The following is a 288358-nucleotide window of genomic DNA, read 5'->3' as shown; positions in this document are numbered from 1 at the left end:
AAAAACATTTCCTGATACAAATCCTGCAATAAATCTGCAGTGTCACCTTCCTGCTTTCATGGCAGCAGATAAAGGGTTAACATCCTGTGTTTACAAATTAGCTGCTCTGCCGAGCCAGCCAGTTGATACAGCTGAGAGATCAAATTACAGTGGTGATTAGTCACAGATGAGGGGGAATCAGACAGGCTCTTCTCTCTAAATACATACAGGGTGCATTTATCTAGGGTTTCCTTCTGTCCTGTGCAAGAGTTCAGGTCGGCTTTAAGCAATACCAGTTACCTGGCAGTCCTGCTGATCTTTCTGGCCAGTAGGGTCCAAATCATAGACCTGAAAGGTCTGCATGCTTGATGATGAGATAGACGTGTATATATAGTGCCTAGCACACAAATGACTATGCGGTGTTCCTTTTTTTTTCTTTCTCTGCCTGAAAGAGTTAATCAGGTATGTAAATGGCAGTTCCTGTCTGCGTCAGACTATAGTGTGACCCTCACTGATAAGAAATTACTATAAAACACTTTCCTAGCAGAAAATGGCTTCTAAGAGCAGGAAACCGATAAAAAGGATCAATAGTTCATAGATTGTGACTTTGGCATACTTCAATGAATGTGTCATTGAGCAAAAAAGATAAAACAGTAAAAACTTTAGATTTAAATATAAAATAAAACTGTGAAATATCTAAAAAAAAGTCATGTTTAGGAGAAGGAGGATTGATACAATTGTTTTTTTTATTAGTTTATTTTCACCTCGGGTGTCCTTTTAAAGGACACCTGAAGTGGGTGGGAAATGGGGGCTGCCATATTTATTTCCTTTTAAACAATACAGGTGCCTGGCAGTCCTGCTGATCTCTTTGGCTGCAGTAGTGTATGAATCACACACCTGAAACCAGCATGCAACTAATCCAGTCTGACTTCAGTCAAAACCACCTGATCTGCTGCATGCTTGTTCAGGGGCTCTGGCTAAAGGTATTAGCGGCAGAGGATCAGCAGGGATGTCAGGCAACTGGTATGGTTTGTAAGGAAACCAATATGGCAGCCACCATTTCCCTCTCACTCCGGCTGTGCGTTAAACTTTCCTGCAATCGTTCAACCGCACTGTTCAGACTGAGGCTAAGTGGACACATACGTCACATAACATGAAAGGCTGCTTTTTATGTCATTTTATGTTGTGTGCATTTTTGCTGCGTTTTTGGGGCATTGGCGTTTTTATACTGCAGATGCGTTTTGCGTGCGTTTTAATGTGTTTGCGGTTCGCATATACAAAACGTATATGTGTTTTGTATGCGTTTTTATATTTCCATTTATGCAAATCACTAGGAAGACAACAGGAAGCGGAAATGCATCACAAAACAATTTTTTTTGGGGGAAAAAACTCAGATAAAAACGTGTGAAAACCGCATACCATTGCTTTCCCGTTGACTTTCATTATGTGCGTTTATGATGCGTTTTTGCATATTATGCAACAAAACCAGCGCACGCATATAAAACGCATATGCGTTTTTTTTTTATATGCGTGTTTTTCCTGCTGCCCATAGACTTCCATTAGCGGCAAAAACAAAGTGTTTTCCACAACGCTATTGTTTCTGCTATGTGTGCAACTAGCCTGAAAGTGATTGCTTGTGCAGGCTGTGAAGACAGGTCCTCTTGAAGCGGACAGTGTCATTTGTGATGGCTGGTGATCTGGTTTCCTGGGTGGGTGGCTGCTGGACCTCGGGCTGAGAGCTTAGCCTGCCCACCACAAGGTTTATCTCCCATATGACCGGCACCAGGAGCCGGGGGTGGTAAGCTAAGAGCCCTTCTGGTCATTGTGCCAGTATTCATTTTCCCGGATCAGTCCTGCCCCCCCCCCCCCCACCTTATATTACAGTGAATTAATATCCGCGTGCAGTGCGTGGGCCGCCCCCTACGCTGATTCTCTCACCGCAATTAAAAGTCCTCTCCCCATGTAAAAAGCGACAGTCATGGTGGAATAACGGATGATCCGCTGCGATCAGTAAAACGCCGTCGTTTTAGAATATGAGATTAGTCTGTGTCCTTGAGGGTATTACAAGGCACAGGTGCCTATGTAAGAGAAACATTCATCCGGCAGCCGTAATTAAAAATGAGATTGAATGGATTTTTATTTATGTAACGTCTGAAGAGAGACGACAACCATTTTAAGAGGCTTTTCCGGTCTGTCTGCCGTGGATAGAAAGTTGTCTGTGCGGGGGAGGGGTTTAGCGGACCTGAACTCTTGCACAGGGCAGAAGGAAAACACAGGGAAATGCACCCTGTGTGTATTTAGAGAGTTTAGCCTGTCTTAATTCCCCCTCTTATGTGACTAAGCGCAAGTTGTAATTTGATCTCTCAGCTGTGTCAGCTGGCTGCCGCGGCAGAGCAGCTAATTTGTAAACACAGGATGTTAACCCTATGTCTGCTTCCATGAAAGCAGGAAGTAAACACAAATCCTGCAATGTATCTGCAGTGTATCAGCTGTAACAATGAAATGTTTTTCTTTAAAGGATACCCGAAGTGACATGTGACATGATGAGATAGACGTGTACAGTGGTGTGAAAAACTATTTGCCCCCTTCCTGATTTCTTATTCTTTTGCATGTTTGTCACACTTAAATGTTTCTGCTCATCAAAAACCGTTAACTATTAGTCAAAGATAACATAATTGAACACAAAATGCAGTTTTAAATGATGGTTTTTATTATTTAGTGAGGAAAAAAAAAACTCAAAACCTACATGGCCCTGTGTGAAAAAGTGATTGCCCCCCTTGTTAAAAAATAACTGTGGTTTATCACACCTGAGTTCAATTTCTGTAGTCACCCCCAGGCCTGATTACTGCTACACCTGTTTCAATCAAGAAATCACTCAAATAGGAGCTATCTGACACAGAGAAGTAGACCAAAAGCACCTCAAAAGCTAGACATCATGCCAAGATCCAAAGAAATTCAGGAACAAATGAGAACAAAAGTACTGTAATTGAGATCTATCAGTCTGGTAAAGGTTATAAAGCCATTTCTAAAGCTTTTGGACTCCAGCGAACCACAGTGAGAGCCATTATCCACCAATGGCAAAAACATGGAACAGTGATGAACCTTCTCAGGAGTGGCCGGCCGACCAAAATTACCCCAAGAGCGCAGAGAAAACTCATCCGAGAGGCCACAAAAGGCCCCAGGACAACATCTAAAGAACTGCAGGCCTCACTTGCCTCAATTAAGGTCAGTGTTCACAACTCCACAATAAGAAAGAGACTGAGCGAAAACGGCCTGCATGGCAGATATCCAAGGCGCAAACCACTTTTAAGCAAAAAGAACATTAAGGCTTGTTTCAATTTTGCTAAAAAAACATCTCAATGATTGCCAAGACTTGTGGGAAAATACCTTGTGGACCGCCGAGACAAAAGTTTAACTTTTTGGAAGGTGCGTGTCCTGTTAAATCTGTCGTAGAAGTAACGCAGCATTTCAGCAAAAGAACATCATACCAACAGTAAAATATGGTGGTGGTAGTGTGATGGTCTGGGGTTGTTTTGCTGCTTCAGGACCTGGAAGGCTTGCTGTGATAGATGGAACCATGAATTCTACTGTCTACCAAAAAATCCTGAAGGAGAATGTCCGGCCATCTGTTCCGTCAACTCAAGCTGAAGCGATCTTGGGTGCTGCAGCAGGACAATGACCCAAAACACACCAGCAAATCCACCTCTGAATGGCTGAAGAAAAACAAAATGAAGACTTTGGAGTGGCCTAGTCAAAGTCCTGACCTGAATCCTATTGAGATGTTGTGGCATGACCTTAAAAAGGCAGTTCATGCTAGAAAACCATCAAATAAAGCTGAATTACAACAATTCTGCACAGATAAGTGGGCCAAAATTCCTCCAGAGTGCTGTAAAAGACTTGTTGCAAGTTATCGCAAACGCTTGATTGCAGTTATTGCTGCTAAGGGTGGCCCAACCAGTTATTAGGTTCAGGGGGCAATTTCTTTTTCACAAAGGGCCATGTAGGTTTTGAGGTTTTTTTTCTCACTAAATAATAAAAACCATAATTTAAATCTGCATTTTGTGTTTAATTATGTTAACTTTAACTAATGGTTAACGGTTTTTGATGAGCAGAAACATTTAAGTGTGACAAACATGCAAAAGAATAAGAAATCAGGAAGGGGGCAAATAGTTTTTCACACCACTGTATGTACAGTGCCTAGCACACAAATAACTGTGCTGTGTTCCTTTTTTTTCTTTCTCTGCCGAAAAGAGTTAAATATCAGGTATGTAAGTAGCTGACTCAGTCCTGACTCAGACAGGAAGTGACTACAGTGTGATCCTCAACTATAAAACACTTTCCTAGCAGAACATGGCTTCTGAGAGTAAGAAAGAGGTAAAAAGGGGCATTTCTTATCAGTGAGGGTCACACTGTAGTCACTTCCTGTCTGAGTCAGGACTGAGTCAGCCACTTACATACCTGATATTTAACTCTTTCAGGAAGAGAAAGGGGAAAAAAAGGAACACAGCCCAGCTATTTCTATGCTAGGCACTGTACATACACATGTCTATCTCATCATGTCACATGTCACCTCGGGTATCCTTTAAAAGTGATCATGCTATTGCTTATCTTTTAGAGCAGAGAGGATGTTCTGAGAGGATGTGCTATCTAAATACATAATAATAATATGGTAGGACATTAGACTATGATTATGGTAGGATTAGAGTGTGAGCTCCTCTGAGGACAGTCAGTGACATGGCTATGTACTCTGTAATGTGCTGCAGGAGATGTCAGTGCTATATAAATACATAATAATAATAATAATAATAATAATATGGTAGGACATTAGACTATGACTATGGTAGGATTAGACTGTGAGCTCCTCTGAGGACAGTCGGTGACATGACTATGTACTCTGTAAAGTGCTGCAGAAGATGTCAGTGCTATATAAATACATAATAATAATATGGTAGGACATTAGACTATGACTATGGTAGGATTAGATTGTGAGCTCCTCTGAGGACAGTCAGTGACATGGCTATGTACTCTGTAAAGTGCTGCAGGAGATCTCTGTGCTATATGAAGTCATAATACCGCATTGAGGAGGGAGGGAGGAGCATTGGGGTATTGACCGACACATTGCATTATAGTGCATTGAGTGGGTGGGGGAGGTGACTGGGGGATCAATACAGGGGTAGTGTTCTGCCGCATCAAGCAGTACAAGTCTAGTGTTTCAATCGATTCTCAATAGGCATCTGCTAAATTCTAATTGAGATTGACCAAGCAAGTGAAATAGAGGTGTATTTACTAACTGTCCGTAAACTACCATGCACAGCAGAGAGCGGGTGGCAATTTTGCCAGTGCTACCGGAAGTTAGGTAGTGTGTTTTGCGCAGTAAGCTAGACCTGTATTACCTATTACGCAATGCGCCCTACCTAACTGTTGGTAGTCCAATCGACATGCTCGGTACGAAATTGGTTGCATCGCCAATCGGGCATGCACTTGGCACCAATTTTCATCCGATTCGATAATATTTATATATATTATAATCCAAGTCGATAATGTATGGCCACCTTAACCGTTAGGGCTGGGGCCCACTAGAAAGCGCAAATGGCAATCGTTAGCTATATTTGCATAGTTATTTAGAGCAATTTTTGTGGCATTTTTGAATTTATTGCTAGTGATTTGTACAGAGATTGCGATTTCCTTAGGGACTGCCAGTGGTGTCACCTCACCTGTCCTGAGTCCCGGTATCTGCGTCGGTGTGACTTCGTGCTGCTATAGGGGAATTCCTGCATGCCCGCGCATCAGATTACCATGCATGTGCATACGCAAAGGTGTGCAATCAAGCACCACATTACATTTCATGTATTTAAAGAACCAGGCAAAAGCAATCCAGTGCTTTTACTTCAGAGCAGCTAGTTGCTAGCAGTTAGGGCCCATTTACACTTGCTAAATGCAAAACGCTAGCGCATTTGCTAGCGTTTTTGTTCAGGCAATTTTTTTGCATTGAACACGAAAAAAATCGCTATTCACACTTGGTGATTTATTTTTTTTAGCAATCGCCTTTAGCGCTTCTAGAGCACTGAAACACAATCGCCAGGAAATCGTCTGAAAATGGTGCAGACTACACGTTTGCATTTGGCGATTAATGCAAATCGCCCAAATGAGAACAGCCCATAGGGTATTATTGCACTAGCGCTTTAAAAAGCTCTAGCGCTTGAGCGTTTTGCCAAAATTGCCAGGGCCCTCACTAGAACTAGATCCGCCCTTGTTGATTGATTCCTATTCCTGATCCTGGCTAGCCTGACTTCGCTCTGACCTGTGTTCTGAATCTGAACAATTGTATAGCACTTTTCTCCTTTTGGACTCAAAGCGCTCAGGAGCTGCAGCCACTGGGACGCGCTGAAGAGGCCACCCTGCAGTGTTAGGGAGTCTTGCCTTGAACTCCTTACTGAATAGGTACTCACCCTAGCCAGGATTCAAACCCTGGTCTCCCACGTCAAAGGCAGAGCCCTTAAACAGTACACTATCCAGCAACTGTTGCCAACCATTCTAGTTCCTGACCTCTTTTTGCCTACTGCCTGCCTCGACCCTTTGCCTGCTTCCAGTTACACTGTCTACTGCCTGCCTTTTTCGACTGCGCATCCAACCTCCCACAGCGGACTTAGTTGTTCTTGCCATCCTAGGGACCGCGACCTAGTGGCTACTATGCAGCAAAGTTGTCCTTCGCCCTCTAAGGGTAGCAGCCCATCATGCCTTGCAGGGTGCTCTGGTGAAAACCCGTACACACCCGAGAGAGCCCACGTCTACTACTGGTGTCAAGGTCAAAAGCTCACCTGTCCACCTAAAGGTGGCCACTAACATTGCAGTTTGCCAAACTATTGTTTAACCTCCCTGGCGGTAAGCCTGACACAGTGTCAGGCTAGCCACTGCAGGGGATCGCATGGCCCCGGGAGGATTTTTGTCTATAAAATGTTATATATAGTCTTCAGCTAGCACTTCGCTAGCCAAGTATGCCCCCCAAGTGCCTCCGGTCCCCTCTGATCGCCGCCGATTGCCGCCGGTATACGTACCCCCCCCCCCAGGAATCCCGAGATGGCGCTGCCTCCCAATCAGCTCCCGGCTTCGCTATGGGGAGGATCGGAACTGCGCATGACGTCATGTCCGATCGTCGCCATAGCGACAGTGAAGCTGCATGGAGAAGCTGCGGCTTTCGCGGGATCGCGGACGGGTAAATATTACCGGGGGGATCAGAGGGGACCGGAGGCACTTGGGGGGCATACTTGGCTAGCGAAGTGCTAGCTGAAGACTATATATAACATTTTATAGGCAAAAATCCTCCCGCGGACGCAGACATTGAAACTGAGTACCGCCAGGGAGGTTAAGATTGATTCTTTGTATGAACGATCGGAAATGTTCGTTTGGGATCACTAATAGACAAAGATCTCATAACCAATCTGATCAGATTAATGAAAATGATCCAATTTTCAAATCGATTTCATTAATCTGATTGGATTGGTGAGGAGAGTTTTGTCCATTAGTGGTCCCAAACGATCATTACCAATCCTTCATGCGAAGAATTGTTCTAAAACGATCGTTTGACAAATTGTATCGTTAGTGGCCATCTTAACACATGAGTTTGGTAGTAAAATTGCCACAAAATCGCTTTGTACCGTGACTGAAAAGCAACTCTGCAGCAATCCTATACTTTGTAATGAGGCGCCAACGCTCCAGAAATGAGCAGGCAGCGTGATTACGGTTTTGGGAAATCCCAGTCGCTATTATGGGGTCCCCTCCAGGGACTGTTCTTAGCCTTGCACTTTTGGATTCGCCAGAAATTCCTAAACGCTGCTGAAAGCCGTATTATTTTTAAAGCGGACCTGAACTCAGAACTTCCTCACTGCTCTAAAAGATAAACAACAGCATAATAACCTTTAAAGAAAATAAACATTTCTTTGTTACGGCTAAGAAAAATCCGTCAATACATCTGCAGTGTGTCTACTTCCTGCTTTCAGGAAAGCAGACATATTGTTAACCAACCGCGTTGGTTAAAATCTACATCCTGTTTGTGGCCACTTACTTCTGACAGCTCGAAGATTTCAACTTCCCCGCCAATCACGTCGCTCACTCCCCCTGCTGTCGATATGACAGCAGAGCTCTGAGCCGGTCAGTAGCCAATTTCATTGGCTTCTGACCCTGTCATCACTGTGAGCCAATCTTGTTGGCACACATTGATGACAGGGTTAGGAGCCAACGAAATCTGCTCCTACCGGGCTCACAGAGCTCCCCCCCACAATACACAACTTGCATTCAAAACAGGTACAGCAAAGGAGAGCGTTAGCTTCAGTACAAATAATATGTGCACAAATTATTCCCTACTAGACTTCCCTACGATGATGACTGGTCCTTTCTTCCCCGAGAGGACCTGTCATCGCCATGGGGAAGTCTAGTGGGGAATAATTTGTGCACATATTTATACTGAAGCTAACGTCCTCTTTTGCTGTACCTGTTTTGAATGCAAGTTGTGTATTTTAGTCCACATTGTGGAGCTCTGCACATCTATTGCAGGTAGTCAATTGAGGTGCAGCCTCTGTTTGGAAGCGCTGCCAATGTCTCCTGCTGTACAAAGATTTGTCATGTTAGTGGCAACAGGGCCTTTGCCCTGAGAATTAGAACTGCAGGCAATTGTAACACTTTAGCATCCAATTTATTTAGAGGCTTGCAAGTGCACCAGGCCAATTTATATTAGCACTTTTTTTCTTTCTTATGTGTTACATTTCTTACTTCCTACATTTTGCTACTAATTAATACTGCTGTAGTGTGTATTTATAGCCACTTGTCACTAGGGGGCAGCATGAGACAATAATAGAGGACTTCTGCTTTCAGTTTCTGTATCCTCTGCTAGCAGAGAGAGATCAAAGCATTCCAAGAATTTACAGCAGAAGTTCTGCTGACTGAGTTCAAAAGCAGTGTACTTATCTCAAACGAGATACCTCTATTGAAGCTGCTACTGGCTTAATAAATGATAATCTCATATTTCCTGCAGAAGCCACATGGGTTGTGACCAAGCCGTGCTGCTAGCAAAGTGGGGAGGTCGCACTTCGAGAAGAAGGTGTTATACCTGAAAGAGGGGGGCTGCACATTGAAGAGGGAAGCTGCTGCCCAAGTCGGCTGTGGTGCACATTGGACAGCTGGATGTGGAGATAGAACGTGGAACAAGTGGCTGCACATTGAGTGTGTGTGTGTGTGTGGGGGGGGGGGGTGACAATTGTGCAGCTGGGGTTGCACAAGAAAGGGGGTTTTCTGCAATGTATGAAAGGGGACAAGCACCCCAAAAAGTTTGGCCAATGGGATAGTAAGTTTAATGCAGAGGATTAACTTACCTCCCTGTCATCAGACACAACTGTTTGTGACAAAAAGTTTTAAACGACCCGAGTTTTAAGCTGGGGGTTGGAGGGAGCACCGTTATTTTCCTACAGGGTGCTGATCTTCCAGCCTGTACGAGATTCTCCATCTTCTTGAGCCGACCACAGCTTCTGCCAGCATTTGAAGTTCCCGCCGGGCGGTGCAAGTACAGCGCTGTCCTCTCATCGCGCCATGCACCCAGCGAGCGCTGTAATAACAGTGCAGGAGATTTGGGCACAGCCGGCGCCACCATAGACCGTAATAGGAAGTACGGCTATAGCGGTGCACAGTGAGTAACTTCGGCGCAGTCAGAGGACAGAGCTGAAGTTACTTTTAAAACACTGTAATTCGGCCTCCAGCAATAGCTGGAAGCCAAATTACGTAATTCCCCACCGTCCACGTGGACCTGGAGGGGGAATAGTAATGAACGCCGCCGGGACTTGTGCAGCAGCAGGATAAGCCGTATAGCGGCTGTATCCTGCGCCCAAGTCTCCCGGTGGCCAATTCATATGTATGCGCGCACAGGACCCTGGCCGAGAATTACAAATGCTGACAGAAGCTGTGGTCAGCTGGAGAAGATGGCGCATGTGGTACAAGGAGGGGGCCGGAGGATCAGCACCTAGGTAAGTAATGGCACTCCCTCCCCCGACCCCCGCACCCCAGCGGTATACACCATTACCAACCTCCCTAATGGGGAGCATCATTTTTACATCACTGCTCAGGTCACTTTAAATTGTGTAATAGCACCCCCCTCGCTAATAACCTGCCCATCCAGCATTTTCCCTCCTGCGTCCTTTTTCCTTCATCAGGATCAAAATAGTGATCGGAAAGCCACGTTGATGCATCAATCTCCAGCAGATTCGATCACTGTGATCGAATCAGCCGGCAAAGATCGCCTTATGGCAGTGGGAATTCAGCTTCTTACAAATGCGTACCCTTGACAGGTCCTCTTAAAACCTCGCTCAACCTTTGGACCAGTTTTTCAGAATGCCTCTTTGCCTCGGACTAAGCAGATTGTGTGGGACAATCTCTGACATGGGACTGGCAGCTTGGAAGCAGCATGAAAACCCTTATGTGGAGTGAGTGGGAAAGTTATCGGCAGATTAGAGGCGCAGGAATGTTAAGTATTAGAATTCCAGGAGCACACAAGGCAAAAAAATAAATAAAGGGGTCATTAAATAGACTGAACATCTAAATATAGCGAGTCGCCGGGACAGCGGCTGTTATTTGTTCCACTGGAAAAGACTGAAAAAAAAGTTTAGGAGAAATGTCCCTGACCAGTGCTGGTGTGCATGGTCCTAAGGCAAATTCTGGAATATATCTCACTGGAACACAGTTATGCATGTAGGTGATGGACCCCCCATGGGGTGTGGGGTATCTTGAGGTTGTGAGGAGGTGTCCCAAAAGGATGATTAAAGGTTTAGAAACTGTATGAAAGACAAGTGTAGACTTGCCCCAAATAACAAGCTGTAGCCAATTATTATACATTTGACATGTTAGGTGATGCGTTTCGCGGGTGTTGGCCTGCTTCCTCATGTACAATAAAAAGTGTCTGGAGAAAAGTCTGTATGGGCGCTCCTAACCTATACAGATGTGTCACAATGAAGTACGTAATCTGATGTCAGTTATATTTTGTTCGATAAATGTAACCTGGCCTAGAGAAGTACTAGTGCTGGGGAAAGTACCTCCTCTGACTTTTCAAGCGTCCCTCTTGGTCAGTTAATTTGATGGATAGAGTCTCTGACCAACAACCGCTCTGGGTACTTTGCTTACTATTCCACTAAGGGTCGGTCCACACTAGACCCGGTTTCAGAACGTAATCCGCGGTCCAGGCTCCTGTTTTCAGAAGCCGGAACGCAAACGGATCAGTGCTTCCCCTTCCCTTTTGCAGCAAAGGTTTTTGATCGTTTGCATTTTTTTTTCTTTTTTTTCCCTCCCCCAAAAAACGGATGGGTGAGGGAGTAGCAGCCAGGACCCAAATAGGTGTCCCCCAGGTAGCCTGAGGGGGTAGCAGCCAGAAGGGGGGTAACAGGCACATTGGCAGGGAGGGGGGTCACCCCCCCTCCCTCACCTGGGTCCCCCAATTCCCGCTCCCCCTCCAGCTATGTGCAGCAAAAGAACAAGCGGGGAAGCGCCTTACTTCCTCTGCTCGCCGTGACTTCCTGCAATTCCGGCCTCTAGTGGTCACGCGGCGAGCAGAGGAAGAAAGGTAAACGTCCCCTCTCGCTCGCTCTAAACCTTTGCTGCAAATTAGAGATGGGAGGTTCGGATCTTTTCAATGATCCGGATGATTCGAATCGGATCATTGAAAAGATCCGGATCTTTGATCCGAATCTCGGATCATTTTACTACCGAAGCATTCGGGGGTGAAATGAATAGCAGGACAGGTCTTTCCCTGCTGTGGACAGGCGAAGGGGAGGGGGGTGGACAGACAGAGAAGGGGAGAAGATGGACAGAGGGCAGGGAGTTGCCAGAGAAGGGAGGAGGGATGAGCAGAGAGCAGAAATGTTTGCTTGCACACAATACCCACATGCTGCAATCATATGCTTTACATGTATTTCACCTATATGTTCATCTGTGTACTCTGAATGAAAACGTCGCACAGTGAAAGAAAGCATTCCCCAAAGCATTCCCAGAAGTGAAGTGCAGCTGTTTAGAGCAGTGCAGGAGGATCATATTGCGCTGCAATCACAGTGCCTGCAAAGTTACTGAGCTGTGCTGAGCTGAGCCAAAAGCTTCCAATGTGTTCACTGTGCACAACTAACAACAACAACAACAACAACAAATAACATTTGTAAAGCGCTTTTCTCCCATGGGACTCAAAGCGCATAAGCATGGCTCCGACCATCGTGGTACAGAGGAAGAATTTTATAAGTCTGGAATTGCCAGGCTAAACAGGTGGCTTTTCAGTCTGGATTTGAATAGCTCCAGGGATGGTGCTGTCTTTACTGGGTGTGGCAGGGAGTTCCAAAGAGTAGGGGCAGCATGATAGGAGGCACTATCTCCAGATTTTTTGAGGTGCACTCTGGGAGTGACCAAGTTTATAGAAATTGCTGATCTGAGGTTGTGAGAGGTGTGGTGCAGCTTCAGCAAGTCCTTCATGTATCCAGGGCCCAGATTGTGCAGGAATTTGAATGTCAGCAGTCCAATCTTGAAGAGTATTCTCCATTCTACTGGTAGCCAGTGCAGTGAGCGAAGGATCGGTGTAATGTGACAGTGGCGAGGCTGGTTTGTTAGCAATCTGGCAGCAGCATTCTGCATTAATTGTAGGCGACGCAGGTCCTTTTTAGGGAGGCCAGCATAAAGGGCATTGCAGTAGTCCAGCCGTGATGTGATGAAGGCGTGGACTAGGGTTGGAAGATCCTCTGGGGGAATCAGATGTTTAATCTTTGCAATGTTCTTCAGATGAAAGAAGGAAGATTTAACCACTTGAGGACCCACCCTTTACCCCCCCTTAACGACCAGCGCTGTTGTAGCTGATCTGTGCTGGGTGGGCTCTGCAGCCCCCAGCACAGATCAGCGTGCAGGCAGAGCGACCAGATCGCCCCCCTTTTTTCCCCACTAGGGGGATGATGTGCTGGGGGGGTCTGATCGCTCCTGCCTGCGGGTGTTGCGGGGGGGGGGGGGGGCACCTCAAAGCCCCCCTCCGCGGCGAAATCCTCCCCCTCCCTCTCCTACCTGGCCCCCCCTGGTAAGCCGGGCTGCACAGGACGCTATCCGTCCTGTGCAGCCAGTGACAGGCTGTCTCCGGTCACATGGCGGCGATCCCCGGCCGCTGATTGGCCGGGGATCGCCGATCTGCCTTACGGCGCTGCTGCGCAGCAGCGCCGTACAAATGTAAACAAAGCGGATTATTTCCGCTTGTGTTTACATTTAGCCCCCCGCCGTGAATTGACAGGAAGCAGCCGCTCGCACGAGCGGCTGCTTCCTGATTAATCAGCCTGCAGCTGGCGACGCAATACTGCGTCGCTGGTCCTGCAGCTGCCACTTTGCCGACGCGCGTTATGAGTGCGCGGTCGGCAAGTGGTTAACTACAGATGAAATTTGGTTTCTGAAACTCAATTCCCCCATCGATTAGTACTCCAAGGCTGCACACAAGGTTGGAGCTGTTTATGTCTGAATTCCCAATCCTGATTGGTGTTGCTTTAGGATAGAGCTGTTTTGATGGCGAGTGTTGGCTTTGGACAAACAGGACCTCAGTTTTGTCAGCATTCAGTTTCAACCAGTTATCATTCATCCATGCCTGTAGCTCAGCTAAGCAAGAGTTTATTTTTGGAGTAGGGTCTGTTCCACCAGGTTTGAAGGACAGGTATAACTGTGTGTCATCGGCGTAGCAGTGGTACGTCAGGCCATGTCGTTGGATAAGTGTACCGATTGGCAACATGTAGATTGCAAACAGCAGAGGGGATAGGATTGATCCTTGTGGCACTCCGAATTGTAGAGGTGCAGGTTTGGATATTATAGGACCTAGGGATACTCTCTGTGTTCTGTCAGTCAGGAATGATCTGAACCACTGGAGGACTGATCCACTGATGCCACAGTACTCCTGCAGTCTGTTAAAGAGACACTGAAGCGAAAAAAAAATTATGATTATTTGTATGTGTAGTACAGCTAAGAAATAAAACATTAAAAGATCAGATACATCAGTCTAATTGTTTCCAGTACAGGAAGAGTTGAGAAACTCCAGTTGTTATCACTATGCAAACAAGCCATTAAGCTCTCCGACTAAGTTAGTTGTGGAGAGGGCTGTTATCTGACTTTTATTATCTCAACTGTAAGTGAACTGTTTACTTTTTCTCTGCTAGGGAAGAGGTCATTACTTCACAGACTGCTCTGAAAGAATCATTTTGAATGCTGAGTGTTGTGTAATCTGCACATATTATAGAATGATGCAATGTTAGAAAAAACACTATATACCTGAAAATAAAAGTATGAGAATATTTTCTTTGCTGCTAATCTTCTAGTAATTATTCATAGTACACAACCAATTCATTATATCATATTTTTTTTCCGCTTCAGTGTCTCTTTAAGCAGGATTTCATGGTCAACTGTATCAAAAGCTGGAACAGACAGCCTATAATGAGCAGCACCTTATAGCCAGTATGTGTGCTCTACACATATCTGGCAGTGGCACCCATGTCCCCTCCCTCTCATCTACCTGTGGCTGTGCAAGGCTGCCTCCCCTCCAACAGAGCGATCCATCTCTGCTCTGCTTCCAGGACCCCGCTGCCCGCTGAGAAGGGGCGTGTTGCTCCTGGCCCCGCCCCTTATGCGATCCGAATCACTCATTTTGATGATTCGGATGATTCGACTCACAAAATAGATTCGGATCAAAGATCCGAATCGTTCATGATCCGGACAACACTACTGCAAATAGCTGGAGGGGGAACGTGAAAGGGGTGACCCAGATGAGGCGGGGGCGACCCCCCCCCCCCCCGCCGCTGTGCCCACTACCTCCTGTCTGCTACCCCCTCGGGCTTCCTGGGGGACACCTATTGGGGTGACGTGAAGGGGAGGAGCAGGCAGTAGGCAATGCGGATCTCCCTCCGTTTTGTGTGCAAGAATAGCCTATGTAAAGGGAGATCCGTTTTTACACTGCCCTTCACTACCCCTCCGTGTGTCCGGGAGCGATCCGGGTCTGTGAAAATCCTGCAGATCCGGTCCCTGCCCCAAAACTGAGCCACGGATGCGTTTTTACAACAATTGTGAACCGGCCCTTACACCTGTTGTAGAACTGATGCCAAATGTGTCATGTAGTTTTCAAGGGAGGTAACCTCTGACCGTTTAGGTTATTTTCATATAATCTGTTTATACCAGCCATGTTTCCTGGCTGCAGGGTCCCTTTAAAGCAAACTTGAAGAGATAAAAAAAGTTTATGATATAATGAATTGTATGTGTAGTACGGATAATGAGTAGAACATTAGTAGCAAAGAAAGGAGTCTCATATTTTTATTTTCAGTTATATAGTTTTTTTTTTCCTTTATAACATTGCATCATTCTGTCACAGTTGCAGTTTTAAAACCACACCCTTTCTCTTCAGCTATAAAACAAAGCAGAAATAATCACCATTTGAACTTTCCTGCAGTAAAACCTTATCGTAAGCTGTCTCTCTCACTGTTTTTTGGCTGGTTAAGTGCTTCAGAAAACAGGACTGTATTGGACCCAGTGAGTCAGAAAGCTCAAAGAAGCTCTTTTGCATAGATAACTGAAGGCCCCAGGACCGCCTAACGCCAATTGGCGTCAAGTCTTGGAGCTGCAGTTTGGCAGGGAACGCGTGCGTGCATGCGCGATCGTTACCTGCCGTTTCACGGAGCAGAGCTCTGTGATTGTTCTCGGCTAGCAGGCCGTTTTCTGCCGAAAGGGTGAGTAATTCCCCTTTGTTTACCTCTGTACAGCGCTGCGATCTCCTGCAGCGCTGTACATCTGTCACACGGATTGGCCTGCAGATAGAGCCCTCTCATAGGCTGATGCCTATGAGTGGCGGGGATAAGTGCCTATCGCCTCCCTATGGCGATTTGGCCGGCACAAAAAAAACAAACAAAGATCGCAGCAGCGATCAGATACCTCCGGCAGAGTGTCCTATTAACCTTCCTGGCGGTAAGCCCGAGTTGAGCTTGGGCTATGCAGCGCAGGAGGATTTCTCAGGCCCTGCTGGGCCGATTTGCTCACTTTTTTTTTTTTTGCAACACGCAGCTAGCACTTTGCTAGCTGCGTGTGCATTCCGATCGCCGCCGCTCTGCGCTCGATCGCTGCTGTTCGCCGTGCTGTTCCCCCCCCCTAGACCCCGTGCGCTGCCTGGCCAATCAGTGCCAGGCAGCGCTGAGGGGTGGATCGGGACTCCCTTAGACGTCATGACGTCGGTGACGTCATCCCGCCCCGTCGCCATGGCGACGGGGAAGCCCTTCAGGAAATCCCATTCTTTGTACGGGATTTCCTGATCAAAGATGGCCGGAGGCGATCGAAGCGGGTGGGGGGATGCCGCTGTACAGCGGCTATCATGTAGCGAGCCGTAGGCTCTCTACATGATTTAAATAAAAATAAAAAAATAGTGCTGCGCTGCCCCCTGGCGGTTTCTAATAGACTGCCAGGGAGGTTAAAGAGACTCTGAAGCGAGACTCGCTTCAGAGCTCATAGTTAGCAGGGGCAGGTGTGCCCCTGCTAAACCGCCGCAATAGCGCCGCTAAATGGGGGTCCCTTCACCCCCAAACCCCCCACTGCGACACTTGGTCGCAGACTTGGTTGCTCCTGGAGGCAGGGCTAACCGCCGCAGCCCTGCCTCCAGTCGCGTCTATCAGCGGCGCATTGCCGCCTCTCCCCCGCCCCTCTCAGTGAAGGAAGACTGAGAGGGGCGGGGGAGAGGCGGAGATACACACTGACAGACGCGCGTGGGGCAGGGCTGCAGCGGTTAGCCCTGCCCCAACCAGGAAGAGATCCCCCGCTGCACCGAGGGGATTTGGGGGATCAGGGACCCCCGTTAAGCTGCGGGATAGCGGCGGTTTAGCAGGGGCACACATGCCCCTGCTAACTATGAGGTCTGAAGCGAGATTTATTCTCGCTTCAGACTCTCTTTAAGGACACTAAAAGGAGGTAAAGTTTGTTTGTGTGCTGAGTTGCAGGGCTGTGCAGCACCCTGACCAAGCTGCACAGCCCTGTATTGTAAAAATAGCCTGGTCTTTAGGGTGGGTGTAAGCCTGTGGGCGTTAAAGTGAATCCGAGGCGAGAGGTATATGGAGGCTGCCATATTTATTTCCTCTTAACCAATACCAGTTGCCTGGCTGTGTTGCTAATCCTCTGCCTCTTAATACTTTTAGCCAAAGCCCCTGAACAAGCATGCAGCAGATCAGGTGTTTCTGACATTATTGTTGGATCTGACAAGATTAGCTGCATTTTTTTTGTTTTTAAGTATTTATATAGTGCCGACATACTACGCAGCGCTGTACAGAGTATATTGTCTTGTCACTAACTGTCCCTCAGAAGGGCTCACAATCTAATCCCTATCAAAGTCCTATGTCCATGTATGTATTGTGTAGTATATGTATCATAGTGTAGGGCAAATTTAGGGGGAAGCCAGTTATCTGTATGTTTTTGGGATGTGGGAGGAAACAGGAGCGCCCGGAGGAAACCCACGCAGACACTGGGAGAACATACAGACTCCTTGCAGATGTTGACCTGGCTGGGATTTGAACCGGGAACCCAGCGCTGCAAGGTGAGAGAGCTAACCACTACCCCACCATGCTGCCCAAGCTGCATGCTTGTTTCAGGTGTGTGATTCAGACACTACTACAGCCAAATAGATCAGCAGGACTTCCAGGCCACTGGTATTGTTTAAAAGCAACTAAACATGGCAGCCTCCACATCACGCTCACCTTGGGTTCCCTTAAAGGAAGGACAGGCTATTGCAGACACGGTACACAATGTTTGCTGCAGTCAGATGAGATGCCTGGTGGTCTGCCAGGGATTGCTGCACTTTAGCGCACGTCTCGCACCCTCGCTATTGAACCAGTCTGAGAAAGCTACAATTATTTCAAGCATTTCTGTAAGCAGGGGGATTATACAGCCCTGCCTTTCATCTGGGGATTAGTCATATTGCTCTGACTTGTGATTTCGTGGGACTGCTTGGAACGGGCTCCTCGCGGAAAAGTAATTTAATCAGATCAATTAGTGATTCAGTGCGGGCGCGAGTGAAATGCATTATGACATTTGTGCCGGCCGTCAATTATTAATCACCTTGCAGGAACTAATTGTGAGCACAGTGGGAGCCTCTCTCCCTCGCGCACGCGGCAGCCCAGCCGGAATAGACTGGCGGCGGTTAAACTCGTCAGGCTGTCTGCGCTTTGTATTGGTGATTATTGACCGAGTCCTGCTGCCGTCTGGCTAGTCTCTCTGTTGGTGACCAGAGCTCTCAAATAACCAATCCATTTATGAGGATCTTTAACACTTTAAAGAGGAATGAAACGCCATATTAACTGAAAAAAAATTATCATCCAATAAGAAATGACTTATTTAGTTTACCTATCCTGTTGTGTTTGGTGTTCAGTGACAGATTTCGAGGAAATGTGATATGGAAAAAAAGAAAATAATATTTCTGCTGGTTTCCATCTTTACTGTTTCTCTGTGATGCCAAAAGTGAAATCACTTCCAGCTTTTTGTTTTTTTTCAACCCAGCTGTTAATTTTTAAATTGTTAATTTTCCCTCCCTACTGCAAAATCTTACCTCCCACAGAAAACATTACCTAGACAACAGGTGTACATAACTGTGTAAAAAGAGGGGGTGATTTACAGTAGCAAGAAAAAGTATGTGAACCCTCTGGAATTATATGGATTTCTGCACAAATTGGTCATAAAATGGGATCTGATCTTCATCCAAGTCACAACAATAGACAATCACAGTCTGCTTAAACTAATACCACACAAATAATTAACCTCTAAGGTACCTGTTGTTTTCAGATATATTTCACATCAGAAAGCCTGCGTGAGTAACATTTCTTGAAGTTCTTCTAAGCTGTGGCAGTTACTAGCGCTTTAATTACAGCGCAGGTAGATTTGGGTGCAGCCGGCACCACCATAGGCTGTAATAGGAATTGCTGCTATAGCGGCGCTCAGTGAGTTATGTCGGTGCCGTCAGAAGACGGACGGAGCTGAAGTTACTTTTAAAACACAATAATTCGTCTTCCAGCAATCGCTGGAAGCAGAATTATTTCATTCCTCACCATCCTGGAGGGGGAATAGTATTTAACACGGCCGGGAAGTTGTGCAGCAGCAGGATCAGCCATATACCGGCTGTATCCTGCGCCCAATTCTCCTGCTACGGTTTTATATGTATCTGGCAATTAAATAGATTGTTTAGAAAGCCTAATAGACAGATTTAGGGCAAACAGAGGCAGTTAAAAAAAATTGCACATCTAAAGGGAAGTTGGGGATGCCTCTTTTATTGTAATGCTGTCTCTGCACGGAGAAAATGTATCAACTCAGGCAGCTTCTCATGTTACCGCCAGCTTAGTTCGGGAAATCCCCCGAACTTCTATTGCAACTGTAAACCTTTTTATGAATTAGCACACAGAAGTCTAAAATACTGAATGCGGTATTTTCCCGCCCAGATTTTTTTCCCCCCGCACAGCCTTTTATGAATTGACCCCGGTATTTTCAATAAAAACATGGAAACATTTAATTATTGGTGTGGTATTCGTTTAAGCAGACTGTTATTGTCTGTTGTTGTGACTTAGATGAAGATCAGATCACATTTTATGAACAATTTGTGCAGAAATCCATAAAATACCAAAGGGTTCACATAATTTTTACTTGCTACTGTAATTACCTTCTGGTAATAGTGTCCTTATCTTATCCGAAATAGTAAGCTTTGTTATTTGCATGCTGAGATAAGCTTGTTAATGTAGGAAAAAGTCTATTAAAACTGTTTAAAGTGTGCCTTAAAAAAATTATACATACATGCCGCTTCCTTCAGCCCTCTTCAGGCCGATTGCTCCCTTGTTGTCCCCCTAGGCCACCTTGATCCTCCACTAGGCGGCCTGGTAAATCCACCAGTTGGCGCATGTGCAGTCCGGCTGCGCGCGCTCGCATGGCTGGGAGAATTCTGCACCTGTGCAGTAGTACTATGTAAGCACAGAACGCTCCTGACCTTGGGAGCACGGCTGGGTCGTGCATGAGATTTAGTGCGACTTCAGTGATGTACCAGGCCGTCCAGCGGGAGATTGGATTGTCCCGGGAAGACTGGGATGGAGCGATCAGCCTGAAGGGGGCTGGAGAAAGCCCCAGGTATGCATACATTTTTTTTTTCCCCCCATGTCAGGTTTCCTATAAGAAATAAATGGGCTTACATACAGTATATTTTTGGGGCATTAACTAGTTTTGTGGCGATTTTTTATTTTTGACTGTTACTACTCCCTGTAGTTGAAAATGGAGCTGTGTGGACTTCAGTATGGCCTGGCTAAGATCCTGTAGCCCTGTTATAGCATATTGAAATTTAAGGCGGAACCGAAGTATGCTTACCTGGGGGCTTCTGCCAGCCCCTGCAGCCGGCCTGTGCCCTCGCCGTTTCCAAACGATCTTCCGCTCCCCCGCCGCGGCTCACTTTTCGTCTACTTCTAAGTCGACATCTACTGTGCCTTGGCCACGCGTATCCCCGTACGTATTCCAGTAGCCAGGAACATCCTGCGCAGGTGCAGTACGAGAAAATTTCTACTTCACCTGTGCTGTACAATCCCGGCGATCAGAGCGAGAATGAGGCCACGTGTGACTAGGGCTGCGCAGACGCAGTGCACTCCAACTGCGTGGTGTGAAAGTGAGCCGGGCCGGGGGAACGGAGGATTGTATGGTAACTTTGCGGGCACAGGATGGCTGCAGGGGGCTGGCAGAAGCCCCAGGTAAGTGAAACTCTTATTTTTTTAAACCTATGTCCGTTCCGCTTTAAGTGGACAGTTTTCAAGGTTCTGTGTACACCCATTCAGTTTATATTGTTCCAACACGTATTGTAACTCTGAACAGGTAAATATAGCACAACAAACTATATGAACCAGCAGGGATAGTACAGATACCGTGTTTCCCCGAAAATAAGACACTGTCTTATATTAATATACCCTCCAAAAAATGTGCTAGGGCTTATTTTCAGGGAGGTCTTATATTTTCCGGGGGTAGCCATCACCTTTAGTGTATATAGGCAGATTCCCCCTCTTCTCCCTGCTAAATAAGCCCTTGTGGCTGTCAGACTTGTGGATCCCCCTTAGCAGCAGACCTGCTCTCCCCCGCCCTCCTGCTTTACAACTTCCACCCCCGCCAGCCGCCCGCCCGCAGGCTCGGGCGCTAGCAGCAGGGAGGTAAATTGAGGGTTGCAGTCTAACTGTTACTAGGTCTTATTTTAGGAGTAGGTGTTATATTTCGAACATATTCACAATATTTACTAGGTGTTACTTTCTTGGGATGTCTTAAATTTGGGGAAACGCGGTAATACAGTTTCATGTTACCCAGAAAGTACCAGCTATTTTCAGTTAATCTGCCGGTGCTGGATTGGGATGGCTGAGGACGGTCCTTAGGCCATCCATGTTCAAAAGGCATCGGGAAATTTGGGAGCAGGGTGAAGCTGAAAAATGGCTCACCCTGCTGTGGCAAATTTCCCGGGGGTGGTAATCATTATTACCCCTCCAACGTGTGGTACACTGAGGGTAAGATGCAGCTTGGCTTCCAGCTATTGCTGGCGGCTGAATTGTGCTGTTTTTATAGTCATTTCGGCTCTGTCTTTTGCCGGCACCCAAATTACTCACTGAGCACTGCTATAGCTGTAATTCACTTTATGGCCTATGGCGGCGCCCACATGTCCTTGGCCATGCAGCGGCCCTTTTTACCTGACTCGCTCATTAGGATTCAGAAGCTTCCCCCTCCTAAGGTGAACCAGCGGTGAGAGTGATACGGAGGCTGCCATATTTATTTCCTTTTAAAGAGACTCTGAAGCCAATCTAAAATCTACTTTTTACCTTCTATTTATGTTAAGCAGTATCAGTAGACCTAAAACGCTGCATTCCCACGGCAGAACGAGGGGATTAGACCCCCCAAATCCCGGGGGAAATTTCAGGGAGCGCTTCCTGTATGAGGCAGAGCCTAGCGCTGTTGCTCTGCCTCTACTGTAGTGAATCTGCAACCATCGCCGCCTCTCCCCGCCCCTCTCAGTCTTCCTTCACAGAGAGGGGCGGGGAGAGGCGGAGATCCGCGGGCAGATTGACGTCAGTAGAGGCAGAGCTACTGCGCTAAGATCTGCCTCCCCGGGCAGCAAAATCCACGAGCAAGAAAGTCATGGATGTTTGCCCCGAGATTTGGGGGTCTAAACCCCTCGTTTTGCCGTGGGAATGTGGCGTTTTAGGCCTACTAACACTGCTTAACATAAATAGAACGTAGAAAGGAGATTTTAGCTTCAGAGTTTCTTTAACCACTTCGCCACCAAGGTACTGTATATCTACGCCCCTTTTAACTTCATTTCCCCACCCGGGGCATAGATATACGCAACCCCGCTGCTGACCGTGCTCCCGCTCGCTTGTGCACGCCGCCGGCCTCTCACCTGGAGATCAATGAACGGGAAAACTGTTCCCGTTCATTGATCTAACTCCCCGCAGCAATGATCGGCATGCTTCCGTGAGAAGCTGCTCGATCATTGTGAAAAAAAGTTTCCCAACCTCATTACACTTCCTGTAAGCGTACTTCCTACGCTTACAGGACACATTCACAAAAAATTGCTGTGGCCATCTTGTGGCCAAATAGTAAAACTACACCCAAAAGCATTTTTCATATATAAATCGTTTGACATTATAAATTAACTCATTACCTCCCACACTCCCCAATTTTTTTTTTATTTTTTTAATAAAAAAAAATTACAATAAAAAAAAAAAAATCGTTACCTTAGGGACTGAACTCTTTAAATATTTCTGTCGAGAGGGTGTAACGCTGTTACTTTATAAACTATGGGCTTGTAATTAGGGATGGACGCAAAAATGAAAAAAATGCACCTTTACTTCCAAATAAAATATTGGCACCAAACATTGTGATAGGGATATAATTTAAACGGTGTAATAACCGGGACAAATGGGCAAATAAGCTACATGGATTTTAATTACAGTAGCATGCATTATTTAAAAACTATAATGGCCAAAAACTGAAAAATAATTTTTTCCCCCAAATTTTTTTCCTATTTTCTCATTAAAACACATTTAGAATAAAATAATTCTTGGCATAATGTCCAACCTAAAGAAAGCCTACGGTAATTGGTGGTGAAAAAAAACAAGATATAGTTCATTTCATTGTGATTAGTAATGAAAGAGTTATAGACGAATTAATGGAAGGAGCGCTGAAAGGTGAAAATTGCTCGGATGCTGAAGGGGTAAAACCCCTCAGTTGTGAAGTGGTTAAGCAATGCCAGTTGCCTGGCTGGCCAGCTGATCCTCTGCCTCTAACACTTTAGCCATAGACCCTGAACAAGCATGCAGCAGATCAGGTGTTTCTGACATTATTGTCAGATCTGACGAGATTAACCTGCATGCTTGCTTCTGGTGGTATGCAGACACTACTGCAGCCAAATTGATCAGCATGGCTGCCGGGCAACTGGTACTGTTTAACAGGAAATGCGGCAGCCTCCATAACCCTCTCACTTGTCCTATAAATAGACTGTATATTTCGGTTGATAGAGGAGTAAAGGACTGAACCTTTTTCTCTCTTTCTCCAGGTGAAGTGTGAGGGGCCCAAATTGGTTCCGTTCTTCAAGGCCACCTGTGTCTACTTTGTGCTTTGGCTGCCAACGTCCAGCCCGTCCTGGTTCAGTGCCCTGATCAAGTGTCTGCCCATCTTCTGCCTGTGGGTATTCCTGCTTGCCCATGGGGTCAATTTCCTGGTCAGCCACCGCAGCGCCAAGAGGATCTTGGCCGGGTTAATTTTCTCGGCGGTTGGAGATGCCTTCTTGATATGGCAGGAACAGGGCTACTTTGTCCATGGTAAGTGAAGCACAGTGACGGGCCTATTGTGTCAGGGAGTTCTGCATGGTTGTTCTCCTTCACTGATGTGGACCATATCATTGCCCCCTGCTGGTCAGCAAAGTGCTAGCCAAGGGATCATTTAGCTATACACAGCTTTTTTTATTTAGAGGATTAAAAAAAAGTGTTTCTACTTTTTTTTTTTTTCCGCCTTGCATTAAAGATGAAACGCCTTTTTATGTCTGTGAAAATCATTTTGAAATGTTGACCTCTGCATGGTCGGTAGACCCCTCTATAGGTCCCCGGTGCCCACCTTACTGGCACTGCCAGGTGGTGTCTGTGACTTTATGTAGTGGCAGCGTTAACATAGTAAATTTTGCTGCTCTGACGCTTCAGGGAAGTTTTTATAGTAAGCACCACATTGATTGGTCACTAGGTGGGGCTGTTTCTCTACTGATGAGGATGTGGGGTTGTTGTAATCGGGGGCTGTGGAGTCGGTACAAAAATCATCTGACTCCTCAGTTTATGAAACCACCGACTCAGACTCCAGGTACCCAAATTTGCTCCAACTCCTCGACTCTGACTCTTTAGTCTAATTTTTACATAGACTATGGAATTGATTCCAAAAATTTAAACCACCAACCTCGACTCCAGGTACCCAAAATTGCTCTGACTCCACAGCCCTGGTTGTAATACTGGAGGTGGCCACATGCTGGAACTGTTTCTAGAAGAGCAACTTGAGGACTGGCATAATTACAAATCGTGTGGCCCCCTACGTCCGCATGCCTTTCCCTTGTGGTCAAGGGCCCCACCTGCCAGTAATCGTATAACAAGTGTGGCCACAAAGACTCTGGCCAATCATAACGTGTGACCCCCACAGCGCCCCCCTTCCCCCCCCCCCCCTTACTTCCTCAGTAGTTCTACCTCTGGGTAGGGATATAGTAGTTGACCTTTATAGAGATAATTGGGGATTAGCATAGGTTGGCTTCTCCAGTTGCCAAAGTTCTTTCTGTAGTATCAATGGAACGAAGCTGTGTATCCACCTGACTTCTCCATAACGCAACTGATGGCCCCAACCCCATTTATAAGGCAAGAAATCCCACTTATTAAACCTGACTGGGCACACCTGTCAAGTGAAAACCATTTCAGGTGACTGCCTCTTGAAGCTCATGAAGAGAATGCCAAGAGTGTGCAAAGCAGTAATCAAAGCAAAAGGTGGCTACTTTGAAGAACCTAGAATATGACATATTTTCAGTTGCTTCACACTTTTTGGTTATGTACTAAACTTCCACATGTGTTAATTCATAGTTTGGATGCCTTCAGTGTGAATCTACAATGTTCATAGTCATGAAAATAAATAAAGAAAACTCTTGGAATGAGAAGGTGTGTCCAAACTTTTAGTCTGTACTGTACATGAGGGTGCTTCGTATCTGGTTCACTTTAAGTTGTATCTGCAGTCCTCATTCTTAAAGAGTAACTGTCAGGCTGAAAAAGCTAATTTAAACCTCTATTCTCCTGTTTTAAACAGTTTAGAAGGAAGCCAAAAAGGCAATACTTAAAGTTAAAAATCTCTCTTACTTTTGATGTGTGCTGAACAGCAAGGCTGTTATTCCCAAGCTCTTAAGTAGGACGAGAGGCCGCATACCATACTGCAAAGCATTCTGGGGCTGCTTCTCCCCACCTTGGGTCGTCCCCTCCGCTGCTAGTGAAAAGTTACAGGCTCATGTTACAGCAGCTTGTAATGCAGTCCAGCTCACAGCACTGAAAAATCACACAGCAGAGTATACTGCATGAGTCCGCTATTGTTCCTAGCCACATGGCTAATTAATATTCACTGCACAGTGGTGTTGTCTATTAGGATCTTTTTTGTGAGTGGAATCATCAGGAAGCAGGGAGGACATGACATCACAATGGGCTTCATAGGAGACAGACAAACATGGAACCTGCCATGAGCTGTCAGGAGCATCATTCTCTGCAAATACTATATAAAAATTCTGTGAAATCCAAACATGGACAGTGAAATGCATATGTAATGTAAGTACAGCCAATATTTAGCTACTGATATATGTGTTTTTTTTTCTGAGACCCTATACCTAACAGCTCCTCTTTAATGGATTATTCCTATAAGCTGACTTTTGTTTATAAAGGTTGAAAATTTAGGGTTAAAGTTCAGAATGCCTCTGATTGCCTCAGGTACAGGAGAGCAGTTTTTAACCTCCCTGGCCGTATTCCCAATCCAGGCTCGGAGTGAAAATGCATGCTGCTAGCTCACAGGGGGTAAGAGGAGCACAGAAGTGTATAAAACGGAGTTAAAGAGAAAAGGGGGGGAGGTGGCTTACCTCAATAACAACAAATTCATATATCTATATATATCTATATATCTATATATCTATATATCTATATATCTATATATATATATATATATATATATATATATATATATATATAATGAATTTTTAATAAGCACAGGCAATGCGTTTTGTAGGGCTCTGCCCACTTCCTCAGGCCACATAAATTGCAGAAGGGCTTCAAAAGCCAGGTGCCTGCTAGCAGTAATCCTGAGCCTGGGTTACCCCCAGGCAGGCAGAGAGTACAGCGGCATTTAGAATTTATCTCCTCCTCCCTCTCAATCTCATGGGTGAGCATGCTGTCAGTCACACAATGACAATTGGTGATCTCACCAAAGGGCTCCCCCGGAGGACAGGAGGAAGAATTGCAGCACTGATCTGGATACTGGTGAGGTGAGTTGTGTATTCTTTCTCAGTCAAGCAGGAGTTTTATTATACCTCCCAACTTTTTAGGATGAGAAAGAGGGACACTTTAAGACCCACCCCTAGCCACACCCCTGCCACATACGTCACTAAAAATTCATAAGCAAACAACATTTTTGAATTTAAACCATTTATTTCTATCATCATTCCCTCTTTAACCTTTTCAGCCGCGCGGACGTGAGCTTCACGTCCGCAGCGGCAAGTGCTAGAGCCGCAGGGACGCGCTAGTCACGTCCCTGCAATTTGTGTGGTCTGCAGGCGATCGAGCGGGCAGATGCGCGCGATCGCGCTGCTGCTGCTAGCAGAGGGGATTGGCTGCAGGGGACAAAAGTCCCCTGTGCCAATCCGAGCATGTCCGCCGAGAATAAACACTGTTTTTGTTCAAAAACAGTGTTTATTCTGTAAATGGAGCCGCCGCGCTATCTTCCGCGCGATTTCCACCGGTTTCCGCCGCCCAATCGTTAAATTTATGAATGGAAACAATGTTTCTATTCATAACTTCCCTGCCGCTGCTGTGATCGGAGGCTTCCAATGGAAGCCTACGTCACTTCCCTGGTTACAATGTAGTGATACATTGTATCCCCATTAGCGTACATTGTACGCTAATGGGATTTTTGCTCAGTAGGGACATCTTGTGGCCAAATAGTATAACACACCTACTAACTTTGGGGAATAAAAATAAATGGTTATTTATGTCAAGAGGACATAAAATGAATAAATATTGGGCTAAAAATTAGTGATGGATGTAAAACTGAAAAAGTGCACCTTTATTTTCAAATAAAATATTGTCACCATACATTAAACTAGGGGTATAATTTTAACATTTAAATAACGAAGACAAATGGCCAAATAAAATGTGTGGATTTTAGTTATGGTAGCATTAATTATTTTAAAACTGTAATGGCTGAAAACTGAAAAATAATGCATTTTTTTATTATTATTCCCATTATAATACAGTTAGATTAAAATAATTCTTAGCATAATTTACCACCCAAAGAAAGCTTAATTGCTGGCGGAAAAAACAAGGTATAGATCATTTTGCTGTGATAAGTACTGATAAAGCTATTGGGGAATGAAAGGGAGTAGCGCTGACAGGTGAAAATTCCTCTCGTCCATAAGGTGAAAAATCCCCGCGGGCTGAAATGGTTAAGTGGTTAATATGAAAAAAAAGAACTCCAGTGAAAATAATGTAATAAAAAAGTGCTTCATTTTTACAATAATTATGTATAAATTATTTAGTCAGTGTTTGCCCATTGTAAAATGTGTAAAATCCCTGATTTACATTCTGACATTTATCACATGGTGACATTTTTTACTGCTGGCAGGTGATGTAGCTGCTGCTTGCTTTTCTGGCAGTTGGAAACTGCTGTAAACAGCTATTTCCCACAATGCAACAAGGTTCACAGACAGGAAACTGCCAGGAGTACCACGGTCCTCACAGTTTCCTGTGGGAGGGGTTTCACCACAATATCAGCCATACAGAGCCCCCTGATGGTCTGTCTGTGAAAAGGAATAGATTTCTCATGTAAAAGGGGGTATCCGTTACTGATTGGGATGAAGTTCAATTCTTGGTCATGGTTTCTCTTTGAGGACCATGCGTATTAAAATCTACATCCTGTCTATGAACGCTAGTTTCTGACGCATTGTAGATTTTTACTCCGCCATTCTTGTCCACTTTAACAGCTGGCACCTTCTGGAATGAATGAGGAGTGATTTTGATTGGCTCCTGATCACCTGATCACTAGGATCGCATAATTATCACTTTTTCACTCCTAAAATCCAAATTTCCATGTCGATTTAGTTCCCCTGCAGTGTACCTAAAAAATAATCTACATAATTTTAACAGCTCTGCACAGACAACATATAGAATAACCCGTTTCTGAAAGTTTTACTACTGCAATTTGAGATATTTACATATTTTTGGTTGAAAATTTTCATTTTAAGCATATATAGCTTTAAAACACAAGCCATTTTCACATTTACTATAACTGATATCAAAAGAAAGCCCTATTTGTCCTGAAAAAAAAACAAGACTAAATATGTTTGGGTAGACTAAAAATTGCCCAAGCTCTATCAACTTAAGCAAAGGCATAGTGTAATTATGAAAATTGACTTGGTTTTGAAGTAGTTAACATTTGAAATATATAAAATATATCATTTAGGCTGCTTTCACAGTAAGACGTTACAGGCGCACATTATTGCAGCCTGTAACGCAGCCCAACTCACAGTAATGAAAAATCAATGGGCTGTTCACAGTGCCTGTGGTGATATATTGGGGTGCTGATGATGTTAAGGATAATACAGGAACATATTTCTTTCATTTTTCTGACTGTGATGTCGGCTACAGCCATTCTGGCTTTGTGCGAAACTGTATAAAAACAAGGAACACCAAGAGCCCCAATAGTGTAATATGTACTGGTAAATGGTTACTAGATAGAGTAAATATTAATACTCACAAACCAGGGTTACCATTAGGCAACCACTGTAAAGGCAGGTGGGGAGATTTTCCTGACCCCACTCAGGAATAAGAAGTCGCTCTCTGTAGATGAGAAAAAGGGGGTTCAACCCTCCACCCAGGGTGGACTTAATATTATGCAGGAGAACAGAGGCGCCAAAAGGATAAAAGGAAGCTAAATGAGCTTAAAAACCAAATTCTTGGTAAATAGAGGAGGTAGTGGTGGACTTACCTCCTCCAAGTAGACACACAACGACTGTAGTAAACACAGTCAATATATTTTATTTATGAACTCCAAATATGCAACGCGTTTCGCAGGTTTGATCCCGCTTCATCAGGCAATAACAACGGAGCAACAGCATATGTGGTCAGTAGAAGAGCCAGGCACCTCTGTGCGAAACTGTGTTTGCTGTATGACAATGAAGGTCTTTGACCTTTTGTAGTCAGTCCTTTGGAAGTTGGATGCTGCTAATTGAATCTCCTGTAGTACATTTGGATTTGAGGGAGGACAATAGCAGACAATCTCGGAGGTGATTGTCTGTGTCTGTTTACAGGCAATTACAGGCAAACTGCTACCTGTAACCAAAATGCAATCTTTTGATGTATGGCCTAGACCTGTCAAACTGTAGACGTCTGCCGGTGGGAATTGGATTTTGACCGAACACAGGATTGCTTTGAAGTCTGCTAGGTGTGACAGGAAAAGCCTTGAAATTTGCATATGACAAGCGTTCTGTGATGTCACAATCTAGGAGATTGCATTAGTTCCTGGGGGCTGTACATTAAATGCCCCAGGGGACACTTCGGACTATTTAAGTTGGTCCAGGACAGTCACAGGGATCTTCTCCTGGAGATAGCGCATAGCTAGGGATGATTTCGACTCCTGGTCGAAAAACGGCGTTCTCCCATCAAACAATGTTCTAACCTACGCTGGTAACGTTCTTTTCCCCCCCGTTTATTTGACGCAACGGTCCTTGTGTGTAACTTTGGCTTTTAAAGCGGATCCGAGATGAAAAACTAAATATAACAAGTGACTTGTCTATATATCTTATCTAAAGTTTAGATTGTTTACACAGCAAATCTATCTTCAAATCGCTTCAACAGTATATTAATATTTTTTCCTGTGATACAATGGGAGCAGACATGTTTTCTGCTTGTCACTATTACACAATTACACACACAGGCAAGCTTATCTGTATCTAGGCATGCTAATCTGCATATTCTGTGAAAACTCCACTCTTATCTCCTCCATTACACAGGCAACTGATCTCTATCTGCACTGTAGCTCTCAGATTGTGAAAACTCTGCCTCTGAAATCTATAGCTAGTAACACCTTTTTCACCTGCCCAGACTGAAATCCCACAATCCCTTGCAAGCGCCAAGGCACTCTGGAGAAACTGTGGGTGTGACTTGTTTAGTTTATAGGGAATTAGAGTATTAAAACAAAACAAAACAAGTATTTGTCTTGAGGAATGCCCTATAAACTATATGTAAGGAACACAATTATGCAAGGAGTAAAAGTTCATCTCGGATCCACTTTAACTCTGTAATGTTTTATTTTAAGTGTATGTTTGAGCAACCCTACCATATAAGATTGTGATTGCATTGTGTGTGGGGCGTTTGTCATACGTTGGTCTAAAGCGCGCAGCTGACCCAACGTGCGAAAACGCCAATGCGAGTAGCTCGACAGCAGAGTGGCTAACAGTATCGTTCGGAACGACTGTTAGTGGTTTTGCTTCACTACAGTGTAAGATTGCAATTGTGCGTGTGTGTGTGCGTGGCGTGGCATTCCCGTATTCGGCCTAAAGCGTAAAGCTGACCCGAATACGAAAACGCGGATTGCGCGCTGAGCACTCGCCAGCCGAGTGGAAGTGTCTAGCAACAGCTAGTGGTGGCAGTGAGAAGTGTTCTGAGGGGTCCCAGCCTTGTTGTAGCTTGACTAAGGCTGCTTCCCCTCTCGATCTGGTAAAACCCGCAGTCGGGAACCGTATACGCAGGCGTGCCGCGGGCCGGTTCCTGACAGTGCCCACTTTGCTTTACATTGTAACGCTGTACGTTATTTAAAAGTGCAACATGTTGTGTATTTGTTTGCATTGGCTTAATATTGTGGTTTTTTTGTTTGTTTTTTTGTGTTTTTTTTTTTTATTTTGAGGAGGAGGGGAGAGTTGTTAGCCACATGGCTAATTAATATTCACTGCACTGCCATGTAGTGATGGGCAGTTCGGCTCGATTCATTGAATCGATTCATTGAAAAGAGCCGGACTTCTTATCTCTACTGTTCACTTCTGCTGCGTTTTCTTCCTGGAGAGGCCGCTGATTGGCTGGCAGGATCACGTGATGCGGAGTGTTCCGATCACGTGGACCCCGCAAGGTATGAGACAAAAAAGGCGCACCAACAGCCGCACAACGTGGCTCACTCTGGTGTCCTCCTCCAACACCACCATGCATTGTGTTAGGGTCACGTTATGCGACCTTAAAGGAATACTTGTCACCTAAAAAAAATGACTTTTACTCACCCGGGGCTCGGATAATCAGCCGCGTTCCCAGCCCGTCGGCTGGTGACGGCCAAACCGGAAGTGGCCGCCGGCGAGTCCAGGCGCATCGGAGGGACACGGCGAGGGCACAGTTCAGCTGCAGGGGGCTGAGGGGAGCCCCGGGTGAGTAAAAGTCATTTTTTTTAGGTGACTTAAGTGTTCCTTTAACGTCTCCTAAAACGCAACGTCTTTGTGTGAAAGAGGCCTTAAAGAAGGGAATAAAGTTTGGTGTCAATTAAACACACTTCAGTTCAAAAATAATTATGTTTACACAGATCTGTACATCAGTCCTGAAAGAGGGACACATGAGGTAGAAAGAGGGACAGAGGCAGGGGAGGACTTGAAACCTTTTGGCCTGGGGGGAAAACACAAACTAGAGGCCTGTTTCCATGGTAGCTCCAGCCCAAATGACGTCACACAAGTGCCCCACATGCTATATGCTGGTAGTCATGTGGAACGCCAATGCAGAAATACAGGACATTCGCAGGACAGCATGACGGGTAACGTATAAATGCTGGGTTTACTTTGCCTCCATTGTTTGTGATTATCACACTCGATTGACCACATGGCTCAAGATTTCTCAGCATCTCAGATCGATACATACAGTTGACCAATGTATGGCCACGTTAATCTCCCAAAGCTCCCCCCCACACACACACACACACACATACATGTATGACATCCCTTCACCACCATCTCTACGAATCCCTCAAATATGCCCCTCTTCCATCTCTGATACCTCCCTCCCCCTTTACCAGACCATCATCTCCCTGTCAGGTAACACATCTTTACTGACCTCCATTCTGGCGCCATGATCTCGGCCTCGCTAATGCTAATTCCAGAAGGGTTGGTGCCCTTCCTCCCATCACTGTTGTCAGTCCCCCCCACCCCCCCCCACCCCCCCCCCCCCCCCCCCCACACACACACACACACACACACACACACACACACACACACACACACACACACACACACACACACACACTATAGGCCACATACATTCAATCATAGTGAACTAATCTGTCAGTACAAATTGATACATGTATGACCAGCTTTAGATTAAGGTTACTAATAAATGGGGTGATTAAATTGTGAGGGTAGGATGGGGGGAGTGGAGAGTGGCAGGAGAGAAAAAGTGAGACGCAGAGCAGGAAGAAAAGCTGGAAGAGAGAAAAGAAGATATTTGCCTTGCCTGGATTGCACTTTTATTTAGCTTTATTGTATGACAAGAAGACAGAAAGTACTAGGGGAAGGGGGGAAACAAAGGTGAATGAGAGGGGGAGTGGGGAGAGACTAAGATGAGATATAGATATGGCATATAGGTATGACATCACACAGAGGCTACTTGCCTGTAATATGACTCCTGTCCCTGCCAATCTCTCACACAAGTCCTGCAAGGAGCCCTCTTGTAGTCTAGGGACTGTCTGCAGCTATCTGCCAGCAGCCCTCCTGGAGTCTGGGGACTGTCTGCAGCTATCTGCCAGCAGCCCTCTTGTAGTCTAGGGACTGTCTGCAGCTATCTGCCAGCAGCCCTCCTGGAGTCTAGGGACTGTCGGCAGCTATCTGCCAGCAGCCTTCCTGGAGTCTAGGGACTGTCTGCAGCTGTCTGCCAGCAGCCCTCTTTGAGTCTAGGGACTGTCTGCAGCTATCTGCCAGCAGCCCTCTTTGAGTCTGGGGACTGTTGAAAACTTTTCAACCTATACAATACCTTATGTAACTGTGCACATGCTGTCATTTTAACAATGATGGTGAGAGGAGACAGATTTTTCCCATGGACCCTGCAGGACAGCCTCTGCTCTGCATCATGCTGTGTATATTTACCAGCTTGCCCACCTCTCATTGCTCTGTAATTGGGCTTTTATTTCCCTCAGCCAGCCTAGAGGTTTACATTGCCTTATACAAAAACCTGAATGCACCAGGCACTGCACCAGCCCTAAATCATTGATAAGAGGCGTCCTGGGGGGAAATCTCCCCCCTTCCCCCCCCCCCCCCCTGGCCAGTCCTCCACTGAGGGATTAGGTTCCCAAAGAGGGACTGTCCTTCCAAAAAAAAAGGACCGTTGAGAGCTCTGAGTTTTATGACCTCTAAATGCTGTAGTTTTCCTTTGAGTTGATTCACAAAACCGTGATAATACTGCCGAGACAAGGGCGCACAGCAGTATTACCCTTATTTCCTGCTGCAAGTAGCATGATCGTTCATATGGTAACGTGCGTTACTAATGGTAATACCCGTTAGTATTGGGCATTACCGTAGCAACAGCTGCGCTACTCGAGTATTGCGGGTTGCACTTATAGCATAACTTGCGGTACTTGAGGCCGGAAATAACAGTAATATTGCTGTGCGCTGGCTGTGAATGGCAGTATTACTGTGATTTTGTAAATCGACCTCTTCGAGAGTTACCCTAAAGGGCCACATAAAAGAGGACCTGACCCTTTGGGATGACAGTTCAGGGCTAAGCTCTGTACAGACGCTTTGCTAGCTTCTAGGCAGCGGGCCCACCTGACTGAGTGGGAAGGGTAAGGGTGACAATAGACAGAGGTGATCCCGACCAGAAGCCTAATAATAAGACTGCTGAGAAACTTTGATTTAGAGCCAGCATGAAATCAATCTGGAATCGGCCTAGCAAGCAACTTCCGCCACCTGCCTGGCCGCTGACCAAATCAATCGGGCTGCTAAATCTTTAAAAGAAACACGAGGTGAAATAAACTGAGGAGATAAACAATTGTATCTATCTTCCTTCTCCTAAACTGACTATTTTTAGATATCCCACAACTTTATTTTATTTTTAAATGTACTTTTAAGTTTTTACTCTCTCAGAAGCCATTTTCTGCCAGGAAAGTGGTTAATGGCTGTAATTCCTAATCAGGAGGGTTACGCTATAGTCCTGATCTGGTCACTTGCATACCTGATTTTTAACTCTTTCAGTCAAAGAAAGGGAAAAAAAAGGAACACAGCCTAGTCATTTGTGTGCTTGGCACTGTACATACACATGTCTATCTCATCAGGTCACATGTCACCTCGTGTAGGACCGGCTGAATTTTCATTGATCTGTGCTGGGAGCACACATCAGGTTTGAGGCAGGGCAATCAGACTTTCCACCCCCCAGCCCCTTTTTCCCCCACTAGGGGGATGTCCTGCTGGGGGGGGGGGGGGTCTGATCGCCGCCGCTGCCTACTGCCGAGCGGGGGGGGGGCTCCTCAAAGCCCCCCTCCTCAGCACTATTCCGCCCTCCCTTTCCTTCCCTCCCTCTCCTCCTTACTATGGGCGGTACAGGACGGCGATCCGTCCTGTACCGACTTAGATAGGCTCCAGCCTATCAGATGCCAGCGATCCACGGCCAATCAGAGGCCGGGGATCGCCGATCTCCTTTACGGCGCTGCTGAAACGGCAGCGCCGTGTGACATAAACACCGGGGATTTCTTCCCCGCGCGTTTACATTTCACCTGCGAGCCGCGATCGGAGGCTCGCAGGTTGTTCACGGAAACCCCCACCATAAACTGACAAGAAACCCATGGAAATACCACTGCGACCAGCCGCCACCTATCGGCGTTGGCTGGTCGTTAAGTGGTTAAGAGGTGAGATAGCAGGGCAGAGCTGTACTAGCTCTGCTGTCTGACTGTAGATTTTGCATTTGGATGGGTTTTTATGGATCTGCTGCTTACGTCTTGGAGATCCCGCAGGGCACCGTCAGAGGTGTCCTGGAGTCCTTTGCTCTGAGCGGCGCAAGGGGGACGGGCCTACATGATCCAGTATGATAGACAGGTGGACCTCTTGTCCAATCATTATTCCCTCTCTAAACCACAGCAGCCAATCGTATATCTGCTATGAGGAGGGTATCACAGAAATAGTTCCATCCTGACCGGTTCATTATCTCTCTACGCTGCTGTAATTCCATCCCAGGAAGAGTTCAGACCAGCAGCTCTGTATGGGATAAATTGAGCTCTTGTCTGCTAGGGCTGCTTTTTGTTCATGCTGAACCTCTATACCCTGCTGGAGGATTTGCATTGTACGTGAGCCGTACAGTCTGACACCCACAAAGGCCGCATTCACAGCCTTAGACAGCGCCGCGGTTCCCACGACGTTTTATTGGGGGGGTTGGAGGGGGGGTGCAGCTGTGGTCACTGGCAGACTCCAGCACTCTGTGAATTATACATAGAGCCCTTCTGGTCACACAGAACAGGAACCTGTTTACATCCCAGAGTTCTCTCATTCATTGGCTCAACAACGTCTGCAGCTTCCGTCAATGGAGCCTCTGCAATACAGCGCTGTATACAAAGGAGCTGCTATTCTGACATGGGGGTTCATTTTGTCATTCATAATATTCATATTATTAAGTGGACCTGAACTCAGAACTTCCTCTCTGCTGTAAAAGATAAGCAACAGCATAATAACCTTTAAAGAAAAACATTTCTTTGTTACAGCTGATTAGGGCAAGAATAAGGTCTAGAACCATATCAATCTGCAAGAGAATGGATTTATTTGCTATACGAGGACATCAGTATTTCTCTTGAATCATCTTGTAAGAGAACACAGGCAGTGCCAGGGTTAACTAATTTGCTAGCTGCACTATATTTTTTTTAGAAAAGGCTCCTATCAAGCCGTAGCTGGCGAAATTGTGGGATTGTCCCAAGCCACTTCCAGAATCCTGGTCCAGGTGATAAGCCCTATTCAGAATGTTGCTACGTGGTGTTCAAAGGACTGCCTTTTTACCCACAATTCCACGGGAATCTTATGGCCTTGTGTTAAATTACCACTGTAAAATGGAAATATCGACACGTTACTGAATGGTTACCGAATTGTTATTGATATTTTATCAAATTCACACTGAATGCGGAAAAAAACCTTCATGAATACAAATAGAAATCGATAAACTTCGAATTCGGTAATGGAACAAACTGGAAAAAGTTATAAATACAAAGAGAAACAACGATACCTGGCACCAAATGTAGCAGGGCAGACACACCAGGACTGGGACCAGGATACAGAGCGTGCTCATCCAGAAAAATAGACCATCCAATCGAGCTTGATGAAAAAAGCGGTGCACCACTCCTTTAAAAATCCCTTTATTCCGGTGGGGGAAACAGCAGGTACATGCAGTGGGGGTATCAAGTGCCTGACAGCTGTTTCGCTGGTCTAAACCAGCTTCTTCAGAGGCAGTATGTACACAAGACACCATAAAAACGCTTCTTAAATATTGTAATGGAGGCCAGAAACACCCTCCCACCTCTCCGAGAAGCAAATACTCTGATTGGATGCTGGGCGACACAAACCACCTCCTTACCTCTAACACTGACAGGCACCTGCGCTCAGCCAACCGCTGACATCGCCGCGTTCTGTCTAGAGGGAACTACGTCATCGGGGTAAGGTCGCCCCATCAGCTGGGAGTAGGGCGGAGTTATGGCTTATCCTATTACAGCGAGAGAGCGAGCAGCGGCAGCCAGCGTGGAACGCATACCATACGGACTTCCGTATGAGGAGGCGGAACCTACCTCACTGAGTGTTTGGGACGGCTCTAGCCAATGGCGAGCAGCGAGTCTCCCCGCACACACAGTCCCAGCACTCTTACTGGTCACTGGTTAAGCACTCCTCAAGCATGGACACGCCCACTAAAGCTTGTAAACACTGATCGTTCTCTAGCAAGTTACGTAGAAAAGTGATTAAAAAACATGAGAATTAAAATAGCTTCATCTGTAAATACACACCACATACTAAGAGTAAGCTTAACAGTTATCAAAATCTCTGTTTACATATCCAAAGAGAAGTATCAAAAAAGTAATGGGGAGGGTGCCTGGGTCATATCAGAACATAGTAGGGGCTAATACGGGCTCAAAAAACAATGCAGCTCATTCCTATCATTTAAGCCCAGAGGGCCACATGCCTTAGTCAATGAAATGATCCTGGCTTCTTGCTGTAATAACAGTAACTCTCGATTACCTCCTCGTCGGGGTGGCGGAACTGTCAAAATACCTGCAAATTGTAAATAGCTAGTATTGCCATTATGTTGTTCTCTCACATGTTTGATCAATCTGCCGGCCCCTATCCCTGTCTTAACAGAATTTACGTGCTCCTGGAAGCGGGTACATAACTCACGGGTGGTTTGCCCTATATAGAAAGAGCCACATCTGCAAACAATGCAATATACCGAATATTTAGATCTACAATGCAAAAAATCTTTTATGGTAAGTATGGTACCTCCCAGTTGTATGCTCCGCCCATGTTTAAACTGGTGGCAATGATTACAATTTCCACATCTGTGGTTTCCATTAGGGATAAATCTCTGCAACCAGTTTGAAGAATTCGTTCTTCTGTATTCGCTTTTAGTGACAATGTCTCCGACGGTTTTCGCTCGTCGAAATGAAATCAGGGGTTTGGTTTGGGCATAAGACCCCAAAAGAGAATCCTCTTGTAAAATGTGCCAGTGTCTTAAGATGGTAGATTTGATCTGATTTGCCATAGGGGTGTAATCAAATACACATGTGAGAGGTTGATGGGCATCTCGCTCTCTCCGGGTACGTTTCTGGGGCTTACGTTGCAACAAGTTAGTTCTCTCAAGATTATCAGCACGACGAAAAGCTCTATTGAGCTCAATCATGCTATACCCCCTATTGGCCAAACGTATCGTCAATTCACGACTTTGTTGGAGGAAATCCTCCCTTCTGGAGTTGTTCCTTTTTAGTCTGACGTATTGGCCATAGGGGATAGCCTTGATTGTATGCGACGGGTGGTAACTGGCATTTGACAACAATGAATTGGTTGCAGTGGGTTTTCTATGGCCTTTGGATAGAATCTGGCCACCTTCAATAAAGAGTTCCAGATCCAGAAATTGTAATCTGTCACCTCCCAACACCCCAGTGAATTGCATGTTAAATTCATTGTCATTGAGGAAGGATAGAAACTGGTTAAACTCAGTATCACTGCCATTCCATATCAACAAGACGTCGTCCACATAGCGGTACCAACGTCCTATCAAGGCCCCAAAAGGGTTGGCATCATTAAGAATGACCCTACTCTCCCATCCCCACAGGAAGAGTAGGGTCATTCTTAATGATGCCAACCCTTTTGGGGCCTTGATAGGACGTTGGTACCGCTATGTGGACGACGTCTTGTTGATATGGAATGGCAGTGATACTGAGTTTAACCAGTTTCTATCCTTCCTCAATGACAATGAATTTAACATGCAATTCACTGGGGTGTTGGGAGGTGACAGATTACAATTTCTGGATCTGGAACTCTTTATTGAAGGTGGCCAGATTCTATCCAAAGGCCATAGAAAACCCACTGCAACCAATTCATTGTTGTCAAATGCCAGTTACCACCCGACGCATACAATCAAGGCTATCTCCTATGGCCAATACGTCAGACTAAAAAGGAACAACTCCAGAAGGGAGGATTTCCTCCAACAAAGTCGTGAATTGACGATACGTTTGGCCAATAGGGGGTATAGCATGATTGAGCTCAATAGAGCTTTTCGTCGTGCTGATAATCTTGAGAGAACTAACTTGTTGCAACGTAAGCCCCAGAAACGTACCCGGAGAGAGCGAGATGCCCATCAACCTCTCACATGTGTATTTGATTACACCCCTATGGCAAATCAGATCAAATCTACCATCTTAAGACACTGGCACATTTTACAAGAGGATTCTCTTTTGGGGTCTTATGCCCAAACCAAACCCCTGATTTCATTTCGACGAGCGAAAACCGTCGGAGACATTGTCACTAAAAGCGAATACAGAAGAACGAATTCTTCAAACTGGTTGCAGAGATTTATCCCTAATGGAAACCACAGATGTGGAAATTGTAATCATTGCCACCAGTTTAAACATGGGCGGAGCATACAACTGGGAGGTACCATACTTACCATAAAAGATTTTTTGCATTGTAGATCTAAATATTCGGTATATTGCATTGTTTGCAGATGTGGCTCTTTCTATATAGGGCAAACCACCCGTGAGTTATGTACCCGCTTCCAGGAGCACGTAAATTCTGTTAAGACAGGGATAGGGGCCGGCAGATTGATCAAACATGTGAGAGAACAACATAATGGCAATACTAGCTATTTACAATTTGCAGGTATTTTGACAGTTCCGCCACCCCGACGAGGAGGTAATCGAGAGTTACTGTTATTACAGCAAGAAGCCAGGATCATTTCATTGACTAAGGCATGTGGCCCTCTGGGCTTAAATGATAGGAATGAGCTGCATTGTTTTTTGAGCCCGTATTAGCCCCTACTATGTTCTGATATGACCCAGGCACCCTCCCCATTACTTTTTTGATACTTCTCTTTGGATACGTAAACAGAGATTTTGATAACTGTTAAGCTTACTCTTAGTATGTGGTGTGTATTTACAGATGAAGCTATTTTAATTCTCATGTTTTTTAATCACTTTTCTACGTAACTTGCTAGAGAACGATCAGTGTTTACAAGCTTTAGTGGGCGTGTCCATGCTTGAGGAGTGCTTAACCAGTGACCAGTAAGAGTGCTGGGACTGTGTGTGCGGGGAGACTCGCTGCTCGCCATTGGCTAGAGCCGTCCCAAACACTCAGTGAGGTAGGTTCCGCCTCCTCATACGGAAGTCCGTATGGTATGCGTTCCACGCTGGCTGCCGCTGCTCGCTCTCTCGCTGTAATAGGATAAGCCATAACTCCGCCCTACTCCCAGCTGATGGGGCGACCTTACCCCGATGACGTAGTTCCCTCTAGACAGAACGCGGCGATGTCAGCGGTTGGCTGAGCGCAGGTGCCTGTCAGTGTTAGAGGTAAGGAGGTGGTTTGTGTCGCCCAGCATCCAATCAGAGTATTTGCTTCTCGGAGAGGTGGGAGGGTGTTTCTGGCCTCCATTACAATATTTAAGAAGCATTTTTATGGTGTCTTGTGTACATACTGCCTCTGAAGAAGCTGGTTTAGACCAGCGAAACAGCTGTCAGGCACTTGATACCCTCACTGCATGTACCTGCTGTTTCCCCCACCGGAATAAAGGGATTTTTAAAGGAGTCGTGCCCCGCTTTTTTCTTCAAGCTCGAAACTGGAAAAGTTATCTCAAAGACAATGATGAATCGAGGCCCTAGGAGGTGGAGGAGGACTCAGGACGGCGATGGACCGATTACGGTAGTCTGAAGGGGGCTAGAGTAAGCCCCAAATATGTACACAATTTTCTATATTATTTGATCTCAGATTTACTGTAACCACACACGTAAAGGCTGTGATTGCACAATGATGCAACTGACTGCATGAATGCAAAATCACTCCATAAAGTTTTTAAGCATGTGGGCAAAGTGGTAGTGTGTCCTTCCCCTGCCCCAGTTACACCCATATTTGTACTCACCACTTCTCCAGTCACCCCGCCCGCCTTCCCTTTCCTACACACACACATACACCACAGCTTCAGTCACCCCTGTCGCATCTACTGTCACAGTCAGTCAAGTCTGCAACCCCCCAGTCATGCTTCCCATGCACTTTCAGTCACTCCCCTGGGAGGTACAGGAGATAGGACTTTGCTGAACGGGCAGAGCAGAGCAGGTGAGATAAACACAGCTTCCACTTGCGCATCCTCTGCATAATCTCAGCTGGGGAGCACAAGATGGGGCGCAGGACGGGGGCCACTACCACCACCAGGAAAACCTACTGGAGAGGGAGGGGGCACACTACTAGCACCAGGGAAGCTTTATTCAGGTGGGAGGGGGGAAACACCTGCACCCCCATGCTAATGAAAGCTTTTGTTTGCTCATACTACTGCTAATTACAGCAATCCTTATCTGGCTGCTCTTCCTGGGGATGGCAGGCCATGGAAGTAGAGCAATAAAAACCTCCAACAAACAAGTAAATGTTAAAAAAGAGGTAACACTTGATTTTTTTTTTAGTAATGAACCACATTGTTAGCATGCATTTTTAACATGCTATTGAGATACCCCTGGGGCTAAAAATGCTGCTCGGTTCACATTAGAGACACTGAAGCGAAAAAAAAAAATTCTGATATAATGATTTGTATGTGTAGTACAGCTAAGAAATAAACGATTAGGATCAGAGACATAAGTCTAACTATTTCCAGTACAGGAAGAGTTAAGAAACTCCAGTTATCTCAATGCAAAAAGCCATTAAGCTCTACGACTTTCAAAGTCATGGAGAGGGCTGTCTTTTGAAGTTTGTTATCTCAGCTGTTAGGCCCAGTGCACACTGGGCGGATCCGCCGGCCGCATCCTCTTGAAAATCGCCCAAATGCTAGAGGTTTCAAAAGCTCTTCCCAATGTAATGCTATGGTTTATTGCTCCAGTGTGCACAGACACATAGGATAACATTAGCAACAGATTTAAAAACTCAAAACGCTCAGAAAAACTTCTCTGGTGTGCACCAGGCCTCAGTGAAGAATTTTTTTCTCTGCCAGAGGACAGGTCAATAGTTCACAAGACTGCTCTGAAAAAATCATTTAGAATGCTGAGTGTTGTGTAATCTGCACATATTAGAGAATGATGCAATGTTATAAAACACACTATATAACTGAAAATTAAATATGAGAATATTTTCTTGGCTACTAATCTTCTAGTAATTATCCGTACTACACAACCATTTCATTATATCGTATATATTTTTTTCGCTTCAGTGTCTCTTTAAGCTTATGTGGTATTAATGCCTTGGAAACTTACGCAGTATTATTTCTTTCTTTCCCCAGGTCTGTTGATGTTCGCCATTACCCACATCCTATACTCCGCGGCCTTCGGGATGAAGCCTCTGGACCTGCGGACCGGGGCCGTGATGGCCTTAATATCTGGCCTCATGTACACCTTCTTGTACTCTTACCTCATCGGGCCCTTTGTTTACTTAGTGGCGGTCTACACAGCCCTGATCTCCTTCATGGGCTGGCGGGCCATCGCCGGGGTCCAGCTCTGCAACGACCTCTGGACATGGACCAAACTCTCGGCCTGCATCGGCTCCGTTCTCTTCATCGTCTCCGATTTGACCATCGCCGTCAACAAGTTCTGCTTTCCCGTCCCCTGCTCCCGCGCCATCATCATGGCCACGTATTACGCCGCGCAGATGCTCATAGCTCTGTCGGCGGTGGAGTGCCGGGATGACGATGACTATCGAAAGAAAAAGTGAGCGAGCAAAACTCTTGGGACTAGCTTGACGAGAACAAGGGTACCTTCCCCTCCTCCCCGCCAGGGATGTAGTCGTCTCCAGTGCATTGATTGTGATTTTGCTTCTCCGAGGCAGGAACCCATCTCCTCCGCTGGTGCCCTGTCATTTCAGTTTGCTGGTGGGATGAGGCCGTGGCCAGTATGGGAAGGGACACACCAGCTCGTTGCATCGCTTGAGGCTGGCTCAACACGAACCACTCATGGACCGCGACTTCCTTTTACTTCGCGCACAACCTTTACATTGTGTTTATTTCAGGGGAGCTCGCTGCAGCCCCCTATTAGCAGATAAGGGGATTCCTAAACACTGTGCAAAGTTAGGATACCCCCACTTTGGTTTTTACATTTTTTTATGAGAAGCAACAACACTTGCATTGCAATGTGAGTGCATGCACCTGCACTTCCCAAAATGATCTAATGACTACTGGCCCCTGTACGCCCATAAATTCATAGCTGCTGGCATCTTATGATAAGATAGGTGAAGGGGGGCTTAAAGTGTTACTGAAGTTAAAGAGAAACTTGGGGTTCCTGCTCAATTTCCACATAGACACTCTTAGAACCCTCTTCTGATTACATTTCAGTTTAAAGCCCAAGTTCAACTTTAATTTCTTTATTACATATTTTTATGTGTATTTAAAATCAGTATGGGGAAAACACGCACGCACACACACACACGTTTTTTTGTGTGTGTGTAACATAAACTTAAGTACTTGTTGCATCAGATTACAGATTCCCAGCTCCTCCCCCTTTAAATTGTGAAAGTGCTGCTGGCTCATCACTGCCCCTTCCCTTCCTTCAAATCCTTTCACCTCATTGGCAGACAAAATTGATGCTCCCCCCCCTTCCCCCAGGAGGAGCTGGGAACCCTTGATCTGCTGCAACAGGTACTTTTCATATTTAAATTGCAGCTTCGAAATGTTTTTGGATACAGTTTGAAAGTACTTCCCCATCCCCCCCTATAAAATATTTACTTTATTATAATAATAATAATTTATTAATTGCCTAAAAACAAGGTATTTTGTCTCCCCCCCCCCCCAAAAAAAAATACATTTTATGGACGCTTTAAAATACATTTGGAATCCAACCCAGTTGCCTAGCGGTGACTGTTACCTTCAAATAACCAACTGGCAGTGTTGTGTCCCTACACCCCTCCACATTTGTAACTTGTGTCCAGGGCCGGGCCGAGGCAGAGGCTGGAGAGGCTCCAGCCTCAGGGCGCAGTGAAGGAGGGGGAGCACAATTCATTCAGCTGTCATTCCTAATTGTGTTTGAAGCAGAAAGAAATAAGAAAAGGGGATACATAGCAGTGACTGCAAGCCAGATAACTAGATATTAAGGTGTTGGGGAGGTTGTGGGCCCTGTGGTGCCTCTTAGTCTAATAGCAATAGTGTGTGATGGCTGGGGTGGGAGGGATGGAGGGGCGCACTTTGGTGACTCAGCCTTGGGTGCTGGAGGACCTTGTCCCGCCTCTGCTTGTGTCCCTGCACTTGTCAGCAATTTATTACACAACGAACATGAGTGCGAGTTAGCTAGAAGCCAGTATTTTACTGTGAATAGAGGGATGTGGCATGTCATTTAAAACAAAGCTAAAATCAATAGTGCAGGTATACTGCATTATTGATCAAAATCCTCATTTTAAGACATTTTCACCACACTGAAGCTCAATCCAAGCAGTTTCTTAATGTATATGTTTCATAGAACTTTATCAGAAATCAAATACGCATAATAACGTTTAAGAATGTTATCGTTTTTACAAAATTCTAAAAAAAGAAAATACCTGCCGCTCTAATCGGTAGATTTCGTGTGTCCTCAGTGACCTCCAGATGCTAGCTTACACCCAGTTAGTCTGAAACACTCCCCCTTTAGTCACATGGACTTGCAGGGGGAGAGTGAATGCTCAGTAAGCTCCGCCTCCTTAATATGGCTGTCGGTGTCTAATAAGGACATGTGGCTTATGCATAATTTAATTTAAAATCACATTACAGTAAATGTATGATTAGGAAACTGTGCCTGAACTTGAGCTTTAAGTGTCAGACCATTAACACTTTAAAGATGACTTGCTGGTTGAGTAAACAAAATGATTAAAATGGACCTGAACTCTTGCACAGGACAGAAGGAAAACCTAGAACAATGCACCCTTTATACATTTAGCCTGTCTAATTCCCCCTCATCTGTGAATAATCACCACTGTAATTTGATCTCTCAGCTGTGTCAGCTCAGGAATCTCCTCTGCCATGGCAGAACAGCTCATTTGTAAACACAGGATGTTAACAATATGTCTGCTTCCATGAAAGCAGCAAATAGACAGACTGCAGATTAATTGCAGGTTTTGTATCAGCTATAACAAAGAAATATTTTTCTTTAAAGATTATTATGCTCTTGCGTATCTTTTACAGCAGAGAGGAAGTTCTGAGTTCAGGTCCGCTTTAAGAATGACATTTTATGTTCCTGCTGCTTTCTGGTCTTGCACTCACCTCTGCTGTGTGCATCGGTGCTGACGATGCCAACGAGCAAGGCCCCACCCTCCCCGAGTTGCTCCATCAGAGGCCACACCCATCAGATGCTACGTCAGCAGCCAGAGGTGTAATGCTACCACTATACTGTGCCCCTGTCAGGAGGAGTTGGGTAACGAGGGGGAATGTGTCCACCACTTCAGACTGAAACTTACCTTGAAGTATTTTTTTCTCTGACTCTTGTGCCAGACGCCACGCTGTATACTTTTCGGTCCTTTTGGCAGATTGCCAACTTTAAGATGAGTTTTGACTCCGCCCTTTTGTGTACTCAATAGATTCTTGCTGGCTGGTCCAGCACGGCCCTTCTTTTTGCCTTGGCAGTGCTGCCCTGACCTCTCTCTGTGATTGTAGACGTTTAGCGATAATAAACGCTGTACACATTTACGTTCAGAGGGTTCCAACCACACCCCCTTTCCGGGTCTGTGGGATTTGCTGTCCCTTTAACCTCCTTAGCGGTAATCCCGAGTCCGGCTCGGGACAGAAATCCGCAGCGCAGAGCCTAAGTGAATTATTTGCAGAAGGTGCTGCAGATCTCTCTGTGGTATGTTTTTTTCCCTTGTTTTTAGGGTCTAAGGGATCGTTCACACTAGGGGCTTTGCGACCTTTTTTCAAGCGCAGGCGATTTTTTAAATTTACAAAACGCTGGTGCAATGAATCTCTATGAGAAGGTTCATATCAGCGCAGTTCGTGCGCTGTGCGTTCAACAAAGCGGTGCCTGTACCAATTTTGGGCCGTTTTAACTATAATGGAAGGTATAGGAAGAGCGATAAACGTTCACAAAACCGCTGTATGCGGGCATTGCGTTCGCGTTTTTGAAAATAAATACATTGTATTTATTATTTTCCGGGTCAAGGAGTTCACTTTCTGACTATTGTCAGGGAGTGAATGACAAAAACCGCTCTGGAAAAGCGCCTAGAAAAGCGCTTTTAGGCCCCATTCACACCTAAAACCGCAAAGCTGCGGACAGTGCAGCGTTTTGGGAGCGATCGCGATTAGCGGTGCTATGCATGCTAATCGCGATCGCTAATCACCGGCAAAACGCTGCATGTTACGCATTTTCGGTTAACGCTAACCGCATAGTCTTACATGTGCTAGCGGTTTTTAAAAACCGATAGCGCTTTGCGCTGAGCGGGCGGTAATCGCGCGATTCCCGCTCAAGTGTGAATGGGGCCTCATCAGAAATGCAGCGCACAGTGGAGCGCCAGGAGGGGGCGCACACAAACGCAAAACGCTTGCGTTTACGATTTTAGGTGTGAATTAGACCGGAGAGAAGATAACCGTCTCACAGAGCTCAATCAAGGCCGACTTTTGCTGCTAATAATCTGTTGGTGCAGGAGGGCGATGGGGGTGCTGAAAGTTTCACTTATAGGGAAATTCCAACGTTGTTACGAAGAACTTGGTGCTTTCGTGTATATTGCCAGGATCAATGGTTTAACTTGCTTCCTTTGGTTTTATGTGGCTATATGACACCGCCATTCCACAGTGTTTCTAAAAGAATGTCCAGGTTTGCTGCCAGCAGTCTGTGCTGAATAGGAGTGACATCAGTTGTTCTGTGTAGCTTATTAGTCCTAGAGATGGCCCATGAGATGCTAATAGGGCAAAGTTATGCAGCTTGGAAATAGACCAATGAAAGCTGAGCAACCGCTGCCTTTGATTGGTCAATTTCCAAGCTGTATTTGCATAAACTTTGAATTATTAACAGCTCATTGCCACGCCTACGCATTACTCCTGCAACCGAGGTGGGCGTTCCTGACAGAGTTCTGTTGCTATGGTTACACAGAAGCTCAGTATAAGATTACTGTCCTTTTGGAGTTTTTTTTTTTTTTTTAATTGGCTGCAAATTTGAAAGGGAAAGATATTTTTTTTTCTAATGATAATAAATAACAAAAAGTGTTGCACAGCACCGATCTAGCCCTATGGCAATTTTAGAATAAACGTGGACTTTCCCTTTAACCCTCCATTACCCTGAGATCTCTTCATAATAATGTATTTTTCTTTCACAAACGGGCATTTTATAAGATCTTGAATACCTTTTTAATAGTTGTCAAAGTTTATAGACTCCTCTACATCTTTTCTCCTTCCCCACTTCCTAGGGCAAACAGAAAACTGATGTAAAAAATGGTCTAAAATGCCTTTTATGGTGCTCCAGAATCCCAGCTGCATGACTTAGCAGAGCTCAGAGAACATCTGTGTGGGAGCGTACACTTTCTGCTCTCCTCCCAGACGGGGCCTGCTTTTCTCTGGTTTCTGTAATCTCAAAGGACTTCTCCCAAGCACAGCACATAAAAAGCAGAGAACATTATTTAGGCCAGAGGTGGCACTCCGAGATGAAGCTAGCGGTTCCTCCCTCTGACCTGATATTTTGTAAAGGAGGCAGTAGGGAGAGCACAGACCATGATTGATGCATTGGAAGTGATCATTTTTTTTATAGTAACAGATTGTGGTATATTTGCTTTGTGTATCATTTGTAAATATGCACAGAAATTGCTTGATGAGGTTTTGAGCCTATTTACTGTGCTTACAGGCACTTTGCAAGTACAAAACCCAACAAATTATTTCCTTGCAAGCTGGAGAAATGAACAGTTTTCTAAGCCGGTTTATCTTTATCAGTAAATAATACTACTGTATGTACACTGAACAATTGTCTGTTACTGAGATGCCTGGGTCATCGTAGCTGGCCTTAAAGGGAACCAGAGACGAAGCACCCTTGTGTATTTTACCATGTATATCAGTAAGAACATTAGAGAAAACACTTACCATGCTCTCCGTTTCATCCTCACTGCTAAAAGTGTCTGTTATCAGCTGTGATAAGAATCCTGGACTGAGCATTCAGTCTGGCTTTGCAGGGAATAATTATAGCTGAGTCATTATAGCAGAGCCACAGGGGGGCAGGCTTGGGCTTGAAAAGACACCAGAGAAGACAGACTCAGCTATAATCATTCCATTGCAAAGCCAGACTGAATGCTCAGATCAGAGGTGATAACAGTCAGATTAAACAGAGAACAATGAAACAAAGAGCAGATTAGGTGTTTACTGTCATGTTCCCACTGATTTATAAGGTAAAATACAAGAGGGTGCTTCATCTCTGGTTCTCTTTAAGTATCCCTTTAAAGCACATGTGTCGAACTCCAAGCCTGGATGGCCAGATCCATGCCAGTGTTTAGGATGGATTGAGAAAGAGAGGAATGTGTTCTACCTGATGGACCACACCTTTCCTGATGCAGTCCCATCAATTCACTTGAGCTGCATCAAAAATGTGTGAGGACCTCGGCCCTCGTAGGACCGGTTTGACATACCTGCTTTAAAGGAATTGTTTAGTTCTCTCTTTTTTTGCTTTTTTTTTTTAAATGTAAGTATTTTAAACCTTTTATTAGGGTTAGATATGCCTAATACAGCTGCCATCTTAAAACAGAAATTATTTTAAAATATTCGTCTTGACATGATCAAGAAGTTCTCCCCCCCCCCCCCCCCCCCCCATAATGCATTGCTTCAAGGGATTGTGTGTGTGTGTGTGTGTGTGTGTGTGTGTGTGTGTGTGTGTGTGTGTGTGTGTGTGTGTGTGTGTGTGGTGGTGGTGGTGGTGGTGGTGGTGGTGGTGGTGGTGGTGGGGGGGGGGGGGGTTGGGGGTTTGAAAATAAAAACAAACACTTACCTGCTTACCTGGAGCTTTTATCGGCCCCCTGCAGCTGTAATGTCCCGCGCCGTCCTCCTGCAATGCTCTGTTCCCCGCTCCCGGTCTGATACTCGTATAAGAAGACGAATAGTGCTCGCTCCCGCGCGTCATTGGGAGTTTACTGAGCTTTCTCAGTAAGCTCCCGATGGCGTGCGGAGCATGGGCGTGGCCGCACAGCTGCAGTCTAATTAGACGGCGGATTAGACCGGGACCAGCGGCACGGAATGGAGCATCGTTGGAGGATGGCGAGGGATGTTACAGCTGCAAGGGGCGATAGAAGCCCCAGGTAAGTGTCTGTTTTTATTTTTAACTCCTCCCCCCCCCCCCCCTTCCCCACAGAACTCCTTTCAGCTCAGTGAGGGAATATGCAGATCATTTATCCATGTCCTTTCCCAGAAAGCCGTTTCAGCCCACATTAGTGTTCAGAGAAGGTCAATGAGATGCAAATTATTTTAGCTTGCATGCATGCCCATTGGGATTAGACCAATCAAATGCACTTCCTGTAACATTTCATTGGTCCAATTGGAAGCTACATACAGTTTGCACGGCGTAATTATGTGCATCCCACTGAGCATCTCTGTTGGCTTTCATCAGTGCAGTGTTACAAAGTACCAAGAACCAGAGTCCATTTTTCTAAGTTTATTTTTAATCATCAGGAAAATATGAAATATCACAAATGAAAATGTGACCTTTGTTTACAGTGCCACCTGCTGGTGTAACTAGAAACATTCTCTGTACAAGCAACCAGGGCTAGATAACGAGCAAATCGGGCCTAGTTATCTGTTACCCCAGTAACATTAGAGATTTGTTTACTGCAGCTGTAGGAAACCCGAACGCCAAGAGACTGAAGGCTTTATTTGTCATTTTTCATGTTTTCAATTTATTTATTTTTTAACTTTTTTTTTTTCGTATGCATAGAATAAATGAAGCCACTAAGATGAAAACCACAGAACTTACAGACCTTTTCTGTGTATAGTGTTGTGTTTAGTGTTATTAACATTTCTTGCCATCTGCGAAACCATGTCGGGCGGAGAGCATTCTTATCGACTAAGCAATCGCTCTCTTTAATTGGACAAACCACAAACGCATCAAACACACCACTGGATAATGGCGGACGTTTCAGAAGGTGTTGAGACAACCAGGTTTTAACTTTTCTAAAATGTTTGTGGAAGCCGAAACTGTTCAAACCATTTCATATTCTTATGGGGGCTTCTTTTTGACCGATTATTGTTTAAGTCCAACCAACCAAAAATTTTACTGACCGTTGTTGGTGAATGCCGGATGGTTAAATCCTCTACCCAACGTCTTCTAGGACTCTAGCAAAATTCCCCAACTGTGGAACCCCCTGACTTTCTCACATCCATCGCTATACTGACTGTGACGCCAATTTCAGGCTGGGAGTGGCAGGGGGTGGAGCTAGGACCTCAAGTGTGAAATTCTCTCACCAATGGAATACAAGAGAGATACAAGGATTCTTCCTATTGGTCCTCCAGCATCTACCCGCTCCCTTACCGAGCTAACAGTGTTGGCTTGGTCCAGCCAACCTTACATATTTTTTTGTAAAGTATTTCTTAATAAACACTTTACTGTTATTTTATTATTGTTTTGTAGATACGACTGTATGCTATGTAACTTTTTGGTGCAATCATTTTTTTTTTTTAATGTTTATTGAAACATTTGCTCTTTATTTCTATTAGAACCATTTCCCTATTTTTCATTTGAATATTTTTTTTTTAGTTTTGTAGAACTGTGAAGTGTTTAAGAATGGGGATCATTTTCACATGAGATAATATATATAGCGTGTAGGGTTTTTCTTGTTTTTTTTGTTTTAATAATTTCGCCTATAAACCTGTATGTATTAAGGAAAGATACTTTATGCTTGATCCTGTATTTTGGCATCTCTCGTATGCTGAATTTCCGCTCAGCGTCTCGCAGGATGAATTCAGTGAATTTCCTGCAGGGGGCGATGCGTTGCTTTTACCCAAATGCCAAAAAGATGTATATATCTATTTTATATGTTCCCTTTTGCTGAAGACCTGCAGCACGCTACGCCAATTTCAAGGGCATCACCCCTAAAAGGGAAAACAAAACCTGTGTATTGTAAAGTATTCACTTAAAGATATGATTAAACTTTACCTGAACAGAATTATGTCTCTGTCTTTTTTTAATTTTTATTTATTTATATGTGTTCTCAGCATAAAATGATCAAGAGATGATCAATGATGAATTAAAACTTCAGTTCAGCCTGTAGCAGCAGCTCCACAAATTGGCATTGGTCTATTCAGCTTTCAGTTGTTTGATCCTTTAAGGGCCCATTCACACTTGAGCGTTTTGCCGGCGATTTTGGCAAAACGCTCAAACACTAGCGCTTTTGAAAGCGCTAGTGTAATGAAACCCTATGGGCCCATTCTTACTTGGGTGATTTGCAATAATCGCCGCAAATCGCCCAAAAACGCAAAGCGTAAACGCGTCGCCTGCACTATTTTCAGGCGATTTTCCCGGCAATCGCGTTTCAGGGCTATAGAAGTGCTAGACGCGATCGTGGAAAAATTGCCGCAGTGTTCAGGGATTTTTTTTTTCCCTGAAAAATCACTCCTGCAAAACTCTGGCGTTTTTGCAAAAAATAGTTTTATTAAAGGACCATTATCCTTAAAGGAGCCATCAGGGGAAAAATGCTAAATAAATGGTACTTACCGGGGGCTTCCTCCAGCTCCAAGCTCCCAGGATGTCCCTCGCCGCAGCTCTCCCCGCAGCCGTTCTCCGCAGGTCCGTCCCGGTCCCCGGCGATGATGTCAGAGCGACCTCCAGGTTGCTCTGTACTGCGCCTGCGCGAGCGTCGCTGTCAATCACCGCCACGTGGGCTGGAGCGGAACATACATGCTTCTCTCTTCGTTTGTCCTTTAACTCTTGCAGGCAGGGAAAAAGGAAAAGGATTACAGCATAGGTGTCTATGTTCTTTCCACTCTGTATATACATATATCTATCTCATCACATCACGTCATCTCGGGTATACTTGTTTAGAATCCCACCATAATGTCTCTGCTCTGAACCTGGGCCTGCTCCAAATATTGTCTGCAGGAGGTGCGATCACTGCTGAACTAGAGCATTCCACAACCTGAACACTGAAGGAACAGTGTAGTTGGGGGGGAATATGGAGTTTGTCATCTTTATTGGCTGTAATTAAAAGCAAACTAACTGTCTCAGCTTTTATAATTGTCTTTTGGCTTCGGCAGTTTCTGAGTCACACCTGGAACCAGCGAACACAAACAGAGGTTACAACAGAACATTTTAAAGTGAACCAGAGGTGAGTTACGGTATATGGAAACGGTCATATTTATTTCCTTTAAAGAGACACTGAAGCGAAAAAAAATATGATATAATGATTGGTATCATTGGTATCTTAGTACAGCTAAGAAATAAAACATTAGGAGCAGAGGCATGAGTCTAATATTGTTTCCAGTACAGGAAGAGTTAAGAAACTCCAGTTGTTATCTATGCAAAAGAGCCATTGAGCTCCATGACGTTGAAAGTCGCAGAGAGCTCTGTCTCCTGAAGCTTATCTCAAGTGTCAGTCACTGTATTTTCTTTTTCTCTTCAGAGGACAGGTCAAAAGTTCACTGGCCTGCTCTGTAAAATCATTTAATATTGCATTGCAAAAAACGGAATATAGTCAGAACCTTCTCCAGCGTTATCTTAATATAAACATAGCCTTGTACTAGGAACAAGACAGCTTACTGCAAAAAATAACATTTCTAACATTATTCTAACCAACAATTCTAACTGATCAAAGAAGAATTCTGCTTGTAATTATAAAATCATGAAATAAACTCAAATAATCTGCAGAACATTTGAACACATATATAATCAGTTAAAAGCAAGATGGGGATTATTTCTCTGCATTAATATAAGAATCTGACAATATTACTCTCACCTCGGGTTCCCTTTGAAGGACAAGAGGAGGACGGTGAGAGGTAGGATGCCACCTTGCTGAAATACATGAGGATGTGTGGTTCAATGATGTAAAGAAGACTGTGAACGTGCTGGAATCATTTGGGTTGCTATGACTACAGCAGGCATCCACTAGGCAGGCTTTAAGGAAGCGCTCTGCTTTGACAGATATTGCTCAATTTGATTTGAGGAAGTGGCCCACTAGCCACGAAATGCGTTGTCCCCAAGCCTAATAAATTGGTGACCATATGTGGTTATTTTGTTTGTTTGGTGGTAAGTTTTTGATTATGTGATCTTTCTTGCACAGATACATCATTTCAGGGGAAATTTTATTCAGGGACTCCCTGTGTGGTTGCAGTCAAAGCAACAGATTGGAATTCATTCTCCCCCCCCCCCCCCCCCACACAAAAAAAAATGATACGGCACCTCTCTGCACCCCCCACCCCCACACACCAATTTAGGTAGCCAGAGATACCTCCCAGTGTTAGAGTTGGGCCGAACGGTTCGCCTGCGAACGGTTCCATGCGAACTTCCGTGGTTCGCGTTCGCGTCCCGCAGGCGAACCTTTGCGGAAGTTCGGTTCGCCCCATAATGCACATGGAGGGACAACTTTGACCCTCTACATCACAGTCAGCAGGCCCAGTGTAGCCAATTAGGCTACACTAGCCCCTGGAACCCCACCCCCCTTATATAAGGCAGGCAGCGGCGGCCATTACGGTCACTCATGTGCCTGCATTAGTGAGAGTAGGGCGAGCTGCTGCAGACTGTCTCTCATAGGGAAAGATTAGTTAGGCTTAGCTTGTTCCTGGCTGCATACCTGTTCTGTGAACCCGCCACTGCATACCTGTACTGTGAACCCACCACTGCATACCTGTTCTGTGAACCCAACACTGCATACCTGTTCTGTGAACCCACCACTGCATACCTGTTCAGTGAACCCACCACTGCATACCTGTTCAGTGAACCCACCACTGCATACCTGTTCAGTGAACCCACCACTGCATACCTGTTCAGTGAACCTGCCACTGCATACCTGTTCTGTGAACCCACCACTGCATACCTGTTCTGTGAACCCACCACTGCATACCTGTTCTGTGAACCCACCACTGCATACCTGTTCTGTGAACCCACCACTGCATACCTGTTGTGTTCAGTGAACCTGCCACTGCATACCTGTTCTGTTCAGTGGACCCGCCACTGTATACCTGTTCAGTGAACCCGCCACTGCATACCTGTTGTGTTCAGTGAACCTGCCACTGCATACCTGTTCTGTTCAGTGGACCCGCCACTGTATACTTGTTCTGTTCAGTGAACACGCCACTGTATACCTGTTCTGTGAACCCGCCACTGCATACCTGTTCTGTTCAGTGGACCCGCCACTGTATACTTGTTCTGTTCAGTGAACACGCCACTGTATACCTGTTCAGTGAACCCGCCACTGCATACCTGTTCTGTTCAGTGAACCTGCCACTGCATACCTGTTCTGTGAACCCGCCACTGTATACCTGTACTGTTCAGTGAACCCGCCACTGCATACCTGTTATGTTCAGTGAACCTGCCACTGTATACCTGTTCTGTGAACCCGCCACTGTATACCTGTTGTGTTCAGTGAACCTTCCACTGTATACCTGTTCTGTTCAGTGAACCCGCCACTGTATACCTGTTCAGTGAACCCGCCACTGCATACCTGTTCTGTTCAGTGAACCTGCCACTGCATACCTGTTCTGTGAACCCGCCACTGTATACCTGTTCTGTTCAGTGAACCCGCCACTGCATACCTGTTCTGTTCAGTGAACCTGCCACTGCATACCTGTTCTGTGAACCCGCCACTGTATACCTGTTCTGTTCAGTGAACCCACCGCATCAGTGCGCATACCTGTGCAGTTAAGTGAACCCACCTACCTACGTGAGTGCACGCAGTGTGATATACCACTCCGTGATTACCCGATATGGACAAAACAGATAGAGGAAGAGGTAGTGCCAGAGCCAGAGGAAGGCCACCCGGCAGGTCTGCACGAGGTCGTGTAAATGTAATTTCGTGTGGACCTGGCCCACAGTACAGTGCTCGGAAGAAGGCACGTCCCATCACCTCCCAAGATTGTCAGGACGTGGTTGAGTATTTAGCGACACAGAACACCTCATCTTGCTCAGCCACCAGCGCTACTACTAGCACCACTTCCGCTGCATTTGACACTTCGCAAGAATTATTTAGTGTTGAAATCACTGATGCACAGCCATTGTTGTTACAGCCAGATGAATTTTTACCAGCTCATATGTCTGAGTTGCGCGGCAACACTATGGATGTAACGTGTAAGGAGGATGAAGGACCTACTGATGGTGCATGTTTGGATTTGTCTGAGGCAAGCGAAGCTGGGCAGGATGATTACGATGACGATGATAGGGATCCTCTGTATGTTCCCAATAGAGGAGATGAAGAGGGGGACAGTTCAGAGGGGGAGTCAGAGAGTAGTAGGAGGAGAGAAGTTGCTGAAAGAAGCTGGGGCAGCTCTTCGTCAGAAACAGCTGGTGGCAGTGTCCGGCACCATGTATCGCCACCTATGTACAGCCAGGGCCGGCCTTAGACTTTTTGCCGCCTGAGGCAAATTTTTAAAAAATTGCCACCGCCGGCCCCCCCTTTCAGGGGGCCGCCGAGCTGGAGGGGTAGCTGGCAGGACGGGGGTATTGGGCCAGCGGCAGGGAGGGGGGTCGGACCCCCCCCTCCCTCGCCTGGGTCCCCCGTCCTCCGCTCCTCTCCAGCCTTAAATAGAAGCAGCCGTATGTGTGTAAGAGGCACGGGCAGGGAGGACACTCACCTCTTCCCAGCGTGCGCTCCAATGACGTCACTTCCTGCAGGAAGTGACGTCAGTGGAGCGCACGCTGGAACGAGGAAGAGGTGAGTCCTCCCCGCCCGTGCCTCTTACACATAGCGGCTGCTTCTATTTAAGGCTGGAGAGGAGCGGAGGACGGGGGACCCAGGCGAGGGAGGGGGGGGTCCGACCCCCCCTCCCCGCTGCTGGCCCAATACCCCCGTCCTGCCAGCTACCCCTCCAGCTCGGCGGCCGGCTCCCCGCACCCACGGACGGGCGGGTGCCGCCCCTGGAAATTTGCCGCCTGAGGCAAAAGTTTCACCCCGCCTCATGAGCGGGCCGGCCCTGTGTACAGCCAGCCAACTTGCCCTTCAGCATCAGCTGCTGAGGTCCCCATGGTGCCCACATCCCAGGGTGGCTCAGCGGTGTGGAAATTTTTTAATGTGTGTGCCTCAGATCGGAGCAAAGCCATCTGTTCGCTCTGCCAACAAAAATTGAGCCGTGGAAAGGCCAACACTCACGTAGGGACAAGTGCCTTACGAAGGCACCTGGAGAAAAGGCACAAACAGCAATGGGATGGCCACCTGAGCAAAAGCAGCAGCAGCACACAAAAGAAAAGTCACCCTCCTTCTCCTTTTTCTCCTTCAGGTGCATAATCTGCTTCTGCCGCTTTCTCCCTTCCACCTTCACAGGCACCCTCCTCCACTCCGCCATTGCCCTTGAGCGCTTCCTGCTCCTCTGCCCACAGCAGCAGTCAGGTGTCCGTGAAGGAAATGTTTGAGCGGAAGAAGCCAATCTCGGCCAGTCACCCCCTTGCCCGGCGTCTGACAGCTGGCGTGGCGGAACTGTTAGCTCGCCAGCTGTTACCATACCGGCTGGTGGACTCTGAGGCCTTCCGTAAATTTGTGGCCATCGGAACACCGCAGTGGAAGATGCCAGGCCGCACTTATTTTTCGAGAAAGGCCATACCCCAACTGCACCGTGAAGTTGAGAGGCAAGTGGTGTCATCTCTTGCGAAGAGCATTGGGTCAAGGGTACACATGACCACGGATGCCTGGTCTGCCAAGCACGGGCAGGGCCGCTACATTACGTACACAGCCCATTGGGTCAACCTGGTGGTGAACGATGGCAAGCAGGGCGCAGCGGACCAAATTGTGACACCTCCACGGCTTGCAGGCAGGCCTCCTGCCACCTCCTCTCCTCCTGCTACATGCTCTTCGCTGTCCTCCTCCTCCTTGGCTGAGTGGCAGTTCTCCTCTCCAGCTACACAGCCCCAGCTCCGCAGGGCCTATGCTACATGCCAGGTACGACGGTGTCACGCCATCTTAGACATGTCTTGCCTCAAAGCGGAGAGTCACACTGGAGCAGCTCTCCTGGCTGCTCTTAAGAAACAGGTGGATGAGTGGCTGACCCCCAGGGGCGTAGCAATAGGGGGTGCAGAGGTAGCGGCCGCATCGGGGCCCTTGGGCCAGAGGGGCCCCGAAGGGCCCTCCCTCAATTACAGTATTAGCTCTCTATTAGTCCTGTGCTCATAATAATCACTTCTAATAGATACTTTGATTAGTGGTAATCATTAACAAACAGTTCCCCATCCCCTTCTTGCACCTCTGACACTGTAGTTGCCATTGGCAGGTTTTGGTGCGTCGTATCAATTGTTATGTATAGAGTGCTAGGGGGGCCCCATTGTAAAACTTGCATCGGGGCCCACAGCTCCTTAGCTACGCCACTGCTGACCCCGCACCACCTGGAGATAGGCAACGTGGTGTGCGACAACGGCAGCAATCTGCTTGCCGCTTTGCATATGGGGAAGCTGACACACATACCCTGCATGGCACATGTCATGAATCTAGTTGTTCAAAGATTTGTGGCAAAGTACCCTGGCTTAGCGGATGTCCTGAAGCAGGCCAGGAAAGTCTGTGGGCATTTGAGGCGGTCTTACACAGCCATGGCACGCTTTGCGGAAATTCAGCGGAAAAACAACATGCCGGTGAGACGCCTCATTTGCGATAGCCCGACTCGCTGGAATTCGACCCTGCTCATGTTCTCCCGCCTGCTAGAACAGAAGAAAGCCGTGACCCACTACCTCTACAACTGGAGTAGAATGAAACAGTCTGGGAAGATGGGGATGTTCTGGCCCGACAACTGGACACTGATGGAGAATGCATGCAGGCTCATGCGGCCGTTTGAGGAGGTGACCAACCTGGTGAGCCGCAGTGAGGGCACCATCAGCGACTTAATTCCCTACGCTTACTTCTTGAAGCGTGCTGTGCGTAGAGTGGCGGATGAAGCTGCGAATGAGCGTGACCAGGAACCGTTACGGCAGGAACAGGCATGGGACCAATTTTCATCAGACCCAGCTGTTTCCTCAACACATGCGGCAGCACAGAGGGGGGAGGAGGAGGAAGAAGAGAAGTCGTGTGCAGAAGATGAGTCAGACTCAGAGGATGATGAGCAAGGTGTTTCTTTGGGGGAGGAGGAGGAGGAGGAGGGGACGGCGGCAGGAGAACAACCGCAGCAGGCGTCGCAGGGGGCTTGTGCTGCTCAACCTTCCCGTGGTATTGTTCGCGGCTGGGGGGAGGAGGTTGACTTACGTGACGTCACTGAGGAAGAGCAAGAGGAGATGGAGGGTACTGGATCCGACTTTGTGCAGATGTCGTCTTTTATGCTGTCCTGCCTGTTGAGGGACCCCCGTATAAAAAACCTCAAGGGGAATGAGCTGTACTGGGTGGCCACACTACTAGACCCTCGGTACAGGCACAAAGTGGCGGACCTGTTACCAACTCACCTGAAGGTGGAAAGGATGCAGCACATGCAGAACCAGCTGTCAACTATGCTTTACAATGCCTTTAAGGGTGATGTGACAGCACAACGCCAGCAAGGTACCACTGCCACTAATCCTCCTCCCGTGTCCACGCAGTCAAAGACAGGACGCTCCAGCGATCTCATGGTGATGTCGGACATGCGGACGTTCTTTAGTCCAACGCCTCGCCGTAGCCATTCCGGATCCACCCTCCACCAACGCCTGGAACGGCAGGTAGCCGACTACCTGGCCTTAAGTGTTGATGTAGACACTGCTGTGAACAGCGATGAGGAACCCTTGAACTACTGGGTGCGCAGGCTTGACCTGTGGCCAGAGCTGTCCCAATTTGCCATCCAACTTCTCTCCTGCCCTGCCGCAAGCGTCCTGTCAGAAAGGACCTTCAGCGCAGCTGGAGGCATTGTCACTGAGAAGAGAAGTCGCCTAAGTCACAAAAGTGTTAAGTACCTCACCTTTATCAAAATGAATGAGGCATGGATCCCGGAGGGCTGCTGCTCGCCCCAAGACTAAGTCAGTCCCCGCACACACAGCATCTCTGCCTGCACGCCGTGTGACTGGCTGCCTGGCCTGCCCCAAGAAGACTAAGTCGCTCCCAGTCCCTCCACACAGCATGTCTGCCTGCAGGCCGCTTGACTACCTTCTCCGCCACCACCAACAGGGCCTGGGACTACAGGCGGATTGCTGAATTTTTTAGGCCACTGCAATAATTTTTCTGGTGCGTGTACATGACTGCCTAATTTTTCTGGCTGCACTGCGGGCAGCTGCAACAACAAAAGAAAAGGCATGTACATGCACCCATTCCCCTTCGTGACCATTACCTTGCCGTGGTGAAGGGGCTTGCGTATCACAATGAAGCAATGACCGGCGCCTAGATGAGTGTCTCGGGGGGCACACAAAAGATAATAAGGTCGTTGCTTCATTGTGGTCAGACCAAATTTGATCAGCTGGACAGTCACTGTTCTGTCATTCAGCTACATCAGCCAGGCGACCATATGGGCTGTAAAGCCACCAAAACCTGCACTCTCGCCATGGTGCGCACCAGTCCAGCACGGCCGTCACTACACAAACAGCTGTTTGCGGTGCGTTACACGGTGAGTTTGGTGTGTCAGTGTGAAGCAGTACCTTAATTACACTACCTGATTGATGTATACACATGCAAGATGTTTGAAAGCACTTTAGGCCTGTCATTTAGCATTCAATGTGATTTCTGCCCTTAAAACGCTGCTTTGCGTCAAATCCAGATTTTACCCGGGGACTTTTGGCGTGTATCCCACTCCGCCATGCCCCCCTCCAGGTGTTAGACCCCTTGAAACATCTTTTCCATCACTTTTGTGGCCAGCATAATTTTTTTTTTTCAAAGTTCGAATCCCCATTGAAGTCTATTGCGGTTCACGAACTTTAACGCGAACCGAACCTTCCGCGGAAGTTCGCGAACCCGGTTCGCGAACCTAAAATCGGAAGTTCGGCCCAACTCTACCCAGTGTTAGTCCCCAGTATAGGTAGCCAGAGATGACCCCCAGTATTGCTAGCTAGCAGTGGCATCAGGGCCGGCGCTATCATTAAGGCAAGGGGGGCAATTGCCCCGAGCCCTCAGAGTCTGTAGGGGCCCCTAAGGGGTCTCCTATTTTGCCCCAAATTCTAATTTTGCTGCTGCTGGGCGTACTGCTGACATTTCTGAGTAAGTGTAGGGGGCCTCCAATTTATCTGTGCCTTAGGGCCCCCAAGCCTCTTAAACCGGCCCTGAGTGGCATAACTGAAGATCATAGGGCCCCATAGCAAAACTTTCATGGGGCCCTCACATAGAGGCACTCTTAACCTCCCTAGCGTTCTGGACGAGCTGAGCTCGTCCAGAGACGCTAGAGGGCACCGCTCAGGCCCTGCTGGACTGATTTTGATATTTTTTTTTTTTCAAACACGCAGCTAGCACTCTGCTAGCTGCGTGTTTGCCCAGATCTCCGCCGCTCGCCGCCGATCCGCCACTACCCGACGCGAAAGAGGGCCCCCCCTGCAGACCCTGTGTGCAGCCTGGCTAATCGCCGTCAGGCTGCGCTTTGGGGTGGATTGGGAGTCCCAGTGACGTCACTCCGTTCGTCGCAATGGCGACGGGGGAAGCGCTAAAGGAAATCCCGTTCAGAACGAGATTTCCTTATGGGCGTGATCGCCGGCGGCGATCAGAAGGGTGGGAGGGAGAGAGGAGGAAGGAAAAAATCATGTAGCTAGCGCTAGGCTAGCTACATGATAAAAAAAAAAAAAAATCATGCGAAAAAACGCGGGAATTGAAATGCCCAGCAGGTTAAGCAATGTCACCTGCTCGGCTGCCCCTACCCTATGGATATTAGTTAATTGGGCAATTTACATCATCATGCAACCAAAACTGCACGTAGTTCATGGGAACTGAGACAACGTCAGGGGGTGGAGCATAGCTCCCAACTTTTTGAGATGGAAAAGACGAACACTTAAGCCACATCCCTGATCATGCCCCTGTCACACACCTAGTCACGCATACCATAAAGATTTCATAAGAATAATATGTTGTTTTATAATTCAAACCACGCTGGTCCTTTCTATCCTGGTTCATTTTCCTTCATACTAACATTTTAAAATTAGTAATATATCAATAACACACATTTTTAGTGTTTAGAAATATATATTTACATAGAAAGAGGGACAAAGGCCTCGATTCATCAAGATTTATCGAATCAGTTACCGACAGCTCGGTAAAATACCGAACTCGATAAGCTGATTTCAGGATTCATCAAAGTTATCTACAGCTGTTAGCGAGCATTCGGTAATCATTCGGTAATGATGCGATAAAACGGAAGAAAGTGCAATTCATGAAAATGAAAGTGGGCATGGTTTAGCGTTACATTTAGAATTAGTTCTCTCCTGCACTGCTCTGTCGTTATTCCTGTTAGATCATTGCTGACAGAGAAGATGGAGCCATTTGAAGTGGTTATGTATCAGCTAAGAGTGATTCAAAGGCGCAGAAGGGCAAGAATAAGGTCTAAAACTACATCAATTTGTAAGAGAATAGATTTATTTGCTATAACAGGACATCTGCATTTCTCTTGAATCATCTTGTAAGAGAACACAGGCAGTGCCAGGGTTAACTAAATTGCTAGCTGCACTATATTCTTTTTAGAAAAGGCTCCTATCAAGCTGGCAAAATTGTGGGATTGTCCCAAGCCACTTCCAGAATCCTGGTCCAGGTGGTAAGCCCTATTCAGAATGTTGCTACGTAGTGTTCAAAGGACTGCCTTTTACCCACAATTCCATGGGAATCTTATGGCCTTGTGTTAAATTACCGCTGTAAAATGGAAATATCGACACGTTACCGAATGGTTACCGAATTTTTATCGAATTCACACTGAATGTGGAAAAACCTTGATGAATACAACTAGAAATCGATAAACTTCGCATTTGGTAATTTAACAAACTGGAAAAAGTTATCTCAAAGACAATGATAAATCGAGGCCAAAGTCCTGAAAGAGGGACAAATGAGGAGGAAAGAGGGACAGTTTGGAGCTATGGTGGAAATACACAAAAAAGTTAATGGTGAATACATTAAAGGGGTTCTCTGAGGTGGGGGGGGGGGGGGGTTTGAAAAAAACAAAAACTGACACTTACCTGGGGCTTCTACCGGCCCCCTGCAGCTGTCATGTCCAGCGCCGTCCTCCAACGATCTTCATTTCCCCACCGTACAAGAAACTTCATGCTGCACCTGCGCAGTAAGCTTCCGATGATGCGCATGGCAGCGAGCACTATTCGTCTTGTTAGACGAATATCAGACCGGGACCGGCGGCAGGGGAGCAGAGGATCGTTGGGGGGACGGCGTGGGACATTCCAGCTGCAGGGGGGCTGTAGAAGCCCCAGGTAAGTGTCTGTTTTTATTTTCAATCCCCCCAGAAAACCTCTTTAAGTACCCCTATGCTTCAGGGCCCCATAGCAGCTGCTATGGCTATTGCTATGCCCCTGCTAGCTAGATGTAGTCTCCCTTAGGATAGCTAGCCCCCTCATAAATGGTCACATGGACCTAGGCCATCGGGGGGGGACAACTGACACTGCAGTGAGGGGCCCAGGGCCTCTGGGGGCCCTGCCCCCCCCCCAAAGCGCTGGAAGGGCCGCATGTGCTGGCTGCGGGCCTGTGGCTCACTAACCAGCACACCGCGTTCCAGCACTGAGAGAAGAGTGACATCAGTGCTGGAACGTGGGAAGCAGATGAGTGAGCCCGCTACAGCGGACTTTCTATACTGGGGCACCACCTATATCTGGCTACACATACTGGGCCACCACCTATACCTAAAAGGGAAAACAAATGCGCTCTGTAGCTTATAGCAATGAGAGTTCAGTTCACACAAATCACCATCCAGCAGCTTTAAGCCAATGGGTACCGTTTAAAAAAAGGAAAAGTCAGATACTCACCTAAGGAGAGGGAAGGCTCGGTCCTAATGAGCCTTCCCTCTCCTCTCCCGGTGCCCTCGGTGCTGCGCTGGCTCCCCCGTTCGCGTCCGTCGCCGCAGGGACTTCGGAGGTCTTCGGGAGCACTCGGGCTTCCGAAGACGGGCCGCTCCATACTACGTACGCGCGAGCGCGTCATAGAGGGCGCTCGCGCATGCGTAGTATGAAGCGGCCGCGTCATCGTGAGCCCGAAGGCTTCCGAAAGCTCCCGAAGGCTGCGGAAGTGGCAGTATTTGACCGAACTGGTCGAATACTGCTACGGGGGATCCTGCGCGGGACCGGGCACCGGGAGAGGAGGGGGAAGGCTCATTAGGACCGAGCCTTCCCTCTCCTTAGGTGAGTATCTGACTTTTTTATTTTTTAAACGGTAAACATTCACTTTAACCTCCCTGGCGTTCTATTAAAATCGCCAGGGAGGCTGCGGGAGGGTTTTTTTTAAATTAAAAAAAAACTATTTCATGCAGCCAACTGAAAGTTGGCTGCATGAAAGCCCACTAGAGGGCGCTCCGGAAGCGTACTTTCGATCGCCTCCGGCAATCGAAAGTAACAAGATAGGCCGCAATGAGCGGCCTATCTTGTTTCGCTTTCCTCGTCGCCATGGCGACGAGCGGAGTGACGTCATGGACGTCAGTCGACGTCCTGACGTCAGAGCCGCCCGATCCAGCCCCTAGCGCCGGCCGGAACTGTTTGTTCCGGCTGCACTGGGCTCGGGCGGCTGGGGGGACCCTCTTTCGCCGCTGCACGATCGGGCAGCACACGCGGCTGGCAAAGTGCCGGCTGCGTGTGCTGCTTTTTTCAGAATCCAAATCGGCCCAGCAGGGCCTGAGCGGCGACCTCCGGCGGCATACCCCGAGCTCAGCTCGGGATTACCGCCAAGGAGGTTAAATGCGTCCAGCTGAATGTCCCGGGGATTCAGTCACTTTATCTCCTCATTGGTCAGCCAACACGTCATAAAAACAACAAGAAAGAAGGGGACATAGCGTAATCCAGTTACTGCAATACTTTCCCTTCACCATTCCAGAGTGAAAAAACCACACCACCTCGTGCCGGGACACACTCCCCCCAATGCGCCCGCACTCACCCGATTAGCCTCCAAACAATTCGGAGGTATGGATATATGGCATAAGTAGGGGAAGGCAGGGATCACTCCAATGCGTAAATGATCTAAAACTCAGAGAGCGCCATATAGTGTAAAATCATTTAATATTAAAATTGTAAAAAGAAGGTTTACACTCACAAGCGTAGGTAGTCATAAGCGCATATTAACATATGACGTAGCTCCGCCCTATGCATTTCGTCATATAGAATGACTCATGATGCCCCTGATGAGTCATTCTATGACGAAATGCATAGGGCGGAGCTACGTCACATGACCGGCAGATTCAGGAAGTCACAGGACGCGAGGGTCTGAGGCTGAGCGTGTGTGAGCGGCTACCCGGGACTGCAATTTCCACATGTTAATATGCGCTTATGACTACCTACGCTTGTGAGTGTGAACCTTCTTTTTACAATTTTAATGTTAAATGATTTTACACTATATGGCGCTCTCTGAGTTTTAGATCCTTTACGCATTGGAGTGATCCCTGCCTTCCCCTACTTATGCCATATATCCATACCTCCGGATTGTTTGGAGGCTAATCGGGTGAGTGCGGGCGCATTGGGGGGAGTGTGTCCCGGCACGAGGTGGTGTGGTTTTTTCACTCTGGAATAGTGAAGGGAAAGTATTGCAGTAACTGGATTACGCTATGTCCCCTTCTTTCTTGTTGTTTCTATGACGTGTTGGCTGACCAATGAGGAGATAAAGTGACTGAATCCCCGGGACATTCAGCTGGACGCATTTAAAGCTGCTGGATGGTGATTTGTGTGAACTGAACTCTCATTGCTATAAGCTACAGAGCGCATTTGTTTTCCCTTTTAGGTCGTTTTTGAACAATTTACAGTATTGTTTGTTGCAGTGCGCTCCACGTTTCAAAGTTCTGGTTTCCATTAGCGCAGCTTTCTGTGTATTTTACACCACCTATACCTGGCTACCTATACTGGGGCACCACCTATACTTAGCTACTTATACTGGGGCGCCTATAGCTTGCTACCAATACTGGGGACACCTGTACCTGGCTAACCTATACTGGTGCACTACCCATACCAGGCTACCTATACTGGTGCACTACCCAGGCTACCTATACTGGGGGCAACTATACCAGGCTACCTATACCGGGGCACCACCTATAGTTGAATACCTATACTGGGGGCACCTGTATCTTGCTGGCCTATACTGGGGCACCAGGCTACCTATATTGGGGGCATCTACACCAGGCTACCTATACTGGGGCACCACCTATAGCTGGCTACTTATACTGGGGGCACCTATACCTGGCTACCTATACTGTGGGCACCTATGCCTGGATACCTATACTGGGGGCACCTATATCTGGCTAGGGCAGGGGGACGAGCTGAGACAGAAGGGGACAAGAGTAAACACGGGGATAAAAGAGGCACAGGGGGAACAGAGGCAGACAAAAGAGGCACAGGGAGAAAAGAGATGAGTCGGGAACATGAGGTCACACAGAGGGACACAAAAGAGGCACAAACTGAGGTGAGACGGAGGGGGGACAAAAGAGGCCCAGGAAGAAAATAGGGGGACAAAAGTGAACGGATAAAGGATAAGAACAGACCTACAAGTGCCTATCTCATTTGTTAACCGGGGATTCCCTGTATTTTGCTAGTATTTGGCCCCACCCACAACATGCCATGGTCACGCCCACTTCCCCCCGCATCACGCTGTGCATGCCGCTTTCTTCAGTGTCGGATCCATGCACATTTTTCGCTGCAACGCACTTGGCACACAGATACGGGATGGGGTGGCTAGTGGGTGGGCACAGCAACTAGTGGGTGGGCCCAGGGAGGGGGCCCCAGGCCTGATGATGAGGGGCCACAAAATTTCTGATGGCGGACCTACATGGACCCCTAGTATAGGTAGCCTGAAGTAGCCCCCCAGCGTAGTTACACACCCAATATAGATAGTCAGAGGTAGCTACCAGTAAAGGTAGGCAGAAGGACCCCCCCCCCTCCCCATATAGGTAGCCAGAAACATACCTCCCAACTTTTTGAGATGAAAAAAAGGGACACTTAAGCCACGCCCCTGTCACACCCTCACCACGCCTCTAGTCATGCATACCATCAAGATTTCTCAAGAAAAATATGTTGTTTTATAATTCAAATCACACTGGTCCTTTCTATCCTGGGTCATTTTCCTTCATAGTAACATTTTAAAATTAGTAATATATCAATTTAAAGGTTGAGAATAAAGTTTAGAGTCAATCAAACAAATTTTTAGTATAGAAATATATATATTTACATAGAAAGAGGGACAAATGAGGGTGAAAGAGGGACAGGGCTCCCAAAAAGGGACTGTCCCTCCGAAAAAGGGACAGTTGGGAGCTATGCAGATGTGATCCCTCCCTCCTATGCAGAGTAGTGGCAACTCTGCACAGGTTGTGAAATAAAATGTAAAAAAAAAATTAAAATTGAGAAAGGCTGCTTTGGACTGTGATCTTTTTTTGGGCAAAGCTCTCTCTCCTATTGTATCTTGATATTGCTGTACTTGCTGACTGACCCAATTATGTTTACTTAGCATACAATGTGCCATAGACTGTGTGCTGACCAGTATGACCCTTGCTTGTCTATGTAACTAGTTTGTACAATCTTTATCTGTACTACATCATGGAATGTGAATGTGCAATACAAATATGTATATATATTTTTTCTTCCTGGGTCACCTTATAGCCACCTTTATAAACAGGCCCCACAGAGTATACTGTATCTATACAAATGTTCAGATTATTATAGAGATCATTTAGTGTCCAGGCGCCCTCTAGTGGTAAAAAGGTCTATCACCATAGGAACAAATGGGCTAGATCAGAAAAATCAGCTGATATGCAGAATGGGGGTTCATGACTATAATGCAGGGGCAGCAATGTAACTTTGCAGGGTTAATCAGATTTAGGAGTGACCCACGACTCAACCAACCGTTCCCCAATCTGACCGGCCCCTGCAGAGTGCTGATTTATCTCCCACAAATAATGCCTTGTATTGAGTAAAAAATTCTGACTATTTCTCCTTACAGAAATAAAAATTGTTATTATTATTTTTGAACATCTCAAAGTCTCTCTCTTGAAGTCCAGTTTCAGAGAGGCGTTAGATTTTCCCATTCTTTTTTGTGATTGTTCATAAATTGACTCTGTGTCCATGCCCAAAACTGACTCTGCGCCCATGTGCAAAATCTGACTCTGCGTCCATGCTACTGACACCTTAGCATGCTGCCCTGGACCATCCAAGTCTATGGTAGAGGATCTAGAAGGACACAACTCCTAAAATAGTGCAGGTGGTGACCAGGATGGTGGGATTTCAAGAGAGTAGAGCCTGCAATGGCCTTCACCCTAGTGAGTGTGACCAACATATTTGCTCCACCCATTTTATTGGATTGTGTAGGTGCCTGTCCTCTTATTGTCTTGGTCTAAGGAAGTGTTGTCCACATTGATCTAGGGCTGATTGTCCACACTGATCTAGGCTTTTCCACATTGATCTAGCCTTGACTACATTGATGTAGGTTGGACCCCGCTGATCTAGGCTGCTGGTCCAAACTGATCTAGATTTGTCCACATTGATCTAGACTTGACCAGTGATCTAGGCTTGAACACAATGATGTAGACTTGAGTCTGACTACATTGATCTAGGCTTGACCGCACGGAACTAGGCTTGACCACACTGATCTAAGTTTGACGACACTGATCGAAGCTTAACCACATTGATCTAGGCTTGTCCACATTCCATATTGATCTAGACTTTTCTACAGTCCGCCCAACCACCAGAGGGATAAAACATTCTTGTCAGCTAAGGAACTTCTAGTAATCTTCCCAATACCTGTTTGCCCCTCCATGCTGAGTGCCACCCTAATACCCCGCTTGTGGTTCCACCCTGCTCCCCTCCCCCTCTAGTGGGTGAATTCAACTACTCACACAGCTTCTTTTGTGGTGGTCCATTCTCACTTCTTGTTGCGTAGGATGGCACCACACACTTTCTGGTGGCCATTAGAGGCTGTGTGGAGCTCCCAGCTGGTTGGCAGCTAGGCGCGATGGCAGGTGCGCTTTCTTGATATTATGGCACTCCAAATACGAAGTTATCAGGTGGGAAACCTGGGTCCATGCCCACAATCGGGCTCTAAAGAAAAGCAACAATGTAAGGACTCAACCCCAGGCGTAACTACAGGGCAGCAGCCCTTGCAACCGCAGGGGGGTCCAGAGCTTTAAGGGGGACCCAACTACTAACCTTCTCTTCCTCCGATATGGTGGTCCATTCTTCAGATTAGGTGTTCTTGTGGCTACACTTGTTCTGGGTGTGAAGAGCATGAAGGCCACACTCGTTTTATGACCCTTGTGAGATGAGCCCAAAGGCCATGGAGGGTCACAAGAAATGGCCAAGGAAAGGGGTGTGAGCATTGGGGGGCCCCTCTAAATCACAGCTCCCCCCAGCAAAACTTTGAGTTACGCCCCCTGGACTCGACACAAAAACAACACAAAGCTGCACAATTTCTGAAATCTGCCTTTATTTGATGCAAAAAACCCACATCAATATACAGCAATAAAAATGACGGTGAAAAGATCTCGGAGGTGAGAACATTCATAAAAATGCTAAAAATGCCCATGCGATGCCAGTTTTATTATTATTCATTTTTTTTTTTGGTTACTTTTTATTTATTTTTTTAAAATAATTTAAAAACACTAGAATGTTGCCCCTGGTCTGCCGGAAGGTAAGAGGTCAGCAGGGCGGGGCTTCAGCTATTTACAAACACTTGTTTTGATATGATTGATGCAGAACGCTGTATTGATGTATCAAGTATCCCCCCCCCCCCCCCAGGATACCCAACGCCCCCTACTTGGATGTCGTATGAGACTCTGAACCATCTTCAGAGGAACAGGGAGGGTCATGAGATGCTAAACATTCAGCTTGCTTGCAAATAAGATGCAGATTGTATGAATCGAGGAACTGAGGCCACTCGAATGCCCTTCATTTGATTACTGTAAGTTAAAGCTTCATTTTGCATTTTATTCGCATGCAAGCTGGAATGATTGCCATCTCGTTGGAAGCAAAGATATTCAGTAAGATGAAAATAATTTAAAGTTTTTATGCAAATTTACGCAGCTTGAAAATTGACCAATCAAACTTCACTACACTTTGTGTGATTGGTCCAACCTGCCAGAGGAATACACCATGTGCTTTCAGAAACAGTCAGGTGTGCGCACAGCCTGCCAGAGGAACACACCACGTGCTTTCAGAAACAGTCAGGTGTGCGCACAGCCTGCCAGAGGAACACACCACGTGTTTTCAGAAACAGTGAGGTGTGCGCACAGCCTGCCAGAGGAACACACCATGTGCTTTCAGAAACAGTCAGGTGTGCGCACAGCCTGCCAGAGGAACACACCATGTGCTTTCAGAAACAGTCAGGTGTGCGCACAGCCTGCCAGAGGAACACACCATGTGCTTTCAGAAACAGTCAGGTGTGCGCACAGCCTGCCAGAGGAACACACCATGTGCTTTCAGAAACAGTCAGGTGTGCGCACAGCCTGCCAGAGGAACGCACCATATGCTTTCAGAAACAGTCAGGTGTGCGCACAGCCTGCCAGAGGAACACACCATGTGTTTTCTGCAACAGTCAGGTATGCGCACAGCCTGCCAGAGGAACACACCATGTGTTTTCTGCAACAGTCAGGTGTGCGCACAGCCTGCCAGAGGAACGCACCATGTGTTTTCTGCAACAATCAGGTATGCGCACAGCCTGCCAGAGGAACACACCGTGTGTTTTCTGCAACAGTCAGGTGTGCGCACAGCCTGCCAGAGGAACACACCATGTGCTTTCAGAAACAGTCAGGTGTGCGCACATCCTGCCAGAGGAACACACCATGTGTTTTCTGCAACAGTCAGGTGTGCGCACAGCCTGCCAGAGGAACGCACCATGTGGTTTCAGAAACAGTCAGGTGTGCGCACAGCCTGCCAGAGGAACACACCATGTGCTTTCAGAAACAGTCAGTTGTGCGCACAGCCTGCCAGAGAAACACACCATGTGCTTTCAGAAACAGTCAGGTGTGCGCACAGCCTGCCAGAGGAACACACCATGTGCTTTCAGAAACAGTCAGATGTGCGCACAGCCTGCCAGAGGAACACACCGTGTGTTTTCTGCAACAGTCAGGTGTGCGCACAGCCTGCCAGAGGAACGCACCGTGTGTTTTCTGCAACAGTCAGGTGTGCGCACAGCCTGCCAGAGGAACACACCGTGTGTTTTCTGCAACAGTCAGGTGTGCGCACAGCCTGCCAGAGGAACACACCGTGTGTTTTCTGCAACAGTCAGGTGTGCGCACAGCCTGCCAGAGGAACGCACCGTGTGTTTTCAGAAATAGTCAGGTGTGCGCACAGCCTGCCAGAGGAACGCACCGTGTGTTTTCTGCAACAGTCAGGTATGCGCACAGCCTGCCAGAGGAACGCACCATGTGTTTTCTGCAACAGTCAGGTGTGCGCACAGCCTGCCAGAGGAACGCACCGTGTGTTTTCTGCAACAGTCAGGTGTGCGCACAGCCTGCCAGAGGAACGCACCGTGTGTTTTCTGCAACAGTCAGGTTTGCGTACAGCCTGCCAGATAAACACACCATGTGTTTTCTGCAACAGTCAGGTTTGCGCACAACCTGCTAGATAAACACACCATGTGTTTTCAGAAAGGCAAAGAGAAAAAAATATGTGCATTTCTCAAATTCATCCAAAGACTGCATACAGCATCGTTTTTATTATTTTTTTGTTTTTTTTTCCCTATTTTGTTTTTTTAGACAGAGGGGGCAGAGGGGTGACCGGCAACTGTACAAAAATAAAGTTATATTATGGGTGATACAGAAATAGGACCTGATTTACTAAGAGTTACACCCAGAAAATCCTAAGCGAACTCGACGAGCCTGGCCTAATTTTAGGGAAAAAACGTTATTTTGTGGTAGAAGTTACAAGCTTAGCCAGGTCATATCAGATCATAGCAAGGACTGATGAAAGGTTTGTGAAATCTGTGTCTTCTGAGCACACAACTGCAACAAGAGATTTTTGAAAGAAATGCAAGACAGCTGGATTTCTTTCAAAAAGTCTGGTGGGGGGGATGTTATATCCCTAGCAGAGCCAATAACCTTTCATCAAGCTCCACTGTGGTCTGTTATGACCCAGATAACGGCTGCAGCTTCAAACTTTTGCTGTCACAAAGCAGAAGACAGGTCATATCCTCAGTCCGGGGTCACAGGGTCGTACTCCAGTAATCTCTGGGCCTGCAATGCTTCAGGAAACCAGGCCCCTTCTTTTTTCCCCATGGCAAGTTATGCAGGTGACAGAATCTCTACCCCTGTGTAATTATCCATGCGGCATGTAAATGAACACGGACAGGTGGAAATTCTTTCCCTACATCCTCCTCTCTCCTGAAGCAGAGTCACTCTTTAAGCAGCAATCACTTACAATCTTTCTACTATGACTTTGGCATGAAATACATAGAGGGAAAAGGAAGCAGACAGACACTTAATACAAAAAATATATCAGGAAAAGTTAACCAATCAGACGTCAGACATTGAGCTGTTATATTGTTATATGCAACAAAGATTCTGATTGGTTGTTGTGGGTCACCGGTCCACTTTTACACCTCTCCCAATAAATCAGTGTGTTTGATATCACGCATACACCTCATTGGTCGTGATAGTTTCGGATCTCTGCACGGAAGCACTGCTCATGGAAAGGGGAGGAGGAGAAGAAAGAGCAGGAGGCTCCCCGATCTAGGAAGGACCACCTTAAAGTGAACCTGAGGTGAGAGTGATATGCAGGCCTTAACCACCTTCAGCCAAGACAATTATGAACGATCCTTTTGGTTGAAAAGTCTGTACGAACCTTAAAGCGGAACTCCAGTGAAAATAATGTAATAAAAAAAAAGTGCCTCATTTCTACAATAATTATGTATAAATGAGTTAGTCAGTGTTCTCCCACTGTAAAAGCTTTCCTCTCCCTGTTTTACATTCTGACATTTATCACATGGTGACATTTTTACTGCTGGCAGGTGATGTCACTAGAAGGAGATGCTGCTTGCTTTTTTGCCAGTTGGAAACAGCTGTAAACAGCCATTTCCCACAATGCAACGAGGTTCACAGACAGGAGACTGCCAGGACCATGGTCTTGACATCACACTGTGGGAGGGGTTTCACCACAATATCAGCCATACAGACTCCCCTGATGATCCGTTTGTGAAAAGGAATAGATTTCTCATGAGAAAGGGGGTCTCAGCTACTGATTGGGATGAAGTTCAATTCTTGGTCACGGTTTCTCTTTAAAGCAACACCCACAATGGATGAAAATCTCGTCCGAGGCTGATGACGAGGGTCTCGTCAAACGAGGATCTAGTGTGTGTACAGAAGCCCCCAATATCACTTTCTAATCCAATATGAGGGGTCTTTAGTGACGTTTGACTGACCCCCTCCCTGAGTACTTTGTTGCCCTACTCACTTCTTCCATCAAAAGCTGCTCTGTTGTGTGTCGTCCTTACTCCCAGCTCCATAGCAACAGAAATGTCATTGGTCTGTAGGCTAGTGACGCGTCAGTACAGCACTCAGCCCCAAACTGTAGCCGAGGAATTAAGTCCTGATCCATGCAGGCGTCAGTCCTCGTAAGCGTCTAAATGGCCTAAGTCTCAAAGAGGCAAAATGTACCCTAAGATACATCGTATAGTGATGGTCAAGTAGATGAGAATACCTTTGAGTTGATGCAAATTTATGCAAATTCTTATGCAAATGTATGCATGTATGTATGAACCAATCAAATCCTGCTGAGGTAAAATTTGATTGGTTCATTTTCATGCTCCATAAATTTGCATAAAAATTTGCATAAATTTGCATCAACCCAAAGTTATTTGCATCTACTTGACCATCACTAACACATCACACTCACATATTTTTAAAGTTAAATGATCACATTTTTGTACACTTATCCTTCTGATATCCATTGCTGCGATTTGCTGAAAAAAAGGAAACAATATGGTCGCACTTCCTGTGTCGGCATGACAACATGATCATCAACATCATGATCCCACCCCTTCCATAGTCACCTTGATGCCAGCAGAACTATAAACTGCCTGGCACTAGCCATTAGGATTCAGTGTTTAGGAATTACCGGTAGCTAGTCTTCGCTTAGCAGAGCTGGATCAGCCAGCCATAAGGCCATCCTAGGCAGTTGCCCAGGGCCTGGGGAGAGTTTAGGGGCCCAGTGGATGCTATCTCTCACCAAATCTAACTAAAAAAGCCAGATGACCATTAGCGCTGGGCAAAAAGTTCTATCTTGCCTAGGGCCCCATTCATCTCAATCCTTTTCTGTCTCTAAGGATCATGGGAAATGTAGTCCTGTGTCTAGTAATTCCCCAAAAATTCTAACATTCAAATGTTCTCTGATTCAGGGAAGGACATGAATTAAGCCTATCAAAGCCTGTACATGCTGCCAGTTCAATCAGAAGCATTGATTTATATCCTTTCCTGGGTTGGGAACATGTGTGCATTAAGACATTTTTATCTATTACTTTCTTCATGGCTAAAAAAAAAATAATTGGAAAAATGTGATTAGTATGCAAATTCCAGACAACATGAATGTTTACATTTTCCAGCTATACACGATGCGTTTTTTTCATTCGATTTGTTCGTTTTTCGATTTGTTTTTCTGCTCGATTTCCCGCTCGATTCGCTTATCTTTTGTTATCAATTTCCATTCACTTCTATGAGAAATCAACTAGAAAAACGATCGAAAATAATATCGGACATGACTGAAATGATCTATCAAATCATCTATCTAACATAGAATTGTATGGTGTGTGTACCTAGTATAATAAGCCATAGACTCTAAACAAGCATCCAGCAGATCAGGTGCTTCTGACATTATTGTCAGATCTGACGGGATTAGATGCATGCTTGTTTCTGGTGTGATTCAGACACTACTGCAGAAAAATAGACCAAGCAGCTGGCATTGCTTAAGGGCCCGTTTCCACTATTGCGGTGCGGAATCGCCGGTAATTCACCGCTGACGAAATCGCATGCGGATGCGATTCCGCATGCGTTTTTGCATGCAATTTCACATAGGTTAGGGTATATGCGATTTTAACCATGTCACTGCCTGTGTTAATTTACATTAGTTTCTATGCGAAATCGCGGGAAAAAAATGCATGCCAAAAACGAATGCGATTTCCCTATTCAATGCATTGCGTGCGATTCGCATAGCGGTGTGCGGGGAGCGAATTCTGACGGCTCTGCTGTGCAGATTTTTCCCGCACAGAAAAACGCTCAGGATTACTGACAAGTGGAAACAGGGCCATCCACTTGTATTGGCTGTGCGAATCCGCATGGAGACAACGCATGCGGATTCGCAATAGTGGAAACGGGCCCAAGGAAATATAAATGGCAACCTCCATATTCTTCTCACTTCAGTTGTCCTTAAAAGAGCACTTCCAGTGTGTAAAATGCTAGGTCTTAGGCCTTGTCCACATAATAAATCACCAGTGATTTATTGAGCTTTTCTAAGCGCTTTTGCTGAGCGAATCATTTTTTCACTTTCTGACGTCAGTCAGGAAGTGAACTCTTTAACACGGAAATGAATAAATACAATGTATTATTCCTAAAAGCGCTCGGGAAATCACTACACAAAGAGCTTTTTTTCAAGCGCTCTGCGATTTCCCTATACCTTCCAATGAGCCAAAGCGCTCAGAAAATGGTACAGGCAGCGTGTTTGCGATTTCAAAAAAATCGAAACGCTCACATGTGAACACTCTCATAGGAATACATTGCACAAGCTCTTTGAGGCCCCATTCACACTAGAGCGTTTTGCCGGAATTTTGGCAAAACGCTCACACGCTAGCGCTTTTTAAAAGTGCTAGCGTAATGAAATCCTATGGGCCCATTCTTACCTGATCGCCGCAAATCGCCCAAAAACGCGAAACGCAAACGCGTCACCGTCACCATTTTCAGGCGATTTCCCGGCGATCCCTTTTCAGTGCTATAGAAGCATTAAACGCCAAATCGCCGCACTGTTCAGTGATTTTTCCGCGTGAAAAATCACTCCTGCAAAACGCCGCAAAAAAAACTCTGGTGTTTTGCGTTTCTAAGTGTGAATGGGGCCTCAGAGCGATTTCTAAATCGCCAGTAATAAAAAAAAAACGGAAATGCTAATAGTGTGAATGAGCCCTGAGGGCTTGTTCACACTGCAGGCGTTCTCTGCTTTTTTTCGCCCGCCTTCGGGTTTTCAAAACGCCCCCCAGGCCCATGGCCAATGGATGTCTGAGAAGATTCATATCAGCGTATCAGTGTGCAGTGCGGCTAGGAAAGCGGTGCGTGTTCCATTTTCGGAGCGATTCCGCCTCAATGGAAGGTATAGGAAAATCGGCAAACGCGTACAAAAACGTGCATCAAGGCGATTGCTCTCGCGTTGTTAAGAAAATACATTGTATTTATTATTTTCCGGGTCAAAGAGTTCACTTCCTGACTTCCTTCCTGACGGAGCCATGGTACTGCCTGCGAGACCATCGGCTCCAGTTGTCATACGTTTTCCCTTACTGCCACTGGGGCTCACTTCCGGGGTACGGCTTATTTTTAAAGCATGCTCGAAATTCCTGCTGGGGCTTCATTTCCGGGGATGTCTTAATTTTTGGTAAACAGGGTAGTTAAAAAAAAAGTTGCATGCTTTTTCACTTTCGTTAATGAGCATGTTTGTGCATTTCAGTTTCTGATGCCAATAATGGTCGCAATATTTAAATTTTTGTCTACCACATTGTAACCCGCTGGTAAATTTGTTAAGATCTCATAAAAATATTCTAAAAACAACTTTAAGTATATTTTTTTCTGTGACAGGGCCACGTGATCTCTCCACCCAGCCGACACCTAATATAATGCTTTGCTTACAAGATGAGGTATTAGACAACATGTGACATTTTTTGATAAGGAGGTTCGAGGTGTTGACGAGTCATGTGACACAGTATTCGGTAGTTAAAACCTTAAAAACGCTAAAAAAGCAAAAAAACAAACAAAAATAAAGTACTTTTATCGGCATGACGACATTACGTAACTCCGCCCAATGTTGGAAAGTTCAACACTGCAGGCATAAGCAAGTCATCTTTAGGAATACTTTTTCTTTGTCTTGGTTATTTTATGCCCAGAAAAATAGTAAACTTCAAAGCACGTTGTTTTTTTTTTTTTGTTTTGATTTTTTCTGTATCTTGTTACAAAGAGATCTGACCTCGTATTTACAAAATAAATAGTTTTTTGGTGAGGGATGTCCCATGTCATGAGTTTTAAGTCATAAACTCAAAGGCGATGGTGGGTTCCTTGATGTCGATGTTAGCGAGGTACGGACTGGTTTTTCTTGGGCCGGTCATCCAGGTACTACTTGATAAAAGTCTCCATTTGGACGGCCGGATGACCAAGCCGTCACAAAGCTACAATGAGCTAAGTCAGAGTTTCTTTTTTCGAAGTTTACGGCACAGGGAGTCCATTGTCTACTCTTCTACAGTCAGAGGGTTCTGTTTGACAAACAGGCTGAGAACGTGGTGGACAAATTGGTATTGTTCAGAGGTTTGGATCATACCACCCCTAAGAAGAAAAAACAACAATATTGTAACATTAAAGTCCAACTCGGGGAATATTTTTTTAAAAAAAAAACCTATCCCATCCTCCCAGAGATGGATTAACATGTAATGGGGCCCTAGGTAGTAGGTGTGGGGAACCCTTGTGGTCTTTTTGGTAAGCTGAAGTGGGGAGAGGTCAGAGATGGTGGCTGGTGGTTCCTTTGACACACACTAGGCTCCAAGCACCTGCCCAGGTTGCCTGGTGGATTATCCTGGTCTGCCTCCTCCTGACCACTCCCCCCCCCCCCCACACCTAACACACGTAAGACCTTCCCAAACCAACACTTCCTCTCTGACTCATCCTCACCTACCAAGTTTCTGAACTTTTGAAAGTGATGACACCCTGCACCTCCCCAAATTCCAGAAGCTGACTTACCTCTTCCCCCCCATCCATACTATAAATTGGGTAAGAGATAAGAGGTGCAAAGGAAAAAATATATTAAAATCCAAGAGGTGATTTACCTAAAGGATGACACGGGTAAATGGTAACAGAATTGGATTTGCACTAGGGCAACGCGTTTTGTGTGCACCACTAACTTCATCAGGTTAAATATCTGTGACGGAATGCAAAATCACCTGGCATTTAGTGCTCAATGCTGGTTGATTTTGTATCTTTTGCCTGATGAAGTTAGTTGTGCTTAAAGAGACACTGAAGCGAAAAAAAAATATGATATAGTGAATTGGTTGTGTACTATGAATAATTACTAGAAGATTAGCAGCAAAGAAAATATTCTCATACTTTTATTTACAGGTATATAGTGTTTTTTCTAACATTGCATCATTCTATAATATGTGCAGATTACACAACACTCAGCATTCAAAATGATTCTTTCAGAGCAGTCTGTGAAGTAATGACCTCTCCTCTAGCAGAGGAAATAGTCCAGGAACAGTTGAGATAATAAAAGTCAGATAACAGCCCTCTCCACAACTTTGAAAGTCGTAGAGCTTAATGGCTTGTTTGCATAGAGATAACAACTGGAGTTTCTCAACTCTTCCTGTACTGGAAACAATTAGACTGATGTATCTGATCTTAATGTTTTATTTCTTAGCTGTACTATACATACAAATCATAATATCATCATTTTTTTTTCGCTTCAGTGTCTCTTTAAGAGAGGCTCTCAATGCCAGGCAATTTTTGGATCCCGGCACTCATATTTGGCCTGATGAAGTCAGTTGTGCTCACGAAACGCGTTGACCTAGTGCAAATACAATTCTGTTACCATTTACCTGTGTCCTCCTTCAAGTAAGCCACCTCTTATATTTTCAGTTGAAAGATTTTTATACAGTATAATCTCGTTATAATAAACTCGGGTATAGTAAACTACCTCTCCAGGTCCCGGCCCAATCTCCATTATAAGTCTATGGTAGCAACGCATGATATAGTTAACCTGAATAAAATAACACTTCTATTAGGGCTCGTTTCCACTGTTGCGACGCGATTTCGCCGGCATTCCGACGCTTGCAAAAACGCATGCGGATGCGTTTCCGCATGCGTTTTTACCCGCGATTTCGCGTGCGATTTCGCATGGCAGGGTGCCATGTGAAATTAACCATGACACTGCCAGGGCAAAATAACATTGAAAAAGGTGCGAAATCGCACGCGAAATCGCGGGTAAAAACGCATGTAACAAACGCATGCGTTTTTACTATTAAATACATTAGCGGCGATTCGCACGGATTCCCGACGCAGGCGAATTCGGTGGGTCCCGTCGTGCAGATTTGGCTAGCAGCCAAATCGCTCCCGCACGCCGCACATGTGGAAACAGCCCCGGCCACTTCAGTGTAACAAGTGAATCCGCATCTCGTCGCCGCATGCGGATTCGCTATGGTGGAAACGAGCCCTTATAGTAAACGTGTTTTTTGGCCCCTGCGGGACGCTGACTCTGGATATTGTAAAAAGTGGGCGGTGTCTGTGTTATATGTCAGTGTGAAACCCACGGTCGGCTGCTCTCTTTAGGCTGGTGCTACAAGGCACGTGCTGCAAGTCCCGCCCACGGAGGCATCGGAGCTATCTGCTGCCTCTCTATTCAGTGACGGCTGCAATTTTTCAGGAGCCCTGGATACTGTACCAGCAATATGTCCAGCCTGGCTATGCAGCCCTAAGGTACACTTAACCTTGTAGTCCACCAAATGTGCAAGTGCTTGTACTGTAAAGGACAGAGGTGGTCTTTTGCAGCAGAGAATGTACCTGGCCATGCTGGGCCATTTCTAGGACAATTTCTGATATAGTAAGCCACTTTTCCTGGAGTTTACTATGACGACATTATACTGTATATTTTATACTTCCCCCATTGTCTGCGTTACCCTCGTTCAGAGGGCAGCTTCTTGCCAGCTGTATCTAGCCGAAAGGTCCCAGCCTGTGTTTTATGAGACAATATTGACTACAGTACAGGTGGACTCCCTGTACCCACGAGGAGTCAGTTATTTTCCTTAAAGAGAATCTGTACTCTAATATTCTTACAGCAAAAAGCATACCATTCTATTCATTATTTTCTCCTGTGCCCCTCTGTGCTGTTTCTGCCACTCTCTGCTGCAATCCTGGCTTGTAATTAACAGTTTTAGGCAGTGTTTACAAACAAACTAACCAGCTTCTAATAGGCTCAGCTAAGCATAGTGTGTGAGTCATTCAGAGTATGCAGGGGGCCTGCAGAGGGTGTGTATCGCTTCTACCAATCACAAGCAGCCCTGCACATTCCACACAATCAAGCTTTAGCCCGACAAACAGGACAGATGAAAGATACATTGATTTATTACAGAGACAGTGCAGTTAGGAAAGACTGCAGTAAGCCAGAGCAGATTAGAACAGGCATAGGAACTTATAGGACAGAAGAACTAAGGCTGAAAAATTTGTTACAGAGTCTCTTTAAAGTGGACCTCCAGAGGCAAAACGAAAATCCAGCAGCCTGCAAGCAAAATAAAGTTATAATTACCTGAGAAGTCTTGTCCCGCAATGCCTCCCCGAAGTCCTTGTATCACCTGACTTCCGGCGCCTGGCCTCGCCTTCTCTCTCTCCTATTTACCTTAACATTTTCTCCGCGGAGAGAGAGGAGGCAAGGCCAGGCTCCGGAAGTCGGGTGATGCAGGAACTTAGGGACGGCATTGCGACACAAGACTTTCGGGTAAATATAACTTTTTACTTGCAGGCTGCCGGATTTTCGTTTTGACCCAGGAGGTCCACTTTAAGGCTTGATTGGTTGGTTGCCCTATCAGCAACCACATTTTGTGAGAGTCCTCCCATTATATGCCTACCTTTTTCACTTGACAGAAATGACTACTCTATCCAGGCTCCCGTTGTCTCTGTGTTTGATTTTTCCAGGTGTGATCCTATCTCAAGCTGTGTCCATTCATGCTATGTTGCTGTACATACCGTTACTTCCAGAACAGCTGAAATGAAGGGTAGGCAAGTGGCAGTCCCACAACCCTTAGTGTCATTCCTAGAAACACCCACTCCATAATCCACAATGCCATGCCTACTATCAGCGGGTACAGATCGTACTCTAGTAGTTGGGTACAGAAAAGGGGTAATAATAGTCATACTGGGGGACCCAAGGGGAGCTCCAAAGTTCACCCTATACGACAGATAGAAAACTGGGACTGCCATACTATCCCAGGAAAAAAATACATATATAAGTAGATAACTACTTGCTCTATTTCCATAACACATATATTGTACTGTCCAAATTTTGAGTTCAGTGAATTTTACACAATAAAAGACAAAACTGTTCCAGGCATTTTCCATCTTAACCACTTGAGGACCACAGTGTTAAACCCCGTAAAGACCAGGCGATTTTTCACTTAATAGGCCACTGCAGCATTAAGGCCTCGCTGCAGGGCCACACAACTCAGCACACAAGTGATTTCACCCCCCCTTTTTCTCCCCACCAACAGAGCTCTCTGTTGGTGGGGTCTGATCCCCCCCTTGTTTATTTTTTATTAAATAAAATGTACTTTTTTTTATTTTATTTCCCTCTGCAAAACCCTCCCTCCCCCCAGCCAGCCAATGACGCGATCGGCTGTCATAGGCTCCAGCCTATGAGAGCCGATCTCTCTCCTGTGTGCCAGGGGGACAGCCGTGTCACACACCTGTCCCCAGTACAGCGCTGCTGCAGATCGCAGTGCTGTACTACCCTAATAGACGGCTCCGCCCCTCAAGCAGGAGATGTTCGCGCAATCTCCTGCAAACTACAGCCCCAGGACTTGATGCCAATTGGCGTTAGGCGGTCCTGGGGCTGCTGCCGTGGCGATGCTCATTGGCGTGGGGGCGGTCTGGTAGTAGTTAAGGCCTTGTTCACACTGCGTTCAGCTCGCGTGTCCGTCCACGGTGGACTTTTTTTCTGGGTTTTTTAAAGAGATTCTGTAGTGAAAAAAAGTTCCCCTGGGGGGGGGGGGGGTACTCACCTCAGTAGGGCCTCTGGACCCTATCAAGGCTTCCCCCATCCTCTCCTCCTGTCTCCCACGGCGGTCTCGCTGCAGCCCACGGAACGCACAGCCGACAATTTGTCAGGATGTGCAATATTTAACTTTCCTCGCTCCAGCGGGGGAGCTGTTGCGGCTCTTCCCACGGAGATAGGCGAAAATAGCTGATCTCTGTCGGGTCCGCTCTACTGCGCAGGAGACCTGCACATGCGCAGCGAACGTCTATTTCCGCCTATCTCCGAGCGGAGAGAGGGGATCCGGAGGCTTCCTCCACCCGATGCGAGTACCCCCCAGGGGAACTTTTTTCGTTACAGATTTTCTTTGAAAGTGTTTTTTTCCAGCGATTTTCTGAGCTTTCGCTCGTTTTTGTGGGCGTTTTTGTAAGCGGTTTTGCAGAGCGCTTGCATCTTTTGATCTGGAAAAAAATCTGGATTTAAAAAAAAAAAAAAAACACTCATGCAATTGCTTGCCAAATTGATTTTGTGAGCGTTTTGCGCTTTTCCTATACCTTCCATTAAGACAAATCGCCTCAAAAATGGCCCATGCAAACGAACCACTCTGATATGAACTCACAAGCGCTTTCAGGGTGATTTTGAAAATCGCCCGCACTCAAAATAAAAAAAAACGCCTATAATGTGAACAAGGCCTAACTCCCTCTGACTGAAGCCAATCCTGATGTCATTTCCTCCAATACAATTTGCTATTGTAAGCTATCGGTGTGCCATTCCCAAGTTTATTCTGTCATTTCCTCCCTTATTTTTTTTTCCTCCTAGAAACTGCACTGTCATAGCTAGCTTGCTTTGTAAACACGTGAGCACAGCATAGATCATATTTCAGCAGCTCAAGCAGGCAAGCTCTGTGCTCCATGAGTCAGGCAGAAGCAGCAGAGCAGAGGGAGAGACTGATTCAGTCTGCTTCATGGCAGGACCGCCCCTGCTATTATCTACAGTATTCCACCTATCCCAACTACACCATATTGGGCTCCTGTTCTTCTTTTGTGTGCATCTTTTTCCATCAAGTTCACTTGATCCATTTCCTGTCTCATTTTTTCCATTATGTTCACCTCAGGTTTGCTTTAAAGGGACTCCGAGCAGTGCCTGTGGGTATGCCTTTAAACATACCCACAACTCATTAATTATATCCTCACACCTACGTCCTACGGCATGATGTTTATAATTATATCCCCCTGGGTCCTTGTATTTCATTGCATTGCACTGAATGGAGCTGCCGACACTGGGGAAAGTGTCGTCCTGCATAATACAATGCTGAATAAGGAATCCAAGATGGCGGCCGCAATTTTGATCGCAAAAATAATGTAAACTAAAAGGCGTAGGATGGCGGTTTACATATCATTGGAAAGAGGAGAAAGAGAGCTTCAAAATGGTATGCATCTTTCCATAGTTACTGCACTGCTTGGAGTCCCTATAACCAGTTCGGCCTATCTGGACGAGCTTCCTCATCCAGATAGGAACTGCTGCTTGTGCCGCATGGTGCGCGCGATCGGGCGTGCTCCCGCGCGCGCACCCGCCGCCCGCCGCTAGCCCCCCGATCAGTGAATGGGAATATAATTCCCATTCACCGATCTAATTTCCCCGCAGAAATACCGACGCTTTCTAGTGAGAGAGCGCGGTATTTCTGCCCCCGAGGAAACTTCTCCGTGTACTTTAGTTCCTGGATGCGAGATCGTTCGCAACCAGGACTTTTTTTACTGTGGCCATCTTGTGGCCAAATAGTAAACTGCACCCACATACATTTTTAATAAAACAATTCTTTTATTTTAAAATTAGGAGTGTCCCTCCCACACCAAAATTACCCATATACATATTTTATTAAAAAAATAAATAAAAAAAATACAATAAAAAAAAAAAACATCATAAATAGTTACCCAAGGGTCTGAACTTTTTAAATATGCATGTCAAGAGAGTATGTTATTATATTATTTAAAGGACTTACGAGGCCTGTTTTGTAAAAAAAAAACCATAAAAAAGTTAGGTACCTGTGTCTGTTTGTAAGGCACGGAGGACGCCGTCCGCCGGGTCCCCGCTGTACAATATCCCCCCGAACGTCCCCCGACCGCGCGGCCCGGGTCGGGCTCTCCAGCCTGTAAAAAGATGGCGGCCGGAGGTGGCCGCGGCTGCGCAGTACGCATAGCCGCGAGTGCGGCTCCGCAGCTCTAAGGTCAACCCCCCGACTCGTAAGCCCTTTAAAATTATAAGCTTATAAATGGTGATGGACGCAAATTGAAAAAATGCACCTTTATTTCTAAATGAAATATCGGCACCATAATTTGTGATAGGGATTAGGGACATCGTTTGAACGGTGTAATAACCGGGACAGATGGGCAAATAAAATACATGAGTTTTAATTACGGTAGCTTATATTAATTTCAAACTATAATGGGCAAAAACTGAGAAATAATGATTTTTTTAAATTTCTTTCTTAATCTTCCTGTTAAAGTGGATTTAGAAAAAAATAATTCTTAGCAAAATGTAGCACCCAAAGAAAGCCTAATTAGTGGCGGAAAAAACAAGATATAGATCAATTTATTGTGATAAGTAGCAATAAAGTTATAGGCGAATGAATGGGAGGTGAACGTTGCTCGGATGCATGAGATTTTCGGCACTGCGGTGCTGAACCGGTTAAGTTGTCCAATTTCAGTCTAATTTCTGCCATCAAAGAAACAGTCATACCATGAAGAAAATTGTCCCACCTGTCTAACCGTAGCTGGCAGGTGGTCCGTAGAATGTCCACTGACCCTTCATTCTTCAGCTGCTTGCACAGAATGGTGGTAGCGATAAAACAACCTGTCCTTCCAATGCCAGCACTGCAAGACAAAGTACAGCCAATAATATGAGCTGCTTACGTGGCAGGAGCTTAAATCATACCGCCCAACTTTTGGAGCCAGGAAAAAGACAGTAAGACACGCCCCTGCCTCACCTTTAACCACTCCCTGATTTTTCAGAACCACACCCCTCCCAATATACAGTTTCCAGGTATCTTGCGATTTCGCCCCCCCCCCTCCTCCTATGCAGAGATTGGCGCACAGAGCGATGGTAGGCAAGGAATTTGAAGAATAATCACAGCACACATGTATGTATTAAAGTATATACATTAGAATAAACAGCACTACATGAAGAGTTATGAATATATTAAATAAGAAAATAAAGACTGAAATGTGAAAAATATTGAATATTTTATTTCTGGCTAAAACCCCCAGATATAAGAAATGTTAACACATCTTGTTCTTCAAAATTTCCAGTTAAATTTCCCTCATAGCCCCTGACTCTGTAGTTTTTGTGGTTGGACTTCATGGACAGGTGTCTTTTTTTTTCAAAATATTTTTATTTGTGGTTGTCAAATACGAAAAAACAGTGGTACAATGGAGTATTAATCATGTTATAAAACCACAATTTTTGAGGGAATATAAAATTATAAAGCTCATCTGAGGACAGAAGATGTCAGTGCTACATATACACATAATAATAATATGGTAGGACATTAGACTGACTATAGTAGGATTGTGAGCTCCTCTGAGGACAGTCAGTGACATGACTATGTACTCTGTAAAGTGCTGCAGAAGATGTCAGTGCTACATATACACATAATAATAATAATAATAATAATAATAATAATAATAATAATAATATGGTAGGACATTAGACTGACTATAGTAGGATTGTGAGCTTCTCTGAGGACAGTCAGTGACATGACTATGTACTCTGAAAAGTGCTGCAGAAGATGTCAGTGCTACATATACACATAATAATAATATGGTAGGACATTAGACTGACTATAGTAGGATTGTGAGCTCCTCTGAGGACAGTCAGTGACATGACTATGTACTCTGTAATGTGCTGCAGAAGATGTCAGTGCTACATATACACATAATAATAATAATAATAATAATATGGTAGGACATTAGACTGACTATAGTAGGATTGTGAGCTCCTCTGAGGACAGTCAGTGACATGACTATGTACTCTGTAATGTGCTGCAGAAGATGTCAGAGCTATATACAGTATATACTCGAATACAAGTCGACCTCGTGTATAAGTCGACTCCAATATTCAACCCTCTTAAGCTGGAATTTTTTTATTGACTCATGTAAATTTAATGGCAGCACTTTGGGACCAGGAGGGGTTAATGACTACACTGCATACAGTATTGCAGCTATTAACCCCTTTTGTCCCTTAAGTGCAGCCAATACCTCCTCCATGCCCCCAAGTGCTGCAATTATTCACTCTTCCTCATGAAGCCCAGTATTTTTCCTCCTACCCCTTTCCTTGTTAATTGCCGTGGCCAGGATTTTCAGATCTGTGTTTTCTTGACTTTCCTCAAAGTATCACTTACCACTGGAGGGTAAAGTACTGCAAATGGGAACGTCACTATTAGTTAGGGATAAATGAAATTGCCAATTTCGTGCAAATTCCGCTTTCCGCCATTGCTGCTTTCCGCTACCGATTTCCGCATTCCGATATGGATTTTTGCAGAGATGTTTGCCGACTTTAACACTGATTTTCTAAAAAAGTACAAGGTCTTTTTGAAAGATTTTTTTTCTTCTTGTACCCACTCTTCTGCTTAACATTCCCTGAATATTTGGTGTTTCCAGCACCTACGGGGGCTTTGCTATTAACCTCTGAAATCGGCGGCATACCGCATAGTGTAATATGGATTTTCTGCATTTTACATTTCCGCCGACTTTAGAGGTTATTAGCAAAGCCCCCTTAGTTGCTGGAAACACCACATTTTCAGGGTTTGTTAAGCAGAAGAGTGGAAACAAGAGGAAAAAAATCTTTCAAAAAGACTGTGTACTTTTTGAGAAAATCAATGTTAAAGTCGGCGGAAATTTCCGTGAAAATGTATGCAAAACTCCGCCTACCGCACTTATATTACCGATTTCCGAATTCCGGTGCGAAAATGCAATTTCTGATCGGAAATCCGAACGAGCGCCCCTACTATTAGTACACACATAACTGTGTGCTCAGTGTTGCCCGTGACTCGTGTATAAGTCAATCTCTATAATTTTATGAAGTGAATCAAACCTAAATTGCTAGACTTATACTCGAGTATATACAGGTAAATACATGATAATAATATGGTAGGACATTAGACTATGACTATGGTGGGATCAGACTGTGAGCTCCTCTTAGGACAGTCAGTGACATGACTATGTACTTTGTCTTAGTGGTTAATAGAGATGATCAATGAGATGATAATAATTCTGGCTTGCATGCACATTTAATGCAAATCGAATGCTACTTTTTTTTTTTTAATGATTTTGACTGTCCCAATCCCAAGCTCCATACGATTTGCATGCAAACGGAGGGTATTTGCATGGCACAGGTCGTCTCTTATGGGGTTCATCGTTTTTATATGTATGATCCATACTCACCTGCAGTGAACGATGACAGGTCCCACATCGGGCGGCGCCCCCTGCCTGGCCTCCTCCACATCTTTCACCAGCTTTAGGAGAGGTGGAGCCTGATCAGGAGTCTTCTGGTCCGGCCACGAGGTGTACCAGAAATGCTTGAGGCTTCTTTCTTCCTCCCCGTTCTGTAAAAAGGCCAAGAGATAATCATACCTCCCAACTTTTTAGGATGAGAAAGAGGGACACTTAAGCCACGCCCCTGCCACATCCCTGACCATGCCCCCGTCACACCCCTAGTCACACATACCATAAATATTTCATAACAAAAAGATGTTGTTTTATAATTCAAACCACACTGGCCCTTTCTATCCTGGTTCATTTTCCTTCATATTAGCATTTTAAAATCAGTAATATATCAATTTAAAGGATGGGAATAAGAGTCAAACACATTTTTAATAGAGAACTATATATATATTTACATAGAAAAAGGGACCAAGTCCTGAAAGAGGGACCAATGAGGAGGAAAGAGAGACAGAGGGACAGGGCTCCCAAAAAGGGACTGTCCCTCCAAAAGATGGACAGTTGGGAGCTATGAGATAATGCTTATCACTGACTTCCGCTAATGTGAAACCCCACTTCTAAAAAAACATGACTAGGACTATAGATCACATGACTAGGACTATAGATCACATGACTAGGACTGTAGATCACATGACTAGGACTGTAGATCACATGACTATAGATCAGTGGTCCTCAAACTAAGGCCTGCGGGACGAATGTGGCCCCCTGAGGCTTTGTTACCGGCCCCCCCCACACAAAATTTATTACTTATAGATCGGGTCAGCTACATCTTTAAATATTAGTGGTCCGCATATAGAATAGCAGTGCTGACACCACCCATCCACATGGAAGCCAGAAAGCAGTAATTCTCTGGTTTCCAATCAAATTCCACATCAGGTGACACTGCTGTCCAATCAGACTGCAGGTTGTCACCTGGGTATGCTCCACTGTCTGGCCCGCAAAGACTTCTACATCATTCACTCCGGCCCCCCAGCAGTCGGAAGTATGTTGACCCGGCCCTCCACCCAAAACGTTTGGGGACCTCTGCTATAGATCAATGCCGTACAAGTAAATTATGTAATTTGTGGCAGATTACCATTCCAGCATACAGCCAGCTAAGAAGCTCCAAAACTTACAGCAAACCAGAACTGAAAATTAAAAGTCAAAATAACCATACACAGGTCATACTTACCTCCCGTGTAGTCTACTCCTCAATCTCCTTCTCCTCTCCCACGTCCTGTTTGTACACTGTGATCAATGGAATTCTCCGTCCTCCATTTTGAAAACGGCCATTACCCCATAATATCTTCCTGGTCAGCATACTGTTAACCAGTGATATCACCCACATGAGCCATAGGGAAACATGGACATTACCTTGTATATCAGTTGTCCGGATATATAACCGATATATAACTGACAGCAACTGATATATTTCAGTTCTGACAAAATCTCAAATTACGCTACATCATTCGTAAAGTGTGTATAAAACAGACCCCCCCCCCAAATAAATAGGTTTTTAAATGTCAGTTTTATATATTCATATAATCATTATAGATCCAGATTTGTAGTCCTGGGATTCTATAGAGAGGACACACAGTTCCCCCCAGGATAGCTGCTGCACTTCCAGTGGGAGGGGGAACCAGTTGTACTTTCTTGGTTGGTGGGGAACTTTTCTAATGCTACGTACACACATGCGACAACGATCGTTCGTTGTTAACGACGAACGATCTTTTAATTGACGAAAGAACGACCGAAGTAAAGTTAGTTGTAAAAAGTGTGTAACGATCACATCGTTAGAACGAACGTTACACCATGTAAAAGCACTTATTGCGCCTGCGCATAAAATTGTAAAGTTCCTTGGAGAAAAAGTGAAATGCGCATGTCCAGCCTGGTACGAACGATCGTTTCCAACGATGTACCACTTTTGCTAACGATCGTCGGTGGTAAAAATCCGCCAAGACAGAACTTTGTTTTGTAGCGATTTGACTCGTTCGTCGTTTGCCTTAATAGTCGTTGGTTCGTTTTTTGTAACGATCGTCGTTGGTAAAGATCGGGGAACGATCGTTACAAACGACTATAGTCGCATGTGTGTACGCACCTTTAGATGCGCTGTCCCTGCCCTAATCAAAGGGTGTCCTCCAGTGATGGTCAAGTAGATGCAAATAACTTTGAGTTGATGCACATGTATGCAAATGTTTTATGCAAAGTTATGCAGCTTGAAAATTAACCAATCGAATTTTACCTCAGCCGCATTTAATTGGCTCATTTTCAAGTTGCATAAATTTACATAAAATGAGCACACATTTGCATCAACTCGAAGTTATTTGCATTTACTTGACCATCGCTAGTGTCCTCCATCTCATTTCAGGTATGATGGTTCTTTTCTGTAAGTTTTAGCTTTACTAAACGTTACTTGTCACTTATCTCCCTGATCTCTCATATGCTAGAGAAAGAGGTGAGAGCAGAGTAGTCACTGGACAGCTTCCCTGATACTCACTGCAGTGCTGTTAGGACACTGCATGTGGCAGACATGATGAGCACATGTTATGCAGAATGCTGATAGCTGGTAGCTGTGATATACTGCACTGTATTTGCATTGATGTCATTTCTCAGTAATCTAATGTTGTGTAAGGCCTGGAACCCACTAAAGCGGTTTTTTTTAGCGCTTGGGGAGCACTTTAAATCCCCAGCGCTTTCCCTAAACGCTCTGCCAATGTAAATAAATGTAACAAATTCCACATTAGCGATTGCGATTAGCAAAGTATCAATCACAGCAGCATTTTGGGATGTTTGCACTTTAATGTAATGTATTGAAGCGCTGGCAAATCGCTCATGAATCGCTACACATAGCAATTTGAGTGTGATTCTAATGTACTGCAAACTGCAAAAAAACATTTAATACATGGAAAGAACCAATGAGAAAATCACTAATCGCAAATCGCTACACAATCGTTGGCAAAAAGCTTACACTTTTTAAAATTGCTCCCAAAAGCGCTGTAAAATGTTCAAGAAATCACTTACAAAACTTAATTAAAAACGCTAGCGATTGTGCTACTGATTTGCAATCTGTAATGGGTTCCAGGCTTGATACAAAGTTTTATGTTCATTGCACTGCTCCTGCCCTAGTAAAAGGGTTTCCTTCATCTCATTTCCTGTGCGACAGCCATAATACTCCCCGATGCATTCCCAGATGATCTCGGCCTATCACAGGCAGAGAGCAATAATCTCCTCCTTAACCCCTCCCCACTCTGCTCTTTGCCATGCCTTGTCCCTCCTTCCGGGTCCATAGCAACAAAACCCAGCGCTAATCTGTCGAATAGGTACTCGTCTGTACAGCAGTCACTCCCGAACAGCCAACTTACTGATCGAGTCCCAATCCCGCTGGACGACAGTAATTTTGCCACAATTTTCACACAGCACTCAATCTGCATAAAATTAGCATAAAATCTGCATCAACTCAGAACTGGCCATCCCTATTTCTCAAGTTTCAGTTTCCAGTTGCGCAATGCCACTTTGGGCCACTAGATGGAAGCATTTGCAAAGAAAGGTGGACCATCCATCGAAAAATCTGTCTTGCGTTAATTACCATACTTTTAATTAAGTAATTACGCTTTGCTCTCATTTATCTCTTCGTTGTTGCATTATAAGCATGACGGTGTTCTTACCTTTAAACTCATGATTCGTAATACGTAATCATCGTCCTGGATGACGTCATCGACTGTCACCTCTATCCCTTCGTACACCGCCTGTTTCTCCGGCCAGTATTCTGTACACTTCTAAAGAACGCAGCACAAAATGGGACAATCAGTCTGCAGTCATAGAGCCGTGGAACAGCATTATAAATGCTTGTGGGCGACGGACAAAAGAAACCATCAATAAGATGTTTTCAGTTTATTATTGCAAGTCAGAGACAGCCCATGAGATGGAATTGCAAATTATTCTGACTTGCATGCAAATTTACTGCAAAGTCAGAATTATTTGCATCTCAATGACCGCCTCCAGACTGCAGCTACCAAGTTTGATTGGCTGAAAGTAAATTTGAGACAAAACCAGGAACAAAAACAGATACTTACCTAGGTAGAGGAAAGCCTCTGGATCTATAAGGCCTCATTTCCACGGACCGCTGATAGGCAGTGAAATGCCTCTTAAACTCTCTCAACTGCTCACTGCTGCCTGGTAACTGCTTGTTGCTGCATGATAACTGCTCACTGCTGCCTGGTAACTGCTTGTTGCTGCATGATAACTGCTCACTTCTGCCTGGTAACTGCTCACTGCTGCCTGGTAACTGCTCACTGCTGCATGATAACTGCTTACTTCTGCCTGGTAACTGCTTACTTCTGCCTGGTAACTGCTCACTTCTGCCTGGTAACTGCTCACTTCTGCCTGGTAACTGCTCACTTCTGCCTGGTAACTGCTCACTTCTGCCTGGTAACTGCTCACTTCTGCCTGGTAACTGCTCACTTCTGCCTGGTAACTGCTTGCTGCTGCCTGGTAACTGCTTACTTCTGCCTGGTAACTGCTTGCTGAGCACACAGCTCAACAGTCCGTGGAGAGGAGGCCTTAGACACTTTCTTTGTCCCTCCTTCCCCCTACCTGTACATGACCGATAACAATGGTTCAGGACGAGTGCCGATAAAAATGGCGCCGCCATAGGCAGCAATAGTAAAAGCCCAATTAGCTGCAAGGAGGTTAAATTATGGAGCCCAATAAATAGCCTATGGAGTCAGGGAGTAGGTTCAAGTAGGCAGGGGGTTAGTGTTAGGCAGCAGGGTGGAGTGGTTGGGGTTAGGCAGTGGGGTGGAGTGGTTAGGGTTAGGCAGTGGGGTGGAGTGGTTGGGGTTAGGCAGTGGGGTGGAGTGGTTAGGGTTAGGCAGCGGGGTGGAGTGGTTAGGGTTAGGCAGCGGGGTGGAGTGGTTAGGGTTAGGCAGTGGGGTGGAGTGGTTAGGGTTAGGCAGTGGGGTGGAGTGGTTGGGGTTAGGCAGTGGGGTGGAGTGGTTGGGGTTAGGCAGCGGGGTGGAGTGGTTAGGGTTAGGCAGCGGGGTGGAGTGGTTAGGGTTAGGCAGCGGGGTGGAGTGGTAAGGGTTAGGCAGTGGGGTGGAGTGGTTAGGGTTAGGCAGTGGAGTGGTTAGGGTTAGGCAGTGGGGTGGAGTGGTTAGGGTTAGGCAGCGGGGTGGAGTGGTTGGGGTTAGGCTTACGTAAAGAGTGTGAGAGTAGGCAGGGGTGTAGGCACACATTACCTGCTCCCGGGCGATCACGTCTCCTCCACTTCCTGGTTAGTTTGCAGCTGTCCTGCAGCCAGCCAATTACCATCAGGCATCAGTTCCCACATGGTGATTGGCTGGCTGCAGGACTCCTGCAAACTAACCAGGAAGTGGAGGAGAGCCAATCGCCAGGAGCAAGTAAAGTGTGATAGGTGTCGGTAATGCATTCTTGTTCCTCAGGTTATTTAATGTTTTAGGATATTTCTGAAACATTAAAAAAACCTTAGTAGCAAGATGTCATTATTGGAAGCATCCTGCACTATTTTTTTACAGCGATATTTTTAAATGTACCCGAGTCCCTCTGGAACTTCGCAGCTGTGCTCCTCTTCATGTAAGAGTGCAGCCGAACTGTGCCCGCCTGAGTACAACCAATCCCGCACAGCAGCAACACGGCTGAGGCTTACTGCGCAGATGCTGTGGTACTTGCGCAGACACAGTACGGCCACCTCTACATGGCGGGAAACACGGCCACCACAACATAATAACTGACAAGACTTCCCTCTATCTAAAGGTGGCCACACACCATGCAATTTTTTTAAATATCTGTTCAATTTAAGAATTGCAATCAATTTTTCTGACTGATTGTAACATTTCAAAAATATGACCAATGTACCACACGTATGTAAATTTTTTCCCCAATTATGATAAAAAATGATTGGAAACTGACAAAATTGCTAGGGTGTGTATATTAATAAATTGACAATCTAACACACACCATACAATCTTTAGAAAGATTGAAGAAAAATATCTGGCATTCCGGATCGATAAAAATCAAAGAAAACAGGAAATCAGATCGGATTTTTCAGTTGAATGAAAAAAAAACTTTCAAATTTTTTCAGGAGATACGATCGTTTTTAGTGAATTTTCGTAAAATCGGATCATTTTATTGTATCGTGTGTGGCCACCTTGAGGCCTGGAACCCACTAGAGCGCTTCTTTGAGCGTTTAGGCTTTGCAGAGCGGATCGGAAACGAACCGCTCAAATGTCAACACTCTCATAGGGAATCATTGCACAAGCTTTTTAGAGCGATTTTCAAAATCGCCGGCGCTTGAAAAAAGGGCAAAAACACCCCTAGTGTAAACGAGTCTTTAGGGAGCGATTTCAATCGCTAGAGAATTTCTTGAACGCTCTGCCAATGTAAGTAAATGTAACAAATTCCACAGTAGCGATTGGGATTAGCAATATCGCAATCGCAGGACATACAGCATTTTGGGAGCGTTGCGCTTTAATGTAAAGTATTGAAGCGCTGGCAAATCACTCATGAATTACTACACATAGCGATTTGTGTGCGATTTTAAATTAATGCACACTGTAAAAAAAATGTAAATAAATTGAAAGAACCAATCAGAAATAAAACTGCTAATCGCTACCACAATCGCTGGCAAAAAGCTTACACTTTTTAAAATCGCTACCAAAATCGGCAGAAAAGGCTCATGAAATTGCTTACAAAACGCTAATTAAAAACGCTGGCGGTTGCGCTAGCAATTTGTGATTTGTAGTGGGTTCCAGGCTTAAGTAAGCATCTGTATTTTGTTGCAGGTCAGCCAGAGGTATACAGCATACAGCCACTAGCTGCTGGAAGGGTAAGAAGAACCAATGCATTGTGGGAGCAGGTAATGTGTGTTAAATCAGCTAATTTCGGTGCAATTGTTTGGGCCCCGCCATAGGCCGTAATGAGAATTGTGTGTACCAAGCTATAGGATCACTTAAAGGATACCCGAGGTGACGTGACATGATGAGATAGACATGGGTATGTACAGTGTCTAGCACACAAATAACTAGGTTGTGTTCCTTTTTTTCTTTCTGTGTCTGAAAGAGTTAAATATCAGGTATGTAAGTGGCTGGCTCAATCCTGACTCAGACAGGAAGTGGCTACAGTGTGACAATTACTGAAAAGAAATTCCAACTATAAAACACTTTCCTAGCAGAAAATGGCTTATGAGAGCAGGAAAGAGATAAAAAGGATCAATAGTTCATAAAGTTTAGCTCTGGCATACTTCAATGAATCTGTCATTGAGCAAAAAAATAAATAAAAATAAAATACAGTTAAAGCTTAAAAAGTAGATTTAAACATAAAATAAAACTGTGGAATATCTTAAAAAGTAATTTTTAGGAGACGGAAGACATCAGGACTACATCATGAAGGGAGGGGGGATTCCTTCACACTACATCTGTTAACCCTGTGTGTGTGAGAGAATGCTCCCATTGCCTGTCTCTGAGAGCTCTCTGCAGAAAGCAGAGGAAATGTATCTTACAGTGGGTTGCAAAAGTATTCAGCTCCCTCGAAGTTTTCCACATTTTGTCATATTACTGCCACAAACATGAATCAATTTTATTGGAATTCCACATGAAAGACCAACACAAAGCGGTGTACACATGAGAAGTGGAACAAAAATCATACATGGTTCCAAACATTTTTTACAAATAACTGCAAAGTGGTGTGTGCATACTTATTCAGCCCCCTTTCATCTGAGTGCAGTCAGTTGCCTATAGACATTGCCTGATGAGTGCTAATGACTAAATAGAGTGCACCTGTGTGTAATCTAATGTCAGTACAAATACAGCTGCTCTGTGAGGGCCTCAGAGGTTGTCTAAGAGAATATTGGGAGCAACAACACCGTGAAGTCCAAAGAACACACAAGACAGGTCAGGGATCAAGTTATTGAGAAATTTAAAGAAGGCTTAGGCTATAAAAAGATTTCCAAAGCCTTGAACATCCCACGGAGCACTGTTCAAGCGATCATTCAGAAATGGAAGGAGTATGGCACAACTGTAAACCTACCGAGACAAGGCCGTCCACCTAAACTCACAGGCCGAACAAGGAGAGCGCTGATCAGAAATGCAGTCAAGAGGCCCATGGTGACTCTGGACGAGCTGCAGAGATCTACAGCTCAGGTGGGAGACTGTCCATAGGACAACTATTAGTCATGCACTGTACAAAGTTGGCCTTTATGGAAGAGTGGCAAGAAGAAAGGCATTGTTAACAGAAAGCATAAGAAGTCCCGTTTGCAGTTTGCCACAAGCCATGTGGGGGACACAGCAACCATGTGGAAGAAGGTGCTCTGGTCAGATGAGACCAAAATGGAACTTTTTGGCCAAAATGCAAAACACTATGTGTGGCGGAAAACTAACACTGCACATCACTCTGAACACACCATCCCCACTGTCAAATATGGTGGTGGCAGCATCATGCCCGGGGGGTGCATCTCTTCAGCAGGGACAGGGAAGCTGGTCAGAGTTGATGGGAAGATGGATGGAGCCAAATACAGGGCAAACTTGGAAGAAAACCTCTTGGAGACTGCAAAAGACTTGAGACTGGGGTGGAGGTTCACCTTCCAGCAGGACAATGACCCCAAACATAAAGCCAGGGCAACAATGGAATGGTTTAAAACAAAACATATCCATGTGTTAGAATGGCACAGTCAAAGTCCAGATCTAAATCCAATCGAGAATCTGTGGCAAGGTCTGAAAACTGCTGTTCACAAACACTGTCCATCTAATCTGACTGAGCTGGAGCTGTTTTGCAAAGAAGAATGGGCAAGGATTTCAGTCTCTAGATGTGCAAAGCTGGTAGAGACATACCCTAAGGCCTAGTGCATACCTAGCGGTTTTTGGAGCGATCCGCCGGCCGCATCCGCCTGGAAAAACGCTTGGCTAATGTATTGCAATAGGATGGTGCACACCGGCGGTTTGAGGTTTTTGCCAAACCGCAAACGCGCCTCCTGCTGCGCATTTGCGGATTTCGGAAGCGTTTCGTCCTCAATGTAAAGTATAGGAAAAATGCAAACCGCTCTGAAAAACGCTACTTCAGAGCGGTTTGCCAGGCATTTTTGTTACAGAAGCTGTTCAGTAACAGTTTTTACTGTAACAATATGTGTAGTATGTGTAATCTGCTACACAAAAACGCACCCAAAACCACTAGGTATGTTTAGAAAACCTCTCTAAACATACCTAGAATCGCTCTGAAATCAGCTCCCAAAACCGCTAGCGTATTGCAGATCTGCTAGCGGTTTTGGTGTGCACCAGGCCTAAAAGAATGCAGCTGTAAATGCAGCAAAAGGTGGTTCTACAAAGTATTGACTAAGGGGGGCGAATAATTACGCACACCCCACTTTGCAGTTATTTATTTTTAAAAAATGTTTGGATCGATGTATGATTTTCGATCCACTTCTCACATGTACACCACTTTGTATTGGTCTTTCATGTGAAATTCCAATAAAATTGATTCATGTTTGTGGCAGTAATATGACAAAATGTGGAAAACTTCAAGGAGGCCGAATACTTTTGCAAGCCACTGTATGTGTAACTTAAAGGGACTCCGAGCTCACCCAAAAAAAGAAAGTTGTACTCACCAGGGGCTTTCTTTAGCCCAGTGCTGGTCGGGAGGTCCCACGCCGGCGTCCTGGCTCCTCTCCTTCTCCCCGCTCCGGAATGGTTGACAGGCCGCAGCCCGGGCGACACTCGGCAGAGTGTCGGGCTGCTCCTTCCGCGTATGACGCGGCTGACGTCACACGCCGGCCGCCTCGCGTCATCACGGCGGCCGGCGTGATGACGCGAGGCGGCCGGCGTGTGACGGCGGCCGCGTCATACGCGGAAGGAGCAGCCCGACACTCTGCCGAGTGTCGCCCGGGCTGCAGCCTGTCAGCCATTCCGGAGCGGGGAGAAGGAGAGGAGCCAGGACGCCGGCGTGGGACCTCCCGACCAGCACTGGGCTGGAGAAAGCCCCTGGTGAGTACAACTTTCTTTTTTTGGGTGAGCTCGGAGTCCCTTTAAAGCGAAATATAACCCTGCATTTCAACTTTGCTCTAAAACATTATTTACAGCATATTATATGCAACCAGCATTTTTTTTTTACTAGACCAGCATTGGAAGGGTTACACACAGAGCTTTAAAGTTCCGTGGATAGAAATGCAGACGCACCTGAAGTTTAGATAGATACATTTAAGTAAACACAATGTAACAAGTGGTGAATGTTACACACTCTCTGGCTGTCCTCCAGCTCCTGCACAGTCAGAGAGTGTGTGTCACATTCCACACTTGTTACATTGTCTTTACTTAAATGTATCTATCTAAACTTTGGATGCGTTTGCATTTCTATCCACGGAACTTTAAAGCTCTGTGTGTAACCCTTCCAATGCTGGTCTAGTAAAAAAAATGCTGGTTGCATATAATATGCTGTAAATAATGTTTTAGAGCAAAGTTGAAATGCAGGGTTATATTCCGCTTTAAACATTTGTAATATTGTAGAATGTGAAACCTGACACCAGAGCCATTGCATATAACTTTGCTTCAATATTACACTGTTCTTAGCATGTCAGACTACAGAGATTCACCTCTGCAAATGAGGCATTCCAAATGTAGCTAAAATTTATGCACAATGAATTACAGCTTTTGCCTCGGTTATTTAACATTAAAAGTAAGAATTGTTCACACAGCTACTCAGACAAAATTTGTATATTGTAATTTTAGAAAACTTGGTTTTAGAGTGTTCCTTTAATCCAAAACACCTGCAAAGGGTTCCTATTTCATATATTAGTTTCACCTTTGAAGCTGAAATACTAAAATAAATGGACTTTTGCATGATATTCGAATTTTTCGAGTTTCACCTGTACTTTTCTGTCTTTTGCTATACACTGTGGGTATGTATCAGCTCGGAGACACAGCTCATCTACAATCGCCATTCAGTGCGGCTTACAAAAACCAGGTTTAGCTCGTACAAGGGACAGAGATCATTATGGGATGTCGCACCTCGTTGACCTCCTCGATGTTGGTTATCATGACGATGATGGGGGATCGCTGCTGCCACACCATCTTCCAGAAATCCCCCACGGTGTTCACGGTGGGCCCCTGAGTGGCGATGTAAACTCTTTCCTCTTCGTCGTAACCCTGTGAGACAGAGCACAGCCATCAGGAGGAGTGTGTGCAGCACCAGCAGGGGGCAGTACACGCGGTGAGGGCCATAAACACAAGAAAGGGGCAGAAGTGATGTTACTTTTGGCATCACTGAGAAACAGTAAAGATGGAAACCAGCAGAAATACTACTCTCTTTTTTTACATCATGTTTTATCAATTTTTTTTTTAAATCTGACAATACACTCTAAAAACAGTATAGGTAAGCTAAATAAGTAATTTCTCATTGGATGTTTTTTCCCCCCACAGTTGATATGGTGTTTCATCCCTCTTCAAGATAGTAACAAATGCAGTACCGGCATATACCACCAGGTGGCACAATACATGAATGTCACACAAACAGTTTATGTACAGTATATATACTTTCCACTGTATAATATATATCTATACACAGTTTTGTGAAATTAAAAGAAAATCCCAACAGGGGGACATCACTGTTCAGAGACAACAGCTCTTCAGATCTTAAGGTGCCCATAGACCTAACGATTATGGGCAGATTCGACAAAGAGACAAATTTATCTCTAATCTAATCTGATTAGAGATAAATGTGTCTTTTTGTTGATTCTGCCCATACACTACAGGCCGATTCCCATCCGATCTCAGCATGAAATCTTCACTGCTGCTGCCCCCAATGTATAATGTGTCCCCTGTGTGCATTTATACGTTACCTGTCCTGTAGCAGCCTCCGCGTGGTCTCCGTAACCTCCGGGCGGCTCTCTGTACACGCTACTGGCGCCTAGCGTCTGACGCCGTGGCATAGCGTCTGACGTCAGACAATATGCGCCAGTAGCGTGTACAGAGAGCCGCCTGGAGGTTACAGACATCACGCAGAGGCTGCTACAGGACAGGTAATGTCATTTTGTCATCTCGTCGTTCGTTCCGAAATCGGCTGACGTACCGCTGCACACCTAACCAACTAACTTCGGCCCGACATCTTGCGGCATGCATGATCGAGCATGCAACCATTTTTCATCTCAAAATTGGTTGCTTTGTCGATCGGGCATGCATTTGGCAGCACCAATTTTCATCCACTTCGATTATAATAATCGAATTGGATGGTCGATCGGCTGCCAAGTCACCTGATGTATGGCCACCTTAAGTGTCATCATACCAGTCCCACCGCAAACTATGACTGAACACCATCGTGCTACAGAGGTCCTCCCATCATAAATCTATTCTCACAAGCACCGCCCCCTCCAGCCCCCAATGCCTGGAACATGTGAGGATGAGAATGTACACTGCACTCGCATTCATTTTTTTTTTTTTTTTATATATAATTTATTGGAAGAAAAATAAACTCATCTACAAACAATGCAAAAACACCATCATTAATAATATAAAGCATCCCTTTCTCCATTTACAAAAATCCACAAAACAAATTGAACAAAAAACAACCCCTCCTCTCTTCCCCCTCCAATCATCTATATAAAAAATCTCATATAATAACATTCAATAAACTGAGAAATCATCCTGCCCTACAATTACGAATGTCACAATTCCAAGTTTTTCCCCAAAAGAGACTCCTCCCCTCCACCCTCATCATAATTTCATATAGCCGAGTTCTGAAACATGAACCATCTAACCATTTATCATTAACCAGCCTGGTGTTCTATTAAGATCGCCAGGCTGGCGACCGGACGTGTTTTTTTTTTTTTTTAATTAAAAAAAACACGATCGCATGCAGCTAACTAAAAGTTGGCTGCATGAAAGCCCACTAGAGGGCGCTCCTGATGCGTACTTCTGATCGCCTCCGGCGATCAGAAGTAACAAGAAAGGCCGCGATGAGCGGCCTTTCTTGTTTCGCTTTCCTCATCGCCATGGCGACGAGCGGAGTGACGTCATGGACGTCCTGACGTTATCCGCCTCCGATCCAGCCCTTAGCGCTGGCCGGAACTTTTTGGTCTGGGCTCGGGCGGCTGGGGGGACCCTCTTTCGCCGCTGCACGCGGCGGATCGCCGCGCTACGGCGGTGATCAGGTAGCACACACGGCTGGCAAAGTGCCGGCTGCGTGTGCACCTTTTTATTTGGTAAAAATCGGCCCAGCAGGGCCTGAGCGGCAGCCTCCGGCGGTAATGGAAGAGCTGAGCTCGTCCATACCGCCAGGCTGGTTAACCTCCCTGGCGGTCTATTAAAACCGCCAGGGGGCAGCGCAGCACTTTAATTTTTTTTTTAAATCATGTCGCTAGCCTAGCACTAGCTACATGATAGCCGCTGTGCAGCTGCATCCCCCCACCCCCTCCAATCGCCTCCAGCGATCAGCGCAAACAGGAAATCCCGTTCAGAACGGGATTTCCTGTTTGGCTTCCCCCATCGCCATGGCGATGATCATCATGGACGTTGTGACGTCATCGGGAGTCCCGATCCACCCCTCAGCACCAGGCAGGCCAGGCTGCGCAAGGGGTCTGGGGGGGGGGAGGGGCGGTGCGGCGGGTAGCAGCGAATCGGTGCGGAGCGGCGGCAATCGGGTTTGTACACGCAGCTAGCAAAGTGCTAGCTGCGTGTACCAAAAAAATTTATGCAAATCGGCCCAGCAGGGCCTGAGAAATCCTTCTGCGCGGCATAGCCCCAACTTAGTTCAGGCTTACCACCAGGGAGGTTAAGGGTTGGAGGATCCTGACACCTCCATTTAACTAGAATCAAACTTTCAGCAGCTATCAATAATTAGGGAATCAATGATCTCTTATAGCTACTAATAGATTTCAATGTATCATGCAGTTAGGCCTCTTGCACGCTACATGCGATTCTGATTTTTTTTTTATCTGATCCGATTTTGGATTCCGATTAAAAAACGTAATGCATGCTGCTAAGATTTTTAATCAGAATCCACAATTGAACATATAAGAAATCGGAATCGCATGTAGTGTGCAAGAGGCCTAAAGCTGCATACACACATCAGACTATAGTCTTTGGAAAATGAAAGATCACAGACCAATCTTACCCCCTTCCATGTAGTATGAGAGCCATACTCTACACAGTCTAATCTATGGAGCTGAGCTCCCCATTAGACAGAAATCTTTGCAAGATGCTGCACACAAAGATGCTGTACAGACACAAAAGATCAGTATCTGCAAAAGATCTGTTCCTGCCAAAGATCCGTTCCTGCAAATTGCATTCATAGCCTATGATATCTGCAGATCCTCATACACACCTTGTTTAACAGACATTAATCTGCAGATCAGATCCACCAGGATGGATTTTCAGATCTGCAGATGATTGTCTGGTCTGCAGATGAATGTCAGTTAAACAATGTGTGTATGAGGATCTGCAGATCTCATAGACTATGAATGCATTTTGCAGGAACGGATCTTTGGCAGGAACAGATCTTTGGCAGATACTGATCTGTTGCATGTCTACAGCATCTTTGTGTGCAGCATCTTGCAAAGATTTCTGTCTGATGTGGAGTTCAGCTCCATAGAATAGACTGTGTAGAGTATGGCTCTCATACTACATGAAGGGTGGTAAGATTGGTCTGTGATCTTTCATTTTCCAAAGACTGTAGTCTGATGTGTGTATGCACCTTAACACCGTAGAAGGATCCCAATAACACTAGTATGCACTCGCATTCTGAGCCTGGGATCAGGTATAGAAGAAACTAAGGCTGGGAGACCAGCAGGAGTTTTCTGCCACATGCGTTTCGGCGGTCTTTCCTGCATTGCGTTTTATGAGCTTTTTTTCTGCATTTTCGTTTTGCATTTTTAATAAGTCACTATCATATAAGAAAAAATCTGCATAAAAATGTAAAGAAATCAAATGCGCTTTTGGTTTTCTATAGGGATGCATTATATGCAGATCGCATGGTCCTTGCATACTGTGTGCGAGAAGAAGGTATTTACTGTGAGATTTTAAAAGTAAAATCACATATAGAATCGCACATGGATTATTATGCATCCCATAGACTGAGCTTCTGTGCAATAACATATGTAGTTTTCCGCTCTGTGGAAAAGGCTTGTAAATCTAATAGATGTGCTCCCAGGCCAGGGACGGATCTAGACCAAGTTGTGCCTGTGGCAAGGTCAGGTTTTGGCGCCTAAACTGCCATTCCCCATCCAAATTTTGCCACCTTTTTAAGAATTCAACAAACTGTGCCTGGGGCAAGAGACCCGCCTGCCCCCCCCCCCCCCCCCCTCCCTAGATCCGTCCCTGTCCCAGCCTAAAGGAAGATAATATACAGAAAGTCCGGGACTCCAGGAGTGGCCAAGGCCACCGGACTCTGCCTATAATAGAGGGGGACGGTCAGTGAGATGCAGTTAATTCCGAGTTGATGAAAATGTTATGCTAATTTAGTACAACTTTACATAGCTTGAATTGAAAATGGGTTGCCGCTGCATTTAAAGTGAACCTTATCCTTCCACTGACATCACCTGCCAGCAGTAAAAATGTCCCCATGTGATCAATGTCAGAATGTAAATCAGGGAGAGGAAAGATTTTACAATGGGCAAACATTAAAATATTTATACATAATTATTGTAAAAATGAAGCACTTTATTATTACATTTCTCTGCCTGAAAGAGTTAAATATCAGGTATCAGGGGCGTAACTATAGACCCTGCAAGGGATGCAGCAGCAGGGGGCCCAGAAGCCACGGGGGCCCTGTCCTGAGAGGCTGACAACTAAGGGCAACGCAAGAAAAAAACGTTCTGCTCTCTGCACAGTTGTTCTAATGAGTGTATTTGCTCAGCCACTGATAAGGAATAATACAAAGTTTTGCAGACAAAGATTTGTAGACAGTCCCTAGTCAGTATGCAGTAGGCTCTTCTGTACAGCACCCATCCCCCAACCTCTCTACCCCTCCCCAAGTGTACTGTACAGTAGTCATGCTGGAGAAGTCTGCAGAGCCAGTTCTGCTCCATCAGAGATGGACAGAGTGAGTGTGATAAGCTGAGGCTGGGAGCACACTCGTCTGTTGGTTTTCTTTATGGATTTTCTGCACACCATGTATGTCTGTATGTGTGAAAACATGCAGGTTTTATAACAGAAGCCAATGTAATTGATAGGGAAAATTCTCCCATTGCTTCACTGCTAGGGAGGGGGGTTAGTGGTGTTTGGCGACAGGGGGCTCCATCCAAAGTTTCGCAGGGGGGGCCCAGTGATTTCTAGTTACGCCCCTGTCAGGTATGTAAGTGGCTGACTCAGTCCTGACTCAGACAGGAAGTGACTACACTGTGGCCCTCACTGATAAGAAATTCGAACACTTTCCTAGCAGAAAATGGCTTCTGAGAGCAGGAAAGCGGTAAAAAGGGTAAATAGTTAATAGATTTTAGCTCTGGCATACTTCAATGAATGTGTCATTGAGCAAAAACAATAAAACAGTTAAAACTTAAAAAGTAGTTTTAAACATAAAATAAAACTGTGGAATACCTTAAGGGCCTGTTTCCACTATCGCGAATTTGCATGCGTTGTACGCATGCGAATTCGCATAGTCAATACAAGTGTATGGGCCTGTTTCCACTTGTCAGTTTTTCTGAGCGTATTTCTGTGCAGGATTTTTCTGCACGGCAGAGCCCTCAGAATTCGCTTGCATGTGGAATGCAGGCGAATCGCAGGCAATGTACTTAATAGGGAAATCGCATGCGTTTTTTGCCACGATTTCGCATGCGATTTCGCATAGGAAGCAATGTTAATTTACACAGGCAGTGACATGGTTAAATTCGCATATACAGTACACTAACCTATGCGAAATGGCATGTGAAATCGCGGCAAAAAACGCATGCGATTTCGCACCCGCATGCGATTTCGAGCGGTGATTTCGGCTGATTCCGCAACGCTATAGTGGAAACGGGCCCTAAAAAGGCATTTTTAGGAGAAGGAAGATGGATACAATTGTTTATTTCATTAGTTTATTTTCGCCTCAGGTGTCCTTTAAGGTTTAATTTAATCAGTCAGTTGTCAAGGTACATATATTTACATACAATTTGCGTCAACTGGAAACGGTTTGCATCTCATTGATCACCACGCCATGCGTCTGGTGTTCTGACTCCTCCCCCCCTGAATTGTCTTGTAGCTGCTTCTGTACACAAAGCTTCCCGTATAAACATATAACATATAAAAAGCAATGCGCGGATACTCACTCGTATGTAATTGGCGTTGATATAGGAACTCAGAGGGTCGTCCTCCTCCTGCTCCGGGGATGTAAGGCACACTCTGGTCTGTGGATCTAACACACGTAAAATCAGCACGGTCATCAGGGGTTAACACCGTTGTGTTGCACAACTGGAGTTCAAGGTTTACACTCCACCCAATGTTCAGCGAACAATCGTCCAAACAATCAGATAAATGCAATCGAAAAAATAAAATGTCCTAATACATCAATTATTTCACCATCAACTGACAAATCTCTAGTTCCTATCTATCATAAGATATGAAAAGAAATGTATTTCTGATCGACTAAATTGCCGTCAAGCAATCATCATTAGAATCGTTAACAGTTGAAACAGTACTCTGGAGGGTAGCAGGAAAAATGGGCGCCAGGTGAGGGTGGAGGAAAGGGGCGCTGCCATAGACTCTCATGCAATTATCGTTAATACAGCGAAAAAAGCAGAAAAAAGGGCGCTGCGATAAATATCGTTAACAACATTAGAACATTACAGTTTTTGGAGTATGTTATCGTTTTAGAAGCTTGCAACATTATAGTTTTTGTCATATTATTTTGATTATATGTACAGATTTTACGTTCTCAAAGATATTATTGTTACTATGTGTAAAAGGGTGTTTCTGCAGAGGGAGTGGTTAGGGTTAGGCACCACCGGGGGGGGGGGGGGGTTAGGATTGGATACCACCGGGGGGGCTAGGGTTAGATACCTCCGGGGGGGGGGGGGGTTAGGGTTAGATACCACCGGGGGTGGTTAGGGTTAGGCACCACCAGAGGGAGTGGTTAGGGTTAGGCACCACCAGGGGGAGTGGTTAGGGTTAGGCACCACCAGGGGGAGTGGTTAGGGTTAGGCACCACCAGGGGGAGTGGTTAGGGTTAGGCACCACTGGGGGGCTTTAGGGTTAGGCACCACCAGGGGAGGGTTCTGTGTGAGGGTAGGGTTGGGTTAAGTTGTACTGTTGAATTACATAGCGATATTTAACGTTCATATATTTTCGTTATTTCTCCCTTGTTTTTACAATGGTATTTATCGTTAACAAAGCTTGACAACTATGTTTATCGTTATCAGATTTAATTTATAACCGGCGCCATTTCGTTATCAGGTCGGGCCCTTTTTTCACGCCGCCCGTTTTTCATGCACGCCTCTGGAGTACAGAATTATCCCAAAAGCTCCACCATTGTCACTCGTTTTCAACACATACACTAATCCATTGTCAGACGATGTACAGTGGGATGCAAAAGTTTGGGCAACCTTGGTAATCGTCATGATTTTCCTGTATAAAACGTTGGTTGTTACGATACAAAAGGTCAGTTAAATATATCATATAAGAGACACACACAGTGATATCTGAGAAGTGAAATTAAGTTTATTGGATTTACATAAAGTGTGCAATAATTGTTTAAACAAAAATAGGCAGGTGCATAAATTTGGGCACCACCCAAAAAAAAAAAAATGAAATCAATATTTAGTAGATCCTCCTTTTGCAGAAATTACAGCCTCTAAACCGCAGGTGTCGAACTCCAGGCCTGGAGGGCCAGTTCCATGCCAGTGTTTAGGATGGACTGAGAAAGAGAGGAATGTGTTCTACCTGATGGATCGCACCTTTCCTGATTCAGACCCATCAATTCATTTGAGCTGTGTCAAAAATGTGTGAGGACCTCGGCCCTCGAAGGACTGGTTTGACTAAACGCTTCCTGTAGGTTCCAATGAGAGTCTAGATTCTGGTTGAAGGTATTTTGGACCATTCCTCTTTACAAAACATTTCTAGTTCATTCAGGTTTGATGGCTTCCCAGCATGGACAGCTCTCTTTAACGGACACCACAGATTTTCAAATATATTTAGGCCTGGGGACTGAGATGGCCATTCCAGAACGTTGTACTTGTTCCTCTGCTTGAATGCCTTAGTGGATTTTGAGCAGTGTTTAGGGTCGTTGTCTTGTTGAAAGATCCAGCCCCAGCGCAGCTTCAGCTTTGTCACTGATCCTGGACATTGGTCTCCAGAATCTGCTGATGCTGAGTGGAATCCATGCTTCCCTCAACTTTGGCAAGATTCCCAGTCCCTGCACTGGCCACACAGCCCCACAGTATGATGGAACCACCACCATATTTTACTGTAGGTAGCAGGTGATTTTCTTGGAATGCTGTGTTGTCTTTCCTCCATGCATAACCCCCTTGTTATGCCCAAATAACCATTTTAGTTTCTTCAGTCCACAGCACCTTATTCCAAAATGAATCTGGCTTGTCCATATGTGCATGTGCATACCTCAAGTGGCTCTGTTTGTGCTGTGGGCGGAGAAAGGATTCCTCTGCATCACTCTTGCATACAGCATCTCCTTGTGTAAAGTGCGCTGAGGGGTTAAACAATGCACAGTGAATCCATCTGCAGCAAGATGATGTTGTAGGTCTTTGGTGCTGGTCTGTGGGTTGACTCTGACTGTTCTCACCATTCCTCGCTTGAGTCGCTTCTGTTTATCCGAGATTTTTCTCGGTCTGCCAATTCGAGCCTTGACTTGGACTGAGCCTGTGGTCTTCCATTTCCTCAATATGTTTCTAACTGTGGAAACAGACAGCTGAAATCTCTGAGACAGCTTTCTGTATCCTTCCCCTAAACCATGATGGTGAACAATCTTTGTCTTCAGGTCATTTGATAGTGGTTTTGAAACCCCCATGTTGCTACTCTTTACAGAAAATTAAATGAGGAGGGAAACTTTCAAATGACCCACTTAAATACTCTTTATCATATTTGTATTCACTTGTGTATGTAGGTCAGGGGTCACTGAGCTTACCAAGCCATTTTGAGTTCCAATAATTCGTTCTAAAGGTTTTGGAATCAATAAAATGACAACAGTGCCCACATTTATGAACCTGCTTAATTTTGTTTAAACAATTATTGCACATATGATCAAATATGATCTATTTACTGTAACTGACATTTTTTTTATCGTAACAACCAACGATTTATACAGGAAAATCATGACGATTAACAAGGTTGCCCAAACTTTCGCATCTCACTGTATGGGCAGATCGACCAAGAGACCGATTGCTCTCTGATGGAATCTGATTGGAAAGAGATATGTCGGCTGCCCATACATTGATTGATTTCAGCATGAAATCTCTCGGGAATCAGCCTTGTGATGCTGTACCCGCCACTTCGGCGCATACCATGCTACCCCCCCCGCCCCCTTGTGTAAAATGTGCCCCTCCCCCGGGTTCCTCAAGCGTAAATCCTTTACCTGCCTGTGTCTGCCACTGGCTCCATCCTCTGTCCACATGGTTGCTGACGTATTGCATGTGTGTGACATCACACTGGCAGCCATGTGGGGCGTGTGTATGTGGATGGAGGATGGAGACGGCGGCGGACTCTGACAGTAAATTATTCACGCACTGGGCACCCGGGAGATGGGATTGGGCACATTTTACACAAGGGGGAAAGAGCCGGCGGTTCCTTCGCTTGTACCGGTGTCGCATGCCGTTACCGCCGCACATCCGATCCAGCATGTCGGCCTTACGTCTTGCAGCATGACCAATCAATACATGCGGCCAATTTCAGCTCGAAACTGGTCACATGGTTGATCGGGCATGCTCTCGGTGGCAACAACTTTCATCCGATTCCATTACAATAATCTAGTCGGATGGCCACCCACAGAAGCTGCATGTCTCCGCCCAGCACAACAAACGACGAGCAACCACAACGTACAAGTTTAATCTAGCACATTTTTACAAGCGGGAACTTACTTGGGAGTATGGTTTTATATCTGTTTTTCCGGACTAAGCCAAGAATTTCATATTCCTTTGGATCTACAAAGTTCATCGGGATTTCCTGCAAAACAGACAAGATTTACTGGTCAGTTTTAAAATTAAACTCGAAGTATCCCTAATCTGAAAGCCTGATACACACCTTCAATTTTGATTGGCCAATCTCTGACCAATGTTACCACTTATGTATGGATCAGTGTAAGTATGCTCTCATACTACATGGAAGTGGTAAAATTGGCCAGTCATTGGCCAATCAAAATTGAAGGTGTGTACCAGGCTGTAGAATAAGGCAGCTGGCCTGGTGAAAAGGCTAAAGCGTGGTACACATTTTCAATTATGATTGGCCAATCACGGACCAATTTTACCACCTCCATGTAACATGAGGGTTTACCTACACAATCTGTTTATAGTATTCAATATTTGTTGACCCGCATACTATATGGAGGTAGTTAAGCTGGTCAGTGATTGGCCAATAATAATTGAAAGTGTATGATGCTGGGAATTTGGTCAATCAGATTCACTTCCTGCAGATTTATATTGAGCCGATTTCAAGCTGAATACAGTTTGCATTAAATCTGCATGCAGGCCTGAGTTAATAGCGTCAGTTGGATAGCATACTGGTAAGGCCTTTCATGTGGCGTTTGAGCCTTTCACCAGGGTTTTAATCCCAGCTCAAGTCAGTACATAAAACAGTGAGGAGTCTTTGGGCAAGGCTCCCTAATGATCCTGGCTGCCTGTGATTGTGAAGCGCGCCCTAGTGGCTGCAGCTCTGGCACTTTGAGTCCGCCAGGAGGAGAAAAGTGGGATATAAATGTTCTGTGTCTTATCGACTGGCGCACAGTTCTCTGGGTCATCTGCCTAACATTTTCAAAGGTAATTTCTCTGAAATGGATGCATAAAATATTAAGCTGTTCATATACCCGCTAAACTCGGCAAAAAGTTTAACAAGTTTTTAAAAAACTCGAAAAAAAAAGGTACAGATAGTGTTACAGTAAAAAAAAAAATTGTCTGCAGTGAAGTATTACTACACAGCCTATTAACCTCTTGTGTCACCTGCATTTGCCCTTAAAGGCCAACTGAAATAAAAATATGGAGGCTGCCATATGAAACGATGCCAGTTGTCTGGCAGCCCTGCTGATCTATTTGGCTGCTGTAGTGTCTGAATCACACCAAAAACAAGCATGCAGCTAATCTTGTCAGATCTGACAATAATGTCAGAAACACCAGATCTGCTACATGCTTGTTCAGGGTCTGTGGCTAAAAGTATTAGAGACAGAGGATCAGCAGGGCTGCCAGGCAACTGGTATTGCTTAAAAGGAAATAAGCATGGCCTCCTCCATATCCCTCTCACTTCAGTTATCCTTTAAGATTTATGCACACCTTTAATAACTGCTGCCTGAAGCAACTGGATGTGATCACCAGTTCAGACCCCCAATGCTGTACAATGGCATAGGTCTGCCATGGCCTAGTGATGCTCTTCCTACCACTCCTCCTCTGCTGCTCTTCTCTGCAAATCTCTATACTGGCTGCTCCCACCACTCCTCCTCTGCTGCTCTTCTCTGCAAATCTCTATACTGGCTGCTCCCACCACTCCTCCTCTGCTGCTCTTCTCTGCAAATCTCTATACTGGCTCCTCCCACCATTCCTCCTCTGCTGCTCTTCTCTGCAAATCTCTATACTGGCTCCTCCCACCATTCCTCCTCTGCTGCTCTTCTCTGCAAATCTCTATACTGGCTGCTCCCACCACTCCTCCTCTGCTGCTCTTCTCTGCAAATCTCTATACTGGCTCCTCCCACCACTCCTCCTCTGCTGCTCTTCTCTGCAAATCTCTATACTGGCTGCTCCCACCACTCCTCCTCTGCTTCTCTTCTCTGCAAATCTCTATACTGGCTGCTCCCACCACTCCTCCTCTGCTGCTCTTCTCTGCAAATCTCTATACTGGCTGCTCCCACCACTCCTCCTCTGCTGCTCTTCTCTGCAAATCTCTATACTGGCTGCTCCCACCACTCCTCCTCTGCTTCTCTTCTCTGCAAATCTCTATACTGGCTCCTCCCACCACTCCTCCTCTGCTGCTCTTCTCTGCAAATCTCTATACTGGCTCCTCCCACCACTCCTCCTCTGCTGCTCTTCTCTGCAAATCTCTATACTGGCTGCTCCCACCACTCCTCCTCTGCTGCTCTTCTCTGCAAATCTCTATACTGGCTGCTCCCACCACTCCTCCTCTGCTTCTCTTCTCTGCAAATCTCTATACTGGCTCCTCCCATCACTCCTCCTCTGCTGCTCTTCTCTGCAAATCTCTGTACTGGCTCCTCCCACCACTCCTCCTCTGCTGCTCTTCTCTGCAAATCTCTATACTGGCTGCTCCCACCACTCCTCCTCTGCTTCTCTTCTCTGCAAATCTCTATACTGGCTCCTCCCACCACTCCTCCTCTGCTGCTCTTCTCTGCAAATCTCTATACTGGCTCCTCCCACCACTCCTCCTCTGCTGCTCTTCTCTGCAAATCTCTGTACTGGCTCCTCCCACCACTCCTCCTCTGCTGCTCTTCTCTGCAAATCTCTATACTGGCTGCTCCCACCACTCCTCCTCTGCTTCTCTTCTCTGCAAATCTCTATACTGGCTCCTCCCACCACTCCTCCTCTGCTGCTCTTCTCTGCAAATCTCTATACTGGCTCCTCCCACCACTCCTCCTCTGCTGCTCTTCTCTGCAAATCTCTATAGTGGCTCCTCACACCACTTCTCTTCTGCTGCTCTTCTCTTCAAATCTCTATACTGGCTCCTCACACCACTTCTCTTCTGCTGCTCTTCTCTTCAAATCTCTATACTGGCTCCTCCCACCATGTCTCTTCTGCTGCTCTTCTCTTCAAATCTCTATACTGGCTCCTCCCACCACGTCTCTTCTGCTGCTCTTCTCTTCAAATCTCTATACTGGCTCCTCCCACCACTTCTCTTCTGCTGCTCCTCTGCAAATCTCTATACTGGCTCCTCCCACCACACCTCCTCTGCAAATCTCTATACTAGCTCCTCCCACCACTCTTCCTCTGCTGCTTCTCTCTGCAAATCTCTTTACTGATTCTTCCCATCACTCTTCAACTTTATTATTATTTATTGGATTCATATAGAGCCAACATATTAGGTTACAGACAATAATAGGGATGACAGACAACACAAAACAGGTAATAAGCAGTAAGACACACAATGCCCGATTGTGCACTAGAGTAGTAATCCTAATAATCATCTGCTGCTCCACACTGCAAATCTCCATACTGGCTCCTCCCACCGCTCCTGATCTGCTGCTCCTCTCTGCCAATCTCTATACTGACTCCTTCCACCACTTCTGATCTGCTGCTCCTCTCTGCAATCTTCTATACTGACTCCTCCCCCCACTCTTGATCTTCTGCTCCTCTCTGCTAATCTCTATACTGGGTCCTTTCACCACTCCTGATCTTCTGCTCCTCTTTGCTAATCTCTATATTGGCTCCTCTTATCACTCCTGATCTGCTGCTCCTCTCTGCAGACCTCTATACTGACTCCTCCCACCACTCCTGATCTGCTGCTCCTCTCTGCAAAACTCTATACAGGCTCCTCCCACCACTCCTGATCTGCTGCTCCTCTCTGCTAATCCCTATACTGGCCTCTCCCACTTTGAAATGCGCTCACCAAATCGCCAGCGCTATCGCAATTGTAATGTGAACAAGGCCTAAGGTAGCTTCATTCAAACTGCTTTGGAAAGTGGCAATAAACTACTGAAAATAAAATGTGTGTGGGCAGGATTAGGATTAGCGCAGGATTGCGCAGGTTCTTTCCTCCTTTTTTGTTATACTTTATACTTCTGTTGGTTCTTTATAAACATGATAGTAATAATATATTAGCCAGACGGTCCAGACTCACAACATACAGACTACTAACTTACAACCAGCACAGCTCATCTTTCTGAAATCTTATCTGTAGCTGAGACACATTTGGTAGCAGAAGGTCATTAATATGCACACATATCGCAAGAACCATCGCAGGATATGAAATGGCGACACTTGATGGGCAGCTCTGATGTCGTGTAATTTTAATGAGCTATAGAGTGACATGAGAGAATCAGCAGTGCGAGGAAAGAAAACGTTATGAGAAAAAATGTATAGGCCCAGAGGTGGATTAGTGAAAATGGCGTCATAGGGTATGGAAAGTGGAAGTGAGAATAAGGTGTCAGTCTGGCCTCTGGATGCCCAGTACGCCTTAGGCAGCCACCTAGGTTGCCTAGTGGATGACAGCCATGTAGTGGTATCAGGCCCTGCGGCAGCAGGGAGTGCTATAAATGGTTGAGAAATTAGTAACAGGAACAAATGAAAATACAAACGGGAGATACTAAGAAAGATACTAAACTATTAAATGGCGTAGTGGTTAGCACGCTCGTCTTGCAGTGCTGGGTCCCCGGTTTAAATTCCAGCCAGGGCATTATCTACGCAGAGTTTGTATGATTTCTCCATGTCTGTGTGGGTTTCCTCCGGGCACTCCGGTTTCCTCCCACATCCCAAACACAGACAGATGAGTTAATTGGCTTCCCTCTAAATTGGCCCTAGACTACGATACATACACTACACGATACACACATAGATGACTACGGTAGGGATTATATTGTGAGCTCCTCTGAGGGACAGTTAGTGACAAGACAATATATACTCCATACAGCGCTGCGGAAGATGTCAGCACTATATAAGTACTAAATAAATATAATAATCAATGTTCATGCTGCCTCTTTCACAGAATCAGCTGTACAGCCCTCAGTTCAGAGATTCCCTTACAGTTTGTAATTTGGGATATCTCCTTATGGCCAGGCATACACCATACAATATGTGGTAGATCAGGTAAACTATCAATGCCAGATATTGATCATCTACCTGGGCTACCACAATCTGCATCAGTAAATAAGGGAGTTAAAAGACGACTATTATGAAAAGTTGTAAAATGTAAGGTGCGTACACACATCCAACTTTATGCCTGATTGTCGTTTAAACTGGTTTGTTTGAACGACTTGAAGTGCAAACAACAAGTCGTTCAGACGTCCTGTACACACTGACCAACAAATCGGCTGATATCCTAATCTACATGTCGATTAACCAACTTGATAATGGACTGGATAGAACAATGGACTAGATTAAACGACTGTTCAAACGACTGTATGTTTGACCGTCTGTTAGTTGGACAAACTACTAGAAGTTGTTTGTACACACATGCGGACCTAATGCTAGGTGCACACCATACAATTTTGTGTTATGCTGGGAATACACGGGTCGATTCTGCGCCCAGGGCCGGATTTAGGCCAATGCCTAGGGCACCACAGGATCAATGGCACCAAAGCAGCAGGCTAAACTGGTGCAGCATTTGCAAGCGTGCAAATGCTGCAATGCAGGGAGATCAGGTGAGCGCCTGACTGTGGTACTCTGCTGCTAGCCGCCTGTGCAGCAGCCACCTTGCTCTCTGTGCACGCTGGCATTGTGGCCGGTGGCTATAGACTTGGGCAGCATTGGAGAAGTAAAGGAAGAGGAAGCTTCTGCACTGGAGACGAGTGGAGATATGAGTGAAACAGATGGCTGCTGCGGTGTGAAGGCGAGCTGGCTACCTATACTAAAAGGGGGTGGGAAAAGGAGGGATTAAGGGAGTCATATGGCTACCTATACTGGAGGGAAAGGGGGAGGGGTCATCTGGCTACCTATACTGGGGGGAGGGGACATCTGGCTACCTATACTAGAGAGAAAGGGGGGAGGGGACATCTGGCTACCTATACTAGAGGGAAGGGGGAGGGGACATCTGGCTACCTATACTGGGGGGTCTTCAGGCTACCTATACTGGGGGGGGGGTGTCACCTATACTAGAGGGAAAGGGGGAGGGGTCATCTCGCTACCTATACTGGAGGGGAGGGGTCATCTGGCTACCTATACCGAAGGGGGGTGGCTGGTGACAGTGGCCTTGGGCGGTAAAGAGTACAAATACAGCCCTGTCTGCGCCCGATCGTTTTGCCCGCTCAATTCTCTTATCTTCCGCTCATTTTTTTTATCTTGTTCCAATTCACTTCAATACGATCGGGCGGGAGATCGGACATGTTGGAAATTATCTATTTAGAAATTATCTATGGATCATTTCCGTCATGTCCGTATTATTTTCGTATCGTTTTTTTGGTCGATTTCTCATAGAAGTGACTGGATCTAGTTAAGAAAAGCTAAGAGAAATGAGCAGGAAATCGACCAGAAAATCTAATCGAAAATCGATCAGACAGAAAATCGTCCGATAAAACGCATCGTGTGTACCCAGCATAACAGTCGTTTGAATGAAAGTTGCTCCAACTGATCCGCCATGCGAATCGGGCAAACCGGCTGTTATCAGTCGCTCAACAGCGTGTACACACGTCCAACTTGTCGTTCAAACCACAAGTGGGGCGGAAAATCAGGACGTGTGTACGTACCATTAAAAAGTGTACCTGTAGGGAAAGAAGCCTCTGGATCCTGGAGAGGCTCCCCCCCTTCGTCCTCCACCAGCCCATTCCAGCCATGGGACTCCCGGAAAATCGCTTCTGAAACGCTTGCGCACTGGCGGGCTCCGGTGGATAAAGCCAAACCCAATCGGGTCTGTGCTAGTGCACGTGCGTGAGCCGTCTGCAACTGCCCAGTAACACGGGCGCAATCAGGCGGGTCTGTGCAGTGCGCATGTGCAGTGCCCCTGTACTCTGGGGATGGAGCCGGATCATCCACAAGGCAACTAAGGCAGGTGCTTAGGGCCTGGTAGGTGTCCAGGGGCCCATCTGCTATCTTTTCTGATCCCCATTCCCAAGCCCGGATTTACATCACAGGAGCCTATAGGCACAGATGTCCTGGCACATTAGACTTCACCCTCAATGAAGCTACAAACCCCTGCCAAACTGCACCGCAAGTGTGCTGGCTGTCCCAGCTGTCACTTCTCCCTTACTTCCCTTGCCTGTCATAGGTAGCTACAGGTATCCCTTAGCATTCGGTAGCCAAAGGTACTAAGGTATTAAGTAGCTAGTGGTGGCCCCGCCTGAAGGGAGATCTCGTCAGTGGAATGCCAAGAGCAGGGTGAGTAACCTCTCATTTATGTTCTACTCAGAACTCTGAATAGGAGGGAGAATGGCACTGGGGGGGAAGTGAGCCGCCTTTCCATCATCAGGCGCCTGTAGGCACGTGCCTACAGTATCTTATGGTAAATACGGCCCTGCCCATTCCTCATCTTACCTTACCAAGGAAGCCAGGTGGAAAGCAGGGGAGACAACTATGCTATCTTCCCTAGGGCGCCATTTCATGTTAATCCTTGTCGGTTCGGGGGCCCAGCACTGAGCCAGTGGAGGAGGACAGGGAAGCCTCTCCAGGGTACCATTTGCTTGCCTTGCACACCTCACAAGTTTGCTTTAAAATACATACATACATATAAAATGTACCTTTATCCTAGCGTAAAATGCACAAGAATTGCCTTTTTCCTATGCTGCTGTCACTTACAGTAGGTAAGTTAAAAGTTGACAGATCTGACAGGAGTTTGACTAATCCCTCTCCTCATGGAGGATTCTCAATGATGCCTTTATCACAAAGCACTCCATGGAAAGGATCTATGCAAAGATGTCAGCCAGCTTTCCTACTCGTTTGCACACTATTATGAGAGTTGGAATGAGCAGCTGACTTTTAGTAAGTCCTTTTGTAAATAAATAAATAACCGAGAATCTTCCATGAGGAGATGGACCGGTCCTAAACCTGACAGATCTGTCCAATTTTCACTATTTTACTGTAAGTGGCAACATAAGAAAAAAGTAATTTATAGAGCTTTTTACTGGGGAAGAAATGTGCAGTACTAATATTTTGTATTTAAAGAGGAATCATCGCGAAAATCTTAACATTTAAAACACATACAAATAAGAAGTACATTTCTCCCAGAGTAAAATGAGCCATAAATTACTTTTCTCCTATGTTGCTGTCACTTACAGTAGGTAGTAGAAATCTGACAGAACTGTCAGGTTTTGGGCTAGTCCATCTCTCTAAAGGTGGCCATACACTGGTCAATTTGCCATCATATCGACCAACAGATAGATCCCTCTCTGATCGAATCTGATCAGAGAGGGATCGTATGGCTGCCTTTCGATTACACTATGCAACCAATTCACAATCTGTAGTGCTGCCGCTGACGACCCCATCCCCCCCGCATACATTACCTGTGGCGGTCGGCACGAGTCCCCTGGTCTCCGTTGTCTCTTATCAACCCTGGGCTCCAGGGCTACAGCTTACTTCCTGCTGGGGGAGGTTTAAACAGTAGAGGGTGCTCTACTGTTTAAACTTCCTGTCCAGACAGGAAGAAGTGAAGCCTGCCGGAGCCCAGCGGAGAAGGAACAACGGTGACATCGGGGACACGCGCCGGTGGAGCAGGTAATGTATTGCTACTAGCGTTGGTCGGCGAACATTCGAACGCCGCTATCGACGCACTCCCGACCTGCCGGCGATCGAACGGAATCTTCTGCGCGGACGGATCGACAGGAACGATCGATTTCTGCCGGAAATCGATCATTCGGTCAGCGTTTGTGCAACGATTTCACAGCAGATTCAATCACAGTGATCGAATCTGCTGTATATCGGCGGGAAAATCGTTTAGTGTATGGACCCCTTAAAGGGTATTGTCAGCATGGCATTTATTCTTTATAAAGGCATTCCCTGAAAAAGATGTATACAGAGATGCTGGCCAGCCTCCCTGCTCGCTGCACACTACTTTGGCAGTTGGACAGAGCAACTGCCATTCACTAAAGGCTTTTGAAAATGAAAGAGAACCCCCCTATGAGAAGATGGGCTTGTCCAAAATCTGTCGGTAATATCAGATTTCTACTGCTTACTGTAAGTGACAGCAACATAGAAGAAAAGTAATTTATGGCTCATTTTACTCTGGGAGAAATGTACTTCTTATTTGTATGTATTTTAAATCTTAAGATTTTCGCAACCGTTCCTCTCTAAATATTGACAATTTTTCACAATAGTTGTCCTTCAACCAGGACAGCAGCACTGTACTGCGTATCTACACCCCTGCGGACTTCACCTCAGCACCAGGGGCACAGATACACACATCTCCTTATTAACAGCGGCACACGAACATGTGTTTCCATTTACAGATCAGAGATGCCGCAGTGAATGAGCATCAATCAGATACCAATGGTCATACACAGAAGTTTTAGACTACTTCCTGTGTACTGAACAGATAGTGTGGGAACATCTAGTGGCCAAAAAATAAAAATACACATAGATACACACACAGTACATATGTAAAATTAATAAAAAAAAATCCCCTTTAATTCCAACCCCTTAGTTCCCTCTCCGCTATAGTTACCAAAATAAGACACTTGTTAAAAAAAAGAAAGTGATAGCTTAAAAAAATAATAATCATAAATTAGGGGCTAAGATTTTTTTTTATATATGTATGTAATAAGGGTATATTACTATTATTTTTGCAAATAAAAGCTTGTAATTGTTGTTATAATATAAAAAAAACAAAAAATACACCTTTATTTCCAAATAAAATATTGCTGCCACACATTGCACTAGGGACATCATTTAATTCTGGTAATAATCAGGACAAATGGAAAAATGAAACGCGTGGTTTTATCTATCGTAGCCCTTTTTATTTAAAAACCTATAAAGGCTGAAAACTGATAATTTTTAAAATTCATATATAATAAAATAATTCTTAGAAAAAAGTACCACTTAAAGAAAGCCTAATTTGAGGCAGAAAAAATACTCATTTTGATGTGGTAAGTAGTGATAAATGAATGAATGGGAGGAGCTTAGAAAGTGAAAATTGCTCTGGTTTTTAAAGTGGTCCGAAACTCTGATATAACATTCAATAAAAATGTGTTTTTCTACTTTTTATTATTTATACAGTTATCATATTTGCTTTTGTGCATAAGTAATATTGTCTGTCTACAAATTACAGGTATTCCAACTGCTTTTTATTATATATTAAAATCTTCTAATGAGTTATTCTGAGCTGTTTGTGTGCCTGAAGCACAGAGAGCTTCTCAGAAAGTGTTTTTTACTTTTTACACACAAATATATCAACATTGGAATGTAAACAAAGATACTGTTATCTCTAGTTTGGATGGGGATTTGAAGCTGAATAGCAGGACAAAGTGCTTTGTTTAACCATTTCAGTGATGTTCTGCTTAAAAAAAATTCTAGGACAGTAGCTTTAAAGCTGTGAGGAATCTTTTAGAGCAAAGTGGAAATGCTGACTTTCAGACCACTTTAAGGGGAAATAGCCTGTGGTGGGGAAGTGGTATCAATAACACAGCTGCAGTCGCTGGATTTGTATAGCCTGTCCTGATGCCTACAGCAAAAGTTTGAGGAGTACGGAAACTGTTGTAGGTGATAACAGGACCAGCAATTTCTTGAAAGGTGTAAGCCACAAATGACATCCGTTTGATGCCTGATACAACTTTGTGGTCTTCTCTTTGAAGTGCTGCCAGTGATATTTGATATAGAATAACTCACAAAGAACTCTTTCTGGAGGGTGAAGGAGTCCAGGGCTTTGTCATGCAGGTCTTCGGGGCTGAGGACGTTGGTGGCGGTCTGCAGATATTCCCGGGTGGATTGCTCTCTGGGTGACATGATATGTCCGTAGGGCTCTGTACAGCCTGGGGTGCACATGTCTAAGGTCAGCGACACGTTGGAGCCGCGCCTGCAAAACACAACACAGTACTCAATGCAAAAAGTCTGCAAGAATTACAAAAACCCAGCACCCGCAGTCTCTATCCCACTGCAACGCAAACACAACACACACTAGCTTAAACTTGACCTAGAAGGTAGGTTGTATACAGTCACCCCATAAGTTCGCTTAAAGAGGAACACGGCCACTTATTGGACAAGCATTTGTTCAGATGGTCTGGCCCTGGATCGGGGGGGGGGGGGGGGGGGGGGGGGGGTCAAGGAAGATGAGTAAAGCCTCTGGTCTATGTACGAATCCTTCTGCTGAGGTATTTTTTACTGGTTTTTTTTTTTGGTTTTTTTTTTGGTTTTTTACTGACAGGTACTCTTTAAGCCACAAAAGCCTGGGCCCAGGGAGCTGGTGTTGGTATCACATATATGTGGCTGAGTGAATCTGGTCGGACCATCAGCACCCCAGATATATTCATCTACGCTGACAGCAACGATTGTCGCCTGACAGCTAAATGTGTATTTACTTGTTCTAGATAATTGCCTTTGTTTGCTTGTCATTGCTAATTTTGGGAAACAGCAGTTAAATATGTGAAGGCTGCAGCCTCATGTCCAGGGCATCACACTCTGCACAGCATTCACCCTGCATAGCACAGCACAGCACTCACCCTGTGCAGCATGCATCCTGCGCAGCACAGCACAGAACTCAACCTGCACAGCACGCACCCCGGCGTGCACAGCAGATGTCCTGTGCAGCATGCATCCTGCACAGCATATAACTCATCCTGAATAGCATGCACACTGCACAGCATTAACCCTGCTCAGCACACACCCCGTGCAGCACCCTGCTCAGCTTGCACCCCGTGCAGCACCCTGCTCAGCATGCACCCCGCGCAGCACCCTGCTCAGCACGCGCCCTGCGCAGCACTCACCCCACACAGCAGGCATGCTGAGCAGCACTAACCCTGCTCAGCACGCACCCCGCAAAGCACACTGCTCAGCATGAACCTCGCGCAGCACCCTGCTCAGCACGCACCCCACGCAGCACCCTGCTCAGCACGCACCCCACGCAGCACCCTGCTCAGCACGCACCCCACGCAGCACCCTGCTCAGCACGCATCCCACGCAGCACTCACCCCACACAGCAGGCATGCTGCGCAGCACTAACCCTGCTCAGCACGCACCCCGCAAAGCACACTGCTCAGCACGCACCCCACGCAGCACCCTGCTCAGCACGCACCCCACGCAGCACCCTGCTCAGCACGCACCCCACGCAGCACCCTGCTCAGCACGCACCCCACGCAGCACCCTGCTCAGCACGCACCCCACGCAGCACCCTGCTCAGCACGCACCCCACGCAGCACCCTGCTCAGCACTCACCCCGAGCCAGTGTGAAGATTTGCAGAGAGGAACAGCAGATGAGGAATAGCGGGAGAGGCCAGTATAGAGATTTGCAGAGAAGAGCAGCGGATAATAAGTTAGGGGAGGAGCCACACTTGCTCCTCCCACTACTCTGCTGCTCCTCTCTGCAAATCTTCACACCGGCTCCTCATCTGCTGGTCCTCTCTGCAAATCTTTACACTGGCTCCTGACTTTGGTTACCAAGACTTTGCCAGAGGCTTTCCCGATCCTCTGAGACCCTCTTAATTTTTGCAGCTACGCTCCCCTACATGTATGAGCATGACCACTCTGCGAAGGTGCCAGTGAGTTTGTGCCCGCGCAGTAGCATGAAGGGTCTGTGCAAGCAATCTTCAACTTTAAAGAGACTCTGTAAAGATAAAAAAAAAACTCAGGGGATACTTACCTCGGGAGGGGGGAGCCTCAGGGTCCCAATGAGGCTTCCCCGACCTCTGAAGATAGCAGGAATCCAGCACTGGCTCCCCTGAATCCTCCCCCGACAAGTGTGGATTTATTTACCTCTCCGGGATCCAGCGCAGGCGCAGTAGCGGCTCTTCATTCAGGCTAGGCGAAAATAGCCAAACCTGATCGTATCCGCACTACTGCGCAAATAACTCGTGCCTGCGCACGAGGAGCCACTAGTGCGCCTGCGCAGGATTGCGGTAGGTAAATATTTACCTCCCCTTACTTCGGGAGGGGGGGGGGGGGGGCATCGCTGGATTGCTGGGCCACCGGAGAACGGGGGAAGCCTTATTAGGATCCAGAGGCTTCCTCCTTCCGAGGTATGTATCCCCCAGAGGTGTTTTTTTTTTCATTACAGATCCTCTTTAATGTTAAAGATTATTTAGAGCAGGCATGGGCAAACTCGGCCCTCCAGCTGTTGCGGATCTACAAGTCCCACAATGCATTTGCCTTTATGAGTCATGACTGTGGCTCTCAGACTCCTGCAATGCATTGTGGGACTTGTAGTTCCATAACAGCTGGAGGGCCAAGTTTGCCCATGCCTAGTTTAGAGGGTCCAAACAAAATGCAGGAGGGGTAGGGAGACCAGGGAAGCCTCTCAACCATCTATGGCTTTGCCGTACTGAGGTACGGATCTAAAAGGTACCCTTTAAAAGCACTCTCGGTGTGAAACAGACCTGACTTCAGCTGCCTGTGTCTCTGGAAGTTCTGGTGGGTTTGACATGCACGTTTCACAGAACCTCATATCTGAATATGCATGTAGATATGAAGTCTACCACTCCACCATCATAAAGGTCACACGTCACCTTTCCTGCAGGCCCACAGGCTTGACGCAGAGCGTTCCCAGGTCCAGGTCTCCCCTGATGTCCATCAAGCAGTCAAACACTGGAGTGTCCGGTATGGGCTCCAGGTCCATGTAGTCCTCCACCTTATCGTCCGTCCACTCAGAGTAGGTGAACGACGGCTGCCTGCTGACGGACTGACGGCGATCGTCCGAGACCACCGGCTCGTCGTGGGACTTGAGGTACCACACCTGGGGAGGGCGAGAGAAGAATCTCAAAATCTTAAACCAGACAATCGTTCATCACCCTTCTGTGCCCGGGCCAATCACAGAGATGGATTAAGATGTACAGGGGACCTGGCTAGGGTAGTAGATTAACCTTTCCAGCGGTATTGACAGATTATCTGTACATACAAAACACGCTGTGAACAGTATAAACGTGCATACACATCAATACTCTCCTGCACTGTATACTAGACCCTTGCTTGACACATTTTGGCAAGTTACAGGAAAAAAAAGTTATAAAAATTAATTTTATTACTTTTTGCACAGAAATCCTGGGGAAATTGAACGCCCAGGAGGTTAAGGGCCCCTTTTGTAGTAAGCTGAAGTGAACAGAGGTCAAAGAAGGTGGCGGCGGGGGGGGGGGGGCCTTGACATTCACTAGGCCCCAAGCACCTGCCTAGAATGCCTAGTGGATAATCCTGATGTGGCCAATCAGGAAGTACCAGAAGGCAGCTGCGTTCTCTCTACCTGGCTGTTGATGCGTTACGTAGATGCGGCAAGAACAGCCTATGGCCAAGAGCAGCTGATGCGTCCTCCTTGAGTGCTCACACCCCCCATTCTCTGCTTGTGTTTCAGCCTTGTGTCGGGACTGATGTGTTTTGCAGCTAGTGAATGCGATTGCGGTGGAAGCGTGTGGAAACAGTCAGCAATCAGTAACACAGCCCTGCAATGTCAAGTCCCTTTGTTGAGGGAGAAGAGGGAGGCAGAGAGAGAGAGCAGGAGGGGAGGGGGGATATGTGTGCGTTAATAAGGTGTCCTTGAGTCGTTTTTTTTTCCCCCAGCAGTGGTCTGTGCGACGCTACAGGCTACAGGTAGAATCCTGCATCTCTCTACAGCAGTACAGAAACAGGTTACATTCACATGGATTCTTTTTTTATCTGCACAGTAAAGGAAGCATTAAATAAAAGAACCGGTTTCCATGCATTTGATATTGTTTTATATGAATTTATGCATCAATAAATGTGTCTTATCAAAGGAGCCTGGGGCCCCAGTGCGAGCTTTACATGGGGCCCCAAGCACTCTTTTGATGTGGGCCCCCAAATCCTACCAAGGAGGGCTGCAGTGTCAGAGAAGTGTAATCAGGGAAAGGGCCTGTTCACACTGGGAATCGCAAAATGCGAGCGATTATGGCTAGTGTTTTGCGGCGGCGATTTTTCACGGTAAAGGCGTATTTTATACTGTACATATTCGCGATTTTTGAGCAATTGCGATTTGCATTTTTTTTACTTTGTAATCGCTCAAAAATCGCAAAATAGTGGTGCATGCACCATGTCGGCGTTTACTCGCGAATCGCCGGCGATCGTGGCAGTGAAATCACTGCCATATACTTTACATTGCGCTTATGCTTTTAAAAGCACCAGAGATCGCCGGTGATCCGCGGTAAATGCCTGTGAATCACCCCAGTGTATGGGCCCTTTAGAAACAGTTTGTTAAAGGATACCAGAGCTGAAGGACTCTAGTGAAAGGGGCATATGTTATGTGTGGGGTGTTATTAGTAGATACTTACCCAGGGCCGGATTTCTACTCTTTACCGCCCAAGGCCACTGTCTCCAGCTGCCCCCCTTCGGTATAGGTAGCAAGATGACCCCTCCCCCTTCCCTTTAGCATAGATAACCTGATGACCCCCCCCTCCAGTATAAGGTAGCCAGATGACCCCTCCCCCTTCCCCTCCAGATGACTCCCTTAATCCCTCCTTTTCCCACTTCCCTCGTTTCAGTATAGGTAGCCAGCTTGCCTTCCGCAGCAACCATCAGTGTCACTCATTTCTCCACCCATCTCCAGTGCAGAAGCTTCCTCTTTCCCTCTGTCTCCAATGCTGCACCACTTTAGCCTGCTGCTTTGGTGCCCTTGCTCCTGTGGTGCCCTAGGCCATGGCCTAGGTGGCCTTAACTGAAATCCGGCCCTGTACTTATTACGCCTTCCGTTCCCCTCTGTGACTCACTGTTCTCCTGTAGCAAGCCCCACATTCCCTTGGCCGACTCAGGTAACTGATGAACAGGACATACTGCACCGTGCATGCGCAGTATGTCTGTTCAGCACCCTTGTGGCCATGCTCAATGCCGTAATCACACAGGTGCACACCAACTCCCCCCGCTCCTGCGTCCTGGCGTGTGAGCTCCAGGGGAATCAGTAGTCCGTGCTGTGGAGGCACCTATATGGCCACAAGGGTGCTGAATGTACATACTGCGCATGCGCAGCGAGGTATATCCAGGTCATAGGTTACCTGAGTCGCCCGGGTCGGCCATCGGAATGGGGCTTGCTACAGGAGAACGGCGAGTGACAGAGGGGAACGGGAGGCGTGGTAAGTATCTACTATAACACCCCACACATAACATATGCCCATTTCACCAGCGTCCTTCAGCTCTGGTATCCCTTAAAAGGACCACTTTCCGTGAAAAAAAGTAGGCAGTTAAAATCTGACAGAATCGACAGGTTTTGGGCCAGTCTATCTCCTCATGGGGGATTCGCAAGGGTTTTCTTTGTTTTCAACAGAATTTCCTGATTACCAGTTGCAAAGTCTAACTGACAAAATAGTGTGCAAGTGAGTAGGGAGGCCGGCTGGTATCTTACAATTTTGGCAGTTAAACTGCTGTTCAGGAAATGCTGTTAAAAAACAAAGAAAACCCTGAGAATCCCCCATGAGGAGATAGACTGGCCCAAAACCTTTTTTAACTGCCTACTTTTTCGCGATGGTGGTCCTTTAAGGATTACCACTATGCAATACACATATAGAGGTGTTCATTACCAGCATATTACCAATGAAAAGCTAACAAGATGGATGGAGGGCCCCTCTGGAGCAGTCGCAACCTCTGCATCCCCTATTGCTATGCCACTGGTTAAAGCAAACGGAAAGTGAAGGAGAAAAAAAAAAGATACTTACCTCAATAGCAGGAAGAATCTGGATGAGGCTTCCCAGACCGTCCTGCAGTCCTCCATTCCTGCGCAGGGTCCCTCTATTCCTGTCTAACAAAATTGTGTTGAACAGGTCTCTGGTGGCCACGCTTAGGACTGCTCAAATCCGGATCCGGGAGATACCCGGATAGTTGCTATCCGGATATCTCCCAGTTACCTGTGCGGGGTGGGCGGGGGAGGGGGGTCAATCTTACCTGTCTGACGTCTTCTTCGTCCGTCCCTCGGCGCCTCCCACGATGTGCTCCAAGCGCGTCACGTGATTACAAACACTTCCTCCTTCAACCCGGAAGGAGGAAGTGTTTGTAATCACGTGACCGCCGCTTGGACCGCATCGTGGGAGGCGCCGAGGGACGGACCGAAGAAGACATCAGACAGGTAAGATTGACCCTCCCGCCCACCCCGCACAGGTAACTGGGAGATATCCGGATAGAATTATCTGGATGTCTCCCGGATCCGGATTTGATCAGCCCTGGCCGTGCTCCCATCGTGGACAAGCCCTTCCGGACTGGGCATGCTTGAATCCGGTCCATGCAAGCCCAGTAGAGCAAAGTACTTGTGCATGGAGGTAAAGAGCTGTGCATGAGCAGCTTCGTTCTACTGGGCATGTGCGGACTTTACTTGCACATGACCGGTCCGGATGCACGCGACCATCCCACGTCCCCCAACCCCTGCAAAGTTCAGCAGACTGAGCCCCCCCTTCCCATGTTGTTTTGTGTGCACCCCCCATGTGCAGCGATTACATTTCCTCCCTCCTTCCCCCTCAGTGGAGCTTCATACTGTACCGCGTTCCGGCAGCGGGACAGGTCTTCTTTACTTTCTCTTCAGTGTATCGGTAGCCACTTGGTGATCAGCTGCATGGCGGCCGCTGAAGAGATGGAGAAGAGGACCTGTCCACCACCAAAACCAGGTACAGTGTGAAACACCACTATGGCTGAACCTCGTTCCTTAGCTCCTGGGCCTCACTGTGACTTAGTGTTGTCCGGATCATGAACGATTCGGATCTTTGATCCGAATCTATTTAATGAGTCGATCATCCGAATCATCAAAATGAACGATTCGGATCGCAAAAGGGGCGGGGCCAGGAGCGACACGCCCCCTCTCAGCGGGCAGCGGGGTCCTGGAAGCAGAGCTGAGATGGATCGCTCTGTTGGATGGGAGGCAGCCTTGCAGGGACACCAGGTAGATAAGAGAGAGGGGACATGGGTGCCACTGCCAGATGTGTGTAGAGCACACATACTGGCTGAAACGTGCTTCTCATTATAGGCTGGCTGTTCCGTAGTGCTGCACAGTGAACACATTTGAAGCTTTTGGCTCAGCACAGCTCAGTAACTTTGCAGGCACTGTAATTGCAGGGCAAAATGATCCTCCTCCACTCGGCACTAAACAGCTGCACTTATCTTCTGGGAATGCTTTCCTTCACTGTGTGACGTTTGCATGGAAAGTACACAGATGAGCATATAGGTGAAATAAATACATGTAAAGCATATGATTGCAGCATGTGGGTATTACGTGCACAAACATTTCTGCTCCCTGCCCGTCCCTCCTCCCTTCTCTGTCCACTCCCTGCCCTCTGTCCATCTTCTCCCCTTCTCTCTGTGTGTCCACCCCCCTCCCCTTCTCCTGTCCACAGCAGGGAAAGACCTGTCCTGCTAGTCATCTCACCCCGAATGCTTCGGTAGTAAAATGATCCGAGATTCGGATCAAAGATCCGGATCTTTTCAATGATCCGATTCGAATCATCCGGATCATTGAAAAGATCCGAACTTCCCATCTCTACGTGACTGGGAGGGTCACAGCGGCTATTGTTACACCCCCTACTCCATGGGCACGGCTAGATAAAGAGGTACCCTGTGCTGGAGTGCTGGGTTGAGCTCTATGTGGATTTTAGCACTACAGTTATTCTTGATAGAAAACAGTTGTACCGGATGCTACAACCGTTCTTCTGGCTGTCAGGATCCACAAATCATTTACGCTGCCAATAAATTGGTATTTCCATGCAGGAGCCTGGATGCTCATCACCAGTCTCTGGATGGCCCCTCGCTAGAAATGCCAATTACTAAAACTGTCTGGTTACGCAGAATGGAGGAAATTGCATACAGGGTCGCCGGATGAGACTAAATAATCCTTTAAACCTTCGCATTTTTCCACTTCTTTATATCTTTTCCCTCTTTGCTTCCATAATTGCCAAGTAATTGTGGAGAATTGTTGGCTCCTATTTGCAGCCGAATTTGTTATGCTGATGATGCTGAGTTTGGCACCCGTGTTGTAGACTTCTGGCTTTCCACCAACAACACGGACGGTATAAAAACTCTCGGCAAACAAGAATCCAGTAATGAAGGTGGCTTCATGGTAGGACAGGCCCTAGTAGTACTGATGATAAACAGAACTTTCCTGGAGTCTCACATTTCAGTTTAACGGATACCCGAAGTGACATGTGACATGATGAGATAGACATGTGTATGTACAGTGCCTAGTACACAAATAACTATGCTGTGTTCCTTTTTTTCTTTCTCTGCCTGAAAGAGTTAACCATCAGGTATGTAAGTGGCTGACTCAGTCCTGACTCAGACAGGAAGTGACTACAGTGTGACCCTCACTGATAAGAAATTCCCCTTTTTATCTCTTTCTTGCTCTCAGAAGCCATTTTCTGCTAGGAAAGTGTTTTACAGTTGGAATTTCTTATCAGTGAGGGTCACACTGTAGTCACTTCCTGTCAGGACTGAGTCAGCCACTTACATACCTGATATTTAACTCTTTCAGGCAGAGAAAGAAAAAAAGGTACACAGCCTAGTTATTTGTGTACTTGGCACTGTACATACACATGTCTATCTCATCATGTCACATGTCACATTGGGTATCCTTTAAGGTCTGATTTTCTAAGATTGGATTCTAAACAGCAGCCATGTCGGTGTAACATAAAATCTGATTCATTCAGTTGCAAAACAAAAGGAAAGCATAGCCGTAAAGCCCTGACTTATCAGCAGTGTTCCTCAGCCAAACACAAGTGTTTTGGCTCTGATTTCGTTTTCAGGAGCGGCGGGGCTGCATTCCACTGCTGTTCAGCTGCCTCATTTGCTAAGATAAAATAACTGACTTTAATAAACCCTTACAATGAAAAAACATATCAAAACAGGAAACACATGCAAGTTCTATGTAGGATTAGCACTACAATTTTAACTAGTTTATCTCATCACGTTACAATCATTGCCAAACTGCCTCTGATGAAGCGAGGGCGATCCTTGTGAAACGCGTCAGGATGTTACATGCATTTTTATTCATGTCCAATAAATGTTTACTACTTTTCTATTGGGGCAAATAGCTAGTGATTGACTAATATCCCTTGCTCGTCTGCTTATTTGCACACAGGTTTGTATTTTGTGTAGAAAAAACATTGTTTTGCCAGTTTGTTTTGCAAACAAACTGATGGTTACCCTCAATGGAAAACACACATGTAAAAACGATTGTGAACAAGGTCTTAAAGGAAACCAGAGACAAAACAAAGATTTTATACTTTTACTGCTTCCAGGGATTCCTATAAGCCCTATAACAGTGATGGCTAACCTATAAGCACCACTGAGTTCCTCACCATCGTCCCACGTGCCTCCGTTCAACTGTAATCAGTCCGGGTAACTGGCTGAGTCGCGCTAGTTGGGGTCTCCCGTGCATGTGCAGAGGGACCGTGTATACACAGAAGACCCTGAGTGTTGCGACTTAGTCAGTTACCGGGGCTGATTGCGGCTGAGCGGAGGGCCGTGAGGGACTCAGCAGTGCTTACGGGGCTGGAGGAAGTCCTGGGTAAGTATAAAGCCTTCCTTTTCTATGGTACACTTTAAGGGCTCATTCACACTATAGGCATTTTCGGATATTTTTTAACGCGTGCGATTTTTAAAATTGTCCAACGAGCGCTTGTGCAATGAAAGTCTATGAGAAGGTTCATATCAGCGCGGGTCGTGCGCTGTCTGTTCAGTAAAGCGGTGCGCCGACCATTTTTGAGCGATTCTGCCTCAATGGAAAGTATAGGAGAAACACAAAACGCTCACAAAATCGCTTTGTGCAGCGATTAAATACATTGTATTTATTATTTTCCGGGTCAAAGAGTTCACTTCCTGACTTGCGTCCGGGAGTGAATTACAAAACCGCTTGGAAAAAAACGCTTAGAAAACCGCTAAGCACAAAAACGAACCGCTCACCCAAGCGTCGGGAATCGGAAAAAAAAGACGTCTCAAAAACAGCCCAATGCGGACGGACACGCGAGCCGAACGCAATGTGAACAAGGCCTAAGTGTGATCTCTGCCTTTATAATATCATTCTTTATCTCTAAAATGACCCAGCTTTCTAACTACCCCCCCCCCCCCCACCTCCCGGCCACCCATTTGCCCTCTTACCATGGTACCTATCAGGGCCACCAGGAAGAAGAGGATCACCAGCACAAAGCCAGACATCTCAATTTTCCAAAATCCGCTTTGCAGAGTTGTCAGATCCTGTAAAAATAAGAGAAACAAGTGATCAGTCAGGCTCTGTCTGCTGTCATTACTGTGAGTAGTGATGGGCGTGTCTAGGAGAACTCATGGAGAAGCATGTGATCAGTGTGGTCAGGTGATAGTTATCCAAGTCTCTGATTTGCTAGCCATGATCATGTACTATAGCAGGATGTGATCACAGCAAACCAGAGCTTTGCAAATCAGCTGATCAAACAAATCCCATGCTTCTCCATGAGTTCTCATGGACATGACCGTCACTAACTGTGAGAAGGCTTAAGGTTGCCATACATCTATCAACTTGGCGGCCAATCGACCATCCGATTTGATAATTAGCATTGAATCAGCTGAAAATGGTTTGTATTGTACAGCGCTGCGTAATATGTTGGCGCTATATAAATCTAATAAATAATAATAATAATAATAACCAATTTCGGTCTGAATATGTCGATCGGACATGCTGCAAGATGTTGGGCTGTCGTGGTCACTCGATTGCACAACGGTAATGGCGTGCGATATTGGGTCGAGCGAGGAACACAAAGAAACCCCCAACACTGTCCCCCATAATGTAAAATGTGCCCTTTCATTGCGTACATATGTACTTGTCACCGGTGAGTCGGCGCAGGGCAGACCGAATGACAACTCACCCTGTTGCTGCAAAACTCCCCGGTGGCGTTAAACAGCATCGGGCTGAAGAGGTGATGGATGTGGCGTCACAAAGCTGATTCCGGAATCGGCCTGCAGTATATGGACAGCCAACAGATCTCTCTCCAATCAGATCCGATCAGAGAGAGATTTGTGTCTTGGTGAATCTGCCCATCATCGCTAGATGTATACAGGGGCGTAGCAATAGGGGTTGCAGAGGTAGCGACCGCATCGGGGCCCTTGGGCCAGAGGGGCCCCGAAGGGCCCTCCCTCAACTACAGTATTAGCTCTCTATTGGTCCTGTGCTTATAATAATCACTTCTATAGATACTTTGAATAGTGGTAATCATTAAAGGGGAACTGAAGAGAGAGGTATATGGAGGCTGTCATGTTTATTTCCTTTTAATCAATACCAGTTGCCTGGCAGCCCTGCTGGTCTATATCTCTGCAGTAGTATCTGATTAAAACCAGAAACAAGCATGCAGCTAGTCTTGTCAGATCAGACTTATAAGTCTGAACCACTGAAACACCTGATCTGCTGAATGCTTGTTCAGGGGCTATGGCTAATAGTATTAGAGGCAGAGGATCTGCAGGGCTGTCAGGCAACTGGTATTGTCTAAAAGGAAATAAACATGACAGCCTCCATATACCTCTCTCTTCAGTTCCCCTTTAACAAACTGATTCCCATCCCCTTCTTGCACCTCTGACACTGTAGTTGCCATTAGCAGGTTTTGGTGCGCCGAATCAATTGTTATGTATAGAGTGCTTGGGGGGGGGCCCCATTGTAAAACTTGCATCGGGGCCCACAGCTCCTTAGCTACGCCACTGGATGTATAGTAACCATTAATCCCAAACTGCGAACTGACAGATAGAGATATTGCAAGCCTGAGCGAACCGCCATAGACTTCAATGAGCAGGCAAATTTTAAAACCTACAAAGACTGTTTCTGGCCACAAAAGTGATGGAAACGTTGTTTCAAGGGGTCTAACATCTGGAGGGGGGCATGCCGGAGGGGGATCCATGGCAAAAGTCTCACCAAACATTATGGAGTTGAGTCGGGTCTTAATCGCTAAAGGGCAGAAATCACATTACATTCCTACAAATGCACTGGAGTGGTACTCTGTGCCTGCAACTTAATGTGGCCACAATAGCAGTAGTGTGCACAGCTCTGGCATAGCTCCCAACTGTCCCTCTTTTGAAGGGACAGTCCCTCTTTGGGAGCCCTGTCCCTCTTTCCTCCTCATGTGTCCCTCTTTCCGGACTTTGTCCCTCTTTCTATGTAAATATATATATTTCTCTACTAAAAATGTGTTTTATTGACTCTAAACTTTATTCCCATCCTTTATATTGATATATTACTCATTTTAAAATGTTAAAATGAAGGAAAATGAACCAGGATAGAAAGGAACCAGTGTGGTTTGAATGATAAAACAACTTATTTTTCTTATGAAATCTTTATGGTATGGGTGACTAGGGGGCGTGATTAGAGGTGTGGCAAGGGCATGGCTTATTTCACACTTGCGTTTCTGTGCCAAACTGACCGGATGACCGGATCCGATCCGGATCAGGTAGGTATACGGCTGTGATCCGGATCTGTTTGGTAAAAGAGATACAAAAATAAATAAAAATGTTGGGGTCTGGGAGGTCAGCAGAAGGTGCACCTGTAGAATCAGGTCCTCCGCTGTTTAGGGCCTCACCTCCACCTCTGACATTCTGCCAAACAGCTCCAGCAATTAGTCACTGCTGCTCCACTCCAGAAATGCTGTGCCCATGTATCCCCATCCAAAATGGCCGCTAGAAAACGCATAGGAAGTGGGGTAGAACGTCAGTTTTTTAAGGCCAGTGTGTTCTGTGCTTTCCGTTCCCCATTGGTTTCTTTTTCCGGATGGTGCAGTCAGGCTCCGGTCCGGGTGCGTGGGCCGGATGATCCGGACCTAAAAAATAGAGCATGTTGGAAAAGTGTCCAGAGTCCGGATCCGATCCGACTCCGTTCTGTACGGAACGGACGCGTGTGATTGTCCGCATAGACTTTACATTGCTATGCGGAACGTACGTTCCGTTTGTACAGTATACGGTCCGGATCCGATCAGGCGAATGCTAATGTGAACCGGGCCTAAGTGTCCCTCTTTCTCATCTCAAAAAGTTGGGAGGGTGTCAGTGGGCTGTGGAATGTCACACACAGAGAAATGCAATAGAACTATAAGAATACAGTGAAAAATAGTGCATACGCAAAAACCGGTACTCTGTGCCTGCAACTTAATGTGGCAACAAAAAGCAGTAGTGTGCACACAGCTCGGGGGGGGGGGGGGGGGGGGTCAGTGGGCTGCAGAGTGACACACACACACACACACACACACACACACACACACACACACACACACACACACACACACACACACACACACCCCTGATGTGCTAGTCCTCAAAGGGGCTATTTGGAGTGCTTTCACAGCAAGTAGTGAGGAAAAAGAACACAGGCCTTGCTAATGCTTTTCATACCTGACTGCAGCAAGTCTGACCCTGCCCTCACTAACACTGCAGCTACTTTTTAATAGGGTGGGGGGGGGGGGGGGGTGGAGAAGGGTGCTAGCTGATTGGCTGCCATGTGTCTGCTGACTGTAAGGGAACGGGTCAGAGTTTAGCTCAATGATGATGTATGGGGGGCGGGTCAAACATGCCAAATGTTTGCTGTTCACCGCGGGCGCGAACAGCGGAAGTTCGCCGAATACTGTCCGCCGGCAAACAGTTCAGGCCATCTCTACTGACAGATTATTGGCAGCATTCCGCAGTGGCAAACTTTTATCCCATAATCTGTCAACAAAGATCAGCTAGGCTAGAATGGCCAATAGAAATTAAGGTGGAGAGCGCATACATGGCTGCGTCAGAGTTTGCATGTAAACGTATGTTCATGTGCAAACGTGTTGATGTCAGAACTGGCCCATGTCCATTTGTGAAGGGGGCCAAACTTGCTCTCCAATCGCCTAGCAAACCATCAACACGGCCGGAAGTTCACCAATCTTTAGGGTACAGGACAAGATACGGCGATCAAACTGTCACCCCAAATGATCACAATCAATCTTCCCAGAATACTAGTGTTATGATCGGTGTCTCGGTTATCCTGCTGGTGACTTTTCTGATGAACTGTGCTGTGGACTTCCACGATCAGCCAGCAGGTGTCTCCCGTGTTGCTGAGAACTTTGCAGTTTCCCAGATCGCCAGCAGATGGAACTATAGGAACTTCCTGAAAGATCACCTGATCAATGTGCTGCTGGACTTCCTAGCAGCACATTGCTAGTAGAGATGTGAAGTTCGGATCTTTTCAATGATCCGGATGATTTGAATCTGATCATTGAAAAGATCCGGATCTTTGATCCGAAGGGAAGCATTCGGGGGTGAAATGACTAGCAGGACAGGAGAAGGGGAGGGGGGTGGACACACAGAGAAGGGGAGAAGATGGACAGAGGGCAGGGAGTGGACAGAGAAGGGAGGAGGGACGAGCAGAGAGCAGAAATGTTTGCTTGCACACAATACCCACATGCTGCAATCATATGCTTTACATATATTTCACCTATATGTTCATCTGTGTACTCTGAATGAAAACGTCGCACAGTGAAAGAAAGCATTCCCCAAAGCATTCCCAGAAGTGAAGTGCAGCTGTTCAGAGCGAGTGCAGGAGGATCATATTGCGCTGCAATCACAGTGCCTGCAAAGTTACTGAGCTGTGCTGAGCTGAGCCAAAAGCTTCCAATGTGTTCACTGTGCACAACTACGGAACAGACAGCCTATAATGAGCAGCACACTATGGCCAGTATGTGTGCTCTACACATATCTGGCAGTGGCACCCATGTCCCCTCTCTCATCTACCTGTCGCTGGCTCCCCTCCAACAGAGCGATCCATCTCTGCTCTGCTTCCAGGACCCCGCTGCCCGTTGAGAGGGGGCGTGTCGCTCCTGGCCGCGCCCCTTTTGCGATCCGAATCACTCATTTTGATGATTCGGATGATTCGACTCACAAAAGAGATTCGGACCAAAGATCCGAATCGTTCATGATCCGGACAACACTAATTGCTAGATCATTTTGTTTGGTTCCCTGCAGTGGAGCAGTGCTTTTCAGCGCAGGAAGATTTGGGCGCAGCCAGCGCCGCCATAGACTATAATGGCAATCAGTCTATAGCGGCGCTCAGTGAGTAATGTCAGCGCCGTCAGAAGACGGAACCGAAGTTGCCTAAAAAACACAATAATTCGGCTTCCAGCAATCGCTGGAAGCCGAATTATTTCATTCCCCCACTATCCATGTCGGCCTGGAGGGGGAATAGTAATTAACATGGCCCGGACTTGTGCAAGAAGCAGGATCAGCCATATACAGGCTGTATCGTGCGCCCAAGTCTACCGGCGCCGATTTCAAATGTACTCCCCTGCAGTGTTGTGACTCTGGCCATCACTCCTGTGTCTTGAACTGCTGGTATATTGACCCTTGCTTGTCCGACTATTCTCTTGCCTTCTGTCTTGGTACTTCTCATTCATTCTGATTGCCTGGTTTGATTACTGCCTGTCTGACTATTCTCTGGTATGCTGATTTGGTTATATGCTCCTGTATATAGTGTGTGATATGCATCATTGTATGTTTTGTATTTATTCTGTATAGATAGACTGATAGGTTCAGTTAGTTGTGGTGCACCACGTGTAGGTTGTATATAGATTGTATGTGTTTGGTGATCTGTGTTAGCACACATTGTATAATTGTTAATAAACACATCTATCATTTCTACTCCGTTGTACAGACGTTTGTATTTCAGTGTGATCTTCTGGTTTTGTTTAAACCTAAGGGTTGACCATGCAGAAGTCGTGGATCTGTCAGTCTGGGTCTTGTCACGAACCTGATCTGCATGGTCAATCGTTACAACTAGCCTTTTAATTCTGTATGGAGGTTAACGGGTATCAGGGAGGTGGAGTAGATAAAATTTTGCCTATATTGAATAATAGTCTCCCATAGAAAGTCATAGTGATTGCCATAGCGATTTTTCAAATGCAAATTAATTGAAATGAATTAAATTAATGATACAATCTTGATTGTACAATCTTACCACTTCTGTGTAATATGAGGGACTACCGAAAGTACCCATTCAAAGTCTATTCACTCAGTTTTCCCTTCTACAGCATATATTTAGTGAGATTGTACATCAAGATTGTATCATCAGTAGGTCACCTTTACTTGTGCATTACCAATGGATAACAGTATTACAGCAGGATCATCTAACACAGTGGGCGAAAAACACAACTAGAAGAAACAACAATAAAGTAGAGTAGAAAAGCAGCACATAACACGGAATATGAAAAACAATAAAACTCAGAGAGTCATATTGTAGCCTTTTAGCCCCTCACACAGGCAGTACAGCCATACTGGTATTTTTCAGCAAGTTACACAGGAAAATACAACCGACAAAGCAAAGGTACAACAATATCTACATCTAACATTTCTAACATTAAAGAGGAACTTCAGCCTAAACAAACATACTATCATTAAGTTACATTAGTTATGTTAATTAAAATAGATAGGTAATATAATCTCTTATCCACCCTATTTTAAAAGAACAGGCAAATGTTTGTGATTCATGGGGGCTGCCATCTTTTTGGTTGAAAGGAGGTGACAGGGAGCAGGAGACACAGTTCCAACTGTCCTGTGTCCTGATCACCCCTCCCAGTTGCTAGGCAACGTGAATAACAACATAGGAAATACCACCATGCTTTGCACAGCATCAGGGGAAAAAAGCCCGGGCAGTTTTCTTTGATGGGGCGGAGCTTAGCTAAAAATGCAGCTAAAAATAATGCTTTGGTAAGAAAAACAAAGTTCTGATGCTGTGAAACTGTTAAAGAAACACCAAGCCTTTTCAGTGCTGCTGAGTAGATTTTTAGTCTGGAGGTTCACTTTAACATTAACATTTCTTCTTTTCAGTGTTTTGCTTGGCGTTTCTCCACGATTTTTGCCCCGTTATAAATTGCCGCCGTGCGGAATCAGAGGTCTACAATAATCGTCTCTGACCTGGAAAAAGCGTATCGCCCTGGGCGAAAGGTGGCCGGCTTCTGTTAAGTGACATTAAGCAGCCGCAGTGAATCGGGACGTGATCTTATTTGAATCCCGAATTGCCTCGGAGGTTCCAGATGGTCTGAGGTGAAAATCTCATTTAGGATCTTCTGGAAAATGACAAGGCCTCCCCCCTCATCGCGCTTCTCATTACAGAGACCCTCCAATAGTGTTGATGACGGAGGCACTGCGCGCGTCTTACACAGCCAGCTATGCTTCAGCCTCTCTGTTTGGTATTAATAAGCCTCGTGCTGCTAGATTTATAGGCAAGTGTCGCCGTTGTGCTAATTCTTCAAAAGACTGGCTCAGGGCCGGATTTACCATAAGGCACTGTAGGCTCGTGCCTACAGGCGCCTGATGACGGAAAGGCTTAGTTCCCTCCCCTACTGCATCCTCCCTCCTTCCTTATGCGGAGTCTTGAACAGAGCATAAATGAGAGATTACTCAGGACATCTGTGCCTATAGGCTCCTGTGAGGTAAATCCGGGCCTGGGCTGGCTGTAGTAAAATAATTCATAGCGTGGTACAAATGTAGCCAAATGACAGCAAAAAGTGACCTCAAAGTCCAGATCTAAGACCAGATGTGAGCATACCCCTCTGGTGGCAGCACTGTAAGCAGAGTGCTCAAATGTTTCATCTAGTTTACTATCAGTACAGGCACAGGATAACAGTGTATACTGTACATACTGGAGGTAGCAGAGATCAGCACACACTGCAGCTAGTTTACTATCAGTACAGGCACATAGTACTGTACATACTGGGAATAGCAGAGCTCAGGACACTCTGCAGCTAGTTTACTATCAGTACAGGCACATAGTAACAGCGTATATTGTAGATACTAGAGGTAGCAGAGATCAGCACACACTGCAGCTAGTTTACTATCAGTACAGGCACAGAGTAACAGATTATACTGTACATACTGGAGGAAGCAGAGATCAGCACACTCTGCAGCTAGTTTACTATCATTACAGGCACATAGTACTGCACATATTGGGAATAGCAGAGCTCAGGACACTCTACAGCTAGTTTACTATCAGTACAGGCACATAGTAACAGCTTACACTGTACATACTGGAGATAGCAGAGACCAGCACACAATGCAACTAGTTTACTATCAGTACAGGCACAGAGTAACAGCTTATATTGTACATACTAGAGGTAGCAGAGATCAGCACACACTGCAGCTAGTTTACTATCAGTACAGGCACAGAGTACCAGCTTACACTGTACATACTGGCGGTAGCAAAGAGCAGCACACAATGCAGCTAGTTTACTATCAGTACAGGCACAGAGGAAGAGCTTACACTGTACATACTGGAGGTAGCAGAGAACAGCACACACTGCAGCTGGTTGACTATCAGTACAGGCACAGAGTAACAGCTTATACAGTACATACTGGAGGTAGCAGAGATCAGCACACACTGCAGCTAGTTTACTATCAGTACAGGCACAGAGTAACAGCTTACACTGTACATACTGGAGGTAGCAAAGAGCAGCACACACTGCAGCTGGTTGACTATCAGTACAGGCACAGAGTAACAGCTTATACTGTACATACTGGAGGTAGCAGAGATCAGCACACACTGCAGCTAGTTTACTATCAGTACAGGCACAGAGTAACAGCTTACACTGTACATACTGGAGGTAGCAGAGAGCAGCACACACTGCAGCTGGTTTACTATCAGTACAGGCACAGAGTAACAGCTTATACAGTACATACTGGAGGTAGCAGAAATCAGCACACACCTAGCAGGCCCGGTGATACAGATCTTATTCCTTCCCCTTCAGCATGCACGTTCCATGAAACCAGCCAAACACTATGCTTCTTCCATCCCATGAAATGTGACAATGAGAGGTTGACTGCACGGCACTTGTACGCTAAAGAGGAATGAAGAGGACCTGTATGGCCGCCGGGAGCAGGTAAGGTACCTTATAACGTTCTTCATACCCACAGGAACGGCCCCCCAAGCTGCCGTCGCAAGGGCGATTGTTACACCCGTGGTTCTGCAAGTGCTACTGGTCCCACTTACCTGATTATATGCTTAATTTATTTAAATTTATTTCGTGTAACGTCCCTTTCAGACGGACGGCTGAACTGCGCACTTGCTGAGCAGTTCCGCCTCCTGTCTGCTTGCCGCCAGTGTAATTCGGATGCAATTTACATGCAGCGAAATTGCATTGGTGGTAACACCAAGCGTCTGAAGCGATGACATGCGGTGGGGTTACTGGGCAGCAGAGAGCCACCACGACATGTGGAATCTGAGTGTGGTTCCTTAGAGGGCCGCCTGTACAGCGCCGGTGTAATGAAAAATACTGCAACCTATAATATTTTGCAACTTCCATGGACTGTGATTAGCTGCATGTGCCCCGCCTTCTTTCACATTTCCCGAATGTCATTATTTGCAACTGCCAGTGTTTCGTTCACTCCAGGGGGGTTATTAGTTTAAATACATTGAAAACAATGGTTAGGTTGCACTTTCTGATAGCTATAAGTATAAATCATTGCAAATGGTTGCAAAATATTATAGAGTTGCTAAACTTTTCACCACACCGGAACCGGGCGCTTGTGCAGGAGAGCAGCTGACAGGCGGTGACTTCACTGCTTGTCAGCTGCCCGTGAGAATTAATCCTTTAGATAGTCCATTATAGTACATGTGAATTGGTAAGCGTGTACAATCAAGATTGTAACATTAGTGGTCACAGAACAGCTGTTCTGTAAGGGTTAGTTGTCCCCATTGAGGGGCAGAGGGGAGATATTGACTCACCAGTATCTGCGAGAGAGCGAGTAGGCAAATACTGCCCCCGATGGTCAGTATGTTCCATAGCGCGGCCCAGCTGTACTGCCTGTCTCGCTCCACCTCCTGAGAACGCTCCGTCCGGGTCTGCAGGTCCTGCTGGTCATCTGCCTCGTCCACAGAGCCCATATCTGCCGGGGAGGATCTGTCATGGGTGGACCTGGTCCAAGACAAGAGGGAGAGGTTCCATTAACATCATATCATGCCTGTCCATCCAGCACAAAACCAGAACAAATCACATAGGCTTCCTGACTGGTCCCCACTGCAGTCTCCTGGAAGTAGGGAATAAAGCTGGGTACACACTTTCAATTATGGTTGGCCAATCACTGACCAATTTTACCACCTCCTATGTCCTATGAGGGCCAACAGATATTGAATACTATGAGCAGATTGTGCATTGTGTAGGTAAACCCTCATAATACAGTACATGGATGTGGTAAAATTGGCCAGTGATTGGCCAATGTACCTGTAAGGAGTGTGCATGTCGCCACCAGCCCTGCCGCTGACTCACATAATGCTGCCGGCCCTGCCGCTGACTCACATGCTGCGTAGGCCAGCAGGCGGAGAACGCGTTCTCAGTGCGCGCTCCGCCGATGTAAACAGTAGCCATGTGTCTGCCTGCGTGTCAGCTGACACGCTGAGCTTCTATTGGTTGTTTTCAGTTCTGTTTGTTTCTGATTGGTTAGTGTTTGTATTTAAGCATGGTGAGCGCCCCAGACATGACCCGTGATAGCATTAGCTGTGGCTTGTTGCTGGGTATGCGCTCACACTCTGATTGATCTCTGTTGCCGACTTTGCCTTGTATCTTGAGTTCCTGACCAAGCTTTACTCTAGATTGATTCCTGTTGCCGACCACTGCTTGTTCCTGACTTCGTCTTCAATTGGATTTCCTGTTGCAGACTTTGCTTTGTACCTGGCCTCTGATTATATTGGGATAGACCCCTGGTTGATTAAGGACTCCCTTGAACTCTGCCTGCAAAATTAGGCTTATATGCAAGTATAGAAGGTATGTATGTACATACAATGGATATGTATATATTTTTTATAAACCTATAACTTCCTGTCCCTCCCCTCTATTTCCTGTGGGTTTTCCACAGGGGCGTTGAGGTTGTGTTTGGTTTTTTGGAAGTGTTGCTACTACCTTCCATCTTATTTATGTAATATGCGTATTTGGAATGCATTTCTATTGACTTGTGTTGTATGCGATTTGTATGTTCGTTGTAGAAAAAAAAAATCATACATGTAGGCATTTTTTTTCTGTAGAAATGCGAAAATTCCCATAAAAACTTTGCAAAATGTAATTCACATGCAAATTCTTTCACGTGTGAAAGGGGCCTGAAAGTGCGCACCCATACACAAGGCATTTTGCCCACAGGGATCAGGACCGTACTTACGCAAGTCCAGTATGCCCGTGGACAGGAGGGCAGCCACAAGAACATATTCAACAGGCCCTTGTCGCATATGTTCAGAGGGTCCCCGCGCTGCAATAGTGGGCACCTGGAGGATTGGGGAAACCTCTGGACTACCCTCTACTTTATAGTTGAGTTCACTTTAAGGCCTGGAACCCACTACAAATCGAAATCGCTAGCGGTTTTAATTAGCGTTTTGTAAGCGATTTCATGAGCCTTTCCCGCAGCTTTTTGGAGCGATTTTTAAAAAGTGTAAACTTTTTGTCAACAATTGTGTAGCGATTTGCGATTAGCGATTTTAATTCTGATTGGTCCTTTCAACGTATCATCATTTTTTTACAGTTTCAAATTGTACTCAAATCTCTATGTGTTTGCCAACGCTCCAGTCCATTACTTTGAAACGCTCCCAAAATGCTGCTTGTCCTGCGATTGTGACTTTGCTAATCGCAATCGCTTCTGTGGAATTGATTACATTTATTTACATTGGCAGAGCATTTATAGAAAGCACTATCGATGTAAAGCGCTCCCCAAACGCTAAAAAATCCCTCTAGTGGGTTCCAGCCCATAGGCTCGGTTCGCATCTAAAATGGAAATCACTGACGCCAGTGATTTTCGATTTTTTGGGGGGCGTTTTTTTCCCCCCTCCCGGCACTCCACTGCGCACTACGATTTTGTGCAAAGAGCTGTGTAAGCGTTTTTGCAGAGTGATTCCGTTTTTTCACTTCCTGACATCATTCAGGAAGTGAACTCTTTCACCCGGAAATTAATAAATACAGTGTATTTATTAATAAAAGCGCGAACGCAATTGCCGGATAAAGCGATTTGTGAGCGTTTTGCGTTTTTTCCTATACCTTCCATTCTAGCAAAATCGCCTGGAAAACGGTTCATGCATCGCTTTGCTGAGCGGAAAGTGGACAAAACGTGCTGATATGAACTATCCCATAAGGATTCATTGCACTAGCGATTTAAGGGCGTTTCTAAAAATCCCAAGCGCTCAAAAAAAGAAAAGCAAAACGCCCTCGGTGTGAACGAGCACTAAGCCAGCCACTACCAGGTTGACCTAGATTCTAGTGTGTGTACAGCAGCCCCACATCCTCCTTGCACCGGTGAGCAATCAGCCAAATGGAATGTCTCAGGCAGGGCGAGGTCGAGGCCATTGCTTTCCTACTCATCCTGCCCGCTCCATGCCGCTGTGTCATCTACCCACCAACCCATAGCAACTAAACGTGTCAATAACCTGAGACACTTCATGCAGCATAGCTTGATAAAAGAGCTAATTGCTTTTATTGCTGCATGACATAATACATTAACCTATTTAGGGTTGGAGCCTCTAGTCCCTTTAAGGACCAGAGGCTTTTTTAAAAATTATTTTTATACTTCCTGATCTCTGTGATTGGCTCACAGTGATCAGGGGGTCAGGGGCCAATGAAAACAGCTCCTGTCTAAGTTACGGAGCTCGGCTGTCTTAGACGGCGGAGATCTTTGCCGGTGGGGATGCGCTATTGCGTTCCGTGCTCGGGATCAGGCGGCATAAAAGTATGCCGGGTCAGGCTTAGGCAGCCATAAGTGTGGTCAGGGGGTAACTAGAAATCACTGGGCCCTCCTGTGAAACTTTGGATGGGGATCCCTTCCCGCCAAACACCCTTCAACCCCCCCCCCCCTTCCTCATTCTGCACAGGTAAACTGAGAACCGATGTTATTCAGTCAGCTAGTGCACACTTGAATGTGTTTTCCCCATGCATATAAAAACAGACAGCAGTGAAGCACTGCACACATTTTCTATCAATTACATTAGCTTCTGTGATAAAGCGTGCATGTTTTCACACATGCATATGCACATGGTGTGCATACAGAAAACTGATAGACGAGTCTGCTCCCAGCTTCAACTTATTACACTCACTCTGTCCATCTCAGATGGAGCAGAACTGCCTCTGCAGACGACTCCATCATCACTACAGTACAGAGCACTTGGGGAGGGGTGGAGAGGTTGGGGGCTGGGTGCTGTACAGAAGAGCCTGCTGAACACTGAATAGGGACTGTCTACAAATCTTTGTCTACACAACTTTGTATGATTTGTTATCAGTGGCTGAGAAGAGGCAGTCATTAGAACAATTGTGCAGAGAATAGAAAACTTTTTTCTCTCCATGCCCAGACTCCTCATGCATCACTACAGGACACCGCACTTGGGGAGGGTTAGAAAGGCTGGGGGTAGAACAGTGCTTTACAAAAGACCCTGCTGCACACTGAATAGGGACTGTACAAATCTTTGTCTGAAAAACTTTGTATGATTCCTTATCAGTGGCTGAGCAAATGCAGTCATTGGAACAATTGTGCAGAAGGCAGACAGTTATTTCTCTCCTTGCCCTTAGTTGTCAGTCTCTCAGGATGGGGCCCCCTGTGGCTTCTGGGCCCTTTGCAGGGTCTATTGTTACACCCCCGAGTGTGCCGTAGTTTTAACTACACGTGGTCCCGTTCTGCCCTGGGTTAGTGGTCTTTTCACTGCATGCAGCTTTGTACTTGTGCACTCTCTGCTATTGTGCTGCAGGGACATACTGCAGGCTACCAATACTGGCCATACACAGTCATTGAGTGTGTGTGTGTGTACCTTGTTGATCATTACTGCTATTTAGCCAGCCACCACCGGGTTGACCGATGTATTATTATATATTTGCCTCATGATTTTCCCTATGCCTCCATGTCAACACCTGTGGGTAGATGCCCCGCCTACTCTACCCCGGAGGACCAATATCTATAAAAGCTGTTACCTGAGCCACCTCCCCAGTCTTTTTTTCTGTCCTCGTACTCACCTCAGGAAGACCTAGGGAGCCTTTGTGCTCAGAACTTTTTATTTTTCCCCTACCTCGGCTGGCTCTTCCAGCCCCCCGCTTGGCTGGCTCTCCTAGCGATGACTACAGGTTATAAATTAACCTAATTCTTACCCCATTCTGCTGGTCTTGGGGGTAGCAATGTACGCACTGAAGTGTCCGCTCCTGTAGCTCCGGTTTTTCAAGCTAAATGCGTGTAGTGTTTGCGCCACGATCCTTCCTCCCTGTGTCTTTCTCCTCCGTGTACTAGGGGGCCGGCGTCCCAGCGTGCAGGACACTTCCGGATGGTCTGGCGTGCGCCCCAGCATGCTATAGGGCTGCCGGAGCGCTGCGTTCCAGACGCTGGGTGCGCTGGGTAGCCATGACGCCAGGAATGGGCGGAGCTACTCCCCTATAAGAGCCGGCGCTGTGTTTAGAACAGCGCCGGTCTCCGCAGCAGTAGTCACGCGCGGCAGCAGGCTTCCTGACACCCTTACCGGACGGGTACATAATTACCAAACTTACAAAGTAAGTGGTTTGAGGAGTAATATGCCTGCATAATCTTTATCAATGTGACTTTGCCTGCTGGTACAACTCATTCTCCCTATCCTTTCCTTTCATTCCACAGCCTTGTTTTGGCTGCACTACGGATCCCAAAGCGCCTGATACAGACCAGCAACAGGTTGAGAGGTAGGGGGCTCATAGGTAGGTTCTTATCTAAATACCTGAAAGAGCTGAAGAGTAATCACATTATTTTCTTTTGACTGCCACAGAAAATCTCACAAGAAGAAGTCATCTCGGGACAAGTCGGAATCTAAGAGACATGCTTCCACCAGCCAAAGCCAGGAGAGGAGCAGATCACCTATAGACCAACATGTAACCTCATACCAGATCCCGAAGAAATGTTGGGCTTGTGGAAAGGAGGTTCTGCCTGGAAAACTTGTATGTAGCAAGTGCTTTGGAGAGATGCCTACAGAACCCGCTCAACAGCCAATGGATGTTTCGGAAATGATAAGACAGGCAGTTCAGGACTCCATGAGAGAATATATGGAGTCACTTCCTCCAGGAGAAGGAACATCTACGAGTATATCAGCACCACAGCAGAAAATCGAACCAGAACCTGATCAACTAGCGGTAGGGTTCGACTTCGCACTGGTTCAGCCTTACGTCAGGGCAGTGCGAGAAGCATTGGAATGGGAAGATGACCAGGAACAGACGGATGAAAGGGGAAAGAAGAAAAAGGAGTACTACACGCATCTCAAGAGAAGAACTATACCATTTCCATTCATGGATGAAATAAAAGGCATAATAAAGGAGGAATGGGAGAAGGTGGAAAAGAAACCCCCCCTAGGAAACAGATTCTCCAAACTCTATCCATTAGAAGAAGAAGAAGTGAAGAATCTAGATAATTCTCCAACAGTTGACGCGTCAGTAGTCAGGTTGGCACGTCATATGACTTTGCCCAGAGAGAACTCTACAAATTTTAAGGATCCTTTGGAAAGGAAGGTTGACAGTGAGTTGAAGAAGATTTACACAACGTCAGGCGGCTCAGTTAGACCAGCAGTGGCCCTAACAGCAGTTGCAAAGGCCCTACATGCCTGGACTCTAAACATAGAGGAGGCCATCCTCGCCGACACAGATAAGGAAGCTATTCTTTCAGCATTACAAGATTTAAAGATTACAGCCGATTTTATCGGCGAAGCAGCAGTGGACATAGTAAGATGCTCAGCCAGAAATATGATTTCTCTGTTGTCGCTAAGAGAGCCCTATGGTTGAGAGGATGGGCGGCTGATTTAGCTTCGCGTCAAGACTGGTGCAAAATACCATTCGATGGGAAACATCTTTTCGGCGATGAAATGGACTCAGCTATAAGGAGAGTCACAGGGGGAAAATCAGGGTTAATTCCCCAAGAGAGAAGATCAAGAAGACAGACTCCTCAACAAAATACTAGGTTCCAACATAACCGCTTCAAGAACGCCAAGTCTTATAGGCCAGGGCGAGATTATAAGAGAAACTGGCAGAGTTCCCAGAACAACCTTCAGAGACTAACTAAGCAAAAGACTTCCAATGCTTCCTCGAGCCAACAAAAGCCCTTTTGAGGGTGTGTCCGTCCGGACCTGGCCAGTTGGCGGAAGGCTTTGGTCCTTCGGTCAGGTTTGGACGCAACACATTCACAACCCATGGGTAGCCAACACTGTGACTCGCGGACATCGTTGGAAGTTCAAAGATGGTCCGCCTCCAAATCAGTTTGTACAGACAAGAATCCCGCAACATACAGAGAAGAGACAGATCCTGTACGATTACGTGAACACTCTGTTTCAGAAGAGAGCAGTTACACCAGTACCTCAAAGAGAAAGAGGGAGGGGAGTCTACTCCCCATTATTCTTCGTACTAAAGAAGACGGGGGATTGGAGACCGGTGTTAGATTTAAGAAACCTAAATTGCTCAATAAAGTTACAGAAGTTCAAGATGGAGACCCTTCAAACAGTAACACAATCTATAAGGAAGTTCGATTATATGCTTTCCCTGGACCTGGAGGACGCATATTTGCACATTCCGATACACAGACAGTTCCAGAAGTACCTCCGTTTCGCAATAGACACAGACACATCTTCAGTTCACCTGTTTACCATTCGGAATTTCAACAGCACCCAGAACCTTCACGAAGGTATTGGTAGCAGTAGTGGAGTTATTGCGACTAAGGAACCTGAGATTATTCCATTATCTAGACGATCTCCTGCTGCTAGCAGAAGATGTTCAAACTCTAGAGGAACACAGACAGATTCTGATCACCACTCTTCAGGACTTTGGGTGGATAATAAATCTAACCAAAAGCAATTTAACTCCAACTCAGGACCTAATATACCTAGGGGCACAAATCCAGACGGCGAACAACGTATTGAGACTCCCAATACAAAAGATACAACTAATAATCAACAGAGTTCGTCAAATTCAGTCGGTGAGTCACCTGCGGGCCAAGCAGTGTCTCAGTATCCTAGGGACGTTTTCTTCAACCTTTCCGATGGTGAGATGGGCCCACTGGCAGTCCAGACCCTTCCAGTGGGGCTTCCTCAACCAGTGGGACAACTCGAGCATGCACCAATGGATAGAATTAACATTCTTAATGAAGAACAGTCTAGAGTGGTGGACAGAGGCAGCCAATCTAGAGAGACACCTTCAGATCCAGCCAGACCCTCCCCTTACCATAACAACGGACGCAAGTGGCAGAGGGTGGGGAGCCCACTGTGGACGTTTAACAGCCCAAGGGACTTGGGATACAGAGCAATGCAATACTCCCGCCAACATCCTGGAGATCAGGGCAGCATACATGGCATTATGCAGTTTTCGACACATCATCTTAGGGAAGAACATCTTACTAATGATGGACAACAAGACAGCCGTCTCATATGTTCGGAGACAGGGAGGCACGAGGAGTCTCTCCCTGCTGCAGGAAGTATCAAAGATATTCCAATTTGCGGAACAGAACTTGTGGAACATCAGTGCTTCTTATATTCCAGGTCAACAGAATCTCAGAGCAGACTACTTAAGTCGCCATACTGTCAACAACAACGAATGGAGTCTGAACCAGGAGGTGTACCAGATGGTCTGCAACAAATTGGGGAAACCAGTCCTAGATCTGATGGCAACCCCTTACAACAAGAAGTGCAACCGATTCTATTCCAGGTACCGATTTCATCAATCGGAAGCAGTGGATGCGATCACAGCTCACTGGGAGTTCACGCTTGGGTATGTTTTTCCTCCGACTCCTATGATACACCGCATCTTGTGCAGATTACTGAGGGAGAAAGTATCACTAATAGCGATCATTCCCCATTGGCCACGACGGCCATGGTTCCCGTTACTCTGGGAAATAAGGACCCATCCTCCAATACCATTACCAGACAGGCCGGATTTGCTGAGCCAAGGAATGATTTACCATCCCAATCCGCACAGACTAAGGCTGACGGCCTGGAGGTTGAAGGGCAAAGGCTAAAAGAATTGGGGTGCTCAGAAGCGGTCATTGGTACGATTATGAAGGCAAGAAAGCCGAACACCAATACCAAATATAATAATATTTGGCAACGGTTCGTAGAGTACTCCACACTACAGAACTTTGATCCTTTAAAGCCGGAACAGCCACATATACTGGGATTCTTGCAGACAGGAGTTGAAAAAGGATTAAGTTACTATTCAATAAAGGGACAGATTTCAGCCTTGGCGGCCTTTACAGGAACAGACTGGGCCTCACTCCCAGTTATCAAACAGTTCATCAAAGGAGTATTAAAGCTAAAACCTCCTAAAAAGGCGATGTTTCCCAAGTGGGACCTTTCTCTAGTACTGGAAACATTATCTAAGGCACCATATCATCCATTACAGAACTGTACACTATGGGATTTAACGTTAAAAACTTTATTTCTGGTCGCAGTCTCATCCGCCAGAAGAGTCTCGGAACTCCAGGCGCTAGGTTCAGCAGAACCATATCTAACGTTTTACCCCGACAGGGTAGTACTAAGACCGATACAACAGTTCATACCGAAGGTCGCTTCCACATATCATCTAAACCAGGACTGGACGCTACCCACTCTAACAGACCCAGGTTCAGAGTCATTGGATGTAGCCCAAGCATTAAGGGCATACATAGACAAGACGAGGGAAATCCGTAAGACGGAAAGATTATGGATAATTCCTCTTGGATACAGAAGGGGGCAAGCCGCTACCACCAGGACGATATCATCCTGGCTAGTGAGAATAATACAAGATTGCTACAAGGCTCTCAACCTGGAACCTCCAGGACAGCTGACGGTGCACTCCACTAGAAGCATTTCTACATCCTGGGCAGCCATGAACAGAGTTTCAGCAGATACCATCTGCCAAGCAGCAAGCTGGACGACGATAAATACGTTTATGCATCATTATAGAGTGGACATGGCGGCCAACTCCTTACTTAACTTTGGAAAAGTTGTATTAACTGGACAACCTTCTTGAATTAAAAAGATTATTTTCTGCACAAAGCCTACAGTCTCCCTCCCTTCTTTAAGTTACTAGTTATATCCCACAGGTGTTGACATGGAGGCATAGGGAAAACGGAAAATTGTATACTTACCTAACGGTAATTTTCCTTTCCCGATGCCTACATGTCAACACAGGGATTCCCTCCCTTCAACTTCGGCGAGTCCGAGGTTCACATAAGACTGGGGAGGTGGCTCAGGTAACAGCTTTTATAGATATTGGTCCTCCTGGGTAGAGTAGGCGGGGCATCTACCCACAGGTGTTGACATGTAGGCATCGGGAAAGGAAAATTACCGTTAGGTAAGTATACAATTTTCCGTTATATGTCAGTTGCCACCTCATCCCTTTAAATACCGCCACATGTAAGTTATACAGGTTCTGGGGATACTCACACATGATCAGTGCCTAAACTGCATCAAACTAGCCACAAGGCATATATCATTTACATGTGCCAGTATTTAAAGGGATGAGGTGGCAATTCTGCATAGTGTCTGACCGTTTGCTGCCCTTGTTTTTAATTGTTTTTACTTATGGTATAAGCCCCTAATAAAGGTATTACATTACATTGTGGATACTAGTCAGTGCAATATTTGACTATTTCAGTCATGGTTGCCTTATTTATATGAATTGCGCAAAAAAAAATTATTTATATGAATGTTTGATTTCACTTCCATGGCTATGGATTTGTGTTGCTAATTTTTTTTCAAGTTGCCATTTCCTTCAACACATTCAAGCAAGCCCTCAAAGCTAGAGATGGGCCGAACATCAAATTTGCGAATCTCAATAGACTTCAATGGGCAGAAGAATTCTAAAACCTACAGGGACTGTTTCTGGCTCCAAAAGTGATGGAAAAGTTGTTTCAAGGGGCCTAACACCTGGAGGGGGGCGTGCCGGAGGGGGATTCATGGCAAAATTCCCGCCAAAAATTACGTAATTTACAAAGAGTTGTGTTTTCATCTCTAAAGGGCAGAAAAAAAATCACATTACATTCCTAAATTGGTAGAATAAAGTGCTTTAAAACGTCCGGCGTGTTTACACATCCATCAGGTAGTGACAGACCAAATGCCACGTTTAACGCACCGCAATCTGCAAACAACCGCAGTGATTACGCCAGGTGAGCATATCTTTGTTTTTACTAGTTGACACCTCCAGGACATGAATGTTAATTCTTTTCGGTGACAATCTGTGACAATCTTTGTGTAGTGGAGTGTAGTGGCCGCTGTGTTTGTTCGCACAATCGTGGAAGTGCAGGCGATCGCAGTTTTCCCGCCTCTATGGTCAGGCTGAGGGAGGTCAGTTAAGTGACCAAAAAACACTGATTCTGCATTGAGACTTTATACAGGGGGCAGTAGTGGATACTAGTTATCAGTAGTGGTGATTATTGGGTTACTAGTAGACCTAAGTCCGTTTAAAAGCGGCTCTAGGTCTATCTCACCGCCGCCACCACCGCATGTCAGCATGCGCATGCCCGTCCTGGCCCCGCCCTCCTCCTGTCCCAACGGCTACACATGTGCAGTAGCCAAAACACAGGGACAGGAGGATGACGCGGGGGTAACAGGAAAAAAGGGCGCCGGCAGCTAGTGGACAAAAAGGGCGCCGCCATTCACTCCCATAATAAATATCATTTAATGGGCGCCGAACAGGAAAAAAGGGCGCTGGAGATTATTAACCTTTTACAAACGGCACCCGGAGATTTTTAATGTTTTATAACGACGCTTGTGATGATTCAAGTTTAGAAAATGCGCCCGTGATGAATAACGTTTATAAAAATACTAAACATATTTATCTTATTTAAAGAGGAGCTGTTAGGTATAAGGTCTCAGAGAAAAAAAAACACATATATCAGTAGATAAATACTGGCTGTACTTACATAACATATGCATTACACTGTCCACGTTTTGATTTTAGTGATTTTTATATAGTATATACAGAGATTTATGTTCCTGACAGTTCCTGACAGGTTTCATCTTTGACTGTCTGTTAGTGTTGTCCGGATCATGAACGATTCGGATCTTTGATCCGAATCTATTTTGTGAGTCGAATCATCCGAATCATCAAAATGAGTGATTCGAATCGCAAAAGGGGCGGGGCCAGGAGCGACACGCCCCCCTCTCAGCGGGCAGCGGGGTCCTGGAAGCAGAGCAGAGAGCAGAGATGGATCGCTCTGTTGGAGGGGACTCAGGGGAGCCAGCCTTGCAGGGACAGGTAGAGGGGACATGGGTGCCACTGCCAGATATGTGTAGAGCACACATACTGGCTGCAATATGCTGCTCATTACAGGCTGTCTGTTCCGTAGTTGTGCACAGTGATCACATTGGAAACTTTTTGCTCAGCTCAGCACAGCTCAGTAACTTGGCAGGCACTGAGATTGCAGGGCAATATGATCCTTCTGCACTGGGCACTAAACAGCTGCACTTCACTTCTGGGAATGCTTTCTTTCACTGTGCGACACAGATGAACATATAGGTGAAATACATGTAAAGCATATGATTGCAGCATGTGGGTATTGTGTGCACACAAACATTTCTGCTCTCTGCTCGTCCCTCCTCCCTTCTCTGTCCACTCCCTGCCCTCTGTCCAACTTCTCCCCTTCTCTGTGTGTCCACCCCCCTCCCCTTCTCCTGTCTAGGGTTGCCAGGTGTCCGGTTTTAGACCGGACAGTCCGGTTTTTGGCCGCTGTGTCCTGTCCAAAAAGGCATGTTAAACCGGACAATTAAGATGTCCGGTTTTATGCCTTTTGCCACTTGCCGCCACCCGTCCGCCAGCGCTGCGCGACCGCTGATTCGCTGCCTGGCTGTCAGTCAAAGGCACAGCCAGCCAGCTTACGCGGCGTAAGTTACGCCAGCTTAAGTACCGCCCCCGAGCCCGCGCTTCCCGACGTTGCTACGGCAACGCCAACGCTGCGTTGCCAACGCACACATGACGTGCGTCACTCACGTCATTTGCAATGCGATTCTGCATCTGCGAAGGAAGCAAGGTAAGGTCAGGAGTCTGGAGATATGGTGAGTGAGTGACCCATAATTCTCTGGTTGTATTTCCGCTCTTTGTGTGCATTGGCTCCGCTCTATCTCCCCTCCGTATAGTCCAGGCGTGACTTTCAATCTCATTCAATCTCGCCTGAGCCCGCTGCTTACTAGACTTTACACTTGAATTCATACTATTGTACAACACAATTTATACTGTTATACTGTTATATTTGTTATATTTGCTCAAAATGTGTACATACATGTATGCGCAGATTTATATTTTAACTTTATGCCTATGTATGTCCACTTTATTGTTCTCAATAAAAAATTTTGGTGGGAAAAAAAAAATAAATTTTAAAACTTCCCGCAAGAAATCGACCACTTCACTGTGCAAAAACGCTATAAATGCATTGCATTATTTGCATAGTTTTCCAGTTTTGTAATAGTTTTCTGCTCTGTCTCTTATTATGTGCATTTACTGGTGAAAAGCGGTCTCTTATTATGTGCATTTACTAGTGAAAAATGGTCTCTTATGTGCATGTACTGGTGAGGACAGTTAGTGACATGGCTATGTACTCTGTAATGTGCTGCAGAAGATGTCAGTGTGATATAAATACTGTAAAAAACATTTTTTAAAAAGCCCATTGCTTAGCCCCACTCTACATAAAAGTGCGCTTCTGACTCCGCCCCTAACTCCACCCCCTGTCCGGTTTTCTCCATCAGCCGACCTGGCAACCCTACTCCTGTCCTGCTAGTCATTTCACCCCCGAATGCTTCGGTAGTAAAATGATCCGAGATTCGGATCAAAGATCCGGATCTTTTCAATGATCCGATTCGAATCATCCGGATCATTGAAAAGATCCGAACTTCCCATCTCTACTGTCTGTGTCTGAAGCCAGTCGTGATGTAATATCCTCCCTTACCCTGCTTCCACTCATCCCCCTGATTTAGTATGCATTAGCCCTCCCAACTCCCAGCCCTCAGACACTCCCACCAAGCTGAAGTCACCCGCCCCTTCAGTACAGGCTGTCAGATGCTGTAGATATACAGATTATATTGATTTGTTAGAAGACCCCCAGATGTCCGCAGCTGCCCCTTTACAATCTGCCTGGCTTGGGAACAGCAGGGCCACTCAGCCGCAGACCAGATGCTGTCCCCTGTCAGCTCTCCCCCCACCCCCGCCAAGAGCCTGTGCGATTATCTTCTTCCCCATAAACAGGTGTGGGTGTCTTCCCCCCCAGGCCCCCACCCCCGGGCAGAAACAGGTGCGGATGTCTTCTCACCTGAAAAAGTAAACACTGAGAGAGAGGAAGAGAGGCCAAAGAGTGCATCTCCAGCTTCCAGCGCCGCAACCGCAGTTTCCTCTGTCAGCCGTGCATCTCTCTCTCTCCTGCTGGTGATTCCTATCATGTGACTCGCCGGTAACTTTCCAGCGAGTCACATGTGAGGGATGCCAGCAGGAGAGAGAGAGATGCACGGTGGCGACTGACAGAGGAAACTGCGGTGGCGGCGCTGGAAGCTGGAGATGCACTCTTTGGCCTCTCTCTCTCTCTCTCTCAGTGCTTACTTTTTAAGGTGAGAAGACATCCGCACCTGTTTCTGCCCGGGGGTGGGGGCCTGGGGGGGAAGACACCCACACCTGTTTATGGGGGAGAAGATAATCGCACAGGCTCTTGCTGGGGGGGGGGGGGGGGGGGGAGAGAGCGGACAGGGGACAGCATCTGGTCTGATCTCCCGGTGGGAGGGGGTGCGGGCTGCGGCTGAGTGACCCTGCTGCTTCAAAGCCAGGCAGATTGTAAAGGGGCAGCTGCGGACATCTGGGGGTCTTCTAACAAATCCAGCCCTGCATGCCTGGCAACCCTAGGAGGATGAATAAGAGATGGACAGAAGCGTGGTGGGGAAACCGGGAGGGATAGAGGAAGCAGCCAATCAGGCTGCAGCAATGAATTAGGGAGGAATAGGGAAATGAAGGGGAGGAACGGAGCTAAGCAGAGAGAAAAGAAACACCTTCCAGCATGCTCTGCAACTTCTTATGTGCGGCTTGCGTCCTCCTTAGGAGCTTGGGGAAAATGAAGATTATTATTCAGCACACAAAAAGTAAGATTGTTTTTTAACTTCAGTACTGCCTTTTTGGCTACCTTCCTAACTGTTTAACACAGGAGAATAGAGATTTAATTTTACATTTCTAGCCTAACAGTTACTCTTTAACTAAAACATTATTTAAAATTGTAACCCTTACTGTTTGTAAAACATTATTATTCACAAAATAAAGCGATCAGTACGTAACGTAAATTGTAATATATCTTTTACAGTCACTATTTGTAAAACATTATTATATACACAATAAAGCTATCAGTAAGGGGGGGTTTAGGTTTAGGCACCACCAGGGGGGTGGTTAGCGTTAGGCACCAACAGGGGGGTGGTTAGGGTTAGGCACCAACAGGGGGGTGCTTAGGGTTTAGGCACCACCAGGGGGGTCTTAGGGTTAGGGATAGGTACAGGGAGGGTTCTGTGTGAGAGTAGGATTAGGTATAGTTACAGTACAATGTACACCACCAGGGGGGTGGTTAGGGTTAGGCACCACCAGGGGGGTGGTTAGGGTTAGGCACCACCAGGGGGGTGGTTAGGTTTAGGCACCACCAGGGGGTGGTTAGGGTTAGGCACCACCAGGGGGTGGTTAGGTTTAGGCACCACCAGGGGGTGGTTAGGTTCAGGCACCATCAGGGGGGTGGTTAGGGTTAGGCACCACCAGGCGGGTGGTTAGGGTTAGGGATAGATACAGGGAGGGTTCTGTGTGAGAGTAGGATTAGGTTTAGTTTTAGTAAAATTTTAGTAATACTTACTAATGTTTTACAACACTTATTACGAACGTAGTTATATATTAATATCATCGTTATAAACAATATTTTCAGATTTTATTATAAGAAGAAACGATAAATGAAGGTTATTCACAATAATATACAATTATAACAATTAAACATATGTTATCTTTTTTTAACAAACGTAATTATAAGTTTCACTTTTGAAACAGGGAAGATTAACGTTTTCACAATTGGCAATTTCATACACATTATTTAATGATTTTTAAATTTGTAAATTTGTAAAACATTATTTGTAAACGAAATACAACACAATATTTTTTTAAACGGTATTACCGCTTATCGTTTACAACCCGCGCCCTTTTTTCCAGACACCCTTTTTTGATGTACGCGACGCAGGGACAGGTAGGGTATTATTTTATAGGATAGTCGGTGCACTACTAGGACCAGCAGATCTGTCTCCAAAGCACTGAGGTCTTATACAGGGGCCAGTAGTGGATACTAGATGCCAATAGTGGTGTGAAGGATTATTGGGTTAAGATCAGTGAACTATTACCTGAGGGGCTAATGCAAACACCCTATGTTTGCCACAAACTATTCGCTGGGCGAACAGTTCGGCCCATCTCTACTCAAAACCCTTAGTGGGTGTATCAAGCCCAAAATTGCATGCTCATGCTGTACCCTGTTTGCCTTGTATAGCTTTGTCCTGTGTTGTATAACCTTGTTACATCTGTCATCCTTTGTATCGTATGTATTATTGTCCAGAGCAGTGTAATATGTTGGCGCTTTATAAATAAAATACATAATAATAATAATAATACACAGCCACACAATATACACACATACGCAAACACTACAGTATACACATCTGTATGTACACACACATACTGTAAAATGTATACACATACAAGCAATACACTGTACGCACATACACCTTTCCCATAGTACTCATACATACCTTGCACACATATGTATTACACACACACACAAACATAAAACTGTACACGTTCACTACACTTACTTACATACACACACACCATACACAAATATATGCAAAACACATACATGACACATACACACTATCCACACACACACTGTTCACATACACTACACACATGCATACTATACACATACAATACACACACTGTTCACATACACTACACACATGCATACTATACACATACATTACACACACTGTTCACATACACTACACACATGCATACTATACACACACATTACACACACTGTTCATATACACTACACACATGCATACTATACACATACATTACACACACTGTTCACATACACTACACACTGCATACTATACACATACATTACACACACTGTTCACATACACTACACACTGCATACTATACACATATAATACACACACTGTTCACATACACTACACACTGCATACTATACACATATAATACACACACTGTTCACATACACTACACACATGCATACTATACACATACATTACACACACTGTTCACATACACTACACACATGCATACTATACACATACATTACACACACTGTTCACATACACTACACACATGCATACTATACACATACATTACACACACTGTTCTCATACACTACACATATGCATACTATACACATACATTACACACACTGTTCACATACACTACACACTGCATACTATACACATATAATACACACACTGTTCACATACACTACACACTGCATACTATACACATATAATACACTCACTGTTCACATACACTACACACATGCATACTATACACATACATTACACACACTGTTCACATACACTCCACACATGCATACTATACACATACATTACACTCACTGTTCACATACACTACACACTGCATACTATACACATATAATACACACACTGTTCACATACACTACACACATGCATACTATACACATACATTACACACACTGTTCACATACACTATACACATGCATATTATACACATACATTTACACACACTGTTCACATACACTACACACATGCATACCATACACATATAATACACACACTGTTCACATACACTACACACATGCATACTATACACATACATTACACACACTGTTCACATACACTACACACTGCATACTATACACATATAATACACACACTGTTCACATACACTACACACTGCATACTATACACATATAATACACTCACTGTTCACATACACTACACACATGCATACTATACACATACAATACACACACTGTTCACATACACTACACACATGCATACTATACACATACATTACACTCACTGTTCACATACACTACACACTGCATACTATACACATATAATACACACACTGTTCACATACACTACACACATGCATACTATACACATACATTACACACACTGTTCACATACACTATACACATGCATATTATACACATACATTTACACACACTGTTCACATACACTACACACATGCATACCATACACATATAATACACACACTGTTCACATACACTACACACATGCATACCATACACATATAATACACACACTGTTCACATACACTACACACATGCATACCATACACATATAATACACACACTGTTCACATACACTACACACATGCATACTATACACATACATTACACTCACTGTTCACATACACTACACACTGCATACTATACACATATAATACACACACTGTTCACATACACTACACACATGCATACTATACACATACATTACACACACTGTTCACATACACTATACACATGCATATTATACACATACATTTACACACACTGTTCACATACACTACACACATGCATACCATACACATATAATACACACACTGTTCACATACACTACACACATGCATACCATACACATATAATACACACACTGTTCACATACACTACACACATGCATACTATACACATACATTACACACACTGTTCACATACACTATACACATGCATATTATACACATACATTTACACACACTGTTCACATACACTACACACATGCATACCATACACATATAATACACACACTGTTCACATACACTACACACATGCATACCATACACATACATTACACACACTGTTCACATATTATTATTATTATTTTATTATTATTATTTAGTATTTATATAGCGCCGACATATTACGCAGCGCTGTAAAGTGTGTATATATATATATATATATATATATATATATATACAGTGGTGTGAAAAACTATTTGCCCCCTTCCTGATTTCTTATTCTTTTGCATGTTTGTCACACTTAAATGTTTCTGCTCATCAAAAAACGTTAACTATTAGTCAAAGATAACATAATTGAACACAAAGTGCAGTTTTAAATGATGGTTTTTATTATTTAGTGAGAAAAAAAACTCCAAATCTGCATGGCCCTGTGTGAAAAAGTAATTGCCCCCTTTGTTAAAAAATAACTTAACTGTGGTTTATTACACCCGAGTTCAATTTCTGTAGTCACCCCCAGGCCTGATTACTGCCACACCTGTTTCAATCAAGAAATCACTTAAATAGGAGCTATCTGACACCGAGAAGTAGACCAAAAGCACCTCAAAAGCTAGACATCATGCCAAGATCCAAAGAAATTCAGGAACAAATGAGAACAAAAGTACTGTAATTGAGATCTATCAGTCTGGAAAAGGTTATAAAGCCATTTCTAAAGCTTTGGGTATCAAGCCAACCACAGTGAGAGCCATTATCCACAAATGGCAAAAACATGGAACAGTGATGAACCTTCCCAGGAGTGGCCGGCCGACCAAAATTACCCCAAGAGCGCAGAGAAAACTCATCCGAGAGGCCACAAAAGACTCCAGGACAACATCTAAAGAACTGCAGGCCTCACTTGCCTCAATTAAGGTCAGTGTTCACAATTCCACCATAAGAAAGAGACTGGGCAAAAACGGCCTGCATGGCAGATATCCAAGGTTCAAACCACTTTTAAGCAAAAAGAACATTAAGGCTCGTCTCAATTTTGCTAAAAAACATCTCAATGATTGCCAAGACTTTTGGGAAAATACCTTATGGACCGACGAGACAAAAGTTGAACTTTTTGGAAGGTGCGTGTCCCGTTACATCTGGCGTAGAATTAACACAGCATTTCAGCAAAAGAACATCATACCAACAAGTGTAGAGAAACCGAGAGCCCAATATAGTGTAGTATGTTAAGCATAAATGAAGTAAAGGTTATCGTGAGAAAATTATACTCACAAACATGGGTTACCACACAGGCAACCACTGTATAGGCAGGTGAGGAGATTAGACCTGTCCTCACTCAGGGATAAGAAGTCGCTCTCTGTAGATGCGAAAGGGGGTAGATCACCCCTCCACCAGGGGTGGACACGGTATAGCAGTAGGAGAACAGAGGCGCCAGCAGGATAAAAGTGGATGAAAACTTTAAAATTTGCTGGGAGGAAGTGGTGGACTTACCTCCATAAAGCAGACACGAAAGACTGTCTGAATAGTAGTCACATTTATTAATTAGTACCCCAAAACAGTGCAACGCGCTTCGCAGGCCCAGCCCGCTTCATCAGGCAATAAAAATGGGGACAAGACAGAATTTCAGCAATAGCAGGTGTAGCGCCTTATCCACTTTTATCCTGCTGGCGCCTCTGTTCTCCTACTATCATACCAACAGTAAAATATGGTGGTGGTAGTTTGATGGTCTGGGGTTGTTTTGCTGCTTCAGGACCTGGAAGGCTTGCTGTGATAGATGGAACCATGAATTCTACTGTCTACCAAAAAATCCTGAAGTATAATGTCTGGCCATCTGTTCGTCAACTCAAGCTGAAGCGATCTTGAGTGCTGCAGCAGGACAATGACTCAAAACACACCAGAAAATCCACCTCTGACTAGGCCACTCCAAAGTCTTCATTTTGTTTTTCTTCAGCCATTCAAAGTCCTAACCTGAATCCTATTGAGATGTTGTGGCATGACCTTAAAAAGGCGGTTCATGCTAGAAAACCCTCAAATAAAGCTGAATTACAACAATTCTGCAAAGATGAGTGGGCCAAAATCCCTCCAGAGCGCTGTAAAAGACTCATTGCAAGTTATCGCAAACGCTTGATTGCAGTTATTGCTGCTAAGGGTGGCCCAACCAGTTATTAGGTTCAGGGGGCAATTTCTTTTTCACACAAGGCCATGTAGGTTTTGAGTTTTTTTTCTTACTAAATAATAAAAACCATCATTTAAAACTGCATTTTCTGTTCAATTATGTTATCTTTGACTAATAGTTAACGGTTTTTGATGAGCAGAAACATTTAAGTGTGACAACATGCAAAAGAATAAGAAATCAGGAAGGGGGCAAATAGTTTTTCACACCACTGTATATATATATATATATATATATATATATATATATATATATATATATATATATATATATATATATATAGATATATATAGATATAGATATATAGATATAGATATATATAGATATATATATCTATATATATATATATATATCTTGTCACTAACTGTCCCTCAAAGGAGCTCACAATCTAATCCCTACCATTGCCATATGTCTATATTATGTAGTGTAAGTACTGTAGTCTAGGGCCAATTTTTGGGGGGAGCCAATTAACTTATCCGTATGTTTTTGGAATGTGGGAGAAAACCGGAGTGCCCGGAGGAAACCCACGCAGACACGGAGAGAACATACAAACTCTTTGCAGATAGTGCCCTGGCTGGGATTCAAACCGGGGACCCAGCGCTGCAAGGCGAGAGAGCTAACCACTACGCCACACATGCATACTGTACACATACAATACACACACTGTTCACATACACTACACACATGCATACTATACACATACAATACACACGCTGTTCACATACACTACACACATGCATACTATACACATACACTACACACTGTTCACATACACTACACACATGCATACTATACACACTGTTCACATACACTACACACATGCATACTATACACACTGTTCACATACACTACACACATGCATACTATACACATACACTACACACTGTTCACATACACTACACACATGTATACTATACACATACAATACACACACTGTTCACATACATTACACACATACACACACGTTACAGTCACACGCACTGGCACACACACAGACAGAATCTGTTTCTCTCGCTGTGTCTGTGCGCGGGGTTTCTGTGCTCTCCTCTGCACGGTGACTCATAAGAATATATTTGAATTCTGAGCGTGTGCGCAGCCTGCGTGGGGAAGATGGAGAGTGGGCTGGAAAGGGAAGCAGAGAATTGTGTTCAGTGTGTAACCGCATCCAGGCGCTCAGAGACCAGCCTTCTCCTAATAATGTATTTCCCCCCTACAGCAGGGCCGGATCTGCATCACTGGAGTCTGGAGGTTCACAACTGTGACACCATATGCCCCCTCAACGCTGCCATCCTCTGTGTCAAACCTACTTCCGCAGTGACACAGGCCCGTAACAGAGCGAGACAGGCCCGTGATGCAGCGAGACAGGCCCGTGATACAGCGAGACAGGCCCGTGACGGAGCGAGACAGGCCCGTGATACAGCGAGACAGGCCCGTGATACAGCGAGACAGGGCCGTGATACAGCGAGACAGGCCCGTGATACAGCGAGACAGACCGATGATACAGCGAGACAGGCCCGTGACGGAGCGAGACAGGCCCGTGATACAGCGAGACAGACCCATGATACAGCGAGACAGGCCCGTGATACAGCGAGACAGGCCCGTGATACAGCGAGACAGGCCCGTGATACAGCGAGACAGGCCCGTGATACAGCGAGACAAGCCCGTGATACAGCGAGACAGGCCCGTGATACAGCGAGACAGGCCCATGATACAGCGAGACATGCCCGTGACAGAGCGAGACAGGCCCGTGACGGAGCGAGACAGGCCCGTGACAGAGCGAGACAGGCCCGTGACGGAGCGAGACAGGCCCGTGACGGAGCGAGACAGGCCCGTGACGGAGCGAAACAGGCCCGTGATACAGCGAGACAGGCCCGTGATACAGCGAGACAGGCCCGTGATACAGCAAGACAGGCCGTGATGGAGCGAGACAGGCTTGTGATACAGCGAGACAGGCCCGTGATACAGCGTGACAGGCTTGTGATACAGCGAGACAGGCCCGTGATACAGCGAGACAGGCCCGTGATACAGCAAGACAGGCCATGATGGAGCGAGACAGGCTTGTGATACAGCGAGACAGGCCCGTGATACAGCGAGACAGGCCCGTGATGGAGCGAGACAGGCCCGTGATGGAGCGAGACAGGCCCGTGATGGAGCGAGACAGGCTGTGATGGAGCGAGACAGGCCCGTGATACAGCGAGGCAGGCCCGTGACGGAGCAAGACAGGCCGTGATGGAGCGAGACAGGCCCGTGATACAGCGAGACAGGGCCGTGATACAGCGAGACAGGCCCGTGATACAGCGAGACAGGCCCGTGATACAGCGAGACAGGCCCGTGATACAGCGAGACAGGCCCGTGATACAGCGAGACAGGCCCGTGATACAGCGAGACAGGCCCGTGATACAGCGAGACAGGCCCATGATACAGCGAGACCAGCCCGTGATACAGCGAGACAGGCCCATGATACAGCGAGACAGGCCCGTGATACAGCGAGACCAGCCCGTGATACAGCGAGACAGGCCCATGATACAACGAGACAGGCCCATGATACAGCGAGACAGGCCCATGATACAGCGAGACAGGCCCATGATACAGCGAGACAGGCCCATGATACAGCGAGACAGGCCCATGATACAGCGAGACAGGCCCGTGATACAGCGAGACAAGCCCGTGTGTCACGCTTGGAGGTGTAATCTCCACAGTCAGCATGCAACACATAAGCTGACGTGAAGGAGGTACACACACTAGCACAAGGAATCAGGATATCCCCAGTTTAGTGGAGGAGAGGACTGACTCCAATAGGAGATTGTGGTGCACAGAGCCGGTGCAGATCCGAACAGCCACAAACAACACTTTCGTAATAACGTCTCAGCGCAAAGTAGCGCTGAGCGCATAAACCAGGACTGAGGAGATCAGGACAGGTAGACAGAATGAACGCTTGCTTAACTAGCCACTACTTAGTGACAGCAAGCGTCCACAATAAAACAGACTGGAATGAGGTAGCCAATGCGTTTGCAGCAATGGCGTGCCTCACAAAGACAGGACAGGATAGTCAGGAAATAGCAGGATCAAGATAGATGAACGTAACATAGATAAATATACAATAAGTATGATTTCCTAGCGTATTACAATTACAGCTATCAATGAAACTATTTGTAACGTCTGACTAACATATGTATATATCGGCAATGAACCGATATATGACATAAGCAGGAACTCTGACTAAGACTGGAGTAATACAGGGAACAGGACTCAGAAGGATTCGCTATCTCTTCGCAGAGATGAACGCAATCCACAAACAGGACCAGGAACAGGATACTACCTCAGCACGGGTGCTCACGATACGCGCAAACTACCAAAGCGTGCTGGAAGGCTGACTGACTGAACACAGGAAATAAACAGTTCGTGTACGTATATATCAGCGACACTGATGTATCAACGTAACACGAATACAAAGAAAATAACAAAATGCGCAAGTATGCGTATATATTGGCGATGAACCACTATATATGACACAAGACAAGCAGAGTAACAACTTCTAGAACAAGAGCAGAACTAGGAGGACTCGCTGACCCCTTCGCAGGAGTCAGCGCAGTCCACACGGACTAGGAACGAGGTGGGGCACGGGCAGAGTAACAGACAGAATCTGAGACTATGGTAGCCCATCAAGCATTGCAGGAAGCAGTTCTTTATACTGAGGTCATCCAATGGGAGCAGACCTGCAGATTCCCACACAAGTGAATGGTAATTAATCACAGGCTGACAGCAGGAAAAGGCAGACAATGATATGCAGCCTGCAGGAAAGGGATTGCCCCTCCATTGCAGCAGACAATGTTTGTTTACACAAAAGCATATTAAACTGTCATTAACTTCAGAGCGACTGCAGATGGAATCAGCAACTAGTTTAAGTGCAAACCAAACTATGCAAGAAAATGCATGTAATGACACCAGAACTGCTTGGGTTACAATACCACTGCAGCCAGCAGTAAACGCTGCAGACATGATCATAACACCGTGATACAGCGAGACAAGCCCGTGATACAGCGAGACAGGCCCATGATACAGCGAGACAGGCCCATGATACAGCGAGACAGGCCCATGATACAGCGAGACAGGCCTATGACAGAGTGAGACAGGCCCGTGACGGAGCGAGACAGGCCCGTGACGGAGCGAGACAGGCCCGTGACGGAGCGAGACAGGCCCGTGACGGAGCGAGACAGGCCCGTGATACAGCGAGACAGGCCCGTGATACAGCGAGACAGGCCGTGATGGAGCGAGACAGGCTTGTGATACAGCGAGACAGGCCCGTGATACAGCGAGACAGGCTTGTGATACAGCGAGACAGGCCCGTGATACAGCAAGACAGGCCGTGATGGAGCGAGACAGGCTTGTGATACAGCGAGACAGGCCCGTGATACAGCGAGACAGGCCCGTGATGGAGCGAGACAGGCCCGTGATGGAGCGAGACAGGCTGTGATGGAGCGAGACAGGCCCGTGATACAGCGAGGCAGGCCCGTGACGGAGCAAGACAGGCCGTGATGGAGCGAGACAGGCCCGTGATACAGCGAGACAGATCCGTGACGGAGCGAGACAGGCCCGCGATGGAGCGAGACAGGCCTGTGATACAGCAAGACAGGCCCGTGATACAGCGAGACAGGCCCATGACGGAGCGAGACAGGCCCGTGACGGAGCAAGACAGGCCGTGATGGAGCGAGACAGGCCCGTGATACAGCGAGACAGATCCGTGACGGAGCGAGACAGGCCCGCGATGGAGTGAGACAGGCCTGTGATACAGCGAGACAGACCCGTGATGGAGTGAGACAGGCCCATCATACAGCGAAACAGGCCCGTGATGGAGCGAGACAGGCCCGTGATGGAGCGAGACAGGCCTGTGATACAGCGAGACAGGCCCGTGACGGAGCGAGACAGGCCCGTGATGGAGCGAGACAGGCCCGTGACGGAGCGAGACAGGCTCGTGATACAGCGAGACAGGGCCGTGATACAACGAGACAGGCCCATGATAAAGCGAGACAGGCCCGTGACGCAGCGAGACAGGCCCATGACGGAGCGAGACAGGCCCATGTCCTATTGGACGCATTTCAAGACTCACTACGCACACTTCTTTCTTCAAGCCGGAAGGAGGAAGTGAGCGGTAGTGAGTCTTACAACGACGTGCCCGATGTCATCTAAAGATCTAGCAGCCCAAATCTCGGCAAGTCTTCAACCCCTGAGCATCCCCCGATCATATTGTTCTGACCACTCTCCTTGCCCATAGTAAGATGCTCCACTGTGCGCCGCTCGTTGCTCCTCCCCCTTCCTCCACAGCAACAGAGCCTGCAGGCTAGCAATGCTTCTTCCATCGAACTCAGCCCTGAACTGTCCCCCGATGCCGGGCAACAGGGATTGCAAGTGTGTACTTAACTTTAAAGGCTCTAGGGCAAAGGGTGGGTGTAACTCAGCCTCACTGCTCCTGCAAGCTCTGTAAGGCATCTGCAAGGTTTAAAGTGTACCTGAAGTGATGTGCCTTAATGGGATGAATATGTGTACATATAGTACCAATCCTACCTACAACTTGCCTTGGTTGACTTTTTCATTTTCTAGTTGCAAGGGTTACTAAACCAATGCTTTATCTTTGCAGTCAGACCGCAGCTGCAGCTCTCCTGAAAACTAATTAGAAGTCATAAAGAGTTCCTGTAGCTGTGCAAACACATTTGTCTTTGTGTGGGAGAAGAATGAACGGCGGTAATAAAAGGGATGATGTTAAATCTGGTTGAAGCTTCAGGCTGGTGATATATCAGTGGAAAGAGTTGTGGTGCGATGTGTTGTCCCTGATTCATATGACTCTGTGGCAGAGTGCGCCAACAGGGTTCCTATGCATAGCGCTGCCCCCCACACGCCCTTCACCGCCCCTCGCTCAGTGACATACTTCCTGCTGGACAGGAACTATGTCACTGGGATTCCCCTTCATATTTTTGTCGTTCTGCACATGCTCGCCCTCAACAAATTTACATTTTTTGCATTCATGCCACCATCGCTGCGTTACTGCGGAAGTCACACAGAAATGCAGTGTTGACATTGCGGTGGGACGGCGGTGAGTCGGAAGCTTCTGGCACAACGCGCCGTGGTCAGTGTCCCAGGCCCTACCACTTTATTTACTGTTGCGTTGCAGAAATGGTAATGCAACACAAGAAAAAGTGTATAAGCGTGAAAGGGGCTTCAAAGTTAGATTTTCAGCTCTTAAAGGACACCTGACAAGGATATGGAGGCTGCCATATTTATCTCCTTTTAGGCTGGTTTCACAGTGGGACGTTACAGGCGCACGTTAGAGCAGCCTGTAACGCAGCCCACCGCACAGTAATGAAAAATCAATGGGGCTGTTCACAGTGCGGACGTTGCGTTACATTGTAACGCTGCATCACAAGACAACGTACTGCATGCAGTACTTTGGACGCGGCTGAGCCGCGTTAGACTGCTTGCACATGCTCAGTAATGTTGGGGAGGAGCGGAGAGCGGCCAGGCACATGGCTAATTAATATGCACTGCACGTTATGACGTGCAGTGTTTACTTCCTGGAGCAGCCGCTCTGTGCGGCGATTGGCCGGCGGGACCACGTGATGCCGCATGCGCACAAGAGTGCGCACCACGGCATCACTGACGCCAGAGTGAGCTGCACAACGCGGCTCACTCTGACGTCAAGATCCAGCACCACCAGGCGTTGAGTTAGGGGGACGTTATGCGACCTTAACGCCCCCTCTAACGCAACGTCCTGGTGTGAAATTAGCCTTAAACAAGGCAAGGTTCCTGCTGATCCTCTAATACGTCTAGCTATGGACCCTGAAAAAGCATATGCAGATCAGATGTTTTTGACTGAACTGTGAGTGGATTAGCTGCATGCTTGCTTCAGGTATGTGATTTAGACACGACAGCAGCCTCCATATACCTCTCACTCTAGGTAACTATATAAAAGAAGACACCGAGAGCCCAATATAGTGCAGTATGTACTGGAAATGTGGATGTGAGAGGGTAAGTACAATGTTATACTCACAAGTCAGGGTTACCATCCAGGTAACCACCATATAGGCAGGTGGGGAGTATTAGACCTGTCCCCTCTCAGGAATAAGAAATCACTCTCTGTAGATCAGAAGAAAGGGGCCAAATCCCCTCTCCCAGGGGTGGATATGTTAACCGTACAGTTGTACATAGGCGCCAGTAGTGTAAAAAGACCTAAAACACTTTAAATGAGGTAGTGGTGGACTAATCTCCTTGAGGTAGACACAAGACACTGTTGATTTTTTTCAACAAAAAACTATTTATTTACATACTCCAGACAAGTACAACGCATTTCCCGCCTCTGTCAGGGGCGCTAAGCTTACTACTAGACAAGCCTGATGAAGTGTTATAGCCTGATGAAGTGGGACATGCCCACGAAACGTGTTGCACTCATCTGGAGTATGTAAATAAATAGTTTTTTGTTGAAAAAATCAACAGCATCCTGTGTCTACCTCAAGGAAGTAAGTCCACCACTACCGCCTTCATTTTAAATGTGTTAGCTCTTTTTACACTACTGGCGCCTCTGTACAACTGCACAATAATTTCACTCCAGGTGTCCTTTTCCCCATGTCATGAATAGCCGTATAATGCTGACCTCCGCTGCCATCGCTCTGCACAGAAGTAAGCTGCTCTTGCGTTACGTAATTGGTTCGGGGAATCGGGTAAGCGTTCGTCGCTCAGCTCCCCGCATGGATCCGATGTGTAACGCTGCAGTCACCTGAACGCGGCTTAATTAGGCACAATTAGTCATGCTGGCGGTGGTGTTATGAATCACTGTATCCCTGCTACACTCTCTCCTCACCTTCCTGCTGCACTTCTCATATACAGCCGTTACTGAGAACCTTCCCCTGAACTCTGAGTCCAACCTGCGACCACCTACCCCCCTCCGGTGCCTTCTGTGTGGCCTCTACACTGATTACCCATGACAAAACATCCAGGATGAACCTGTCACAGCGTCAGTTCTGGGAACATACAGCTCACTCTGCTTGCATTAAGCTTTTCTTATGAATTATACTGCATTATTTTATCTGACTTCCAGATCTTTCCCTCCTGGTCTTTCTCATGCATTAGCCCTCTTAAAGTGAACCTCCGGACTAAAAATCTATTCAGTAGAACTGAAAAGGCTTGGTGTTTCTTTAACAGTTTCACAGCATCAAAACTTTGTTTTTCTTACCAAAGCATCATTTTTAGCTGCATTTTTAGCTAAGCTCCACCCATCAAAGAAAAACAGCCCGGGCTTTTTCCCCCTGATGCTGTGCAGAGCATGATGGGATTTCCTATGTTGTTATTCACGTTGCCTAGCAACTGGGAGAGGTGCTCAGGACACAGGACAGTTGGAACTGTGTCTCATGCTCCCTGTCACCTCCTTTCAACCAAAAAGATGGCTGCCGTCATGAAATCAAACATTTGCCTGTTCTTTTAAATCAGTGTGGGTAAGAGATTATATTACCTATCTATTTTAATTAACATAACTAATGTAACTTAATGACAGTATGTTTGTTTAGGCCGGAGCTCCTCTTTAACCTCTTCAGGACCATAGGCTTACACCCCCTAGTGACCAGGCTATTTTTTACTATTTAGGCCACTGCAGCTTTAAAGTGACCCAGAGATAAATAAAGCTGCCATTTTTTACTTACCCGGGGCTTCCTCTAGCCCCATAAGCATGGCTGTGTCCCTCGCCGTCCTCCTACGATGTCCCGTTCAGCCGCGGTGAGCCCCGGTAAGCGGCTCAGTGACGTTAGCGTAGGACCTTATGAGCATGCACGGACCTTCTGTGCAAGTGCAGAAGACCCCGGCTGACGTCAATCAGACTGAGTCCGACTGAGCCGCGTACCGGGGTTTGATTGCGACTGCATGGAGGATTCCGGCAGGACCGCAGGAGGACGGCAAGAGAGACACCTCCGTGTTTATGGGGCAGGAGGAAGCCCCGGGTAACTAAAAAAACGGCAGCTTTATTCATCTTTGGGTCACTTTAAGGCCTCACTGCAGGGCCATACAACTCAGCACACAAGTGATTACCCCCTTTTCTGCCCAGCAACAGAGCTTTCTGTTGGTGGGCTGAGAGCGCTCCTGCGATGCTGGTTTATTTTTTTTAATATATATTTATGTTCTAAATTAATGTACCCTTTTTTAAAATTATTTTTATATCAGTCCCTCCCTACCCCCACCAGCTTATGACAGCCGATCGCTGCTGAGCCTCCAGAGGGGATAGCCGAGTGACACGGCTGTCCCCAGTACAGCGCTGCTGTAGATCGCAGCGCTGTACAATGTAAATAGACGGCGTTTTCGGCATCTAACAGTCTCCTAGTGGCAATCGCAGCTGGGAGGCTGATAACGGAGAGGAGCTCCGCCTACCAAGCGGAGATGCACGCGCATCGGCACGTGTGATCTCTGGCAAAACACTCCCCCAGGACTTGACGTCGGTCGTTAGGAGGTTAAAGGACAACTGAAGTGAAAGGGATATGAAGGCTGCCATATTTATTTCCTCTTAAACAATACCAGTTGCCTAGCAGCCCCGCTGATCTATTTGGCGGCAGTGTGTCTGAATCACACCAGAAACAAGCATGCAGCTAATCCTTTCAGATCTGACAATAATGTCAGAAGCACCTGATCTGCTGCATGCTTGTTCAGGGGTTATGGCTAGAAGTATTGGAGGCAGAGGATCAGCAGGGCTGCCAGGCAACTGGTATTGTTTAAAAGGAAATAAATATGGCAGCCTCCACATCCCTCTCACTTCGGGTTCGCTTTAAAGAGAAACCGTAACCAAGAATTGAACTTTATCCCAATCTGTAGCTGATACCCCCTTTTACATGAGAAATCTATTCCTTTTTACAAACAGACCATCAGGGGGCGATGTATGACTGATATTGTGGTGAAACCCCTCCCACAAGACACTCTGAGGACCGTGGTACTCCTGGCAGTTTCCTGTCTGTGAATCTTGTTGCATTGTGGGAAATAGCTGTTTACAGCTGTTTCCAACTGCCAAAAAAGCATACAGCAGCTACATCACCTGCCAGCAGTAAAAATGTCACCATGTAATAAATGTCAGAATGTAAATCGGGGATTTAAAAGATTTTACAAACACTGACTAAATCATTTAAACATAATTATTGTAAAAATGAAGCACTTATTTTATTACATATTTTTCACTGGAGTTCCTCTTTAAGGCCCCTTTCACGCATGACAGAATTTGTGTGCAACTTCTGGTTTTGCAAATTTGCTGCACATCTAATGCAATTTAGCAGCACCGCATTTGACTTGGGTTGTTTTGTCAGAATTTTCGCATCTGAATTCTCTGCAGGAGAAAAATGGCCTATGTGTATGCTTTATTCCGTGCCGGACATACAATTCGCACACAATGCAAGTCAATAAAGATACACATTGACGTATTTACAAATGCGAAAAATTCACATGTGAATGTGAGGTTCGTCTCATACAATTCCATGTGAATTGACTGCATTGGTGTTAGAATGCGATTCAAAATAAAAAAAGAATCAGATGAAAAAAAATTAAAAAAAAAAAATCGCATAATGCAAAATTGCTCAGGGTTAATATTTGACACCTCTCTATTTATTCCTCACATTCACTCCCTAACCAGCTCCCTAATCAACTCCAACTCAAAAATATATCTCTCATTCGACCTTTTCTCACTCAGGACATTAAGGCCCCATTCACACCTAAAACCGCAAAATGCCGGCGATTACCGCTGGCGTTTTGCGGGAGTGATTTTTCCACGATTAACGCGCAAAAATCACTGGGCACTGCAGCGTTTCGGGAGTGATCGCGATTAGCGGTGCTATGCATGCTAATCGCCGGCAAATCTCTGCATGTCACGCGTTTGCGGTTAACACTAACCGCAAACGCGGCAGTGAGAACACTGCCATAGGCTCACATGGGCTAGTTTAAAAACCACTAGCGTTTTGCACTGAGCGGGAATCGCGCGATTCCCGCTCAAGTGTGAATGAGCCCTAAAGGATACCCGACACACACCGCGCACACGTCACGCATACACGCCTGCCCTTTCTGGCCCCGTCCTCCCTCAGCTCTCCTCAGTGTCTTTGTCCCTCCCTGCACTTGCGGAATGCGCAGTAGTGCAAAACACGCACGCACGCACGCACACACACACACACACACACACACACACACACACACACACACACACAGAAAGTGCAGGGACGCAGAGACACTTGAATATTATTATATAGGATCTACTTTTTAAATCTAATTTTTTGCTTAGGCTCAGACTGTAGTTTTTCTACATATAGGAGAGCTATATGTCCCAGCTGCTATCCCCACACAACCCGCCAGCCCTCTCGCGTCACTCGCATTGTGAGTTGTGTTGACACAGTCCGCTCTGTGTACTTTTCCATCTAAGAGAAATAAGGACCACGATAAAAGAGTGAAAGAAGAAGATGGGGTGAGCTGACAGCCGCTGATATAATACAGTATTATCCTCCCGACCCAGCCGCTCAGCTCAGGGCAAGCCATGCAATGTTCAGTCATCGTGAATCGCCATCTATGGAAGTATCCAAGCAGAACTGTAGTGAAAATAGCACAACGATTAAAATTGCTTATTTTTTTTACAATATTAATTTATAGTTTATTTAGTCAGTGTTTGCCCATTGTAAAATCTTTCCTCTCCCTGATTTACATTCTGAAAGTTATCACATGGTGACGACATCTCTAGTCCTGTCAGATGATCTCTGCGGATTGTTCAGTTACTGAAGCTAGGAACACACTAGGCAAAATTGCTAGTGTTTTTGCTGCTAATTAAAGTCTATGACCCCCCCATGTAAAAATGCATAGATGTGCGTTTTTCAAAAAGGTTTTGTAAAACGCACATAATGTATATCAATGGAGTTGCAGAGGACTGCATTTTTACATAGGTTTTTGAATGCATTTTTTTAATATGATACTGTATGTTACGCGATTTTTAAAGGGAAAATGTTGAAAAACCGCTAAACAAAAATGCACAAAAAAATAAAAAATGCACAATGCAGAAAACACATGGTTTTCCGCACTGTCTGGTGTACTCCCAGCCTTACAGCCTTGTTCACATTATAAATCACAAACGCGATCGCAAGCGCTTAGCATTTTTGTGTGCAAATTTCTTCAAGTGATTCCCGGCGTTTTCTGAGCATTGAGCGATTTTGTGTAAGCACTTTTCTAAGCGTTATTGATGAGTAATTTGACGCTGAAACCAGTATAATTAACATGAAAGTGGGTATCCTGAATCATGTTCTATGCTCTACTATATGTCACTACAGTGCCTCTTTAACCACTTAACCACTTATGGACCAGAGCAATTATCACCTTACAGCACTCCTCCCATTCATTTGCCAATAACTTTATTGCTACTTATCACACCGAAATGATCTATATCATGGGGGGGTGGGGGGGTTTGCCGCCAGTTTGACTTTATTTAGGTAGTACTTTTTGCTAAGAATTATTCTACATTCATTTTACCAGGAATGATAAGAAAAAAATGGAAAATATTCATTATTTCTCAGTTTTCAGACATTATAGTTTTAAAATAAAACGTGCTACTGTGGATGAAACCCACACATTTTATTTGCACATTTGTCACAACGTTTAAATGATGCCCCTAGTACAATGTATAACAACAATATTTTATTTGGAAATAAAGGTGAATTTTTTCAATTTTGTTGTTCGCTTAGACTGTATCACTAATTACAAGCCCATATTTGCAAAAATAACAGTAATATACCCTCATAAAATACATATTAAAAAAGTTGAGTCCCTATGTATTTATGATTTTTTATTTATGTCACTTTTTATTTTTTTATTTTATTTTTTTAAACAAGTGTATTATTTTGGTAACTATGGGAGAGGGTGGGAGGAAAGGGGTTAATTAATGAAGGATTTAATTATTTTTATTTAATCCAATGTAAGTGTAATTTTACTATTTGGCCACTAGAAGGCCCCCTACTTTATTCCTGTGTACTGGTGAACAGTGCACAGGAAGTAAGGCATGTGTGTGTTTACTTCTACTTGGTTAATGACCACCAGCATCTCACTGATGCCGGTGATCATTGACTACAGCCACTTTGATTAGCTTTGGGCACACCCGTTCCCATCTACCGATCAGTGCAGTAATGGATGACGACATAGAAGCTGGAGCATGCTCGCAAAGGGCGATGGCGTCGGAGTATGTATATCTATGCCTCTAAGGCTAAGATGAAGTCTCAAGGAGCGTAGATATAGTGTACTCGAACCAGGACACCTGAAGGGAAAAAAAAATTCCTAATTTGGGTACTTACCTCTGGATCCATCAGAGGCTTCCCCCGTCATCCTCCTATTAGCCATTCCAGCGCCGAGATCACCGCAAGCTCGTCTATAAGGGCTTGTTAATGGAGCTTGCACGCACTGTGCACACTAGCTCAGAGCTGAACAGGCTTCGTTTTTTCCGTCAAGCTCGAATGGTGGCTCCTTGCTACAGCACTGCGCAAGCCGTCTGCACCTGTGCGGTGCGGGCAAGCTCCGTGGAACTGTTCGGGGGTCCCAGAGCTGAAACAGAGGGACGGAGAGGGATGGAAGCTTCCCTCTCCCAAGGTAAGGATCTAAATTTTCCACCCAAAGTTCTCCCAGATTTACTTTAAAGAAGAACTTTAACCCAGGATTGAACTTCTTCCTAATCAGTACTAGAGATGGCCCAAACCTCCGATTTTCTGTTCGCGAACCGCGAACTTCCGCAAAAGTTCGGTTCGCACAAACTTTTGCGAACCGCAATAGACATCAATGGGGAGGCAAACTTTGAAAACTAGAAACATTTATGCTGGCCAGAAAAGTGATGGAAAAGATGTTTCAAGGGTCTAACACCTGAGTGTTTTCAGCGACTACAAGTGGGGAAAAAAAAATAAATTCAAAAAGACCTGATAGTTTTTGAGAAAACAGATTTTAAAATTCTCCTTCTGACCGTGGAAAAATTAAACGCCCGCCAACTTTAGCGGTTAATAGCAAAGTCCCTTTAAAAGCTAGAAACACCAAAATTGCTGGGAATATTAAAGGATACCCGAACTGAAATGTCACATAATGAGATAGACATGTGTATGCGCAGTGCCTAGCACAAAAATAACTATGCTGTGTTCCTTTTTTTTCTTTCTCTGCCTGAAAGAGTTAAATATCAGGTATCTAAGTGGCTGACTCAGTCCTGACTCAGACAGGAAGTGACTACAGTGTGACCCTCACTGATAAGAACTGCCCCTTTTTTACCTTTTTTTTGCTCTCGGAAGCCATTTTCTGCTAGGAAAGTGTTTTATAGTTGGAATTTCTTATCAGTGAGGGTCACACTGTAGTCACTTCCTGTCTGAGTCAGGACTGAGTCAGCCACTTGCATACCTTATATTTAACTCTTTCAGGCAGAGAAAGAAAAAAAGGAACACAGTATAGTTATTAGTGTGCTAGGCACTGTACATACACATGTCTATCTCATTATGTCACATTTCAGTTTGGGTAACATATAAGAAGAACAGTGGGAACAAGAGGTAAACATTTTTTTCAGAAAGACTTTATACTTTTTGAGAAAATCGATTTTAAAGTTTCAAAGAAAAAAGAGCCGATTCATTAAAAAAGAGCCGATTCATTAAAAAGAACCGGATGATTCATGAACCGTTAGTATAGCTTAGAATGCGTCCTGTGCAGGACGTATAGCTGCCGGCTCCCGCTGTCTCTCCCCACCTGCCTGCACCTGTCACCCTCACCTAGGCTGGCACCCGGAGCACCCATGGGTGCACTGGGTGCCAGCCTAGGTGAGGGTGACAGGTGAAGGCAGGTGGGGAGAGACAGCGGGAGCCGGCAGCTATACGTCGCAAAGGACTAGAGATGGGACGACGAATCCGGCGAATCCACGAATCCCTCGAATATTGGGAAATATTCGAGATTCGTGGATTCGAATCCCGACGCCATTTCCCCCTTAACGAATCCGCCGAATCCCCGCGCGCAACCGCCGATCCCCCGCTCGTCCTCTTCCGACCCCTCCGCGCCTCCTCCGCTTGCCCCTTGCATAGATGTGAGCATTGGCTCACCTAACACCTGGCCGGGATTCCCTACCTGCCGCCAGCGCAGAGCCGCAGACCCGCAGACCTCTTGCTTCCTCCTCTGTTCCCTCTAGTAACCGCCCGGCGCTTCAGTGATGACGCGTATGCAAATGCCGATCACTAGAGGGAACAGAGGAGGAAGCAAGAGGTCTGCGGGTCTGCGGCTCTGCGCTGGCGGCAGGTAGGGAATCCCAGCCAGGTGTTAGGTGAGCCAATGCTCACTTCTATGCAAGGGGGAGGCACGGGGGACGGAGGAGGCCGTGGGGGTGAGCGGAGGAGGCACGGGGGGAGCGACACCTACCTACCTACCACTATACCTACCTACTTACAGGCCCCTATACCTACCTAAAGGCCCCCTATACGTACCTACCTACCGGCCACTATACCTACCTACCTACAGGCCCCTATACCTACCTAAAGGCCCCCTATACGTACCTACCTACCGGCCACTATACCTACCTACCTACAGGCCCCTATACCTACCTAAAGGCCCCCTATACCTACCTACCGGCCACTATACCTACCTACCTACAGGCCCCTATACCTACCTAAAGGCCCCCTATATGTACCTACCTACCTACCGGCCACTATACCTACCTACCTACAGGCCCCTATACCTACCTAAAGGCCCCCTATACGTACCTACCGGCCACTATACCTACCTACCTACAGGCTCCTATACCTACCTAAAGGCCCCCTATACGTACCTACCTACCGGCCACTATACCTACCTACCTACAGGCCCCTATACCTACCTAAAGGCCCCCTATATGTACCTACCTACCTACCTACCTAAAGGCCCCTATACCTACCTACAGGCATCTATACCTACCTACCTACCTAAAGGCCCCCTATACATGCCTACCTACCTAAAGGCCCCTATACCTACCTACCTAAAGGCCCCTATACCTACCTACCTACATACCTACCTATACTTAAGGCCCTATACCCTGCTACCTATACTGAAGGTCCCTTTAACTACCTACCTACCTACAGGACACTATACCTACCTACCTACCGGCCACTATACCTACCTACCTACCTTCAGGCCACTATACCTACCTAAAGGCCCCCTATACGTACCTACCTACCTACCTACCTAAAGGCCCCTATACCTACCTACCTAAAGGCCCCTATACCTACCTACCTACATACCTACCTATACTTAAGGCCCTATACCCTGCTACCTATACTGAAGGTCCCTTTAACTACCTACCTACCTACAGGACACTATACCTACCTACCGGCCACTATACCTACCTACCTACCTTCAGGCCACTATACCTACCTAAAGGCCCCCTATACGTACCTACCTACCTACCTACCTACCTACCTAAAGGCCCCTATACCTACCTACATACCTACCTATACTTAAGGCCCTATACCCTGCTACCTATACTGAAGGTCCCTTTACCTACCTAAAGGCCCCTATACCTACCTACATACCTACCTATACTTAAGGCCTCTATATACCCTGTTACCTATACTGAAGGCCCATATACCCTGCTACCTATACTGAAGGCCCATATAACCTGCTACCTATACTGAAGGCCCATATACCCTGCTACCTATACTGAAGGCCCATATACCTTGCTACCTATACTGAAAGCTACCAATATTGAAGGCACCCATACCTAGCTAGCTATACTGAAGGCACCTTTACCTCGCTACCTATGCCTGGCTACCTATACTGCGGGCAACTATACCACGGATCGCACAATTCGTATGTGCAGGATTCGTTAGATTCGGGATTCGAAAGGTTCGAGATATTCGAGAACCTTTTTAGATTCGGATCCGGATTCGGATTCGAAGAAATTGTGGATTCGTCCCATCCCTACAAAGGACGCATTCTCTGCTATGTGGGGGGCGGTAGAGATCTTCAATCAACTTACTTGAAGATCGCAAGATAAGAGAATACTGTATTTGTGGGATCATTTACCGAGGATATTGGCGTGGGAATTTTTTTTTACAGGTACAGGTAAGTATTTCAGTTTAATTAAGAACATTAAAGGATTTTTTTCGTTGTTGTGTTTTTATTTCATTTAACCCTTTGTGGAAATGGGTAAGGGGTACTTTGTACCCCTATACTAATTTCTCCTGGGAGGGGGTGGGCATCTGGACTCCAAGATGCCACCATGAACCTCCCCCCTCTCCTGGGGCACCGGAGGTGGGGAAGAGCCCCTTGTCCATGGATTGGACAAGGGCTCAGGGGGAGAGGGGAAGGCTTGGCCGCCCCTCTCCCCCGGAGCCCCCCCCATACCATGGACCATGCGGGCTGGTATAGCTCAGGGTCCGAAGCCCCACGCGGCCGGGGCTCCGCATTCTGGCTATCCCTGCATGGGGGACAAGGGGTTACAGAGAGCTCGGTAGTTGGGACCCCACGTCATTTTTTTCCAGATTTCCCACACTCAGCACATAAAAATAATTAAAAAATATATTTTTTTTAAATATTGAATATTGGCCTTCATTGGGCTCCCTATTTCACTTTCAAAAATGTCAAATCTTTTCAAAGGACAATGGCTCAGCAGTGGCAAATTTTCTAGCATTGTAGGGACTTTTAGGGGGCTCAGGACTGGTGAGTTTGGGGCCCCTAGGCCAAAGAGGTCATAGCGTAGGGGCCCCAACACAAAAGCTTGTTTTTTTGGCAATGATGCCAGCGACGAATGTAAATCCTCGCCATGTCCGTTAGCAAAGTCTGAAGCTCACGACATGTCGCATGCAGGTAGAAGGCATATTGTTGTACTTGCACTCCAACGTTTGGGTTCCCTACATCTCTTCAAACCAGAGTTATGGGGGTGCAAAAGTGCTAAATTCCCCCATAGGCTTTCATTGGGACCTAGGTTTTGAGGGTACAAAAGCGCAGGTTTCTGCCGAACGGTGAGGTAAGGGCCCGAAACTCACCAGCCCCGAGCCTCCCTAAACTCCGTGCAAAGCCTGAAAATTTGGGGCCGCTCAGCCGTACCATTTGGCAGAAACCTGCGCTTTTGTACCCTCAAAACCTAGGCCCCAATGAAAGCCTATGGGAGATTTTCCCATAGTGAGAAGGAGAATTTACATCGAAACTTTAAAATCGATTTTCTCAAAAACTCTCAAAAAAAGGTCAAAAAAAAATGTTTTCCTCTCGTAGTCACTGCCCTCCTCTACATACCCTGTAAATTTGGTGTTTTTACTATGTAAGGGGACTTTGCTATTAACCACTAAAGACGGCGGACATTAAAGTCTATGGGAAAAATGCAAACAAGAAAAAAGTTTGTGGTTCACCGCGACCGCCGACCGCGAACCGGCCGAAGTTCGCCGGGAACCGTTCTCCGGCGATCCATTCGGGCCATCTCTAATCAGTACCCCATACCTCCTTTCCCACAAGAAAAAAGACCACCAGGGACATCTGTATGGCTGATATTGTGGTGAAACCCCTCCCACAGTATGATGTCATGACCATGGTCCTGACAGTCTGTGAACCTATTTGCATTGTGGGAAATTTTTCCAAGTGCCAAGCAAGCAGCATCTCCCTCTGTGCATAGAACTCTCAGTAACAAACATTACGTACAGATCACCTGGCAGAACTACAGATGTCATCACCAGTGGTAAATGTCGGAATGTAAATCAGGGAGAGGAAAGATTTTACAATGGGCAAACACTGACTAAATAATCTATTAAATAATATTGTAAAAAAAAAATTTGTATTCATTACCTTTTTATTCACTACAGTTCCTCTTTTTAAGTCTTACTTCAAAGTTTTCAAAAATTTTCAATAACTTTACCTCACTTGAGGGACCACAGAGAGCGCCATCATGTGGTTCTGGTGAAAGATGGCTGAGCACAGCACTGAAACTGTTAAAACCGTTAATCGTAAACAGCCCATCGCTGGTATTATCTGATCCTGCTTTACGATCGTTTGTTGTTGAAGATTTTTCCGACTGTGGCCTTGATGCTGTTCTTACACAATGCAGCAGAGATCACAGGAAACAGCAGCGTTTTCATCTGGAACTCTAACGGAATCAGAACAAAAGTACTCCAGCGTAGAGACAGAACATTATCGTGTGTCTCGGCAACAGAACAATCCAGAACACACTCGTGGGGTGGGCAGTTTATCTTGTAGACTTGCTGTGGTCCCCAAGGCCAGGGCCGGTTCTCTCATGAAGCAATGTGAAACATTTGCATCAGGCGGCAGTGATTACAGGGGCAGCGATTTTCGCTGGCGTTTTTCGGGAGTGATTTTTCTGCGATTTCACGTGGAAAAAATCACTGGACAGTGCAGCGATTTCTCTGCGATCGCGTTTAGCGCTTCTTTAGCACTGAAACGCGATCGCCGGGAAATCGCCTGAAAATTGGGCGATTTGCAGCGATTAGCGCAAATTGCCCAAGTAAGAATAGGCCCATAGGGTTTTATTAAACTAGCACTTTCAAATTCACCGGCTAAACGCTCTAGTGTGAATGGGGCCTTAGAGTAGGAGGAGAAGTGAGGTGAAGAGGTCATCATTGGGGAAAAGCAGCTTGTTGTGCTGTGTGAGGAGTGTGGCAGTGAGTGAGGAGGGGCGAGGCAGGAGAGCAGCATTGGGGGAAAGCAGCTTGTTGTGCTGTGTGAGGAGTCTGACAGTGAGGAGGGGGAGGCAGGAGAGCATCATTGGGGAAAAGCAGCTTGTTGTGCTGTGTGAGGAGTCTGACAGTGAGTGAGGAGGGGGGAGGCAGGAGAGCAGCAGTGTTTCATTTGACTTGCACAGCAGAAGGTAGGAGGTAGCAGTGGCGTAGCTAAGAAGCTGTGGGCCCTGCTGCACGTTTTACATTGGGGGCCCCCCAAGCATACCGTACATAACAATTGATTTGGCGCACCAAAACCTGCCAATGGCAACTACAGTGTCAGAAGTGCAAGAGGGGGATGGGAAGCAGTTTGTTAATGCTATTCAAAGCATCTATAGAAGTGAATATTATCAGCACAGGACCAATAAAGAGCTAATACTGTGGTTGAGGGCGGACCCTTCGGGGCCCCTCTGCCCAAGGACCCTGATGTGGTCACAACCTCTGCACCCCTATTGCTACGCCACTGGGAGGTAGCACTGCTGTCCTGACTGAGGAGGAATGGAGTGGCTGAGGGTGAGCAGTTTGTTTGTCACAGCCAGCCAGTGTGCTATTGTGCTGAGCTGCAGCATGTCATGTGAGAACATTAAATGAAGCAGAGTAAATTGTCCGGTGCTGTACAATCATTCCAAATTGGGGCAGGGGGCATCCTCACAAGTTTGCCTCAGGCAGTATAAAGTCTAGAGCCGGCCCTGCCTAAGGCTAGGTTTCCACAATTTCTCCAGGAAATTTTCGCAATGAAAATTTGCATGTGTATGAAAATCAATGATTGTGAATAGGCTAGTTACCATGTCATGTGAATGTTCGCATTAAATTGTTTGCGTGGAAAAAAAAACGGACAGCCTGTTCTATGTTTTCGGACGCCATATCTGGCCATGCCATACAGGATTCAATTAGTTAATTTTTTTATACGATTTTGATCTATTAGCTTATTTTATCAATCCTACACCATTCAGTTTTCAAAGCAATCAACCGGATTTTTCCAACACCTTTCATGAGATTTTTATAAAAAACAAACAAAACAAAACAGAATAACTGATCATTTTTTTATTGCTCGCAAAAAAGATTCTGTTCAATTTCTTCTCTATTCGATCATTTTGCTTGAATAACCTGGAAAATCAAACCATCTGATTGTACCATGATCTATCTGATGTGTACCACACAATAGGAACAGATTTTTAATGGATTTTAGTATGAAATCTATAAAAAATCTATTGAACCGCAGCATTGCATTGATCGATAAAGTGCAATGCTATGGGCTGTTGATCACTCTCAACCTACCCGCCGATTGACCAAAAAGTTGCGTGCAGAGCAATTAACCGGTTTTGTCTGAAAATCGAACGAGTGAACAATAAATCAGTAAGCGTATCTTTAGACACAGACAAGAAACATAACATTATATTGCACTTTTCTCCTGGCAGACTCAAAGCCCCAGAGCTGCAGCCACTTGGGCACGCTCTATAGGCAGTAGCAGTGTTAGGGAGTCTTGTCCAAGGTCTCCTTACTGAATAGATGCTGGCTTATTGAACAGGAAGAGCCAAGATTCGAACTCGGGTCTCGTCTGTGTGAGATCTTTACCCATTATTAGGTGATTGCAGGAGTAATGGTCCCCCATAAGTCACTACGAATGCGGGGTGGTCAGCCCATTGTGTGTTTTGCTCTATGTTGGCGCTATAGTAGGAATAATAAATATCGGAGGTATTATCTCAGTATTTGCTTTACACTCGCTTGGGAATAACAGGAACATTCAGTAACATCTCATTTCCTGACATTAAATTAACAGTTTACAGGAGACGGTATCATTAGGATGCCTTATATTTTACAGGCTAGCAGCTCATTTTCACATCGCCGCTAATTGCAGCGGATCTCGGAACGCACGGCGGCAAGAGGCGTCACTTGAGAAAGAGGTGTTGGGAAATACAGAGCGGGGGTTAGCGGAAGCGAGGGGGGAATCGCGGCCGCCGCCATTACTGGTCTTGGATTCCCCCCGCTGACGTAATAAGCCTCTGAGGCAGCGGTCACACTTATCCCTGCTGGTTCCGTCTGCGATTTTCCACACGTTCCATTCTGCGTTTTGCAACTTTTTGGGTTTTATCCTTTGAGTTCTTCCTCTGGCATTTTGTTGTTTGGGGTTTTTTTTTTTTATTTTCTTTTTTAGTAATTTTTTATGATTACAATTTTTCCGTACCCATCATTGAAGTTAAAGGACACATCCGAGCAAGTGAAAATAAAAAAAAAATGTACTTCCCTGGAGCTTCTTTCAGCCCCTGCCAGCTGTCCTGTGCCCTCGCCACAGCTCCCCTCCCCGCCGGTGGCCGGGGGTCCCCTCCAGCACAGGATATCGACTGCACCTGCACAAGTGGCTCTCAGAGTCGCACTGACATCATCCCGACTGTACTGTGCAGGTGCAGTAGTTGTGAGCCTGCGTAGTACAGCCCGGAGGACGTCCGATGACGTCAGCGCGCACCAGTGAGACGCACATTGGAGCCCAGAAGAGCCTGACCTGGCAGCCGGCCCGACCAGGTCGGGTGCGCCACCGAAGAAGACGGGGAGCCTGCGGAGCCCTCTGCACCTCCTGCCTGCCACGGGCTGGAGGAGGCCCCAGGTAAGTGGATTTGGATTTTTATTTTTTTCACAGTGTCCGTGAACCTTCCCTTTAATGCTGTAAACGGAGGTTCATGTTATCGAAGATCAGGGCTCGACAGCAAAGCAGCCCCAGTCTCAACCAACACCGCTAAGGATAGGGAGCTCAGACCTGAACAACTCAGACTGTGTGCGCAGCCTGGGAGTACTGATTGATGGGAAATTAAGCTTCAGGAATTAAATCTCAGCTGTTGTGAAACATTCCTTCTTTCACCTAAGGAATATTGCAAGGATTAAACACCTCATTCCTTCAGAGGATCTTCCAACCCTAGTTCATGCCTTCATCACATTAAGGTTGGACTTCTGCAATGTTCTCTACACAGGCCTTCATAAGAAAGACCTACACTGCCTGCAATTAGCACAGAATGCCGCAGCAAGGCTGTTAACGAGCCAATCCTGCCATTGCCAGATAACACCAACCCTGAGCTCACTCCACTGGCTACTGATAAAATGGAGAATTTTGTTTAAGATTGGCTTACTGACATTCAAATCCTTGCACAATCTGGGCCCTGGATACCTGAAGGACTTGCTGCAACTGCATCATACCCCCCACAATCTTAGATCAAAAAGTTGTAACACCTTGGTCACCCCCAGAGTCCACCTCAAAACCTTTGGAGACAGAACCTTCTGTCATGCTGCCCCTAGACTTTGGAACTCCCTGCCACACGCAATCAGAATAGCACCATCCCTGGAAGCATTTAAGTCTAAACTGAAAACCTACCTCTTCAGTCTGGCATTGATGAACACCTGACTATCTCCTCTGTAACACAACCCAGCCTGCAACCCTGTATTAATCTGAGACACAACTATGCGCTTTGAGTCCTATGGGAGAAAAGCTACAAATGTTATTTTATTCTATTATTGTATTACCCCACAGCTCTGTCCAGCCGATAACTCACTCTCTCCACACAGCCCTGCTTCTTATCCCATTTGATCCAATACTCTGAAGGATGGGACTTCAGCACACAGAAAGGGGGAGAGGAGGTTTTTTTGTATCCCTTTAGATATAAATATATGTATACTGTTATACAGAAGAGCTCCCTCTGGTGTCTGCAGCACATCTAAAGGAATGCGGAGGATGCACAGGACAGAAGACCCTGACTCATGCGCACAGCTCCCTGCCTCACTGCTGACCTGCTACACAGCTGGTGAATGACACTTACCGAGCAGGGCTTCGTGAATTGAAGCATGTTTGTTCGGTAAATTACCAAGCTTCTACCAAATTGCCATTGGTGAATTGTGGCCAATGCAGCTAATACAGTTGAGGCTAGGAACACACCCAGCAGAAACAACTAGCTTTGCGGAAAACGCAGCGCTGTTACCGCTAATGGAAGTCTATTGGCTGCATGAAGAAGCGCATATAAAAATGTATATAAAAAACGCATATATTCAAATATGCGTTTTTAAAATGCTGGTTTTGTTGCATAATATTCAAAAACGCATCAAACTGCACATAATGAAAGTCAGTAGGAACGCTGTATGCGTTTTTCATGCATTTTTATATGCTTTAAAAAAAAATTATGTATTTCCGCTTCCTAGTAATTTGCATAAAACGCAATTGGAAAATGCTTGAAAAACGCATATGCACAAAAATGCACGCAAAACGCTTGAAAAACGCACATGCGGAAAAAAACGGTAAAGCAAAGGCAGTAAAAACGCACACAAAAAAACCCGCACATGACGTAAAACTCAACCTTTCACGCACAGCCATGTGTGCACCCAGCCTCAAAATCGGATGCAATTTTGGTGTAACAATTGCGATTTTTCTGACTTACATTACCTGCGAATCGCACACAGAAAAAAAAATCACTGCAACATGATTTAAACAACACAAAAAAATAAGAAAAAAATCGGGTCACATGCGATGCCATTGAAATACATTAGATGTGCAATGAATGGAAAATCGCAATTCTTCACGACACACGCAAATTTTATGAAGTGAATGGCCCCTGACTTCCCCCAACTCCCTCTGAAGAAAAGGGTTCAGGATGACAGTAGGACTAGCAGCGTCTAGTAATGGCAGGCTCCATTATTCTTTCCAAAAAGGTTTCCTTTAAAATGATATCTGAAGTGAGAGGGATATGGAGGCTGCCATATTTATTTCCTTTTAAACAATACCAGTTACCTGGCAGTCCTGCTGGTCTATTTGGCTACATTAGTGTCTGAATCACACCAGAAATGAGCATGCAGCTAATCTTGTCAGATCTGACAATATTGTCAGAAACACCTGACCTGCTGCATGCTTGTTCAGGCTAAAAGTATTTAAAGGAAACCCGAACTGACATGTGACATGATGAGATAGACATGTGTATGTATAAGTGCCTAGCACACTAATAACTATACTGTGTTCCTTTTTTTTATTTCTCTGCCTGAAACAGTTAAATATCAGGTATGTAAGTGGCTGACTCAGTCCTGACTCAGACAGGAAGTGACTACAGTGTGACCCTTACTGATAAGAAATTCCAACTATAAAACACTTTCCTAGCAGAAAATGGCTTCTAAAGAGCAAGATAGGGGTAAAAAGGGAATTTCTTATCAGTGAGGGTCACACTGTAGTCACTTCCTGTCAGCCCCTTACATACCTGATATTGAACTGTTTCAGGCAGAGAAAGAAAAAAAAGGAACACAGCATACAGTAGTTAATTGTGTGCTAGGCACTGTACATACACATGTCTATGTCAGTTCGGGTATCCTTTAAGGCAGAGGATCAGCAGGACTGCCAGGCAACTGGTATTGATTAAAAGGTATTAAATATGGCAGCCTCCATATCCTTCTCACTGTAGGTTCCCTTTAATGCACAAGCATTCTTGTTTTGTTAGGGTGTGGGGCAAGGGGTAAATTAGTTAGTTCAACAAACCACACTGTGCCACGTTTCCCACCACTAATGCAGACTGTATGAAGCTTAAAATTGGGCCAATCAAGCGCACTACCTCTCAGTTTTGATTGATCCAAGCTACATACAAATTGTATTATATTTTCATACTATTTTATTACTATTATTAACATTATTATTATGTATTTATGTAGCGCCGACATCTTCCACAGCACATTACAGAGTATATTGTCTTGCCACTTAAAGAGAAACCGTGACCAAGAATTGAACTTCATCCCAATCCAGGGACGGATCTAGACCAAGTTGCCCAAAGTTGCGCCTGGGGCAAGGTCAGGTTTTGGCGCCTAAACTGCCATTCCCCATCCAAATTTTGCCGCCTTTTTAAGAATTCAACAAACTGCACCTGGGGCAAGAGACCCGCTTTTTGTACAAAAGTGGAGTAACCCTTGAAGAAGATACAATATATTTCTGCAGATACCTGTTTTAATAAAGTCAGTCTTCCTCCAATTTTACAACCAGAGAGGAGCGGATAGGAATTTCATGTTTGTCCATACTATTAAAGAGACACTGAAGCGAGACTAAATCTCGCTTCAGCTCTCATATATATAGCAGGGGCACGTGTGCCCCTGCTAAAACGCCGCTATCCCGCAGCTTAACGGGGGTCCCTTCACCCCCAACCCACCCCCCGCAATACTTGGTCGTAAAATGGTCGCTGGCTGTCTCTCTTCCTGGAGGCAGGGCTAACGGCTGCAGCCCTGCCTCCCAGTGCCGTCTATCAGACGCGCATCGCCGCCTCTCCCCCGCCCCTCTCAGTGAAGGAAGACTGAGAGGGGCGGGGGAGAGGCGGAGATACGCGTCTGACAGACGCGCATGGGGCAGGGCTGCGGCGGTTAGCCCTGCCCCAACCAGGAAGCGCTCCCCTGCTGCACGGAGGGGGTTTGGGGGGACAGGGACCCCCGTTAAGCCGCGCTATGGCGGCGTTTTAGCAGGGGCACGCATGCCCCTGCTAGCTATGAGGTCTGAAGCGAGATTTATTCTCGCTTCAGACTCTCTTTAACTAGACAATCAGTCAAGACCAGATAGAAATACAGATTAGAAAAATGAAGCCAGCATAAGCCGTACAGATTAATTAAGAATAAGCACATCAGTATAAAACTTTGGGTTCAGCGAAACTGTACCCAGCTCACCCCACTACGCCCACTCCACCAATTTAGCGTTAAGTGTTAAAAAATGGCGCACGCAGAGTGACTTACACTGATAACGCTAAATAGCGTTATAAGTGTTAAAAAATGCAGGGGGGCTAGTGTTAGGCAGCGGAGGTCGGAGGGGCAGAGTGTTAGGCAGCGGGAGGGTTTAGTGTGAGAGAGGCAGACACAGCTAGAGGGGTTTGTATACATTACCTGGTCCCTAATCGCGTCGAGTCTTCTCTACATTTCTTACTTAGTTTGAATGAGACCAGCAGCCAGCCAATCACCACGTGGCTTCAGTCCCCACATGGTGATTGGCTGGCTGCAGGACTCTTTGAAACCAAACAGGAAGTGGAGAGAAGACAGGATCGCCGGGACCAGGTAATGTATGAGAGATGCCTCTAATGACATCTTATTACTAAGGTTATTTAAAGTTTCAGGACATTTCTGAAACGTTGAATAACTTTAGTAGCAAGATGCCATTATCGGCATCACCCAGCGCCATTTTTCACAGACGCCATTTTTGACAGTACCCTGCCCTCTCCGGGCCATACAGTAGTTGTCTGTCATTCACCCTAGCTAGACTCTTCCTCAGTCACAGGAAAGAAGAAGTGTTTAAAGTGGTCACGAAACTGCCAGTTCTCTATGAAAATAAAAGTACTTTGGAAATAGAAACCGAGGCCATGAACACGGGGCAGAGCAGGAGTATATGCCGTACGTATATGATGGGTGATAACCCTGACTCTGTGTAGTATTTAATCTGTTGTCCAAAGTTGTAAAGAAAATTCAGACTTTACTCACCATGAAGAGAATATGGAATGTTTATCACCACCTCATGTCTGCAATAAATGATGTCCTGCTCCCGTCAGCGTTCCAGCGGCGTTCCAGAACCCTAGAAAGATAGGTGATACAGATCAGGCTCTGTGGGTTCATTTAATAGTTACATAGTACATGGTTATTTTAGTTGAAAAAAGACATACGTCCATCGAGTTCAACCAGTATAAAGTACAACATCAGCCTGCTCCCTCACATATCCCTATTGATCCAGAGGAAGGCGAAAAAACCCTTACAAGGCATGGTCCAATTAGCCCCAAAAGGGAAAAATTCCTTCCTGACTCCAGAATGGCAATCAGATAAAATCCCTGGATCAACATCATTAGGTATAACCTAGTAATTGTAGCCATGGATGTCTTTCAACGCAAGGAACGCATCTAAGCCCCCTTTAAATGCAGGTATAGCGTTTGCCATAACGACTTCCTGTGGCAATGCATTCCACATCTTAATCACTCTTACTGTAAAGAACCCTTTCCTAAATAAATGGCTAAAACGTTTTTCCTCCATGCGCAGATCATGTCCTCTAGTCCTTTGAGAAGGCCTAGGGACAAAAAGCTCATCCGCCAAGCTATTATATTGCCCTCTGATGTATTTATACATGTTAATTAGATCTCCTCTAAGGCGTCTTTTCTCTAGACTAAATAAACCCAGTTTATCTAACCTTTCTTGGTAAGCGAGACCTTCCATCCCACATATCAATTTTGTTGCTCGTCTCTGCACCTGCTCTAAAACTGCAATATCTTTTTTGTAATGTGGTGCCCAGAACTGAATTCCATATTCCAGATGTGGCCTTACTAGAGAGTTAAACAGGGGCAATATTATGCTAGTATCTCGAGTTTTTATTTCCCTTTTAATGCATCCCAAAATTTTGTTCGCTTTAGCTGCAGCGGCTTGGCATTGAGTACGATTATTTAACTTGTTGTCGATGAGTACTCCTAAGTCCTTCTCCAAGTCTGATGTCCCCAACTGTATCCCATTTATTTTGTATGGTGCTAGACCATTGGTACGACCAAAATGCATGACTTTACATTTGTCAACATTGAATTTCATCTGCCATGTATGTGCCCATATAGCCATCCTATCCAGATCCTGTTGCAATATGACACTATCTTCCTGAGAGTTGATGATTCTGCACAATTTTGCCAATTCCCTATCCATGCACACAGACTCTTCCCCAGTCCTTGCATCCTCAACTTTTGCACCAGACTTCTGTGGGGAACAGTGTCGAAGGCCTTTGCAAAGTCCAAGTATATCACATCTACAGCATTCCCAATATCCATATTAGCATTCATTACCTCATAAAAGCTGAGCATGTTAGTCAAACAGGACCTGTCTTTAGTAAACCCATGTTGATGCTGAGAAATAAGATTATTTTCTACTATGAAGTCATGTATAGTATCTCTTAGTAACCCCTCAAATAGTTTGCATACAACTGATGTTAAACTTACAGGTCTATAATTTCCTGGATCAGATTTTTTGCCCTTCTTAAATAATGGGAAAGCGTGGGCTGTACGCCAATTCACTGGGACTCTGCTAGTTGCAAGAGAGTCACAAAAGATAAGATAAAGGAGTTTATCTATAACTGAACTTAATTCCCTTAGGACCCGAGGATGCATGCCATCCGGGCCAGGTGCCTTGTCTATTTTTAATTTATTTAGTCTTGCCTTCACTTCTTCCTGCGTTAAGTATTTAATATTACAGTTAGAAGATTGAGACTCTTCTGCCACTGTAATTTGCAACAGTGCTGTTTCTTTTGTGAAGACAGAAGCAAAGAAAGCATTTAATAACTCTGCCTTACCTTCGTCATCCACCATTGAGTCCCTCCCCCCTCATCCTTTAGGAGTCCTATACAGTCAGTAATAGTAAAATAGTGCATCAGAATTCAAAAAGATACAATCTGTGCTTCCTGGAAACCATAGCAACAGCACATTGGTAAACAGAACAGCACCAAATTCTCAATTTCACATCACTAATTACGAATCCTTTATCCAGTTTTCTGCATTTTTTCCCCAAACTATAGACATAGATTTCCCCTCACTCTCCCATAGCTTGTTGAGAAGCTCAGTATTTTTATAGCCCTCATAATTCAAAGGTTGATTGATGTAGAACATACAAGGGGTCTTCCCACAGGAGGAGGATGTGTTGTGTAAATAGCAACGAATGCAAATAGGAGCTGCTCTAAATAAAACGGTCACATGACCAGTGGGTATGGCGACGCAAGGAAGGAGGGGCTTGCTGGCCAATTAGATGAAAACGCTCTGTTGTTCGCTCTCTGCAGCAAATTGGGGCCTGGCCTGGGAAGGACAACCCAGTGCTGGGCCGAAATTACGCATTAGCGTAATTACGCATCGTAATTCACTACAAATGCACCGTAAGCGTTACGTGTAAGGTTACGGTATTACGCGTAATTAATTACAAGTAGACCGTAGGTTATGTTATTACGCGTAACAAATTACGCGTAAGACAGTAAACTCCCATTGAAATTACAGTCTGCCGTAATCGCGTAATATTACGCTCCCGTATAATATAAAAAAGCCGCCGACTTTAAGGGTTAATAGCAAAGCCCCCTTAAGTGCTAAGAGCCTCAAATTTGGAGAATATATTAAGGAGATCAGAAGGAATAAGAGGAAAATTTTTTTTTTCAAAAAGACCTTATAGTTTTTGAGAAAATCGATGTTAAAGTTTCAAAGGAAAAATATATACATTTAAAAACCCGCCGACTTTAACGGTTAATAGCAAAGCCTGCTTAAAATGTAGGAACACCAAATTCACAGGGTATATTAAGGGGATCAGTGGGAATAAGAGGAAAACATTTTTTTTCAAAAAGATCTTATAGTTTTTGAGAAAATCGATTTTTAAGTTTCAAGGGCAAAAATGTCTTTTAAATGCGGAACATGTCAGTTTTTTTTGCACAGGTAACAATAGTGTTTTATTTTCATAGATTCCCCCAAGTGGGAAGAGTTTTACTTACTTCGTTCTGAGTGTGGGAAATATTAAAAAATGTCCTTTCGCCGGGCCCCAACGGTCAGGAATAAGTTACGCATCCGTACTGCTTGCAGACCACATGTTCCAAGGGGTAGGAATGGTATGTTTCCTTGCATGGCATGCCACATGTGTGGTAATGTCATGCGTGGTGATACATTCCATCACCCCACTTCAGGGGCTACTTTTCATATCCGTCTATATACACATGTGATTCTACTCACGTGGTGTATCTTATTAAGTGTCCCTGTAGTTACATCTATGTAGGTATGACTACACAAACCCTTAAAAGCCGTGTTTCATCACACAAAACTGCCATTAGGAATTACACGGCAGGACAAGCAGTGTCTGATCATTTTACCATGTGCCAGCATAGTGTAGCTCAATTCAAAGTGATGGCCATTGATGGGGTGCCCAGGGACTGGAGGGGAGGAGATCGTGTTAAGGAGCTACTCCGCAGGGAAGCCGGGTGGATCAAGAGACTGGGTGCTATGGATAGAGCAGGCTTAAATAGAGAAATTGATTTCTCTTTTTGTATTTGAATATATTTTTATAATATTCGTTCTACTGTTTACTATATTCTACATATGTGTGTTACTGCTCTTATACTTAATGTTGTTTTTATTTGCTTTTATCTTTCAGATCATCCTGACCTGACAGTCTATGTGGCAGCGCTCCATTGCGGACAGTGGGTTGTGAGTATAGTGCGGAATAAGCGTATGTATGTTTATGTTTTGTGTAGCTATGGCTACGCTGGGTTGCCGCACCGCCCACTGTCATCACGATGGAGCCGCTCGGTGTCCCCATTGGACGCTTGCCGGCTACGATGATTGGACGTTGGTGTGTCATGTGATCATGACGTCACTTCCGCCCCCGCCTGACGTGTACCTGGCGGTATTGAGTGCATTGGCGGCGCGTCTGGGGTCATCTGAGCGGCGGTTTTCCGCCAGCCTGCCACAGGTGGGTATATTTGTTTGAATCTCGTTCACCTGATTGGTGGTTATGGTGCATTAGTTGTTCCCCATCAGGTCCGCCTTGACAGTCTGGTCAGGATTGGTCATTTTTGGTTTCATGGCACCCAATGGGTGGTGCATGTGTGTATATAAATGTGATGTCATGCATTTTATGGTTGTATCTTCTTGTGCAACTTGACAAAGGCCTATGGTAGGCCGAAACAGCAGTCTGTCGTTGCTTGTGATGTATCATTAAAGTATTTGAGCTATAAACACACTGGAGTGGTGCCGGTCCTTGTTGGAGTTCATCATTGTGACCCCTTGGTACTGGGGTGGGACCGTGGCACACTTTTTTCATCTTTAATTCTTCGGTGCTCCTGGAATCACCTCTACATACAGTAAACTCCCATTGAAATTACACAGTCTGCCGTAATCGCGTAATATTACGCTCCCGTATAATATAAAAAAGCCGCCGACTTTAAGGGTTAATAGCAAAGCCCCCTTAAGTGCTAAGAGCCTCAAATTTGGAGAATATATTAAGGAGATCAGAAGGAATAAGAGGAAAAAATTTTTTTTCAAAAAGACCTTATAGTTTTTGAGAAAATCGATGTTAAAGTTTCAAAGGAAAAATATATACATTTAAAAACCCGCCGACTTTAACGGTTAATAGCAAAGCCTGCTTAAAATGTAGGAACACCAAATTCACAGGGTATATTAAGGGGATCAGTGGGAATAAGAGGAAAAGATTTTTTTTCAAAAAGATCTTATAGTTTTTGAGAAAATCGATTTTTAAGTTTCAAGGGCAAAAATGTCTTTTAAATGCGGAAAATGTCAGTTTTTTTTGCACAGGTAACAATAGTGTTTTATTTTCATAGATTCCCCCAAGTGGGAAGAGTTTTACTTACTTCGTTCTGAGTGTGGGAAATATTAAAAAAAACGACGTGGGGTCCCCCCTCCCAGACCTCTTTAACCCCTTGTCCCCCATGCAGACTGGGATAGCCAGAATGCGGAGCACCGGCCGCGTGGGGCTCCGCACCCTGACTATACCAGCCCGCATGGTCCATGGATTGGGGGGTCTCGGAAGGGGAGGGGCAGCCAAGCTTTCCCCTCCCCCTCCGAGCCCTTGTCCAATCCAAGGACAAGGGGCTCTTCTCCACCTCCGATGGGCGGTGGAGGCCGCGACTTCCTGGGGGGGGGGGGGGGTTCATGGTGGCATCTGGGAGTCCCCTTTAAAAAGGGGTCCCCCAGATGCCCACCCCCCCTCCCAGGAGAAATGAGTATAGAGGTACTTGTACCCCTTACCCATTTCCTTTAAGAGTTAAAAGTAAATAAACACACAAACACATAGAAAAAGTATTTTAATTGAACAAAAAACATAACCACGAAAAAAGTCCTTTAATATTCTTAATTAACCATTAATACTTACCTGTCCCTTTAAAAGCCAGTTCCCACGCAATATCCTCGGAAATATACTAATCAGTTACAATGTAACAAAGTTGTTACAATGTAACAACTTTGTTACTTTGTAACACCACCGCACCCGACGTCACTCGCCGCTCACCCGCCGGCCGCCGCATACACTCTAAGTCCCCGCCGGCTCCCGCCGTCCACTCCGCCCACACCTGTCACCCATATACATGCTGGCACCCATGGGTGCCAGCATGTATATAGGTGACATGTGGGAGAGGCGGGGAGGGCAGCGGAGCCGGCGGGGACTTAGCGTCCTAAACCCGACAGAGCTCTGAGCTATATAGCTCAGAGCTCTCTAAAGCATCTTTGTATTTGGGCTCCAAGGAGCCCCATTGGTCCTTAGCAGACCAATGGGGTTCCTTCTGATTTTTCCTCTTATTCCTTCTGATCTCCTTAATATATTCTCCAAATTTGAGGCTCTTAGCAATTAAGGGGGCTTTGCTATTAACACTTAAAGTCGGCGGCTACCTAACATTGATCCATGCGTCAACTTTTCCGCTTGGCAGCATGACCTTACGCGTTAATTGCTAGTAGGATTTTACGCGTAAGCCTATAACGTAACAACCTGAATTACGGTATTCTTACGAGTAATTGCGTAAGGGCTATGCGTAATTACAGACATGTACCGTAAATGAATGTCTACGCCGTAAGCGTAATTCCGTAATGCGTAATAGCGTAAAATTACGCGTAATGATCCGTAAGCGTAGCTTTTTCCATTACGCCCAGCACTGGGACAACCTAATGCTATCTGGGTGAGTAACACTGCTATACATGAACTTCTTCGCAGGCCACTATTTATGTCAAACCAGCGCTGCCCACTGATGCGACAAACCCTTATCCATGTATAAAGAGCGTTATTGTATAAAGAGCATTGCAAAAATCAAGCACCTCATCCCCCCAGAAGATCTGCCAACCTTAGTCCATGCCTTCATCACATCCCGACTGGACTACTGCAATGCTCTCTACACTCGCCTTCCAAAAAAGGACTAGACTAGAATGGAGGGTCCTATTCAAGATCGGCCTACTGACATTTAAATCCCTGAATTATCTAGGCCCTGGATACATGAAAGATATGTTGCAGCTACGTAACAATCCCCGCATTCTCAGATCCACAGGTTCTAATAATCTAGTCATACCCAGATTCCACTTGGAAACTTTTGGTCCCAGAGCCTTCTGTCATGCTGCCCATACGTGTTGGAACTCCTTACCTCAACAGATCAGGACAGCTCCATCCCTGGACGTGTTTAAATCCAGACTGAAAACCCCCCAGTTCAGTTTGGCATTTGCAGAAATATAACTTTTATTGTGTGAATACTTCATCCTACTACCAACTACTGAATCTGGGGAGCCTAAGTGCTTTGAGTCCTATGGGAGAAAAGCGCTATAGAAATGTTATTGTATTATTGTATTATTGGGAAGGATTACAGATAATATGCAAATAATTTCTCCTTGCATTTAAATTTCATGAAAATTACTTGCAGCTTGAAATTGAACCAATCAGATTAACTTCCTGTCAATATTTACTGGTCCAAGTTCAAGCTGCATAACATTTACACATAATTTGAATGCAAGGAGAACTTACTTGCATCTCCTAGACCATCCCTAGTTATTATAGTAAAGCCAGCACAGCTGTAGGTGTGCTGAAGCTGCAATTGCTTCTGGGAAGGCAAAAAAGATCTGGGCCTTGGGAAGCTGCAGCTTAAAGAGGAGTTGTTAGGTATAAGGTCTCAGAGAAAATAAACACATATATCAGTAGCTAAATATTGGCTGTACTTACATTACATATGCATTTCACTGTCCACGTTTGGATTTCACAGAATTTGTATATAGTATATGCAGAGATAGATGCTCCTGACAGCTCATGGCAGGTTCCATGTTTGTCTGTCTCCTATGAAGCCAAATGTGTCGTCATGTCCTCCCTGCTTCCTGATCACAGAAAAGCTCCTACTGAATAACACTAGTGTGCAGTGAATATTAATTAGCCATGTGGCTAGGAACAATAGCGGACTCCTGCAGTGTACTCTGCCTGGAGATTTATCAGTGCTGTGCCTGGACTGAGTTACAAGCTGCTGAAACTTGATCCTTTAACTTCTCATTAGCAGCCGAGGGGAGGGCCCCAGAATGCTTTGCAGTATGGTATGCGGCTCTCGGCTTCTTAAGAGCTTGGGTCTAACAGCTTTGCTGATAAGCACACATCAAATGTAAGAGAGATTTTTAACTACAGTATTGCCTTTTTGGCTTCCTTCTAAACTGTTTAACACAGGAGAATGGAGGTTTAAATTAGCTTCTGCAGCCTGACAGTTACTCTTTAAAGAAACACTATCGATTAACAGTTTTTTTTCAATTGAGGTAGGAAATGTTTGAGAAGTGCTGCTAAGCACTAGTTTATACATTTGCATTCTTATAGCTTTGTTTACTGTTTAATTCCTTTCTCTTATTTCTGACTGCAATTCTGAGGACAGACTGATGAGGGAAAGGGGGAATTCCCTCACAGTGAATCTGTTAACTCTGCGAGTGTGAGAGAGAAAGCTCTGCCTGTGTCTCTGACTGAGCTCTCTGCAGAGAGCAGAGGAAATGTATCTTACAGTGGGATGCGAAAGTTTGGGCAACCTTGTTAATCTTCATGATTTTACTGTATAAATCGTTGGTTGTTTCGATAAAAAAAATGTCAGTTAAATATATCATATAGGAGACTCACACAGTGATATTTGAGAAGTGAAATGAAGTTTATTGGATTTACAGAAAGAGCGCAATAATTGTTTAAATAAAATTAGGCAGGTGCATAAATTTGTCATTTTATTGATTCTAAAACCTTTAGAACTAATTATTGGAACTCAAATTGGCTTGGTAAGCTCAGTGACCCCAGATCTACATACACAGGGGAATCCAATTATGAGAAAGAGTATTTAAGGGGGTCAATTGTAAGTTTCCCTCCTCTTTTTTTAATTTTCTCTGAAGAGTAGCAACATGGGGGGTCTCAAAACAACTCTCAAATGACCTGAAGACAAAGATTGTTCACCATCATGGTTTAGGGAAAGGATACAGAAAGCTGTCTCAGAGATTTCAGTGGTCTGGTTACACAGTTAGGAACATATTGAGGAAATGGAAGACCACAGGCTCAGTTCAAGTTAAGGCTCAAAGTGGCAGACCAAGAAAAATCTCGGATAGACAGAAGTGAGGAATGGTGAGAACAGTCAGAGTCAACCCACAGATCAGCACCAAAGACCTACAACATCATCCTGCTGCAGATGGAGTCACTGTGCATTGTTCAACCATTCGACACACTTTACACAAGAAGATGTTGTAAGCGAGAGTGATGCAGAGAACGACTTTTCTCCGCCCACAGCACAAACAGAGACGCTTGAGGTATGCTAAAGCACATTTTCACAAGGCAACTTCATTTTGGAATAAGGTGCTGTGGACTGATGAAACTAAAATTGAGTTATTTGGGCATAACAAGGGGGGTTATGCATGGAGGAAAAACACAGACATCCAAGAAAAATACCTGCTACCTACAGTAAAATATGGTGGTGGTTCCATCATGCTGTGCGGCTGTGTGGCCAGTGCAGGGACTGGAAATCTTGTCAAAGTTGAGGGAAGCATGGATTCCACTCAGTTAGTATCAGCAGTTTCTGGAGATCAATGTCCAGGAATCTGTGACAAAGCTAAAGCTGCACCGGGGCTGGATCTTTCAACAAGACAATGACCCTAAACACTGCTCAAAATCCACTAAGGCTTTCATGCAGAGGAACAAGTACAACGTTCTGGAATGGCCATCTCAGTCCCCAGACCTGAGTATAATTGAAAATCTGTGGTGTGAGTTAGAGAGCTGTCCATGCTCGGAAGCCATCAAACCTGAATGAATTAGAGATGTTTTGTAAAGAGGAATGGTCCAAAATACCTTCAACCAGAATCCAGACTCATTGGAACCTACAGGAAGCGTTTAGAGGCTGTAATTTCTGCAAAAGGAGGATCTACTAAATATTGATTTCATTTATTTTTTGTGGTGCCCAAATTTATGCACCTGCCTAATTTTGTTTAAACAGTTATTGCACACTTTCTGTAAATCCAATAAACTTAATTTCTCTTTTCAAATATCACTGTGTTTATTGTAACAAACAACGATTTATACAGGAAAATCATGATGATTAAAAGGTTGCCCAAACTTTTGCATCCCACTGTATATGCAACATAAACATTTGTAATTGTGTGTGTGAAACCTGACACCTGACAGGCTTTTCATATAACTCTGCTTCAATATTACACTGTTCTTAGCATGTCAGACTGCAGAGATTCACCTCTGCAAATGAGACATTCCAAACGTAGCTCAAATCTACACACAATGACAGCTTTTGCCTCCGCTATTTAACATGGAAAGTAGGAAAATGTTTACACAGCTACTTAGACATTATTTATACATTGTCATTTTAGAACACCTGGTTTAATAGCGTCCCTTTAACTCCTTCCCGACCGCCTAACACTGATAAGGGTCCAGAAGGTGGCTTCTGCAGGACCGTCCAACGCCAATCAGCATCAAGTCCTGGGGCAGAGATTAGCGGACGCGCGCATTCCCGGTTGAGTGATGGAGCTCCGCTCCGTTAACAGTCTGCCAGCCGCAATCGTTGCTGGCAGACTGTAAAAAATAAAAACGTTTTTTATTTGTTGTGCAGCACTGCGATCTAGTGCAGCGCTGTAGTGGGGACAGCCCTGTCACTTAGCTGTCCCCTGGGTCGGCTCACTACGCAATCCCCTCTCATAGGCTTATGCCTATGGGTGAGGATTGCCCTGATTGGACCTCGGGGGGAGGGGAGAAAAATAATCCTTTGTATTTTTTATTTTTTAAAAACACTGTTAAATTAATCAAAATAAAAAAATAAAAAAAAAACATGCAGCAGCGATCAGAGCCCAGCAAGAGAAAGCTCTGTTGGTGGGCAGAAAAGGAGGCAAAATTCATTTTAAAGCTGCAGTGTGCTGAATTGTAAAAAACAGTCTGGTCACTAGGGAGGGGGGGGGGGGGGGGGGTGTAGGCCGGTGGTCCTTAAGTGGGCACCTGGACATGAAATAGGGGTTGCTGCATAATGAAAAAGAATCCTGAAAATGGAAGCTGATGCCCAAGGGAGTTGCACATGAAGGAGAGGTGCTGCTGTACAGGGATGGTACACATGGAAGAGGGGGCTGCACATGGAATGGGAGGGGGCTATATATTACATGGATGTTACACATAGAAGAGGGGGCTGCACATGAAGGAGAGGTGCTGCTGTACAGGGATGGTACACATGGAAGAGGGGGCTGCACATGGAATGGGAGGGGGCTATATTACATGGATGTTACACATAGAAGAGGGGGCTGCACATGAAGGAGAGGTGCTGCTGTACAGGGATGGTACACATGGAAGAGGGGGCTGCACATGGAATGGGAGAAGGCTGCTTCTCACGGAAGGGGAGCCACAGCATACTTGGCCTAGGGGCAAAAAAAACAGTATAAATCCAGCCTTGTGTAAAAGTTTCTGAACCATGGAGACAGAGAGCAGAGAATACCGGGTATCTTTAATACTAAGTCTTATACTGTTGCCATGGTTTCCAGCAAGTTTCCCAAAAGTTATAGCAGCTACAGACTTTAGTTATAAGAAATGATTTAATGGCATTCGGTTACATAATGACGCGCAAGTTCTGGAGATTTCCGTACCAAACCACCTTCCTTAAAAGGCGATTTCGTTTTGATGTCGTGATCGTCTCTAACTCATATATATCTCATTCATTTTTTAGTACTGTGTGTACAGGGGAGTTTGGTTTCTGAATAAATCGGAATTGGTTTTCCTAGGAATGAAAGCAGCAAAAGAGATTTAAAGGACCTCTGTCGCAAAAATCTTAAAATTGAAAATATATGTAAACCTATACAAATAAGATGTACAGTACGTATCCTGCAGAGTAAAATGAGCCGTAAATTACTTTTCTCCTATATTGCTTTCACTTACAGTAAGTAGTAGAAATCTAACAGAACCGACAGGTTTTGGACTAGCCCATCTCCTCATGGGGTATTCTCAGGGTTTTATTTATTTTCAAAAGCACTTAGTCAATGGCAGTTGCTCCGTCCAACTGCCAAAAAAGTGTGCAGCGAGCAGGGAGGCTGGTCAGCATCTTTGTATAAATCTTTTTCAAGGAGTGTCTTTATAAAAGAATAAACACCATGATGAGAATCCAGGGCCCCATAGCAGCTGCTGTGACTGCTATGGCTATTGCTGCGCCCCTGTGTATGTGCTTACATGTATTTTAAAGAAAACCTGTAACAAAAAAAACCCCTCTGGTGGATACTTACCTCGGGAGGGGGAAGCCTCTGGATCCTAACAAGGTTTCCCCCGTCCTCCTCTGTCCCTTCAATCCAGCGCAGGCGCACTAGCGGGGCTAAGGCAGAAATAGCCGAGCTCGATCGTATCCGCTCTACTAAGCAGGTGCGAGTCATTTTGCGCCTGCGCAGTAGAGAGAATCGATCTGGCTCGGCTATTTCTGCCTTAGCCTGAACGAAGAGCCACTACTGCACCTGCGGCGGATCGCGGTAGGTAAATATAGCCCGTGCCTGAGCACTGTTTGTCAGGCTTTGTCAAGAAGGTTTTGGGGGAGCCAGCGCTGGTTTCCCCCAAGCTACAGAGGACGGGGAAGTCTCATTGGGACCCTGAGGGTTCCCCCTCCGGAGGTAAGTATCCCCACAGAGGTTTGGGGTTTTTTTGTTACAGAGTCTTTTTAAACTTCAAGATTTTCATGACAGTGGTCCTTTAACCTCCTTTTTTTTTGTTGCACGCAGCTAGCACTTTGCTAGCTGCGTGAACTCACCGATCGCCGCAGCTCGCCGCATTAGAGGGTGTCCCCCCCCAAGACCCCTGCGCAGCCTGGCCAATCAATGCCAGGCAGTGCTGAGGGGTGCATCGGGACTTCCTCTGACATCACGGCGTCCATGACATCAGTGACGTCATCGCGCCTGTCGCCATGGCGACGGGGGAAGCCCTAATGGAAATCCCATTCAGAACGGGATTTCCTGACGGGCCTGATCGCCGGAGGCGATCGGAGGGGGTGGGGGGATGCCGCTGCTCAACGCTAGCACTAGCTACATGATTTAATTTTTTTTTTTTTTTTAAAACTGCTGCGCTGCCTCCCTGGCGGATTTAATTGACCGCCAGGGAGGTTAAAAGACAAAAATAAGCGCCAATGGACAGTATCTGAGGATCGCAGCCAAAAAACAAGAACATTGTCCAAAGTCCCAAATAACGTTTAAAAACAAATCAGCACAGATCACTTTAGGTATTTAGGATTTCACCGTGCCTAGGTCTCCAACTTATCGCAGCAAGCAGTGCGTCCCAACACCAATCAGAGGAATAAGGCTTACCAGTCACATACAACCCACATCAGGGGCAAACCCAGGATTTTCAAGGGGGGGGGGGGGGGGGATTCCTGAAAGGTTTCCCTCAGCCACACACTATGCTGGGTACACATAATGCAATTTCCCCTCCGACAGACAGGATCTGACAATTATTTCCTAAATGTCTGTTTTGCTCCCAATCAACAACGGGATCGATCAGGAGCAGTTTGGATGCAGATAATAATGAGGACAGCTGACATTGGTAATGAAGGGGAAAGTGAAGTATTCACCCAGCGGGCACGGGGCTGTGCTCATACCTGACTCTCTTAAGTTCTCCAGAGCTGCTCCATGCTCTGTGCACACACTGCTGCTCCATCCAAAGTCAACTGTAGCAGGGAAAGAAAGGGGGCAGTGCTGTGAGCTGCAGGATGCCTGCAGATATTCTGGTATCTCAACCTTTGCCTGTCCCCAGACCCTGCACTGGCCCTGATCTGAGGGGGGATTCTGGGCAGCTGTAACCCCCCCCCCCCCCCTGCGCTTGCCTATGCACATTATAAGGTTGTACGGAAAGCTGAAGATGGTAGTATAGGTCCTCCACTCCAAACTCAAGGTTACGGTATTCTTTTCCCATCGGCAACTATATAGTATGGATAGTAAGCACACAGTGTCGCCTGCTTAAAAAATAAATATATGAACCCAAATATCAAATTGTGCGTGTGTGCTGGCCAGCGACAGGTAAAAAAGGTAAAAGGTGCCACCAGTCCCCTTCCCAACTGGTTTCACAATCGTGTGTCATCTGAGGATGACGAAACCAGTCGGGGAGGAGACGGGCGGCATAAAATTGTTATATTGACCTACTTTGACAAGCGCAGGGAGAGCCACCTCTCGGCTTCTCCGTGTGTCCAGCTGACCACCATATACAGTATGTACGTGTGAGGAGGTACAGTAGCTGCACTGCAAAATCTGGGCGGTGGGGAGGGGTTGGCAGGATGGGAGGAGAGTTCGGGAGCGCACACAAAGTACCATGTTTGCTTATTTTTTTACTAAATTGTGGCATATGCAATTTGCGCCCCTTATTGGGGAATAAAAAAAAAACTATTCAGAAAACAGAAATTAAGTTTAGAGTCACAGAATCCCATTTTCAGTCATAGAGAGGTAACTATTTATACAGATCTTTACATCAGTCCCGAAAGAGGGACAAATGATGAGGAAAGAGTGACTTGAATCCCAAAAAGAGGGACTGTCTCTCAGCAAAGAGGGACCTCTGGGAGTTATCAGACACTACAGTGGCATTGAGTGAGTTACAGCCAGGCATTTAGATTTAGAGGTAAAGTCCCACTAAATTCGGGACAGCTGAGAGGCCCAGAACAGGCCCCGCGACATGTGCCCCCGTTGAGCACCCATCTGCCCACCGTTTCCTGCTGCCAGATGGAATTTCTGAGCAACCTTCTGCCAAAATAGGGGCAGTTGACATTTCCGGAACACAGTACTAAGCTCCTTTGCTGTTTGGCGGCCTATAACACATCATGGCACCACCACAAGCCATGCTGGCATCCCCTCTGCCCCCTCTGGCGGGCCGTCACCTGCCCTGTGCTGCCCCTGACAGGACCGCCGTGCTGTGCATGACACAAGCCGGGTATTTTTATCATCTGGTAATAAGTAAATAGGAGACGGTATCTGTGCGAATGATGAGAGCATTCACTGCCTACACGTCATGTGTGGGAGTGGAGTTAGTCATCTAATGGGCATGTGTGACTGACACGGTGCATCTAGCCCTCCTTGTCAGGAGACAGTCCCCAATTTAGCGTGTTTTACATTTACAGCGTATAATCAGCAGCTTGCGTTGCCTCTTTTGCAGCCTTCTGTTAGCGGGGCCTGTGTCTGGCAGCCTGATACTTCGTTCCTGGCGATAAGACAGAAACTGGATCAACAGCTGCTCTCCTGCCCGGCCCTTCAGTGTGGAGGCATGTCTGCGCCACGGCAGTAAATTCAGATTGTCACTGGCCGTGGGCACGGGGATGCCACTGGGTTCCTAAATGACCTGAGGTGTCACGTGTACAGTGACATGCTGCAGGACGCCAAGCCAACTGTGGTAAAGGAAGAGTGTAGCTTCTCCTCCTGTTCAGTGTCCCCTCTCCATCTGCCTTTGCACCTTTATCTCCTGTCCTTAGAGTTATGACAGGATTAATTATCTGGACTCTCCCGAATATCTGTTGCTCTTCTTCTTGCACAGACTACTGGAGGTCACTTCAGCAGCACACACTGCAGCTAGTTTACTATTAGTGCAGGCACCGGGTAACAGCTCATACTTTACATACAGGGGGGAGCAGAGATCAGCAAACACTGCAGCTAGTTTACTATCGGTATAGGTACAGAGTAACAGCTTATACAGAATGTAATGGAGGTAGCAGAGATCAGCACACACTGCAGCTAGTTTACTATCAATATACATATAGAGTAACAGCCTATACTGTACATACTGGAGGTAGCAGGGATTAGCACACATTGCAGCTAGTTTACTATCAGTACAGGCACAGAGTAACAGCACATACCGTACATACAGGGGGGAGCAGAGATCAGCACACACTGCAGCTAGCTACTCTCAGTACAGACAGAGTAAAAGCTTATACTGTACATACTGGAGGCAACAGAGATCAGCACACACTGCAGCTAGTTTACTATCAGTACAGACACAGAGAAACAGCTTGAACTGTACATACTGGAGGCAGCAGAGATCAGTACACACTTCAGCTAGTTTACTATCAATATACATACAGAGTAACAGCCTATACTGTACATACTGGAGGGAGCATTGATTAGCACACACTGCAGCTAGTTTACTATCAGTACAAACACAGAGAAACAGCTTAAACTGTACATACTGGAGGCAGCAGAGATCAGTACACTCTACAGCAAGTTAACTATCAGTATAGTCACAGAGTAACAGCTTATAATGCAAATACTGGGGATAGCAGAGATTAGCACACACTGAGGTTAGTTAACTATCAGTACAGGCACAGAGTACCAGCTTATACTGTACGTACTGGGGGTAGCAGAGATCAGCACACACTGCAGGTAGTTTACTATCAGTACAAGCACGGAGTAACAACATATGCTGTACATACTGGAGGTAGCAGAGTTCAGCACACACTGCAGCTAGTTTACTATCAGTACATGCACAGAGTAACAGCTTATACTGTACATACTGGAGGAAGCAGAGCTCAGCACACACTGCAGCTAGTTTACTATCAGTACAAGCACGGAGTAACAACATATGCTGTACATACTGGAGGTAGCAGAGTTCAGCACACACTGCAGCTAGTTTACTATCAGTACAGGCACAGAATAACAACTTACACTGTACATATTGGAAGTAACATAGTTCATCACACATTGCAACTAGTTTACTATCAGTACAGGCACAGAGTAACAGCTTATACTGTACGGATCCATATGAAAATCGTGCCTGCGAATAATGGCGCACAGTGATGCCGCTAATCCGTCTTCCGCTTATTGTTATTTAACGTTAAGGGTTAATCGTTAATTACCGTTAAGAAATCGTCTTAACCTGCGCAGGAGGATTTCTCAGGCCCCGATGGGCCGATTTGCATAATTTTTTTTTTCCTACACGCAGCTAGCACTTTGCTAGCTGCGTGTAGTACGCGATCGCCGCCGATTCGCCGTTACCCGCCGCGCCGAGCCGCCCCCCCCCCCCCACCCCAGACCCCTGCACAGCTTGGCCAATCAGTGCCAGGCAGCGCTGAGGGGCGGATCGGGATTCCCTCTGACTTCACGACGTCCATGACGTCGGTGACGTCATCCCGCCCGGTCGCCATGGCGACCGGGGAAGCCCTGCAGGAAATCCCGTTCTGAACGGGATTTCCTGCTTACTCTGATCGTCAAAGGTGATTGGAGTGGGTGGGGGGATGCCGCCGCTCAGTGGCTATCATGTAGCGAGCCCTAGGCTCGCTACATGTTTTAAAAAAGAAAAAGTGCTGCGCTGCCTCCTTGCCGGAATAATTAGACCGGCAAGGAGGTTAAAGTCATTATTTTTAACTGGATTAATTGCTATTTTTTATTTTCAAATCATTAATATTTACATATAAACACATCGCAGTATAATACACTTTACTCATATTTAAAATGTAATGCAGTGCACAGTCCGATCCTGCACAAATGTTTAATGTTAGTTAACGTTTACAGTACTGAACATTACTTGAAAAAAGTTGATAACATTAATAACGTTAATATTGTTTTTTTAAATCCTCGATCTGCAACATCTTTAGAATTTTTGACATTATTACATTAAATCCATTCAGCGTTTTGCAGTTAAATAACGTCTGCAGTTTGGCTTATGTAGGGCGCTATTGATAAATAACGTTACTGCGCGCAATAATGTCTGCTGTTTGGCATATGAACGGCGCTATTGTTAAATAATGTTACTGTGTGCCATTTTTCTTTTTTTTTTCCCAGTGCGCCATTATTATGCAGTACTAACGATAAATAGCGATAAGCTTATCTTTTTAATGCGGCGCCATTTTTATGCATCGGCGCTGTGCGCCATTATTCTCTGATCCGATACTGTACACACTGGAGGTAGCAGAGATCAGCACACACTGCAACTAGTTTACTATCAGTACAGGCACAGAGTATCAGCTTATACTGTACATACAGGGGAAAGCAGAGATCAGCACACATTGCCGCTAGTTTACTATCAGTACATGCACAGAGTAACAACTTATATTGTACATACTGGAGGTAGCAGAGATCAGCAGTAGAGATGGCCCGAACGGTTCGCCGGCAAACAGTTCCCGGCGAACTTCCGGGGTTCGCAATCGCGGAGAACTGCAAACTTTTCCGGAAGTTCGGTTCGCCCCCATAGTGCATCATGAGGGTCAACTTTGACCCTCTACATCACAGTCAGCAGGCACATTGTAGCCAATCAGGCCACACTCCCTCCTGGAGCCCCACCCCCCTTATATAAGGCAGGCTCCGCCGGCCATTACACTCACTCGTGTGCCTGCTATAGTAAGAGAAAGACAAGCTGCTGCAGGCAGCGTTAGGCTTTTCACTCACTCGTGTGCCTGCAGTAATTAGAGAAGGGAGAGCTGCTGTGCAGAGACCTATAGGGAAAGCTTAGTTAGGCTCTTGTAGGCTTATTAGCTTGCTTGTAACACCCGCAGTAATGGTGGCTGCGGACACTCAGGGTGTTTCCGCAGCCGCCTTGCCTTCATGTTCAGGGACCTCGCCCGTGCCTCTGGCGTCTAGTACGCCGAGGACGGGTCTGTCGTTTGCACATAGAGTTGCCGTATCACGTGGGCGCGCGCGGAGACAGGACCTTTATGCAGGGAGGAGGTGCATCAGCTGACCGGCCGGTCGGCTGACGTCAGAGGAGACTCACGGCGCTCCGGATTGGCTGATTGTTGTGGGCGTGGCGGTGGGGGTCTCCTCTGCTTCATAAGCCTTCTCTGTTCACTCGCAACTTGTCTGCTGTTGCGAATACTTATGTGCTAGCGCTCAGATCTTAGACTAGTATCCGGTGTGCTTTCATCTGGGAGGAAACCAGGGATTACACACAAGACTAGGATATTGTATACTGTTATTGATATTCTGTGTATGACTCTTGCTACCCTCTGACTCTGCTCTTGCTTATCGTTCCTGTACATCTGCCTATCTGACTCTGTTGCTGAACCCTGCCTGATATCTTACTATTCTCTTGCCTGTCGATTCTGTACTGTGCCTGCTCGCTCGTTACTGATCTTAGCCTGTCTGACCTCTCTACTCACCAGTGAGCCCTTGTCACTGGTGAGGTGCTCTACTGATAGTACCCACCAGCTCCTCTGGTGAGGTGAAGCCAAACTATCAGTTATGTTCTAATAGTACCCACCAGCTCCTCTGGTGAGGTTTAGTCAAACTATCAGTTACTGTGTTCTAATAGTACCCACCAGCTCCTCTGGTGAGGTTAAGTCTAACTACTCAGTTATACTGTTCTATAAGGACCCACCAGCTCCTCTGGTGAGGTTTAGCTACTATTCTGTTACTGTTGCACCAAGCACTACATACCTCATTGCTTACCTGCTATACTTGTATTATTGGTGATACTGCAGATCACCACATAATCAGGTATAACATCTGTATTATTGGTGATTCTGCATATCACACATAATCAGACATCTGTGTTGCTACACCAATCGTTACATTGCTCCTTGCTGATTCTTATTGCTAAAAAATAGCACCCCACAACAACTCTTTTGAGAGCTCATCTTGTTCTTGTGATCTATTTTTTTGTGTGTGTGGCCTACTTGCATTATATACAGCCCTGTCACAGTCAGTCGCAGCTGGCCTTTGGCCCCTTGGTGGTATAATTACTGCTCTGCCAGGTGCACATTTGTAATACCCATCACAGCATACACCTACCTGTTGTTCACTTCAGTGCACCCACCCACCTACGTGAGCGCACGCAGCATCACTGTGCCTGTCCGGTACCTGTCTCTGTGTCAGGTGCACATTGTTATACCCATCACTGCATATACCTACCTGTTGTGTTCAGTGCACCCACTTACCTACGTGAGCGCACAAAGTGTCACTGTGCCTGTCCGGTACCTGTCTGTGTGTGACAGGTGCACATTGTAATACCCATCACTACATATACCTACCTGTTGTGTTCAGTGCACCCACCTACCTACGTGAGCGCACGCAGTGTCACTGTACCTGCTCGGTACCTGTCTGTGTGTATGACAGGTGCACATTTGTAATACCCATCACTACATATACCTACTACCTGTTGTTCATTTCAGTGCACCAACCTACCGATGTGAGCGCACGCAGTGTCACTGTACCTGCTCGGTACCTGTGTGTGTGTGACAGGTGCACATTTGTAATACCCATCACTACATAATTTATTGCATCAGCGGTGCGCTCCTGTTTTCTTTTTACCTCCATCACTACATATACCTACCTGTTGTGTTCAGTGCACCCACCTACCTACGTGAGTGCACGCAGTGTGATATACAACTCCGTGCATACCTGGTAACTGCATCTGTGTGACTGCACATTGTATTAGTCAAGTCAGTGCATACATTTCACTTCACCCCCCCCCCCCCCCCCCCCGATATGGACAAAACAGACAAAACAGGTAGAGGCAGAGGTAGAGGCGGACCCAGAGGAAGGCCACCTGGCAGGTCTGTGCGAGGTCATGCTGATGTGATTTAGTGTGGCCCTGGACCAAAGTACAGTGCTCAGAGAAGGCACGTCCCATCAACTCCCAAGATTGTCAGGACGTGGTTGACTATTTAACATAGAACACCTCATCTTCTGCAGCCACCAGCGCTACTACAAGCACCACATCCGCTGCTTTTGACAGTTCGCAGGAGTTATTTGGTGGGGAAATCACTGATGCACAGCCATTATTGTTACAACCAGATGAAGGCGCTAAGCAAGTTACACCACCTCATATGTCTGAGTTAGGCGACACTATGGACGTTATGGACGTTATGGACGTTATGGACACTATGGACGTTACGTACTTCATCCTCCTCCTCCTCACACGTTACGTGTGAGGAGGAGGATGATGAAGTACCTGCTGTTGGTGCAGTTTATGAGGTGTCTGAGGCAAGCAAAGCTGGGCAGGATGATTATGATGATGACGATGATACGGATGCCACGTATGTTCCCAATAGAGGAGATGAACAGGGAGACAGTTCAGAGGGGGAGTCAGAGAGGAGTAGGAGGAGACGAGTTCCTGAAAGAAGCAGGGGGAATTCATTGTCAGAAACAGCTGGTGGCAGTGTCCGGCCACCAATGGACAACCAGCCAACATGCCCTTCACGTCAGCTGCTGATACCACCATAGTGCCATCACCCCAGGGGGGCTCAGCTTGGTTTGATTGGTAACGTGGTGTGTGACAATGGCAGCGATCTCAGGAAGGTGTGTTGGCATTTCAGGTGATCTTACACAGCCATGGCATTCTTTGCGGACATTCAGCAGAGGAACAAGTTGCCCGTGAGACGCCTGATTTGCGATAGCCTGACTTGCTCTTTTTTTTTTTTTTTTTGTTGTGTACCACTCGTCTTGACGATAACGTGGTTTGTGAAAAAAAGGGTGTTATCCTCATTTACATAGGATTGTAGGGGTTCAAATCTATTATACACTGGAAGCTCCGGAGGGCCCCCATTCTCCACCGGGAAGGAGCCCCTGAATGAGTTACGTAGTGTAACGAAACGCGTAGGGCGGAGTCGGAGGCGCGCTGACGTCATACCAGGAAGCAGGAAAGACAGGGACGTGTGGCTCGATAGTGTCCGCGGCTGGAGCCGATACACATGAACTGTAAGCCTGCGAGCAAGGATTTTAATAAAGTGAGTGCTGTGACAACGCGTACCTCTACTTCTTGGCTGGCCAGAGATGTGGTTGTTATATTCAGTGACGCAAGTTATAATCCCTATAAGGTGGTGGCACTACCTCCTGGAGTGCGGCACGGGGTGTCTATAGTGATTTGTCCTAGGCAATACTGGGCACTATGTGCAATCTTTGATTTCTATTACAGGGTGATAAAGGCGCAGTGATTTGTGAAAGTTATCAGTACAGTTTACTATCAGTACAGGTGTGGAGTAACAACATATGCTGTATGATCTTGCATATGCATGTTGTCGGTGCATGTATCTTTTAAAGTGATCATTTGTTTTTACTGGCAAACAATAAAATGATTTTGTTCTATACATTAGGTAGAAGTTTGCAAATATTAAATCAAGCTTAAAGAGAACCAGAGATGAAGCAACCTCATGTATTTTACCTTATAAATCAGTGGGAACATGACAGTAAACACCTAATCTGCTCTTTGTTACATTGTTCTCTGTTTAATTTGCCTGTTATCACCTCTAAGATAAGAATCCCCGACTAAGCAGTCGGTCTGGCTTTGCTACAGAATAATTATAGCTGAGACTGTGTTCTTTGCTGTCTTCAAGTCCAAACCTGCCCCCTGCTGGCTTTGCTCAGGAATCATTATAGCTGAGTCATTATAGCAAAGCCAGACTCAATGCTCAGTCCGGGATTCTTATCTCAGCTAGATAACAGACACTTTTAGAAGTGAGGATGGAACAGAGAGCAGGGTAAATGTTTTCTCTAATGTTCCCACTGATTTCTATGGTAAAATACACAAGGGTGCTTCGTCTCTGGTTCACTTTAAAGAGGAGCTGCCAGCCATACAATCTCAGAAACAAACAACACATATATAAGTAGATAAATACTTGCTCTACTTACATAACATAAGTATTGCACCGTCTACATTTTTGTGATTTTTCTACAGTAAAAAAAGCACTCTAGAAAGTGCATTGTCTCAGCATGAGAAATATTGGCTAATCAGAGAGGAACAGAGGTGTGGGAGGGGAGAACAGGAGGGAAAGAGGCTTCAGCCAATCAGACTGCATTAGTTGAGTCTGAGGGGAAGTAGAGAAGCAAAAAAGGAAAACCCAGCATGCCCTGCAATTTCCTTTTAGTGTACCAAATTTTGTGTGTACCAAATAAGAGTCAGGTAAACTGGGGAGTGATCATTTATCAACAAGAAAAGTAATAGAGATGTTAACTTTTGGATTGCCTGGTTAGCATCTTTATTACTTGTTTACCAGATAAAAATAAAGAATTGATTGTTGATTTTATGCCCGACAGTTACACTTTAAACTGGACATACGCTATTCAATTGTACCTCGGTTTTGTTTTTGATCAATATTACAATCTATATTAGTGACTTGAATAAATCGGAAGATAGATCTGCAGTACTGGGTTTTAACACAGGTTTTCTGGTGGGGCTGCCTCTACCAAGAATATAGTGTATCTACTATACAGATGAATGCAGAAATAAAATGGAAAAAAAGTCACAAAAGCTAACCATATAACAATGACTACAGACTTATAATAAACTGGCTTCATATTTGGAAAATATCTAAATCCCCCAACCCAGTTTACCCTATGATGTTTATGGCAGTCATAACTGCTTAATTATGTTGTTTAGGATGCATGCCTGTCTAATTTTTTTATTTGCAGGGACAAGCCTGCCTAACTATGTTTTTCTGGGGACAGTATGCTATTTTTATCAAAAATTTATCAAAACAATCTATTGGAGAGGATAAAAAATCTCGATCGATTGGGACAGAGGAGAAGCATTGACCGATTAATGGCTCATAGTGTTGTACATTATCATATCGCCAGCCCTCTACAAAGTGGTGTCCAGTACCGCACAGAACGCAACGCACTGTTGAGCCTGCGCGACAGTGTGAATGCGCCAATAGTGATGAGCAGGAATTTAGCGTTTCCGTCATTCCGATACAAAATTTGCAATTTAAGAAACAAAATTGTAATTCTTAATTATTACAAAAATTGTAATTTCATGATTTGTAATTTTTCTGCATTAAACGGTAATTTTGTATTTAATTTTGTGTTCATCGTAATTCCGTAATTATTTAGTAAAACAGGAAAATTACATGAAAATTAGGAAATTATGAGTAACACAAAAATTAGACCCTAAAAAAATAGTCGTAATTATGAAAATTTAATCTCAGAAACTATCATAATTAGGAAAGTGATCGTAATTCCGAAAAATTTGTGTATGGTTTTAATGAATCATAATTCTGAAAGTTATGCAAAGTTTCGGTAAATCATAATAGCACATTACGATTATTATTATGTGCAAATTGTGGAATCATTGCAGTACGTTGCTATGGAGTTAAACAGTCGCATATTAATACGCCGTCAGTGAGTTGGGCGCAGGGAGAGCCGAATGACGGCTCACCCTGCTACCGCTAAACTCCCCAGCGAGATAAAATGCTATTCCCTCTCCGAGTGGTCGCAACTCGGAGGGAGGTATAATTTGGGGTCCAGCAATCGCCGGAGCCCCAAATTACTCTTACGCGCCCCACGCACCACAACAGCGTAACATTGCTGCTATGGGGCCAGGGGCGTAAAAATAGACTCTGCAAGGAATGCAGTCATAGGAGGCCCAGTAGCCGCAGGGGCCCTGTCCTAAGTGACTGACAACTAAGGGCAAGGAAAGAAAAAGCTTTCTGCTCTCTGCACAATTGTTCTAATGACTGCATCTGCTCAGCCACTGATAACGAATCATACAAAGTTTTGTAGACAAAGATTTGTACACAGTCCCTATTCAGTGTGCAAGGGGCCCCATCCAAATTTTTTTCAGGGGGGCCCAGTGATTTCTAGTTACGCCCATGTATGGGGCACCTGCTTCGCTAAATATAGCCTCTATGCTGAAGTCTTTTGAAAATCTGTGCAGTGCTGGAAGAGATTGATACCTCTCTGATCAGATTCAGATCAGTGATGGATTGATCATTTTGGACAGGCCCGGATTTACATCACAGGAGCCTATACGCACAGATTTCCTGCACCTTAGACTCCGCCCTCCATGGACCTACGTACCCTTAGTATTAAAGGACAACTGAAGAGAGAGGGTATATGGAGGCTGCCATGTTTATTTCCTTTTAAGCAATACCAGTTGCCTGGCATCCCTGTTGACCCCCTGCCTCTAATACTTTTAGCCATGGACCCTGAACAGGCATGCAGCAGATCAGGTGTTGCTGACATTACTATCAGATCTGACAGATTGGCTACATGCCTGTTTCTGTTCTTATTCAGGCACTTCTGCAGCCAAACAGACCAGCAGGGCTGCCAGGCAACTGGTATTGTTTAAAAGCAAATAAACATGGCAGCTTCCATAGTCTTCTCATTTCAGTTGTCCTTTAAGTAGCCAGAGGCACCTCTGACTGAAGGGAGATCTCATCAGTGGAATTCCAAGAGCTGGGTGAGTATCCTCTGATTTACACTCCACTCAGGACTCTGCATAAGGAAGGAGAGGGAGGCACTTAGGGAGGGAAGTGAGCCGCCTTTCCATCATCATGGGCCTGTAGGTATGTGCTTACAATGCCTTATGGTAAATCCAGCCCTGATTTCTGCACATTAGGCGGCAGGAGTATATCTTACACATACAGTGGGTTGCAAAAGTATTCGGCCCCCTTGAAGTTTTCCACATTTTGTCATATTACTGCCACAAACATGCATCAATTTTATTGGAATTCCACATGAAAGACCAACACAAAGTGGTGTACACGTGAGAAGTGGAACGAAAATCATACATGATTCCAAACATTTTTTACAAATAAATAACTGCAAAGTGGGGTGTGCGTAATTATTCAGCCCCCTTTGATCTGAGTGCGGTCAGTTGCCAATAGACATTGCCTGATGAGTGCTAATGACTAAATAGAGTGCACCGGTGTGTAATCTAATGTCAGTACAAATACAGCTGCTCTTTGACGGCCTCAGAGGTTGTCTAAGAGAATATTGGGAGCAACAAAACCGTGAAGTCCAAAGAACACACCAGACAGGTCAGGGATAAAGTTATTGAGAAATTTAAAGCAGGCTTAGGCTACAAAAAGATTTCCAAAGCATTGAACATCCCACGGAGCACTGTTCAAGCGATCATTCAGAAATGGAAGGAGTATGGCACAACTGTAAACCTACCAAGACAAGGCCGTCCACCTAAACTCACAGGCCAAACAAGGAGAACGCTGATCAGAAATGCAGTCAAGAGGCCCATGGTGACTCTGGACGAGCTGCAGAGATCTACAGCTCAGGTGGGAGACTCTGTCCATAGGACAACTATTAGTCATGCATTGTACAAAGTTGGCCTTTATGGAAGAGTGGCAAGAAGAAAGGCATTGTTAACAGAAAAGCATAAGAAGTCCCGTTTGCAGTTTGCCACAAGCCATGTGGGGGACACAGCAACCATGTGGAAGAAGTTGCTCTGGTCAGATGGGACCAAAATGGAACTTTTTGGCCAAAATGCAAAACGCTATGTTTGGCGGAAAACTAACACTGCACATCACTCTGAACACACCATCCCACTGTCAAATATGGTGGTGGCAGCATCATGCTCGGGGGGTGCATCTCTTCAGCAGGGTCAGGGAAGCTGGTCAGAGTTGATGGGAAGATGGATGGAGCCAAATACAGGGCAAACATGGAAGAGAACCTCTTCGAGACTGCAAAAGACTTGAGACTGGGGCGGAGGTTCACCTTCCAGCAGGACAATGACCCTAAACATAAAGCCAGGGCAACAATGGAATGGTTTAAAACAAAACATATCTATGTGTTAGAATGGCCCAGTCAAAGTCCAGATCTAAATCCAATCGAGAATCTGTGGCAAGATCTGAAAACTGCTGTTCACAAACGCTGTCCATCTAATCTGACTGAGCTGGAGCTGTTTTGCAAAGAAGAATGGGCAAGGATTTCAGTCTCTAGATGTGCAAAGCTGGTAGAGACATACTCTAAAAGACTGGCAGCTGTAATTGCAGCAAAAGGTGGTTCTACAAAGTACTGACTCAGGGGGCTGAATAATTACGCACAACCCACTTTGCAGTTATTTATTTGTAAAAAATGTTTGGAATCATGTATGATTTTCGTTCCACTTCTCAAGTGTACACCACTTTGTATTGGTCTGTCACCTGGAATTCCAATAAAATTGGTTCATGTTTGTGGCAGTAATGTGACAAAATGTGGAAAACTTCAAGGGGGCCGAATACTTTTGCAACCCACTGTACGTGCCCCAGTGCAAAAGAGGCAGAGCCCTTAACCAGTACACTATCCAGCCACTACAATATACCCAACATACCACTTCCCTCTGCCTTGATTGGCTGTCCAGAGTGCTGATAGGAGGAAAGGGGGATGTTCAGTTCTGAGTCCAGCTTGTCACAGAGTTTTGCTCATCAAAGTTCCATCTCCAGCGTTTAGCATCCTGTTACCGATGACAGTCCTCCGGATTCCAGGGGACTTCTGAAGGGCTGCCCGGGGGAGGCCTGCAAATTGGTTTATCACAGAAGCGGCTAAACCGGGCCTGACAGACTATAAACAGAGCGGTTTGCATGGAGCTAGCCTTCCTCGCCGGGGGAATACGGGGTCCCACTCTGACAGTTTGAGGGAGGGAAGGGTAATGGGTCAGAAGGAGAATGGAAAGACCCGCAGCGCAACAGACTAGACGTTTAACCCTCATTATCATTTAAAATATCAGAGGGAAGATTTTAAAGAGGAACTTCAGTGACAATAATGTAATAAAAAAGTGCTTCATTTTTTACAATAATTATGTGTAAATGATTTAGTCTTTCTTTACTCATTGTAAAAGCTTTCCTCTCCCTGATTTACATTCTGACCTTTATCACTTGGTGACATCTTTACTGCTGGCAGGTGATGTCAGTGGAAGGAGATGCTGCTTGCTTTTTGGCAGTTGGAAATTACCCACAATGCAACAAGGCTTCCACAGTGTGATGTCAAAACCATGGTCCTGACATCACACTGTAGGAGGGGTTTCACCACAATATCAGCCATACAGATCCCCTGATGATCCGTTTGAGAAAAGGAATATATTTCTCGTGGGAAAAGCTACTGATTGGGATGAAGTTCAATTCTTGGTTACGGTTTCTCTTTAATGGCATTTACCAGAACGTTGCTTTGTATGAATAATGAGTGAAAAAAGTTTTTATAAAAAAGACAAAAAACTTGGCAGGTGCTTGGGGCCAAGTTGGTGTCAAGGGACCCACCTACCAACTTCTTTGTCCTCTTTTCACTTCAGCTTACCAAAATGACCACAAGGCCTGCCCATAATTCATCTGTGATGAGCCATTACCAAAGCAAATGCACCTCAATTTATGTATTCTATAGAACTAGGGTGGATCAATAGCATCGATTGAGCTCACACAACCAAACAAATGCTGCTTGTGCAGCTGCCTAAGACATAAAGGCTCAGTGAACAATGTATACATCGCATTGTTTAACCTGAACTGGGGGGGTGGGGGGGAGCGGCGTTGTGTGCGAGACTGATAAAATGTAGAGAGACATCGAGGCTTCACACTGACAGCAGAATCTGGGTAATGGAAGCAGCAAAGCCTGGTAATAAAATACTAAGTTTGCCCACTGCCCACTCATTCAGTGGCGTAACTAGAAATCACTGGGCCCCCCTGCAAAACGTTGGATGGGGGTGGAGAGGCTGGGGGCAGAATGGGCTTTGCAGACTCCTCCAGCATCTCTACAGTACACAGCACTTGGGAAGGGGTAGAAAGAGGGTAAGAAAATTACACAACATTTCAAAATTGTGGGTTTTACACAACAATTTATCACAAAAAATACTCGTAATTATAAAGATTTTAGTAATTACGAAAATTTCATCACGAAAACGGTTGTGATTACGAAAATGATCGTGCGTTTGGAAAAAAATCATAATTATCAAAAAATTTGTTTCGTAATTACAAAAAATTTCGCATAATTTTTCCTGATTATGATTGCTCCATTACAATCGGAATCATAATTACGCAAATTATGCAGAATTTAGCAAAATCGTAATTGGTGCATCACGACCATACTAACTTGGAATCTGATTGGTTGCTGTAAGATGAAGCAGATGATCAACAAATGTTTTCCTTATGGTTGCACTCCCTGGGCTTGATACACTAAACCGTGATAACTCAAATATCACACCTTATGAAAGATATCACACCTTATGAAAAGATATCACACCTTATGAAAGATATCACACCTTATGAAAGATATCTCACCTTATGAAAAGATATCACACCTTATGAAAAGAGATTACGCCTTATCAAAGATATCACACCTTATGAAAATATATCACACCTTATCAAAGATATCACACCTTATGTAAATATATCACACCTTATCAAAGATATCACACCTTATGAAAAGATATCACACCGTATCAAAGATATCACACCTTATGAAAAGATATCACACCTTATGAAATATATCACACCTTATGAAAAGATATCACACCTTATGAAAAGATATCACACCTTATGAAAAGATATCACACCTTATGAAAAGATATCACACCTTATCAAAGATATCACACCTTATGAAAAGATATCACACCTTATCAAAGATATCACACCTTATCAAAGTTAACACACCTTATCAGAAGAGCGTAGCGAGCGCTACGAACCCACAGGGGCTCAGGGCAGGACGAGTGCCATTGCCAATTATCAGGCATAAGTTCATAGTGCTCACTATGCCACTCTAATAAGGCGTGTTAACTTTGATAAGGTGTGATATCTTTTCATAAGGTGTGATATCTTTTCATAAGGTGTGATATTTGAGTTATCACGGTTTAGTGAATCAAGCCTCCTTTACGTGGATGCCTGCATCAGGTTAGGTACCCGCGGGTTACCCAAAATGTGAGTCGGGTTCGGGTACCCGTTTTGATTTTAATTGGATTGCTGGTCGGGTGCCGGTAGTGGGTATGCGGGTCGGGGACAAGTACCAGAGTCACCACAAAGTGGGTTGCGGGTCGGGTTTGGGTACCAAAGGGTTACCCAAAATGCAGGTCGGGTTTCGGTACCCATTTTGATTTAATCGAGTTGCAGGTTGGGTGTGTATAGCAGTGCGGGTCGGGTGCAGGCCTCTACCCAGGGCCGGCCCGCTCATGAGGCGGGGTGAAACATTTGCCTCAGGCGGCAGATCTGGGGGGGCGGCACCTGCCTGTCCATGGATGCTGTGGCCCGCCGAGCTGGAGGGGTAGCTGGCAGAAAGGGGGTATTGGGCCTAGCGGTGGGGAGGGGGGTCGGCCCCCCCCCCCCTCCCTCCCTCGCCTGGGGCCCGTGATCTGCGCTCCTTCTCCAGCGTTAAGTACTAGCCTGCATATGATGAAGAGGCAATGGGTGGGGGAATTACTCACCTCTTCCGCGTTCCATCGTGTGCTCCACAGACGTCACTTCCGGCAACACCGCTCACTGTATTGTAAGTGGACGGCCTTGCAGGAAGTGACGTCAGTGGAGCGCACGATGGAACGCGGAAGAGGTGAGTGATTCCCCCGCCCGTTGCCTCTTCATCATATGCAGGCTGGTACTCAACGCTGGAGGAGGAGAGCAGATCGGGGGACCCAGGCGAGGGAGGGGGGGTCCGACCCCCCCTCCCCACCGCTAGGCCCAATACCTGCTTTCTGCAAGCTACCCCTCCAGCTCGGCGCCCCCCCCCCCCCCCCCCCCGGCTGGGGGGGGGGGGGCGGCGATTTTTTCTAATTTTGCCTCAGGCGGCAAAAAGTCTAGGGCCGGCCCTGCCTCTACCTCTACGTCCCCAGGAACATACTATCCCCCCTCCCAGCCTTTGATATGTACAACCAGTGCAGCTAGGCAGGGTGCAGGGTTGTAACTAGAGGGAAGCAGAGCCTGCGATCTCAGGGGGCTCAGAGCTGTGGCGGGCCTGACCTAAATTTCCCTTTCTCCAATACAGGGGACAATACTTCAAATCAGGTGTTTTTGTGGCTACACTTGTTATAGGTGTGAAGATCCTGATGGCCACACTTGTTGTATGACCCTTGTGAGATGGGCTAATGTAGCATGAACTAATTCCCGCAGGGCAACCGCTCTGTGGTATTGGTTTTATCCCTGCAAAATATGGCATGCGACAGCAAATGCATATTTGCATGAGCTATGTCTCGTGAGTAGCCAATTAGGCCAAATTTGCAAAGCCAGATTTGTCAGGTGTTACTTGCTTTGATGCACACATAAATTCTCTACAAAGTGTAGAACTGTAGTTATGCCACTGGCAGGGTGCTTTGAATACAGTCAAAAACAGGGGCTAGAGTGTCCTCCTACACATTTGTTGGACCCCTCCCCTCCGTCCTCCATCAAACTCTAAGGGTTCGTACACACTTCCAACGCATGTTGTTAATCGGGGATCAGCACCTGATCTCTTTGGGCGACATCGCTGGGCCGTGCTGCACACATGCAGCTGTGTAGCTGACGACGCGCTGTGTTGCCATGCGGTGGGCGACCGAGAGATGACAAGCAGCGCATGCGAGATCTCAAGTGATGTGGCAGGCGTGGGAGCAACGCTCACAATGAGATTGGTGGGGAGATTGGCATCGCTGGGGTTGAGTAGGTCCAGCTGGCGGTTCGTGGGTTGGGTGTCCGGGGTTGTTGAGTCCTGCACACATGCCTGATTGTCAGCTGAGGCGGTCATTATCAGCCACCTCAACCAACTTAAAGAGAATCTGTAATAAAAAAACAAACCCTCTGGGGGATACTTACCGGGGGACGGGGGGTGCCACAGAATCCTAACGAGGCTCTTCCCCCATCCTCCGGTGTCCTGGCAACCCAGCACTGCAGCCCCCGAACAACGGCGAGGTACATATTTACCTACTTCGGTCCTGCGCACGCGCACTACAGGCTCTCCGTTCAGGTTAAGGCGGAAATAGCCAAAACCGATTGGATACGCTCTACTGCGCAGGTGGGAGTCCTTACAGTTCTTGGCTATTTACGCCTTACCTGAACAAAGAGCCGCTAGAGCGCCTGCACAGGACCACGGAGAGGTAAATAAATCAGCGCTTATCAAGCTTGTTGGGGGAGGTTTCGGGGAGTCAGCGCTGGATTCCCCGAGGCCCCAATGGGGGCTTTTAAGTATCCCCCAGAGGGCTTTTTTAAAGTACAGGTTCTCTTTAAAGGAATACTGTAGGGAGGTCCAGGGAAAATGAGTTGAACTTACCCGGGGCTTCTAATGGTCCCCCCTCAAACATCCTGTGCTCGCGCAGCCACTCACCGATGCTCCGGCCCCGCCTCCAGTTCACTTCTGGAATTTCAGATTTTAAAGTCTGAAAACTACTGCACCTGCGTTGCCGTGTCCTCACTCCCGCTGATGACACCAGGAGCTTACTGCGCAGGCACAGACCATACTGGATCTGTGCAATACGCTCCTGGTGACATCAGCGGGAGCGAGGACACGGCAACGCAGGCGCAGAGGTTTTCAGACTTTAAAGTCTGAAGTTCCAGAAGTGAACCAGAGGCAGGGCCAGAGCATCGGTGAGTGGCTGCGTGGGCACAGGATGTCTGCGGGGGACCATTAGAAGCCCCGGGTAAGTTCAACTCATTATTCCCCGACCCCCCTACAGTATTCCTTTAAGTCAGGCTTGTGTATGAGCCTGACTTAGGCCTCCTTTCCACGAACTGTTGAGCTGTGTGCTAAGCAAGCAATTACCATGCAGCAACAAGCAGTTACCAGGCAGCAGTGAACAGTTGTGAGAGTTTAGGAGGCATGATTTCACTGCCTGTCAACAGTTCGTGGAAAACAGACCTAAAGGAACACACTAGGCAGAATTGCATATGCGTTTTCCATAGCACATAGTGGAAAACGCGCCTATGCGATTCTGTCTAGTGTGTTCCTACCCTAACACTTCATCTCAATGAGTATATGGCAGATGTGCTTCAGGTTCATACTGTCAGCAAAGATTCGGATAGTGGTTGGTCAATGTGCCAACCAGGCGTTGTACCACGTGGAGAGCACAAGGGAGAAAGTAACACTGGCTGTAAATTCCTAACAATGCATCAGTAATATCAACCGCTGCATAACATTGTACTGCATTAAAAACCACTTAACGACCGCCTAACGCCGATAGGAGTCAGCAGGTCGTTAGTGGTTTCCCATTGAAACGGCCGTTCCATGTCAGTTCATGGAGGCTGTCTCCGTGAACAGCCTGCAAGCCTCCGATCGTGGCTCGCAGGCTATATGTAAACACGCGGGGAAGAAATCCCCGCTGTTTACATCATACGGCGCTGCTGCGCAGCAGCGCTGTAAAGGAGATCGGCGATCCCCGGCCTCTGATTGGCAGGGGATCACCGGCATTTGATAGGCTGAAGCCTATCCTAAGCAGCGCAGGACAGATTTCCGTCCTGCGCAGCCCAGAGGGAGAGGGAGGGAGAGGAAGGGAGGGCGGAAACCGCTGCGGAGGGGGGCTTTGAGGAGCCCCCCCACAACACAAACATCAGACCCCCCCCAGCAGGACATCCCCCTAGTGGGGAAAAAAGGGGGAAGTCTGATCGCCCTGGCTGAAACCTGATCTGTGCTGTGGGCTGGAGAGCCCACGCAGCACAGATCAGAGCAGAATAGCCTGGTCCTTAAAGGGGAACTGAAGAGAGAGGTATATGGAGGCTGTCATGTTTATTTCCTTTTAATCAATACCAGTTGCCTGGCAGCCCTGCTGGTCTATTTCTCTGCAGTAGTATCTGATTAAAACCAGAAACAAGCATGCAGCTAGTCTTGTCAGATCAGACTTATAAGTCTGAACCACTGAAACACCTGATCTGCTGCATGCTTGTTCAGGGGCTATGGCTAATAGTATTAGAGGCAGAGTATCAGCAGGGCTGCCAGGCAACTGGTATTGTCTAAAAGGAAATAAACATGACAGCCTCCATATACCTCTCTCTTCAGTTCCCCTTTAAGTGGACCCTGAGCAGGACCAAAAAATAAGCCATAATGAACTTATTTGGGGCTTTCTCCAGCTCCTCGTAGTCCGAGACGTCCCTCTGTGTCCTCCAGGCTCCTTCTGTTCTTTCCCCCGGCGGCAGGGCCGGTTCTTGCTGCCTGAGGCAAACTTGTGCCCTCTCCTCAGTCAGGACAGCAGTGCCACCTCCTCCCTTCTGCTGCGCAAGTCAAATGAAACACTGCTGCTCTCCTGCTTCCCCCTCCTCCTCACTCACTGTCAGACTCCTCACACAGCACAACAAGCTGCTTTTCCCCAATGGTGCTCTCCTGCTTCCCCTCTCCTCACTCACTGTCAGACTCACACAGCACAACAAGCTGCTTTTCCCCAATGATGACCTCTTCGCCTCGCTCTCCTCTCTCTTCTCCTCCTACTCTGACTGCATGCTGTTACAAAAATGCTGCCCCTGTAATCTCTGCAACTGATGCAAATGCTTCACCTTGCTTCATGAGAGAACCGGCCCTGTCCGGCGGCTCCGTTAGAGCAACGACTTTGGCTGAAGTCGCAGCTACTGTGCATGTGTGGCCCCTTCGTAGTCCGAAAAATACAGTACCCTCTCACACAGAACCCTCCCTGTACCTAACCCTAACCACCCCCTTGGTAGTGCCTAACCCTAAGACCCCCCCAGTGGTGCCTAACCCTAACCTTGCCAGTGTTACCGTATTTTTCGCCATATAACACGCTCCGGACTATAAGACGCACCTAGGTTTAGAGGGCAAAAACCAGGGAAAAAAATATATATATACTAAACCTGGTGCGTCCATGTTCCAGGAGCGTCTTGAAGATGTTCTCCCCCAGTTGGTATCCTCCTATGTCCCCTTCTGTCCTCCCAGATGTCCCCAGGTGTTCCTGCTATGTCCCATGTGTCTGTTTCTTCCCCGTGTCCCTACGGTCTCGGCCATGTCCCTGCTCTTCTCCCCCATGTCCCCGCTACTTGCACGTGTCCGTGCTCGATGTTTGAATATATACAGTGTAGTCCTGCTGTATCTCCACTATGTCCCTGCTATGTCCCCCACTACTAGCATTTGTCCCTGCATGATGGTAACGTTATATATTGTAACGTTGCTGCATCCCCGCTGTCCCCCCCCCTCCTGTTGTCAGCCATTTCCCCGCCATGCAAGCCGTGTCCCTGCTAGTGGTGCTCAGCAGAGCTCGAATATTCGAGTAGCTCGAATATTCGAGCTCTTTTTCAGCTATTCGAGCTCGGTATTCGAGCTCCGAATAGCTGGAGCTATTCGAATGGGCTATTCGAGAACACTCGAATAGCCCATTCACTATTCGAGCTATTCGAGCAAACCGGCGCTATTCGAGCTCGGTACCGAGCTCGAATAGCGTCATAGCCCAGATTGATGTGCTTAGAGCCAATCAGAGGGCTCCCAGGCCCTCTGACGGCAGCCAATCACAGAGGGGGACCCTGGCCAGCCCCTACCCTATAAATAGCGGCCGCCATGTTCGGGTTTTCCATGCTTGCCTGAGACTTGTACAGAGAGAGATCTGCTCCTTTGTGCTTTGGCTTAGCAAGTGCTCTATTGTGTTCATTTACCTAGCGTTTTTGCTCACCTACACCTGCCATATACACCTGTATTGTTGTTATTTAGATAGACATTGTATTTTAGTTAGTAGCTTGTGTGTTACATTAGAGACAGGCAGCTGCTGCAAGCTTACAGGTTTAGGCCTCAGGGGGGCCTTGCCTCTGTGGGCAGCTGTCCTCTGTTTATTTCTCTCATCATCTATACCAGTATTTCTGCTGTCCTTTACTAATAGTATTGTAGTTATACTGTACTAGGAGTAGGACACTCACTGACTGTCACTGTTTATAGGCTACTAGCTAGCTCCTGCGTGTGTGCACTCACTCACCGTCTGTGTGTACACACACTCTATTTCCTTCTGATTACTGATAGATTATTGTTAGTTGTACTTACTTACTACTTACTCTTACTGTACCCGTAGGGACACTCACTGTCACTGTTCATATAGGCTACTAGCTCCTGCGTGTGCGCACTCACTGTCTGAGTGTACACACACAACACACACTCTATTTCCTTCTGATCGCTGATTGATTATTGTAATTAGTTAGTTCTACTTACTGTTACTACTTACTCTTACTGTACTAGGAGTCTAGGACACTCAGTCACTGTGTTCATAGGCTACTAGCTCCTGCGTGCGTGCACTCACTGTCTGAGTGTACACACACCCACACTCCATTTCCTTCTGATCGCTGATTGATTATTGTTATTAGTTAGTTCTACTTACTGTTACTACTTACTTACTCTTACTGTACTAGGAGTCTAGGACACTCAGTCACTGTGTCCATAGGCTACTAGCTCCTGCGTGCGTGCACTCACTGTCTGAGTGTACACACACCACCCACACTCCATTTCCTTCTGATAGCTGATTGATTATTGTTATTAGTTAGTTCTACTACTTACTGTTACTACTTACTGTACTAGGAGTCTAGGACACTCAGTCACTGTGTCCATAGGCTACTAGCTCCTGCGTGCGTGCACTCACTGTCTGAGTGTACACACACCACCCACACTCCATTTCCTTCTGATCGCTGATTGATTATTGTTATTAGTTAGTTCTACTACTTACTGTTACTACTTACTTACTCTTACTGTACTAGGAGTCTAGGACACCCAGTCACTGTGTCCATAGGCTACTAGCTCCTGCGTGCGTGCACTCACTGTCTGAGTGTACACACACCACCCACACTCCATTTCCTTCTGATCGCTGATTGATTATTGTTATTAGTTAGTTCTACTTACTGTTACTACTTACTCTTACTGTACTAGGAGTCTAGGACACTCAGTCACTGTGTCCATAGGCTACTAGCTCCTGCGTGCGTGCACTCACTGTCTGAGTGTACACACACCACCCACACTCCATTTCCTTCTGATCGCTGATTGATTATTGTTATTAGTTAGTTCTACTACTTACTGTTACTACTTACTGTACTAGGAGTCTAGGACACTCAGTCACTGTGTCCATAGGCTACTAGCTCCTGCGTGCGTGCACTCACTGTCTGAGTGTACACACACCACCCACACTCCATTTCCTTCTGATCGCTGATTGATTATTGTTATTAGTTAGTTCTACTACTTACTGTTACTACTTACTTACTCTTACTGTACTAGGAGTCTAGGACACCCAGTCACTGTGTCCATAGGCTACTAGCTCCTGCGTGCGTGCACTCACTGTCTGAGTGTACACACACCACCCACACTCCATTTCCTTCTGATCGCTGATTGATTATTGTTATTAGTTAGTTCTACTACTTACTGTTACTACTTACTGTACTAGGAGTCTAGGACACTCAGTCACTGTGTCCATAGGCTACTAGCTCCTGCGTGCGTGCACTCACTGTCTGAGTGTACACACACCACCCACACTCCATTTCCTTCTGATCGCTGATTGATTATTGTTATTAGTTAGTTCTACTACTTACTGTTACTACTTACTTACTCTTACTGTACTAGGAGTCTAGGACACCCAGTCACTGTGTCCATAGGCTACTAGCTCCTGCGTGCGTGCACTCACTGTCTGAGTGTACACACACCACCCACACTCCATTTCCTTCTGATCGCTGATTGATTATTGTTATTAGTTAGTTCTACTTACTGTTACTACTTACTTACTCTTACTGTACTAGGAGTCTAGGACACTCAGTCACTGTGTCCATAGGCTACTAGCTCCTGCGTGCGTGCACTCACTGTCTGAGTGTACACACACCACCCACACTCCATTTCCTTCTGATCGCTGATTGATTATTGTTATTAGTTAGTTCTACTACTTACTGTTACTACTTACTGTACTAGGAGTCTAGGACACTCAGTCACTGTGTCCATAGGCTACTAGCTCCTGCGTGCGTGCACTCACTGTCTGAGTGTACACACACCACCCACACTCCATTTCCTTCTGATCGCTGATTGATTATTGTTATTAGTTAGTTCTACTTACTGTTACTACTTACTTACTCTTACCGTACTAGGAGTCTAGGACACTCAGTCACTGTGTCCATAGGCTACTAGCTCCTGCGTGCGTGCACTCACTGTCTGAGTGTACACACACTAAATTTACTTGTGATTACTACTACTGATTATTGTAACTGCTAGTTGTACTTCCTGACTGTTAATACTTACTTACTGTACTAGGGGACACTCACTCAGTCACCTCACCAACCAACCCACTCCATTAAAGTACCCCACTTTTCACCCGCCCTTTTACAAAACTTTTGTCTATACGCCCAAAACATTGAAGATGTCTGGAAGTGGCAGCCAGCGCGGTTTGGGCAAGGGGAAGGGCAGCAAGGGAATCAGGAAGAGAGGGAGCAGCATTGTGGCAAGCCGCGGCCGCGGGCGCGCCACCATGCACAGTTCCGCAGCAGCAGCAGCAGCGTCAGTGGCTAACATTCCTCCCATAGCCACTGGCCGTGGACGCCTTGGGCGCCGCCCAGGAGGAGCATCTGCAACTCACGCTGCAGAGACACAGCAGCAGCAGCGTGTAGCACCTGCTCCCATTTTCCTCCAGCCGGGTCGGAAACGTCCCATTGAGGAAAAGGATGCAGACACTGTGGTGCAACTCATGACGGAGGATGAGCAGCCCGCCATCAGCTCTGCATCCGAGGCCTCCACCCTCACCACCACCACCACCACCACCCCTGTTCGCAGCAGCCGCCCAGCAGGGTCTGGGGAGGAGGCCAGTTCACCGTCAGTCGCCGACCTCTCATTCAGCACTCTTTTGACCCCAGGCATGATGAGTCAATTGAATGCTGTTGTTGGCGATTTGGAGGAGGAGATGCTGATGGGCACTTTGGGGGAGGAGGGATTGGACAGCAAGACTGTGGCGACAGTCAAGCGTCCCATCCATGCATCAGCAGAGGAGTTTGGGGGGTCATCATCAGAGCAGGACATGTTTCAGGAGGGGCATGATGATGATGACCCGGTGACAGACAGAGACTGGGTGCCAACACATCCAGAGGATGTCGTCCTCAGCAGCTCTGAGGAGGAGGAGGAGGATGCGGTTGTGGGCCTTGCAAGGAGGCGCATCATTGCAAGCATTGGCAGCGTCCCACAGCCTGCTGGTGTCTCAGGCTCAGCAGCAGCAGCAGCAGCATCAGCCAGTACCACCACCAGCCGCACCCAAGACCCCCCCCCCCCCCCCAACCACCACAGGGAAACAGGCAGCAGCGCTTCCATGCCGTAGGGGGATGTTTTTGTCACCAATCTGGCGGTTTTTCACCATGCCCACAGTGTACAGCAAGTACGCCACTTGCAACCACTGTCAGCGGAAGTTGAGCAGAGGTGCAGACCCCTTGAAGTTCAGCACCAGCTCGCTGATCAACCACCTTTCTGCGAAACACTTCCACCAGCATGAGGAGTTCCAGAGGCTGAAGGCATCTGGTGCTGGCAGTGGCACCAATCCCATCACTGCACAGCCTTCAGCAGCAGCAGCAGCAACAGCAGCCACCCGCCCTCCTGCTCCTCCAGCAGCACCAGCAGGAGTGCGGAAACGCCCTGCTCCTCCCCCCTCTGCAACTCCTGCCGCCGACACTGAGGCCTGTTCTGGCAGCCAGTCCTCATTGGCCTCCTCTGCTCCGTCTGCTGATTCCCGTGCCAGCAAAAAGGCACGCCAGAGCCTTTTGAGCGAGTCCTTCCAGGGGGTGGTTAGGGCTCTGCCTCCCAGCAGCCGTCGCGTGCGGCAGCTGAACGGCTTGCTGGCACGGGCCATGTGCTCCCAACTCCTGCCGTACACGCTCGTGCAGGAGGGGAGCGACATGCGGGCGCTGCTTGCTTGTGCAGCCCCAGACTGGCAGCTCCCCAGCAGACACTTCTTCGCCCGCAAGGCCATTCCTGCACTGCACCGCTTTGTGATGGCCAATGTGGAGCGAGGGCTGGAGCACGCGGTTGGTGAAAGGGTCCACGTCACCATGGACTCCTGGAGCAGCCGCTTCGGGACAGGCCGCTACCTGTCCTTCACTGTCCACTGGGTCAGCTTGGTGGAAGGGGGTGAGGATGGGAGAGCAGCAGCGGGCACAGCAGCAGCAGCAACACAGTGGGTGGTGCCACCCCGCAGGGTCAGGGGAACTGCAGCGGGTTCCTCCGATCCTCTGCCATCCTCCGCCACACCTGGCCAAACCCCCCGCCTCAGCAGCAGTGTGAAGGCCCGCCACTGCCAAGCGCTGCTGCACTTGGTCAGCCTTGGCAAGACCAAGCTGACGGCAGCCCACGTGTTGGCCAAACTCCAGGAGCAGGAGCGGATTTGGCTGACCCCCAGAGGCCTCAGAGTCGGAGAGGTGGTGTCCGACAATGGGGCCAATCTGGTTGCTGCCATAGACAGGGGAAACCTGACCCACATCCCCTGTCTTGCCCACGTGCTGAACCTGGTGGTGCAGAAGTTCCTGCGCACCTACCAGGGGATGGACGAGCTGCTGGAAACGGCAAGGAACGTTGTGCGTCACTTCCGGCGCTCGGCTGCAGCCTGTGCGAGCCTGGAAGACGTGCAAAAGGAGCTGGATCTGCCACGCCATCGGCTGATCATTGACGTTCCGACTCGCTGGAACTCCACCCTGGCGATGTTGGAGCGTCTGGTTGAACAGAAGCACGCTGTCAACCACTACCTTGCCCTGGCCACTGTTTCCGCAGCTCAGAGAAGGGACAAGACCAGCAACATCCCGTCCATCGTCCCCGATGATGACTGGAGGCACATGCAGCAGGTGTGCTTAGTGCTGGCTCCCTTCCTGCAGGCCACAAACATGGTGAGCAGGGACCATGCTATGGTCTGCGAGTGGGTGCCCCTGGTTTCTCTGCTGAACAGGGCACTCGATGCTTTGCTGGCACAGGGAGCGGCAGCCTTGGACCAGCAGGAGCGGCAAGCAGCTGCACAGTCCACCTCTGAGGGGGAGGAGGAGGAGGACTTGGTGGAGGTCCCTGACCTGGCTGCTGATGAGGGGGATCAGCGCAGTGCAGCTGAGTTGGTGCGGGGGTGGAGAGAGGATGAGGCAGCAGAGGAGGAGGATGAGGAGGACAGCACTGACGTCGATGTGCCAGCAGACGTGGCCCGCCTCTTCCCAATGGCAGCGCACATGCTGACGTGCCTGCGCAGGGACCCCAGGGTGATCCAGATGAAGCAGAGGGAGGACATCTGGATCAGCATGATGTTGGACCCACGCCTCAAGGGGAAGTTGAGCCAGTTCCTGCCGCCTGCAGGAGGAGACCCAGCGCAACAAATAAGGAGCTTGCAGCAGGCCCTTGTTGAGCGCTTGGAGGAAGCCTTCCCCCAGCCTTCCACCCCCACTGTCCAGCAGCCAGCACAGAGGCAGCAGCAGGTGCCTGCATCCAGCAGCAGCAAGCGCCCCACAGACCTGCTGTCTCTCAGCCACGAGCTCTACAGGACTGTAGAGGCTCCGGCAGCAGTGACTAGAGAGGAGATGCATGCAGCAGCATCCTCCTCCGGTCACAGCCAGCGCCTGACCCGCATGGTGGCTGACTACATGGGGTCCTACAGCGGGCTTGACAGCGATGCCCCTGTTGATCCCATGGAGTATTGGGTCAAGCGCATGGAGATCTGGAGCGAGCTGGCGCAGTACGCCCTGGAAGTGCTGTCCTGCCCCCCTTCCAGCGTGCTGTCCGAGCGCTGCTTCAGTGCAGCTGGTGGCGTGGTCACCGAGAAACGCTCACGTCTGTCTCACAAGTCTGTGGACAGACTGACGTTTCTCAAGATGAACCAGGCGTGGGTGGAAGGCGAGTTCCTGGCCCCTGTTGTCGGCGAGAGGGGGACATGAACTGGCTGCCGGAACTTAGTACCATCGTTAATGTGCCTTACCACCCTTTACCACCTCCTGGCTCCTGCTCACTAAGCCAGCCTGGTTCACTTTGACTATTACGTCGCCTGCAGCCACACATTTCACACCTACAGTGGGCTGCTGCTGTGTACTGCCCTTCTGCTGTCTGTCTGTGTTTCCCACTGCCAGGGTACACAGAATTACCGTCTGCTGCCACTCTGCCACCAGCTATTACGTCACAACAATAGCTGCTCACACTGCTCCTCCATTCCTCCTGCTGCTGCTGTCTGTCTGTGTTTCCCACTGCCAGGGTACACAGAATTACCTTCTGCTGCCACTCTGCCACCAGCTATTACGTCAAAACAATAGCTATATTGGTTGTAAAACCAAAACCAAAAAAAACCAATAAAAAAAAAAAAAGGTTTAATTTTTCTGAGGTGCCCGGGTTGAAAACTGTGTTGTCCCAGTTGTGTATTGGACACAATGTGGGCTGCACGACCGCTGTCTGGGACCTCCTGTTGTGTTTATTTACAGCCCTGGTATCACCGCTAGGTACCAGGGCTATTATGTCACGCTGCCTACCTGCTGCCACACTCACACTGCTCCTCCATTCCTCCTGCTGCTGCTGTCTGTCTGTGTTTCCCACTGCCAGGGTACACAGAATTACCGTCTGCTGCCACTCTGCCACCAGCTATTACGTCACAACAATAGCTGCTCACACTGCTCCTCCATTCCTCCTGCTGCTGCTGTCTGTCTGTGTTTCCCACTGCCAGGGTACACAGAATTACCTTCTGCTGCCACTCTGCCACCAGCTATTACGTCAAAACAATAGCTATATTGGTTGTAAAACCAAAACCAAAAAAAACCAATAAAAAAAAAAAAAGGTTTAATTTTTCTGAGGTGCCCGGGTTGAAAACTGTGTTGTCCCAGTTGTGTATTGGACACAATGTGGGCTGCACGACCGCTGTCTGGGACCTCCTGTTGTGTTTATTTACAGCCCTGGTATCACCGCTAGGTACCAGGGCTATTATGTCACGCTGCCTACCTGCTGCCACACTCACACTGCTCCTCCATTCCTCCTGCTGCTGCTGTCTGTCTGTGTTTCCCACTGCCAGGGTACACAGAATTACCGTCTGCTGCCACTCTGCCACCAGCTATTACGTCACAACAATAGCTGCTCACACTGCTCCTCCATTCCTCCTGCTGCTGCTGTCTGTCTGTGTTTCCCACTGCCAGGGTACACAGAATTACCTTCTGCTGCCACTCTGCCACCAGCTATTACGTCAAAACAATAGCTATATTGGTTGTAAAACCAAAACCAAAAAAAACCAATAACAAAAAAAAAAAGGTTTAATTTTTCTGAGGTGCCCGGGTTGAAAACTGTGTTGTCCCAGTTGTGTATTGGACACAATGTGGGCTGCACGACCGCTGTCTGGGACCTCCTGTTGTGTTTATTTACAGCCCTGGTATCACCGCTAGGTACCAGGGCTATTATGTCACGGCGAGCTGCCTGCCTCATTGACTGCCTGCTGCCACACACTCATCCTCCTCCTCCTGCTGCTGAATTTACCTCCTGCTGTCTTTGTGTTTCCACTGCCAGGGAGCACATACAATGGCGCTTCCAACATGCGTGCGCCCACCAGCTATTTGTTACGCTCAAAAATAGCTGCATTTCTTTAAAAAAAAATTTGAAAAGAGAAATACGTGAAGAAGAAGAAGAAGACGATATTGAAAAAGAAGGAGAAGGAGAAGATGAAGAAGAAGATGAAGAAGAAGATGAAGAAGAAGAAGATGAAGATGAAGAAGATGAAGATGAAGAAGAAGAAGAAGATGAAGAAGAAGAAGATGAAGAAGAAGATGAAGAAGATGAAGATGAAGAAGAAGAAGAAGATGATGAAGAAGATGAAGAAGAAGAAGAAGATGAAGAAGAAGAAGATGAAGAAGAAGATGAAGAAGATGAAGAAGAAGATGAAGAAGATGAAGATGAAGAAGAAGAAGAAGATGATGAAGAAGATGAAGAAGAAGAAGAAGAAGATGAAGAAGATGAAGAAGAAGAAGAAGAAGATGAAGAAGAAGAAGAAGAAGATGAAGAAGATGAAGAAGATGAAGAAGATGAAGAAGAAGATGAAGATGAAGAAGATGAAGATGAAGAAGATGAAGATGAAGAAGATGAAGAAGATGAAGAAGAAGAAGAAGATGAAGAAGAAGAAGAAGAAGATGAAGAAGAAGATGAAGAAGATGAAGATGAAGAAGAAGAAGAAGATGATGAAGAAGAAGAAGAAGAAGAAGAAGAAGATCTAGAAGAAGATTAAGAAAGATAAAGAAGAAGAAGAACAAGTATATACAGTAACACTACACTACTGAACCAAATTAAGGACACAACTTCTCTTTCCACATTTTTTTTTAAAGGAACATCCCCACATAATCACTTGCTGTTGTTACTTGGAAAAAAAGATGTTTCTTGCATCATTCACCCTCAAAACAAGTGTTGGAAGCTATTTTGGGCCAATTCGAATAGTCAGCTCGAATAGTGAGCTCGAATACCGACTCGAATAGTGAGCTCGAAGTCCGAGGTCGAATCGAATAGTAAAAAATATTCGACTCGAATATTCGACTGACCTCGAATAATTTACTATTCGAATTCGACCAAATTCGAATTTTTAAAAGGGGTATTTGAGCACCACTGGTCCCTGCTATGTCCGCCGTGTCCCCGCTATGTCCGCCGTGCAAGCAGTCTCCCCGCTATGTCTGCCGTGTCCCCCGCTACTAGAATTTGTCCCTGTATAATGGCAGAGGTGTAAAGTGTAGTGCTGCTGCAGGCTCTTACCTCTCCAGCAGCGCCCGCAGGGATTGCCGACCTCTTCTCCTGCTGACTTCTCGCTCTAGTGACTGAGGTCAGTACAAGCCGCGGTCACTAGAGCAAGAAGTCAGCAGGAGAAGAGGTCGGCAATCCCTGCGGGCGCTGCTGGAGAGGTAAGAGCCTGCAGCAGCACTACACTTTACACCTCTGCCATTATACAGGGACAAATTCTAGTAGCGGGGGACACGGCAGACATAGCGGGGAGACTGCTTGCACGGCGGACATAGCGGGGACACGGCGGACATAGCGGGGACACGGCTTGCATGGCGGGGACATGGCGGACATAACGGGGACACGGCTTGCATGCCAGGGACACGGCTAACATAGCAGAGACACGGCGGACATAGCGGGGATGCATCAGCTACACTTTACACATTTACCATCACACAGGGACAGATGCTAGTAGCAGGGGACAGAGCAGGCACACAGGCAGGGAATCCCCGAGGTAGCGGCTGGTCGGCGGTTTCTATCGGCGGGGGTTAGGAAGTCGGGGATTCCCTGCCTTTGCCGTATAAGACGCAGGGACTTTTCTCCCCATTTTTTGGAGAGAAAAAGTGCGTCTTATACGGCGAAAAATACGGTACATTAAATCCATTCACCATTTTGCAGTTAAATAACGTATAACGTCTGCTGTTTGGCAAATGAACAGCACTATTGATAAATAACGTTAGTGTGTGCCACTATTGATAAATAACGTTAGTGTGTGCCACTATTGATAAATAACGTTAGTGTGTGCCGTTTTTCTTCTTTTTTCCCTGCGCGCCATTATTATGCAGTACTAACGATATATAGCGATAAGCGTATCTTTTTAATGCAGCGCCATTCTTATGCATAGGTGCTGTGCGCCATTATTCACTGATCCCATTTTCACAACACACAACGCACCAGCAAGCAAAAAAAAATACTCAAAATACATTTGATAGTACTTTTTCAACAACTTTTGGGCACTTTTTCAATTGTAAAATGCTCAAAAGTTAGTTTAAAGAGAGGATGAAAATGATCTCCTAGGAGATAATTCAGGTGAAAAAGTGAATTGCATATGGGCCCATATGGGGTATTTGCTGACCCACAACCGTTAAAGGGTATCTTTCTATGTGTGAATTAGTGCTAATCATTGCCCAGGTTGTATATCACACTACACACATTATTTTCTGCTGTAAATGTATTGGTGTACTGACTGGATTAGCTGCATGCTTGTTTCTGGTGTGATTCAGACACTACTCCAGCCAAATAGACCAGCAGGGCTGCCAGGCAACTGGTATTGTTTAAAAGGAAATAAATATGTCAGCTTCCATGTTCTCCTCACTTCAGCTCCCTGGGAGGTAGCAGCCGCTATGTCCCTCGCCGCAGCTTTACTCTCAGCCACTGGAGGTCCCTGACAGTGCAGAGGCCAACCTTACCAGGTCCGAGCTGCGGCGAGGGACATAGTGGCTGCTAGGGGCTGGAGAAAGCCCTGGGTAAGCAGATGTCATTTTTTGGGGCTGCCTGGACATACCCTTTAAAGAGACACTGAAGCGAAAAAAAATTTGTGATATTATGATTTGTATGTGTAGTACAGCTAAGAAATAAAACATTAAGATCAGATACATCAGTCTAATTGTTTCCAGTACAGGAAGAGTTAAGAAACTCCAATTGTTATCTCTATACAAAAAAGCCATTAAACTCTACGACTTTCAAAGTCGTGGAGAGGGCTGTTTTCTGACTTTTATTATCTCAAGTGTTAGTTAACTATTTACTTTTTCTCTGCCAGAGGAGAGGTCATTAGTTCACAGACTGCTCTGAAAGAATCATTTTGAATGCTGAGTGTTGTGTAATCTGCACATATTATAGAATGATGCAATGTTAGAAAAAACACTATATACCTGAAAATAAAAATATGAGAATATTTTCTTTGCTGCTAATCTTCTAGTAATTATTCATAGTACACAACCAATTCATTATATCATATTTTTTTTTTCGCTTCAGTGTCTCTTTAAAGAAATTGACAAAAACCACCCCTGGGGGGTACTCACCTCGGGTGGGGCAAGCCTCCGGATCATATTGAGGCTTCCCCCGTCCTCCTGTGTTCCACAGCGGCGGAGATAAAGCTCCGGGAACGGCGGGATGTAAATATTTACCTCCCCGGCTCCAGGTGCAGTATCGGCTCTCCGCCTCGGAGATAGGTGGAAATAGCCGATCGCTGTCAGGCCGCTCTACTGCAAGTCTCCTGCGCCTGTGCAGTAGAGCGGACCCGACGGAGATCGGCTACTTTTGACTATCTCCGTGCTGAGAGCCGCAACAGCGCCACCCGCTGGAGCCAGGGTAGGTAAATATATCAGCGCTTGTCAGGCTTGTTGAGCCAGGATTGCAGGACTCTTCAGGGGAGCCTGCGCTGGATTGCCTGCAGCTACAGGGGAGGGGGAAGCCTCAATGGGACCCTGAGGCTTCCCCCTCCCGAGGTGAGTACCCCCCAGGGTCTTTTTAAAAGACAGCTGAGGTGAGGAGAACATGGAGGCTTCCATATTTATTTCATTTTAAACAATCTGGCAGTCCTGATCATTCTGGCAACAGTGGTATTTGAATCTAGCATCTAAACAAGCAAATCTGATCACATTTTGTCTGAAATATCTGATCCTCAAGCTTGTTCATTGTGTATGGCTAAAAATATTACAGGCAGAGGATCAGCAGGACAGCCTGGCAACAGGTATTTTTCAAAAGGTAATACATATGTCAGCCTCCATTCTCATTTCAGGTTCCCTTTAAATGTTACATATAACCTACTTGCAAAATTCTTAAAGAGAACCCGAGATGAAGATAAAGGTAAACAAGTAATAAGGATGCTAACCAGGCAATCCAAAAGTTAAAATCTCTATTACTTTTTTTGTTTATAAATTATCATTCCCCAGTTTACCTGACTCTTATTTGGTACGTTGCCACACAAAGGTAATTGCAGGGCATGCTGGGTTGTCTTTTTTTGCTTCTTTATTTCCCCTCAGACTTAACCAATGTGCAGAAGCAAAAAATGACAACCCAGCATGCCCTGCAACTTCCTTTTTGTGTACCAAATTTTGTGTGTACCAAATAAGAGTCAGGTAAACTGGGGAGTGATCATTTATAAACAAGAAAAGTAATAGAGATTTAAACGTTTGAATTGCCTGGTTAGCATCCTTATTACTTGTTTACCAGATAAAAATAAAGAATTGATTTTTGATTTTATGCCCGACAGTTACACTTTAAGACTGGAATAATTTCAGAACATAGAAGGAGAGCTGCAAGAGTCAGACATTATAGACAGATGTGAAGTTTGCACCCGTGATGTCAAACAAAACTACATCCAGTGCCAATATGCTTCTGATTTTGCAGGCAAACCTTCACCCATTTGTAATTAGGCCCTAAGAATATAGGCTGACCAAATTATAAACTGACCCCTCCTATTTGCCCATTTAAAATTACGTGTAAAATGTAAAAAAAAACGTATTTTGTTCTCTATGGTAATTTGATTAGCCAAGTAGATATTAAGCATAGTGGACTTACCATAACTAGCATGTTTTAGGTGTTACTAAAATGGTATTCAAGATCAACCAAAAGTTATTTGTCAACACCCAAGTTTCTGTTCAGTTTTTCAATATGTATTTAATAGAACATTCTGTATACAGAAGAGTTATTGGTTGATGAATAAATATGCTTTTTAAAGCACACCTGGGCCAAGGCAAAGCTAAGGTAAGCACAGAGGTACATCTATGCCAGATCCACATACCTCTTTCTGTTTCTATCCTCATTCTCTGCCGTCTCTGTAATCACTCCTTGAAAAATGTGAGTTTTGAATAAAGGTAGACAAAAAAAGGCAGGCTTGTTCCCTCCTATCACCCACCCATTTCCTCCTCTTTCCCGCCCCATTCACTCCCTTTAAGAGGAGGGAATGGGAGGGTGATAGGAGGGATCATCACAGCAAGCCCGCCTCTTCCTGTCTGAAAATGTAAGTATAGTCAAAAGTCAAACTGTTAAAGTACTGATTACGGAGGAGCGGGGGAAGGAATGGACAACGCACAGAGGTATGTGGATCCAGCATGAACACACCTCTTTCCTTAGGAAGCTTTGCCTCAGGTCAGATGTCCTTTAAAGAGGAACTCCAGTGAAAATAGTGTAATAAAAAAAGTGCTTAATTTTTACAATAATTATGTATAAATTATTTAGTCAGTGTTTGCTCATTGTAAAATCTTTCCTCTCCCCGATTTACATTCTGACATTAATTACATGGTGACATTTTTACTGTGGGCAGGTTATGTAGCTGCTGCTAGCTGTTTTGGAAGTTGGAGACAGCTGTAAACAGCTATTTCCTGTCTGTGAGCCTTGTTACATTGTGGCAAACTGTCGAAAGTACCGCGGTCCTCAGAGCTTCTTCTGGGAGGGGTTTACCACAATATCAGTCATACAGCGCCCCCTGATGGTCTGTTTGTGAAAAGCAATAGATTTCTCATGTAAAAGGGGGTATCAGCTACTGATTGGGATAAAGTTAAATTCTTGGTCAGAGTTTCTCATTAAGGTATTGTTATCAGGGGCAGAGCTACCATGAAGCCACATAAATCACAGTTTGGACAAACAGTGTGGGCAACCTGGCGCCTTCCTCCTTTCCTCTCTCCAGCCCACCTTCCTGGCGCACACACTACCCTCCTTATCCACGCATTCCCGAATCCCCATCCTCATTCGACCGGTGGCATCTGCCGCCCTTTCCTCTGACATCATAAGCAGGTGAGGTGTTGATATATGTGCCGCTTATCGAGGCATGCCCAGTCAGAGGGGAAGCTTTGGCACGCGACCAATCAGGCGGGGGTGCTGGCACTATACCAGCCAATCACAACCACCTGCTGCTCCGTTTGTTAACTGGTGCCGATGATCTCGTGGGTGGGACCACAGAACCATCATTGGGCCAATCCCTGCACTCGATCAGTAGCAGTGAACTATCAGATGTCCTCTAAATTTCCTTCAGACAGCAGAAAGTCTAGAACCTACCCTGACCGTTATGTCATAACTTGCAAGTCTAATTGAAAGACTGGAATGAAAACTGCTAGGTTAGGTTAGCAGTTCATGTTGGCATCATTTAAAAAAAACCAAAACCCAATAATGGGCTTTCCTTCACCAGGGGATTACCTAATTTGAACGAGGATTCCTACCATTTCCAACAGGCATCTGTCCATTTGCTAGGTCGCACCATTCACCTCCCACATCGTCTATACTAGTCTCACTATCCCGTATCAGCCAATCAGGTCTAACCTTTCACTGTCCTTCCTCCTCTAGCCTGAAGAACGGAATATTTGATTGATTGCTGAGCGTCATTGCCGTTTTCAAATTGTTGCTGCTCTGTGTTGCTGATGCCGGCTTATATAAAGAGCAAAATATTCAAAAGTAGTCCATAAAGAGCAAAGTCCCCGTTATCCGGAACCCAACCGGAAGTCTCAACTGACCGCCATGTCTCAGGGGATAACGAGGACTTGTTTTTGGGTTTTTTCTTGCAGGTATTAAAATACTCACCGAGCCTCCAGCGATGTCTTGTAGTCTTCCTGCAGCTCCTATAGGGCTTCTAGTGGCTTCTGCTGTCAGTGTCACTCCTGGAGTGTCACGTGACCCAATGTGGGTCAGGTGACATGGCGGCTCCTGTGCATGGAGGACGCCCATAAGCTACTAGGAGCAACACGATGGCTGCAAGACGTCGCTGGAGGATAGGTGAGTATTTATGGGGGGGAGGTTTGTGCGGTTGCTCAAGCAACAGGCAAGCACAAGTATCCGGCATCAGGAACCCCCGCCAGTGCCGGATACTGGGTACTTTAATGTATGTATTTTTTTTTAAAGCCCAATGACGACTGCACTGATAGCCCCCGGTAATCCAGAACTTCCCCAAATTAGGTAATATAAGGCAGCCTTGCGCCTTCTATCTGCCGGTGATGATTCATTTCTCCTCTGTGAATGTTACTTGCCCGTGGATAAGAAGACTGCGGTGACAGTGTGCAGAGAATATTCAATCAGCGGCTCGCAATACGCTGCCTGGAGCCACACACGGTACACATACATGTACACAGAGCATGTCATCACATACAGGCACATAGCATCCCTCCGTGTCCCCTCTCTGGTCAGGGACGCCTCATCACACCTCACCCAACAGGAGAAATCCCACCAAAACCTCATACATAACACCTATCAGAGTCTGTCTTCAACCATGTACCCCAAGAAGAGAGCCCCCCTCACCAGTGACCCCCCAACACAGCTAACACACTAGCTGCTATTTACTTGTTATCCCACTGATGGTGTAGGGGGGGGGGGGGAGGTGGTCACCAGGACCTACACAAAAAACATTGGAAGATCATGTCACCACCATTGAGATGAGTTCAGTCATATCTCCTATGGCTGTACTGCAGAATGATATAATTCTAAAAATCCACTGAGATACCATCAGAAAATCCACCAGAGTCAGTTTGTATGACTGTGTGTTCTAGATAGATAGATAGATAGATAGATAGATAGATAGATAGATAGATAGATAGATAGATAGATAGATGCAGGAGGGGGAGGCAGAGGCGAGATAGGTAGAGAAATAGAAAGCTGAATAGAGAGAGAGATAGATAGACAGACAGATATATAGCTAGTGCAGGTAGAATGAAGATCACATAGTGACATATTTAGTAATAGTTGAAGGACATAGATTGATAGATAGATAGATGGATAGATGGATAGATAGATAGATAGATAGATAGATAGATAGATAGATAGATAGATAGATAGATAGATAGATAGATAGATAGATAGATAGAAAATTAAGTAAGTAGGCAGGCAGGATAGGCAGATAAATAGACACTTTTATATATGTATAGACAAACCTAGATGTAGAAATAGATAGATAGATAGATAGATAGATAGATAGATAGATAGATAGATAGATAGATAGATAGATAGACAGGCTATGTAAATGGACTTTGGAGCTGTCCACAGTACTAGTGCTGAAATTCAATTCCTAGTGCTGAACCATAACATGATAGATAGATAGATAGATAGATAGATAGATAGATAGATAGATAGATAGATAGATAGATAGCAGGTAGATAGTGGCATATTGCATTAAGGGGGGGGGGGGAATCAGAGAAATTTGATAGGTTTAGAGTTGGTGAGCAGGTAGATAGTCGGAGAAAAATACACAATTAGGTTGGTGGGTAGGTAGATACATAAATGGATCTATGTAGATGGTGATTGATTGATAGATAGATAGATAGATAGATAGATAGATAGATAGACACTACACTGAGTAGTGGCATATCTAGAAAGGGTGCAGAGGTAGACAGGCAGAGGAAGGAGAGTAACTGGTAAGGTGGATAGAAGGTAGATTGCAAGATGTAACAAAACACTCAAGATAGATAAATAGATAGATAGATAGATAGATAGATAGGCAATAAATGTGAGCTACAGATTTACAGTAGGCTGAAATGAAGTTGGCAGATCTCAGACATATATAATTCACATACAATATCTGCTCCCCAGCTGACTGGATTGACTGTAAGACGCATGGCAATATCCAGCCCCTCTCTCTAGCCCAGCATCCCCACCACACAGCCCAACGCCAGCATAAAACGCATGCACAGAATAAAAACCCCAACATGCTCAAAGGCAAAAAAACAAAACAAACAAATCAAAATAAAATGCCCATTAAACATCATCATTACCTGATCCGCCAGGAAGTTTCTGCTCTGCCTGTTATCCCCTATTTTCAATTTCTTCTTTTTGTAGAATTGTTGTTCCTTTCCTCCAGAAGAATGGTGCTATCCCTGGCCTCTGGCGGGCTCATATGTCAGGGCAGCGAATGAGACGCATCCTTTTATGAATCAGGTTGCAGCTTGTGATGCTGAGGAGAGGATGTTGTGTTGTATATTATGACTGCCTCTCTCTATGGTAGCATCCTACCCCAGCACTGCCTATGTACACCCACCTCCCTTGCTGCAATCTCTCTCTCTCCCTCTCTCTCTCTCTCTCTACTCTTTTTTTTTTCTTGTCAGATCACTAACTTGATTGATAGGAAGGATTGCGTTTCCCACCCACACATTTTTTTTTTTTCCTGAATAGAAAATAGGAAAAAAAAAATGGAAAGACTGATGAGAGGAGGGAGGGGGGAGAGAGAGGGAGAGAATTTAGTATGAATGAACAGCCAAGCTCAGCAATGCAGACAAAGCTGAAGCTTTCGCCACAGGCAGCGCCAGAATTGTGGTATTTCCCAGGCTCAGAAAAAATAGCTGTATTATGGGGTTGCGTTAAATATTTAACCATCAGCTGACCCAAGCGGGTGCCGGCGGTCTGGTTGGAATGAGGGGGGATATTCTCTCAAAGGCGATGATTGCGGCTTGTGTTCTGTAGCTGAAATCTCCAGTGGAGGACAAGTAGGGGACAAGCTGGTGATCAGAGGAGGAAGGGGGGGCTGCCAAATGTGTGTGTGTTTTTATCAATGAGGTGTATCTTATGTACTGACAGAGAGCCAGGCCTGATTCCTATGCAGGGTTTTTGCTGCTTTTAATGCATTGGCGCTGCAGTAGGGAGGGCTGTTTAGGTGTAATGTAATGGGGAATTAAATATATATATATATATATATATATATATATATATATATGCGCACATTACAGAGGAGGGTCGCGCGTGAGCGCAACATGCACTGATTGGCTTAGCGCGCGTTATTTAAAGTGGACCTGACCTCTTGCACAGACACAAGGAAAACAACAGAAATGCACTCTGTATGTATTTAAAGGATACCCCAACTGAAATGTGACATGATGAGATAGACATGTGTATGTACAGTGCCTAGCACACATATAACTATGCTGTGTTCCTTTTTTATTTTTCTGCCTGAAAGAGTTAAATATAAGGTATGCAAGTGGATGACTCAGTCCTGACTCAGACATGAAGTGACTACAGTGTGACCCTCACTGATAAAAAATTTCAACTATAAAACACTTTCCTAGCATAAAATGGCTTCTGAGAGCAAGAAAGAGGTAAAAAAAAAAAAGGGGGAATTTCTTATCAGTGAGGGTCACACTGTAGTCACTTCCTGTCTGAGTCAGGACTGAGTCAGCCACTTATATGCCTGATATTTAACTCTTTCAGGCAGAGAAAGAAGAAAAGGAATACAGCATAGTTATCTGTGTGCTAGGCACTGTACATACACATGTCTATCTCATCATGTCACATTTCAGTTGAGGTATCCTTTAAAGAGTTTAGCCTGTCTAATGCCCACTAATTTGTGTCTAATCACTAGTTGTAATCTGATCTCCCCCCAGTGTCACATGACTGCCTATGGCAGATAAGCCCATTTGAAAGTAAAGGCTGTAAACAATATGTCTGCTTCCAGGAATCAGGAAGTAGAAACTGTGCAGATTTATTTTATGTATTTGTATCAGCTGTAACAAATAAATGGTTTTTGTTTAAGGCCTCTTTCACAGTGGGACGTTAAAGTCGCACATTATACAGGAAAATTGAAATACTTACCTACAGGAAATTTTCCTTTCCTGGTGCAATTCCATGGCAGCCTACTATGGGTTATGGTCCGCCCCCTTAACCCTATTGGACATCGTATCTATAAATCTTTTGCGTGCCCCGCTGACCACCATTCTTGTTACTATCGTCCTCCCGAAATGGGTGGGTTCGTATGCTGCCATGGAATTGCACCAGGAAAGGAAAATTTCCTGTAGGTAAGTATTTCAATTTTCCTGTTTCCCTGGTGCTTCCATGGCAGCCTACTATGGGATTTAACTATCCACAAGGAAAACGCCAAAGGGAGGGAAAAAAAAAGTATTTATTGCATAGCAGAAGCAACATCAATAATTGATCGACCAACAGAGGCTGAGGTAAGTAATGAAGGATCAATTCTGTAGTGGTCAATGAAGGTGTTACTAGAAGACCACCCTGCCGATTTGCAGATTGCCGGAAGTGATACTCCGGCCAAAGTTGCCCACGAAGCTGCTATACCTCTAGTAGAATGGGCCGTAGTTTTAACAGGAGGAGCAAGCCCTCTAGACCTGTATGCATCGCTGATGACTTTCCGGATCCAAGCTGCAATAGTTCTAATTGAAGCCTCCTTTCCTTTCCGGCTACCATTTGGGAGTATCAGCAAGCGCTGGGAGCTTCTGAATGGCTGTGATATTTCCAGGTATCTCTTTAATAAGGAGACTACATCTAGTGCATGAGGAGTAGAAGGATTGTCTTTATCCACAAAGGCAGGTAAAGTCCATTCATTGTCCAAATGAAAAACTGTCACGACCTTCGGTAAAAACTCCAGGATAGGCCTTAGAACTACCCTATCATGATGAAATACAACATAGGGGTCAGCACACCCTAAGGCATGGATCTCCGAAACTCTCCTTGCTGATGTAATTGCAAGCACGAAAGCCAACTTATGTGTTAGGTTTGTAATTGAGCAATCTTCCAGCGGACAAAACGGGATCGCGCTTAAGTAATCAAGCACAACTGGCAAGTCCCACTTTGGAAAACAATTTCTCCTGGGTGGCTTCAACTTCAGGGCTGCTTTCAAAAACTGTTGGATGAAGGTATTCAGTGACCATTTTTGCCCTGAGGCAGTAGACAATGCTGTTACCTGAAGTTTTAAGGTATTGTAACTTAGTCCAATATCCAGCCCCGCCTGCAGAAAATCTATTACGTTGGCCACTGAAGCTTTGAGAGGATCAAAGTTATTCCTAGAGGCGAACTGAGAAAATTTCTCCCAGACTTTCTTGTAAACTGTGTTTGTTGAAGATTTCCTTGCTTTCAGCAAAGTGTTTACAGCCGCGTTTGAGCAACCTAGAGCCGAAAGCCTCTTCCACTCAACATCCAGGCAGCCAAGTGGAGCTTGTGTGGTGCTGGATGGAATATCCCCGCTTGAGACAGCAGTCTGGGGGAGTTCTGAAGGAACAGTGGTTGGGACTGTGATAGCTGCATTAGCAGAGGAAACCAAATCCTGCATGGCCAGTGTGGTAGAATCGCTAGAACTGTTGAAGTCTCCAACGACACTTTGCGGAGAAACCGAAAGATCAGCGGAACCGGTGGAAAGGCATATAAAAGTAGGGGTGGCCAGGGCTGGGATAGTGCGTCTACCGCCAGGGCTGTTGGACAAGGAGCTTTGGAGAAGAACCGGGGCAACTTGCTGTTGTGTGCCGAGGCAAAGAGGTCTATCACTGGTACTCCAAACCTCTGTGTGAGTTGGTGAAAGGTTTCTTGATCCAGAGCCCACTCGTTGTTGTCTACTATAGATCGCGAAAGGAAGTCCGCTTTGCTGTTGAGAGCACCAGGAATATGAACTGCCTTGAGATATGACAAGTTCTTCTCTGCCCAGACAAACAGGAGAGCTGCTTCCTGAGACAGTATGTGGCTGTGAGTCCCTCCTTGATTCTGCACATATGCTACTGTAGTTGTGTTGTCGGTCCTCAAGCAAACCGGGCTGCCTTGTATCAGAGGCGCAAAAGCTTCCAGCGCTAGACGTGCTGCCCTCAATTCTAAGAAGTTCGAACTGCTTCTGACAGAGCGAGACGGCCAGCGTGACTGGACTATCCTGTCCTGGCACCAGGCTCCCCAGCCGAGATTGCTGGCATCCGTAGTCACGAATATCCATGGAATCGGAAGTAAGGAAAAACCGCGAAGAAGGTTTTCCTCTTTGGTCCACCACAGCAGTGAGTTCTTCATTGATGTAGAGATAAGTATTAGTTGATTCATGTCCGTCTTGTTCCACTGTAGCAGGAAAGGAAGTTGAAAACCGCGCATGTGCCAGTGTGCCCATCTTATCATTGGGATAGTTGCTGCTAGAGTTCCCAACAGTTGCAGACACTGTCTTGCCGTCATACGAGACGAAGTCAAAGTTTTGAGAATCCAATGAAGAATGACCGGGACCTTCGCTACAGGCAGAGACACTGTATTTGTGATTGTATTGAAACATGCACCCAGGTACGTCATTGTTCTGGACGGGGTCAACTGACTTTTTTGCAGATTGATTACCCAGCCCATCTCTTGCAGTAACGAGAGTGATTTCTTCGTGTGTTGAAGTAGACGCTCCCGGGAGGCTGACAAAATTAGCATGTCGTCCAGATAGTGGAAAATTCGTACACCATCCTGTCTCAAGATTGCTATTGGTGCTTGCAAAACCTTCGAAAATGTTCTGGGAGATGTGGAGAGACCAAACGGCAGAGCTATGAACTGAAGATGGAGGTCTTGAATCACGAATCTCAGGTATTTCTGGAACCGAGCATGGATTGGTATGTGGAAATATGCATCTTTTAGGTCTATAGAGACCATGAAGTCGTTCGGCTGGACTGCTAATATGATTGACTGAAGGGACTCCATCTTGAATCTTGGAAGTAGTATGTGTTTGTTCAGTCTCTTTAGATCTATTACTGGTCTCCAGTCTCCAGTCTTTTTTGCGACCAAAAAGAGAGGCGAGTAGACGCCTTTGCCCCTTTGTAAGATGGGAACATTCTTGACGGCGTTCTGTTGGATTAATTGATTCACGTATTGGATTAAACACAATCTTTTTTCTTTTTGGCAAGGTAGTCTGGTTGTCAGGTATATGTCCTCTGGATAGGTCTTGAATTGCCATTTGTGACCGTCTTTTATGGTCGACAAGACCCAAGGATCCGAAACCTTGTCCGCCCACACTCGAGCAAAGGCACTGAGCCTCGCCCCAACAGGCAGAGTGTGGACGGACAAGGCCTCAAAAGGACTTACCCTGAGCCTGCCGACCAGTGGAGGTGGATTTTGTGGACTTTGGAAGAGAAGATTGGCCTCCTTGCCACTTTCTTTGATATTCTTTTCCTGGCCTATAAGACCTTATATTTCTGTACCTTTGGAATTGCTGCGTCTGGTTAAAGCGCTGTTTTCTGATCTTTCTGTCTTGCGGAATATCGCCCGACCTTCCTCCGGACTTTCTAGAGATCGCTGCGTCTAGTTTTTCTCCGAAGAGCATTTTGCCATTAAACGGAATTTTAATCCAAGCTTGTTTGGAAGTTGAGTCGGCACTCCACGGTCTCAACCAAAACCCCCTTCTGGCTGTAACGGAAGACAGCATTGCTCTAGAGCAGGCACGAACACCGTCTATGGCTGCTTCACCGACAAAGTCGGCTGCAATCTTCAAATCTTCCAGGGCAGACACGATATGTTCTATGTCAGCACCAGACTTCACAGCTTCTTGGATGTTGTTTGTCCAGACCTTCATCGCTAATGATACTGAAGTTAAAGAAATAGAAGTTTTACATGCAGCCCCCGCTGAAAGATACGTTCTTCTTAGATCACTTTCGATTTTCCGGTCTAAGGTATCTTTAAAAGCTACAGAATCTTCTAAGGGTAGAGTTACATGTTTCGCCAGATTGGCAATAGAGGCATCTACTGCTGGTGCGGATTGTAACGGGATCGCATCAGAGTCTTTTAGAGGATACAATTTTGCCCAGCGATTAGTAAACGAAGCTTTTCCCTCTACCTTAGACCACTCGTCATCCATAATACCCTTGATCTCCTTCATGAGGGGAAAGGTAGGACCAGATTTGGTTAACTGAGGATAGTACTTTCCTACTTCTACTTCCGCCTCGTCCGGCTCAGACCATTGAATTGCATCCTTGACGGCCTTGATTAGTGGATCAATCAATGAAAAGTGGAAAGCCAGAGGTTCTTCAATATCAGAGTGCTCTTCTGCTGAATGACGCTCCTCTGCGACTTCTATATGCGGTGCTGCCGCTGCTTGAGAAGTTGATGATTCCTCATTTATTACGATATCAGGACCCGTAACGCTAGCCGAAGGTTTTGAGGCAATTTCCTCTCTAACAACCTGTCTGATGAGATCCAAAACTCTAGAAGAGTCCTCCGAAGTAGTAGCCGTATTTGCTTCCAAACAATCTTCACAAACTATTTTCCCAGGAATCGCCCTTTTCCCACACATCCAACAATCCGTAGCATGACGTCTTGGTGGTGGGGTAACGTGATGTCTTGGTGGTGGGGTATAGTGACGTTGCGGGGTAGGAGAACGTCTTTTCGATCTTGATCTTGACCTTGACCTTGAACGATAGTAATACTGTGACGTATCTCGTCGGGACTCTGAACGGCCTTTCCTGGAGGCTGGTTGATAGTAGCTTGAAGAATTTTGAGCACGATATGCTTCCGACGTTTTAGGTCTAGAAGGGCTGAAAAGAGGGAATACTAATTAGTATCCACTAAGCCACTGACCCTCCTTTTTTTTTTTTTTTTTTTTTTTTTTTAAAAGAATACCTCTTATCTTTTCTCTTGTCTTTTGACCGACCCATAATGAGGTATTCCACAAGGTGCTGCAGGATAAACAAGCAGAAAGAGAAAGGAAAGAAAGAATAAAACAAAACATTAACTAAGTATATATGCCCTGCATAGTTTAGTGTATGCAGGCATATAGCTACAATAGGAAATGTACTCTGCTCCCCACTCACTGTTTTCTATTGATAACGAACTTTCAGTGTTGTAGCCTTCCTCAATTCCCGACAGGAGCTTCAGAAAGCAACCTGTCAGGGTGAGGACGGCCGTTTAAATAGGAGCTGGAGCTGTGGGCATGCTCCGTAGAGCGACTGCCCACGTCCAAGATGGCCGCCCCAGACTGAGGAAGGGAAAGAGGCGGGGTTTTCGCCGTCAGTACAACTGACAGGAAATCTCGCGCGCGCGCGCGCGCGAGCGAGAGGACGCCAGACACCGCCGACGCTATGGAGGAAGGAGCCTCCTTTCCATACTCCCCCGAGCATGGGCCTGCCTTCCGACGGACCCGGCGTCCAGACCCCGCAGCCGGGCCTCCAGCACATAAGGTGGGCAGAGAGAGGAGCAAGAGGGGAAACGGAGAGAGAGAGAGGAGAAAAAAAAAAAAGTTCACCCTGCAGCACGCGCGCTCGTCTGTATTTAACAGACACCAGGCGCTCAGCTATATAGCCAGCCTCTCTGGAGTGCATTTAGCACCCACGGGAGTCCTCCCTAGGGAAAGGGATAAACCCTGGGGGAACCTAAGTCCAAGCAAAAAACGATGTCCTATAGAGAGGGAGGACAAATAAAAAAAAGAATGGTGGTCAGCGGGGCACGCAAAAGATTTATAGATACGATGTCCAATAGGGTTAAGGGGGCGGACCATAACCCATAGTAGGCTGCCATGGAAGCACCAGGGAAAAAAAATTATACACAGCACAGCAATACAAAGTCTGTGCGACATTCACAGTGCACACGTTGCGTTGTGTGTGACGTGTAGCAATATTTAGAACGTGCTGCATGCTGTGCGTTTAGCAATACATTTGCTGCGTCATGTGTGTTGCACATGCTCAGTAATGTTTTTTTTTATTTTTAAATGTAACACATGCGCCGTTTTCGTTCCATCAGTATGCGACGAAAACGACGCACCAAGAGACACATAACGTAGTACAAAATAACGGCCAATTTTATAACCTACATGCGCTGCATTAGGGACATGTTGTGTGACTTTAACGTCGCATCAAACGCAACGTCCCACTGTGAAAGAGGCCTAAAGGTTATTATGCTGCTGTGCATTTATAGAGCAGAGAGAAGTTTTGAGTTCAGGTCCACTTTAACGGGCAGGTTTTTTTTACTGGTAAATACATAAATACATATATACAGTAAACTCTCTGTTATCAGGCACCAATGGGGATCGGCTGCTTCCAGATAAGGACTGGTTCTCACTTGGAACGCAAATCGTGATCGCAATCGAGATTTTGCATCGCAAAATGATGCGATTTTCCCCCTATTTGCATTCGGGATCCTCATTCAATAGAATGAGGATCAAGTTGCAACTCGCAATCGCCCACAAAATGTTGCATGCAGCGTGCTTGCGGTTTATGCAAATTGCAGACGCTGCAGTGAGAATGATCCCATAGGGATACATTACTAACAGCGCTTTGCTGATCGCGATGAAAAGCGACCCAGTGTGAAGCAGCCGTAAGCATAGATTACTTGAGATTCAATGTTAAAATTTGGATTTTCCTTAAAGGATACCCGAGGTGACCTGTTACATGATGAGACTGACATGGGCATGTACAGTGCCAAGCACACAAATAACTATGCTGTGTTCCTTTTTTTCTTTCTCTGCCTGAAAGAGTTAAATATCAGGTATGTAAGTGGCAGTTCCTGTCTGAGTCAGGACTGGATCAGAGTACAGTGTGACCCTCACTGATAAGAAATTACAACTATAAAACACTTTCCTAGCAGATAATGGCTTCTGAGAGCAGAAACGAGATAAAAAGGATCAATAGTTCACAGATTTTAGCTCTGGCATAATTCAATGAATGTGTCATTGTGCAAAAAAATTAAACAGTTAGAACTTAAAAAATAGATTAAAACATAAAATAAAACTGTGGAATATCTTAAAAAGTCATTTTTAGGAGAAGGAAGATCGATACAATCATTTATTTCATTCGTTTATTTTCGCCTCGGGTGTCCTTTAAAAACGATCGTAAATGTTAGATGATAGCACAGTACGATCTTTTGATAACATTTTAACCCTTTTTAAAGTGGGAATAAACTTTATACATGAGGAATAAGAAGAAAACAATATTTGCCAGCCTCACAATAACCACATTGTACCTGTAACGTCTTTTCCTGCGTCTGAAGCCGGGCATCATGGGAAATACTTCTCTTTATATTAAGCATCCATCTTGAGATCACGTCTGCAGGAAAAACACAAACATTCTACAATCGTTTAAAAAATTCACAATCACTCTGAAATCGCTCCCAAAATCGTAATCGCTAAAAAACGACTTTCTCTTTCTCGGCTTTGGATATAAAGGAGTGCAGGTTCAAACAGGTACATTCTCCTGACAGTAATGTCAGAAACACCTGAGCAGCAGATCAGGTGTTTCTGACATTACTGTCAGATCTGTCAAGATTAGACGCATGCTTGTTTCTGATGTGGTTCAGACACTACTGCAGCCAAATAGAACAGATGGGCTGCCAGGCAACTGGTGTTCATTAAAGGGAAATAAATATGGCAGCCTCCATATAACTCTCTCTTCAGTTGTCCTTTAAATAGCAATCAAAAGACGTAATTTAGCGATTGTTTCACTCCTATGATCGTTTTTACTTCTATGTGTGTTTATTTTTTCAAGTCGAATGTACTGCCCACGGAGCATAGAGAGCTGGATGGGTAGGCTGTCTGGTCACTGTCCCTGGAGCATAGAGAGCTGATTGGGTGGGGTGTCTGGTCACTGTCCCCGGAGCATAGAGGGCTGGATGGGTGGGCTGTCTGGTCACCGCCCCTGGAGCATAGAAAGCTGGATGGGTGGGCTGTCTGGTTAACGTCCCCAGAGCGTAGAGAGTTGGATGAGTGGGCTGTCCGGTCACTGCCCCTGGAGCATAGAGAGCTGGATGCCGGCCCCCACTGGCGCACGGAAGGGGGTGTTCCGGGTGTTTGGAACCACCCCCTCGCACCGAGACCGGAAGTACCTCCTAAATCTGAGCAGCGGCAGCTGCCGCCTGCTCATGTATGTGCGCCGGGGATACAACCCCCTCCGGCCGCAGGGGGGCCCGCCAGCTGTGTGTGGGAGGAGCGCTGTCGTCCTCCCGATTGCGGGACCCCCCAGCCAGGTGTAGAACTTCTTCCCTGCAGCCCCGCACTCTCCCGGGAGACAGAGCAGGGCTACGGCAAGATGGCTGTCGAAGCCCTGCACTGGTCCTGAGCATAGAGAGCTGGATGGGTGGGCTGTCTGGTCAATGTCCCCTGAGCATAGAGAACTGGATGGGTGGGCTGACTGGTCACTGTCCCCTGAGCATAGAGAGCTGGATGGGTGGGCTGTCCGGTCACTGTCCCCGGAGCATAGAGAGCTGGATGGGTGGGCTGTCCAGTCACTGTCCCCGGAGCATAGAGAGCTGGATGGGTGGGCTGTCCGGTCACTGTCCCCTGAGCATAGAGAGCTGGATGGGTGGGCTGTCTGGTCACTGTCCCCTGAGCATAGAGAGCTGAATGGGTGGGCTACACGGTCACTGCCCCCGGAGCATAGAGAGCTGGATGGGTGGGCTGTCCGGTCACTGTCCCTGGAACGTTAAGAGATGGATGGGTGGGCTGTCCAGTCACTACCCTTGGAGCATAGAGAGCTGGATCGGTGGGCTGTCTGGTCACCACCCCCGGAGCATAGAGAGCTGGATGGGTGGGCTGTCCGGTCACCGCCCCCAGAGCATAGAGAGCTTGATAGGTAGGCTGTCTGGTCACTGCCCCCGGAGCATAGAGAGCTGGATGGGTGGGCTGTCCGATCATCGCTCCTGGAGCATAGGGAGCTGGATGGGTGGGCTGTCTGGTTAACGTCATCGGAGCTTAGAGAGTTGGATGGGTGGGCTGTCCGGTCACTGTCCCCTGAGCATAGAGAGCTAGATGGGTGGGCTGTCTGGTCACTGTCCCCGGAGCATAGAGAGCTGGAAGGGTGGGCTGTCTGGTCACTGTCCCCTGAGCATAGAGAGCTGGATGGGTGGGCTGTCTGGTCACTGTCCCCTGAGCATAGAGAGCTGGATGGGTGGGCTGTCCAGTCACTGTCCCCGGAGCATAGAGAGCTGGATGGGTGGGCTGTCCAGTCACTGTCCCCTGAGCATAGAGAGCTGGATGGGTGGGCTGTCCGGTCACTGTCCCTGGAACGTTAAGAGATGGATGGGTGGGCTATCCAGTCACTACCCTCGGAGCATAGAGAGCTGGATGGGTGGGCTGTCTGGTCACCACCCCTGGAGCATAGAGAGCTGGATGGGTGGGCTGTCTGGTCACCACCCCCGGAGCATAGAGAGCTGGATGGGTGGGCTGTCTGGTCACCACCCCCGGAGCATAGAGAGCTGGATGGGTGGGCTGTCCAGTCACTGTCCCCGGAGCATAGAGAGCTGGATGGGTGGGCTGTCCAGTCACTGTCCCCTGAGCATAGAGAGCTGGATGGGTGGGCTGTCCGGTCACTGTCCCTGGAACATTAAGAGATGAATGGGTGGGCTGTCCAGTCACTACCCTCGGAGCATAGAGAGCTGGATGGGTGGGCTGTCCGGTCACCACCCCAGGAGCATAGAGAGCTGGATGGGTGGGCTGTCCGGTCACCGCCCCCGGAGCATAGAGAGCTTGATGGGCAGGCTGTCTGGTCACAGCCCCGGAGCATAGAGAGCTGGATGGGTGGTCTGTCTGGTCACTGTCCCCGGAGCATAGAGGGCTGGATGGGTGGGCAGTCCAGTCACCATACCCTGGAGCATGGAGAGCTGTATGGGTGGGCTGTCTGGTCACCTCCCCCAGAGCATAGAGAGCTGGATGAGTGGGCTGTCCGGTCACCGCCCACAGAGCATATAGAGTTGGATGGGTGGGCTGTCTGGTCACCGCCCCCAGAGCATAGAGAGCTGGATGGGTGGGCTGTCTGGTCAATGTCCCCTGAGCATAGAGAGCTGGATGGGTGGGCTGACTGGTCACTGTCCCCTGAGCATAGAGAGCTAGATGGGTGGGCTGTCCGGTCACTGTCCCCGGAGCATAGAGAGCTGGATGGGTGGGCTGTCCAGTCACTGTTCCTCGGAGCATAGAGAGCTGGATGGGTGGTCTGTCTGGTCACTGTGCCCGGAGCATAGAGGGCTGGATGGGTGGGCAGTCCAGTCACCATCCCCTGGAGCATAGAGAGCTGGATGGGTGGGCTGTCTGGTCACCTCCCCCAGAGCATAGAGAGCTGGATGAGTGGGCTGTCCGGTCACCGCCCACAGAGCATAGAGAGTTGGATGGGTGGGCTGTCTGGTCACCGCCCCCAGAGCATAGAGAGCTGGATGGGTGGGCTGTCTGGTCACCGCCCCTGAAGCATAGAGAGCTGGATGGGTGGGCTGTCTGGTCAACGCCCCCGGAGAATAGAGAGCTGGAAGGGTGGGCTGTCCGGTCACCGCCCCCGGAGCATAGAGAGCTGGATGGGTGGGCTGTCTGGTCACCACCCCCGGAGCATAGAGAGCTGGATGGGTGGGCTGTCCGTTCACCGCCCCCGGAGCAGAAGGGTGGGCTGTCCGATCACCGCATTCGGAGCATAGAGAGCTGGATGGGTGGGCTGTCCAGTCACCGCCCCCAGAGCATATAGAGCTGGATGGGTGGGCTGTCCGGTCACTGCCCCCGGAGCATAGAGAGCTGGATGGGTGGGCTGTCCGGTCACCGCCCCCAGAGCATATAGAGCTGGATGGGTGGGCTGTCCAGTCACCGCCCCCAGAGCATAGGGAGCTGGATGGGTGGGCTGTCAGGTCATCACCTCTGGAGCATAGAGAGCTGGATGGGCGAGATATGGGGGGCAATGTCAGAACAGCTCTGGGCTGGTGTGCCAGAAGTGAAGGAGAGGTGACAGATGGGTCGGTGGGGGGGGGGGGGGGGCATTGATATCAAGAGCTCAATGCAGCTCCACCCTGGTTAGTCAGAGGGAGAGGTGACAGATGGGAAAGCCGGGGGCGGTGACATCAGTAACTCAGTGCAGCTCCACCCTGGTTAGCTGGGGGGAGAGGAGACAGGTGGGCCAGCCGGGGCGGAGACATCAGCAGCTCAGTGCAGCTCCACCCTGGCTAGTCAGAGGGAGAGGTGACACATGGGCCGGTGGAGGGCGGTGACATCAGTAGCTCAGTGCAGCTCCACCCTGGTTAGCCAGAGGGAGAGGTGACAGATGGGCCGGTGGAGGGGCGGACATATCAGTAGCTCAGTGCAGCTCCACCCTGGTTAGCCAGAGGGAGAGGTGGTGGCTGGGCTGGTGGAGGGCGGTGACATCAGTAGCTCAGTGCAGCTCCACCCTGGTTAGCCAGAGGGAGAGGTGACAGATGGGCCGATGGAGGGCGGTGACATCAGTAGCTCAGTGCAGCTCCACCCTGGTTAGCCAGAGGGAGAGGTGACAGATGGGCCGGTGGAGGGCGGACATATCAGTAGCTCAGTGCAGCTCCACCCTGGTTAGCCAGAGGGAGAGGTGACAGATGGGCTGGTGGAGGGCGGTGACATCAGCAGCTCAGTGCAGCTCCACCCTGGTTAGCCAGAGGGAGAGGTGACAGATGGGGCGGTGACATCAGTAGCTCAGTGCAGCTCCACCCTGGTTAGCCAGAGGGAGAGGTGACAGATGGGCCGGTGGAGGGGCGGACATATCAGTAGCTCAGTGCAGCTCCACCCTGGTTAGCCAGAGGGAGAGGTGACAGATGGGCTGGTGGAGGGCGGTGATATCAGCAGCTCAGTGCAGCTCCACCCTGGTTAGCCAGAGGGAGAGGTGACAGATGGGCTGGTGGAGGGCGGTGATATCAGCAGCTCAGTGCAGCTCCACCCTGGTTAGCCAGAGGGAGAGGTGACAGATGGGCCGATGGAGGGCGGTGACATTAGTAGCTCAGTGCAGCTCCACCCTGGTTAGCCAGAGGGAGAGGTGACAGATGGGCCGATGGAGGGCGGTGATATCAGCAGCTCAGTGTAGCTCCACCCTGGTTAGCCAGTGGGAGAGGTGACAGATGGGCCGATGGAGGGCGGTGATATCAGCAGCTCAGTGCAGCTCCACCCTGGTTAGCCAGAGGGAGAGGTGACAGATGGGCTGGTGGAGGGCGGTGATATCAGCAGCTCAGTGCAGCTCCACCCTGGTTAGCCAGAGGGAGAGGTGACAGATGGGCCGATGGAGGGCGGTGACATCAGTAGCTCAGTGTAGCTCCACCCTGGTTAGCCAGTGGGAGAGGTGACAGGTGGGCCAATGGAGGGCGGTGACATCAGCAGCTCAGTGTAGCTCCACCCTGGTTAGCCAGAGGGAGAGGTGACATATGGGCTGGTGGAGGGCGGTGACATCAGCAGCTCAGTGTAGCTCCACCCTGGTTAGCCAGAGGGAGAGGTGACATATGGGCTGGTGGAGGGCGGTGACATCAGCAGCTCAGTGCAGCTCCACCCTGGTTAGCCAGAGGGAGAGGTGACAGATGGGCTGGTGGAGGGCGGTGACATCAGTAGCTCAGTGCAGCTCCACCCTGGTTAGCCAGAGGGAGAGGTGACAGATGGGCTGGTGGGGGGCGGTGACATCAGCAGCTCAGTGCAGCTCCACCCTGGTTAGCCAGAGGGAGAGGTGGTGGCTGGGCTGGCAGTTAGCACAGTTGTGGAGTGATTCTGCGTTCTAATGCTAGTTTGAGGGTTTTACCAGTTGGCATGTGTATCACAAACAATGCAAGCAGCTGGTCCATCAGGTGTGGCCACACCTCAGCATTTGCCCGACACCAGGGGCGTAGCAATAGGGGCTGCAGAGGTTGCGACCGCATCAGGGCCCTTGGGCCAGAGGAGCTCCAAGGGGCCCTCCCTCAACTTTAGTATTAGCTCTCTGTTGGTCCTGTGCTGGTATTGATCACTTCTATAGAGGCTTTGAATAGTAGTAATCATTAACAAGCTATTTCCTATCCCCTTCTTGCACCTCTGACACTGTAGTTGCCATTGGCAGGTTTTGGTGCGCCGTATCAATTGTTATGTATAAGAGTGTTTGGGGGGCCCCAATGTAAAACCTGCATCAGGGCCCACAGCTCCTTAGCTACACCACTGCCCGACACTGCTGAGTAAGGCACACTGTGAAAGAGGGGACACTGGAAGACTGAGGGACATTGAAACACAGTTATACACTACTAGCCGACCCGTGTCGTAGAATATGCCGCATCTCTCTATCTAATAGAGTAAGTGCCTCAACCTTCAAGCAAGAAGAAGTACTTTCCATGAGAAAATGTATGCATGCTCAAACACCAAGTTTAACCCTAGCAAGTCTGGCTTTGCAAATCTGGCCTAATTGGCTATTCATGAGGCAATGCTCATGCAAATGTGCATTTGCTTGCTCATGCCAAACTATGCAGGGTCAAAAAAACAATACAGCAAAGCGGGAAGCCTTCACGTGGCGCTCCTGGATAGTGCTAATGTAGCATGAACTAATTCCCGCAGGGCGACCGCTTTGCAGTATTGGTTTTTTGACCCTGCATAGTTTGGCATGCGAAAGCAAATGCATATTTGCATGAGCATTGCTTCATGAATAGCCAATTAGGCCGGATTTGCAAAGCCAGACTTGCTAGGGTTAAACTTGGTGTTTGAGCATGCATACATTTTCTCATGAAAAGTACTTCTTCTTCTTGCTTGAAGGTTGAGGCACTTACTCTATTATATATATAGATAGGCAGGTACACACACTTGGCTGAAAGGACTGATTTGGCTGACGTTTGTTAGCCTCTCTAATGTGTGTACAACTGATGCCGCTTAAAGGGAAGGTTCAGGGACTAGCTAAAAAAAATAAAAATCCATTTCCACTTACCTGGGGCTTCCTCCAGCCCGTGGCAGGCAGGAGGTGCCCTCGGTGCCGTTCCGCAGGCTCCCGGTGGTCTCCGGTGGCCGACCCGACCTGGCCAGGCCGGCGGCCAGGTCGGGCCTCTTCTGCGCTCCATGGTGCGTTCCACGCCGGCGCGCTGACGTCATCGGACGTCCTCCGGGCTGTTCTGCGCAGGCTCAGTAGTTCTGAGCCTGCGCAGTACAACCCGGAGGACGTCCGATGACGTCAGCGCGCCGGCGTGGAACGCACCATGGAGCGCAGAAGAGGCCCGACCTGGCCGTCGGCCTGGCCAGGTCGGGTCGGCCACCGGAGACCACCGGGAGCCTGCGGAGCGGCGCCGAGGGCACCTCCTGCCTGCCACGGGCTGGAGGAAGCCCCAGGTAAGTGGAAATGGATTTTTATTTTTTTTAGCTAGTCCCTGAACCTTCCCTTTAAGAATCCATGTTGAATCCTTAACAACCCCCCAACGCCTGAGTATGCCCAAGTTAGATGTTATTTTTTACTCCACATGACCGCGGGAAGCTGCTCTGTCATGCGTTGATCATCATCCCTCCGCCCCCCTCCATTGTGACAGAATGCATCGCTAGCCTGAAAGCTGGTGTTGTGTCTGTACAGCCCCCTATTTTGCCTGAGAGATGGTTACCCGACCCCAGATGGGTGACAAAAATCACAGGTGTGTAGTTATGTTATAAATGTTTTTCATTTGTTTAAAATTTGGCAGAGAGTTCTGGCTTCCTACCATGGGCATAACAATCACACCTGCAACCTCTGCCATCGCAGGGGGGCCCAGAGGCCCCTCCTCCTCCCTCTCCCCAATGGCAAGTGCAGCCAATTAGCAAAGAAACCTCCCCGTTCGCTTACGAAAACCGTGTGCAGGAGCATGTGTCATTTTTTCCTGCTCCCAGATGCTGCTCCACAGCAGAACACTCTCTGCTGCCATGCGCCAGCTGCCGATCACATGACCCTCATGTGGTTCGGGGACAAAGAGGGCCCCATGCTTTTTTTTGGGGGGGGGCCTATTAAGTCTAGTTACGCTCTTGCTTTCTACTACTATCTGGGGTATCATCTGATTACCTAATACTATCTAATTCTTGTATATGGGGGCTCCTATCACAAATTAGGCTTTCTCTGGGTGGTACTTTTTGCTAAAAATTATTTTATTTTATATGCATTTTTAAGGGAATAAGAAAAAAATATGAACTAAAATCATTATTTCTCAGTTTTCAGCTAATATAATTTTAAAACAAAATATGCTGCAATCGATAAAACCTACATTTTATTTGCCCATTTGTTGCGGTTATTACAACGTTTAAATTATGTTCCTAGTACAATGTATGGCAACAATAATTTATGTGGAAGTAAAGGTGTATTTTTCCATTTTATGTTTCTTTATACTATATCAATATTTACAAGCCCTAATTTGAAAAAATAATAGTGATATACATAATGACATATATATTAGAAAAAGCCCCTAAGGTAACTATTTATGGATTTTTTTTCCTTGCTGTCACTTTTTTTTTTAACAATTGTTTTATTTTGGTAATTATAGGGGGGAGGGGGATAAGGGGGGAAATTCATGGGGAATTTTTTTTTTAAATTACTGTATTTTGATATATGTAGGTGTATTTTTACTTTTTGACCACTAGATGGCCCCACATTTTCCTGTGTACTGAACAGTACACGGGAAGTAGTGTGAAACTCTTTTTACTTTCACTTTATAAATAACCACAGGCATTTCATTGATGCTGGTGCCATTACTTTTATTGGCTTTGGGAACATATATTCCCATATACCGATCAGTACCCTGCAGCAGGAAGAGGGAGTGTCCCAAGCACACGCGCCTCTGCAAACAGTCCGATACGTGTATCTACACCCCGGGGCTGTAGTGAAGTCTAGAGAGGCGTAGATACACAATACAGCGGTGCTGTACTAGTTGTTAATTATTTTATTCATCCTTTTGGTTGCCTCCCTCCCGGTCTCACACCTTGGGGGTTGTTTTGACTCTGAAGCAAGTTAACCCTCTGTTGGTGGTTGGTTCCACCACTTTCAAGGTGAAATCCCTGGATGCCATTCTGCAACCCAGTTTTGTCATTACTTATTTGTTATCCTTCCTATTGGTATTACTCCCCTTTTCTCTCCTAATCTGGAAGGACAGGTACTCCAAACCTCCATCATTAGAATCTGATTCGCTGCTTTTGGTAGCTTTCTTCTAACACTGATAAATAAGACCCCACGTCTCCCCTGCACAGCAGCTAACATCATTCCAGTAATTTTCCATTATTCGTATTTTTTTTTTTTTTTTTTAGACCGTCAGCCACAATCCACATTGCGCTAGCAGCCTCTTCCTCAAGGACACATGTTCTGCAGAATAAAATCAGCGGTCACACATATTCACAATGCAAGCACAAAGGAAGAAAAGGTTTACATACAGCGCAGATCAAGGCCAGTGTAAGGCATAAATAGAAACCGGGTTAAAGTTCACTGTGCCCCCCCCCCCCCCCCCCACCATACCACTGTCCAAACAGTCCATTTAACATTTTGTTTCCAGCAAAATCGTGCCTTTGTAGGAACAACCAATAATCCTGTAGAAGTGCTCAGATCATGTAACATGTTGCGGATCTCTGCCGCTGGGTAACGCCACCACGTGTCAGCGCTTGATATACTTGGTGATACACCGCTGCATTTAAAGTGTACCTGAGATGAGACATCTTAGGTACCCTACTTACCTGGAGCTTCCTTAATTAAAAAAATTAAAAAAAAGTGCTGCGCTGCCCCCTTGCCGCCAGAATTGGAACGGCAAGGGGGCAGCGCAGCACTTTTTTTAAATTTTTTTTTTTAAATTATGTAGCGAGCCCAGGGCTCGCTACATGATAGCCGCTGACAAGCGGCATCCCCCTATCCACTCCGATCGCCTTCGGCGATCAGAGTAAGCAGGAAATCCCGCCATGGCGATCGGGCGGGATGACGTCACCGACGTCATGGACGTCGGGACTTCAGAGGGAATCCCGATCCACCCCTCAGCGCTGCCTGGCACTGATTGGCCAGGCTGCGCAAGGGGTCTGGAGTGGGGGGGGGGGGGCGGCGGGTAGCGGCGAATCGGCGGCAAGCGGCGGCGATCGGAAACTGCACGCAGCTAGCAAAGTGCTAGCTGCGTACAGTAAAAAAAAATAAAAATGTGAAAATCGGCCCAGGGGGCCTGAGAAATCCTCCTACGCAGGTTACCCCGAGCTGAGCTCGGGATAACCGGCAAGGAGGTTAAAGAGGAACTCCAGTGAAAATAATGTAATAAAAAAGTGCTTCATTTTTACAATAATTATGTATAAATGATTTAGTCAGTGTTTGCCCATTGTAAAATCTTTTAAATCCCTGATTTACATTCTGACTTTTATTACATGGTGACATTTTTACTGTTGGCAGGTGATGTAGCTGCTGCATGCTTTTTTGGCAGTTGGAAAAAGCTATAAACAGCTATTTCCCACAATGCAACAAGGTTCACAGACAGGAAACTGCCAGGAGTACCACGGTCCTCAGAGTTTCTTGTGGGAGGGGGTTTCACCACAATATCAGCCATACAGCGCCCCCTGATGGTCTGTTTGTGAAAAGGAATAGATTTCTCATGTAAAAAGGGGTATCAGCTACTGATTGGGATAAAGTTCAATTCTTGGTCGAAGTTTCTCTTTAAGCCCTGAGGGGCCGCTCGGTCCATCGCCGTCTCCCTGGGTGGCTCCTGTCATCTTGCAGTATGGTCCTGTAGCCTGGCCAAGTCGCGATGAATTGCGCATAGCGTGGGCGGGAGCGTAGCTGGGGTACATGTGCAATGAAGCCCAACTCGGCAAGGCTACTGCAGGGGACAGGGGCCACCCAGGGAGACAGCGAGAGACTGAGCAGCCTCAAGGGGGCTTAAAGGGATCCTTAAGTCACATTAAAAAAAAGGGTTTCACTTACCTGGGGCTTCTGCCAGCCCTCTGCAGCTGTTCTGTGCCCGCGTAGCCACTCACCGATGCTCCGGTCCCCTGCCACGGGTTAGTTTTGTTTTCGCCGACTCACAGGCGGGCTACTATGCCTGTGCAGCCCTGTCCAGGCATATTTTTGCATGCAATCCTGCACAGGACGGCTGCTGGGGGCTGGCAGAAGCACCAGATAAGTGAAACCTTTTTTTTAGGTGACTTAAGGATTTCTTTAACTCCTTCTCGACCATCTAATGCCAATAGGCGTTGGAAAGGTGGCAGCCTCAGAAAAGGTGCTAAGAGCAGTGGGCGGAGATTAGCAGGGATAGCTTACATCCCCGCCTGAGGGGGTCAGCCAGCGGCGATCGGTGCTATTAGATTGTTAGACGGCGAAACCGATGTCTATTTACATTGTACAGCCCTGCGATCTATGGCAACGCTGTACTGGGGACCGCTGTGAGCCGGGACAAGGTCCTCCAGCACCCAAGGCTGAGACACCAAAGTGCGCCGCTTCATCCCTCCCACCCCAGCCGTCACACACTGATTGCTATTAGACTAAGAGGGCCACAGGGCCCACAACCTCCACAACACCTTAATATCTAGTTATCTGGCTTGCAGTCACTGCCATGTATGCCCTTTTCTTATTTCTTTCTGCTTCATTCACAATTAGGAATGACAGCTGAATGAATTTTGCGCCCCCTCCTACACTGCGCCCTGAGGCTGGAGCCTCTCCAGCCTATGCCTCGGCCCGGCCCTGGAGCCTGTGACACTCGGTTGTCCCCTGGCGAGGCTCTGATTGCGGTCCCCTCCTATAGGCTGATGCATATGAGAGAGGATCGCCGTGAATGGCTGGCGGGGGAAGGAGAACATTTTTTAAAAAGAACAATTTTATTCAAAATAAAATAACAAAAAATGAATTGCAAAAACAAAAACTGGCAGCAGTGATCAGGGCCCACCAACAGAAAGCTCTGAGAGTGGGGCTGACGTACGCCCAGGTATGTCAATGTAATGCAAGTCCTTATAATACTTTGAGATATGGATGATCCCATAAGGATTATCTATACTTGAAGGAAAGAAAAGAGAAACTTTAGCAGTTTAGTGTACTTAACCTCCCTGGCGGTGCATTTCTGTCTGGAATTATGAGCGGTACATTTTTTTCAAGATTTTTAGGCCTCCAATTCTTAAGTCATAACTCACCAAAATATATCAGAATAAAGGTCTGGCAGACATTCTGCATATAAATAAAAGACTGGAACATAAAATTGTTGAAATAATTACATTTATGAATAAACTTAAAACATTGTGTACAACTAAGGCAGGCTGAGAGTAGTCAAAATCCAGGCAGAGGTCGGTGCAGGCGGCAGGCAGAGAGTAGTCAAAATCCAGGCAAACGTCGGTGCAGGCGGCAGGCAGAGAGTAGTCAAAATCCAGGCAGACGTCGGTGCAGGCGGCAGGCAGAGAGTAGTCAAAATCCAGGCAGAGGTCAGTGCAGGCGGCAGGCAGAGAGTAGTCAAAATCCAGGTAGAGGTCGGTGCAAGCGGCAGACAGGGAGTAGTCAAAATCCAGGCAGATGTCGGTGCAAGCGGCAGGCAGAGAGTAGTCAAAATCCAGGCAGACGTCGGTGCAGGCGGCAGGCAGAGAGTAGTCAAAATCCAGGCAGAGGTCAGTGCAGGCGGCAGGCAGAGAGTAGTCAAAATCCAGGCAGAGGTCAGTGCAGGCGGCAGGCAGAGAGTAGTCAAAATCCAGGCAGAGGTCAGTGCAGGCGGCAGGCAGAGAGTAGTCAAAATCCAGGCAGAGGTCAGTGCAGGCGGCAGGCAGAGAGTAGTCAAAATCCAGGCAGAGGTCAGTGCAGGCGGCAGGCAGAGAGTAGTCAAAAACCAGGCAGAGGTCAGTGCAGGCGGCAGGCAGAGAGTAGTCAAAATCCAGGCAAACGTCGGTGCAGGCGGCAGGCAGAGAGTAGTCAAAATCCAGGCAAACGTCGGTGCGGGTGCAGGCGGCAGGCAGAGAGTAGACAAAATCCAGGCAGAGGTCGGTGCAGGCGGCAGGCAGAGAGTAGTCAAAATCCAGGCAGATGTCGGTGCAGGCGGCAGGCAGAGAGTAGTCAAAATCCAGGCAAACGTCGGTGCAGGCGGCAGGCAGAGAGTAGTCAAAATCCAGGCAAACGTCGGTGCAGGCGGCAGGCAGAGAGTAGTCAAAATCCAGGCAGACGTCGGTGCAGGCGGCAGGCAGAGAGTAGTCAAAATCCAGGCAAACGTCGGTGCAGGCGGCAGGCAGAGAGTAGTCAAAATCCAGGCAGACGTCGGTGCAGGCGGCAGGCAGAGAGTAGTCAAAATCCAGGCAAATGTCGGTGCAGGCGGCAGGCAGAGAGTAGTCAAAATCCAGGCAGAGGTCGGTGCAGGCGGCAGGCAGAGAGTAGTCAAAATCCAGGCAAACGTCGGTGCAGGCGGCAAGCTGAGAGGCTGAGAGTAGTCAAAATCCAGGCAAATTTCAGTAACAGTAAGGCAGAAGGATATACAGCATGTATATATATATATATATATATATATATATATATATATATACATACACACAAACATACATATATACAGACTGTAGTTTGTAAACGGCAAATATGACAGGATGATGCAATGATATGTAGAAAAGCTTTATAATTTAAAATAAAAAGAGACACTTTCCTTTGCTACTAATGTTCTATTCATTATCCATAGTACACATACAATTCGTTATATCATAAATTTTGGGTGTTTTTTTCTGCTTCAGGTGTGCTTTAAAGGTGCCCATTGATGGTTGTGGTCAATCATTTGGGCCCACCAACAGAGGGAAAAATGATAAGCAACCTGATCAGACAAAAAGAATCGATCCAAAATACAAAAGAGCGTTCGTCATCGCTCAGCCCCTTTAGGAAACTGTTTGATAATGCGATCCTTCAGGATCGACTAGACCCTTTAGCTTCTTTGTTTTTATGCAATGCGATCAGAATAATCTGATCGAAAAGGATTGTTCACTACAAATGGTACCGTTCAGGGGCACCTAAAGTACCTAAAGCCAAACAGACTGTGTGTTGAAGGAAGGGCTCTGTCTGAACGATGGAGGATAGGGGGAGTTGTGGGGTTAAATATTCAGTTGTCCTGGTGTCTTCCCTTCAGGCAAGTGATCGCTCCGCCTTCCTCTCAGAATGGGCCCTGGCTATTTTTTTTCCAAACTCCCTGCAAAGGCTTAGATCGTGCACACCTGTGTGGCTGTAGCCCGCCCCCAGCTCGGCAGCTATGGCCTGATTGGTGGCTGTTGAGCTGGGGGGCAGGTTGTGGCCATGCAGGCGGAGTTTTCCAAAGAGCTTTGGCGGTCTTTGGAAACATGACGGTTGCACTGCTGAGGAGAGGGGGCGGAGCATCCCCCCCAAAGACGTCAGGACAGGTGCGTATTTAACCCCGCAACGCCCCTCACCCCCCATCTGATCTCATTCAGACAGAGCCTGTTTTTACACGCTCTATCTATTTTACCTCTAGTACTCTTTAACTACATAACGACTGGGTTACGCCCATGGGCACGACCGCAGCGGCAGCCCCAGGACCGCCTAACGCCAATTGGCGTCAAGTCCTGGGGCTGCAGTTTTGCAGGAGATTGCGCGCGCATCTCCTGCTCGGGGGGCCGAGCTCTGCCCCGCCTTCAGTCTCCAAGCGCCGATCGCTCGGGAGACTTTTTAGACGGGGAAACCGCCGTCTTTACACACATTACAGCGATGCGATCAGCAGCAGCACTGTACTGGGGACAGCCGTGTGACACGGCTGTCCCCCTGGGGCAGAAGAGAACGATCGGCTCTCATAGACAGAAGCCTATGACAGCCGATTGCATGGATTGGCCGCCTGGGGGGAGGGAGGGATTTTCAAAAAATGTATAAACAAAGAAATAATCAAAAATATATATATATATAAAAAAAAAAACAACATAAATATTTATTAAAAAAAACAAAACACAGGGGGGCGATCAGACCCCACCAACGAGAGCTCTTTTGGTGGGGAGATGGGGGAGGGGGGATCACTTGTGTGCTGTGTGTTGTGCGGCCCTGCAGCTTGGCCTTAAAGCTGCAGTGGCCAATTTTGATAAAAATAGCCCGGTCTTTAGGGGTGTTTACCACTGTGGTCCTCAAGTGGTTAAATAGGAACTGTCGCGGAAATCTTAAAATTTAAAACATATGCAAATAAGAAGTACATTTGTTCCAGGGTAAAATGAGCCATACATCACTTTTCTCCTTTAATGCTGTCACTTACAGTAGATAGTAGAAATCTGACATTACCGACAGGTTTTGGGCTAGTCCATCTCTTCATGGGGGATTCTCAGCATGGCCTTTATTCTTTATAAAGAGATTCCCTGAAAAAGATTTATACAAAGATGCTGGCCAGCCTCCCTGCTCGCTGCACACTTTTTTGGCAGTTGGATGGAGCAACTGCCATTCACTAAGTTCTTTTAAATCAATAAAGAAAACCCTGAGCACACCCCATGAGAAGATGGGCTAGTCCAAAATTTGTCAGTAATGTCAGATTTCTACTACTTACTGTAAGTGACAGAAACATAGGAGAAAAGTAATTTATGGCTCATTTTACTCTGGGAGAAACGTACTTCTTATTTGTGTATGTTTACATGTATTTTACATTTTAAGAATTTTGCGACAGAGGTCCTTTAAGAAAGCACATGGCTGATGCCTCTGGATGGCATATGTGAGTAGGGGGGAAACTGTTAAATTTTATTAGCTCGCTGTGCTCTATTAATATAGTTCAGGGGGCTGTTCATTCGTGAGGGAAACCGGCGTACTGGTGGGGAAAAAGAACAATTTGTGTTGATTTTTGTTTGTATTTGGTGTTTGGATTACGTGCAAATCTGATCACCCCTTGTTTGCTCGCAGCTATCGCCAACCTTCACACACCCACCTCTCCCTATTATGCCATTATACCTCCAGTAATAATGTCCCCGCGGGTGGCAATACGCTGAAATCAACCCAACTCCTTTTCAAGGGATTTTCCACTTTTGCTAAATGTGGTTCCTAAACTGGGTCGGCATCTACTTTTCACTTTCAAGCTAGAATCCAGTCTCGGGGGTGGCCGAAACTACACTTAAAATGTACTATAGCACCTTAAAGAGACTCTGTAACAAAATGTTCAGCCTTATTTCTTCTATCCTATAAGTTCCTATACCTGTTCGAATGTGGTCTGTCTAACTGCAGCCTTTTCTAGTTGCACAGTGGCTGTATTATCTCTGTTATATAATCTAATCTTCTTTCCTCTGTCGGCTCTGTCGGGCTCAGGCACTCAGGCTGGAATGTGCAGGTCTGCTTGTGATAGGATAGAAGCTATACACACCGTCTCTAGGCCCCCTCCAATCTCTGTATGACTCACACACTGAGCTACTCTCAGCCTATCACATGCTGTTAGCAGCCATGTCTTTTGTTTGTAAACACTGCCTAAAACTGGCAATTACAAGCCAGGTTTGCAGCAGGGAGTGGCAGAAACAGCACAGGGGGGCCCAGGAGAACATAATGAATAGAATGGTATGCTTTTTATTGTAAGAATTTTACAGTACAGATTCTCTTTAAAGCGAGCTTGTCAGCCACAAAATCAAGTTCCATTTACCCACTGCTCTGTGATTATTATTCAGCCTGCAATCTGACCCTGCATTGCAAACACTCCAGTATAATCACAACTGTTTCTGCTGTAATCTTATCTCACAGTCAGCCTGGCTCTATTTTGGTACATTGCCGATGAGTGAAGCTTGACATCACCCCTCCCATATTACTGCTCCACTTAGATTGGCTGAGTGCAGTTCAGTGTGAAGCTGCTGAAATCGGATCTATGCTGTGCTCACGTTTGCAAAGCCAGGTAGATATGACAGTGCAATTTTTTAAGAGATAAAAGAATAAGGGAGACAATGACATCAGGATTGGCTTCAGTCAGAAGTCAAAATGGAAAATACCAGAATGAAAGTACAATACAGATGTTCTGTAAGCAGAACAAGTATTTATTATCTGATATATGTGCTTTTCCCCCCCTGGGATAGTATGGCTGTCCCGTCTGCTTTAAAAGGACAGAAGTTACTATAATGTGCCACAAGGCTTCTGTTTTGTTCCAATAACTAAAGTATCTAGGTGGTAATATCTGAACAGTGGATCCTAGCCAATCCCTTTCCCCTCCCTCAGGACAGTTTTTAGTCATAGGCAAACCAGGTAGGTTTTTAAGCTGATACCTGCAAGAGAGGGCTCTGCAGAGCTGATCTTTAGAGATGGTTCGAACCCCCAATTTGCGAAAAAGTTCGCAAACCAGCGAACTTCGCGAACCGCAATAGACTTCAATGGGCAGGCGAACTTGAAAAACTACAAACACTGTTTCTGGCCACAAAAGTGATGGAAAAAGGGCAGAAATCACATTGCATTCCTATATTGGAGGCATAAATTGCTTGGAAACATCCTCCATGTGTAGACATGGATCAGCAGGTAGTGTAATTAGTGTACTGCTTCACACTGACAGACCAAACTCACTGTGTAACGCACCGCAAACAGCTGTTTGTGTAGTGATGGCCCTGCTGGACTGGTGTGCATGATGGTGAGAGTGCAGGCGATGGCGGTTTTCAAGCCCATATGGTCGGGCTGAGGTAGCTCAATGACAGAACAACAGTGACTATCGCTGTCCAGCTGACTGAATGTGGTCTTTCCACAATGAAGCAAGGACCTTATTATCTTGGGTGTGCCCCCCAACACACTCATATAGGTCATTGCTTCATTGTGATACGCAAGCCCCTTCACCACAGCAAGGTAACAATCACGAAGGGGAATTAATTTGACACTTGTACATGCCTTTTGTTTTATTGTTGCAGCCGTAGGGCAGCCAGAAAAATTAGGCATGTACGTGCACCAGAAAAAAATATTATTCTTTTTGTTAGCAAAAGTTCAGGAATCCACCTGGAGTCCTGGACCCTGTTGGTGGTAGCGGAGAAGGCAGTCAAGCGGCCTGCAGGCAGAGATGCTGTGTGGGGACCTGAGGAAGATAGGGTGTTCTGTGTTAAATATTCAACTACGTCCTGACAATCTTGGGGCTTGATGGCATGTGCCTTCTGAACACTGTACTTTGGTAGAGGGCCGCACGAAATCATGCCAGCATGACCTCAAACAAACCTGCCGGGTGGCCTGCCTCTGCCTGTTTTGTCCATATTGGGGGGATGAAGTGAAAGGTATGCACTGACTGGACTAATACAATGTGCAGTCACACAGATGCAGTGAAAGGTATACACTGACTTCTGGTATAATACAATGTGCAGTCGCACAGGTGCAGTGAAAAGTATGCACTGACTGCTGGTCTAATACAATGTGCAGTCACACAGATGCAGTGAAAAGGTATGTTGACTGCTGGTATAATAAAATGTGCAGTCACACAGGTGCAGTGAAAGGTATGCACTGACTTCTGGTATAATACAATGTGCAGTCGCACAGGTGCAGTGAAAGGTATGCACTGACTGCTGGTCTAATACAATGTGCAGTTACACAGATGCAGTGAAAAGGTATGTTGACTTCTGGTATAATACAATGTGCAGTCACACAGATGCAGTGAATAGGTATGCACTGACTGGTATATAAAACAGTGTGCAGTCACACAGATGCAGTGAAAAGTATGCAGTGACTGGTGGTATAATACAATGTGCAGTCACACAGATGCAGTGAAAAGGTATGCACTGACTGCTAGTATAATACAATGTGCAGTCACACAGGTGCATTGAAAAGGTATGCACTGACTGCTAGTATAATACAATGTGCAGTCACACATGTGCAGTGAAAGGTATGCACTGACTGCTGGTCTAATACAATGTGCAGTCACACAGGTGCAGTGAAAGGTATGCACTGACTGCTGGTATAATACAATGTGCAGTCACACAGGTGCAGTGAAAAGGTATGCACAGATTGGTATATAAAACAGTGTGAAGTCACACAGATGCAGTGAAAGGTATGCAGTGACTGGTGGTATAATACAATGTGCAGTCACACAGGTGCAGTAAAAGGTATGCACTGACTGGTATATAAAACAGTGTGCAGTCACACAGATGCAGTGAAAAGTATGCAGTGACTGGTGGTATAATACAATGTGCAGTCACACAGGTGCAGTGAAAAGGTATGCACTGACTGGTATATAAAACAGTGCGCAGTCACACAGATGCAGTGAAAGGTATGCAGTGACTGGTGCTATAATACAATGTGCAGTCACACAGGTGTAGTGAAAAGGTATGCACTGAATGTGCTGGGCCTTGCACAGTACAGCAATTAACAAGGGACAGCTGCAACAGATAGGGCTGTATATGCAGTGTCAGTGGCACACACACACACACACACAAAAAAAACATCACAAGAACATTAGCTCTCAAAAGAGCTGTTTTGTGGTACTTTTCAGCAACAAATATCAGCAAGGAGCAAGCTAACAAAACCTAACTAAGCTGTCCCTATCTCTCCAGCAACCTCTCTCCCTTCTCTCACTAAGCAGGCAGCAGACAGAGTGAGAACATGGCACTGTTGCCTTTTATAAGGGGGGGGGGGGGGCTCCAGGAGGGAGTGCAGCCTGATTGGCTGCCATGTATCTGCTGACTGTGATGTAGAGGGTCAAAGTTTAGCCCAATGATGTAGTATACGGGGCGGGTCGAACTTGCTAAGTGTTAGCGGCTTGACACGAACGTGAATCCGCATTGTTCATGGGAATAAGTTTGCAGGCAAACCGTTCGGGCCATCTCTACTGATCCTATCACACTTAATGGAATCAGCAGTTACTGTATAAGTATAAGAATTCTATACAGAGGAACTGTAGTGAAAATAACATAATACAATGGCTTATCAGGACAGCACCCATGAAAGGGCCTCTCTACCCCAGTCTGGACAGGAAGTAGGATAAAATATTCAAATTAGCCACAGAGTATATACAGTGGGATGCGAAAGTTTGGGCAATGTTGTTAATCCTCATGAATTTCCTGTATAAATTGTTGGTTGTTACGATAAAAAATGCCAGTTAAATATATCATATAGGAGACGCACACAGTGATATTAGAGAAGTGAAATGAAGTTTATTGGATTTACAGAAAGTGTGCAATAATTGTTTAAATAAAATTAGGCAGGTGCATAAATGTGGGCACCGTTGTCATTTCATTGATTCCAAAACCTTCAGAAATAATTATTGGAACTCAAATTGGCTTGGTAAGCTCAGTGACCCCTGACCTACATACACAGGTGAATCAAATTATAAGAAAGAGTATTTAATGGGGTCAATTGTAAGTCTTTTAAATTTCTCTGAAGAGTTGCAACATTGGGGTCTCAAAACAACTTTCAAATGACCTGAAGACAAAGATTGTTCAATCATGGTTTAGGGGAAGGATACAGAAAGCTGTCTCAGAGATTTCAGCTGTCTGTTTACACAGTTATGAACATATTGAGGAAATGGAAGACCACAGGCTCAGTTCAAATTAAGGCTCAAAGTGGCAGACCAAGAAAAATCTTGGATAAACAGAAGCGACGAATAGTGAAAACAGTCAAGAGTCAACCCACAGACTAACACCAAAGACCTACAACATCATCTTGCTGCAGATGGACTCAGTGTGCATCGTTCAACCGTTTTGCACACTTTACACAAGGAGATGCTGTATGCAGAGGAAGCCTTTTCTCCGCCCACAGCACCAACAGAGCCGCTTGAGGTATGCTAAAGCACATTTGAACAAGGCAGCTTCATTTTGAAATAAGTTACTGTGGACTGCTGAAACTAAAATTGAGTTATTTGGGCATAACAAGGAGTGTTATGCATGGAGGAAAAACAACACAGCATTTCAAGAAAAAACACCTGCTACCTACAGTAAAATATGGTGGTGGTTCCATCATGCTGTGGGGCGGTGTGGCCAGTGCAGGGACTGGGAATTTTGCCGAAGTTGAGGGAAGCATGGATTCCACTCAGTATCTGCAGATTCTGGAGACCAATGTCCAGGAATCAGTGACAAAGCTGAAGCTGTGCCGGGGCTGGATCTTTCAACAAGACAACGACCCTAAACACTGCTCAAAATCCACTAAGGCATTCATGCAGAGGAACAAGTACAACGTTCTGGTATGGCCATCTCAGTCCCCAGACCTGAGTATAATGGAAAATCTGTGGTGTGAGTTAAAGAGAGCTGTCCATGCTCGGAAGCAATCAAACCTGAATGAGCTAGAAATGTTTTGTAAAGCGAAATGGTCCAAAATACCTCCAACCAGATTCCAGACTCTCATTGGAACCTACAGGAAGCGTTTAGAGGCTGTAATTTCTGCAAAAGGAGGATCTACTAAATATTGATTTAATTTCAAATTTATGCACCTGCCTAATTTTGTTTAAACAATTATTGTGCACTTTCTGTAAATCCAATAAACTTCATTTCACTTCTCAAATATCACTGTGTGTGTCTCCTATATGATATATTTAACTGACCTTTTTTATCGTAACAACCAACGATTTATACAGGAAAATCATGACGATTTACAATGTTGCCCAAACTTTCGCATCCCACTGTATGTGCTGCAATCCCACACCCTCTGTTTATTTCCTGTCCATTTAGGAGTCCACTGAGCTGCAGAGTGCTATCCATGCCCATGTGCCGACATCCATCTGACTCTGAAGCCAGCTGGTGGACCTGACTCCCAGGGTTCTGTGGAGTTGGATTTCTTTTGCCCGATGTTAACCAGCTTCCCCAGTTTGGACATGGAATCTCCTTGGTTATACTTTTCTGTGGACTGTATGCCACAATTTTGTATGCCTTGTCTTGCCAGCCAGTAAAGATGCCTAAGGCTGACCAGGGGAAAAACAACGAATTCAAACATTTGAGCATCTAGATCATGCACGTCATACTCCGGCCCATGGGCCAAATCTGGCCCTCAGAGACATAAACTTTGGCCCTCAAGTGGTTTGCCCATTTTGCACTATGTTTGGCCCACTCTAGACCATATTGATTATAGACTATATTGAAGATGAAACCCTAAAACACCAGGGAAGCCATACAGGGGAGGTAGGAGGAAAGCACTAACCACTAGGGAACTGTATAGGGGAGGGTGGGGGCCACTAGACACCAGGAAACTGTATAGGGGAGGGAGGAGGACCACTAGACACCAGGGAAGCCATACGGGGAGGTAGGAGGAAAGCACTAACCACTAGGGAACTGTATAGGGGAGGGAGGAGGACCACTAGACACCAGGGAACTGTATAGGGGAGGGAGGAGAACCACTAAACACCAGGGAACTGTATAGGGGAGGGAGGATGACTACTAGACACCAGGGAACTGTATAGGGGAGGGAGGAGGACCACTAGACACCAGGGAACTGTATAGGGGAGGGAAGAGGACCACTAGACACTAGGGAACCTTATAGGGAAGTGAGGGGGACCATTAGACACCAGGGAACTTTATAAGGTGGCCAGACCCACGACTAGATCCCAGTATTCTATTTCGTCCACTTTGTATTCGAGTTTGACACCCCTGATCTAGATCATGTTTCATAGGATGTACTTTGTATTTACTGGGATTCCCACCTCTTCTTTGTAATGGTTTAATTGTGCAGGAAAGAGGCCCTGTAGTGACATATAGTAGAGTGCAGCAAATTTAATCAGGATACCCACTTTTACAGTACTTTTCCTGGTTTCAGCATTACTTCCTAAATCTGTATATTGCTGTATGTAGCCCTCCAATCCCAGCGATGTCACATCCTAGGCTGTTTAGCTATGCGGAACCCTCCACCAGCATTGTGGGAGACCAGGTCTTTTCGCTGGCTATGGAACTGGACATTCCGCAGAGATCACCTGACAGGACTACAGATGATGCCCCTGACTAATTTATTAATTAGTATCGTAAAAAATAAGTCACTTCATTAATTCAGTTATTTTCACTACAGTTCCTCTTTACGCCAGCCTTTGGAAAGAAAATATACGCCATTGGAGTATAATAAGTGTGTGTGTTTGTGTGTATGTCCAGGAGTGCTTGAGTATCAGTCTCATCAGAGGTAAGTTGTAAGCTTTGGCTTTTGTAATGGATACACTGTAATGCTACTGAGAAATACTGTGATGTTGCACTGACCGGTAAATTCCATTAAGAATCTCTTTTGCGCCCTCTGCTGGTAATTGATGGCATCTGCAGGAGGACTGCAGCAATATGAGATCCCTATACTGGTTGACCTTTATGAGTAGACAAGTTGAACTCTTTTCTTAAAGAGAACCTGAACTGAAAATAAAAAGTGAAAATAACCAAACACAGGTCATACTTACCTCCTGTGTAGTCTACTCCTCAATCTCTTTCTCCTCTCCTGTGTCCTGTTTGTCCACTGTGATCAATGGAATTCTCCGTCCTCCATTTTAAAAATGGCCATTACCCCATAACAGCTTCCTGGTCAGCACACTGTTAAACTGTAATATCACCCACTTGAACCATAGGGAAACATGGACATTACCTTGCACATTCAGTTGTAACTGACAGCTGCCGATATATAACTGACAGTAACTGGTATATTTCAGTTCAGACAAAATATTGTCAGAACTGGAAGGGATCACTGTAAGAAGAAAATGGTGAGCTTCTGATAGGAACTGACAGTGAGGTTAGTATGTAATGTTAATTTACAGTTACCTCATGTGTTTATTTTAAATAATTTTACTCGCTTCAGGTTCCCCTTAAAGTGGACCTGAACTCTTGCACAGGACAGAAGAAAAACAGAGAGAAATGCACCCTGTATGTATTTAGAGTGTTTATCCTGTCTAAAGCCCCGTCTACACTACGAGACATTGCAGCGATCCGGCAGGTCGATTAGCCACCGGATCGCCTCTTCCGCGTGCCCGCCGCGTCCCCGCTCGCCGCGCGTGCGCCGCATTCGATTCCCCGCTCGTGCCCGCTCGTCCACGCCGGCGCCGCTTATCTCCCGCACGATTCCCTGCCATTGTCCCCTCGCGGGGAGCGAGCAGGGAATCGGCGGTGCGGAGATCCGTCCTGTCGGATCTTATCAATCGAGCCGCATCAGCGGCTCGATTGATAAGGAGCATCGCGGCCGCATCTACTCGTGTAGATGCGGCTTTAGTCCTCCTAATTTGTGTCTAATCACAAGGTGTAATCTGATCTCTCCCCTGTGTCACGTGACTGCCTATGTCAGAGATGGCAGATAAGCCTATTTGAAAGCACAGGCTGTAAACAATGTGTCTGCTTCCATGAATATATAACTGTAAAAACGCTCTAGGCTTACGAAAAAACATAGATGGCACATTGGCTTGGGTAATGACCCACAAAGATGTACATCGGCTGAAAAGGTTGAGAACCACTAATGTAAACTGCTTTTTCCTGACCGCCTACATCCCCCTTCATTTTTTTCCAGTGTGCTGGGGGGGCTACATGGGTGATAGAGGGAAAGGATTGGCGGCAGTCATCTTGAGGGTCTGTACCTCCTTTCACTAAAGCAAGGAGGCCTGGCATCAGTGGTGGGGCTGGGCCAGCGCCACTCACGTGCTCCGCCCCCTTTTGAACGCACGCCAGCGTAATTTTATGTGGTGCAGAAGAGGATCAAAGAATTGGATTCATCTGAGTCTTTAATCCACAAAGGGTGACGCCATGCTAGACTGGATCTCACCAGGGGCGTAGCAATAGGGGTTGCAGAGGTTGCGACCGCATCGGGGCCCTCAACTACAGTATTAGCTCTCTATTGGTCCTGTGCTGGTAATAATCACTTCTACAGATACTTTGAATAGTAGTGATCACTAACACACTGCTCCCCATCCCCTTCTTGCACCTCTGGCACTGTAGTTGCCATTGGCAGGTTTTGGTGCGCCGTATCAATTGTTATGTATAGAGTGCTTGGGGGGCCCCATTGTAAAATTTGCATTGAGGCCCACAGCTCCTTAGCTACGCCACTGGATCTCACAATGGCACCCCTAGTGATTGGCCCAAACGAACACGCTGAATCCAGCGCAGGAGACTTGGGTGCAGCCGGCGCCACCATAGGCCATAATAGGAATTACAGCTATAGCATCGCACACAGAGAAACTCTGGCGCCGTCAAAAGACAGAGCTGAAGTTACTTTTAAACACTATAATTCTGCTTACAGCAATTGCTGGAAGCCGGATTTTTTCATTCCTCACCATCAGTGCAGTTTCTAGGCTAAAATGCACCCAGGGCGAGGGTGTAAAAATTGCGCTCCCCCCCCCCCCCCCCCCCGGAGCAAGGTATGGGTGCCCGCAGTATAGGTTAGCCAGGTCTAGTTTCACTTAGTATAGGTCCCCCCAGTATAGGTAGCCAAGAATAGGTACCCCAGTATAGGTAGCCAGGCATAGGTGAGCCAGTATAGTTGCCCCCGCTATAGGTTAGCCAGGTAGGTGCCTCCAGTATAGGTAGCCAGTATAGTTGCCCCCAGTATAGGTTAGATAGGCAGGCGCCCCCGGTATAAGTTAGATAGGTAGGTGCCCCAGTACAGGTTAGCTAGGTGGGTGCCTCTAATATAGGTAGCCAGAATAGTTGCCCCCAGCATAGGTTAGATAGGTAGGTGCCCCCAGTATAGGTAATTTAGGTAGGAGTCTCCAATATAGGTAGCCAGTATAGTTGTCACCTGTATAGGCTAGCTAGGTAGGTAGGTGCCCCCAATACAGGTTAGATAAGTGCCCCAAGTATAGGTTAGATAAGTAGCTGCCCCCCCTGCACAGGTTAGATAGGTAGCTGCCCCCCAGTATAGGTTACATAGGTAGGTGCCCCTCAGTATACGTTAGATAGGTAGGTGCCCCCCAGTATAGGTTAGATTAGGTAGCTGCCCCCCCCCCCCCTTCCAGTATAGGCTAGATTAGACAGGTGCCCCCCAGTATAGGTTAGATAGGTAGCTGCCCCCCAGCATAGGTTAGATTAGGTAGGTGCCCCCCAGTATAGGTTAGATAGATAGCTGCCCCCCAGTGTAGGTTAGATAGGTAGCTGCCCCCCAGTGTAGGTTAGATTAGGTAGGTGCCCCCCAGTGTAGGTTAGATTAGGTAGGTGCCCCCCAGTATAGGTTAGATAGGTAGTTGCCCCCCAGTGTAGGTTAGATTAGGTAAGTGCCCCCCAGTATAGGTTAGATTAGGTAGCTGCCCCCCAGCGTAAGTTAGATTAGGTAGCTGCCCCCCAGCGTAGGTTAGATTAGGTAGCTGCCCCCCAGGATAGGTAGTTGCCCCCCCAGTGTTGGTTAGATAGGTAGCTGCTCCCCAGTGTAGGTTAGATTAGGTAGGTGCCCCCCAGTATATGTTAGATAGGTAGCTGCCCCCCAGCGTAGGTTAGATTAGGTAGCTGCCCCCCAGGATAGGTAGCTGCCCCCCAGTGTTGGTTAGATAGGTAGCTGCCCCCCAGTGTAGGTTAGATTAGGTAGGTGCCCCCCAGTATAGGTTAGATAGGTAGCTGCCCCCCAGCGTAGGTTAGATTAGGTAGCTGCCCCCCAGGATAGGTAGCTGCCCCCCAGTATAGGTTAGATAGGTAGCTGCCCCCCAGCGTAGGTTAGATAGGTAGCTGTCCCCCATAATGGAGGGGGGAAGCACCGTAGCCGCGGGGAGGGCAACCCGACCTCTCCCTCCCTCTCCCGGGCCGCCCTCCGTGCTCCCCCCTCAGATGTATAGTGAGCAGCAGCAGCCAGGGAGGGAGCGCTGTATACAACTCACCTCCCTGGCTCCAAGCGCTGCTCTCTCGCCGCAGTGGTCTTCTCCCATCTGCCTACATGCGTATACATACGCTGCTTCCGGCTAAACAGGAAGCAGCGTGTGTATAAGCGTGTATGCAGAGAGAAGAAGACCACTGCGGCGAGAGAGAGCAGCGCTTGGAGCCAGGGAGGTATGTGGTATACTGCGCTCCCTCCCTGGCTGCTGCTGCTCACTATACATCTGAGGGGGGAGCACGGAGGGCGGCCCGGGAGAGGTCGGGAGAGGTCGGGTTGCCCTCCCCGCGGCTACGGTGCTTCCCCTCCATTACAGCGCCCCCCTCCCAACAGCGCCCCGGGCAGTGGCACGCCCCGCACGGGGCTAGAAACGGCCATGCTCACCATCCATGGCGGCATGGAGGGGGGATAGTATTTAATACGGCCGGGAACTTGTGCAGCAGCAGCATCAGCCATATACCGGCTGTATCCTGCGCCCAAGTCCCCTGCGCTGATTCCTCTCCTGCGCCCAAGTCTCTCGCGTCCATTCTTCTCGTACGCGGCCCAAATGCACCCACATAATATTTATACTACATGGCACTGCGGCGCGGGATGGGGGACATAGGGCTTGATTCACAAAAGAGTGCTAACTGTTAGCACGGCCGTTTTCGCGCGAATTTTCGCATTGCGCGCGCTTGCGAATTTTCGCGCGAAACGATAACGTTTTCGCGCGCAAACGCGAATTTTCGCGCGGAAATGCTATCGATTTCGCGGTAAAATTCGCGTTTGCGCGCGAAAACGTTATCGTTTCGCGCGAAAATTCGCAATCGCGCGCAATGCGAAAATTCGCGCGAAAACGGCCGTGCTAACAGTTAGCACTTTTTTGTGAATCAAGCCCCTAGTCTGACCCTTTGATCTGAAGAGGTTGACATTGTGCCGGATTTTATACCAGTTGCCTGGCAGTCCTGCTGATCCTCTGCCTCCAATGCTTTTAGCCACAGCCCCTGAACAAGCATGCAGCAGATCAGGTGTTCCTGACATTGTCTTGTGTCTGGTGTTATTTAGACACTACTGCAGCCAAATAGATCAGCAGGACTGCCAGGTAACTGGTATTGTTTAAAAGGAAACAAATATGGCAGCCTCCATATTCTTCTCACTACAGTTGTCCTTTTAAGGCCTAAAAAATCAGAGAAACTTTTTTCTCCGGGCTGCAGTTCCGCTTTAAGTCGGATTTTTCCATAAAGCGTGATTTTTATTTTTGTCCAGCGTAAGCGTTGTGTCATTTTCCAATCTCGCACTTTATGAAGCTACGCTGCGTTCCTCTCTTTGTCATCCCGTCATTCTCCCTCTCTGTGTTTTTTGTTACCATTATAAACAGGTGGGCTGTTTATGCTGTTGTTTCTGCCGCTCGCGTGTGCCGATTAGACTTACATGAGATCCACCGCACAGGCGAGAAGGCGTCACGAATTTACTGGGAACCCATTACTGGCGGGAGTCATTCTATGCGTTTCAGGAGAACTCGTAGTTTGCATTTGAATCCAGCGTACCTTCCGCTCCATGCATTCCGCCTAGCTTCTGAAGGATGGCGAATAATCAGATACTTTGGTTACTATAGTAATATCTACATCTTGTTTTGCAGTCTATTCTCCTGAGGATGCGCTGCTGTCAGGAACTTGCGCACACTTTGCATTTCATCCCACAGCTCAGAACACTGCACGTTTTATATTATTTTTTTTCTTCAGGCTAAATCTTCGTCACACGCATCGGTTTGGGGGGTGCGATGGTTGTCCGTTTCTTCAGACCCATATTCCTCTGTCTGGGCCATTGCACACCAAAAAGCACTCGCATAATCGCCAATGCTCAGCGCCTTTTGAAGTGATTTTTCAAGGTGATTCTAGGCATGTGCTTAGCGATTTTCTAAGCATGCCTAGCAAATTTTTGGAGCGTTTTGGTGTAGCGTTTTTTATATTTTGTTACAGTACAGCTGTTACTGAACAGCTTCTGTAACAAAAAACGCTTGGAAAATCGCTCTGATCTAGCATTTTTCAGAGAGATTTTCCACTTTCCTATATTTAACATTGAAGAGGAATCGCCTCAGAAATCAGCAGAAATGCTGCAGGACCCGCGTTTTGCGTTTGGGAGAAAATCACATCGCTCTGGTGTGATCCATCCCATTCAAATACATTAGCCAAGCGCTTTTTAAAGCTGTAGCATTTTTAAAAGTGCTCAGAAGCGCTCTTGGGGCTTGATTCACGAAACCGTGATAACTCATATCATGGTCGCGCTAGTGTTTTTGCGCGTAATCACGAATTTCGTGCGCAATTTTGATTGCGCATGGAAATTTGCGATTGCGTGCAAAAACGCTAGCGCTGCTGTGATATGAGTTATTATGGTTTACTGAATAAAGCCCTAGGTATGCGCCAGCCCTCTCTCTGCACAACGGTCCCCCTTTCTGATTAGATGTATGGTTAAATTAAATATACTTGTCCACTGACAATTCTGTTCAAAGTGTGTGCCTAGGGCTGGTTAAATAGAGCGGATCTGTGATTGGTTTCAGGCCTGGATTTACCTTATAGGAGCCTATAGGCACAGATGTTCTGGGACCTTAGACTTCACCTTCCATAAACCTACAAACCCCTTCAAACTGCACCACGACTATGCTAGCTGTCCCAGCTGTCGCTTCTGCCTTACTTCCCTTGCCCGTCATAGTTCGCTACGGATGTCCCTTATTATAAGATAGCCAGAAGTATCCTCATTATTAAAGAGACTCTGAAGCTAATTTTTTTTGGATAAATTTACCTTTCCATTTGCTTCAGAAGTCTCACCAGCGCTAAACCGCCGCATCGCCGGCAAAAAACGAGCACTGCAGACCCCCCAAACCCCTGGGCAAACATCCACGACCAACTTGGTCGTGGATTGTGCTGCCCTGAGAGGCGGAGCTATTTGCTGTAGCTCCGCCTCTCCTGCTGTCGATCGCCACGTGGATCGACGCCTCTCCCCGCCCCTCTCTGTGAAGAAAGAGTGAGAGGGGCGGGGAGAGGCGGCGATGCGCGGCGATTGACAGCAGGAAAGGCAGAGCTACAGCAGAGAGCTCTGCCCCTTCCAGGAAGCGCCGTCCTTAGTCCCCCCGGGGATTTGGGGGTCGGCAGCCCTCGTTTTTCGCAGGGGATGCGGCGGTTTAGCGCTGGAGAGAGTACTGAAGCAAATGGAAAGGTAAATTTAGCAATATATTTTCGCTTCAGACTCTCTTTAAGTAGCTAGAGGTGTCCCCAACTGAAGTGAGATGTCAGTGGAATGCTGAAAGCTGGCTAAGTAACTTAATTTACATCAGGACTTTGCATAGGGAAGGAGGCGCTCGGGGAGGATGGGTCTGTGAGCCGGCTTTCCATCATCAGGCGCCTGTAAGCACGTGACTTCAGTGCCTTCAGTAAATCTAGCCCTGATTGGTTTATTAGGTAAAAGGCAGCTACAGCTATCACTATAGCCATAAAACGATCATCCAGCACATTATCACAACCAGAATGGAGAGAACAAACATAATAAATAGAAGTATGTATAGAAGTATAATAAATAGGAGTATGTAAGCATGGTGGAAACAGGAAATTCCTCTGAATGGTGTACAAGGAAGTGGGAAATGGGGAAAGATGGTTGATCTCAGGCCCGGATTTACATCGCAGGAACCAGTGGCGTAGTTAGAGATCATGGGGTCCTATAGCAAAACGTTCATGGGGCCCTCAGATGTAGGCAATCTTAAAGAGGATCTGTAACATTAAAAAATTCTCCTGGGGGTACTCACCTCGGAAATAGGCAGGCTCAAGACACCTGCCCCTGCGCAGTAGAGCGGACCTGACTGAGATCGTCTATTTCCGCTTATTTCCCAGCGGAGAGGCGCAACAGCGCCCCCCGCTGGAAAAGGGAAGGTAAATATTGCTCAGCCTGACAAATTGACGGCTGTGCATTCAGTGGCCCGCAGCGAGACCGCCGTGGGACACAGGGGGACGGGACAACCATCGATAGAATCCAGAGGCTTCCCCCTACCGAGGTGATTATCCCCCAGGGGAACTTTTTTTCATTACAGAGTCTAATGACACCTGCTCCTACCCTATAAATATCAGTTATTCGGGAAATTTACGTTCTCATGCAGTCAACACTGTACATAGTTCATGGGCACTGAGACAATGTCAGAGGGTGGAGAAACACTAGAAAGTTAATGATGAATACATTAAGTAACACCTGGGCCCCCTATGCTCCAGGGCCCCATAGCTGCTGCTATGGCTATTGCTGTGCCCCTGACAGCAGCCTATAGGCACAGATGTCCTGGAACCCTAAACTTTGCGCTTCTCAAATCTACAAACCTCCACCGACAACGGACAAATTTCATGTATTAATAATTCAAGATGTGGTTATCGCAGACAAATGACAAATATATTTTCTGGTTCCTAAAAATCAGCCTAATAACTAATACAATTCTAGCCTGCTAGCTGCCAGCAGGACTCAACTACTTATCACTAGCAGACCACACATGTTAATCTAACGTTATTTGGTGTCATCGGATCACACATCGGCCGCAAGTTACGAATCTGCTCGTGGATTCGCTGTGCGCCAATCCAGACAGAAATGGCGCAGGTTATTGGTAAATTATGTCATTTTAGGCTTGTACAGAAATCCTGCCTCTCATGCTCCAGAGGAGGTAACCCCACCTACTTTCCAGGTAGAGCCAGCCCAAAATTCAGATCCTATAAAAGGTTTGGGCACTAACGACCCCTCACAGTCTCCGAATTTCCATCAACTAAAGATCTTCACACACGTGCTCTCCAGGAGACCGGAGAGCACATGGACTTCCATAACATGTTGTGTTTTAAGGACTCTGATATCAATGCCTGCATATTTGAACTGAACTTTATTTGCTTCTATTCCACACAAACTGCATTCAGTTAAAGAGAGTCTGAAGTGAGAATAAATCTCGCTTCAGACCTCATAAATAGCAGGGGCATGTGTGCCCCTGCTAAACCGCCGCTATCCCGCGGCTTAACGGGGGTCCCTGATCCCCCAAACCCCCTCGGTGCAGCGGTGGAGCGCTTCCTGGTTGGGGCAGGGCTAACCGCCGCAGCCCTGCCCCACGCGTGTCTGTCAGCGTGTATATCCGCCTCTCCCCCGCCCCTCTCAGTCTTCCTTCACTGAGAGGGGCGGGGGAGAGGCGGCGATGCGCCGCTGATAGACGCGACTGGAGGCAGGGCTGCGGCGGTTAGCCTTGCCTCCAGGAGCGACCAAGTCTGCGACCAAGTGTTGCAGTGGGGGGTTTGGGGGTGAAGGGACCCCCGTTTAGCGGCGCGATAGCGGCGGTTTAGCAGGGGCACACGTGCCCCTACTAACTTTGAGCTCTGAAGCGAGATTTATTCTCACTTCAGAGTCTCTTTAAGTAAACTTTTCACCATTATCCCCTTTTATTTTAAGCTTTGTGTTTATATGGTAATTGTTGTATGTAAATGTGTGTAATGCATTTTTGTTATTAAAACGTTAAAAAATCATTTTACGGTTAAGACCTGTTCCTGAACATACACAATCGTACTTACTCCTCCGAAAACGTTACCTTGTGTTCTAGAGTATCTTGTATTTACAACCCGTATGCTTGAATCGGGCACAGATAGACAGATCTGGCGCCGATCCCTGCATACAGCTAAGGGTTGAGTTACAGTGTTCTCAGTGTGCTAATATATTTAAAGTCGTGTGCTGGCTCACACGTGGTGGCAAGCATTTGAGTTGTATGTGTGTGGTGAATCCTTTGGAGTCAGAACACTCCACTCGGCTAGTCAGTTCACAGATCCACATATGGGCATCTATGCGCTAAGTGACAGCGAGACCGAGTTTCTGAATCTGAGCGATTGACCCAATCAAGGATCGGCCTTGCGGTTCTTGACACCGACTCCTCATGGTCTTCAACAATTCCACCAAGAGCTTTCTCCATGCATGCGTTCCAAGGAGGACCGAGCGCATGCTTTGTTTCAAGGACTTTTTGATATCAATGCCTGCATTTGAACTGGACTTTATTTGTTTCTATCTTACACGAACTGCATTCAGTTAAGTAACATTTTTACAGTTTTTCCCTTTTCCCTGACTCAGAGCGATTGACCCAATCAAGGATCGGCTCTTGCGGTTCTTGGCAAGATGATCCCTTCTCGCCACACGAGTCACTCTGCACTGACAAAAGCAAATCCATGAAATAGCATGTTTTCTTCTGGAAGGGAATCAGCTGATGCAGTGAGATGGCCTCTAGTGGTTCCACTGCTGGGCACTAGGAAATAAAAATACGTATACATCGCAACACAATCAGGTATAGAATGGAAATATGTACAGAAATAGCCAAATGCACCGGGACGTTTATTTTACAGTCTAAATAACAGAATTCTCCTCTTCTGTCCGATGACCAGGAGCCGAATGGCCCACAAAAGTGGGCGTGAAATCACAGGCCCCTTCCCTGACCTGTTCGGTGCCCTTTCACGTGGGAAACAAGCAGTAGGTGAACTTGTTATGCTGGAAGTCACGTTGGGTAACGTATAGATTTGTCATCGTTGCACCACCGTACCGCTTCTACAGGCCCCTAATAAAGGTATTTAGCGAAACCGGTCGGAAGGAGTAGAAATACAGCTGTGGGGTTCACTTTGATTCATGCTCTTACACACATGTGCCTGTATCCTTCTCTACCATTACAGTGAGCTCGCATTGGCCTATTAATTGGATGTTATATAATCTCTACTGAAATTACTGGGAGATGGATGGCAAACCCCATTTGTGCTCACAAGCTGATTGTTTAGCAATATTGTGTAGGTTTTGATAGAAATGACTCAATGTTATTGAGGGAATTGTGAAGCACTATTTTGCACTTTTTGGAACTGCTTTAATATGAATGAGTGATTTAAATTAACCACTTCACCTCCAAGGGTTTTTTCCCCTTAAAAACCAGAGCAATAGCGCTACTTCCATTTATTCGCCTATAACAGGCATGGGCAAACTTGACCCTCCAGCTTTTACGGAACTACAAGTCCCACAATGCATTTGCCTTTATGAGTCGTGACTGTGGCTGTCAGACTCCTGCAATGCATTGTGGGACTTGTAGTTCCATAACAGCTGGAGGGCCGAGTTTGCCCATGCCAGGACTATAACTTTATTACTACTTATCCCGGCGGCAGGACCTTTATGCAGCTAGACAGGGAGTCAGCTGACTTGCTGGTCAGCTGACTCCAGCTAGCTGTCGGATTGGCTGGGCGGCTGGGTGGTGCTGCAGATGCGCTCCCAGCATATAAGGAGCTAGGTGTCAGTTGCTCCTCGTCTGCTGTCGTGAATACTTAGGAGCTGAGCTAAGGTCTGAGCGTTTACACCTAGGTGTTGATACCAAGGACATCACACCTCAGTTTAGGATTGTATTGTATATTTACCTGTGTCTTGACTCTGGCTATCCCTGACTACTCTCTTCTCTTATCGATCTTGTACCTCTGCCTATCTGATTCAAAGTTGCCGACCCTGCCTGTTTACTGACTCTGAATCAGCCTTCCGTTCCTGTACTGCTGCCGTCTCTCTGTTGCCGAACCTCTGCTTGTCTGACCTTTCTCCCTGCAGTGGAACGTCTCCCACTGGTGGGCTATCTCTGAGGCTTGCCTCTTTGAATCACTGGCCCTAGCAGATAATTACTGCTAGAGGCTGAGACTCTTCTTCCAGCCTTTTAGAGGATCTCACATACGGGGTTCCCATTCAGAGGTAACCACACCTCTGAGGAATCGCTGTGTGTTGGACATTTCCACGATCTAGTGTTTTGACATTGTCATTATTGTTATCACTGTTTTAGGTGTCCAGAGGTTAGTCATACTTGTATTATTGGCGATTCTGTAGATCATCAATAATCAAGTATATATCTGTATCCTTGGTGATACTGCAGATCACCAATAATCAGATTCTCTCTGTGTGTTGACACCGATCATTACAGAACAGCAGACCATCATTATGGATGCATTACGCAGCCAGGTTGAGACTCTAACCACCTCGGTTAATAATCTCATTGAGGTGGTTAATTCACAACAGACCCAGATCGCTCAACTAACTGGATCTGTGCAGGTCTTGCAAACGGCTGTTGCCACAATGCAATCCCCTCCAGTCACAGATCTGCGTATGTCAGTACCTGAGAAGTTTTCAGGGCATAGGTCTGACTTCCAGAATTTCCGCAACCGTGTCTTGTCCTATTTTGAGTTGAGATCAAGCTTATCAGGTTCCGAGCAGCAACGGGTGACTTTTATTAAGACCTTATGTAACGATCGGTGTAACACAGAGAGGATCTGATTACCGGTGATCTGCAGTATCACTGGGAATACAGATATATACCAGATTTTTGATGATCTGCAGTATCACTGATAATCAGATATATAAGCTAACCTCTGGACACCTGAGTAGAGTAGGAATGTTTGGTGTAACCGTAATACTTAGAGGACTAGGCCTCAGAGCAGTAAGGAGTACTGCACAAATTCCTTCCAAAGACCTGAACTCTCCCGGGGGGAGGAGTCAGGCTGAAAGTAGGAACGACAAACCAAGAGTGACACTCAGGAGGGAGTGTCACTACCAGGACTGGGAACCGCCTCTAACAGTAAGGTCGGTTCTCGAGGTGGGACAAGCCAGGTCGTTACCACACAGACAGATACAGTACAGATTCAGGAGGCAGATGCGGAGTCACTAACAAGCAGGGTTCGGCAACAGGGTATCAGAATTATTGAGGTACAGAATCAAGAGGCAGATGCAGAGTGTAAGGGTGAGCCGGGGTTTGGTAACAGGGTATCAGAATAGCAAGGTACAGGATCAGAGTTCAGAAGAATAGTCAGGCAAGCAGAAGGTCATAACAGATAATCACAATTAAACTAGTACTTTGAACTATCAACAGAATCTAGCTAAGTGTAGGATTACAGCTCCAGCTGGTCCCAGCACACTTTAGGATCTGACTCGGGTCTGAGTGCTACCACATAGTGATCGCAACGCCAGACAACCAGCAAATGAACAGCCAGCAACATATATACTCAAACATTCTCCAGCCCCTCCCTAAATGCTGAACCAATGAAAGGGAGCAGAGTTGTCAGCTGACCAGCTTGGTCAGCTGACCCTTTTCTGGCTGCCATATAAGTTCTGCCTCTCAGTGCGCGCGCGTCCTTCTGAACCTGTGTGGACTAGTAGTCCCAGCCACACCAAACATGTCTTGCAATGTATGCGCTGAATTGGACGCGGGGCCCGCCGCACTGCTTTCCGAGCAGGCGGCGGCTTCCCCGCGTTCCCCCATGCTGTCAGTACCCTATGCGGCATGCGGCGGTTTCTCCGCGTTGCGCTGCCATGTCAGATGCGGAAACAGCCGCCTTACTCTGAGTGTTTGCGGCTGTTTTTCCGCGTTTCCTCACACCTTATTATCCGGGGACTCGCAAAACTGGGCATATGGTCTCCCACCGAATGATGCGGCATTAACTTCAATTCAGGAATTTTTCAAGGCAATGGCTATAATTTATGATGATCCGGATGCCTCGATCACTGCTGAGAGGAAGCTCAAAACTCTCAAGCAGGGTCGGGATTCGGTTGAGGTTTATGCGGCAGAATTTAGAAAGTGGGCTGTGTCATCTACGTGGGGGTCCTACACCTTGTTAGACTGCTTTCTTTCAGGTGTATCAGACGCAGTTTCCGAGTTAATGTTAGGACATCCTGAACCTAAGTCCATCGATGACGCTATTTCGTTGGCGGTGCGAGTGGACCGCCGGTTATGTTATCAGCGTCAATCAAGAGGAAAGAATGCAGTAAGGGCACTCTCTCATGCGTCCTCCTCGCTTACCCAACCTACTGATGAACCGATGCAAATCGGACATTCCCGGTTGACACGGGCCGAGAAAAAACGCAGAAGGGCTGAGAGGCTTTGTTTGTATTGTGCAGAGGAGGCCGACATTGCTCAAAATTGCCCCAAGAAGTCAGGAAACGCTGCCGTCTAGGTGTAGTTAGAGGTAATACCCTAGGCGAGCAGAGGTTACCTCTAAATAAGAATAATTGTTTACTCCTCCCGTGTTCCATTTCTTGGGGAAATTTGACCACTTGCACTCAGGCCTTCATAGACTCAGGGTCCGCGGCCAACTTTATAGACTATGGCTTCAATTCAGCAAGCATTACCGCATTCGGTAATGCTGAAAACAGCTGAGTTAACGGAGCACTTAAGAAAATGTTAATTCATCAAAGCTGTTACCGAATGAGAAGCTGAAATGACAGAGCAATGAGATAAATTACCGACTTGTGCTCAACACATGTCAGCAAATGTCAGTAAATGTTAATTCATCAAGGTTACCACATTCGCTAGCACATTCGGTGTTTATCTCCAGCTCTCCCCTGTCGTTACAGGCTTTGAAAGCCTTCTGTGTGAATGTTTTCATGATTAACAGGAGCAGGCAGCCAATAGAAACAGCCCCTGTTCTCCTGCAAGTGCCGCTGATAGGTCACACAGGCTTCTCCACACAAGCTTCCAGACCCCCCAGGCAGTGAGCAGAGAGAATGGTGGTGTAACCCTTTGAGTCCCTGTTTGAATATGCAAAGATGCAAGTGGTGAAATCACCAAGCATGGCATTTGTAATGGCCTCGATTCATCAACACTTAGCAAATTTGTTAACAACAGTTTGGTAAAATACCGAATTTGTTAACTTCATTTCAGGATTCATCAAAGCAGGGGCGTAGCAATAGGGGTTGCAGAGGTAGCGACCGCATCGGGGCCCTTGGGCCAGAGGGGCCCCCGAAGGGCCCTCCCCCAACTACAGTATTAGCTCTCTATTGGTCCTGTGCCCATAATAATGACTTCCATAGATACTTTGAATACTGGTAATCCTTAAGAAACTGTTTCCCATGCTTTTCTTGCACCTCTGACACTGTAGTTGCCATTGGCAGGTTTTGGTGCGCCGTATCAATTGTTATGTATAGAGTGCTTGGGGGGGCCCCATTGTCAAACTGGCACCGGGGCCCACAGCTCCTTAGCTACGCCACTGCATCAAAGTTATCTACAGCTGTTAGCGAACATTCGGTAACGATTCGCTAAAACGGAATAAAATGCAATTCATGAAAAAGAAAGTGGGCGTGGTTTAGCGTTACATTTAGGATTAGTTATCTCCTTCACTGCTCTGTCGTTATTCCTGTCAGATCATTGCTGACAGAGAAGATGGAGCCATTTGAAGTGGTTATGTATCAGCTGAGAGTGATTCAAAGGCGCAGAAGGGCAAGAATAAGGTCTGCAACCATATAAATTTGTAAGAGAATAGATTTATTTGCTATAACACGACATCTGCATTTCTCTTGAATCATCTTGTAAGAGAACACAGGCAGTGTCAGGGTTAACTAATTTGCTAGCTGCACTATAATTTTTTAGAAAAGGCTCCTATCAAATTGTGGGATTGTCCCAACCGCTTTCAGAATCCTGGTCCAGGTGTAAAGCCCTATTCAGAATGTTGCTACGTAGTGCTCAAAGGACTGCCTTTTTACCCACAATCCCATGGGAATCTTATGGCCTTGTGTTAAAGTACCACTGTAAAGTGGAAATATCGACACGTTACCGAATGGTTACCGAATTGTTATCGAATTCACACCGAATGAGGAAAAACCTTGATGAATACAACTAGAAATCGCTAAACTTCGAATTCGGTAATTTAACAAACTGGAAAAAGTTATCTCAAAGAGAATGATGAATCGAGGCCAATGGCCTCGATTCATCAACACTTAGCAAATTTGTTAACAACAGTTTGGTAAAATACCGAATTTGTTAACTTCATTTCAGGATTCATCAAAGTTATCTACAGCTGTTAGCGAACATTCGTTAACGATTCGGTAACGATTCGCTAAAACGGAAGAAAGTGCAATTCATGAAAAAGAAAGTGGGCGTGGTTTAGCGTTACATTTAGGATTAGTTATCTCCTTCACTGCTCTGTCGTTATTCCTGTCAGATCATTGCTGACAGAGAAGATGGAGCCATTTGAAGTGGTTATGTATCAGCTGAGAGTGATTCAAAGGCGCAGAAGGGCAAGAATAAGGTCTGCAACCATATAAATTTGTAAGAGAATAGATTTATTTGCTATAACACGACATCTGCATTTCTCTTGAATCATCTTGTAAGAGAACACAGGCAGTGTCAGGGTTAACTAATTTGCCTGCTGCACTATAATTTTTTAGAAAAGGCTCCTATCAAATTGTGGGATTGTGCCAACCACTTTCAGAATCCTGGTCTAGGTGTTAAGCCCTATTCAGAATGTTACTACGTAGTGCTCAAAGGACTGCCTTTTACCCACAATTCCATGGGAATCTTATGGCCTTGTGTTAAATTACTGCTGTAAAATGGAAATATCGACACGTTACCGAATGTTTACCGAATTGTTATCGAATTCACACCGAATGCAGAAAAACCTTGATGAATACAACTAGAAATCGCTAAACTTCGAATTCGGTAATTTAACAAACTGGAAAAAGTTATCTCAAAGACAATGATGAATCGAGGCCTATGTCTCCAGGAAGTTTATCTATGTTGAGGCAAATAAGTAAAATGTTAAGAAACACTGATGGACAGATTCAGAGCAGCAGACAGGGCCGGATTTGGGGGCAGGCATCCGAGGCCGGGGACTAGGGCGACAGAATTCACTAGAATCTGTAGGGCGGGTGACAGGTTAACTGTACCCTGCCATAACTAAAAGCCGCTCTGCAAATTCGCAGCCAGCCGGCCCGCTTTCTGTGTTTGGAAATGCCTGTGTTACAGCTCAGCTGGCGGGGGCGGCTGCCTGATAGGAGCGGAGTGAGCAGTGCAGCTTTGAGGCTGATGAGAGAGCTGGCAGCAGCCTGCAGACTCTCTCTCCCGAGTCCCGACTCCAGAGTAACATGATGTCAGCCCCCTGCGACTCATGTCGTCAGCTGATCCCGCCCAGCCAGGAGTATGGAGTGGTACATGTGCTGTGTATACTACCGATGCCCAGCTTCCTCTCTTCCATAACTTACTCAAAGCACAGGACACAATTCTACCACCTCGTCCTCTATTGCTTTCTTTCTGTTTTCTGTACTCGGCACCCTCCATGCCTCTGTCAGATAAAGCTGCTCAGCGTTCGTTTAGGTCAGCAGAGGTCAGGCAGCTGCCGTGCTGGGACTGACACTAATGATCCAGGCAGAGTGTTGAGGAAGGAGAGAGTTTTTGGGTAAGATTAATAAGTGTTTGTCCCCTCTGCCTGAGCTGTTTGGAAATAAGAAATAAGCATTGCTTAAACCCTGAACACACATCACACACCTTCAAACACACCTACACACAGGTAAAGTACAGGTACTGCTTGGTCCACTTCCTTTTTCTCTATCCACGTGAGTCCACACACACACACACTATTTATTTATTGTATTTATTAAGCGCAACATATTAGGCAGCGCTGTATCATTTGATTTGACTTCCAAATCTCCAACATGGGCATTAGAGGTCACAGCCACCCATTACTTTCATCTGCTTTCTGCACAGCAGTGTAGATCTCTATGTACCCCAGAGGGAACTTACATGATCTGACACACCCATGCAACACGTATTGCACATGATGATGGCGCTGTAATACACACACACACACACACACACACACACACACACACACACACAGTGTATACACACACACACACACACACACACACACACACACACACACACACACACACACACACACACAGTGTATACACACACACACACACACACACACACACACACACACACACACACACACACACAGTGTATATACACACACACACACCACATACACCACACACGTACTTAAAGGAAGCCTGAAAGTTTGAATACATGGACATTTACTTTATTAGTGGGACGCCTCTGGTTAGTCCCGAGGTTTCCCGCATCTTCTTACACCCATCATTACAGCGTTGACCTCTCTGGTCGCATTGGTTTCCTCAGTGTGCATGTGTCCATACTTGACATGTGTGATTAAGGTCCGTGCATGCCCAGTAGATGAAAGGTACCTGTGCAGTGCTTTTTTCCTTTGCGTACAAGTGCCTTCATTCTACTGGGCATGCATGGACCTTACTTGTACATGCCCAGTGCAGGCACACTCGTTCACGGCAGCACCAACACACTGAAGGAACCAAGAGACCCAGCACTGGCATGGAGGGGTGCAAGAAGATCTGGGAAGCCTCCCCACTATCCTGAGGCTTCCCACTAGTGAGGTAAGTAACTACATATAAATGTATTTTTAATCTCTTTAGGATTGCTTTACACAAAGAATATTAAAATACAGCACATTTCAGAGAACAAAAAAAAATCATAATCAGTATGTGTAGAACCACTAAATATATTGTTTATTATTACCATCAGGAATTGTATTTCCTGACGCACTTTTAGGAGAAAACATTCTCCCAGAGTAAAACAGGGAGAATGTGCCAGGGGGCTGTGGAAGTAACATTGGATAATTCTAACGATTTCCACACCTCCCTCCGGAGCACTAGAGAATTGGCCCCCTTTACCATCTGCTTTGTTGCCCATATAGCAGTGCAGTTCTCTGTGTCCTCCACAGGAAATTTACAAGCTCAGCTCTGGCCTCTCCTTCCTTGCTACAATGCGTAATGTGCATGCGCCAATCGCTGGCATGTGCAATACGTGTTGCATGGGTGTTTGGGACGCATCAGATCATGTAAGTTCCCTTTGGGGTACATAGAGATCTACACTGCTGTACAGAAAACAGATTAAAGTAATGGGTGGCGCTACCTCTAATGCCCATGTAGGAGATTTGGAAGTCAAATGATCCAGCATTACTTCCACAGCCTTCCAGAGGGCATTATATTTCATTTAGAAAATTGCTGCATATATTTTTGGAGAATGTTTCTGCTTGACTGGGGTAGTTGGTGAGGTTGTTATTGGAGGGGGGCGGTTTGAAACAGTGGGCCTTGGGCGGTGAAAAGTACAAATCCGGCCCTGGCAGCAGAGGCAGTATAAGTAACAGTAAATATAACACATTTACATGTAAAGGGATGTCTGGATGCCTTCTATTGTTATCAGCTTGTAACAACACAGAGACATTCCAAGCTGCTCTGCACCACTCTGCTGTTATCTAACAGCCTTTGATGAACTGAAGCCCTACTTCGGTAACTTAAGGAACCTCTACCACATGTGTGAAAATATTGATGAATTAGCACAGTGAAGTGTAAAATACCGAATGCGGTATTTTAAGGACTGGGATTTTGTTATCGAACACCCTTTGATGAATTGAAGCCTATGGCTTCAATTCATCAAGCATTACCGCATTCGGTAATGCTGAAAACAGCTGACTTAACGGAGCACTTTAGAAAATGTTAATTCATCAAAGCTGTTACCGAATGAGAAGCTGAAATGACAGAGCAATGAGATAAATTACCGACTTGTGCTAATTCATCATGGTTCCCACATTCCCTAACACATTCGGTGATTATCTCCAGCTCTCCCCTGTGGTTACAGGCTTCGAAAGCCTTCTGTGTGAATGTTTTCATGATTAGCAGGAGCAGGCAACCAATAGAAACAGCCCCTGTTCTGCAAGTGCTGCTGATAGGTGCTGATAGGTCACAGGCTTCTTCACACAAGCTTTCAGACCCCCCAGGCAGTGAGCAGAGAGAACGGGACAAAATATATCCCCAGATTCCCTTCGGTGGTGTAACCCTTTCAGGCCCTGTTTGATAATGCAAAGATGCTGGTGGTGAAATCACCAAGCATGGCATTTGTAATGTCTCCAGGAAGTTCATCTACGTTGTGGCAAATAAGTCAAATGTTAAGAAAGACTGATGGACAGATTCAGAGCAGCAGAGGCAGTATAAATAACAGTAACTATAACACGTTTACATCTAAAGGGATGTTTGGATGCCTTCTATTGTAATCAGCTTGTAACAACACAGAGACATTCCAAGCTGCTCTGCACCACTCTGCTGTTATCTGACAGCCTTTGATGAATTGAAGCTTAGTAGTTCGGTAACACCTCTACCACACATGGGAAAATATTGATGAATTAGCACAGTGAAGTGTAAAATACCGAATGCGGTATTTTAAGGACTGGGGTTTTGTTATCGAACACCCTTTGATGAATTGAAGCCTATGAGTTTGTGAAGGGGCTGGGAATTCCAATACATCCTTTGGATCGACAAATAGTGGTTACCGCAATTGATGATTCTCCATTACAGTCCAGACAACCTCTCTCTCAGACTCCGATGTTGTCCTGCACTATAGGCGTTCTACACAAAGAAAATTTACAGTTCCTTGTTCTGCACATGGCAACCTCCACCATTGTCCTTGGAATGCCCTGGCTGCAACTCCACTCCCCGCAGATAGACTGGGCCTCTGGCCAGTTGCTCAGTTGGTCACCTTATTGTCATAGCCATTGTCTAGAGAAAATTGCTATCTGTGCCACCAAGCTAGAGGTAAAAGGGGTCCCGATACAAT

The 288358-nt window shown here is 46.3% G+C and overlaps 2 protein-coding genes across 2 annotated transcripts in view; one reads left to right on the top strand and one right to left on the bottom strand.

Annotated features, from left to right (window-relative positions):
- The window catches only part of TMEM86A (transmembrane protein 86A), a 71949-nt gene extending 23683 nt beyond the window's left edge, over positions 1-48266 (top strand). The window contains exons 2-3 of the mRNA XM_068260875.1: positions 23588-23852; positions 42252-48266. Of these exons, the coding sequence (XP_068116976.1) occupies positions 23588-23852; positions 42252-42679 (693 nt within the window). The 3' untranslated portion in view covers positions 42680-48266. The remainder of the gene's footprint in view (positions 1-23587; positions 23853-42251) is intronic.
- A 26431-nt stretch (positions 48267-74697) lies between these two features.
- Positions 74698-237248, bottom strand: PTPN5 (protein tyrosine phosphatase non-receptor type 5). Its single transcript, XM_068260874.1, has 13 exons — positions 236728-237248; positions 185298-185388; positions 137990-138179; positions 128407-128502; positions 120849-121075; positions 118021-118207; positions 107485-107569; positions 103729-103814; positions 97499-97636; positions 90155-90265; positions 86454-86614; positions 83772-83885; positions 74698-76610 (listed from the first exon to the last, which is right to left on the bottom strand). Exons 3-13 carry the CDS (start codon positions 138146-138148, stop codon positions 76517-76519), a joined length of 1458 nt encoding a protein of 485 aa, XP_068116975.1. The 5' UTR covers positions 138149-138179; positions 185298-185388; positions 236728-237248; the 3' UTR covers positions 74698-76516.
- Positions 237249-288358: the final 51110 nt, after the last annotated feature.

The sequence above is a fragment of the Hyperolius riggenbachi genome, chromosome 11 (genome assembly GCF_040937935.1).
Source record: "Hyperolius riggenbachi isolate aHypRig1 chromosome 11, aHypRig1.pri, whole genome shotgun sequence".
Classification (NCBI taxonomy): Eukaryota; Metazoa; Chordata; class Amphibia; order Anura; family Hyperoliidae; genus Hyperolius; species Hyperolius riggenbachi.
This window is presented reverse-complemented; position numbering and strand designations above follow the sequence as displayed.

Bases quoted from the DNA above. Each gene is read 5' to 3' on its own strand.
- PTPN5 (XM_068260874.1), bottom strand. From the start codon at position 138,148: ATGGGCTCTGTGGACGAGGCAGATGACCAGCAGGACCTGCAGACCCGG. The intron at 86,615-90,154 runs GTAAGAACACCG...GCCTTTTTACAG, and splicing joins TACGAATCATGAGTTTAAAG to AACGGGGAGGAAGAAAGAAG. The intron at 76,611-83,771 runs GTGGGACAATTT...TTTTCTTCTTAG, and splicing joins TGCCAGCTACGGTTAGACAG to GGGTGGTATGATCCAAACCT.